At 38.4% G+C, this 288358-nt stretch overlaps 5 protein-coding genes across 5 annotated transcripts; 1 reads left to right on the plus strand and 4 right to left on the minus strand.

Moving 5' to 3' along the window:
• The first annotated feature begins 16958 nt into the window (after positions 1-16958).
• LOC102231381 (prostaglandin E2 receptor EP4 subtype-like) lies at positions 16959-24103 on the plus strand. The gene is made up of 2 exons (XM_023338833.1): positions 16959-18353; positions 21499-24103. Exons 1-2 carry the CDS (start codon positions 17547-17549, stop codon positions 22054-22056), a joined length of 1365 nt encoding a protein of 454 aa, XP_023194601.1. The 5' UTR covers positions 16959-17546; the 3' UTR covers positions 22057-24103.
• Positions 24104-30549: 6446 nt separating this feature from the next.
• ttc33 (tetratricopeptide repeat domain 33) lies at positions 30550-44505 on the minus strand. Its single transcript, XM_023338605.1, has 5 exons — positions 44424-44505; positions 43873-44103; positions 40630-40711; positions 35660-35791; positions 30550-32230 (listed from the first exon to the last, which is right to left on the minus strand). Coding segments are annotated over exons 1-5 (822 nt in total). The 5' UTR covers positions 44426-44505; the 3' UTR covers positions 30550-31855.
• A 608-nt stretch (positions 44506-45113) lies between these two features.
• Positions 45114-58572, minus strand: prkaa1 (protein kinase AMP-activated catalytic subunit alpha 1). The gene is made up of 9 exons (XM_023338600.1): positions 58369-58572; positions 56313-56454; positions 53984-54077; positions 53732-53876; positions 52716-52803; positions 52400-52624; positions 51801-52293; positions 51581-51707; positions 45114-47731 (listed from the first exon to the last, which is right to left on the minus strand). The coding sequence occupies exons 1-9, from the start codon at positions 58463-58465 to the stop codon at positions 47448-47450; spliced, it is 1695 nt and encodes a 564-aa protein (XP_023194368.1). The 5' UTR covers positions 58466-58572; the 3' UTR covers positions 45114-47447.
• Positions 58573-68078: 9506 nt separating this feature from the next.
• aif1l (allograft inflammatory factor 1 like) lies at positions 68079-84583 on the minus strand. The gene is made up of 6 exons (XM_023338540.1): positions 84453-84583; positions 84210-84271; positions 81127-81193; positions 72894-72935; positions 71450-71615; positions 68079-69406 (listed from the first exon to the last, which is right to left on the minus strand). The coding sequence occupies exons 1-6, from the start codon at positions 84475-84477 to the stop codon at positions 69319-69321; spliced, it is 450 nt and encodes a 149-aa protein (XP_023194308.1). The 5' UTR covers positions 84478-84583; the 3' UTR covers positions 68079-69318.
• Positions 84584-108923: 24340 nt separating this feature from the next.
• On the minus strand, positions 108924-238733 carry LOC102228440 (laminin subunit gamma-3). The gene is made up of 28 exons (XM_014468646.2): positions 238152-238733; positions 229745-230049; positions 213992-214122; positions 208727-208893; positions 188827-189015; positions 187319-187436; positions 182095-182193; positions 181191-181327; positions 179637-179756; positions 165836-166034; positions 155126-155235; positions 151196-151423; positions 134757-134945; positions 134212-134457; positions 131667-131820; positions 131434-131576; positions 131106-131284; positions 128460-128640; positions 127191-127435; positions 121705-121781; positions 121204-121338; positions 117517-117736; positions 116224-116370; positions 115176-115278; positions 114607-114809; positions 114120-114260; positions 113282-113381; positions 108924-111741 (listed from the first exon to the last, which is right to left on the minus strand). The coding sequence occupies exons 1-28, from the start codon at positions 238537-238539 to the stop codon at positions 111479-111481; spliced, it is 4917 nt and encodes a 1638-aa protein (XP_014324132.1). The 5' UTR covers positions 238540-238733; the 3' UTR covers positions 108924-111478.
• Positions 238734-288358: the final 49625 nt, after the last annotated feature.

The following is a 288358-nucleotide window of genomic DNA, read 5'->3' on the forward strand; positions in this document are numbered from 1 at the left end:
TTATTTACAATTATGGGGATGAAATGGAGGAACAAGACTGTGCATCACCAAGGCAGAAAAATCTTTGCTGAAACTGCTGTAATATTTTGCTTTTCACACCATAAGTCACAGTGTTAACATGTCAAGGGAGTCAAAACAGGTTTCCAGGCTAACAGCCCTTGTCTTCAAATACTAATATTGGGTTTAGACAAAAAAAAAAAAAAAAAGACATGCAAGACAATCCTTTATTTGTTCTTTTAGATAAACCATCAATTGTATGAACCCTGCCATTCACTTGGCAATTTATTTTTAATTATTAGGTTAATACCTGGGGGAAATAAAGCTGAAATTCTTGCAGATTTATAAGACTGTCACCACAGCGTCGGTTACCGGCATTTATCTTAAGGAAGGATCTTCATTTGAGCTCTATTTTAAGGACTTTTGCTTCTGAAGTTGCCTGAAGGAGTTCATGTGAACTTACAAATGACAGCAGGGTTTGAGTAGAGTAAACAGCTCGGTCAGACGAGGTCAAGTGTTCACATAGCAGGTACCCGCTGAGGCCTGTTGGTTTGTGATTAAAGCAAGGTGAGGTTTAACTTCTTCTGGCTGGGTTTGTGTACAGAATAAAAGGCACTGTAGAGGTTTTGGCTCCCTTTTTGGCAATTATATAATCCAACCCTGTCTATAAAAGCTGCACAACGTAAAGTTCTCAATGTTTTCTCAGCAAGCGGCCTAAGGGAAATAGTTTGCCACTGTTCAGACCTGCTTGTTGTGTTAAAACCGCACCTGACTGTTGGGCTGACGAGCATAATTATAGCTAGAAGTGTCTAAGGAGCATTGGTTGAGAGGGAACGTGGGGAGATCTGAAAGGAGCAATGATGGAAAAGTGAACACAGACAGGAGGAAGCCAGAAACAGCTCATTTCAAAGATTTCTGTCGCACCCAGGAAGTTGTGACAAACCGGCGAGGCGTCCAAGAAATCTACACGGGTGGGAGAGTGGTGCCACAGTGTCACAGGCTAGACTCTTATCTTTTGAACACATTCAAGCTCCTCCGTACGGCAGCAGGCAGAGATAAAAAGCTGCTGTTTCCGTTCTGAGCGAGGATTGTCAAGATAGTTATGAACAAGTTAAACCTTCCCTCTTTAGAGGAAATGGTTTCAGTCGGTGAGTCATGATTCAGGAGTTCTCAAATGCTCAAGGGCATGAGGCAGAGTAAACGTTATCCTGTATCCTAACAATTTAGCGTTGTACTTTTGGTGTCTCCTGTGTATCGCAAGAGTTAATTTTAGCTTTATGTAGGTCACATACTGTAGATCAGGAGTCAGAAAGAAAGATTAAATCAGAAAAAAGTGCATCACTCAGAATAAGCTTTTAGCCAATGAGGAAAACAACCCGATCAGAAAATTTGCTCCTTGCTCACAGACGCTAACTGTGTGATAAACGATTTCATTTTTGCATTTTAGGACTCTTGTCTTTGTATTTATGACGTAAAGCACTTCGAACTGCCCTATCGCTGAAATGTGTTATACAAATAAACTTGATGTGCCTTGGCTGTTAAACTGTCCTGTATGTATGATATTAAAACATCGGTTGTGACCAAAAACTAAAAGAGGAACTGTGCAAAAAATATCGTCACATCTACATGGGATGACTGTGTTTTAATAAGCATCTTCGTTTTGGAGTTGTAAAGCTGAGCATTCGATTCCAGCTTCACCTCGTCACATGAGCAAGAATCCTCAACCCAAGTTGTCTACCAAACTGTGTTTTTTGAGTGTAATTATGTTGAATTCACACGTGATTTGAGTGGTCAGTGTGACTAGAAACGTGCCACATAAATTTAGTCCATTTACCATCTGATTTAATATTCTGTAGAATTACCTTTTTGCTCCCAATCCTTTGGAGTACATCTCTACTAGCATTTCACATTGTCAGTTTTCAAATTTTGCCACATATTCTCAAATGTATTTAGTTTAAAACTTTAGGGGGGGGGAGTGCAAATGGGACTTGTTATGACATTCTCTTAATTTTGACTTTCCTCTTGCCTCTCTCCTGTAAAGGTTAGATTTGTGGAGTGCATCACTCACTTCTCCCCTCATCAGTTTCTCCCACCTCAGCTGTAGATCCCTGCACTGTGGGTAGTTAAGGCGAACAATTGTGTCTCACTAGGGTTCCAGTCCCATATTATTTCCATTTGCAGATAATAGATTAACCAGAGGTGTCAAACTCCAGTCCTCGGGGGCTGCTGTCCTGCAGTTTTTAGATGTGCCACAGGTCCAAAAATGGTGGAATCAAATGACTTAATTACCTCCTCCTTGTGTAGATCAGTTCTCCAGAGCCTTAATGACCTAATTATTCTTTTCAGGTGTGGTGCAGCAGAGTCACATCTAAAAGTTGCAGGACAGCGGCCCTCGAGGACTGGAGTTTGAGACCCCTGGATTAAACAGTGCTCCCTGTGATGCTTAGCTAAACACCGATATAAGTTTCTTCAGTACCTTGTCCTCCCTGACCTGCCCCCACTGTTAATAGACCTGGACCTCTATATTTATGTGTGACCAAATGACAATTAGGTGAGTGTGGAGCATAATTGGTTGCCCAGGGGTATTAAAGTAACTGGGACTAAATACAAAACACATTTCTGAAAGAAAAAAAAACAGGCATAATTAAATTTTTCCACATAACTATTCCTTCGTGTTGGCCTTCCACAAATCCAAATACATTCTCACTGGGTTGTTCAACTAAGAGGATTAAAAACTCCTTTGTCCCACGGGCCATTAGGCTTTATAATGCTGCTATCTGTGGGAAGGGAAAGGGAGGGAGACGGGGTAACTAGTATTTTAACATATTTAAGCACTTTTACTACGTAGATCTCTTTTTAGTGGTAATGTATTTATTTATTATATTCTTGTACCTTTTATGGATGTCTCCAGCTGTACGATTTTAATGCTGTGTGGATGTGAATTAATGTGTGAGTAACAGATAACCTCAATTTCCCTATGGGATGAATAAAGTTTAACCTAACCTAACATTTGTGATTGTAAACGGACGAATGGCAAACAAATTTCATGCGGTCCAGAAAGTTTTACAAAACACTTTGAATTATGTCCCCATGCAACTCTTCACTAGTCAGATTCAGACAAGGTAGTAAATTAATAAATCTCATCACTGCAGCAAGAGCATGAGAAAAATCCAGCAAATGATGATTTATGATAATCCTGACGTTAGGCTAATGACCTATTTTTTTTGTGAGCGCTGCGTAGCGCTTTGTGTTGACAGAAGCATCCACCTTTTTGCGGTGTCTGCGTTTGCGTCACAACCCAGTGTAATTAGGGTTTCATTAAACGGCGCAAGTAGAACGTGGAGAAGATAACAGTGGAGAGTCAATGCGGCTCCCTGGCTTCATTTGTTCAGAAATTACAATCCCTCAGAAGAACCTTGGATGAGCCTGTTTCTGGACTGAATCTCTGGGAGTAGCTGGGTCTCATCCCTCTGCAGAATGTGCAGCCTTGAATTCTTGCCTTCAGACATCTCAGTGTTTACAGACTTGCTTCTCATCACGTCCAAACTCTCTGGTCTCTGCGCTGATGCAATTTCTAAAATATTTATCGGGGTTAAACGCAGAAGACGTCCCCTTCTCAAGAGTTCCCCCTCTAACCCAACATGTTTCAGAGGTTTTGTTTTTTTTCTTCTTCTTAAACTCCTTTCTAATAACAAGGGAGGGTTGCGTGGGAAGTGTGATTAGTTTAACTTTCTCCAGAGCAAACGCATAAACTGAAGAAAAGAGTCATTTATCGGACATGCTTTTGTTGTAGAGTTGTACAACTTGTTCTTCACAAAAACGTATAAAATTTGATTGAAAAGTTGCAGGTACTGACTTGCAAGCACCGGCAAATCACGACTTGCCGTTCAGTGATCTCGTTCCCTTATTTAGAACAATGATCATCTTTGGGTTTTTATAGACACTCTGAGTCTGTTGGCACCATGGACCCGGTTTGGGCATAACATGCATAGTCATAAACCGCAACAGTAAAGTAAACAACAAAGCACAGATCGGTACTTGCAAGAGAGAATCAGGAAGCAGTCTTATATTATAAACATTATAAATAGAACAAGAAAGTTACTAGCATAAATTCTGTCTTAGGGTTAAGGTGCAGCTGAAGTTCAGCAAGTTTTTGTTTTTTTTTTCTTCATTTTTTTTATACATATATAAAAATAGTGTTTTGATTGAGTCCCTGTAGACTCCTTCAGAACCAAGGAATCTGAGGCTTGGTCACATCAGTTGAACTACACATGACCTAGCTGCCTCAAAGTGGACCTGAGTTAAAACGGGAGCGTGATCAACGACGGGGAGTCGTGGAAGACTCGGCGCTAATGCTTCCCCGGGGAGAGCAGAAATGTTCCTGGTTTTCCCAGGCAGGACCACGACTCATTCTCTGTGTTCATTTATCCTCACATGTAGAGTTGAGGCACCAGTGTTAGTTTATTAGACTTTAACCCTCCTGTCATGTTGTGGGTCGAATTGACCAGTTTTAAAGTTTAAAAACTTTTTTAAAATAGTTAGAAGAATATTTTCTGCATGAAACATTTTCTGTTTGTCTTAATAGGTGCACTCTACATATACATTGAAAATGGTTCATTTGCAACCCCCCTCTGCATCTACATAGTACATAGATACTGTTTGGGTCAATTTGACCCGGCAGTCAAGTTGAAGGGTAAAAATTATTTTAAAAAATGTCCAATTCTATTTTTTTCCTTGCAACTATGAGACATATTTTGCCCGCCCTCCCCCCCACACACACACACACACGCTTGTGTGCGTGTGAGGGTGTGTGTGTGTGTGGGGCTTGGTCACAACAGTTGAACTACACATGACCTTTCACACTACTCTCTTTACTTCACTAGAAAACTGCGAGGAAGCAGTTCATACAACTTTTGACGGGAATCTTTTCTGTTCCCCTTGAACAAACTCCACCTACACTGAGTGACACTCAGCAGAAGTGGAGGAAAACATAAATACTCTCTGCATGACTCATTTGTCTTGATTTTAATCAGCAGGTCAATTTGACCCAGAACAGTATAAGTGTCCCAAGTTCAATTATAAAGATCACCCATTGAAATAAAAAGAAAATCAAAATGTAATAATTTTTTTTTTTTTTTTTTTTTTTTTTTACAAAAGATCAATTTCAAAGATATTTTTTTTTGTGTGTAGGATTTTCACACACCAAATGAGTAAATTAGTAAATTGTTGTCATTGATCCTTTATTTGTGAGAAATAAAAAAACAAAACATAATTGCACAAATATTGATTGAAATTGTTAGTATTGGAGTTAATAATCACATACAAAAATGTTTTGGAGGATTTTTTTGGTTTCTGACTCCACGAGTCAAATTGACCCAGGAACATTATTGCTGTACCTCAGAAACAAACATAACAGGAGGGTTAGCTCTGCTAAATGGGCTCCTTGTTCTGAACATGACCTTGGATCCCACAATATAAAGGGGACATGTCAGTAAATTATTATTTTGTATTCCTGCATTTGAAAAAAATGTAATAGAAATGAAAATTAAGCTCTTTGTGAAGAGATCACCTCTGGTTCTGCCCATCTCTGAGCATCCAGAAGCACCCAGCACATGCCACCTGTTTATCAAAGACACACTTGCAGGAAATTTAGACTGGCCAATTAACCTAACATGTAAGTTTTTGTGTGGTGGAAGGAAGCTCAAGAGAAGAGATCCAGCCAGGATTCAAATCTCCTCGACTGCGAGGTGATGACGATAACAACAAACTGAATACTTCTTCCCACTTATCACCAGACAGCAGGACTGCAGAGGAGCCAGACGGCACCCGTCAGCGTCAAATCATCCAAACCATTTTAATGTCAACTAGAGCAAGGTCTTTCCAATGAATTTATTTCCAGTCTTAGACCAAATTATTTGCTGGTCAAATTGAACAACAAGACATCAGGGATATGTAAAACAAATACTATTCTCCAAGGACACTGCTACAATTTGCAGATTTTTTAAATTTGTTTATGCACTTCTTCCAGTCTTTAGCTTTAGCCCTGCAAGCACCAAGTAGTCATACAGCGCCTTGCAAAAAGTATTCATACCTATTTTACTTTCAGATTTGGTCATGATGCAACCACACTCTTTCATGTTTTCTTTTCACTGGAATTTTATGTGATAAACACCATGTGGTGTATAACGGCAAAGTCAAACGGGAAAGTACACAATTTATATATTTTTTGGCCTAGATGCGAAGCATTATGTAAAAAAAGGAGCTCTGCAAAGCGACTGTGAACACAGCGTTCCAGTGGTACTACATGATGCTGACAGCATTATGCGGTGCAGGTGCTTTTCTTCACAGAGAAAGGGGAGCTGGTCAGAGTGGATGGGGAGAAGCTGGATAAAGGATAATTCTGAGAGAAAGCCTGGTGGAAACAAAGAAACACTTGAGCGTGAGGAAGAAGTTCAATTTACAGATGCACAATTACCCTAAAACTAAAGGTAGAGAATAAAGAGGATTCATGTGTTACAGTACAAAAAGCCTGCCGCACTTGTTGGATTTGTATTCCCAAACTTTAGAAATCACGTTTTCTTCCTGCTCTCAGTTATGCGCAATATTTACTTTGGTGCATGTCTAAAGTCTCACCAAAATATCCTGATTTTTCCCACTGTGGGACAATAAAGTATTTTCCTATTTCACTCTAAATACATGGAGTTTTATGGTCGTGATGTGTCAAAACACGACAACAAAAGTTGAATGGTGTGATGAATTTTGTAAGGCACCGAACAGGATGGAAAATTAATTAAACTTAATTAATTTTGAAATGAATTAAACGTAGCTGCTTTCTAACAGTCATCTCACTTGTGCGGCTCCAGTTTCACCCACGCAATGAGCAAAAGGCAAACAATCGGGATGCATTAGCAGCATCACACTGAGTAGCCGTCTAGTTCCAGGAAAATGACCAGAAAGGTGAGTCATGTGCCATTTTCCCTCTCCTGGGTTCATGTTTGAAGATTTTTGTTATTTCCCTCTCTCATTCGAAAGTCAATTTGTCTTCTCCGCGACAGGACAGGAAAACAGATTAAGCAGATTCACACACGTCTACATGGAAATCTAACTGACCTATGATGCACCGCTCTCCTTTGCCCTGCTCAAAAGTCACTCGGCTTTCACGCGGCTAATTGGTTCCTTTTATCTGCCTTCTGACCTCACAGGTGCTGCTTTGGGTAAACAATGTAATTTTGTGTTGCATCAACCTGCCTCAAGAGTCAGAACACACAACCTTAATGACTGGATTCCTCCTCCTTCCTGCCTCCAGGCCGGATGAAGATGTTCTCTCCGTGTGTTTTTGTTTTTTTAGATTACCACCAAGACTGGAGACCCTAAAACTATGAACAGTTTTAATATTAGAGCAAAAAAAAAAAGTCTTTACAGGAAAATGCATACGAGAAAATAATTTGATGCTGTCCTGTTATTGATTTTTCCCAAATGTCCATCTTTTAAGACGTTATTAGCATAGTCCAATATCCACGGCACATTGCAAAAGATTTTTATTCCTTTATCCTGTATGTGATCGATCAACGCGAGCGAGTATACAACAGAAAGTTGATGGAAAATTAATAATTTTGAGATATATATTTTTTGTCAGTCTTGAACTGAATGTTCTTTAGCTCTAAACCAGCCAGACTCGGCGGTGGAAAAAAAAAAACTGTGGATAGGAAAATTTCAGGTCTTGAAACAGACTGCAACTTAATTTTGTTCTCTACTTTGACTGGGCCACTCAAACACATGACTGTGCTTTAATCTAAACCAACCAACTGCAGCTGTGACTTTGTGTTTAGGGTCACCATTCCTCTCCTAGTCCGCTTTTAATCTTTTGACACTTGCATGAAATTCACTCTGTTTACCTCCATCAGTATTCTGCAGCTCACAGTGGCGACCGTCATGTTTCGTGCGCCGTGTCTATTCTTGGAGTGATGATGTGTGTTAGCTTTAAATACTGCAACATATGGTAAGTTTGCACGTCAGGTTAGCCTTATGTGTGGTGGGAAACCGTGATATTCGACACATACTAAGCTGGATGTGTTTCATGCTAATGACGACAACAATGAGAATAGGGTTCTAGAAGAAGCAGGGTGAGACTAGCACAGCATGTGTCACAATGTTTCGGTGGTTGGAAACAGGAAATAACAGCAGCCGCCTGAGTTACATTTCGACTTACTTTGTACCTGCTTACCAGATTCTTCCTGCATACGAAGTTGCTTTTTTAATAAATGCATTGAAAATTATTTTCTATAGAGTAATTGAAGCAAACTTATGCTAACTGTGTCAGCAAAGCAATTTTTTTTATATCAGTACTTCAGTACTTCAGTGCTAAAGTTTCTGACCAATCACAGCAAACTGGATTAAAAAAAAGAAGAAAAAAAAAACAATTAACCACAAAGATGGAACACGTTTATTTAAACCCCATCTCCTTCTTTGTTGACACGTAAAGAACAACATGTACAGTACAGTAGTCTACTACTAGTTGTGATCGGCAAGAGTCAGACAGCTCGCCTCTGGCACATGGCCAGAAAGATAACCTGAGGAGCAGGTTCCCCAGTTGTTCCAGTAACAGCTGCTGTGCTGCCTGACACAGAGAGCAGACCCGACTGGTGCCTGTGTCTGTACAGAACATTCTGAAACTTTGGTCGCATTGATAAAGGCTGCGGCACATTTGCTGGTTTTTGCACTGCACAAATGCGCCACCTCGCTCTGCGTGTGCAGTGATTGTTAGCCGCTGAGTTTTAAAGTTCCAGTTCTCCTGCATGGCTTCCTTCACACAGCCCGTGTAAAGGAGAGCAAATTTGATACATGCACGGTGTATGCATGTATCATACACTGCCTCCTGACTGCAAAGCAATCAAGCGTGACGTGTATTTGCATGTCTACATACTCTGATAAATAAAATCCAGTGGAATCAAATGGCTTTATACGTCACGACAGAGTATTGGTGTCATACTAATAATAAATAATAAATAAATAAAATTATGAGAACGAAGTCATAGTATTACGAGAATAAAGTCGAAATAACCCTACGACTTTATTGTTGTATTATTGACTTTCTATACAGGAACTGCAGAAATGAACTACTCCGGTAGGAGAACCTTTTGACAGGAAAACTAATTCACAAATATAGTCTTCATGGAAGAGTTGCGCAAAGAAAACCACAAGAATGTACATTTAGACATTGCCACAACTCATGTACGTAAGAGGAGCCGGCATGTAAAAGAAAGTCTTCTGTTGATGAGAGAAATGTAACTTTATGGCCTCCATGCAAAAAGCTGTATGTGTGGCAAAAGAAAAGACAATAGGTGATAAGTGGTTGTAAAAGCGTTATAGTGTGGGTAAGTTTTTAATCTGCATTGAATGGGAAGTTGGTCAGATTTGATGGGAATATGGATGGAGCTATAAACAGGGCAATAAAGAAATAAAAGCTGGTAGAGGTTTTATTGCAAACGATTTGAGAGAGGCAGAGAGATTCACCGTCCAGAAGCACAGCGACCTTAAATACACAGACATGGTGGGGCTGGATTGGACTTATGCAAATTCAGTTCAGTCAGGGTCCAATTGAGAATTTTTTTTTTTTTTTTTGCATGACTTTAAATTAGATGTTCACTGAGCTTACGCCACTTTGCAATTAAAAGGACGATAAAAACTTTATTCCTAAATCTGGCAGAAGACTTGTAGCTGTAAAATACGGTGGAAAGGTCTTTCTAGATTCTCCATTTATTACTTTCCTTCTACTGCAGAATAATACACTACCCATGATAACTTAAAGTTTATGGTTGTAATAGTTACAAAAAAAGTGAAAAGGTCAAAGGGGAATGAATATTTCTTAAAGTCCCTGCTATTTTCTCGCATAGATTTGGCCAATATGTGACGTTGGATGTTGTCTGGTTTCAGCTGCTGCGTCCCCACACTTTACCCAGCGAACAGTCTGACCTGATCAGGCTGAATTACCCCTTTAAAAAAGGCCGAATGAGGTTGACATTAGATTCTGTTTGAAATGTCCCATCTATCCTGGAGGAAACATGTTGGGTAAAACTGCTCTCTAACGACACGGTTCAGCATCACTTCTGCTTTCTATGATGCCAGTACAAACAAACAAAAGAGAGAGAGAGAGACAGAGAGAGAAGTGAAGGACAAAAACTCTCACCATTCATACAGGGAAGCATTTTGGTGAAAGGATTTCATTTGCTTACGATATTCCTAACTTCCCCTGCCAGTGTAAACATCTAACTTGGTTATGTTTTTATGAGCAATGGCTTAGGGATGTGTAAAGCTGGCAGTACTTGTATTAAAAAAAAAAACAAAATTAAAAAGAAGTTGCATTAGCATCAATATCAAGTCTCACAAGCCACTTCATTTAGTACACCCGTTAAAACAAAAAGCACATCGGCCGATCACTTGGCAACAACTCAAAGCACGTACGCTTCTAATTGCGTTAAAGACGTCTTGATGAAAAACAAAGCATCAGAATGTGGTTGAAACAGGATATGTGTGACGTCACGTTAGACACCTCAGCCTAATACGATAGCCATTGTCATTTTTGCCAGACGGGGTGGTCTGCAAATTTCAGAAATTGCTGATCAACAGACTTTCATGCACAGCGATAACTCTGGCTTCAGTAAGCAGCTCCAGTCTGGACACAATCTGCCTTATTGATTTCAGAGGTTAGGGCAGATTGTGTGGTGACAGAGAGGCGTTTGTAGCTCAAATAACCACTATTCAGAATACCATCTCTGAATGCAGATCCTCACATAGTTAGCCCTGAAGGAGACGGGCTGCAGCAGCAGAAGACCACATCATGGGCCACTCCTGACAACTAGAAGCAGAAAACTGAGGAGACAATTAAAGCAAGCTCATTGAAACCGGATTAAGTGGAAAAAGCGGCCCAATGAGTTTTGATTTAATCTTGATGGTGGGATCATACAACATGAAAAGTCAAGCAATCATGCTTTGGACTTTTGGAGGAAGCTGGAGTACCCAGAGAAAAGCCATAGATTTGAACATAGGACCTCCTTGCTGCAAGGCAACAGCAATACCAACTGCACTAATATATTTAATGTTATGTTTATTTAAGGTCAGCAATATTTTTTATTTATTCTGGTAACAGAAGATATACTGTTGAGAAACCCGAGCCATCTTTTTATGGAAAATAAATGGGAGAGCTTTCACTCCTTCCTTGTGTGCCACAAAACCTCACCCAGAGGTCAGAGGAAGTGACACCTCTGTGTAGGTGCTGCATGTATTTTGCCAAAGTACAAGATACGCGTCACAGATCAAAACCACAGCTTTGTTGTTGTGTACATACAATAACATCCTATCCCGGAGCATCACATGTACAGTACAGCAGAATCATTCTTGGTCTTTCAATACGGCTTGAATCAGCCGTTATCCTCCTGACTTCCTGTCAATTTCTCAGACAAGTACATAGGTATTAGCTGCTGTTTCTGAGGAAAACAGAACAGACATGAAACAGTCATTGATGCTATGTCATGTTTTTGCAAGACATGCATGTGTGCTCCATCAAATAAAATAAGTGTATTTAAAGACCGTTGCTTGTGATAAACTCTCACAAAGCTGTTTGTGATAACTATCATCAAAATGTCTTGCAGCAACTTTGTGATCTTGAGGTGACTCAACTGGAAACTGCACAGGATGCAAACAGTGGGTGAGAAGGGTTCTTACCAGGAGGATAAAGGTTCTTGTGATGCATTTTAAGTTCACTTGTTTTTGATTATAATACTTGGGGAAAAAAAAATCAACAGAAATTATAGAATATTTTTCACATTTTCTTTAACGATGTTTGCGACGTTATCGGCCATGCTGCCAATTTCCATCACCGGATGATCACGCAATATTAAAACGCAGTGGAGAGTTCAGTTTTGGTCAGCTGGTCATACTCCACTGATGGAAAATGTTAAGACTGAAGATCTTCCGCTTTTGATTGGTGGTTCATTTTAATCTGTTATTGACCAAAGGTCATCAGCTTGTCTCATTGGAAGAACAGAAATCTATCAGAATCTAACAGCACATTTTTAATCGGCATCCACAGAAACTCTAATACATTGAGATTACCTTGATTAGAAGGTAATCTCACCACTTTGTCAGAAGTGCTGACAAAACTGTCTAATGTTGATATGACGGGTGGAAAGTTCCAGGTCAAACTGGGGTCATTCTCATATCATCAGGTTCGTGACACATATATGACCTCACGACTCTCAAGCGGAGCAATGACCCTGCTACGGTGCGAATGCCTGGAATTTCCCACCAGACAGCTAAAACTGAGGAAGCCTGACCGACGTGAGGTGAAACGTCTTCAGGAACCAAAAACGAAAACACACGCCAGGTGAATCACCTCTGAACTACTCTGAGTGGAACAGCAACAAAGGGGATTCCTGAAGAACTCAAACTAAATCCTTGCAGCGGTGAAAAATGTCAACACTAAAGATTTAACAATAAAGAAGGGTTGTGTAGAAATGAAAACATTTTTTATAAATCACACTGTGGAAGTTCAATATGTAGCAGCTGCTGCTCTCCAAAAATTCATCATGTATGACACATTTGCTAAAACGTGGCAGTGACACACAGGAGTGTTTTTAAATAAGTATGGCTGACGCTTCAATACGTTTTTTTAGTTTGAAAAAAGTATGGAGTGTTGTGGTATCATCATGGTTTGGGACTGGTTTGTTGTGTCCTGATCAATTTCTATTCTAATTCTATTTCTATTTTAATAAAATAATAATCATCAACCCATCAGCCTGGCATTCTAAATGCTGCCATCTTATGCTGCTCTGCTCCCCTGAGCTTAAACTCATCCATAGTCGCAAAGTGGATAATCTGATCAGAGAGAGAGATCACATTGCAGTTATTTATGAAGAAAGAGTTGGTCCAGAACCTGAGAGCAAACTCTGCATTCTTTTGGCAAGCACAAATATGTAGCAACAGACTCCTTCAACGTATCATTAGCCGGGGGGAAACGATTTTCTGTAAATGACTACACCAGGGACTAGTTTAGTTTTTCGTTATAGTTATGACAAAACTCTTAATGAACGATAAAGCACCAATTCATGTGTAGAGGAGATGATGTTACAATGAAATGGTGAACTTTTGAAAATGCATAGTGGTGCAGTTTTTGTTTTTTCTATACAAAGTATGAATGTTCTCTGCACGCATGAGTGGCTTCTCTCTAGGTACTCCAACTTCCTCAAAAACATGCATGTTAGACCATTTGACCGTTGGGGTGTGTGTGTGTGTGTGTGTGTGTGTGTGTGTGTGTGTGTGTGTGTGTGTGTGTGTGTGTGTGTGTGTGTGTGTGTGTGTGTGTGTGTGTGTGTGTGTGTGTGTGTGTGTGTGTGTGTGTGTTTACAATTGTTGGCCCGAAGGGCGTATATTGAAAAATATCACGTGACAAACTACAAAGGCATTTTTTCTGCACAAGTATTTGTTACAAGCCGTGTTACAAGACGCAGATACTTGTGCCTTGTAACACAGGGGACAGACTGGATTTTTGAAAGACTGAAAAAAAAATCTACATTGTTGTCCTCTGACTTCAACTTCACAATTTACAAGGCAAAAATACCTTCATAGTAGACTACCACAAATTACAACATTTGTTTTACATTTGTCCTACTTTGACACAAATACAGATACATTTTGTGTTTTGTATTTTGTCACAAGGCATAAATACTTTTGCACAACATAGATGTGTCTTATAAAACACCATTTGTGATTTGCATCAACAGTTTTGCATAGTTGCATTCACTGAATTGTGTCTCTCCGTTAGATTTAGGTCTGGACTTTGACTAGGCCACATGAATAAGTTTTAATCTGCACCATTCTATTGCCATTTTGGCTGTACGTTCAGGGTTACTGTCCAACTGGTCGGGGAATATACCATGTCACCATGGCGATGGTGTGTACTTTTATTTTTTCTCCACATATAGAATTTTGCACCTAGTATCAAACAAAGTGTGTTTTGGTCTACAATTAAGACTTTCACCCATCACCATTAAAAAGTAGCAATCTACTTTTAACAAAAGAAACTTTAGAACCAAAACATTTACCATTAAGTTGCTTTTGGATTATTTACTTGAGAGTAAAAATAAATAAATGAATACAGACACCAACTGTGATTTTATAAAAGTAAGCTTGTTCTCCTGGGAACCTGACTGCACACACACTTCTCCAATCAATGAGTGATACTGAATCTTATGAGCTGCCTTTTCTGCTGATTTGACACACTTTGGAGGAGAGGGGGGTCTATTTACTAAGAAAGATGTTACAAATGCTCAAGCTTCATGCTTGGGAAATCTCTCCAGTGCAAGTAGGTTATGTGATGCAAGAATAGCAGGCCCACTGACGAAATAGGAACCTGTCATCTCTTTTATGATCTTTTCCTTGTAACCAGCACTGAGTGCCAAAACGACCCGTGCAACAAACGTCAGCTGACTTAAAAGAAACTTCTTCAGAAGAGCAATTTTGTGGGACTTTGAGACAAGAAGATTAGGCTTGTTGTTGTAATGGGATATATAATTAGAAACAAAACAATGTACTTTAGGAAGCCTGAAGCAGCACCAATCTGAAGGCAAAAGTCTAAATGGTGTGTGTTCAGGAAGTGGGAGGTCTACAGAGATGTCAGCTGCTCTTTACCTGACCTTAGACCTGTGCAGATGCTGAGTGGAGGGAAGGTCAGTCCTGATGATGCTCTCTGGAGGCCTTATTGCTCGTTGCAGTCGAAACCTGTCCTGTTTTGTGGGTGAAACCACACAGTGATGGATTTGCGCAAAATAAAGGTATGGTAGGAGATGACCAGAAGGTGCTGAGGAAGGTTGGAACACAGTCTCTGCTCGCCCTGCAGGGACAGAACAGACAGTTCTCGTTAGTTTGCAGAAATGTTTGAGTCAATCCAATCCAATCTTATGGACTTATTTACAATGAAGATAATACATTTCAGTTCAACCTCTTATAATAAATACAGTCTCGTGAAATTTAGTTTATGATAATAAAACATTTTAAATCCAATTTCTGGTGCAATGAGCCATTAACTTTCCATCAGTTCTTCATCCTAGGCAAGCATGTGATGACAGTGGAAGTGAACACATCCAGTTGTTAATAGAACCCAGTTCAGTTGACCTCATAAAAAAAACAAAAGAAAACACCCCTTTGTTCTACGCTTTGCTTTGTTCACACTGTTGCCAACTCCTCAGTCAGCAAAGTCACTTTTTGCTCTCCCAAAAGTCGCTAGATGACCAAATGAGATGGCTGCTAATGAGACGGCATCTTTGCCAGCAGTAAATTGTCTTAAACATTCCACTTGTTCTGACTTTAATTGCTCAATATTTGGAAGCGTGGCCAACACGGACTGAATGGCTTCATTCACTTCCTCCACAGCCATTACCAAAGTACAACCATAGGCAGACTGAAATTATAAAACAATGCATAAAATCAACAACATTGCTAATAACTCCTTCAGTTTGCTGACTGGCACGGGCGAAAATGTTCCTGAGAAATCGAGCTCAATGGGAGAAACTCTAGACAAAGCACTGAAGAGAGATGAGAATTGAGCAGAACTGTGTGGGAAGACAAAAGACAAGCTGCCATCTTCCACGATTCACTGGGACATGCACTGGAAAAACAAATTTTGTAGGATGTTATTTATATGCAATTAAAATTAGTTATCTTTTAAAAAAGCATATTAGTTTTTAAATCTAATTTTCAATAATTGTCATATTGCAACAGAGTTAAATATTTTATTTTGGTGACATTTCCTACCTAGCATTTTTGATGCCAGGTAGAAAATCACATCATGGTCATAAGTGACCATGATGTGCCTCACTTGTTTATATGGGGAACAGTATAAAGCAATGATACAGTAAAGATCAGTAATTGTTGTGAGGCTTGTGGTTAAGGCCTATTTTGCATTTGTGGAAGAATTCAAGCTTGTATGCAACGCTAATGCTGTTGTTGCCAGTGAGTGGCACATTTTAGTTCTGGTTGTCATGTTGTCTTAGTAGAACAGTTTTATTGTTGTTTTTATTTTTCATTACAATTTAAATGATATGAATCAATCACGATCCTATTCTTTAACACAAAAGACATTTTTCCATATCATTATATATATATATATATATATATTCAGCGAGTACTGAACTCTTAACTGGACTGCACTCAAAAACTGGTCTCCACTTCATACCTTGCACATGTACATAGCTAAATAACTTCTATTTTACAGTCATTCCTGCACTTTATATTTTATATTTAGATTTATATTCCGGAGTAACCTCATAACATTGGAACCTCAAAACATTGTTCTGAGCCGTATGCAACGAAATTTCGTTCTGTATACACCCTGTGCATGCAAAATGATAATAAAGTCAGTCTAAGTCTAAGTCTAAGTCTAAGAGTGTTCTTTTCATGCCTGGCAGCCTAAATACATTTACCCACAGCCACTGGCTGATGCTCTTTCTGTGCAAAATGACTGAACGACTGAACAGGTGTACCTAATAAAGTGACCAGTGAGTGCTATACCAACATAATTCTGTATTAAGAAATTTCACATCCGCATGAGATATTTTGCACTTCCAACTAAATTTTATTTGGAAAGTTTAACCATTTGTGTCTAAAGTTTAAGTCAAAATAAAATATAATGGTTTGAACGGCTATTTAATTTAGATAGTTTTTTTAAAAAAAATCTAATTGTAACTTGTTTCTATTCTTTTTTTTTTTTGAGTAAGTACAATTTCACAATTATTTGCAATTTTCTCTATTAATTTTTCCATAGCCCTTACACTGACGTAATTTCGACAGGAAAATAAGATGTAATATACACTATTAAATGGATGCTACTTTTAGTTCTAACAGTTTATGTCGACAGTGAAGGAGAGGTCAATCGTAAGATAAATTGCCTGTTATTTCCAACAAAGCGCGGTCTTTTTGTAATGTTTCAACCTCGGAAACTGTGCAGGAAAGGGGGAACACTTTATAGCTCCTTCCCACCTCTGATTTTGTTTGTTTAATTAAAAAAAGATATGCATGCTGTTCTGCTTTAAGCCACTATACTGTCCTGACCGCTTGGCCGATGTCAATTGAAAAGTGATGATGGTCGTATAATGCAGCATACAGAGGATCTGAAACTGCGAGCTGGAAGTCAGACTACGCCTCCTCGCCCTGTGCGCCCTGGACGCACACACCGACAACAGCCCAGACCCATATAGGAGGAGCTGCTGTTCAAACTCAAACTTCCCTGTCAAGTTTGTGGGTGTGATGAGGACGTGAAGGTGCAAGCCTCCAGACATTAGACCAAAGTCGATACGCCTCTCTGTCTCTTTTTTCTCTCTCTCTCTCTCTCATGATTTCTTGTTCTTCTGTGGTAAAAAAAAAAAAAAGAAAGAAAAAAAATGGAGGTATGATGCCGTGCGTAAAAGTGAAAGGTCGGTGGACACAATGGATTCGTTATTCGGCAATGAAGAAGGCGCGTTGATGGAAAGTGTCTGTGCTTTGGAACCGAGAGGAGAATGTCTGCTGTGAACGAGTCGCTCGCAGGAATGGACGCCACGGCGGAACAGACGCCTTCGCGTTCGCTCACCATCCCGGCAATCATGTTTGTAATCGGGGTGATTGGAAATGTCATCGCCATCGTAGTCCTGCGCCTGTCGCGGAAGGAGCAGAAGGAAACGACCTTCTATACTCTGGTGTGCGGGCTGGCGGTGACAGACCTCCTGGGCACCCTGCTGGCCAGCCCTGTCACCCTCTTCATCTACGTGAACAACAACTCGCTGGAGGGAAAGCTGTGCCAGTACTCGGGCTTCATCCTGCTCTACTTCTTCTTGGTGCAACTTAGCATCGTGTTCACCATGTCCGTGGAAAGGTTCCTCGCAATAAATCATGCCTACTTTTACAACGAGTTCGTCAACCAGAGACTAGCCGCGCTGACGCTCCTTGCCGTGTATGTGTCGTGCCTCGTGTTCTGCGCGCTGCCCGTCGCCGGGATCGGGGAGGTGAAGGTCCAGGAGCCGAAGTCGTGGTGCTTCATCGACTGGCAGAGCAACAAGACCACGGTGAGAACTTTCAACCTGATCTACGCGGGAGTGAACTCGGTGATTGTGCTGGCCACCGTCTTCTGCAACGTGATGGTGTGCGGGGCGCTGATCCTGATGCACAGGCGCTTCATCCGCCGCACCTCGCTGGGCACGGACCCGCGGCGCATCGCGGAGCTGCGACGCCGGCGGAACTTCAGGCGCTTAGCCGGAGTGGAGATCCAGATGGTGGTTGTGCTCATCGGAACCTCCGCTGTGGTCCTCATCTGCTCGATACCTTTAGTTGTAAGTATGAGGGGGGTTGATCATAGCTCAAACTGCGCTGCTTTGGGTCTGTGTGTGCGCGCGCCATATAGTGTCACAGGTTCTACAATGTAAGAAAGCATCGGAATTAAACAAAATACAGTTTTATTGGCATTAAAAGTAACCAGGAACTGAAATGTATATGGCAACCGCGGACTCCCAGAACTTTGTGTTCTTATTTGAGATCTTTGTGGGCAGATGAGGCATGTCTCTGAAGCACGTGTGGTTACGCGCGCGCTCTTTCAGTTCAGTTGGTAGCTTTGATACAGTTTCCGTTGGTTTTCTGGCCGCATGTCTATTCAAATGTGGGCGTAAGTCAAACGAGTCGACAGCTCTCTGAAGCACAGGACCCCCTCTAAAGCTGGCATTTTGCTGCAACGTGTGGCGGCTGTTGATGTGAGCATCTGACCAAACGCCCAGGGCTGCACTGCAGAGGGGGCAGAAGGAATAGGCTATTTAAAAAAAAAAAAAAAGGTACTTGTCATTATTACTGCCTCTTTGCATCTTCACGCAGTGTCAGGGAATAGGATTGTGCAAATGGGAAAATATATTGCTGCATAACCCTGCGCCTAAAGAAGCTGGAAACACACACACAAAAAATCTCTGCATAAAAAGTTATCTTAAAAAAACAAAATAATTTTTTAGCATGTATTTATTTATTTACTTATTTATGTCTGCCTTCATTTTTAAGCATTTTAGCCTCTTCAGTCCTAATCAAAACTTTAAATTTGCCATGCATTTTGCATTATTTACTTTAAAAAAATACTTTTTTGTAATTACAGCATCCTCTATTTTTTTAAGAAACACACTAAAAATGATGAAGTGCAGAATGAGTTATTTGTGTGGTTTGTTTATTTAGAGCTACTGTTTCCAATAATAGATTCAGCTTCTTTGCAGCAATGCAAGGCACTAAAACAAAGGGGCTCTCTTTAGGCCTCCTGCATTAGCTCTGATGCAACTGCATGATTAAATGTGTAACTTAAGAGTAAAAAAGTGTCCAACAATGTGATGGCTAAACTAAATTATATGGTTTAATGGTGCTGAGGGTTTAAAAAAAGTTTAAACATCTCTATCCAATTAGCAATAACACAGGCTAAAAATATTGACTATTAAAAATTTAAAAGTGCCTAAAAGGACATAAATGAGCCAAGGCAGCCTCTAAAGGGTTAAACATGTAAAATCTGAGGTGAAATTTCCTATGTTGCAAAGAAATTCTGAAAGTGATTTACTATTCTCATTAATGACACATTTTGTGATTAATGAAACCTTTACTCTGTGGAGAAAAAAGGATTGCATATAAAATTTACTTCTCAATCCGCCTGCCTTTATATCCACCTCTTTAGATCTCATATTGAGATCAAAGTTTTGACGTAGGGCCATAAAACCTGTCATCCAACACATTCAATATTTGCAACAGTCCTTTTTGTTTGGGTAAATGGAGCAACAGAACTGCCTCGTCCCACATCTTTCACACTAGAACCAGAAGGTGTAATGGGACCGTTAATTAGGTTATTAGCCTTACGAGGCCAGAACGGAGTTTAAATCTGTTCATAGGTGAACGTTTAAAAATAGTTTCACAAAACAACGGGGTGGGGGAAGGAGACGGTTATGTTAAAAACTGAGAGGTTTCTGCCTCTGGCTTTAAGAAATGAGTGTTGGTTAGACTCATGAGCCAAAGGCTCATTTTTGATGACAGTGAGAACGGCTTTTGTTGGAACATTTCCATTTAGACCTCAGTAAGAAGTCATTAAGAATTTGCTCATTCCATGGAATTAATGTGCAATTCTTTACAATAAAAGGATTTACACTCCTGAGAACTTTTCACATTGTGTCAACAAACTTTTTAGTCTTTTATTCGGAATTTATGTGAGGTAGGACGGGTGTGGTGTGGCACGTGTTGGTGCAGTTTGGTGTGTTTATACCACTAGCTGAACTCTGACTGGGCAGGCAGGTTTAAGCCAAAAAGCCTAACTTTACGTCACACTAATGCAACATGTGCTTGTCACAAGCATTCACGTTTTTATGTCCCCAAGTCAATGGACGTGGACCTAACAGAACTTGTCACCTGAAGGGGGCCCAACAACGGTGCTGTTTAGTGGAAATCAGACAAGGCATTTTGAATACAGCCAGATCTATTTAAGCCAAAGTCCAGGCCAGATTCAGTTGAGGTGCAAAGGCAATACTTAAACGTTGATGTTTGCAGATGCTCTCCATCATATTAACTGAATTCGAACTGTTTTGCGAAAAAGAACGAGCATGAATTTGTCTCTATATCTGCAACGCTCGACTTACCCCGAAGGACTTGCAGCTGGAAGTGAAAGGAAAGGTACAGGAGTGGTCTTAACCCTCTATGGCATGACTTTTTATTTTTGTGGGGAAGAAATATTTTCCTGCATTCTTTGGGAGCTTGGTGGTCCCTAATTACATGTCAATCATAAAATCGGACTCTGACACCTCCTGGAACCAGATTTGGGTTTGTTGCCTCAGGGTAACATTGGTCTAGAACACCAAGATTGTCTACACTGATTATGAGAAATGAAATACAAATCAAACAAAAACTATATTCATAAAAGAACTATTTTTTGGACAAAAATATGTCAAAAATCATGCCCCCCAAAAAATAAAATAAAGGAGCAATGTGAGGTACAGCTATGTGGTTTGTTGCCTGAGGGCAACGCCATGCCATAGAGGGCTAAGCTGAAGTCACCTTTTAGATGTGTCCTACAGGCTTGAATTAAACGGTAAAACTGGCTGCGCCTAAAGAAGCTCTACAGAGCTCTGCTAATGAGCTAGTATTGGAGCCAGGCCTGCTGAATCAGAGAGACATCTAAAGGTTGAAGGACACCGGCCAATGAGGTCTGGAGTTTGAGACCACCTCTACACAGTGCATTGAGTCACTGCTGTCATAAGCAAATCCCGAGTACACTTTTCACATTTAGTTTACAAAACCCAAAATAAATAAACAAATAAAAAAGCAAAAAAACATGTCGTTTGTTTTTAATTCCACACTTTCCAGCATACAAAATCTAATCTAAAAAGTTCAAAGATGTGTTGGGGAATATGATACCCCTCTGTAGTTTGGAATGCTGCCTTTTAAAACTAATTTATTTCTGTTTTCTATCATCAGTTGAGGATCTTCGAAAACCAGTTGTTCTCAAACCCAACATCGCAGACTTCTGGGTTGAACAAGAACCTCATAGCCATTCGCATGGCCTCCGTGAACCCCATCCTAGACCCTTGGTTCTACATTCTCCTGAAAAAGACGGTGGTTCTCAAAGTCCTGGAGAAGATCAAATGTTTGTTCTGCAAAATGGGCGGGCGGGGACGACGGGGAGGAGGACGTTTTCGTTGTGCAGATGGCGCCCTTTCCTCCTCCATTATCTCGAGGGACTCCCCTTCATTGATATCCCGTGAGCCGGGAGAAAGAGTCAGTACCCTACGGACCGTCCTGTACCCGAATGACGGGAACACGCTGGGGCTGGCCTCATTTAAGGCCGCGTCCGAGGACGGCTACTGTCCAGTGGCTGCACAGACATCGCAGTGTGCACAGGAGGAGCCGCAGCCTCAGAGGGAGCTAGAGGACAACGAGGCATGTACGGCTGACCTTCCAGTCTGTCCTAAGGACACGGCTCTGCACGTGACCCTCACAGACAATACTGCAAACACGCAGGAAAAATGCATATAACCATCGTCATGACCTCGGTGTATTATCAATGTATTACTCCTCAGTAGTGATTCCCCGCAGTTTATTCAAATCACCGCAGTTGTAACGTACAAATCCACGGACATCATAGAGGAGCTCTTCTGTTGCACTTTGAAGACTTTTGAACCACTGCTTGGCCATCATGAATGACAGGCAATGACTGTATAGCATCAATGTTAAAATGTGAACAGCGTGTTAAATTATTTAAAGTATTAAAATGTATGCTAATGTCTTCTCTGTGAGAAGGTTTCGATACTTCTGTGCCATTTTGCATTTCCAAAAGATGAATATGCTTATAGTGTGTTTGGATTTTTGTTTCTTTCCCGTTTACGTCTTGACACTTGCAAACAGGCTGTATTATTTCAAAGTGCATCCCTGACATTGCTAGACATATAGTATTTTTCTGCATTTCATACCAAAAGGCAGCTATACTGTGGTTTTTCCACAGTAAATACACTAGAAGATGACAAAAAAAAACCTTAATGTGACTATTGTTTTATAACATTATTCATTTGCTTATTGTAGCGCACTACTTTGAAAGAGTCCTATCTTATTTCGGCTTAACGTAAAGTGCAGGGCGTCCTATCTAATTTGACTGTGTGGTGATGTTAAGAAAGGGGATTAAAACACATCAAGTGTCCTGACAGGTAACATTGTTTTTGAACACTATTCTCTTTGTGCTGCTAAAAACATTATTTCGATAAAGGTCTACATGCACCTGTTTTTTCATTGAACAAACGCCATAATGTGCTGAACTCCTCAAATGAAAATAAAAAAAATTGATTCCTAAGAATGCTGCTTTAATTGCATTATTCACAAAAAAAACAGGAGCAACAAGAAGATCTATTCCTTTTTTTTCCCTTTGCTGAAGATAAAGAATAATCCAGAACAAATGTATTTACATTGATCCCATCCGTCTCACATTAGCGGCAACCTCATCTTATCCAGTCAACTGAGCAATCTCTGATATCTTCGCAGAATATCTGTAGAGGTTAACTTTCACAGGTTTTTCCTACTCAGATTGCTTAGAAATGCAATTGGCTTTGCTGGTTATCAGTTTATAGGGTGTTGGATACAAATGTTCAACAGACTCCTCAATAACAATAACAGTTGAAACCAGATGTTCACAGACACTGCAAAAAAACCCCAAAAAACACAACCATTTTTCTCACTGTTCCGTTGGAATTTACCAAATTAGCATCTGGTTTCTAAATACCAAAAAAATATAGATTCTTTAATATTTTTATTACTTTCCTCAAAGTCAGAAGTTCATGAATTTATATGGCTCATGAAGCTTAATATGGCTTTACAAAATGTATAAACCTTCATGAAGATGCTGGTTAAAGCTACTAAGAGTGTTATTATTCACAGTGAAACAAGTTCTGTCCCAAAAAGAAAGAAAGAAGCCATTACTCATGAAAAATACAATTTGCAAATGGATTCAGCCACTAAAGCCTTCATTTCTGGAGACATGTCCCATGGTAGATTGAACTACTTGGCAATAAAAACCTTTGATACAGTTAAGAACAAACACATTGACGCTTACATGGAAAGACTACAGTATATATACAATGATCGTAAACATTCAGCCAAATTTGTACCAAGTGGACATAAGACCAAATCAGTGCTTTGAATGATTGTTGAATTATTTGGCCTAAATCCAGATTGGTGTGGAGATAAGCTATGTTCATCAAAATATTTAGAGAGTTGATTAAAAATAATTGTTTCAAATATTTTTGCTATGTTATTAATAATTGAGGTAGGTCTGTTAGGGTCCGCCCTTTATAAATGATGGTTACTCTAGCGTATTTCCATAATAATGGGGTTTGACCAGTTTTTAAAGATAAATTAAACAGACAATGGAAATGATAAAACATAAGATGATCTCACCACACTGCAACGACCTGCTGAACCTCAGTTGGTGTGATTTATTTCAGGCATGAGAAAAACTGTCATGAACTGTGTTTTGCTGTGTGTTTATTTTGAGTTTTCTGTGTCTCTGAGTCTCCCTGTTGTCCTGTCTCCCTTTGATTACTCCCAGGTGTTTCTCCTTCCCTAATTACCTCCTGTGTATTTAGTGTCACCTGTGTGTCTGTGTCTTTGACGGGTCCTCGTCTAGTGTGTTCCGAGTCCTTCATGTTGTCCGTTGGTTTAACGGTTGCTACCGGCGTCGAGCCCTGGCTTCTGCTCGGCCGTGCTGCCCGTTGGTTGGACTGTGTTTTTTACATTAAAACCTCCATTACTCATCTTACCTGGGTCTGATGCGTCTGCCTCACCACCCCTCACCACACCATTTCATGACAAAAACGACAGAAATGGACACAAATACATAAACAAACAAACAAAAGTAAAGCAAAGCAACACTCAAAATAGTCCAGCAACAACAAAAACAGAATAACATGTTCAAAAGGGACTAGGAAGAAGCATATACTTCTCCTTTTTCCTACTCCCTTATCATTTTTCCTTGCCCCTAAAAAAAAAGTAAAGACACCCAAAGCCCCCTCAGAATGTGTATTGTATACAGTATATGCATATTTTCTTAAACGTATTGCAAATAAGGGAACAAATGATCTGTGAAAACACCTGGTGATGGTCAAAGCCCCTCATTCCTGTACTCTGTGAAAACTACTGTCTCCATATATAGAAATACGAAACTTTGTTAAATGTTGCACAGATATGGAGACGCTTTAGGTTGTATTTCCTCCCTCAATTTATATTCACCTTCTGTACTGAAAAACAATTTCTGAACATTTGAAGGAAGGAGCTTGTTTATGGCTTGGTATATAAATTATGCTTTGTGAGAATGAACCAGGACAGGAACATTTAATGTTTTTGATTTTGGAAAAAAATCTAAAACTTTGTATGATCTTTGTAGCTGGTGTTGTTAATTATCTGTCATGTCTCCTTTTTTGTAGTATTGATCCAGTCATCGAGTTGCACATTTGTAAGCATTGCCTGAAAAACCTCTGCACAGCAAATTAAATACTGTGAAACGGTAGAGGATGTGGAGTGATTTGTGCTCCATGGATGTAGCTCACCTTACTGAGAACTGAGATGCTGCTTGATAGTTTATTTGCTTAAACTGAGGTTTACTGCAAGAAACCTATTTTCATGAACTCTTTCCATTTCCACCCTTTAAATATTCATTTTGTACCTAACACCAGGACTTCAGCTGGGCTTAAATGTAATAATAATCTCTTTCTACCAAACCACCTCCTACCTCTATAACCAGCACATTTCTGAAGTGATTGTCAGCAGTAGCTCATGTGAAGTTCTGAAGGCAAAAGAACAGCCACATCTGTTCTGAATCTGGTTCCACTCAGAGTATGAATGACTGGGTAATGAATTACCAATTGAGGAAAAGTGTTCACTTAACGCCTCTGCAATTAATGATGGTCTACTAACAATTTTATTTATCTTAATATGGAGTTAAAGTACACAGGATACCTGTGCAAGAAAATCTACACTCTCCCCTTTAAGAAATGGTCTTCATTAGTGTTTTCCTTTGTCAGCAGGATCGTTTTTAAAATGTGCAACACATGTTATCCCCTTCACTTCTTCCCATAAGAGCAGTAATGACCAAAGCACTTAAAACAGACAGCTATTCAGATGGAACCAACAGAGAATTCTACCACCCCGCTCACCTGTGGATAGATTGCTTCTTCAAGCCCCCCACACTCACCACCACCACCACCGTCCGCCCACGAAAGATTTCCAGGTCCAACATGGCGTCCGTCCAGAGCCTTCAGGGAGCAGTTTAAATGTCCCCGCTCTTTATTGGAAGCTGCGACCTCAGACTGAGAGATCTGTTCAGGCCGTAAAGTCTCTCCACAGACAGGAAGCTGTGATTGACAAATAGCCGGAGGAAGATTTTAGCAGATGAAAAATAATCCCTCTTGGAAACTTGCATTGTTTTCTCACCTCATCAGACCCGGTTAGTCATACACTTAAAAAAAGCTGGTTTAGACATTTAGAGCTCTAAAAACAGCTGACATTTAGAGAATGAGTTAAAAAAAGAAAGCATTGTGGATGGGACTTTTAGCACTGCAGATGGGTACTTAAACAGAATAAATTGCTAGGGCTGGATCTTCTGCTGGCCTCTCAATACTTTGTGTCCATATTTAAATAATCCTGCTTCACTGTTTTCTATCTTTTACGTAATCTCGGGCACCCTGACATGAGTTCAAACGGCAATACTTGGACCATAAACTGCATTCTGCGGTGAATCGGACAATGAGAGATGGGTTTAAATAGGGTTTCCAGTGATCCTAAAACTTTTATCAGGGAGTTTTATGGGTTTTCCATACACATATTTAACCTCAGTTCATACCTAACACTGAAAACTGAAAAACACTTCCCAGAAAAAGATTTATTATTTCTCATAAGCATATGTTGTACAGGATCCACAGTCATTTTCAGTTCAAAGCAGATGATTAGAGGTGTGCATGGCTGCTGACTCAATTCATACTCTAGTGCTCCATCCTATTAATGACAGTGAAGAAGCTGCCCTGTTAAAAAAAAAAAAAAAGCTAATAAACAACCACGAGTTCTCTGAGAGTTCAGGTTTCTTCTGTCCATATAGACTTCCCTGGTACAATCAGTCATGTACTCACAAAAACCCTCATCTTTAACATCTTTGTTTATGTTAAGTTGGGTATCTTGATTATTCACAAAATGTTTTGTGCTGCTTTTAACGCCTTTGTTCGTTTACTTTTCTCCTGTGGGGTTCTGTGAGGGCATTTTGCCTTTTAAAACCTCTTCTTTTAGATTTTATCTTCTGCATTTTCACACCCACAACATGTTACCTGTTCTCTTTTCTAAATCTGGTTCACCGTGTTTGACTCATCATCAGCTCCTTGCCTTCGCAGCAGGGATTGCTTGCTGTTTTGCCTATCTGGGCTTTGAATGCTTTGTAGATCCACCTTTCTGCCCCTTTATTTTGCTCTATGTGTTCTCTAAATTATTACTCTCAGGGCTCCTACAAGGCAGGCTTTATGGTAGAGAGAATGGGAGACTGATGGGGAACAAGGAAGACACAAAGAACAGGCGGAATGGCAATGAAAGGAGAAAGGTAAGAAAGCAAGACACAGCAAGTTTGTTTATATAACGCCGTTCATACACAAGGCAATTGAAATTGAATGGCAAGACATCACAGGAAAGAGAAAATTAAGCATAGATGCACTGTATGAAAGAAAGGGATGTTATAAGACAGAAGATAAAGGCGCGACAAGGAATAATATGTACAAGAAGGATGGACACAAGGAAGGAAGCAAGAAGAAGAAGAAAACACCATCTAGACAATGGAGCAGGGGAACAAAGTCTGGAAAGACAAATATTTTTCCATGCTCAACCCAAACTGGAAGACACTTCAATACCAGACTTTCCCAGACCACGTAGGAAGTCTGTGCTGTCTTCCACCACAGACTGTCTGCATCCTGAACGCTTCACTAACAGTAGCGCAAATAATTTTAGCGATGTCTCTAGACATCCACTCACACATTTCTACAAGGAAATTATTACCACTCCTCTCACACATGAACACACATCTACACACGGAGACATATGCAGACCACGAAGATAGATGACACGTCCTTATTACATGCAGGTTGGCGCCACTTATCTCTCTACAAGATCCTAGAATAACAGCTGCACCTACAACATAATTAGGAGTAATTTCACGGCAAAGATATTTTTGGTAATTTTTTTTTCTTTCACATTATAATTTATTCTTTTTATCATTGGGAATTTGCTACTGCAATTTTGTGTTTTCCCTATATAGCAGTACACAAGAATGTTATCCAGATTTAATGTTTTATATGTACAACACCCAGGGATCTGGTCTCAGCGGAAAAGAAACTCCCACTTCTGCCTTTTTGTTGTGCTTTCCTAGTAATTCTGTCAATCTGAGCAAAAATAAGGGTTCAGGTCAGCCACAGCAAAGAAAAATGGAAAGAAGGGAGCCGTTATAGACTGAACCTAGTTTAGAAACGGCAAATCTGTGGAAGAATGTGTCTGGGTAAGATCACACAATATCTGACCTACATGCAAAAGACTATAAGTGGAAGAACATTTTATATTACAATAAACTCACCATTGATACTGTGATACACGGTAGTGGGAGTATCATGCTGTGGGGCGGTTTCTCTAGGTTTCCCTCTTTCTCTAGAGGGAAGTTGGTCCGAATAGATGGGAGATAGCTGGAGCTAAATTAAAGGCTAGTTCTGTGGTTCTAACTACCTAAATCTGCGTGTGGTGACACATAAAGACAATTACAAAGACAGACTTTTATTACCTGAAGAACATTTGCAGGATTAAAGGACTAATGTCCCGGCAAAATGTAGAGAAACTCACCAATATGTTTGTCTTTAGGTGTATTGACTCCTGCAACATCATCTTCACAGGTCTGCCTAAAAAAAAATCAATCCTCCAGCTGCCGCTGATCCAGAACGCTGCTGCTCGCGTTCTCACTGAAACTAGGAAGATAGAGCACCAGTACTAAAAACCTTACACTGCCTCCCTGTAGCTCAGAGAATAGACATTAGAGAACCACACAGCATTTATGCTCCACCAATCTGGAACGAACTTCTAGAAAACTGCAAAACTCGGAGTCCCTTTAAATCAGGGCTACAACGCCCCCTGTTTAGAGTTACCTTTGATTCATAACTACTTTGATTCATTACTACTTTATTTGCTTGATGATTTTGATGATGGCATTTGACAAAATGTAATGTTTTTTGTTGACTTGTAATTGATTTTTACATTATCTTATTACGTTGCAGCCACTTTGAAATGCCTTGTGGCTGAAAGTGCTATACAAATAACCTCGACAGCCGGACATTGACCCTAATCTTTCGTCCAGAATCATTGCAAGATCCAGGACAGCAGATTCAGACAGACAGTGGACCCCAGCCGTTCACGGAGGTCGGGGGTCACAGCCGTCTGCGAATGGCTCAATTGTCTGAATACTTGAGACCTCCTTCAGCAAATGCTGAAACACCACTTTCTAACAGCATAAAAACAAAGCAAGGTTCTATATCGCAAAACATCACATCTACAAACCCTGTAAAGTATCATTTGAAATCTAATGTATGTTTTTCACTCTGAAAAGGGGAGACAAAACGCTTCAAAACAGTCAAAAGGCTGATCCGTTTTGCGTGAAATGCCAAACTGCTCATCAGCTGACTTAGTTTAATGACACGTCCTCGGGTATCAACCGTCCAGAAAGCCTCTCGTCTCATTTGCGTGAAAAAGTCTGAAAAAGCTGAGTCACTCCCAAACTCCCCCAAAGACAAGTGGAAAATAAAATGAGTCCTATCTAAAGAGCACTGAAAACGATTTGAATTATTTATGCTCATTATCAGATGGATGGATTTATCAAGAGTGGAATCGCCGCAAAGAGGAGCAGGAGAGGAGTTTATTACCGTTAATCAACAGGGATATCACACTCTCTTCATCCATCACATTTACGCCTTTAAATGTTCGACTGGCTGACTCAGACGCCAACATCTGTGCTCGGCAAAAACAACAAGGAGAAGAAAGCAAACCTGCTACATGTCATGTGGCGTCTTCTTTCAGTTGACCTCAGCCCTGTGGACACATGTTGGATTAGTCTGACTGAACCATGTAAGTCAACAAACACACATGCTGTAGGAATGTCTTCCAACTGAGTTATGATTAAGACCGTGTCAGTAAATATTGAGCTGTTTGTTGACCTTTTTTTCTTTCTGAGCCCCAGTTTCTAACATGACCTAAACACAGGCTGTGGAGCAAAACTTTGAAGGTTGTTATTCATCCTTGTTTTGGGGAGGTGTGTTCTGTATTATTTGTCAAAAAAATATGAATTTGTTTTCCAATCTTAATTCATCATATTTAATTAGGTTGACACATCACTGCATTTTCTTAGCTTGATAAGAGAATGCATTTTCTAAATCCAGATTTGATGAAAGTACTTGGATGTTTTACCTTTTATTGTTTTTGCGAATCAATCAAGACCAACAAAATTTGTTGAAGTTTTTTTTTTTTTTTGACAAAAAAAAAAGTTGTTGCAGAACCTTTTCAAGTTCTGCAACAACTTCTCTATCAGTTTGAGGCCTGGGTTTTGATTAGGCCACTCCAGAACATCCATCTTATAGTCTTCTGTGTAGCTTTAGCTGGATGCTTTTGGTCGCCTTCTTGTTGGAAAATAAATGTTCTCCAAAGCCGTAGCTCTCTCGATGCTCAGTACCCCCCCACCCCCACTTACGGCTAATAGCACCAAGTGGCTGGGCCTCTGTTGAATTAGGTCATTCACTTTAAAGGGAGTGACTATGTATTCAATCACATATTTATGTTACATATTTTTATCTGTTATTTGGTAGAAATCTGTTTTTTTCAATTATTATTATGATTGATAGGGAAAAGCAATGAAAGGGTAAATTAAATTTTATAGAAACTGTACAAAACTGTGAAAGAAAAACTACAAAAACTCTCAAGAGGTTAAAATATTAAAGGATTGATTTAATGTTAAAGCTAAATTTGTTCACTTTATGACACTTGCAATAGAAAGAAACAGCCTAGCATGTACTCACAATGACAATCATTTCCAGTTTAGAAGTACGCATCACAAAGCTGACAATTTCATACAAAAAATGATTCCGGTTTGCATTCATATTAGAAAAAAAAAAACTTTTGCTGTGTGTGAAAATAGATAAAACACGTCTAAGTAACGAAACACACTACAATAATAACCAATTTCAAAATAAAACAAACTGGTTGTCTCTTATTAATACAGTGCATTGCAAAGGTAATTATACCCACTGAACCTTTACACATTTTGTCACATTAAAACCGGAAACTTCTATATATTTTTCTGGAATTTTATGTGATATGGAAGGAAAACAATACAAGGTTTCAATTAAAAATGTGAACCTCAGTGACACCACTTGCCTTTAACCCTTCTCTAGTAAATACAGTCTAGCTGTACTAGGAAAAACACTAGTGATCATCATGATGACCAAGGAACATAACACTATAAGTGAAGTTAGTTTATTAAAAAATATCTCAAGGTTTGTACGTTTTACTGTTTATCTAGAATAATATGGGCTGCTTATATGAATTGACAGGCTGGGGAATTAGAGCTATAATCAGAGAAGCAGGAGAGACCTTTGGTAACTGTGGAAGAGCAGCAGAGATTCACAAGTAAGGTGGGGTAATCTGTCAAAGGAATACCTGCTTCTCTACCAGGGGTCTCCAACCCTGAAAAAAAAAAAGAGATAATAAGTTCAAATCTGGTAGACATACAGCCTAAAAGATTGGCACGCAGGTGAGCTGAATGCAAAAGCCTGCCAGACATTTCATTTTTTTCTTATCGTGGAAACATTGAAAAACAAATATAAATTTCCTCCCACTGATGCTTTGTTCTGTTCCGTCACATCAAATACATTAAAAGGTCTGTTGTTGCAATGTGACAAATTGTGAAACACTTTAAAACTTTACCAAGGCACCGTATACTTGAGCATCTGGTTCCATTCTGCATAAATGGGAGCAGTGGCCTCTAGCTGAACATTGAACCGACTCTCACTGACTGAAACGTGACTCCCCAGGCTGATCTTTCCACGTTCGTTTCCAGCCCCATGAGTCACAACAGATATAAAAACTTAACGTTCACATTTACCTATAATTGATGGTAAAGAGGTGGGATAGTTAAATACAAAGAGTTGCAACAACTAGGTCTTCTGTGATCTTTGTGTCTAATATTAAGTTTACGCTTTGCACGGGATAATCAGTTCAATGTGAGAGCAGTTCAGAGTCCTCTTGCTTTAACAAACTGCTCGCTTGCTGGCGTGTCCGTATCCTGCGATCCCTCTTCCCCGCTCACTACGTTTCGTACATTCCCCTCAGCGTCTATCACCACTGTGGTCCTCCTCAGCTCCTCGTACTGCGTCTGCCTGTCAGCGACAGCCACACAGGCTGCTAGCACTTCATCGGACTCAAAGTCGTAGTCCTGCTCCAGCTCGGGGGCATTGAGGATCTGCTTTCTGGTCTCCTCCTCCTGTCTGATCTTCTCCTTGGTGGCCAGCTGCTGCTTCTGTAAGGTCCAAGCCCATTTCAGATCCTCCTGCCACAGGCTGCGCTCAGAGGGACACAGGTGGATGGCAATCTGGAAGGACCTCACAGCCTGCAGAGAGAGCACCAATAGGAGGAAAGTTTTAAGGAAGCAGTGGAAAATGTGAAGTGCGAGGGGCAATCATTCAGGAAATGAGCTGGAAGTCTTTGAGATGAATGTTCACACAAGAGAAACATGCAGCATATCTGGGGTTATGATCCTAACCTTCTTACCCTTGACAGCTGTAGTTTGTTATGAAGCTAGATCAATATCTCTTTGCTGAGTCGTGACTAGAAGATTGCGTTGAAACCTGCGGTCCCACTCAACAAAATCGCAAGCGTCTCTAGTCGTTCATGCAACCAGGCGCCTGACTTGACGAATGACCATTTGATCCCCATGAAATGGTGAAATCGATTTCATCCGACACGCCAATAAAGTTGACTGATGATCTTACAAATCAACTCTGACAAATATCAGAGACTTATAGAGCATCTCCTAAAGCGGTTGGAAAATAAGGTGAAACTCAGCAGAGTTTAGCTCCTTAAATCAGCTGCTGAGGCTCTGACTGAGCTTCGAGAAGCCTGAAGAAAAGTTTTGGGGTACATTTTTGGGCTTAAAATGAAGATTAAAAGAAAAGATATGTTAGCATTTCAATCATTTTACAGAAGACAGATGATGAAAATTAGCCATCTGACATATTTACATGAAACTGTTCATTAATAAGTACAGTATTTTCTTTTCAGATAGGCTTTCCTTTTCTTAAAAGAACAGTAAAGACAATCCGTCATTCACATATTAAACTGCCGTTGGCATCAAATGTTACAGATTTTTCAGAAGCCTCTAGGAGAATCTAGGACCTTACATTTCCTCTTTGATTTCTAAAACACTGCCAACATCTTTGAATCCAATTTGTTTCATGACAGAGAGAGGCTAAAGGCTCAAAATAATAGAACACAACAGCTCTGTTGTACTCTATTAAGGTTTCCTCCTATCTTCCAAAAGCCTTGCTCTTTCTCTCTCTTTCACAGACAACATGCACAGCATTCACGTCTGGATAAAGCAAATACAATTGTCTTTTAAATACTTTCTTACATGTGTTTAACTTTTAAATATCTCATTATGATTGAAAACATTTGAGCTTGAGTCTTCTCAAGCGATTAGATATTATGCTTTCAATGGCTGGTGATACATTGGATTTTTGAGGTACCGTATGTCACCTCAGGATGTTATTTAGCAAATTATCCTGAGATGAAACACTAAATATATGCAAGATGACATCGGGGCTGCTAATCATCTTATTAGAGATCCCTATTTAAAACACAAAGCTTTAATTAAATAAGTTAGCTGTGGTCAAGTAGAAGCGGCTCCTCACAGTCACTCCCGCCCTCCACAAAGCATCGTCAAAGCAAAGGTCCGAATCAAGTCCAACATCGGGGAACGCACCGATTTACTCGGCTTCACAGCTTTTTATTTTACCAACATAAAACTCCTGAGCACGGTTAAAAGAAACTCAAATAGATGTGACTGGACCTGAAATGAACAAAGAAATAAAAGCTGCAGTATTTGCAGGAGTAAATTCTTCAGGTGTATCAACTTGGATGTTATAACTCACACTGATGTGCAAAAATGATTTTTCTCACTGCCATACCAACTGTTGTTGTTAGGGAGGAACGTTTCTAGCAGGTTAACACATCGAGGAGTACCACAGAGGAAAGGATTAGATTGTTTTATTTTTTACAAGCAATAATAGGCTTGAGCTGCAATTAAAAAAACTTTTGAAAAAAAAAACAGAACAAAAAAAACAGGTCATTTAATCCTCAATGCCCATCCAAAGGAAAATCCAGAGAAGATAAATGTATTTGTAACAGAGACCATAAACGCAAGCATATTGTTGACATGTTTTATTTTTTGCATAGTCTCTTTACCCTGAATTGAGTTTACTGGAAATTTTTTTTAAAAAAAAAGCAAGAACAGAACAGTCAATTAAAGTAAAAGAAAAACAAAAGATTGTCTGAATTGCCAAACAGGCACAGCCTGAACATGTTGGTACACCCAATGTTCTAAAACACGACGGAACAAGTTGTACTAAAAATAGATATTTGTTCTGTCATACCAAAAGGGCTTCATTTTGTGAGGAGGTGTGTCTATATTTAGTTTTGTTTGAGCTTAAGTAACTTTTGACACTTCCCTTTGTTGTTTTCGGGGCTGTCGGACAGGTCTCCCGCTCTAAGGCATGCATGAGCGAAAATAACCTGAAGGGTTTTTTTTGTCTTAAACCAAGGCTGCTGGGAAGGCGGCAATAAAGTCACTGTGATCCACAGGTTTCACAAATACAAGTCCCGGCGTGTTCCGAGGCAATTTAGTCAATCGTCTCGGCCGCAGGCACCTGGGTGCGCTTCATATGAAGAGCATCAGATAAGAGGATGGAAGCGTACAAAAAAATAAACAAACGGGGAAACAGAGTTATTTTTATTTATTTTTTTCCATTTTTTTTCTTCCAAAGAGTTTTTGCGGCGCTAGTGGCTCGTATTTTTTCGACAGTAGGCAGACAGGAAGGAGGGTGAGGAGAGGGGGGAAGACATGCGGCAAATGTCGTCGGGACCGGGAGTCGAACCCGCGACGTCCGCGTCGAGGACCAAGGCCTCCAAACGTGGGGCGTGCTAACCCCCTGCGCCACCACAGCACGCCCCGAAACAGAGTTATTTAATGTGTTACAGCGTACCTTCCAACACCGTTTTTGATCTCAAAGTTCCATTTTCTTTTTCCAATATAAGCACATGTTTCATATGTTGGCAAAACATCCACAAATATGGAGTCAGCAAATATTGAGATGGATGGTTTAATGGATAGATGGACAAAATAATGGACGGATACCGCCGGGAGTAAAGTCTTGAAATACATATTTTCCTTCTTCATGCTTTGTGAAACCTGGGAAATAAATTCCAGACTTTTCCGAAGTGCTTCAGACGATAGAGGAAACCTGTAGCTTTTCAGAAACCCGACGTTGATGAGTTCAAGATAACAAAGTAAAAGGTTAATTGCGGACCAAATGAACATTTCAACCCAGATCATGAACTGGTTGGGTATAATTCAGATCCATACTGGTATGTTACAACAGGGAAAAAGCCTAAAGCTATGAAATGTAAATGCTATTGTTTACTGCGGCAAAGAAATTTTCCCCAAGGCTGTGACTTATAAAACAACTTGAATGCCTGAATGAAGTCGTATTCCTTTAAAATTTCCAAGATCCTTATCACAAAACATTATTTCTCGGAAGCCAGGAAGCTAGTTAATAAAAAACTAGATCAAGTTTGAACAAATAAAAGTTTGTTAACTAATCTTTCTCAATTTAAAACACAGCTACTACTGTAAATCTTTTTTTACAGCATTTCTAGATATTCACTTGGAAGAAGCGATTAAAAAAGGTGCTTAATTTAACTGATCAGTTGTTATTATCTTAAACCAAACCTTCCACCCTCTGAAGAAACCATCATTACTCACCAGGTCCACCTCTCCCAGGTTGAGCTGTGCCCGGCCCAGAGTCTGCCAGCCCTCCCACCACAGCGGCCTGAACTTCACGGCCATCTCTGCTGCCTTCACAGCAGGAAACACTTCATGCAGGATGGTCAGCACCTGCAGAGGAAACACACATGGAAAAAAAAAGAAGAAAAGACTGCATCTATATTTCTGCATATGCAACATCATCGAGAAAATACCGATCCACACATTTGACAAGACACCAAAACCAAGCAAGGAACAGATAGGAACCCAATTCACTGATGAATAGGAAATATAACAGTAGATCAATAATATTCATTTTCTTCTGAAGTGGACTTTTTTTGGGGATAATTAAATTAATTACTAAACTATTCACACACAAAAACAGAGATTAAATAGCAAACGTGAACTCTGATGGCGTCTGGTTGCAGGAAATTTTACTTAGAGGTGTCAATTAAATACTGAAACATTTTTACGTCTTTACCTCTGAAAGGATCATTAATTGTTTATATTGCAAATAGGGTGATAATCACAAGACAAGCAAAAATGATTAGGCATGAGATGGCATTTGAAATTGTTTTTCAGCTCTTATTTTAGCATGGCAAGCTTTTACTAAGGCTGGTGGTGAGGTTTTCCACAGGCTGCCAATATTTCCAAATCTAGCATGTTTTATTACAGCCAGAAGTTGAAAGCTCTAATGGAGAAAACAAAGTAACTCTTTAGTAAAAGAAAAGTAATAAAAATCAGCCTCTTTGCTGAGAAGTACTGCTTTCCCTCGCTCTCACAGCCTGAGATGCGCAGAGATGTCTGTCGTAGAAAATTGTTTTCTTTTCACTGTGCTCTTCCTCTGAGGGAAATCTGAACGCTTAACTGATACTGAAAATAGCTGACTCAGCAACATCATCTACACAAAAGACTGTTGTTGTAAGCTTGACTTAGTGGCTCTAAGTCTAGACTGCAGAGATTTACAATCAGTTGACCAGAAAACATCAAAGCATCATATGCATCCCTTCAACTGCTACGTTTGATAAAGTCAAACAGTAAGTTTCTGGGAATGTTCGATGTCAATCAATCAATCAATCAAGTTTATTTGTATAGCACATTTCAGCATGATGGCAATTCAAAGTGCTTTACATCATAAAGACATAAAAATCAACAATCGAAACATTACATTTTTCCGAGAGCCGTCATTACACATCAAAATGTTGGTTACCGCGGTCCAAAAGCAATTCTGAACAGATGGGTTTTTAGTATTGATTTAAAGGCACTAAGTGCGTCAGCTGTTTTGTAGATTTCTGGAAGTTTATTCCAGATTTGTGGTGCATAGAAGCTGAATGCTGCTTCTCCTCGTTTCGTTCTGGTTCTGGGGATGCAGAGCAGAACCAGAACCAGAAGACCTGAGAGGTCTGGAAGGTTGATACAACCTTAGTGTGTTGTGGTGCTAAGCCGTTCAGTGATTTGTAAACTAGAAACAGTATTGTAAAGTTTATTCTCTGAGCTTCAGGGAGCCAGTGTAGAGACTTTAGTACTGGTGTGATGTGCTCTAACTTCCTGGTTTTAGTGAGAACGACAGCAGCAGCATTCTGGATCAGCTGCAGCTGTCTGATTGATTTTTAGGCAGACCTCTGAAGACACTGTTGCAGTAATCAATGCGACATTAGTCCTCTAATCCTGAAAATGTTCTTCAGGTGATAGAAGGCCAACTTTGTGACTGTCTTTATGTGGCTCTGAAGGTTCAGGTCAGTGTTCATCACTACACCCAGATTTCGGGCCTTATCGCTGATTTCCAGCTGTAATAACAGAAGCATTGACTCAAGATCGTTCCTCTTTAGGTCCGAAGATAATAACTTCAATTTTGCTTCTGTTTAGCTGGACAAAGTTATGGCACGTCCACACATTTATCTATTCTATGCATCGTGATTGAAAATTTTAGGTTTCACAGTCAGGTGAATTTTCTCCACCTGCCAGAATAGGAAGGGATATAATCAGTCTCATTATAAAGTTTCAATAAAAGGTAAAACATTTGCAAAATTTCTTTGCAAAAATGTGTTGTCATTTTAATATAAAGCAATTGACTCCATTACTAGAGCCTATAAGGTTTACAATTAACCACATGAACATAAGGAGCAGTGTGCAAAGCAGCAGCACCGTCATGGGCTTTAAATTTCTTCCTGGAATTTCTCCCCTGACCCGAGCTCACACGCATCATTGTTGAAGTGAACTCGTACCCCTCCTCAATCTCTTAAACGCTACTCTGGTGTGAGCTTACCAGCTAGATTTCTGTCTGTGACATATTAACCATACAGTTCTTGATTGAGGGGGGGGAGCACCCGCTTTCATACCAGAGGTTTTACATATCCTGACAGCACTGATCCATCTGATACTTCGTAGGTTCTGAAGCAATTCACTCTCGAGTGTACAGGGCCATGACACGGATTTTACACAGCTGTTATTTATGAGACAACGATGAAACCAAACTGCAAAAGTTGTTTGAAAAACTAACTGCAACCTATAATTTAGCAGCTTGTAAAATAAACTTTAGCAGCAATGAGCTGACATTTTGTGAGGACTTATCGGTATCTATCACCCCGGAGGGTTTGCGTCCCCCCGCTTCTTTGCAACACCACCTCAGTTCACCGAGTTCATGCAGACTTCTTAACATCCCACTACAGCATCTCAATCATACTTGACAGGGCCACTGCACCACTAGAACGTTTTCTTTAAAAGGAGGAAGCTAGCTCAACCAAGAAGTGACTACAAGCTGCCCTACAAACGAGGCCGGTTACATTTCACCAAAACTATATCATATCCAATGCCAAATTACTTCATGCTACTAAGTAGCAGCGGGTTCCACTGTATGATGGAAACACATAAGACGAGGAGGTGAAAGCTGTACAGATGATGCCAGCTTTAGACGTGCAGGAAGCCGGATGTGTTGGGCACAATAATGATTGAATTAAACGGACACAAAGCATTGAAAGGAAGAGGAAGAGGGTCAGCATCATCGAACACGTCATGTGAGCAACGGTGAGGATCTGAGGTATGTCGGCTTATTGTCGTTTTATGGATGTAGAAGCATTAAGTAGAATAACTAACCGGCACTGCTCACAATACACGCAGAAGCGCTGAAACAGTCAAGGCAACCTGAGGTCAGTGTGTGTGTAAACTCGTCATGGCTTGAGAAGAAAAGAAAAAAAAACAACAACACAAAAACTGGGTAGAGTTTCTCCAGGCCTGGTCCACTAATGATTTCCTTCTCAAATTTCCTGTAATGGATAATATTATATTAGGCATGGAATACTCAACGTGATGAGAATGACTACAGTTACAAGGAGAAGGTTTATTGTGTTAGCCTGTATTGTATTAGTTATAGTAAATGGATAAATAACGGGAAGAGGTCCATTTTGCCCAACTGCATCCTCCAACTTCAAGACTGTTCGGCTGAGTTCAGAAATGATTTTCTTTTTTCCTGAAGATGAACAAGAGATTAAAACCAGACATAAATCATAGACGCTAAAGTACAAACACAAACAGACAGAAAACAGATGGAGCAGAAGAAGAAGAAGAAGCAAAAACACAGAAACTGAGTTCATTACAGATTCAGTATAGATTAGACTGGGAGAGTGGCGTCAGAATCAGGTTCAATCTCCACCTGATGACAGAAAATGGCCAAAAGCGTTTTCACTACTGGCTTGGTGACGATTAAGAGAGATAGTTCACAAATGATGAGAGAAAATGTGACTCTTGCTGGGGCTTGCAAGAATAGTCATACCACTTGACTCTTTACATGTTGAATTATGACGAAAATATTCAACATTTTATCTTTGGATTTTACGTGAAAGACCAACATGTAGTGATAATTGTGAAGTGGAAGAAACTGACCTCTGGCTAAGATGGACGGCCATGCATGGAAGGCAGTTTGTCAGACCGCATTTTATTTCTGGGTATCATATTAAGTTGAATGCCACCGTTTTCAGATCTCTACTTGTAAAATAAAAAAGAGAGATAGCAACCTTTTAGAGCCACAAAAGCAACACTATCCTTCAAAAACAATGAATAGAAATACCAATTTTAAAATGGTATTTGCTTAAAGGCTAAATAAAAATAATTGTATTTTTATTTCTAGGTTTTAGGAGAAAAAAAAGAAGAATTAACTTATTTCCCTGAATTCCATATTTTCCTGGTAAGTAAGAAAAAACACCACCCAGTTTGTGACCTAATGATAAAATAGAGAGAACAAACCAAAATGTATTCCTGCATTATTATTGTCATTCTGTTGTGGAAATTTTTATGAAGAAACTGCATTGAAAAGTGAATTGCTAACACTGCTTTTCTAAAGACATTTTATATGACAAAATAAAGCAAAAAAAAAAAAAAAAAAAACACCTTGTAATTCTGGTCTACTTTCAAAACACTATTCCACATTCCCATGGCTAAAGATGGTGGTGGCAGCATTATGCTGTGGGGACGCTTTTCCTCGGCAGAAATAAAGAAGCTGGTCACAGTTAATAAGGAAACAGGTGCAGCTAAAAACATTCTTCCTGCAAGAAAACCGGCTTGAAAGTGCACAAGACTTTACACGGGGTTGACGGTTCTCCTTCCAGCAGGAAGCCCTAAACCTAAACATGCAGCCAGAGATGCAGTGGGATGGCTTAGATTGAAGCATATTCAAGAGTTCAATGTGCAGAGACCTGCAGCTTTAACCACAGATAAAGTTGGTTCAAAGCAGTATTGACTCAGGGCAGCTGGATACAAATGCAAGCCACATTTTTCAGGCTTTCAATTGAAAGAAAAAAAGAAAAAATAAATAATAATAATTTTGGTTTCACTTCCCAATTATACTCTTCATTGTCTAGCTCTGACATATACACTAATATACATACATAAAAGCTTATCAATGGGACGTGACAAAACCCTCATGAATGCAGCAGCAGGGACGTCACTGAGAAACCAATAAGTTGGTAAATATATACCTGAGACTTCATTTCGTACAGCGGAGAGTCGTCTGGAGTCAGCTGAATAGCCTCATCCCACTTCTTTATGGCCTCCCAGTGCCTAAAAAAACAACACACACACTCATCTCTATGATTCCTTACAACCATGACTGTCCTACACTAATAAGACGCTTTAAACAGAATCAGCATGGCTTTGTTTTACTGTCTCAGCTCAAAGATTTTATATGCGTTATGTAACTAAAACACAGTTTTTGCTTTGTGGATATAATGAGAAGATTTGCCCTGATCATTTCTGCACACAGACATTTGTGAAACACATCTGAGTCATGCTTCAGTTTAATTTGATCCTCTCCCCACAGCAAATCTTTTTTTTTTATTTTCTGAGTCCCATTTATGTCTTGGTTTCAGTTAAGTAAGGATTTCCAAGCGCTCATTGCTTAAATGAACCATAAGTAGATTTTGATTTTTATTTTAAAAATGCCAAAAGTTTCCCAGAACAATCTGCGTTATGCAACACCTGCCCATCGGCCTGGCAGAATGGCAGAGGTATACAAAGGCTGCAAAGGCTTAAACAAACAGGCAGGTTTCTGCAGTTTAAAACAGGCTGCAAATCAGAGTCTGCGAGGTAACAGGGCTGACGGCCGCTTGAGAAAAAACACTAAAACATACACAGGATTGGACATCGACAAGTCCGAGTCCACCACTGGTTTCAGCTGTTTTGCATACATTCGTTTTCACAGCACAGGTTTACTTTTTGACCGCACCGAATCGACATGTTCAATCTGTGAAAAGCGTCACTTCGAGGTCAATATTGACTCGAAACAAGTTTCCCAAAAGGAGGAACAAAGACTGAGGTGGAGTCATTAGTTTGACCTTCTCATTGTCATGTCAGCAGCTTTCACCGCTTAAAGCGAGACGGATGGCCCGAGAAATCCGAAAGCAATTAAGACCACACGATGAGGCAATTAACATCGATCAGGTGAAACAATATATTCATAAACCATTCGAGTGGATTTATAGGGAAGAGAGCTAACTGAGGAACTAGAAACTGAGGGAGCGCAGAAACCTTCGCTCAATGAAGGAAAGGAGGAAATTAAGCAATGTAGCACATGAGGCAAGGAACAAAAAAAACGCCTTTCATAATGAATCTTATATCTTTGTTTATCAGTCAAAAGTAGATTACAGAAAGAAGGTTGCAAAGAAAGCACTAATTCTCATTTCGTTTAAGATGTAAACAAAAGTTTGAAAACACATTTTTTTTTTAAAAAGTCAGGAGCTTTGAAGCTCATCTAAATACAGAAAACCGTAGAGAAATAGGAAGTTGTGACAATTCAACACACAACAATCCAAAAAAAAAAAGAGAGAGAAGTGCTCCCCTCACATGATGAGTCGTACAAGGGTTACTAGTGTGAAGGTTTTGGAGGAGTTAAAAAAGTTTCTTTCAAAACCCGAATGTCGCTAAATTTGGCTTTTGTAGAAGCAAAACCAGTCAAACATTTGGACACAACTTCCCCTTGAACTGAATGAGGGAGGCAACATCATGCCTTTTTAGATAAGGCGTTTTTAAACCTGTAATTGGCAAGCTATGAGTTGCCAAGGAGTAAAAAAAAGTTTATTAATGAATTAGAATTCATTACATGTTTTTATAGTAATAAATAATTGCTTCAAAATGCATAAAATAGCTGTTACAGACAAGGTGACTGCTCCGTATTTGAGTTGCTGTGTAGATTAACCAATCACACCTCACATCTCATCCTTATTTTATAACACCTGTCAAATGTAAAAAATGTTTATTTGACAAACCGTTTTTTGATGAGTGGTGGCCTTCATTGCCCCGGCCAATAACCTTGCTGACAAGCTGCTTTTTGCTAAGTAAAAGCAATGGTGTACAACTTTTTAAAAACATCTTTATAATACTGCGCCACAATGAAAGCATTGTATTTTTACTGATTATGATGAAGTCAGAAAACAAGTAAACAGAAAGGCACAGAAAACCTGAGGATGATGTCAGAAATACCGAATAAAAATACCACAGGATGATTTTGGCAAACTGTGTAAATCATTTGCGTAATAATATGAGTCTGAGCAAGTCCAATGATGATTAAAAACAAACTGTCGTAAAGCATTAATAGCAGGATATTAGGCTGTAAATATGCTTCTTTTTCACAACAGGGTACAGCCGCTGACACTCTGGGTGTAAATTATGGTGCACTCAACAAATAAAGAGTAACGGCCGGAATAAGACGCCCACATCAAATCTAGTTAAATATTAACTATTCACCGGTAGTAAAAGTACATTAAAATATCTACAGGAAGATTCCTAGAGGCTCAGATCAGAAGCAAGGCCCAAGGAGCTCCCTGATTACATCAGAAACAGTCAAACCTCTGTAATAAGAAACTCCCGTCAGAGGTCAATGTTGCTGGAGACGAAAATGCACTGTCGCCAACATCCCCGAACAGGCACAACCTCAAATCTCTAAGCAGCCATTAGGCAGCACCAATGTGGCATCATTTCCAAGCAAAATCCACTTTCTCTGGGAAAACATGAATACAGGCAGCAACTAAAGGCCACAACATCACATCCTCTAACAGGGTTTGTATAAAGCAACTACTCTTTTGACTGAAAAAGGCCAATGGGTATAATATGATAGAGGCACAATAAAGATCAAGAGGCCTCTGAACTTGGCCCTGCAAAGTAATGCAAAAATACCAAGTGAATAACTATTACCATAAATTAAAAATTTATATTTTGCTTAAATCCCATCAGTTTCCCAGGGAGAGCAAAATAACGGCATTTTCCCACTCCATTATTGTTGCAACACAAATATTATTATGCCATCAGGTGATAGAACCAAGTTTCACAGAAAGGTTTTTAAATCTCCCCCAGATTTGATCAGCAGGTTAGCTGTGTACAATACTGCCCTCTCGTGGACAAATGGCAACAGCACACCTTTCTCCTCTAATAAAGGCCGTTCTGCCCAAATTTAGATTTTTAATTGTTTGCCTTTTTTGTTTGGGGCGGTAAGCAAAAAGTATCCAACTAGAAAAAAGGTTTCTTGATTCATTTTACTTTCATAGAGGACTGTTGCGGTTGTATTTTAGGACATCCTCACACAATCAATCAGAAATGTGCATGCATAACCTTTAGAGAAAACACATTTATAGGATTACAATATTTAACCATCTGATTTGCATCAACAGTCTATCTGTGTGGTGCTTATATTCAGTCAGTAAGGTGCCACAATGACAGGGTGCTCTCACCTGCCCTCCTCAGCCAACAGGGTCCCCTCCTCTGTCAGCCTCTTGCTCTTTGCAGCACAGTCCTCCAGCAGAACCTCCTTCTTCCGCTTGATGGCGTGCAGCCAGTCCACCTCTTCATCCTGACCCGCCTCACCATCACCTTCAGCTCGCTCGTCCTCAATCTCAAACTGCTGGACCACAGACTTTGACACCTTCTCGCCAATCTTCCTCTTCCAGCCAAATGAGGCCATCCTGAAAGACAAGACTTTTATTGTGAAATGCTAGTAAAGAAGCTAATATGTTCATGCTACAATGAACAAAGTGGCTGATATGCACAGCATGTTTCAAGTGGTAAATACTGGTTTATTTAATTACAGTGTGAAACATGTCGTGAGGACTAATATTATCAAAAAGCTGTTAGCTAGCGTTAGCATTGATAGCCTAGCTGATATGTTTCCGACACAAAGGACATTAGCTTAGCAAAACAACACTTTATTCTGACTGAGCATTAATGAAAGTAGAGCCATTTAGAGTTATGTTCAAACAATTATAGGAGCTGTGCACACACATACATTTACAGCTGTCCCGCATATAAAAGCTAATACGCAAAACCTAACTGTCAGCCATTGTTTTTAACCTTTAATGGTGCGTTCAATGTACATTGAAGAACCAGAATTTAGACATTTCGCTATCATTTTACAAGATCAAAAAACATATAATTGTTTCTCATGTTTCTTTTTGCAAATAACTCTTAGAAAATGACTTCCCCTTCTCTATTTTGAGTATAAAGGTACATTAACGTGAAGCAACCTTAAAAAGATGCGTCAGAAGCATGAATTCAAAGTGGTATTTCGTTTCCCCCGTAAATGCAGCATCACCCGGAAAATGTTTACAGCTTATTTCAAAATAAAAGCAACCTGTAAATTTAAAGGCAACCATCAGTACTTCTGAAAATGCTTCAAATTTAGATATTTTTACAATATTTTGCTTATACATCTTTAATTTACAGTTCATTAATTTAATATATTGTTCCTTTTATATTTTTTAGAGAAACTTTAAACTTTTTCCCACTGTAACATTTCTTAAAGATAATTTTAGAATAATTTATTCATATAAAAGTCTGAATACTACCTATAAAATTTAACGGAAAAGATCAAACCTTCTCTAGTCGCCATTATTTAAAGGATTAGTTCACAAAGAAGCATTTATTTATTAAAATAGCCACATAAAATGAAAAACAAAAACACTTCCAAACAACAGTATGCAATTTATTAGCAGTTTATTAGCCAGTTGTGTATACAAATGATTCAACACTTTCCATTTAGATTTACACTGCTCAATCTGGTAGGGACTCCCTTCACACCAAAGAAAAATAGAGCAATATATTGAAGAGGTTCAACCAGACTGTACAAAACAGTCTTCTAGGACACTTTCCATAATCTCTCAAAGAGTTAATGTTTTTTGCACACATTCATCGTTCCTACAAAACCCATCATGTAAGGCATGACAAGTTTTGATAATCTAGACTTTCAAGAAACCCCTTAAAAATAAGTACTATTTTAAACCATGTCCACAACACTATAAACTGTCTTTACCCTCTTTTTTCAACCTGTGGTTTAAAAACTGAGACATCAAAGTCAAATATGAACTGAATATTTTTGGGTGGAAACCTTTCATACACTATGAGAGAACATGATCACAATTATTGACACACTTTGCAATTTTAATCATGATCTGAGCTTATTTCAGTGTTGTTTAAAGCTAAACAGCAGTAATCTCAAGAAAGGGTGACTTTAAAAAAAACAAACAAAATCAAACTCGAGGTCAGACTTTTATTCGTTTTGTAAGCAAGTATTACGTTTCTCAAAACCAGTTTAAATGTGTAAGACTAACAATATAAGCCGTGGACATCAATCTTTAAAAACTGCAAAAGGTGCCAATATTTCTGACCAGCACTGGAATCAAATTTCAAGCATAAAAACGGATAAACAGTACTAATAAGGATAAGGCAGCCAAACAATTACCACTCAAAACTTTTAAGACTGAACAGGAAATGGAATGAGATGTGTTCTATTTAAAGACATACCTGTGACTGTAAGTCTGCAAGTTTAATATCTGGACAAACTTTATCAAATATAAATCTGTCACACGGTTACCATCTTACCAAAAACGTTTTGTCCTTAACAATTTACAGTACCAAATAAATTCAAGTTAAGTCTGGAATAAAATGTCAAATTTCAAAGGAATGTGAGAGCAATTAAAAACTAAAAATCTGAAGGAAAAAAAAACAAAAACAATTTTATACGTATTCACCGATGAACTTTCCACATATCGGCTATAACTGCTACTATTTGTTGAAAATTAGGCCTTGATGTCTGTATACATGACTGATTGGCATTTATGAAATGAATGTAGGCCAAAGGCATTTAACTCAGTAATCATACTCATATCCTATACTTTATCCCAAACAAAGAAAAACATAAAAACTCAAAATCAATTTGTCCATCTAACACATGAACACTTAAAATGATATATTTCTAGATTTGTGTGTCATAACAAAACACCTCTTAAATTGGAAAAGCAAGCTAGTTATCTAGAAAGACAATCAAGTATCAGAACAATTGTGATTGAGGGCAACAAAACTGACAAAGACCTAAAAAGAGTAAAAAAAAAAAAAAAGAGAGAAAGGAATATACATTTATATATGTCTAATATCCAGCAATAGAATTTAATGCAAGAAAAAAAAATCAAATTCTGTTACAACCAAAACCTCCTCCACTTAATGCATTGATAAATATGTTCACGCCTTTATATATAAAAATGCAGGGGGACAAACAAGTTCAAAAAATTGTTTTTACAAAGAGGACAAGATCATGAACATTTAAGTATTTGACAAAAACAAGAAAACCCTACATAAATCTGATGAAGCATCCTGTTTTTAGGCCTGACACATTGCAGACATCAAGGGTCACTGCACGTTTTGGGGTCCAACTGAATGTGATCGGCATGGAAAATAGTGCAGCCCCCCGATATATCTGCAACGCCTCTCTGATCCCTACCAAGAAAAAAAAATAAAACTACAAGCAGCAGAAAATTAAAGAAAGTTGTGCAAAAGTGCTTCCTGCCTCCTATGACTGCCACTCAATTCTTAAACCCCCCAACCCGTGGCTTCCTCCTCTGCAGGCCAAAAAAAAAAAAAACAAGATTTTGTTCTCTGTACTGAAACGTGCGCCTTACAGGCTATAAGTACAGACCGTTCAGTGTAATCACTTCCGCATATAGTTGTATTTGGGATGTGGGCATCTGTTGTTAGGACTGATTTGGAAATTCAAAGATCCCCCCCCCACCTTCTTACCCTCCCCTCTGAAATGTTCTGTCCTAGTTAAGTAGCACGTGATTCCTCTTTCTTCAACTCCTACAGACCCAGTCAGCTCGGTATACCTCCCCCTACAGCTCAGGGAACGCCAACCTGCATCAGTGCCATGGAACAATCACTTCATCCTCAGCCTGGATAAAGTGAGCCATGAATCGGTTGCATGCTTATTGCTATAAAGACACTCAGAGAGAAAAAAGGCTAGCGATGATTGTTTTGCAAGCTATCGTGCAAGTAGTTTAATAAGATTTGCGCACATCTCAAAGAACTCGATGGTGTGGCTTCCCGGTCGGGGGGCGGGCGTGCTGTCCGCACCACCCGACGAGTCGACGGACGAGGTCAGAGAGGAACCTAGGGAGCCTTCGGCGGTCTTGGTGGGCTGCGCAGTGCTGGAGGTGGCCGAAACGTCTGCTCCCTCTGCGTCGCTCTTTACTGTGGCGCGGTGGTTGCCCACGGACCCAGAGCGGAGAGGGGTAGCAGTTCCAGATTTAGTCTCCAGCATATCATCTGAACGGCACAAGAAAGACTATGTTTAACAAGGAAAAACCAATAAAACCTACAAACACACACACAAAAAAAACATTTAAACTATTCTTCTGAGAGATTAACAGCACTGACTTGCAAGTAGGCCTGTCACGATAGCAAATTTTGCTCAACAATTAATTGTCTCAAAAATTATCGCGATAAACGATAATATTGTTTGAAGACCTTTTTACACTGATTTAATAGAAATTACGTAATAATGCATGCGATTTCCTGCCAAAGTTAGATACACTTTATTTTCAAAAACACACTAAACACTGGAACTGATAAACAAAATAAACAAAACAACCAAAAACAAAAATAAAATGGATTCTCAGTCTCCATTAACAAAAAACACACTTGAAGAAAAAACTAAACAGCATAAAGCCAAAGTGGAAATAAATACTGCATTCAACCAAAAGATTATGAAGTCTGTATACTATGTTGCCCTTCAGTAATAATTAGATTTAAATAGAGAAGACGGACTACCTGATGCAATAGTTTTTTGCACGATTTTTTGCTCCTATTTTTCCGCTTACAACAATCTTAAAACGTTGGTCTTTCTAAGATTGTGTGGTGTGTTATGGTAGATTGTCGTTGGTTTTCCCCGACTGGGATCTTAACGCAGCCTGTTCAATGTGACAGGCAGCCAATCAGACAGCGCGGATTCTCCTCCGTGCTTTCTGAGGGGAAATTACAGAGGGGAATCCCAAACAGCTGACACAGCGCAACCCGAAGTCCAGCGGACATTGAAGATGATATGTGGAAACAACATTAATGTTTATTCAACATGCAAAGAATATAGAAATGACAAGAGGAGGAGTTGGAGCGAAATTGCTACCGCAGTTGATAAACCCGGTAACTTTTCAGCTGTTCTTCGTTAACGTGACATAAACAGGTTCTAATGATTTTCATTCAGTCAGGACTTTATGCTGACACTAGCCACATGCATTGCAGGTAGATTGTAGTAAAGCATTGATTAATGCCTGGTTTTAAAATTAGTTCACTGGACTTGTAGCCATTATTTTGTGCCCATTGTTGGACACCACACGGCACGATCGAACCGTTATAACTAGGATTTCTGTCGGCTAATGTGTGATCTGTCAGGTTTTGAAAATGGGCCGACAGCTCGTGTGCGCTGAGCTTTACACTAAGTAAAATGAGGAAAGGGGGGTCAGTGGGGAGCACCGGGGTTGAGCCTTTTTTTCCATTCGGTGTCATCAACAGAAAGAGAAAAAGGCCAGAAGAGACGATAATGCCGATAATTAAAATGACATGGATAGTTTTACAACAATGTCAGTAACTGGGAAATACTGATTAGAATTTAATACAGACATTCTTTCATAAAAAGTATAATGTGAGGTTTGTAAAATCTTCTTTTGTGAAAACAAAGAAATGGGGGGAATCTTTGGTTGAATCCCATAAGACACTCCCTACCACTAGCAATCCCCTTCCTCCATCCCTTGGCATTTCATTCAGGAAGTGGTTCACATACTTTACTGAGAAATGAAGCATTCCTCCAAACAGCATGATTAGTTCTCACCCATCTCTATTACATAAATATATATGATCTAATATGCCCATATGAGTTGTGTAAACAGTCCTGCAGCAAATATTTTTTGTTTTGCTCAGACAAAAACGTGACTTCAATTAAACCCAGCTGACAAAGTACATGGATTTTTATCAATGTTATACCAATACACCAACACAAACATATAGTATGTCTTATATTGTCTTAAAATAACAGACTTTAATGGGAATACTAATCTTGAAATATGCTTGGAGTACACTGATGTGTGGTCTGACGGAAAACATACCAAGTATTTAAATCTTTATAAACTTAGTATTATCATGTTTCACTGGGTTTTCATTAGGTTTTAGGATATTTTCTGTGTCTATATCTTAACAGAAATTAGTTTCTTTTTTGCTTATTAAGAAAAAAAATGGCATTCAGGCTTAATTTTCCAGAAAAACATTGTTAAAATTTTGTTCTAGTGGATCTTGTGAGCTGGATTTATAGGTATCACTCTAATAACCAGCATTTGCATTCAGTTTAGTCCCTACATCTTTTGCAATAACCAACAATTAACATTTTTAAGCTGCAAGAGCAAGATTCTTCAGTCTTGTGCAAGAGGTCAGCTTTTATTATCCCCTAGTGGTTTTCTAGCATCCTTTGATGGCAATCAAAGGGAATAAATCTCACAAGAGGTTTCCTTGTAAAAATCCAAACAATACCGACCACACATAACTTTATAAAATTTACCCTTTGCTTTCGAAACATTAAGCTTTCACAACATATTTTTTTGGCACGATCTACAATTGAACATTGCTAACAAATCAGCTAGGGTCAAATTTTAGCCTCGTCCCCTTTAAACAGCACGACTGTATCACATCAAACTGCCCACAAAAAACACTCCTAACATTTTCGTTTGAAGTTATTGCCAAGTCCGTACAGACAACCAAAAGCCCTCATTTTCAGTCAATCATTAATGAAGTCTATACTAGAGCAGGACACGAGTCAGATAAACAACCCAAATATATACGGATCAGGTTTCGCCAAGATATCTAGGTCAACATACATATGCCATTTATGTGCTATGTTTTTATCAACAAAAAGCAGAGTTAATTAGCTCAATAGAAAACAAACAATTAAAGTACAGAAAAACACAGGGATGAGTACTTTTAAAGGAAGGACAACCTCATACCAGATCTTAAGAAAACCATTTTCTGCAAAGGTTAATGAGTAAAGAAATACTTTAACATGGGTGTTAAGTCAAAAATACAAAGTTTGTTTCAGTTCTCTTAGTTGAGGTAAACTTTTTTGCAAAAATTTTCAAAATTGCAAATAATTTTTTTCTAATGACTGAATTAAACATCAGTCATTAGTTGCATTAATTACGGTAAACAAAAAGTGAATGGTGCACTTTAAATGGTAAGAGAGTTCAGTTTTACAAACATGCATGTGTTCACTATCATTCAGCTACAGATAAAAACACCCCGACTGCTATGAATAGGACTGTAGTGATACACTAATCTCATAATACGATATATATCATGATATCCAGCAAACAATACGATTCGATACGATTGTGATTTTCTGAAGGACAGAATGATTTGGTAACATTTTGTAGCTGTTCCATAGACTTGAATTAATTGAACTGATGGTGAAATACTGGTCTAATAAATGTTGTTTTTGTTATACATTTGCTTTGTTTAAATGTTAATTGTGTGGTTTTGTGTATTTGGTTATGCAGAAAAGAAACCTTTTTTTGTCTTATTCACTTACATTATGTAATGTAGTTTATCTATTTCATTTCATTATTTAATTAATTGTAACTGGTTGTTTCATTACATGTTATTTTTACTTTTAATGTACATGTGCAACTGGGTAAAAAAAATGTCACGTGTAATAGCTGTCATTTATTTCATGTGGATTTGACATAAAACTCAAAGTAGGATTTAATGTTTTGATGCTCGCGGATTAAAAATCGATACCCTTTCTGAGGAAAAAAAACATTGATAAATATCGTAGAATTTATAAAATTACACAGCCCTAGTTATGAACCAATATTTGCTCGATATTCGCAAATATTCCTGGCTAACAAATGAAACGCACCCATTTGCTGTAGAGCACATCTATGTTCCCCTGTCTGACTGGTGATCAGTGGCCAACTGATACCTCTAATGAAACGAGACTGTTTGTCAGACTCAAGTCTTTAGAGTGTAAATTTACACCAAATTTCAAAGCTCTTTTTAAGCCACGTTGCTGCGACTTGAGCCAACATATCTGAACTAATGCCGTCCTAATATGCAGAACTGAGTGGAAGAACTTACCATCTATGCTACGAAAGTCAAGGAGGTAGGTTCTGCTGTCCACCTGGTAGAGTTGAAGGCTCATCTTGGTTTGCATTCCTGTGATAGGATTCTTCCTCCTCACACGCAGATAATATGGATTAACAACCTAGAAAGAACAAGAAATTAAATACTGTAAACACACATTAAGGCACATTAATCGGTTTTAAAAACTGATAACATTGGATGTTTTTCCCCTAACCTTCCACTCATAATCCAGCTGTTTCATTGCACGGCACACTTCGGTCATAATGTCGTTGGGTCTGCTCTGACTGCGGATCCCCAGGTGCCACTTGGCTCTTCGTACGCCCTGGTGCTTGGACTTCTGGGGGTTCAGTTCATCCAGTGTGTGGCGAGACCTCGGAGGAGGCTCCGCCACGAAGATGGGTAAACGCTCGGGGTGGGGCTTGATGATTCCAGCCACGTCGTCCAGAAAATTGTCTGGCGGGCTTGAGGCCAGGTAGAAATCCTTGGCCTCACTCATGATGCGCCGATTGTCGATGATTAGGTGGTATGCCACTGCTAACGGGTCCTGGTGGTTGCGACTGTAAATGCAGGAGAGAACCTCCTCCTCTGTGCACTCGAACTTCTCACACACTTCTTTCAAGGCCTCGTCATCAATCATGTTGTTGCTGTAGGAGGGGTCCTCAGGAAACAAGTACTTTGGCAGATCTTGTTTGAACCAATCGTCCTCACTACAGTGGTGAAATAAACAGATCAAGGGGTGAAACGCGCTAAAGAAGTCGTCTTTATAATCCAAAACAGAATAAAGACAATAATGATATTGTATTTTTGGCTTACCGGATCTCTTTAATAGTTGCCCTTTTCATTGGATCCACTTGCAGCATGTGTTTAAGGAGGCTTACTACTGAGGGGTTCAGATACTGCGGCGTGAAAAAGATCCCATCGCAAATTTTTTTAAAGAGCGTTGGCACATGGTCGTCATCGAAGGGGAGTGTCCCACACAATAACGCATACAGAATGACACCACTACTCCATATATCCACCTCGGGACCGGCGTATAACCTGAGGACAGGTGTAAAAAAATATATATGTAAGACTCAATGCAAAGTTTGACTTTCAGGGCTAATTTTCCACTTGAGAACTGGTTCATTACCTTCCTGAGATGACCTCTGGAGCAGCATAGTTTGGAGAACCACAACTTGTTCTCAGGAACTCTCCGTCTGACATCATGTTTGACAGACCTGCACAAAATTTTGAATTGTTAATGCATTAAAATGTTTGGTGTCATGTTAGAATCACAAACTTCAATTGGAGATAGAAAAGTACAAGTCCCCCTCTCTACATTTCTTCCAGCAGGCTCAGGGGAGCTGACCAGAGTTTGTGGGAAAATAAAGTTAGGAGTTATAATGTGAAACATTTCAAAGGAATTTCAAAGGCACATCTGCAGTTAATTTTGCAATAATCAATATTTACTCAAGGATTCACAAGCTATTCCTCATATAGCTCAGAATAATAATTTAAAAAAAACAGTAACCTTCAATCTTCACCTTTTTGTGTCACTTGTTCTTCTTCATGGCGTTATGAACATAAAAGACAGTAATGCTATGGCTCTGTTTGCCAAATAAACAGCAGTAGTAAAGTTCCCAGAGTTTATTTGACCTCATCATTACAACTCATGCTTAGAAAATCTCCTATTGTTGGCAGCAAGAGTAAATCTGAGTCATAGATAAAACAAATGCAATAACAAAGTAAAGCCGGTGTAAGTTGAAGGTCGAGCTTCAACACTATCTAACTATCCATCTAGCCTTGGGAGTATTTTCCAGTGACAAAGAGGAATTCACCTTCCTCTAATACATATTCAGAACTTTTTCAAGTCTAACTTCACATTTACCCTCACTGTGCACTGATGTTATCTTTTCTAGGATCAGGCAACATATTAGCCAATTTTCTGGTAAACAAGCCAGTGCTGCTAGTAACTGGAAAGCCTGCTTGTGCCTTCTATTTCAGCATTCATGACTGTTCCTATACTAACACATATCAAACAATGCCTGCTCTTAAAAACATCACACCAGAAAATGCTTGCAGAGTAACCTGAAACCTCACTGGCTTTTACAATAACGACAATGGCGCCTCTTATCCAGCCTGCCAGGTAAAGTGTAGAGTACATACCGAAATCTGCGATCTTTGCATTCATGTGCGCATCGAGCAGCACGTTCTCAGGTTTGAGGTCTCTGTGCACCACCATGTGCCTGTGGCAGTAATCTACCGCTGATATGATCTGCTGGAACAGTCGCCGACTCTCCTTCTCTTCCAACTAATAGATCAGAAATTACCCGTTAGCGTTCACACAGACCAATCGACGTAAAATACGACCCATTGATTTACAACTCTCAGATCATCTTCTGTACTGTCATGTCTTACCTTTCCATTTTTGCAGATGTAATCGAAGAGCTCTCCACCTGAGACATACTCCATGACCATGAAGATATCTGTAGGGGTGCTAATAACTTGATACCTGCAACAACAGTAACGAAAAGATTAAAATCACATGAGTTATTAACAGCTGAGGAGCAGAACTGACTCAAAACAGCTCAGATGGCAGGAACCTAATTTCATATCGTGCCAAAGAAGAATCAGCCAGACATGAATATTTGACTTGACACGTCAAAATATGATTACAACTGAGTTTGAGCAATGAAATGTTTGAGAAATTTTAAGAGGAAAGCATTTAAATCTAATTTATCATGTTTAATATGTTTTAAGCGCAACTTCTGTACTTTAAACATTTTTGTTTAAAGTTTAAAAAAAAATCAAAAAAACCTAATATGCCTTATAAGATCAAAGCTTATAAGGTTGTACACGATTAAGTGAGAACCAGCATCTGGTTTGTGACCGGTTTGCAAACACACCCACACACACAATTTTGTTGTAATGATCTATGACCCCATCTAAACTATGGTACTGTCACCTTTAGCTCCCAGTGCTCATTTCTAAGTAAAAGCTGTGCTGAATTCCCAAAATATGCTCTGAACTTAGACATATGCTGTATCGTATAAACATCAGTTAAAACCAAAAGGCTTTAATAGCAAGAGCAACAAAATTTTTAACGACTTTAATGTGGAACTTACACTGCAAGCAAAAACAAACAAAAATGTAAAAAAAAAAATCAGCATAAACAAATGTCCTTTCAACACCAACTGATATGACATATGATACCAATTATTGAGTCTCTTTAAGAGTCTCTAAGAGTCTCTTTAGTGTTTAAATAGAAGGTAACTGGGAAGAAGGGAAGACATGTATTTGCCTCCCATTTATATTTTGTATACATAAAACATGATTTGAAAGAAACTTTACTTTGCAATTTAACAACTTGAACAGTAGTTGTATAATGATGACTTGTGTGTTACCCATCAAAATCCCCTTATCAAATCACACAACTTTTCTCCACATCCCTCTGAAAACAATGCATCAGCTTTACCCTCCTGACTCTGTTCATGAACCTGCTAGTCTTAACCTCACAGGAAGGCAATTCAAAACATCTCCTGTCTTAAGTGAGCAGTGAATACAACCATTGAAATAAAGAAATAAATAGAAATTTAAAGAGTGAGGGGAAAATTAATAAAAAAAAAGAAACATTCAATTGTTCCTCTGGAAGCCCATTTCCACCTTGAAAGAAAAAACAAAAGCCCAACAGGAAGTTTACATGTCATCATTATGAAAATGAAAGTCATAATTTTGTGTTTTAAAGTCATAGTTACAATTTTTCTTCTGGTAATTATAAATTCAAAACATGTAATATTGAGATTTACTCTTGCAATTATGTCTTCAAAACTCGTGTTTTTATTTTTTCCCTTTATGGCAGAAATGGGCTTCCATACATATGTCATAGTACTATTGTGTTGCACTGCTGCATTTGCTCTGAGACTAAACAGGCCACACCACAGAGTTTGTTCCATTTGCTTCCGCCCTCTGGAAAAGATGACATCTCTCTCTCTCGCTCTAAGATCCCACACACAAAGTTTACATTCTTGTGCATGCATGACATGGAGCTGATATTCAAGACATTTACCACACCTTGTGCTCTATTTACTAACCCTCTAACTGTACCCTACAGACAATTACCCATCAGGCAGGAAGTACTGCAGTAATTTCCTTCATTGTACTTAGATCAGTGCTCCTTTCAGTAACAGAGTATCCATGCTGTATGTAGCAGTATGTTGCTGAATAAAATAGATTTTGGATAGTCTATTCCAAAAGGTTCATAAGGCTCACTCCCTTATGAAACCGCAGGACATTTTGCAACACGAGTGTGTCACTCAGCTCCGACAGTAACTGTAATATGACTCATTGAAAATATCTGTCATCTTTCCACATTAGCAGGTACAAATGTTGTCAGGAACTTCACAAGTCATTTCAAGCACGGCAAGGCAAGCAGCGTGGTTACTGCCTCAAAAGCTGCTCTTTGGCGAGTAATTATTTCAGGACAAAGAGGTCACACGGCCCGGTAAGGCTGGGGTCGTTGATAATGCACTTTTTGCTCATTAAAATGCACAACAAGAAGGGGGAGGGGAAAGCACAATGCAGACAGAGAGCGCTGATGAAAAGGGACACGGGGTCAGATGATATCACCCTGACGGATGCATCCTGGAACACACCATTTCTAAAGTCTGGAAATAGTTCAGTGGGTGGCATTAATGTGGCGGCGGGGGGGATTACGCGGCGGTGAGCGGGTGTGTAATCTAGGACTTACAGTTTAATTATGTGAGGGTGCCTGAAAAGCTTGAGGTTCTGGATCTCCCGGCGGATTTTTCCCACCACGTCCAAGCTGCGGATCTTCTGCCTGTTCAAGATTTTCACAGCCACTTGGTGCTTGGTCAGCTCATGTTGGCCCACTGCGCAACGAGCAAATAACAGAGGGAGAAGAATTGAAATCAGAAAGCAAAAGCACAAGAATATCTGTTCATAGACTGAATAGTCAAAAAATGTTTGCAAGAACGGCAATAATTGGCATATCTTTCATAACGTAAGAAGAAAATAATTTCTGAACATTTAATAGTTACAATAATTGTGTTTAAATTTGTGCAATTTGTTTTATTTAAATGCAGCAGACAAAGATCAATAATTGTTTATTTGGACTCATCATCGCAGTCCACATGAGGAATCAAAGTTCAAAGTTTACAGCCCAACTTCTAGCTTCTGTGCTGCTCCTCAAAGTCGTTTGTTTCTTCTTAACCTCAACTCTTTATGGCTGAGGTTTGTTGTGATATTTTGCTTGAATCAGATTTACTGCTACAAACACATGCACACATTTTATTGCACTGTGATCTGCAACACGTTACAAATGTCAAAGTAGAAAGTATAAACTTAGATACGCAAATATCTCAATGGATAATTTCATGCAAAAATGTTCTTGCTTAGTCAGTTGCTGCTAGAGGATTATTCCAATAGGACAGCAAACAAAAAAAAATTACATTTCAATACCTGATCAAATAGTGGAACAACAGAGCAGTTTGCTATGTTAGTCGATGCTCAAAGTTTCACTTTATTAGATGTGCTGACAAAATATTTAGAGATACAGAGGAAATGCCAGGTCAACTTTGCCAGTCGTGATAAGACACTGAGGAGTTGGAAACTTAAAAATCCCTTTTTTCTCAATCAGTGAATATCACAGCGCTTTAATTTCTACTGAAGTGAACTGATCAAGAGCTGATTTCAGAAGTTGTAAGAAAAGGCTGAAAGTATTGCAGCAAAGTTGCTTGGTTTTTGGTCCTTTTGAGCTTTTGCTCTCAGCCTGTCATAAAACATGACGGATCTGGAAATGTTGGCAGACTATTTATAACTCTTTTTGTAACATTGTATAAACAAAGCAGCCGTCCTGAAACCATTTTACAGCAACTACCACCTAAGTAAACAGGCCATTTCACACAAACCTTGATCACAAAATCCAATAGGCCTGCCACATATTTGGAATCAAACAGACGCAGTAATAAAATATTTATTTGTACTCCGGACAGCAATTCTATAACACTCTGTGCAACTTTGCAAGTGAACATCGTTCTTTACTGCTTAAATCTGGATACCCTTCGCTCAGGGCAGCAGCTCCAACGCACTAACACCGTGTTTTCCTTTCATCAGCTACAGGAACTGGGGTACCAGGGAGATGAGTCACTGAAAATTAAGTGACTATAAACAGACCGGCTGTTTGTTGGAAGAGGGTGATAGTTCCAGGTTTATAATGTGTGTCGGAGGGGGGGAGCACAAATTACAGCTTACAAATCCCACCTCTGTCCAAACTGAGTAGGTAACCTCTGTTAATGACCTTAGCTACTACTTGGGTAGTCCTCTGAAAACACTGGGGCGAACATTTTAACTGGTTTTGACCCACTCCCTCTCCAAACACACCTGGAAGAGTTAACATTTCCTCACCCGTAAAGGTCACAAGAGTAATTTTAATGTTTGCAAACCGGAAGAGGGGGACGAATCAATAGCAGTCAGGAAGATTTACTTCAGTCCCAACAGCGACTTGTGGATCACTGGGTTAGCTAACAGCGCTATTAACGCTAACTAATACTTTTGTGTCAGAAATAATTGAGAAGTCTTGCTAGCTCTGTTGAATCATTCAGCTGCTTTACCCTAATATGTGGCGTTTCTCACACAGTAGGTAAAGCTAGACCATGACAACATATGAGCTACATTTCCGATTTGGCGACAGTTTAGCTCGCTAGCAGGCTAAGTTAGCGGATAAGCTAAAAGCCTCCATCTTTCAGTCGCCAGGACGCACAGACGGCAACACATACGAGACATACCTTTAACCTTCCCAAAAGTCCCGACTCCGAGCGTGTCACCGAGAATGTAATGTCCGATTTTAACTCTTCCCTCGTGTTTCTGTTTCTCCGTCGCCATCTTCCCGCAGTGGCCTTTCTGCGGGGTTAGCTTGCTGCAGCCAGACACGGACCGAACTCTGTGTGCGTCTCTCGAGCGGCTCCGAATCCGCTCCGCGACGCACGGAGGACAGAGATCCACCCCGGCGCGCGCATGATTCGTCAAAGCCCGTAGGCGTGGCACGGTGTTGCCTTCACTGCATGCAGAAAACTCCGAAATTTCAGTTACATATTCGAACCTGAAAAATCCCTTTATTAAGTCTCGGATAAATAAATAAACAAACAAAGAAATAAATAAATCACAGTTGTGATTCTTATCTTGAAACTTTTTGGCCAAGTTTTCAAGATAGAAAACTTGACCAAAAAGTGTGCCTACTTCTGACACACGTTTTGTGACCAAATAGCCCGGTTTTGGGCTCATCTGACAATAAAATCCTTCTGCCGGTGATGGTATGTATAACTTCTTAACATCACTATACAGCTTTAAAAGACAAGGAACAAAGAAATATAAACAACTATTAAAATATTTATAAGTTAAACTTTGTCTAAAAGTAGTTTTAAAAAAGTAGAAAATAAAATTTCATACACCAATGCTCATAAAAACTCCATGAAAATGACTAAGATCATGCAACACAGCATCAGAAATTTAACTTGCAAAATCAAGATAGGTTAAACCAGTTGTCTCCCAAATACACACCTGAAGCATTCAAATAAGAAACATGTATCCTGTATCTGACCTGTACTTATCTAAGCAAGTTATCAATTTCTGTTTTTCAACTCACACTGTCTGTCTGTTGATCTGAAAACAAATTTAGCTCAGACATACAGTATATCAAATGTACATATTTAGGAAGCAAACATTTTGTTTGTCCCAAAACAAAAAAAAATCCTTGTGTACACTGGTAGTATGCAGGCGCTTAGTCAGCTCTTATAATAATGGAGCAGGCAAACTCTGCTGGCACATAAATGTTGATCTACAATTCATTCTGTGCAAACTCTATTCCTGTGTCACAAAAGACAGACAAACATTTGAGAAATGAACCACATGCAGCCATTAAATTAGTAATCATATTTTATTAGTTGGTTGTGTTTTCTCTAATCTAATTTTGAACCCAAAACATTACATGTCAATATTGCTTACTGAGACAACTGCCATTAATTAAAATAAGGAGATGTAGACAAACATTTATAAAGAATCGAGAGCCGAAAGAAAGCTAAGACCAGCTTAAGCCAGGACATTTTTCCAACATTCCAGAAATGCTTCTCAAATAGAAATCTAAAAGCAGGCTTATTCTCTTCAAAAGTTTATGACAAAACCCAGTTTCACACAGCAGTTTTGCTCCTGGAATTATGTCCCCGCCAGTGCAGAGCTTGTTGAATGGCAGTAGCCATTCAACAAGTATATGTGCAGGTATGAGTGCACCTGCACATATACTTTGGATGTCGGCCTCGTGACTCGAAGAGCAGCAAATAGACATTCTGTTGAAAGTTATTTTCTCTTTTGAAGCCTCCTTCAAACTGTTTTGAACGTCGAGAAAATATTTTTTTTTTCAAGAAAAGTGAGCTCTGGCTTCGGAGAAACACCCTGATCTGATTTCCAGGATGAGGATTGTCCCCAGGCAAAAGTGCCACTTAAGTAGCTCAGCCATTATTAGACTGAGATTTTGAATGTTTTGCCAGGAAATTTTCCACATCACAACCGCTTTAAAAAACTGTGGTCACTTTAAATACAAGGCGAGAAATCTGCAGCTTACGGTCATGCCACTCTAAACACGCCCGATCTCGTATGAACTCGGAAGCAAAGCAGAGCAAACTTGGATGGAAGATCACCTGGGAGGGAATACCAGGTGCTGTAAGCATTTTTTCCAGCAGAGGGGGCTGACGCATTATTTTCCCTTTCACCAAATTAGGATTTTGACCTTTTAATCACCATCAATGAGCACAGCTGCTACTTTCAAATGGATTGCCTTGAATTTCTTCATTGGCCTTTTTTTGTGTGTGGCCACTCACAACATTTTGGAATAGGTTAGTCACAATTCTTAACCAGCCTCATCTCTGCCTGCTCTTGTACTTATACCCTACACGTGTTCTCCATATGCACTTGAGAACACTTGTATTTGTTGAATACACCGCAAGAAAAAATGTTCTACCCAGCATATATGCAAGAACCAGCTACAAGAACAGAGTGATGTAATTTTGTTCTTGTGGTCCTGGAAGAGAAAACAACATTTGATACACAATTATCCACATGTATCCCCTTATAGACCTGACGGTACTGGGGAAGAAGCACAATAATGACTTTGTCAATTCTGATCACCTTAAAGTTTTTATGCAATTTACTCTAAGTTCAATATCTTTATATTGAAAGTACATATCCTCTCACTATAATAGAAATAAGTCAAAGTATCAAATCAATTCAATCATATAGTCAAATTTGATTACCTTTCAAACAGATTTTGAAAGGTAAAAAAGCAAATTTAGTCCATAACGTCAACCAATTAAAAGCTGCCTAAGAGAAATCTAGGTAATTGCATCAAATCTTTGCACAATAAAAGAGAGGCCTCAGTGTGTTTTTTACAGGGTAAAAAAATTAAGTTACAGACAGGAATAGCTCAGCTAGGCTGAACTTTTGCTGTGTAGCTAAACAAAGAAATGCAAGGCTAGGGTTAACTCTAACCCATCCAATATGCCCACAAGAGATCAAAGTTGTAATCACATCTGTTTAGGTTGTGAATTTGTGAGCCTCCTCAACTTTCTATCATTAATTATAACTATCAACTATATCTTAGAGTTATGTAAGGGCCTAGAACTGATGCTTACTTCAGTACCAACTTTGCAATTTAAAATCCTTTCACGCCACTGTCCATTTTTTTTATTTTTTTTTAAACTGTGTGAGTTTCTGGACATATTTTGATTTTTAGAGATGAAAGCCATTTTGTTTTTTCATTAAAATGTGGTATATCAATCCTATAAACAGTTAGATGCGCCACCATTAAGAGATCCCATTTTTCCAATTCAGACCCAGCTCATCTCATTTCACGTTTTCTATGACCTCTGATTGCACCTGGTTTCTTTCTGTAAGCAATTTGCAATAAATTATGCTTATTGTAGACATTGTTACCAATAATGCTTGTCCTCAATGCTTTCTTTATGGTTTCATTGCCAGAATGTATCATATGCAACACATTTATTTAAAGGTGGCCTTCTTTGAGCCAACTATGCTCACTGCTAAAGTCGAACAGAAAAAACAAAATTATATAAGACGGCACAGTTGCTCTTTTCATTGTATGTGGGATGTGAGAAGTGCAGCAGTGATTTGCTACTAGATTGACTAAACGTCGCTGAAGAAGTCCTGTGATAAAGGAAGTAGCTTGGTTCTTTAGAGCCACGAAGGCAGTCAGCCAAGCTTTAAATTGAAATTGAAGGTGAACCGGGAGCCAGTGCAGGCAGACGGCACTGGAATTATGAGCTCTTTTCTGTACTGCTCAGCATCCTCGCAGTCACATTTTAAACCACCTGCAGGTGAGTTACTGGAGAATGAGCGAGGCCTTAAATGCGTAATAATTTAAAACGTAATAAACCAGAATGCAACGAAAGCGTGAATTATGAGAGAAATCATCAACTTCTGGAGGTCATGACCTGACAACAAACCACCAAACAGCTGAGCATTAGGGGGGGTTCAGGGCCTTGTAAATGTATTCATACCTCTTTTCACATTTCTTATAGGGACGGTGTTATCAGCATGCTGTTCTGTGTTCGCTTTAATGTAGACCACAAAAATTGAATCATGGCCCCATCTGACCAAAACACTTTCGTCCACATCTTACTGTCCCTCAAAACTTCAAACTTTCAATAGCTCTTAGTTCAAAATGTATTCCTTTGTGGCACACTTGGATAAGAGGCAGACAAGTCTATGAGGGGCCGTTTAGGACAAAATTTACGTTTTGTCTCTCACACACTACCAAAAAGTCTCGCATACTCCAAAAAAGTAGCCACGCACACTCCAAAAAATTACGTTTTGTCTCTCACACACTACCAAAAACTCTCGCATACTCCAAAAAAATAGCCTCGCACACTCCAAAAAATTACGTTTTGTCCCTCACACACTACCAAAAACTCTCGCATACTCCAAAAAAATAGCCTCGCACACTCCAAAAAATTACGTTTTGTCTCTCACACACTACCAAAAACTCACGCATACTCAAAAAAATAGCCTCGCATACTCAAAAAATTACGTTTTGTCTCTCACACACTACCAAAAACTCTCGCATACTCAAAAAAATTACATTTTGTCTCTCACACACTACCAAATACTCACGCATACTCAAAAAAATAGCCACGCACGCTCAAAAATTACTCACACACATTCAAAAAATACTCAAATTGCGTATACACTGTAAAGGAAAATGATTATTTGTTGGCGTTTAATACAGCTAATATACGACACGTGTAAAGGTATAGCCAACACTTTTATTTGGAACGGTTTTCTGTTGAGCATGTGGGAACTGGGAATGGCAGACAGGCAGGCAGGGCCCTTTTTTCCTCCCCCTTTTGACAGACACAGCAATAAAATTTACAATTCCGATAGAGCAGAAGAGACTTCTTGGCGCCAGGGATCTTCCGTATCAGGCAGAGATGACCACGGGGTAGTCCGCCCTTTGCTTAGATAAAAAACAGACACCTTTGCTATAAATCAGGAAGTCCCAACTTTCTTTGGGGGCCTGAGGGAGTTCTAATTGGTCGAAGAGCAGAACGCCTTCTTTGCATATATTAAATAGGGAAACACCCTTTTGGTTTATAATTTCAGGTCCGTACCCGAGAGCTCGGAGTTTTTTCATCTTTTCTCCACGTGGGCGCCTTTGTCTGTCTCTGTGTTCGTTTGTCTTCCCTTGTGTGTTTTTATTTTCATGAGAAAATGCATATCTCTGTATCTCTGCAGCTTTGTTGTCGATTGCTCTGTATGAATTAAACTCTGTGATCTGTGACGTCATTCTGTTTCGCCGTACTTTTGCAGCCGTGATGACATCCGCTCGCGACCCGGCTAACAGGAGGAAAAGGAGAGCCATGCTTTTTCCAAAATTTAAGCTAACATAATAACTTTTCTCCTTAACAACACACACTACTAAAATGTCACACACACACACAAACGTTAACTTTCTCGCTCACATACACTACTATCAGCTCGCTCACATACACACAAACGTTAACTTTCTCGCACACATACACTACTACCAGCTCGCTCACATACACTACTACCAGCTCGCGCACATACACACAAACGTTAACTTTCTCGCTCACATACACTGCTAACAGCTCGCACACACACAGACGTTTATCTCTCACATACACAAGACTAAAGTTGAACACACACACAGTACTAAGACTCGTTTTATGAATGTGTGAGAGCGAGACTCTTTTTGAATGTGTGAGAGTTGTCACGGAAGAGGCGGGGCATAATTTTTGGATCAAACTGCGCATGCGTAGATCCTAAACTATAAGTTTCGATTGTTGACTCACTGTATGTTCTATTACTTAGTATATTTGTGCTTTTAAATATATATAGAACGTTTAACTTTCTTGTAGATTAAATGTGCTATAGAAATAAATGAATCTGATTGATTGATTAAAAATAGCAAAATTGCTGTAGTACAATCTGTCCACTGGGTGCCAGTATTACAGGAATTATTAACCGGCGCCAACTAGTGCCGAAGAAGAAAGAGTTTGCTATACCGAACATGGCTAACTCTAATTCGAAACGAGAGAGAATTGGTCAGGCAGCTGCCATTTTAAACACCGCTCCGGAACGGAACAGAGATGAGAGTTCTGAATCTACTGTAGCACTGCGGGCAGTCGTTGAATCGTTTAATGCGCCTGTCAAAGTGCTGGTTGCCTCCGGAGAAGATAGAATGGTGTTTAAAATGGCAGCTGCCTGACCAATTCTCTCTCGTTTCGAATTAGAGTTAGCCATGTTCGGTATAGCAAACTCTTTCTTCTTCGGCACTAGTTGGCGCCGGTTAATAATTCCTGTAATACTGGCACCCAGTGGACAGATTGTACTACAGCAATTTTGCTATTTTTAATCAATCAATCAGATTCATTTATTTCTATAGCACATTTAATCTACAAGAAAGCTAAACGTTCTATATATATTTAAAAGCACAAATATACTAAGTAATAGAACATACAGTGAGTCAACAATCGAAACTTATAGTTTAGGATCTACGCATGCGCAGTTTGATCCAAAAATTATGCCCCGCCTCTTCCGTGACAACTCTCACACATTCAAAAAGAGTCTCGCTCTCACACATTCAAAAAGAGACTGACTCTCACACATTCATAAAAAGTCTCGCTCTCACACATACATAAAACGAGTCTTAGTACTGTGTGTGTGTTCAACTTTAGTCTTGTGTATGTGAGAGATAAACGTCTGTGTGTGTGCGAGCTGTTAGCAGTGTATGTGAGCGAGAAAGTTAACGTTTGTGTGTATGTGCGCGAGCTGGTAGTAGTGTATGTGAGCGAGCTGGTAGTAGTGTATGTGAGCGAGAAAGTTAACGTTTCTGTGTATGTGAGCGAGCTGATAGTAGTGTATGTGAGCGAGAAAGTTAACGTTTGTGTGTGTGTGTGTGACATTTTAGTAGTGTGTGTATACGCAATTTGAGTATTTTTTGAATGTGCGTGAGTAATTTTTGAGTGTGCGTGGCTATTTTTTTGAGTATGCGTGAGTTTTTGGTAGTGTGTGAGAGACAAAATGTAATTTTTTTGAGTATGCGAGAATTTTTGGTAGTGTGTGAGAGACAAAACGTAATTTTTTGAGTGTGCGAGGCTATTTTTTTGGAGTATGCGAGAGTTTTTGGTAGTGTGTGAGAGACAAAACGTAATTTTTTGGAGTGTGCGTGGCTACTTTTTTGGAGTATGCGAGACTTTTTGGTAGTGTGTGAGAGACAAAACGTAATTTTTTGGAGTGTGCGTGGCTACTTTTTTGGAGTATGCGAGACTTTTTGGTAGTGTGTGAGAGACAAAACGTAATTTTTGTCCTAAACGGCCCCTCATACATGTCACTTATTCCTCTGTCTCCATGATGCTATTTGTTCACTAATCTACACTAAGAAATCTCTGAGACACTCAGAACATAGTGTCTCAGAGACACTATGTTCTCTGAGACACTGGCGTTAAATTACACTGGCGTTAACTAAATGATTCCTAAATGCAACTGGTTGGACTGGACATGTTTAGGATTATCAGAGTAAAAGGACTCAAAATCCAGGTGCACACCACATTTCAGGTATTGTTTATAAAATAAATACTGGCAGATTCAGTTGTAAAGTAATCAATTGATTTACAAAATTTTTTGGACTGGCCCATCAAGAGTCTCAAGATAAAGATTAGGGTAACAGCAAGAAGGTCTGCCAAATTCAAAGATGAAAAGCGGTCAAAATATCAATAGAAACATGAACAAAGATAGATAGGAATCATAAAATGATTTAATGCCAGGACACATTTTTGCATTAATTATGCAGAAGAATAAACACAACTTTCAATATGCCATTTTAAAAATAAAAAGAAACAAGTTCATTAAAAACACAACTGCTTCATTATCTTTGGACCATTATTTACCTCCTTTATCAGGCATGATTTTCAGTGTACATCTGCTAGGGCCATGAGTATACACCCTGTGCATGCAAAATGACAATAAAGTCAGTCTAAGTCTAAGTCTAAGTCTATGAGTAATCTAGAGTTAATAGTAACAGTCCAGCACCAGTTTGTGTTGGTCAGTGCACAATTCCAATAATGCATTGATAGAGGTGATAAAGTTTAAGATGTGAATAATTTTGCAAAGCACAGTTTTTCTGTCATCACGCATTATCCACACAACATCGATGCTTTTGCTTGGAGTGTCCAGCAGATGGCAATGTCCATGCATGGCTTTTAAAAACAGGCAAAGGTGTCATGGGCCTTCCTTGAGCATAATGTTTGTACACATAAATAATTTTAAGATATCAATCTAGTTTTAATTCTTAACAAGGGCTGATATTATGCATGGATGGTGATATTTTGGAAATAGCTCATGATTAATCAAGCTCAAGATCAAAAAACGAAATAAATCTCGTTTAAAAAGTTGAAAACAAAGAGCAAGATACTAAGATTACGAAAAAAAAAGAAGAGCTTAAAAGTAGAAATTAGCTAATAATGTTCAAAGCATCCAAAATAGTAATTCTATAAAACTTATTGGATACATTTGAGTCCAAAATTCACCTTAAGGTAATTGCTATTTACAGGATTGCTTTTTCTTCCTACCCTTTCTCACAGTGTCTTAATATTTTTTCGTCCACAGTGGCTCTATAAGCCTCTAACAGTTTATTACACGCTATAGTGGTTATCATTTTAATTACAGAGGTGCTTAATATAATCCTAGTAGGCCCGCCTGTTAGCAGGCTTGTTAGAGTCCTGCTTATTATCCTCCATGCTGTTCCACACCCCAGCAACTGTTCTCCCAAATGAGAGGCAGCATAAACGGCCCTTACATACCATCCAGAATATAAAGAAGACTGAAACCAATTTAAAGGACTATTTGCAGCTGGTGACGTTCACGCGAAGACATTTATTGCTTAATCACTCACACACAATGAAGGAAAATTGCGTAAAAGAAAACTAAATTTAAAGCATACCATTGAATCAGGTTAGAGGGAACCAGTATTAAGACATTTTGCTGTAAAATAAATAAAATATGCAATGTGCAGCTTGACATTTTGCTGAAATCGCTTTAGTTTCACACTTACTGTTACAAAACTGCCAAAAATGCATAAAAGTAAACACTGTTATCATGAAATAAATATAGGTAGCTATCAAAGTTTACAAATGTGAAAATTAAAGGGGTACTGCACACCTGTTTGTGTTATATTTGCTAAATAGTGGGGCTGTGGTCAGTTTCAGAAGTCAGAATCTGGAGTACAAAATAGGTAGTTTGTTAGAAACAATGCAACCCTTTAGCATGTGAAAGTTGTTCATTTTATTGTAAATTTCCAAAGAAAGTGCCCTTTGAAGAAAGTGAGAGTCATTAATATTACCTTCCCTAATCACACAGAAGGATTTATTGTCAATTAATACTTGAAAACAAATAAAATGCATTTTAGAAGTCAAAATTTGGACTTGAAAAATGCTATCCAACCACAAGATGAAATTCAAAATGGCTGTTACCATTATGAAAGTTGCAAGAATCAACATGTGGTCCACATGGTTACACTGCAAAACATGTTATCGGCTTGTATTACTAACTGTGAGGAGCCTAGCCACTGGAGTCAGCAATTAGCGAATCCCACTGGCTTTTCCACTTTAACTACAACATCCTGACCTGTGTGACAAGTTACAGGTAGCAGAATAAGGCAAAAACAACCGATATGTTGTGGAAAATCTACACAAACCCATCTACAATTATAAAAACTTCAAGAACACTGAGCTAAACAATGTTTGTGTGGAGAAAAATATGACAAAGCGCCACCAACATAAATGAGTTTGAAAATAGGAGTTAACTCCAGCTAGCTAAAACGGCTAAAAACATACATCTACCACTCTCAGCCCGCTCCACACATCCCCAAGTTGGAAAAAAATGTAAAAAAGCAATGCAAGAACTTAACAAGCCAGTGTATGAAGAAATTTTAATTCCTTTGGTGTCTGCAAACAATGCACATCTTAACATTAAAATGTGACACTCCTAAAAGACTGAAAACAAATCATGTGTAAACCCTGTTATGAGTGAAAGTACCAATTTCACAATAGTTTTGCGGGATATTGATAAGATAATGGGCGGATACATACAGAGGCACAAATTACAGAAAATGTTTTACAAAAAGTAACAAATTGAAAGGTTGATAAAGTAGAAGGGAGACAGACAAATCAAAGACATATCACACACTTATAGTGAAATAGAAAACAAGGGTTAGTAAGCAAAGGACAAAAATTAACACTGTAAATACCATTCGCTCATAAATACAAAGCAATCACTTATCATTAATGCTATCATACCTAATAAACATAAATTCACAATTTCCTGGAATTACAAAGCTAAAAGTGTTTCTACATGAAAGCATGTGTGCTCTTCCTCCTTTCTGGAACGGCTAAAGCCTTACAGTATCTGCAGGTTGAGGCACTTGGAAAGAACATGATTGTACTTTATGTAGGAATTTTTTTTTTTTGTGTGCATTTGTTCTGCTTTGTGTGCCCGTATGTGAAACGGTGTCCAAAAAGAGCAGCGGCTTAAACCTCATCTGAAACTGGATCTAAACAGGCTGGTCTTCAAGCCATGCGCCGAAACTCAAACTCTTCCAGTTAAGAGTAATCTCTTTCTGCTCATCTCGTCAACAACTGTGAGGGAATTTTCAAAAGGAAGGTCGTAGCACCTTGGGTCTGATGATCAGGGCCAGTGCTGAGGACGGTGGGGAAAATGCATTGTAAAAACTGCTTCTTGTTATCTGATTTTCCAGTAGTGACCTAATCTTGCATTGTTAAATATGATTTTCTCAAATTAAGTAAAAATAATAATAATAAAAATGGAGATGCAACTTTTATAGAATTATGAGTGTTCCCTTAAAAATACAACCATAAAACACTTAGTAAAAAAAAATGCAACTTATCAGTTGGATTACATATACAACTATCACTGCTACATTTGATTTAAAGGGAAAACAAAACATGAATATTCACAGTCAAACATCTTTTAGTGAGTTTTAGGCTCGGTCTTCCAAATGACAGAAACCTTGCACACACCACTTGTTCACAAAACATCATCCTTGATCCCTGGTTGCACAATAATACAATTATTCCATGATGTTCCACACAGCCACAAAAAAGTCCCTCTGCTCTGCAGTCTGACATCAAAGTTTAAGGCAGGCTAGTGATGTCCCGTTTAGGAGGGGGTCCGTCTGGCTTGCAGGGGCTGCTGCTGGCTTTATCTTCAAAAAGCAAAACTCTGATGGGGACAAAGAAAGAAAAAAAAAGGGATGAAACAGAAAGTAGAAAATACAAAAAGTTTTTCATAGAATCTCTTAGATGCATTGGAGATTATGGGACTTGTGTCAAAAGGTTTTCAAGTCCTCTATTTACAGACATTTTTGTACTTTTCAAAGTCTGGAAAACAAATATATTTCCATATTTTTCCAGACTGTATCTTAACATTGAGAGGGACAATGACAATAAAATAGATAAATAAAACAAATCTGCTAAAATAACCATATTTTGTTCTTTTACATCATGTGCTCCATAATTGGAGATTACATTTTCCAAACAATTCTTAAAAGTCAAACAACTTGGAACCAAAAATGATGCATGGCCACTGCTCAACAAATAAAATACAACAAACCAAACTTTCTAATTTTCTTGCTGCCAAAAAATTAAATAAATTTATTAAAAAAAACTTTTCAAATACAAAAATTAGTCAATGTAAATAAATGCAATTTTAAAATGGATTTATAGAAATCTACCGTTACGGCTCATATGATGACAAGTGAAAGTAATAAAGGGAAACCTGGAATAACAAAGAGGATAGCAGCTTCCACTTTACACAGAACAGAAAAGGATCTGACATGAGCTATTTAGAGTGAATGCTTGCCTTTAACTTCCTCTTCTGGAAAACTCGGCAAAGCCCCACTAATCCCAGAAGGATCAATGATCCAAACGAGTAAAGCGACACTACTTTCACTTGTCTGTTTTCTTTCTCCTCTCAACACTTACTGATAGCATCTCTGCTCTCCAGGACAGCAGTATGCCAAAACAGATGCACAGATGCGTTAATGGTGTACAAACAAGCCCAAACTGAAAAAAACAACAAAACAAAAGCAAATCCAACATAATCACTTGCTGTTGTCAAACTATAGTAACTCAGTGTCCTTTGCCCTAATGCTAACTAAGCACTATTGTGGAGTCTGCCCGCAATTGTTTTCCTCTAACGGGAACTAAATAATTTGCTGTTCTGCCAAATGCTTTGAAGAAAAAAAAAAAACAATTCTGCTATAAATTTGAACCCCGAGCTTCGCCCTCATACTTCCTCCCTTAAAAGATTAAAACAACATGACAAAAGAAAAGCTTTGTAAACAATCCCTCTTATCAGCAACTCCAGTGGACTGCAGGCTGTTTAAAGAGCACACATTAAAAATGAGCACACACGAAAAGTGGTATTTTTCTGGTAAACTGACCCTGTCAAAGCTCAGATTTGACCCTGGTATTAATTTAAGCCAGGCTGCTATTTTTAAAGCAAAATGTATTTACTAGTTTACCATTTTGCCATCTTACAAACAGCATAAATAAACAGGATTTCTGGAAAGCAGAGCTTATCTTGCTAGAATACAAACAAGTGGAAAATAGAAGCAGGAAGAAATTAGACTTTTATAAACAGCATGCTGTGGGATTCGGCGGGATTATGGGATACGCTCCAAAAAAAAAGAAAGAAAGAAAAACCAAACATTTGAAGGCAAAGTAGAAAAAGTTTTGCATTCTGATAGATGTTTTTGGGATTATGAGATTAGTCTGGGTTCTGGGGTCCAGTCAGCTTACTGACATGCAGCAGCCATTCTGGCTCTGGTTTGGCATGGCTAACCCAGCACACAGCTGCTTTACAAGGCTTAAACCAGCTATATTAACCCATTTAAAAACAGAGCAAAAAAGGATCCAATGAGTTTCTGATTTTTTTTTTCCCCTCAGCTTTTAAGCGACTGTCAGTGGTTAATCAGCCTAGACTCAGTTACATAAGCCTCTAATCGCAGCTAAAGCAAAGGGTGTTGACTGTGGATAGGCTTTCCAAATGGGTTTTGTTGCTATGGTGACTGATAGCAAGTAGGTAGTGACATCACTGCTCATCATGACTGATCCCACTGCCCCCTGCAGATGGATGAAGCAGGTAAATGTCAACACTGACCATGCTCTCAGACATAACGCACACTGATCATCAGTAGGTTAATCACAGCTTGCAGAGAAGCACAAGTAGTTCTTTTCACAACTAATTCACACGTTCACTTACAGTTTGAGCACAGCGGATCGCTTGCCCAGCATCATCTTGACAAAGTCCCTGTAGTTGATGGTGTTGCTGCTGCCGCCGCCGGTCACTTCGACGATCATCTTTTTCAGCTCCAAGTGGGTCTTGGGCACTCCCAGCTTCTCCATCATCCGCTTCAGCCCCATCAAATCTGAGAAGATGAAGGGAAATAATTACATTAGCAGAAGTTCTTTTGCCATCAGTGGATGTTATGTCAATAAAATGTCAAACAAACTGGCTCAAACTGATTAAACCAGTGTTTCATACAACTGAAGGAAAAAAAAATTTGTGCTCTTTTTTTGGGTAGAGCTGGACAATAAATTGTCCCAATAATTATTGCCATAAATAATATTATTGTGCTTAGACCATTTTCAAGTACCTTATTGATATTGGCAAAATAATACAAGTTCACTCTCTCAAATACCAACAAACTTTCATTTAGCAAAGTACACTTAACACTGGACGTGGAAGATATTTTAAATATCCAAAACAAAACAACAACCAAAAACAATAGCATGTAAAAACACATCCAAAGCCATAAGAACAATGGATTATGTCTCTGTAAGCAAAATTGACCTTGAAAAAAAATTAACCATCAAGATGGAAATGATTAAGCTCATTTTAATTTAACATGCGTTTATAGATTAATCGCTTGTTACGACAGGGTTTCTTGGCAAGATAGAAAACATTTAGAAAGCAGCTTTACTGTTACATATAAGCATACAACTTGTACATAAATGTCACAAAGCTTTTCAGAAATGAGAAACCTCAAACCTACAATCAAGGAATAGATGCTTATTGCACTAAAAAAGTATCAGGTCATTTACTGTAACAGATTCATAAATTAAGCACAAATAAAAAGTTAAGTAAAGCTTGACCATTGACATTAAGTAGTACTAATGAGAGTAATTAGTCTAATCCTACACCAAGAATGAAAGGGTATTTAACTTTCTGATGAAAAGTAAGTTGAGATTAGATATTTAAAAAATAAAAAGTAAAACTACACGGAAAGCATCACAATTCTTCAGGTCATTCTAGAAGAAGCAGCTGGCTACTGAGACATGCCATCCCAGATCAGCTGCATGGCAGCTGTGAACGACAGTCACCTCTCCGAAATCTGGGTTTACCACAGCAGTAGATGTGAACAGGAAAAACAAAACTCAAGTTAGAACTACAATATCAGCATCTGCAGACAAGCTGGAAGCGTTCAACACCTGTTCACCTCACATCTGCTATGGGCCGAGTGAAGGAGTCTCACTTTACATTGAGGTCACAACCGTGACACATGAGCCTCTCTGAGGCCAGACAACACACACACAAACATGTAGTATTAATTACTGTTCCTTTCTGTCAACACTGCACTTTGGTCAGCCAAGCTGACAATTGTTATGCAAGGGCGGCAGGTGTTTTATAGCTGGTTATTACTCACCAATCTCTCCTTCATCATTCAGGTCAAACTCAGCATATTTATCTGCAAAACAAACACACACAGGATTATTACTTACAGTGGGAGTTCAATCTCACCTCACACTCCACATCCTGTAGTACAAACAACAATAACTGAGCTGGCATTTGACTTCTCAGCAAAATTCTTGACACACACTGTCCACGGGTCACACTCTTAAGACTGACAGTGAACATCTCAAAGTGAAAGCCATGAGCAGATGACAATAACAGGAGTTTGGGGAGCTTAAATACTGTGTGTTAGGTTGGGATCTGGAAAAGACAACAACAACAAAAAAAGTTTAAAAAGTGCTTAATCTTCAAAGGCAATCAGGATGGGGAATAAGTGTGGGCAAAAATCAATAATTATCCTAACGTTTGTATTTTTGGAGTTTGGAAGAATGCCGGAGTACCATGGGGGAGAACATGCAAGCTCCATACAGAAACACCCTGATTGGTATTCAAACCAGCTTCTTCTTGCAACAGAACTAGCAATTTAATTATCCACAGAAGGTAATACAGCTTTTTTTAAACTAATGCTAAGTTCAAATAGCTTTGTTGTTTACAAATTAAATGAATGTAAAAATTATCCAATGGGAAAACATCTTCACTGTTATGACGATCTCTATTATTATTAACCAACATATTTTTCTTTCATCACACCACCATTGTTTGTGAGCTTTAGTGTCTCAGAAAATGAAAATATTCATCCACTGTAGAAATGGAGTGCAAGGAAAGTCCGTTCAACAGGCCAAATATATTGTTGTTTAAGAATTTGAACGTACAGCACTAAATATTGTATTCAAAGAGTCCTTTGCGATTCTGATGCCGCACAAACTGATTTTGTGATGACGATTCTGTTTCAGTATATTGTGCAGTTCTACTTAGAAACTTAGAAGTTGTTTTTCATAGTTTCTTTAGTTAATAGGTATTTGGAGTTAAATAGTGTATTTTTAACTACGCTTGCATTGCCTTAAAACATCACATTTAACACTCCAGCAAGGAGGCATTTCTGTGTTTCTTCCCTCCTTCCACTTCCCTAGAAGACCCCTTTGGTCAGATTACTCTTGCTATTTCTGTCCCACAATAGACGCTCTGTGTGTGTTGGAAGAGAGAGAGGGGGGTGCTGTGTTAACTGTGTGAATCGTTGGGGAAGAGGGACAGGACAATGCCAACCCTGTTCATAAACCCTCAGGAGGGGGCCTCCATGCACACACACATGACTTTTTGAGAGGACCACTTGTTGTAGTGCAGCCTGTTGATCATCTGCAGCCTCAGAAAGGGGCTCAACTCAACACAACTCAAGCCTTCAGTTGTTGCTCCTTTCTGGATTCCTAAAGCAACTGTTGGAACAAAATGACTAATGTGATGCAATGATTTTAGTTTTTGCTCATTTGAACATTTTGAGTCCCTGAGGTGCACTTTGATTAGCGAGTTTACTCCCGTCCACGTTTTCAACCAACTGTTGTCTGAAGACGCTTTCCATTTTATAGAGGCTTGCTGATAAAATAGCTGAACCGGACGATAACACAGGAGATCATTTGTGCCATTTTGGCCTGCTGACAAAGAATGTTTCCCATGCCTTCATAAGACTGAAGGACAATGGCCGAGGAACCAGATGGAGCTGCAATAATGGCATCTTTTCATCTAAAACATATTTTGAATTCCAATCATTATCTTTATTTTTTGGGATATTTGAGACTGGTAAATAGACAATTATATGTGCCCTCAATGTAACTAAATGCATAGTTCTTATGAATTCTGATTACCAAGTAAACAGAAGTTTTCTCAAAAATCTACACATAAATCTTAAGTGAACAGATTAGGAAAGTTCATTAATAGAGGTTTAAGACATTAAGTCCAAATTTGGGATATACTTAGGATATAGGATCACGGTACAAGTACAAACCTTAGACTTATTTCTCTTCCTACAAAAATAATAAGCTGAAAAATTTATTTGATTTGGAGTACAGCTTTTTCCTAATGACCAGTCAAGCATGTGTCTTTCACCCAATGACCACCGGAGATAGGCACCAGTTCCTCCTTTACGACTTTTACCAGATAACTAAGTATAGACAATGGATGGATCTTCCTATTTCAGTTAACTTGGGATCAAGTTAATTTAACTTAATAACCTCAACCAAATTAAAAACACACAGTAACTAGAAAACACCAGCACCTTGTTCTTGCCAGGTCTCTCTTAGAAGTGAAATTTTAAAGGCAATGAGACATTTACCCATGTGTATAAATAAGAGATATAAAATAAAGGACATTGTTGCCTTGCAGTAATAGGAATCTGGGTTTGAACCTCAGCCTTTGTTAAATAAAGTTAGGATGCTTTCCCCATACAACATATAAACATGGGTTTCTTGCAGGTACTCCAGGATCACCTCCATGGTCCAAAAAAAGCTTGTTAGGTTAACCAACTTGTGTAAATTGCCATCCGAGTGTGTGTGCACGATATTTATTTGTGCTGCCCTGGTGACCCATGTAAAGCCCAATGAATTCTGGAAATAGATACCAGACTTAAAAATAAGCAGGTGGGTGTTCAAGCTTCTATGCATCATTAGTGTTAGTAATTTTTGCATTGCTTTGAGAGCAATGCAAAAATTACCAATCACACAGTTAGTAATTTTTGTATTGCTTTGAGAGCAATGCAAAAATTACCAATCACACAGCTCGCGCCTGTTGCCTTGCGTCTCCACGTTGCCTCCCACGCTGCTGCTGCTTTATCTCTGAAGTTATCTCAGCGCGGATCCTGCTCGCCTCCTTTCACTCAAACTGGACATAGTTATATGGATATTTACTGACTTATATGGATATTTACATCAACCCCCAGTGAGAAATTATGTTATGGAGAACATCAAGGTAAGAGTTTAAAACAAACCACGTTAGCTCTGGTTGCGCAGCTCTATGTGAACCACAGGAATAACTTGTAGTCACGCTTTCAGAGGTGCGCGTTGAGCCAGCAGTGAGAATGATTTATATTTGTGGACAAAACATTATGCGGCCTTTACATCTCAACACGCGGCGTGTGGCTCTGTCTTCCCTGTAAAGTTTATGTATGGTGCCAGTTGGCTGGTGCGTTAGTGGTTAACAAACCAGGCTAACCTCATCGTCAGCAGGTGAGAAGCTTTCGCGCTCTCCTTGTAGTCACGCTTCATGCTAGTTTTATATTATTTTATCATTATTTTTAGTTACATTTTTCTGGTTACACCATGCATCAAACTATATCAAATGCTTTGTCTACTTAGTCAGACAGAATTAATGCGCTCGGCTGTGCGGAGATCAGAAAACTCGAGCAACAAACTTGAGCAGCCAAAGCAGTTTCTGTGTCCCCTTATCAAAAACTCAATAGACAGAAATTGAAGACCTACTAAAGCCACATTAGCAGCATTAAATTAAATCTCCCGTTTGTTGCGCATCTCTCAGCGCGGTGCAGCAGATTTGACTCATCATGCAGGGCTGGTCCTTGAGCAGAATTTGACCTCGTGGCCCCTCTCTCATCCTGCCAAAAACATCAGCACCTCTAACAAGAGGGGGAGTAGTTTAATTGGCCAACCTAAAAAGCAATAAGTTATAAATGCAGTTTACTCATTTGTATTTGTGAACAAACAGAGCTCAAACTCAAAGATTAATCTCACAGCATCAGATTGTAGCTATGGTTACAAAACAATCTATTAAGATTGTTCTTTGAACTTTTACAAAGTAAGCTTGCCAGCTCCTTAACATCTTAAATTTAAATGTTAAATAATTTAAAATCTTTTAATTTATGTATGCTGAAACCATTAAATCAAATTTAGCAGCACTGATAATGTCAATAAACAACTGTTACATTTATGTATCTGTGGTCTGTGTTAAAATATTAGCATTTATGGGGCCCCTGAAGCCCTGATGGAGCCTCTGACTTAATTTGGATTAAACAGAAGTGCAAATAATTGATATTCATTTAAATTTTTTTTTTTACCCCTCCAGGGGGTCTTTTGTGGGCTCTAGTGTCCCTTATATGACAGTGGGCTGACAGGAAACGGAGAGGGGGGAAGACATGCGGCAAATGTTGTCGGGTCCGGGAGTCGAACCCGCGACGGCGGCATCGAGGACTCAAGGCCTCCAAATACGGGTCGCGCTAACCGCTACGCCACCACGGCACGCCCCTTAATTGTATTTTTTGATTAGTTGTTTTTAACACTAGTTGTGGGTTTAAATAGCGTTTCACTGGCGATGATTTCCCGTGACATATAATTACCTAGTAATATTTTTACTTTTCCTGTCGACTTAACATCTTTTAATACAAAAACATGGTGGACCGCCGGTGGGCCGCCTCGGTTCCCCGACCACTGGGCTTAGCAAGTTTTCTGGGGGAAATTCTGCATACACACACATTATGATTTAATGCCAAAAGAACTCTTTTGTTTTAAAAAGAAGTTTGTCACGTCAAAAACCTGGTAAAATATTTTACGACAAAAAAAACAACTAAATTAACAATTATGCATACAAATGATCAGGAGAAACTCAGTGCAGATTTAATGTATAGAAGGAGGCTTCAAAGTGCTAAAGATGTGAACTGATGGAAATGTACTGGTTGCCAATAGCTGTCCGGGGGTTGACCTTTGGGTCACTGGGACAGTATGGAAAAGAGGAGGAAGGGGAAAAAAATAAAAAGAGCAACCTCCCAGGACCTGGGTGCTGTTTATATGTCACTGCTCCATTTCCTCCAGCAGGCCTACACTCTAAGTAGGACACTGCGGCATGTTCCCCATTTCCAGAACTTATTAAGCTAAATAGCTAGATGTCACTCTCTCATGAAAATTATAACCAGAATTTATATTAAGCAAAAAAACCCAACACCAGATGCATACATTTGTAGTGGAGGAGTGGGATGGAGCTTGCGAATCATGCAACTTTGTTTCTGTAATTAGCTAGCAGCAATGTTTTCTCTGTTCCCAGAAGCTCAGAGTTTGCCCAGCAAGGTTCTGAACATTGAAACAACAAGCAGAGGAACGCCCCGGCACATTCCTCTCAGCCCACTGAGAACTTGGCCCAGCAAATCTTTTTGGAAATCACAGCAGTCCATCTTTCCCACAGAGAAAAGCAAAAATGCTTACGACCAAAGGGGCCGACGCAGACCGTGCAGCGACTAAACAACTGCTGAAGGCACGACAGCAACTAGAAGAAAAGCACACTTCCTCAAAGGGACAATCAGACTACAGTCATGGCCAAAAGTATTGAGAATGACACAAATATTATATTTTCACATGATCTTCTGCCCCCTGGTTTTCATGTGTGTATGTCAGATGTTGTCATCACATACAGAAATACAATTGCAATCATATTATGAGTAACAAAGGCTTTTAATGACAGAATGAGTTAATGCAGCAAGTCAATATTTGCGGTGTTGACCCCTCTTCTTCAGGACCTCTGCAATTCTCCCTGGCATGATCTCATTCAATTTCTGGACCAAATCCTGACTGATAGCAGTCCATTCTTGCACAATCAATGCTTGCATTTTGTCAGAATTCCTAGGTTTTCGTTTGTCCACCAGTCTCTTGATGATTGACCACAAGTTTTCAATGGGATTAAGATCAGGGGAGTTTCCAGGCCATGGACCCAAAGTCTCTATGTTTTGTTCCCTGAGCCAGTTAGATATCACCTTTGCTTTATGGCAAGGTGCTCCATGCTGGAAAAGGCATTGTTCATCACCAAACTGCTCTTGGACGGTTGGGAGAAGTTGCTCTCGGAGGACATTCTGGTACCATTCTTTATTCATGGATGTGTTTTTAGGTAAGACTGTGAGAGAGCCGACTCCCTTGGCTGAGAAGCAACCCCACACATGAATGGTTTCAGGATGCTTTACAGTTGGCATGAGACAAGACTGGTGGTAGCGCTCACCTTGTCTTCTCCGAACAAGCTGTTTTCCAGATGTCCCAAACAATCGGAAAGGGGATTCATCAGAGAAAATGACTTTACCCCAGTCCTCAGCAGTCCACTCCCTGTACCTTTTGTAGAATATCAGTCTGTCCCTGATGTTTTTTCCTGGAGAGAAGTGGCTTCTTTGCTGCCCTCCTTGAGACCAGGCCTTGCTCCAAGAGTCTCCGCCTCACAGTGCGTGCAGATGCACTCACACCTGCCTGCTGCCATTCCTGAGCAAGCTCTGCACTGCCGGTAGCCCGATCCCGCAGCTGAAACACTTTTAACACTAGGATGGCACAGTTTTCGAGTCCTTCCCATATCGGCTCAACAGGGCCAAAAGGCCGGAGTCCACCCTGACGACTCTGATGGCTCAAATTAGCATCCCTTCTTCAATTGTAAATGTGGTCGTTGACCGTCAGGCCAGAAGGTAGGAATGTGAATAGTCCATGTTGGGGGTGGGTATCTATGATACCAGCAGGAGATCAGGTCTCCTGTAGGTAGTGCTCTTCAGTTTAGTTTTGAAGCATACATGAAGTGTTTTTGGAGAGATGTGACCTTTTGCAGCTGATCCATGATGTTGTGCTGCATTATCCAGGTCATTTTGCCAAATGTACATAGAGTTTGCAAAACATAGAATCTGTTTCAAAAAATATGCAAAGGTTTTTCTAAAAGAAATTAGTAATGTTTCTCTTTGAAATAAAGCTAAGAGGGTATAACATGACAGTTTAGAAATAAACTAACCAAATTAATTGTGTTGATCCACCTCAAAAAAATCATGCAAAAAGTGTAAGCAAAAGAAATCTGGGAGACTTTGCACATGCAAATTTGCATGCAGCCTTTTGTGCTGTGGAGGATAAATAGGTGACTGCTTCACCTATTTAGTTCACAAGAACTAATGGCATTTATTTCAGTCATAATCTTGCGGGGGGTGACCAAGGTTCCATCACTATGTGACAGCTGGTCAGCAAACCTGGCAAACATGATTGACATGGCAGCACTGAATGCACATGTGCTTTATCAGGCATGCATTGGGGTGCAGGAGAGACGGGTGGACTTCCTGGTTGAGCTTGCAAAAGAGTTCGGTAACTCTCATGTGAGTGAGAAGAAGGCACACAAGGAGAAACTGCTTCGGCAACAACCTTCCACACCCAGCTCAGGCAAAAGGGCGAAGTGTCAGGTCAACCATCGATGCAGGATGCGTGTCCTGAGGCTGAAACATCATCAGTGACCCCTCACACCCCCACCATGGACTGTTCTCCCTGCTGCCCTCTGGAAAGAGGTTCTGCAGCTTCCGGTGCAGGCCCACCTGGTTCCGAAACAGCTTTTTCCTACTTGCCATCAGACTGCTGAACTCTTAACTGGACTGCACTCAAAAACTGGTCTCCACTTTATACCTTGCACATGTACAGAGCTAAATAACTTCTATTTTACTGTCAGTCCTGCACTTTATATTTTATATTTAGATTTATATTCATATTTTATACTGTTGAAAATGACAACAAAGTCAGTCGAAGTCGAAGTCGAAGTCTAAGGAACAATTGTGCAACTGTGAGATGCGTTGAGGCCATTACCAGGGTACTGATAAGGTAATGGCCCTATTTACTGAACAAAAGCACCTGCTAGAGAAAATCCTTCAGGCCAGTTGGACTATCGAAGCCGATATAGGTATACGTCAAAGTGGACTAACTCTAGCCGACGGTCCTGGCGCTTGCTGGTCTTTCTTGGGCGCCCTGGAGCCTTTTGGCAACAATGGAACCTGTCTCCTTGAAGTTCTTGATGATGCGATAGATTGTTGACTGAGGTGCAATCTTTCTAGCTGCGATTTTCTTTCCTGTTAGGCCATTTTTGTGCAGTGCAATGATGACTGCACGTGTTTCTTTCGAGGTAACCATGGTTCACAGAAGAGAAACAATGATGCCAAGCACCAGCCTCTTTTTAAAGTGTCCAGTGGTGTCATTCTTACTTAATCATGACAGATTGATCTCCAGCCCTGTCCTCATCACCACCCACACCTGTGTTAATGGAGCAATCACTGAAACGATGTTAGCTGGTCCTTTTAAGGCAGGGCTGCAATAAAGTTGAAATGTGTTTTGGGGGATAAAGTTCATTTTCTAGGCAAATATTGACTTTGCAATTAATTGCTGTTACGCTGATAACTCTTTATAACATTCTGGAGTATATGCAAATTGCCGTTATAAAAACTGAAGCAGTAGACTTTGTAAATATTAACATTTGAATCATTCTCAAAACATTTGGCCTTGACTGTAGTAGATACTGGAACAGCTGGTGTGAAGAGTGGATTTACTCACTTTTTAAGCTTTCCAGCTTCTCTGCCAGGCCTTCTTCATCCCTGTATTTCTGGTCTTCCAGGTATTCCTGAGAAAGATGAAGAGGTGATAAAACTGAAGGAAAATGGGGGGAGGACACATAAAAACAGTTTTTACATATTAAGAAGAAACTGAAAAACATTAATACTGTTATGACACCTTTCCTTAAGTTACCAGGTACTCACAATTGGCATTGATCTAATTGCATCTTCTCTCACAGTGCTTTTCATCCTGCCTTGTCACCACTTCATTACTGGGGCACCTCATGAGGGAGTGGGAGTGCCTGAAGGGAGCCATTCTAATAAAATGATAATGGTGCAATATGCTGTGTGGGAGTCATCCACCACCGTGAACACAGAGCAGGGAAGACAGAGCGAGTCTGTTTTTCTGCGTTGACCTCTGCGCAACTTTGAAGCTTGCAATCAAAGAGGATAACCATCGCAACTGGATGGTTATCAGTGCAGACTGACTCAGCTGACTGCAGCCCTCCCACAGGAAAGTCTTCTCACAGGCAGGAGCATGCAAACACATCCCGACAAGTGCAGTGCCTGTACATCACACCGTGAAATCTCTTTTCCGCCAACAATGCCTCGCATGAGTCAGAACAAAAATATTGTACTTCTGTCTCAAGATCCTTACTGAAAGCTCTCTCTAGATTTCCCCTTGTCAAGATTTTCTACAAATTCTGCACTTCTAGAGTTTCCCTGCAGCTTTTGCAACATTCTGGGCAATAGAATACATGCCTTCTATTTCCCAGGTTTTCTTTTTAGCATCAGAAGCAACTTTTATCAGAATCCATTAGAATCTCCAATTTGAACTGCATTATTCTAAATGCCCACAAGCCCATTCAATATATTAGAATATTACTGGTTATGAAGTGCATTTATTTTAGTAACTATCGACAAGTGAAACACATTAAATGGATTAATTAGATTGGCTGATTTTTATTTCTCTTAATCACAGTGATTTTATTTTGCCAACAGCTGATGAAAACACAATTAAAATTAGAATATTCCACCAGAAAAAGAAATTCTTCGAAACGGAAATGTGGGCTTAATAAAAAGTGTGATTAATGTTTACTTAAAGGCTATTTTCAAAGGTATTTTTAATCTAACAAACGAGACTTGTCAGGACATATATTCTGATTCATTGAATATTTTAACCTCATATTGTACAGGTTTGTTTAAAGTGTGTGTTTTTGCTGTCAGTATCTCTTGTAAGTTGAGAATGTTTTACTGGAGCACGCATTGTGTGTAACAATTTGAGCGCACCTGTGTATAAATACAGCAGTTCATAAACACGTGGATCATGAAGACTGTTATACAACCCAGACGGATCAGGGAGAAGTTTATAACAAAGCGAGGTTATAAAACAACAATAAAAAAAGTTCATTATCTAGAGAAGCAGTCAAGAGTACAATGGTAATTGGGAGGAGCAGCAGAGATGTGCAGCTCAGGTGAGAGAATATGTCAAAAATGACCAAGTTATGCTTTCACAAATGCTGGGTTTTATGGAAGAGCCAGTCATGAAAGAACAATATTTGTGCAGTTTTGCACAGACCAAGTAGGGGACAAGAAAGTCATGTGGCAGAATGAGCTCTGGTCAGATGGGACACAAATGCACCAGAATTTTTCCACTCTTTTTGCCAAACAACAGAAAATCCAAGTGCACATAATTTTGAACACACCATCACTGTGGTGAAACATGATGGAGGCAGCGTCATTGTGTGGGGAAGCTTTTCTTCAGATATGATGGACAAGCTGGTCAGAGTTGACAGGAAGCTAAAAACAAGGCGACACTGGGAAGAAACCAGTTTGGCGACGGCAGATTTCAGACTAGGTTGGAGGCCTGCCTTCCTGCAGAACAGGCAGTCTAAAACATGCAGGAAAACTTGCCATGGGGTGGCTGAGATGAAAGCATCTTATTGTGTCTGAATAAACCTAGACAGACCAAAATCAAGTTGATAATCTGTATTGATGTTGACAGACACTCTTTATGAAATCTGCAGGAGATTGAGGCATTTTTCCAAGGAAGAACAGAAAACATTTCAGAGTTAGGTGTGCAAATCTTGTAGATACATATCCAATAAAGTGTTGCAGCTGTAAATATAGCAAAAGCTTTGATTTAGAGGATTTGAGGACATGTGGCATACTTTTAGCTTGAACATAAATTTAAAAAGCATGCATCCTTTTCTTCTTTGTGTTGGTCTACTACATAAGAGCTTACTAAAACAGATTTTTTTTCTGGTTGAAACAAAAAGTATGAATACTTTTGGAAGGCATTGTGAATATTCTAATACATTTGTCCTTCTGTACTGTAAAATGAGACAGATATCGAGCAAAAGTTAATGATTCGCACACCGTTTTGAGTTATTCTCAGATCCCAAAAGGAAGAACCAATGGGCACGCTGGGGTCATCTCACCTCCCATTTCTCCAATTACCAAACAAAGAACGCGTTATCTGAAGATAACGGGAACAAGGAGTGCCATGCAGTAAAATGTAACAAGCTGCAGCGACTGTTTTCCATGCGGCTGCTGCAGCTGTGAGCAGATAACAGGCGACAGGCCAGGGTGTATAATGGAGGGAAGCACAGATTATGGGGAAATCTGGTTAATCTGAGGGGCCACTGCAGATATCTGACGAGAACAGGCCTGGGCGCGAAACAAAGAGCCCATTCGGACACCTGTTCTACCATGATGGGAAGGAGGGAGAAGGCAGAGCAGCTACAACAGATCGATGTGATCGGGTTAGAGGGAAACAGTTCCCAAAGGCATTCATGTGCGAAGGTATGCGGCCATTCAACAAGTGCCAAGACACTACAAGGTGGCAATAAATCAATAAAAATGAATTACTGTCATTGCAGCGGCCAGCTACACTCAAATATGAACTATGTTTCAGGAATTCATCAATCGTAGGGGCGGTGAGGAGGCTCCTCTGCAGCGAATCCTCGGCAAGCCGCCGGGGCTGCTGCACATTCAAGAACAAGGCCAATGCCAAGTCAAGTGTACACGACCTCATTAACTCAAATGCTGTTAGAGAGGCTCGCAGAAAGACTACACTCCTACCTTATTTATTTCCTCCAGTTTCTGCCTCTGCTGCTCCTTCAACAGACCGAAAGCTTTCCCACCTGCAAACAAAAGGAAGGTTAAGGTTATTCCAACGATAAGTGCAATAATGCCGCCTCTAGCGGGTCTTGAATTGGAGCCAGCCGGCCTGCGACACTCTATTGTAAAGACTCAACGCTTTAGCTAATGGCAGACAACCAAAATATATATAAAAAATAATTCCGAGTCGCTTTTCTTCTTTACCTTGCATGTTTTTATTTGAAGGCATCCTGGAATTTATTGCTGAGGTTCAGAGACAGAAAAAATACTAAAATATCCGGGCCAGCAGGCTGCCGCAACTGTACGCTGGGGTATTATTCCTATTTAAAGATTGGGCTCAATGGGCCACTCTGCACCGGCGTCAATGTGACGCAATCATAAACGAGGCATCCGGCCGGGCCTTTCAAAATAAAGTAGTATACCTAATAATTCTAATTACACTTAAACATTCATTCTTATCATTTATTAATAAACATGAACTTTGCAGGTTATATTATAGTCATAATTACGGATAGAATAATAATTTATGCAGGTTGTTCTTATTTTAGAAAACAACATTGTAGAAATAGCACAACAGTTTGTAATTAAATTATTGGTTAATAATCATCCCCTCATAATATAGCAACCTTTTCTTCCTACTCTTTGAACATACCACCCACTTCTTGTTTAGATGTGATTGCCTTTATGGAATACCAGTATAAAATAAGCAGCACCATTCTCAAAGTAAGTCAGGGACTAGGTGAACTAAGGAAAAAAAAAACCACAACTCCCCTTTCAGATAAACATATAACAAAGTACACTTGGTCACCACTCTCTAAACATATACACAAAAAGGAAATGTAAACATCAACTCACATTCTACAAGATATAATCACCTAAACTTAAATTTATAAAGGCAAGAAAAATGATTATGACATAGAATAATGCATACATTTGAAACATAAACTATAAAACCCTACTACTATCAGATATTGATTAATAGTAGTTCTAAGAGCTGTATATAGGCCTTTAGTCAGATTCAAACTGTATCTGTTTTCATTAAAGAAACTCAAAGTGTTTCTTCTATCTTTGTGAGCCACCCACAACACTATGTTAAACAAAAGACCAGAAATGGTTTATATAAGTCCATTACTCACCTTGTAATGTCCGCACACATTCTCTCCTGTCAAAATAAGTTGATGTCAACCTTTATTTTGAAGGTAAAAACATCTAATTTCCGGTTTTATTGTACAGAAACCTGTCCTCAGGCTAGAACTGATGCTGAAGTAGTAAATCAGGGCATCTTACGCTTATCACGCTGACGCTCGCCATCATGTGGAGCATGATAAAACTGCATAAATTAAGGGCGTCACCCATTCATGACAGAGATAGATGAAAATGCTTCAGAAGGAAGGCAGACTTTAAGAATAAAATTAAGTGAACAAGACAAGTATCAACCTGCTTTCTTTATATTTAAATAAAATAAAAATAAAAACTCTAGATCAAACTCCTACGTTATACTTTTAACCGTTTAGCACGTTGATATATTTCGTAAATAATAACAGTATCTGTTGCATTGGAGATTTAATATACTTTTATAATTTTACAACTAAAATTATAACTTAGTTTATAATTTGTTTTACATTGAGGTTTGCATCCATTTTATTCCTGGATGTAAAATTTATATTCACGGACTCATAATATGCCATACAATGATGACATACTGTGATCTTAATTCAGATCAATTGAAAAAAGAAAAAAAAAAACTTCAGCAAAATAATGTATCACCTCTCCCAAACTCTTGCTTTTGAAATAACAACTGTATCTTGATGTCATGGAAATGTATTGCCTTCACAAATTTGCCCATGTTAGATGACTCGCTATGTTCTTCTGGGGAAAAAAACAAGAGTAAAAAAAAAAATTTACTTGAGACACACATACTGTTCTGGGTCGCTGATTAAAATCAAGATAAATGAGTCATGCAGAAAGTAATTATGTTTTCCTCCACTTCTGCTGAGTGTCCACTCAGTGTGGGTGGAGTTTGTCCACGGGAACAGAAAAGATTCCCGTCAAAAGTTGTGTGAACACCTGCTTTCTCGCAGTTTCCTAGTGAAGTAAAGAAAATAGTGAGAAAGTGGGCTTGTGTGTGTCGGGGTGTGGGTGTGTGTGTGTGTGTGTGTGTGTGTGTGTGTGCGTGCGTGTGCGTGTGTGTGTGTGTGTGTGTGTGTGTGTGTGTGTGGTGAAATATGGTTCATAGCTGCAAGCAAACATACTGTATAGAATTGGGCATTTTTAAAAATCTTTTTTTGCACTTCAACTTGACTGCCGGGTCAAATTGACCCGAACAGTATCTATGTAAAAAGTAGACGCGGGGGGTGGGGGGTGGGGGTAACAAATGTGTAAAATTAATACATTTTCAATTTAAATGTAGAGTGCACTTATGAAGACAAATAGAGAAAGTTTCATGCAAAAAAAATACTTTCAACTATTTAAAAGAAAAATTAAACTTTAAAACGGGTAAATTTTACCCGTAACATAACAGGAGGGTTAAATATACCTGAAAATGAAAAAAGTTGTAGATACTGAAAATAATAATAATTAAGAAAAAAATACCAAAATACAGGTCTTACAGATTTATGGAAAAAACGAAACTCTTCACAGCTACGCCTCTTTAAAAAAAGGTATTGCTGTGTTACACAATGCACAACTGAAAAAGGAAGTAAATCAGAGTGAAGTATATTAATCTAATTTCTTCTTGTCGAAAATTTAAAGGAGTAATGAGTCATACAGTAATATGTCATCAGCACTCAATCACTGTGCTCATTAACTGGAACACCTCGCAGGGGAACAAATGAGACTGAAGGGAGCTACTGCAATTAAACCGCTACTGATGCAATGGAAAACCATTTTTCTGAGTCATAACCAGCAATTCTTTGCAATAATAAAATATTACACAGCCCTAACCCCTTACATTTATAGGTAAGGTAAAATGTCATCCACCCTCGCCAGAAATAAAGAAAAGAAATAAAGTATCTATTCTAACTATATGTGTGATAAAGAAATGCATGGCAGGGCCTGAATCACCATGAGAAAAACAACATGGCAAGGGTATATGATTAAGTATATTCATGTGTACTTGCATGAATTCTGGTTGCTGCAGTCTAGATTGTGCTAAGACACATTTCCCCCATGATGAAAAGGCCCAAGCTACTTAAAATGTCCTATTTATTTCAAAACACTTCCATAAATTCAACTAGAATTAGAAATTGTCCATTATCTTGTAACCCTTTAAGTAGCTAAAAACGTCCAAAAACTCAGTACAGCGCCCCACAGTATAGTCTTTGTCCTTAACTTTTGCACATTTGTTACAGAGTCAGAAAACACTCAGGAATCCGACCTTTCAGCCACATTATTAAACCACTCACCAAGATTTTGAGAGACCGACTTCATAATCAGGCTATATTAACCTTTTTATCCAACAGATAATGCTCCTGAGCTTTTCAGCTTGCTAGTGTTTATGACATCAAAATGTTATGATCAAAAAACTGCTTGTTTGAATGGCTGGGAATACATGACAAACAAATTCTTAATGCAGCTGTTTTTATTCTGTCACTTCAGAGAGAGAGAGTTTTAAATAAAGGGATAAACTCACTGGTGCCAATTTAACTTTGGTGGTGGGTAAGAAGCAGCACAGAGGCAGCCCCATCCCTGCTTTGTTTCCTACTTGTATTTCCCAGCAAATAAAATTCAATTGCATGTGGACTGAATTTGCTATGCTATCAGGTGATTTTGTTAAATCTAAGAAAGGAGGAGTTTTAGCAGACCTGTTGGAGAAGTTATGAAAATTTCTGGGGACTTGTAGCTTGAATTATTTTTATTTTACTGTGAGGCCTACAGCATTGTTCCTAGGGCTGATTGTTCCTCCAGGTTAGTGCTGTGGGACAGTGGATTCGATTCTGTTTCAGTGAAACTCTGCATCAGCCTCGGGATTTACAGTACCCATCAGAAAGCTTAGAAACATCTATCTTTTCTTTGGATTTTGCTTCTAAGTAAACTATATCACCAAATGTTTGTGCTTGGTTGCCTTGACAAATACGAGCTCTAGTGGCGCCCCATTCTTAATCCACAGGATTTAATAGGATGTCGGTCCTGGCCAGTCAAGTTCTTCTATACCATCCTTGCTCATTTACATATTCAAGGACCTTGCTTCATGCACGGATGCGCAGTGATGTTAAAGAAGAAAGCAGTCATCCCCAAACTATCCCATAAATTTGGGTGCATGGAACAGAACCCCTAATAAAACAGTCTAACATCACAATTCCTTCTGCAGCCAACTTCACATGTTACTAAGTGTAGTCAGGCAAGTAGAGAGTACACATCTCTACTATTTTAGAATCCATTGGAGGCCAGCTTCATGCTACTGCAGCCAACACTTTGCATTGCCCTTGTTGATGTTTAGCTTGGATGCTTCTGCTCAGTCATAAAAATCCATTTCAGGAAGCTCTGCATTGTCTATTCTTGAGTTAATTTGAAATCAATGTGATTTCCGGATGTCTGCATCTACTGACAAATGCAGACCGATGGTGACCTTTATGCGTGTGAGCCTCAGCGTCTGCTTTTGTTTCCAATCTCTTACACTTTCTTATAATGCTACTAAGAGTTAACTTTTTACTTTTTGGTAATGAGGATAATTCCAGACTGGACCTGTTGGAACGGTGGCATCCTAACACATAATCAGTAAACTTCTGGGAGCGATTATCTGTAGAAACAGACTGCATATGCAGGAGCTGGATGTTATTAACCTCATCATTCCCATCTGTGGAAATGGGAATGATTGGAATACAAGCATTTTATTTGGAGTGTAGAGTTGTTGTTTTTTTTTGTTGTTTTTTTTAAATAAGTCATTATCAGTGAAGTTCACTTGAAAGTCTCTCATTTGACTGTCCAATATTCTATTACTTTAAACAAAATGGTCCATATCTTTTTCTTTGTTTTATTCTGTAAGCCACTTAAATGCAAGTCTGAATATTTTAGTCAGAAACTGGTTCAAAAACTTAGTCAATGATATATTTTTTTAAACACATCTGATAACTTCAGAAAAGGCTCAATGTTTAAATTGGGCTCTGAACTGTGAGTGGCCAACGCTGGTAAAAAAAAAAAAAGAAAGTGAAGCTGTAGCTGCAGAACAAGGGGAGGTAAATCTAAATTAATTCCATACTTTTCAGATTTCTATGAGTAAAAAGTTGCTCCAAATATGTCCTATCACAGACAGTCTCAATAAAATACACTAAAGTGTTGCAGATGTTTTTTTGTTTTATTTAAAGGAATGACTTTCTGATATGTCAAAAAGTCATGTTTTGCACACTCTCTCCACAATATGCTGCCTTAGTCTGGAACAAAGGCTGGACTGAACACACAAAAAATGACAGCTGACATTTTCTGAAAGGCATTCAGAAAGGCTGGAGAACTATCGACCACAATTAAATGGTTGTCGTTGTTCTGGATCACAAGGACTGTTGAATCCTTGGAGGTGAAGTATAAAGAAATTAGTCATCTCTCCATTTATCTGCCTATTCTGTCTTTTTTCTCTATGTGCTTCGCTGATTTCAAGTGATGGGATTGGTTCTTTATTCCAGCAATCACTGAGGAGGAATTAAGGGGGAAAACGCCTAGAACTTGATATTTGAAATCAGGGATAACAAATCAATGCTCTTCGAAGCTTCGCTCAAGTTCACGTTCCGTCTTTCATTAGTTTTTAATGCCGCACAGTCAAAACTGATCAATAAAGCAATCAATTTTGACTGCAAATGTTAGATGCTGCGGTGTAAAAATAACACACAACACAGAATTTATAGTATGACAAATGAGGATGTCAAATATATAGGTAAACTAAATACAATCTTATTAAAAAAACATGCAACATTACTATAAGCATTAAATATGCCAGCGTTTTTTTTTTTTTAATGCAGCTGCTTTCAAACATGTATTTTCAAACAAACCTTACGCCTGTTAAAATACAATACAGGTCAGGAATGTTTTTGAAGTGCAGATATGGGCCATTTCGCCATATAAGCCTTTTGCAATAAACTTGATTTGTGCCACTACTTTGCAGTTCCAGAGCATGCTTGCTATTTTTACACTCAGACATTTAGAAGTAGCACAGTTCCACCAGATTCATTTGGAGAAAGTGGTTTTTCTTATAGTAATTCAAGACACAATTTTATCCCAACCTCACCGCAATCACTACGGTTTCCGCAAATTTGATTTTCCAAAATGACTAGGCACACATATTTAAAACACTGCAGAATCATAACGTATTGCCATGTATTTTTGGTCTAGTTTCTAGTGCAAATACCTTAATGCGTGAACTACTTCTTCCAGTGGCAGATCATTTCACTTATAACAAGAGATTTCTGGAAAAATGTCTCGAATTAATCTGCCAGTGGAACTAGTACTCTCTCATCAATGTAAGGGAATTACTTACTTAAAACAAACTCTTATATCTTACTGAAAAGTTACTTGTGAGTTAGTTTTCTTATTTCAAGTGTACCAAGACATTTGCACCAGAAATACATAAGATTTTTTTTTGCAGTATGTGTTTTTCTTTTGCAATTATAGCTGCATGTATTTCAGGCTATGTTGCTCTCAGTTTTGCATATACAGAGAAACGTTTCGTCTGTTCTTTTATGGTCAGTCACATTGGGTGGAGAAAATATGTGATCAACTTTCAAGTTTTGCCATAGATTCTATGCTGGACTTTGACTATTCCATCCTAACACATTGATTAAAATAGTGATGTGTTGATCTAAATGTTTTAGGATTTTCAAAGTCTCTATCAGGTAGCACATGTGCATGCTAAAGAAATAGATCCACAGAGCATGATAAATTTCATTATGGGGATATTATGTTCAAGGTGATGCATGAGGTTTCTTTTTTTCTTTTTCCAACTGTACCCCCGACCTGACCTGACTGTCAGTTAGCTGAGCAGGATTTCATGTTGGGGTTTAAGAGTAAAGACGGACGAATATAAACGCATGCCGTTTCATTTAGAATTTTATAAATCTTTTTGAAAAGAAATGCTTTGTTTCGGATTATGTACAATTACAAAAATAGACACCGGCATTTGTGGCTGTAACAAAACTAAATGTGAAATAGTTTCGGGAAAATATCTTTGCGAGGCACCGTGTGATCGCTATTAGTGTGACTGCAACTGTAGGAAAAAGTGGCACAAAAGACAAAGTGCACCGTTAGTGCTTCATGAAGGCCTACTAGGGAGTCACTTTGTGCAGTTTATCACGCTACTTTGTGTTTTACTCGAGGACACGCTGTCTACATTCAGCGCTTATTTGCATAAAAATGTTTGCTGGTGTTTAACAGTAACAGAGACTAAACAGTGCTACATTAATCTGGGAGACGACTCTGGAAACTCGCATCTGCTGTTTATAAATTCATTAATTCCATGTTAGATCGCAGAGCTGCCTGGGTTTAAATAAATGATGACGCTGGCAAGGCCACGGGCTGGTGCTAAATCGGATAGACTGCACACACTTTCACATTGTAATAAGATGCTTCGCCAAATGTTATGAAGTTTTTTCATATCTTTTGTACTGTATGTGCACAACTCTTTGATGTTGTTTTAACATAATTCTGGACTGAACATACATGTTTTGTGCAACAAAAAAAACTGTATTGTGAATTAATTAGCTTATTCTTCTGTATGATAGTGGGTCCAGTGTTGCAAACTGTTACCATTTGTTTATTTGCTAATGACAGAAATTTGGTTGTTAGAGGTGGGCAAAGATTATTTGGATGTGGTTACCTTGGCTGGAAAAACATCCCAAAACATCACATCAAAAGCAAAACTTGGTGATTTTTTTGTTTGTTTTTTTTTTTTTTGAAGCACATATTTTGTCATGTCAGTTTGCAAAAAGAGGTCTTACTGCTGAATAGAGCTTTGAGTAATTTCAGACATTTCAGTGAAAATGTACAAAAGCCTTCTGGTCTACTTGGAGCCAAGTAGACATGGACTCTACCAGTGAAGAATGAGACGCCATCAATTTATAAAAACAAAATATTAAGGTTTTATCCCAGTTGAAACATGAAAAACAAAGGACACGGCTCACAGTTTGACAAATACGCTAACCAAGACATAGCATAGAGGGAAGTCCATTTTGCAATACACAGCATACGTTCCTGATTTATGCTTCAGCTTTTTCCATTCAAACCAAAGTTTTGACTTGAAGTCAGTCAAAGATTTCTGAAAGGATTTGAAATTGCCATATTAATAAGATCATAAAAGCTACGTAGATAAGAAAACCCCCTATTTCCAGGGTTCAAAACCTGATCTGAAATCCTACTTTTACCTTGTCATCATGCTTTTGTAGGATTTCAACTGCAAATTTTCTGAAATAAAACATCCTTAGTGAGAAAGCTGCTTGTTGTTTTTTTTTTTTTCTTCCATGAAATCAGCAGTCCACCCGATGCATCGGCTGGGTCAAAGAGTCAGAGGCTCCAGAAGGTCAGAGCCGTAGAAAATAAGAGAACTCTCACTGTGTATTCAGTGAGCAGGCAGTTTAACCAGAACAGACACATTGAACCTGACAAGCATTTATTTATTTATTCATTTATTTCTTTTGGTGAACACTTAAAAGAAGGTTGTTCTTTTTTTCTTTTATTCTTCCTGTTTTAGTAGAAACAGAAAGAGAAAATTCAGCCCTGTTGTCTGCCGTTTCATGTCATTTAAGAGCGAGATGTGGGGTGGGTGAAAGAGGTAGACGGGGAGGTGGAATATATCAGCGGAAATTACCTTTTGGACCTCAGTAAAAAATTTCTACATAAAAAGGAGGTTTTAAAGGGACTGGGTCAAGAGTTAAGGGTCAATTGCTTCCTTGGAGAGTGCTTATGAATGACTAGAAGCACTTGAGCTGCTACAATTTAACACTTGGGACATAACAGCAGCAAGTTACTGACAGAATTATAGTGTCATTATTTTATTTTTTATTGACCTTTATTTATTTAAGTAGTAGGTTTGTGGAAAACGGAACTGTTAAACCAGCATAATAAATTAAAGCATCCCAGCAAGCCTGTGGCAAGAGATTTGTAGATGGATGGAATTGGGGGGGGGGGAAAGAAAAAAGAAATTTGTGTTACCACAAGAGGGCAGCATTGATTTACTGCTGTAAATCAGTAAATTTACAGCCAGTAGACCATTTCTACTGGCTGCACTTGAAATTAAAGAGATGGTAATCAAAAATCCATCCAAATCATTTTAGTCTTTGGAGCACAAACATGACTTCGTTTCATCCTCTTATCTATCACAGGAGAAAATCAAGCAGATTAGCCCGAATGGACGCTTAAGGATCAAAACAAAGCAAGGCTCAAATGTTCAGGGAGATTGAAAGGTCCAAACAGAAGTCAGAGATACACGTTTGTCACGATGATTGCGATGTGTGGCTACATGTGCATGCGAGACTCGCTTATTCATCTGTCTGGTGTATGTTTTGCTCAAAGACCCGTTTTCAGACTGAGAGGAATGTCAGAGAACACAAGGTTCTTTCTAAACTGCAAATGATTATCCACATCTGTTTTATCATAATGTGACTGGACTGAATGGAAGCAGGGAGAAAATAAGAATAGCCTTTTTCCCAGCAATGTCTGAAACAGTGCATTAAAAAAAGAAAAAAAAAGAAGATTAGTTCCAACTCTGTTTCAAGAGGGTCTTTGATAATGTTAAATTGATGATTCACAACTTTCCTGGAGCTACAGGCTATAAAACAATGGGAGAGAGCCATTCGCAAATCTATTTCGGAGACTACAAGTTCTAATTGTCAACAAGTAGCAATTGCTTCAACAGAAACATTTTTCTCATTTGTTGATGCAAACAATTTGACATTACGCTTGGTTTCTATTGAGCGGAATAGCTCAGCAGTAAATGGTGCAATATGGGATGTTGTTGTTGCCAATACTCATGACCTGACTTATGCAAGTGATTTATAGCATCGATCACGAGTCATTGAAATCTGCCCCTCCCTGCCTCAAAAATTCTCAAATCCGTGTCCCTTTTGTTCCATCCATCGAGCCAACGCAACAGTTGATAGACCAGACTCTAATAACCCCATTATGTCAGCTGTTAAATAATAATTGTTTATTCTGCATCAACACCATCATTTAGGTCTCCCTTCCTGCCTCAGAGAACTAATTTTTCTGCCTCTGTGTGACAGGATTTCCCACACGGGAAATGTCTATGTGGGTGTTCTCTGCGCCTGGCCATGATAGAAACATAAAATGTTTGACAAATGCAAGGCTGCTGTTGCCACATCGCGTTACATTTACACGTTTGCTACACACATTTATGAATGCTCTGACAAATGAGGACCATTAGGTAGGAGCAGCAGATGGGAGCTCAGGGTTGAAGAGTAAAATTTGTCATCCTCTCAAAGAACCTCATCCTTTTTGATTGTGTTTTGGCCACTTCCCCAAGCTGCAACTCCCCATGACTCACCACAGCGCCTTGCTGCGTGTGTTCGCGTCAGGATCCAGTCCAATTAGATGGCGTCAACCCTAAGATCTTTTACCAATACATGTGAATAAACAACCATGTTTGTTAAGCTGCCTCCCGGTCTGATGTTGAAGCAGGTGCGTGAACCCAGGTGACCCTGAGAGCAACATGAGCTCCCCATAAGGGACACCGGAGAGAAATTGGAATCAGGCGAGGAGTGAGTAAAGTGAAGCGTGCCCAGAATGATCAAAGGGGGGTTCATGTTGGGAGTCAGCAAAGAAATTGGGGCTCAGAAATGAAATGAATGACTCCTGCAGCTTTTGAGAATCTGCAACACATTTTTTCCTGAATAACTTTGTATGAGATTAAGTATTCCGCTCATTTGTGAGCTGGATTATCCACTCTTTTCTAATGTAATCATTATAACATCCAACCAGGAGCAAGATGAAGATGGCATCATCTATATTGAGTGGCAGCTTAACCTAACCTTGGCCATTTGCTTTATTTAAGTTCCTCAAAACCACAACCAAAAAATAAAACATAGGCAATGTTTTATAATGAAACTTTCTTTTTTAAATATGTTTTTGTGAAAGTCCTAGAATGCAATGTCAATATGTTTATTGGAGAATATATTAACTAACACATTAGCTGACATCTACAGAGCAATCGCTATGTTGCCATTTTTGGGAAAAGGTAATTTGTTATCAATTACTTATGTATTTCTTTCAAAATTGTTTATAGGATACACGTCAATCTGGTTATAGAACATAACCAGAATAGTTATGTTCTATAACATAGAACATAACTATTTTGAGAGGACACCATTCTATGTTATAGAACTATAACCAATCTATATAACCAGATTGGTTCTATAACCAATCTGGTTATAGAACATAACCAGATTGGTTTCTGTACTGATAATTCAATTCTTCACCAACTTTGACAATAATTATATCACATAATTCTAACACTTGGTTGTCTTCTTATATTTGTGGTAGAACTTATTTCAATTACTATTAGATGTATTTTTTTTTTTTTGTAAATGAATAAAATCAACACTTGCAGAATTCCACAAGGATCAATTCAATCATGAAGTTTATAATTTACCAGAAAATCCAGCAGGTTCTCAATTTGTGACCTCAAATTCACCTGAACTTGTTTTATGCAGAAGGACAAGGATCCAAAAGCTCGGCAGCAACTCCATCACTGAATGGCTAAAAAAAAAAAAAAAAAAACTCTTAATGTTTTGGACTGGCCTTGATCAAGTCTAGACTTGAATCAGAATTGCTGTGGCATAACCGTACAAAAAGCCTTCAACATGGCTAAGTTAAACAATTCCCCAAAGTAGAATAAGATAAAATATTCTCAAGTGTTGCATACAAATTTGAACTGAAGGTCTAACAAGCTGGTTGTTGCTTTGCTTTAAAACTTATTTTTTATTTTTATGGTGCCATTTTCTTTGCATTTTGTTTGCATTTTTCTTCTCTCTGTCAGTAGAACTTTTCATCTTATATTTCTCTCCAAGCTCAAATGTCAGGCAGACCAAGAATCTGACTCCTGAATGCAGCTGAAGTGGAGCACAATCAACATTTGTACCATCGATATCAGAGGAGCTGTCATGGTCATAGCCTTTTAAAATATCTCAAGAATGCTGAACTCTTCTATGGAGTCCCTGCAAACTTTCACAAAGACAAGTTGAATCTCAGAAACTAGCAAGAGAAAGACCTCACTGGAGCAGAGAGAACGGGTTATTAAAAACAGAAACCCTGCTGACTAACTTTAACAGAGGGGCCAATAAGAATGGAGAACACTGCAAATTTATCTGTAGTGGCATATAAAAAAATGCATTTTTACAGTGTGGTAGGTTTTTTAGTGTTTTGAGGGAGATATTTTGAAATGTTAGTTAAAATGCCATTGTGTCTCAATTGCATCAAATGAGGAAAAAAAACCTTGAAGGATTTACTCTTGAATACAAATGTCCACACTTGTAGTTTACAATACAAGATAAAACAAACATTTGGCCTAATTTTAAGCAGATGGTATAGCAAATTAAAAGACACATAGACTCATGTCTTAAGTATTGAAAACATTTTTAATCTTTCTTTTTCAAACCAGAAAACTAAAAACATGTGTGTTTTTATGTATAAGACCTATATATATATAAGACACAATGGCTCATGTATTAAGTATCATAAAAAAAGACTTTTTTCTTTGTTCAAAAACAGATTTTTTTTCTTTCAAACCAGAAAACTAAGACCGCGTTTTTTTTTGTTATCATAGAGGTAAAACAGATTTTCTTTAACAGGCTCTCGTTAAGGTAGGTTTTGTGGTTAAACTTTTATTTCACCAGGCAAAGTATTAAAAACTATTTCTTATTTACACTGTATTAAAAGATTAATTTACACGAACGGTTTTAAAACTTTACAAGGTTAAACAATTATTGTTGCGCTGTAAAATAGGCTTGGTATTTTTAACCTGAGTTTTCTCAGACGGCCCTAATAGTGTGTAGTGTTGTCCATTTCTTGCTACCTGGAGATAATAATTTATTAAATAAATGCTAAAAGCACTTTAAAAGAATATTTGCTCATATTGCAAATTGACACTCATAAGTGGATGCCTACCCAGCCTTCCAAGCACAGAGCAGTGCAAAGCTGCATTGTATGCGGCCAATACCAAGCATCAGATGACGGTAAGCAACAATTGCACCCGTCTGTACGGGAAGTTGGTTTTTCAAAGCACTAGTGTCTGTGGAGAATCACACGCTGGGCGAAAGTGCCGACAGATGCTTTCTTTTTTCCCCTGAACGAATAATCTCCTCTCCCTCAAGCCTCTAGTTACTCCTCAGTAGTGAAATCTGTTTTGGAAAGGCTTTCTGAGTGGGTAGCGTAAGCATTCAGGTGTCAGCGCTATACACTTTCGCTGTGTGAAGTTTGAGAGCATGTAGGGATTAGTGGGAAGAGGTGTTTGAAGTGGGTATTACCCTTTTTATTCACCTCATAGGTATCTTTTCTTTCATTGCCTAGTGCACCAGGGCAGCTGGAGAGAGTGGCGTGTCGGAACGCAGCAGTGTGGGAGAGAAAAGAGCCGAGGCAGAGCCTTTCATTCTGGCGCCTTATTGAAAACGAATGATAACTCACTTTTCATTATGTAGATGCATTTGCTTTGTATGCAGTAAACAAAGGGGTTTAGGATGTGACAAGAAAGCAAGATAGTGCGGATTCTTATGGATTCAAGAAGAAACCAAGTAATCTATGGGGATAAAAACCAGAGGGATATTAGAGACTTTGTACCAAAACTCCATGTGTTTCTTATCAGTTGAATCTTATTTTGTACTGCTGCTTATTTTGGGCTGTTCTTAACTGCTGAGTTAAGAACAGCCCAGTTTGGTTTGATTGGCTAACTTCAGCTGTATTACTTCAAACATTTTTTTTTATGAATGGTTTTCTTCTACATTTAAAAAAAAACAACAAAAAATAAACACATTCAATTCATTAAAATTCTGCAGTTTCATAACTGTCCAAAAGTAAAATCATAAAAAAAAAAAAAAAAAAATCTGTTTTACCATTTCTTAATTCAAGTAGTAGAAGTTCTGTAAAGACTGGTCAGGTTGTTGTGTAGCTCCTGATGTTTCTGTAGAAAAAAATTTGACTTGTTCTGGTTGCATATTTAAAACAAACCAGGTTGTAATTTCAGACCAACTGTTTGGTTGAAATTTCCCAATTTCTTGGGTCGAAGAAATAACCCAACAGTGTTCGGTGGACATGTAAGTTGTGTCACTTTAGATGTCCATTAACGAGCGCTAAACTCCACACCAGAACCTTATTTTACCTGTAAAGAGAAACACTCATTAAATCTACACCTGCCTCAAAATTGTGTCACTTGGGAATTTATGTCACAAATTCAATGCGCAGCACTGATTTCTCTGTGCGCAATGTAAAGCACTTTGTTTACATTTTCTTCTTTTTAAGATGTGGACTAATATTGTCTGAAATAAAGGTGCATAATGAAACTGCTGCGATTTTTTGGAAACACTGCATTCGAAAACACCCGACAGAAAATCCCCTTGTAGTCCCTCGTGAAAGTGTCAGGAAACCTTGAGGTGATACTGTGAGTCTTTGATGTCAGCACAAACTGGAAATGTCTTCCGACTTCAAAGGCTGACTTCAGTAAAAAATAAAAAATAAAATAAAATTACTGACATCCATGTAGTCTGCAATAAAAAAAAACCTAAAAAAAACTGTGGGTTTACCTAGAAAATGCAAGTAACAGTAACAGAAGTGAGAATGTGTGTTTTATTTACACTCTGATATATTTACATGTTTACATTGTGAGAGAGAAAATTCCATTTGATAGAATTGCACACTAAAAACTACTATGCATAATCATGCAATGTAAACATACAGAAAACTCAACATTTGCTTGCAGCTCTGATAGAGATTTTCGATGTAAATAATCTAGAAATAAATGTCCAATATAACCCTAAATATGACATGAAGTTGTCCCCCCACCTTCTTCAAATCAAACAAAATTGGTGTCAAACATTTGTGCAGCAAATATTTTTGCTCGTGCCACTACCATTTTAAAAAAGCAATAATAAATACTTCCAGAGGTCACAGGTCAAGCAGCCCAGCCCACATTTGCAAAATCCAACAAATTTGATTTGAAATTGACTACATAGAACAAGACAGTCCCATCAGACGAATAAACCGTCACAAAAGAGTAACCAGTGACAAGAAAAAAAATGCAGTTTTTTGTTGGGCAAACTTCTGCCTGGTTTTCAATGGCCTCTTTCACAAAGCAGCATCATGAAAACAGCAGAGAAAAGCTTCTCAATAGGCTGCGGCTGCTTCTGGCTTTATGTTTCACCAGTTCGCTGATGATATTCAAGAGCTTTCAAACACCAAGCTGGCCTTGCAGAGCCAAAGAAGACGTAGAAATAAAGTCATCAGGGTTTATATTGAACAATATGCCGACATTATACAAGCAACAGAAAACATAATTTTACTTCATTGACTATTTCCCATTGAAGTCTTTTCAACCTTCTGAATTAGCATTTTTTTCCCCCTTGATCTAATTTCTCCGCCATTCAGTTCTCACAATGGGTCACACGTTGACAGAGTTTGCTTTATTTAGTGAAGCTTATAAGGAGTCTGCAAGTCACTGAATTCATGTGGTCCTGTTTATTCTAAATATAAAATGAATGGAAAAAATATGGCTACTGAAAATGAAATTCCTTGTGTTGTAGTTAACATTTTCCATTCAGCGGAATTACATTTTTAATTTGGGGTGAATTTTACATCAGTGAAAATTGGCCGTTAGAATTGCTCTGCATGTGCAAACGGAGATTTTGCTTCTATCTTGAATTAGATTAACCTTGCTACTCTCCAGCAACCAACAAAGAGAACAAACAAGAAGCTATTGGTAGATGCACAGTATAACCGAAATGAACCAAAGAAAACCAATAACAAACAGAGTCCCTCTCTGCTACTTGGTCAGGTCAGTGGGGTTTCAAGTTTCTTTAACTTTCTTTCAACCAAATTTGCAGTCCATTGCTGTTTATGAGTCGACTTAATCTTTGACAGTGTGCAAGTTACTAAACTGTATTGCGGTGTGAGGACTGGATGCACGCTTGTATACTTGTCTTCAGGGTGCCTTTCTGAGCCTAATGTTTAATTATTTACGAGGCTGAAATAACAAAATTCTTCCAGCGCCGAAACGGTTCTAGGTAAAACTGAGAAGTTTTGTGTGTTACTGTGCAAACACTGTTTCTAACTCTTGGAAACTCTTGGAACTCTGACACAGAATTTCTGGCGACGATAGATAGTGAGTTTGAAAGGACAGTAGCTATTTTTCACTCATCTCTTTTATGGGGCAGTCAGCAGTAAAACAATGAATAAGCACTTCTCAGTATGTCTGATAACCCTCTGAGCACCGGGGACTCTTTTGTGCCATACTGATGTTTGACTTCTTTTGATTCATTACCATACTCTCATGGTGCGGCACCACAAGCATGTGATGAGATTTGACTCCCTATTTGTAAAGATAATCAACTCAGAACAGTTATTTTATTTTATTTTTTCCATTTCTCTCTGCTCATCTCCTGCGGAGCGCCACTTCATTTCAAGAAAAATATATTTTATATTCACACCCATGGGACCTATTTTCCAAAAGTGTCATATTTCTTATCTTTGTTTTGCTAACAATGCTCAGCTGCAGAGTCACTCAGGATATTTGTATCTGAGGAGCGCTGGTCTACAATGTAGCAGGAATTAGTACAAAAATGGAACTTCTTGCTATTTAGGTCTACACAAACAATTTGAAACAGCTGCCCCACATATGGAGGAATTGTCTTTGACTGCTGTTTTAATAATAATAATAAAGAAAGGTTCTATGCATTTCTTACAAGATCTGTTAAAGACGGTAGATTTACAATTCAGGGTATATACAGTATGTATATATGTGTAATGATATTTTTAGCCATTCTACTTCAGTAAGTCATTTTATTAGATTTTACCAAACACTGGAGTCAAAACGTTTATATATTTATGTACGGCACTTTTCTGTACCTCGTATGTCTTAATATGATTATTAACTTTTGTTTAACAAACTTGATGCATGCAGGAGAAAAAAGAAATGCTTTTGAAAAGTATTAGATTTTTCTTATACATTTTATACAGCAAGTTAAACCCTGCACACTTAAAGCAACTCTTCGGAAATTGAGATATTTTGTCTGGATTACTTTATTAATTCCTCTTTCATTAGTGTTTCTTTTGTATGGAACTATCCTGAAGAACCTGACCAAATGTAAAACAGTTCCAACTCCTTCCACATTACCGGACTCGCGCTGAGATGCAGCTGTTTTTAATGTCGTTTTTTTTTTTTTCTCTCCCCACTCGGTAACAAGACCACTTTCATTTTATAAGCTGTTATTTTTGGAAAACAGGTTCTTACTTTAATATGAATGCACACGGGTACTTATGCCTCCCATTTGTTGGGTACCTTTTAAACCTAAAACACATCTGAAGTAATAAGCATATCCAAAACACGAGCCTTTCTCTGATGAATGTCACAGCCTACAGCAAGAAAGGGGTGGTTTGAATTTATTTTAGCTCAGAAAGCATTCTTAGCGGAAACTAAAAAAGAGCTATTCCACCTCTGAGTATTTTTAAACCTCAAATCGCTTTCATGAAAGTGTCTCTCTTCGAAGAACAATTACATTTGGATGACAGCTTTTAAGAAAGATGCAGTGGGGGGAGTTCTTGCTTCTAGTGACATCCTAACCTCCCTTACATTTGGTGAAAAACCCTCCAGAGCTATGGAGGAAGGTGTTTAAAAATAAATAGAAAAAGATGCGAGAAGAGGGAAACAAGTGATAAACGATAGGAGACGCGCAGCTGGGATAAATCTTTCATGAGGTAGCCTTGTAGGGTCAGATCTGACGTCTGATTACAACCCTTTCTGAAATGTTGCGTCGCTTAGTTTCATTTTCTTCAATCAAAGCCGAAATACTATTACTATTATTTATACTGCAAAACTGAATAGAAACTTGAAGCTGGAATAAGGGTTTTTGAATCAGTAACTGGAGTTTTTGCACCGTTGCACTTTGAGGTGAGGAAAAGCAGCAGTGGTTGCCGGTAAACAGTCTACTACAGAGAAGGTCTTCAACACACCAAAAGAATACATACGTGTCAGATGTGTCATTTTTCAATCAGTACCGAGACAAAATAATGTTTTTAAGCAGTCAGCGATTTGTTTGCTCCATTAAATCGTTGTGGATACAATGCAGCTGTGGCTCTCAAACTGCTGTGGGGGCTCAGACTCCATCCATAATTAAAAACATCACAACGTGGTGAATTTTCAATCAATGCTACATGTTTATTTATGATGCTGGGTACAGCAACGAAAATGCAAAAACGCGCAGTTTTGTAAAACGCTGTAACATTTTTTTTAATGAATAATCACCCTGATTTTTTTCCCTTTTAAGTATTCATGAAATAAAACGTCCCGTCTTTTCACAATGTACTAATTTCAATCAACCCAAATGAGAGGACCAATTGCTTTTCTCTAATCTACACAGAAAATACATTCTTCTGTATTAGACTCCAGATCTTTTTTGCTTTAAAATACCGCCTGGTTCAGAATGTGCTTAGATACTAATAATTGCCAATTGTTCTTCAAACCAGTAATAGTTGTACTTTGTATATCGGAGAGGAAGGAACATGGAACTTTCTGTTGGAGACTAAGTGAAACATAGCAAGAAGTTGACACTGAAACAGTCTTAATAGCAACAATAAAGTTTAACTGTCAAAACGTATGAAACAAAGATGAAAACAGAAAATACAGAAAAATCACGATTTAAACTTACAGCTCAAATTTAACAAAAAAGTTTCAGCAAATTGGATTTAAAGAATTAATTCAATCAAGAAGAAAAAAATATATATATTTTGGATTTTCTTGTCATGTGTGCCCACAAGTGCTTAGAAAGAAATACTTTCTTACAGACCCATTTTTCTGTTGTTTTTTTTTTTTTGCCAATCAACGTTTTTTTCCTTCTTTTTTTCTTCTTAATAGTTCCAACTATTAAATTCACATTTTACACATTTTTACATTTCCATTTGGGTTTCTGCTGCTTCTAAAAGCAAAACAAGCTCTTTAAAAAAACACCCAGCCCGTTTTTGACATAAAGTTCATGTTTTTTGGCCTCTAGAAAACAAGATGTTTCAAAAACCTCCAGAATGTAATGTCACAAATCAGCAGGCACTGCCCCGGTTACACCAATGTAAGCACTGTACAATGGCTGCTGGAAAAGACAAGTGGTTTGTTGTTGACTTACCATCCAGAAACCACTTGTTGCATTCTTGTTGTAAGTGCACTAATGCTTTTCAAAAATGTATGGTTGTATAATTGTCCATCGGCTGGCAGCCATTCTCACATACTAGTGTAAACATTGAGTTAGGGGGCGTGGCCAGCAGCACCTTATTTCGATTTAAAGTGACAGAAACCCCAAAGCAGCTAAACAATTAATCGTAAGTTGGTTATTTGTATCACTAATATACATGTTTTGTTTGTTTAGCTGAGATTTCACATTTTCTGCCGCTTTTTCACCGTCACGTTTTTATAATCTGTACAGGATGTAAAAAGGTTTCGGTGCACACAGAACCAGAGGAACTCTTTCTGTGGCGTTAAGTGGCCAACTACCAAGCACCTCGTTTACCACAAAGTTGTTAAAGTTTCAGCTTCGCTTTGGTTCAGATGGACTTAAACCGAGAGCGCAGAATGACCGTGACTGGGAAGAAAAAATATACACGAACATCCTGATTTAAATACAGAAATATACTTTTTTTTCTTGTACAATTCTTCTGGTGGGTGTATTGAAATTAGTACAATTAATTCAGAGTAAGTAATGTAGTGCATGATAAGGGTAGTGTTTGTACTGAAGGGTTTGTGGTAAGTATTTGCCTTTATTCTCTCACATATACAGTATATTGCCAGTCAGCCACAGAAATCAGTCTCTCAATTGAGAAAAAGTGACATTTTTAAAAAATCTATTTAAAAAAGAAAATATTTCAGAACCACCTGCCTCCTCCAGCATGTTATATTTATCGTCTCTGCCATAAAAACTTTCTGGTCTTACCTCCTCCTCATTTTGATTTCTAAAGGACTTCATCATACTCCTTGTCAGACTTAGTCACTGAATAAGTGGTGTATTTACATGTATTTGAGTATGTAAATTTGATAGTAAAGTATTGTATTTACACTTGGAAACATGAAAGTCTTTATTATTTATTTATTTTTTTGGTGAAATGTCTGTCTGAAATAAATTATCATTATCATTATCAAGGACATCGAGCCAGTTTAAAATAAAATGATTTAGTGGCTTCGATATTTAGAAAAGGCATGTCAAAGACTTTATCCCCCCAAAATTAGTCGAAGAAAATTTAAAATTATTCATTTACCAAACCCTGATCCACTCTCCTAACAACATTTGGCTTTTCTTGTTACAAATAGACATTTCGTCCTCAGTGGGAATAATGTTTCAGACTGAACGTACTTCACCTGTTTGGCTCATTAAATTACAGGAACAATCAGTGGTGCGACCTCACATGTCCATGTCCAAAAACTGTTATGGAACTGATTATTATTTAATTCTCTATAAACTCAAAAGCTGTTCTTGAATTTCACTCATCATTTGGCTATTGTCATAATAACTTAAAATATTATTTCAGATTGTACTGAAATCTGGTTTCTGCAAACATCACTGCCCCAGGTGCACAAACTGAAAAAAAAAGATTTTTTTTCTTCTTTCCTTCATCCTTCACGCGTGCTTTAGGCAGACATTATGAATCTGGATTCCCCCAGGAGACTCATTTCTGCACAGTCTGCATTGTTTACAACAAGCTATGTTGTGTATTTTTTTTGATACGCTGACTGACGCACGTTTTTTTAAAATGTTCATTCTCCGTGGAACACACACTCTCGCTCGCTCTTATCAGCACAGCTCCTGTGGCTTCTGTTAGAGCTCAACCATTTGCATCAGGATTTAAAGCTTCTTCTGTTTCACTGTGAAATGCAGGAAACATATAAGCAATGTTGCACATGGTGGGATTGTAAATGAGGTTGCAATTATTTCATCATGCAGTCCACCCCACCCGGGACCAAAAAAAAAAAAAGAATAATAAAAAAAACAAAACAAGCCTTTCTTCAAAGAAGTAGCTTGAATGCTTCCACTTGTTGCGATGTGAGAACGGATCTGTTGACAGTCTCGTCACGCCACAATCTGACTTCATTAAAAAAAAAAAAAAGACTATTGACTGGGTAACTTGTGGAAGAAAGAGTGATAGTGATTATATTTGTATCATTCTGAAGATGATCGTGTTTATGTCTTTCACAGATTCAGGCTTCTCGCGTACAGAAACATCTGGCACAGATTTAGCGCCGCAGATGATAATTAAATGTTTGGAACGGCACAGCGTGTGTTCCATGGGATGCGATTCTGGTGTTTTAGAAAATATATCGTCTTTTTTGTTTATGCACTGTCATGTGGAAGATAAGGTGTAGCAGGAGTCAGAATAATCTTCTTCTTGCGCTAAAATACTAATCTTCATATGTTAATGCTAATATGATGGCACAGACATGACAGCAATCCTTTTTTTCCAGGATTAGATACCAGTAAGAACCTTTTTTTTTTTTTTTTAAATCTGTGCGCCTTACTTAAGGCTCACATTCAGAGCTGCTCTGTGATTGCTACACACTAACGCAAATAAAAGGGATGCAGAGGGCAGCTCTTGAATTCTGTTTTGTCAGACGGTCTATGAGGAATCGCAGGGTAGAAGATTTAAAAGTAATGATGCTGCAGATGGTAGTGGCGCAACATGCAAAGTGTACCTGAAGTGGGATGAGTGGCAAACTAGGGGGCGTGTCAGAAAGTATCTTTGATGCTCAGGATTTAAACTCGGGCCTGGATGTGCAACGTCAAGCCTCAGCATTTAGAGATCTTTGGAGTGACGACACTTTCTCTACGTCAACTGAAAACCACTTCTGGCTTTAATTTTCTTTGAGTTTTTTGGGGGGTTGAGGGGATCAAAAAGTTTTAAACATGCATTATTTATCTCTCTAGCAATCTTTCCTTATCCCAGGATTTCCCAAACTACAGCAGTCGCCCTTTCACGCATAAAGTGTTCACTCTAGACAGCTAATCAAAAGCTATTTTCTTGTCTTTGTGAGAGGGTGTAGTATAGAGCATAGCTATGTTTCAGACTAAGAAATTGTAATGTCAGACAAAGACAGCCTGAGTAAATACAGAATTCAGACCAAATAATGATTTTGTTTAGTAAGAGAGGAAACAAGTATCCAAACCTCTCTGCCCTAAACCTAATAACTGGGTGGGCTACACTTTGCTATCAGATCAGTGTGAACGATATATTTACTGTTTGTTACTGAAATTTCTGGCCTGATTGTTATTGAAATTCTCAGTTCAAGGGGAGGGGTCTGCAGCAGTGGAAAATTTATGAAATTATAAAACGGGTCTATTATGTGGTCGTATTATACAACACATTTTTATGTAGGTTTCACTTGGTGTGGTATTTGTCACGTCCATCCTTATTTTTCAGTCTAGTTACAGGCCATTTACCTGAATTGCAAGTTTAAAAAAAAAAAAAAAACGAATGAAAAGGAAACTATTTTATATTTTATACCTAAAGATAATTGAAAACACTTCACCCTGAAAAGATCCTGAGTTTATTCTAATTCATGCATGGAAGAGTTAAAATTGTGCCTGGCACCACGGACCATAACATAAAGACCAATATAAATGTAGATGAAGCTTATGTCAGGAATTATTAAATCCTTCTCTGAAAAGAACCAGTTTTCGTTTGGCTCCTGACTTCATGAGCACAGGGACCCAGTTCCCACATTAGGCACCACTCTGACTCGGATCAAAATTTCCAAAGGAGATCCATTTTAGCCATTTAGATTTGCTCGCTTTAAAACATAAATGTACCCCCCTACCTCCCCAGATGACTGAATATACAGCTTTCATTGTATAGACATAAGCCAAAAAATTGTACAAGACAGGGTTTGCCACCAACAGCTGCAGCCATATACTGAACTCCAAAGCTGACACAAGCTGCGGATAAGGCTTTAACCTTCTTCTGCCTGAGGAGGAACATTTGAAGATGCATTACATGTGAAGAAGCTTTGGGAAACTCGGTAACTGAAGAAAAAAAAAGTGGGATCAGAGTGAAGCGAAACGTCTTCTGATGCTCCCGTCATTCTTCTTGAATCTTCGTGGAACAATAACAAACTCTAAAACCTCTGATTCTCTGTGACAAACATGCCAGCTTTTTGCTCTGCCATTGAAGACTCCAATAAATGCACGTTGGCGCAAATAGTACAAAATAATGTAAGTTCATGCAAATTAATTTTTTTTTATTTAAAGAAGGGGATGTCAGCCCAATGGGTCAGCAAATGGGAGTAAATAATCAAAAAATTTACTAAACAATTCTGTTATTGTATGAAAATTGCAACAAATATTGAGCTTTATTGACTGAAAATGTGAGCAGGTCTAAATTTGAAAACAATCCTGTAACGTTAGGACAGTCAGATCCTAACATTACAGGACCCGACTGTCTCACTGTTTCCCTGTCGCTGTCACAACACGTTATAAATAATTGACTTTTCAGTAAATAGTGGGGAAAAAAAAGAATGGCTTTACAGCAATCAAGGCTTTCTTACAATTGCTGGTCAGGTTGGAGTATGCTTTCACAGGTGTTTTTGGTGATTTAGTTTTGGTGGTTGGCTCCAAAATCTTAGAAACCATCATCCTGGTCTTCTGCTCCTTCCCAAGATTCTCTCTCAAATTTGAGTCCGGTCTCTTTTGGGGCCAGTCCCAAAATAGCAGTGCTACTTCCAGTGTTAGTCAAATTAAAAGATAATTTCAAACCCAAATCTGGAATGCGTATGTATAATCTGGGATTTAACTGAATAACTACAAACCTTCCAGTAGAATGAATGAAATACTACAGTAGTGCGTAAATGACATGCACAGACAAAGACACAGTGGATAAATGTGTCTAAATATTTGACACAATAGTTATTTGTTCAACTATGCCGAGTTCAAAATGGCATGACCTTTACTCTGACGTTCCACTTCAAAGGCAAACTATTGGAAGGCTCATATGTTCACATGCACCTCTTATGAAACAGAAACTTCACATCAGATGGCCGGCAATCCTGCTTCTAGTCTCATTAGTTCTGGTGGAAATAACATGCTCTTTCATGTCTTCTCTTTTTAGTCTTCTCTACAATTATTGTGAAACTTTGTAAAGCCAGGGGCTCAGATTCCAGATTACAGAGGTGTACACACTTATTAGCTTCTCTCTTGAAGATGCCTTTGAGTTAGGTTTTATGTGCTCATATTTGAGAAATCACATCAAGAAAATAGCTACCGATGTAAACTTCTCCCCATCTGCAGTCAGAACAATAATTGAAAAGTTCAAAAACAGCTGGAACTGGGACAGAAGAGGATTACAGTTTATATAGCCAACATAAAAAAAAACATAAAGGGCAAGAAAATGGTGGGAAATGAAATCTTACTGTTTGGAAACAGCAGCGATTTTTTTTAATTTTATTTTAAAATGGTGATACAGGAATAAAAGTCACTTATCTGAAGGGGTTTTACACAACTTAACCGGAACTGCCAAAATAATGTGAAGGCTGCTGGATGTATTATTACAGAGCTTCGACCTTCAGACAGCTCTGATTCTTGTGATGTGAACCCCCAACCATGACCGAGTTGTTCCCGTTCACTGCAGAGCACATTTATTAAAAGGATCTGGGAGCAGCAACCGGGAGTTAGCATTGTCTCATTGTCCGTCTGCAGCAGAACCGGGGAGCCTTTACAGTCCAACAAGCACAACACTTTATAGGTTAGATTCTACAGTTTGTTTTTCATCTGATGATGTAATTAAGATAATATACAACAAACAAAAAACTCTGCATAAAATTTTTTTCAGACAAAATTTATTACGTTTTTTGATATGTGGGATATGCGATTTTACACATTCCTTCAGCTAAAATCATCCCATCTCATGATATCACACAGTGTACTCTTTGGTCCATTAACGATAGATACATTGAGCTGAAGTAGCATTTCAAGTATGTTTTATAGTGGATTTTTTTCTATTGGCAGGCCTAAAATACTGAAAATATGCTTCTGATTATTTATAAACTTCATACATATCCTATTGAGATCATATCACATCAACCCTTCATAAATAAAGTACAATGTGAGTCTTGGAGACCATCAATTTATGAACAGGCACGGGCTTGTTACGAGTATCAAGGCAGACTAAGCTTTAAATGGTCAAAAACAGACATTCTGCAGTTCACATCGCTTTTACAGGAGATGGCAAAAAAGTTTGGGACTGAACAGAAATTTATGCTTTTGGTAAACAGGGTCAGTCATAAGGGGGGAAACTGAAGGGGTGTTCATCACTCTTATGAAGGAAATATAGTTTCAAACTTACATTTTGCAAGCTAGGATTACGAGTCTGAGCTGATAACGTTTGAAAGGGATATTCTTCCCAACAAGCTTTTGGAGACTTCTATTCTGTCATTTTATTTGCATCAGTGTATCAACATCAAAATACAAATTACTAAGTCTATTAGATAATTTATTTCATGAAATTTAACTTTTACATTGTTCCATTAGGAGAGATTTTGACAAAATTATATGACTGTATTATCCAGATGAAGAATTGTAAGAATATGCCTGTATCTGGAGTCTAAAGTTTAACCCTTTAATATGAGCCCCAGATGTAGAGATGTGTGTTGTCAATGTGACATCCAGGCGGATCTATGTTCAACATTCTTATTTTGAAATAAGCAAGGAAGTAGTTTACAGACCACCCAGTTTTATTGGGAGTTTAAACAACACTTCTAAATATGGCATAAGCACTTTGGTTTGTTGGTACCAACAAGAAACAATCAAACAGTGACAGACGAAATAAGAGCAATTCAGAAGCATGGTGAGAATGCCACCACTGGCAAAAAGTTAGCTGCTAACAATGCTAATGTTGTCATACCCTTTGTAGCTCCCAATGGGTGCTAAACAAAAGGCACATTTCTCAGTTTTTAATGAAGACGGGTACCAATGACCTACATTTACTCTGTGTTAGTTACTTAAGGTATATTTTCAAGAAAAAATATGATTCTTACAGTAGTTTTTATTAGTTAAAACACAAAATTGAGCTCTTTAAATGATTTCCCTTTGCATTTAGAGCAATAAGTCTAAATCTTTCATATAGGAATAAGTCAAATATGGATTTAATTATGCTCAGAGTTTATGCGCATCTATTACTTGTGAACGCAATTTTGGCCATTGTCTCGTCTTGTCAGCAGGACATATCATCAGGGATTATCATTAGATCATGGTGTGCAATTATTTATTTTTTTTACTTTTTTCTACAAGTATCGTGATACTGGCCCATGCCTGTTCATTAGCCATTTCACTTAAGGAAAGTTTTGAAGAGATGCTCGAACAGCTTGGTCACAGGAAGCCGTCCATACTCACCATCCGTGACCCCCCAGGACACAACGCAACTCGACAACTTGGTAGTGACTCAGTAAAAGACGAAAACAAAAACAGGCAGGTAGGCGCCATGAGAATCCCAAAAAGCCAGGCTGCGTGTTGATGAAGCCTGACCTGAATACCGCCGAGGCCAAGATGACTAATTGTTAATTAAGGCGCGGTGATGAAAGGAGAGCTGAAGTGTAAATGAATGTGTCAGTCTGAAGGAGCCCTCAGACACACCTTTTTACCCCCGCAAAGGAAAGTCAGCAGTATTCTAAAACTTGTGGGTGTTCTCGGTGGCCGGCTGGTTAATGTTGTTCGCAGGGAAATTGAAATTCTGATAATGTTGGTGGAAAAAAAAGAAGAAAGAAGAGATTGGAAAATTGAAGGGAGAGAGTGAGAAAGAAAAACATCAAGATGAAGGAGGGGGATAAGGTATGAATCACTGGAGACAGAGGAGAGGCATTTGGCTAAACTGTGTATGTCTTCGCTCGATGATGGGAAAATGAATTGTAGCTCAGGGCAAAAAAAGAAAAAAAAGGAAAATCTGAGAAGATATCGGTGAGTTTTGAAGCTGGAAAAAAAAACAACCTCCAGCTCCTTTTATTAAACCATTGTCCCAGACTTTTCCTGATGTTTGGTTGCTTTTTTTGATGCTTCAATCCTAATCATCTCCCATTTCTAGGCTTTACCTTCTCCTAAGGCCTGGGGGCAGGACTGAGGCAGGTTGGAGGCAATGTCCCCGAGACTGTCTCTCTCCTCCCTTATCTCCTGGATGTCCTGCTCGATGAGGGACAGGCGGCTCTGCTGTTCTTTAGCAGCAGAGTGCAGCTTCTGGATCTTGGAGCCCAGCGCCGGGCTCTCCACACTCCCACGCAGCATGCTCAGACGGCGCTCCGTTTCGTTTAGGATTCGATGGAAGCGCTCCAGAGGCACGCTCCCGTCTGATGGAAAACGCACAGGAAATTGGTAAACGTAGAAATCAGAGAAGGATTTTTCTTTTTTCTTTGTTCACTGATGAACTCCCTGCATTAAAGATTCAAACAGTGTGCGAGTCTGCATGATGACCTAATTACAGTGATTTTGGTCATTATCCTTCCAGGCATGTTAACATGCTGACGATAAAGTGCCAAATCCTGGGCTTTCTAGCTAATTCTACAACTTGGCACATGCACTGCTGTGGAAAAAGAATAGGCAATTTACAGATTTCTTTTGTGTTAGCCTTTTTAATACAACTGTATGTTTCAGATTATAAATCAAATCTTTAAGATCAAGATTAAATACAAAAAAACTTATCAGAATCAGAACCAGCTTTTTTGACCAATATAAAATACACAAACAGGGAATACGGTGAACTCACAGCATATAAAGTAACAAAATAAGGTAGAGAAATATTATGTTGTTGATGCTTTTTTTAAAAATCAATTAATAAAGTAACAAATCTATCAAAACCAAACTGGAAGTGAGCACAAAAGCACCCCACTCACCTTCTCAAATCATAAATTTACTCAGATTAACCCCATATCTTTGGGTTAATTTCACTTTTCTTGTGAAAGGCTTGATTATAGCCAGAACTGCAGAATCAAGAAATCACCTAAATAGAACCTGTCTGACAACATGAAGTAGGCTGAAGGATCCCAAAACAGCATCAGCTCAACCCCCATCAAAGACTATTCAAAAACACACAAGAGGCAAAGTCAGTGGCACCGTTCAGTCTGGAAACGGAGATATTTCGAAAGAGAAATGCCTTTTCTGCAAGAACAGAGCAATGTTTCCACTTTCCAAGGACTGAAAGAACTCAATAATGCCTTTCTCTTCTTGCATGTTTAGTTTGGCGGTTCCTGCAGGTTGTTCTTGACAATATTCACTGCTGAATCCTTAAATATAAAGTAGCTGTGCTGCGGTGGGATAGACATATCAAGACATCTTGTTATTTTTAAGTATGTAATGTCCTTGCCAGGAAGATCGTAGCTGTTTTTCTTACAGCCTCGAGTAAAAGAACCAACTTCTCAGCTTTTGTTCAGTATGCATTGGCTTTTAGGCTTTGGGACTCCAGCGAATCTCAGCAAGAGCCTGTTATCCACAAATGGATAAAATATGGAACAGTGGTGAGGCTTTCCATGCTCGGCCAGAAACTAAGATTACACCAAAAGTTCATCAACAACTTTTGGTGTTGATGCACTTTAGGTTTTTTCTTTTTTGTCATAAAAATCCCAGACATTTAAAGGACTGAAGGCCTCAGTTAAGGCCAGTATTTGTGAGCGAAAATAAAGATACTTGGTACACAACATCGAACATGGGAGACTTCTTTAACATTTTCTCTTAAACTTAAAAATCATTGTATTAGTGCCTAAGGCACTGGGGTGCCTTAGAACCTTTTGGAAAATCTCCTTTTTCATCTAGTGTAAAACTAATACAGTGTTTTAGAAAAAGATAATCATATATAAGTTTGCTCTAGTGACATTGTTTATGTGACTGACTTACCTATTTTGCTGATTAGTTCACTTAGCGTAACAGAATATGCCTCTAACTGGAGTTTAGCTGCTTCCATGTCATTCTTTATGCTGGAAAGTGACACTTCAGGCTAGACAGAAGAACACAAAATGATTACACTTTTTAAAAAAATCTTAAACAGAGGAGGAGATCAATATGCATAGATCTACTGTAGGTAGGTACTAAACTGTGACTTGGAGGAAGACATTTTCCTGCCAAAATGCTCACCCATTTAGAGTTAATGGGCAAAAAACACAAAAGGGTCCAGACAGCAAATGACATTTCCAAGCAGCTTTAAAACCCAGTTTAATTATATCTCATATGACGTCTCTTCCTCAATGCTTTCTAAAGTTCAACTTGAGTTTTAGTCAATGTTTGTCTTGTCTAGTTTCTTAAAAGTGATGTAACAATATATCAAGATGACAAGGTGAGACAATATGTGACACTGCTTTCCAATAAACCATATTTTATGCATTTGGCTTCGTTGGTTTGTTTTTATCTTGTATAATGAGCTTTGTTGTTAAAATACCAAAAACTGAAAAAAATGCATTCATGGTTTTAAAAATCTAAAGAACAAAAAGATTTACAAATTCTTCTTTCCAAAACAATGCAGTATCGGTAAGAATTGAAATATTGTGTCTGTGAGCAGCAATCTTCAATTCTTGTTACAGGTTCTCAACTGGCCCAGACTTTGACTGGGCCATTATAACAGGTGAATGAAGAAATGAAGATATCTTATTTGTTGGCCTCTCTTTGACCACTTGACACAGAAATGGACAGATATGGAAAGACATTTACTGTATTTTTCAGTATGTTTATTTAAACTTACCTCTGTTGGGATCATGGATTTTGCTTTCTCTGTTAGTAATTCTCGTTCTGATAACTTATTTAAAGCAGAGTCTATTTGTGAGTTAAGCTGAGAAGCTGCAGTCCTGGTATGCTTGGCTTGGGTCAGAATGGCTTTGGATCCCTGCAAACAAGATACATAACATGTCTAAGGACATTTAATTTCCAGAGTTTTAAGCCTAATGTTTCCACACCACTGCTGGTTAGACTGCACTTAGGTGGAGTTATCATATTGTAATTTGATTTCATAATTTAAAATGATGAAATCTGTAGTCCCAGGCAGGATGAGGGAAACTTTGAAAACAAAATAAATGTCAATACCACCCAACTAAACACGGCAACCCTCCACTTCAAACAAATCACAACAAACGGGTCCAAATTTAGAAGTTAAATGTGTTCAAGTGTTTAAATCAGCTAAATTATTTCAGTCTAAAATAGTCATCTGTAAAACAAACAAAACAAGCACATACCTTAGCCACATCGTGTGCCATTTGCTCTGCCTCCTTTGTGATGTTCCTTGTGAGGCTGGCGTTTTCCCTCGCAGGATCTAGCATCTTCTCAATTTGCTTGACCTTCTTCCTGACCTCTGAAAGGACCTTTTCTTCCTGGGGTCTTTGCTTCTTTAATGCCGTCTTGGTCTGAGCCTGCCGGCGGGGCCACTCTTTCACCATGTCTGGAGATGTGAGAATCGACACGGGAAGACAAGTTGTTCTTAACTCAACGCGGTGTAGATTCAAGGAGGTCATCGTCTCCCAGTTGAGGACTAATCGTTTCTGCGCACTCTGTTTTTCTTCAAGTTCTTATCTAGGTTGTCTGATCAGAGAACTATCCTCTAATGTTCACTTCATTCATGCTTAATATTTCAGCCAAAAAACTGACTTTGTAAAAATTAGAAAAAAGCTTTCCACCTCATTATACTTTCCAAGTGATATGCAAATACACTCAGCCGTGGACAGGCTTTACATCTTGTTAGCTTGATATTTGACTTTTTAATTTAAGATGTATAATTCTTGAACATTTCATCAAGAAACCGTCTTACTTTCTACTTCTCTATGGATGGTGATGACGTCTGACTCCACTTCTTTGCCCATCACCACTGATGTCAAAGCAGAAGCTTTTGCCTCCTGAACATTCTCTTGCAGCTGCACAAAGTGAGCAAAAAAAACATTACTACATTGTGAAACAAAACCTAAACATGATACAAAATCTCCCCACCAGTCATGTTGATATAACCTACTCAAATTAAGCTCTAGTTTGCACAACAGCTGAGGTTTTCGTCTTTGCTCAAATACTAATTGTAAAAATTGTTCAAAGCAAAGTTTATAAATTAGCAAAAACTTTTTCTCCTCACATAACAGGAATTGCAGTGAGATGTGTCATAAGCTGAATTAGCAGTAAAAAACAAAGAGAAAACATGCTAATGTTAGCCTGTAGCATTAATTGTCATGCGCATATTATAGCACTCCTACACAGCTGCAGCATTATGAAGTTTGCAGATGACATGTGGTCAGACTAAAAGGAGGAGTGACATGAAGTACAAGGACAAAGTGGAGCTGCTTTCTGATTGGTGCAGAGTCAAGGACCAGCAAAAAGAGGTGGATATCGAGTTTAAGTAGCAAAAAATAGACATCCCACAGAGCTCTGCTGTTGGGAATGGAAAGTGAAAGACAACCTAACCTAGAGGACAAGTACCAAGTAGCTGTGGAAGAAGGTGAAGCCCACATAAGTCTTCTCAAACTTACTCCAGAGTGTGCACTGGCTTACTTTCTGGGTGAATGATTCAGAAGCTTGAACAGTCCCAGATAAAACAATGTGAGTTTATTTCAGACTAGTTTAAAGTGTCTTAAATTATATATATAGAAAATATATTTGCTATACTTCAGAGATCACTTCCCTCCATAAATTAAAAATATCTGCCATAAGCAAGAGAAACAGACACTGCTGTGTGCTTAGAGTCACAGGCAAGCAAGCTAGCTAAGTCCAGTTTTTCACCCTTACAAGCAAACTATCGGAATCCAACTTATTTTATGAGGTTAGTCAATAACTTTCACATTCAAAAGAAAAAAACAACAACAACACATACTTACCATTTTTATTGCGTCTACTTCTTCAAGGTTTTTCAAGACTGTCTGTTTTACCGACTCCATCTCCTTGCTGATGTTACTGATGAGATTTTCTTTGGTCTGAATTTCTTGGTCCAGCTCTTCTGTTTGTTTTAAAATGTCCTCACTCAACTACACAAAAAGAAAATAATGTAGATAAGTGTAAGCTTATTTTAAGATAAAATAACCAACCCGCTTTTCTCAAGAGGTCAAATTAGCCCATACAAATGTTGTTGCATTTGAAATCTAGAAAATCTGAAACTGAGCGTTTCAGTTTGCAGTACTTTGTTTGCTTGGAGGTGCTGAAGAGGTTTGCCACCTCCCTCTGTAATAATGTGCACCCTTTGAGCAGCAGCCTCTGCCAAAAATCCTCCTCTTCTTTGCCAACTTGGTGTTCTTTGCATGCCAAATGTTAAATCAAGTGGAAAACTTAAATTACTGCCTGGTGGTCGCCTGCCTCCTCCAACCAGTCAAGTGTCAGTTTACACCCATCTCTCCTACTGCAGCTGAACTATAATGAGTTTCAACCTTTGTAAAACTGATCATTGTATAAATCAACATGCTAATAAAATTCTCAGCGAAATCATCAGAAACATATTTGCTATATTCCCTTTTTGTATCTAGTTTAATTCGATTTATTTTTATTGTTTATTACAACTGCTATTTTTTTTTTTGCCATCATCACCCTCTGAGCTTAGGTTCTTTACTAGCCAAAAAAATTACACATAATTACAATTTTCTGTATGAGCTAATAACAACAATTCACCCACTTTTACAAAAAGATGCCACCTTTCACACAATGTTCTTTATGAATTTTCCCATTAATATTTTGACTTCTGGAAGAATTTTGCTCGTCTTTCAGACATTTACATACAAAGTCCAACTACAAAGTGAATGCATCAGTAAGTACCATGCTTCTGATTTTTATATATTTTCACTAATGCACAATACTGCCACCACCATTTTGGGGTAATGGCGCCCAGGTGTCCAGCTCTAGTCCTCAATGACCAGTGTCCTGCATGTTGGCCAGTGTTCTAAATGTTTTAGATGGATTTCTGCTCCGACACAGCTGAGTAAAATCGTCCAACTACTCCCTCTCTGCTGACAACTTTGAAAAACAAAAAAGAGGAAAGCTCTTCCATTTTAATAGTATGTCAGTGCAGTTAGCCTGACTTGTGTGCCTTCTATATATTCCACCCATGTGGCCATATAATCACACACACACACACACATCAGTCAACAAACAAACACTACAAATTCTAGGGTGTCTTGACTGACCTGTGCAGTGGAGTTGTCCGGATGTGTTTGGTTGAACTCTGTTTGGTTCATGTCAGATGCTGCTCCGGCATCCATCAGAGTCAGCTGATGTAAGGATGATGTGATGTTACCCACGGCAAGCTTGAAAGAGGCATCTTCTTCCACCAGGGCCAGATGTTCAGCTACAGTAACATTTAGCAGCACAGTGAGGTTTTCCTTCTGCTGCTGCATTCGGGTTATTCTGGCATGAAAGCAGGAGGAAAGGACAGCAGATTAGTCACAAATAAGGTAGTAAAGCTAAAATCAGCTAGATTCAGGATGTGGTGCATTCATTTGATGTGAGAAAATACTAAGTGTTGTGCTGCAAGATTGTCGGTGCCTCGTATTCAGTGGGAGAATTCAGGAGCTTTCATTGGAGTATTTTGACACAGAAACCCTGTGCCTTTATTGCTATTGATGATGAGGAAACTCTGCTCGTGATTCATGTTTAAAGAGGAGTAAGGTGAGATTGACGCTGCGGAAAGAAAGGACGGTGAATAATGAAAGGTGTTGGACGCAGTGCATGGGATGTTGAAATTGTCACTTTTTATCATCTTCAAAGCTCTAATTATACATGATCTGTTTTGCCTCAAAAGAGCAGGTACGCAAATAGAGCAGGGCGGCTAAGCACTCGTTGCCCCAGAAATGAATTAAAATGTTAATCTCGTAGCATTCTGAATAGGTTGGGGCTTTTTACATGGCTGCATAGTTTTATACACTTATTTGAGCAAAAACAATGCAGTTCAGTTTCATTAAACCATAAAAACTATGGAAAACTTAATGACATTTACTTTTAACAAAAAGCTGCATGACAACATCTGAAGCTTTATGCAAAGAAAATCAACTTGCAGTGGATAATGCAGCACAAGTTAAATAAAATACAACAGAGCTACGCTGTAAAGTAATTGGTTGATAAAATCATTAGCTAGAAAGTTTGCAGCATCTTTTGTCACCTACTCAGACCTGATGAGGAAAAGCTACTGGTGGACTGATTTGCATCCTAAGCTTTTAGAGGGAACTCAGACTCTGTAATTACACTGAAACACCATAAACGTATTATTTGAATGCTTTGAATTTAGTGAGGAAAAAAGCAAACACAGTGTGTAAAGCCTGTAAACATAGATAGTAAGGTCAGACATCATTTAGAAAGCCTTTAAATGGACTACATTACATCCAGTAATTACATGCATTCTAACCCTAGTGGCACATGTCTTTAATTTAAATCACAAAGCTTTAGCAAGAGGAACTGCAGCAGTCTCTGTTTAATCAAAGAGATTTTTGTTTTATTCCAAAATACATACACACATTTGAACCATAGGAAATTGTTTTTCTTCATTGGACACGTACAGAGTGATTTTCTGCAAAAACGTCAAAATATGATCGGATTAAAATCAAGCTTTTGATATTCATGTTTACCATTTAATGAGGTTTAGACCAGGCTCGTTTTTCGTGATTTGTTTATAAAAAAAATATTCCATACCAGAAAAACAGAACATCTTATCTCCTGATTTTATACTATAATAATATTATTTCTTTACATGCAACTTTGATTGCACTTAAATAATTTGAGCCAGCATGTGTGAGAAATGCACTGTGTGACTCTTTATTGTGGAACTTGAAAACACAGAAGAAAAACGTTCCTGTTCCTTTGTTTTGCAAATTCATTGTTGCTTCCCGACCTGCCCAAAAATCTAGACTTTTATCATGTCTTAACCTACCTCCACAACTTTTATTCTTCTATTTACATCCAAGATGCTTTTCATAAAACCGCAGGTGTTTCTTAAGGGGGAAAAAAACAAAAACAAAACCACAATACCTCCAGCTTTCTGATAGCTTTTGTTCCTACTCTTACAGGCTGCACCAAAGGAAACTTCAGTTTAAAATGTGTAGAACGTAGTTGATGAAAACAAAATTTATTGTTTTGTAATTTAGGACTAATGCCATTATAACACGTTGACATTTCCAAATATTCTCATCTAACATTTTTCTACATTTAGATATAAAAGTACCAATAACAGAATTAATAGCACATTTAGCGATTTCTATAAACAATGTAAATGTAACTTTTCCTTTTTATTAGCAATCCACCTTTCGTAATTACTGCCTACTGTGGGTTTTATATTACATGCAAGCTCTTTTCTTCTAGTTACACTTCAAAATTGGGGAAAGAACATGTCATTCAAAAGTTATCAATATCCTGATAAGTCAGGGAATGATGAGAAAAACTTGCCCATATCTACAACCATCAGGACTGTAGCAAACAAATCAGGAAGAGCACCAGCAATGAAGAGGGTGTGATGGGAAGTTAAAAAACGTAGCACCCTCTGAGAAAACTACATCAATTCTTTAGTGTGAGATTATGTGACTGAGATCATTCATTTTCAGGCAACACAACCAACGACGACAATCTGAAACAAATAAAGTAATTCTACTCAAAACTGGCTTCTCCAAAAACAAACAAAGTGCATTTAAACCATTGCATTCATGTTTTATTGGAAAGTGAAAGTAAAACAATGCAAAAGTTGTGTTTTTTGCTCATCTCCAGTTAACTTAGTGATTCCTGTTCAGTGATTTCAGTGATTCTGAAAAGCACAGCTAGAAACCCAAATGCCTTGAAGCAAAAAGTAGTGAAAGAAGTAGGTATATCTTACATCCCTAATGTTTATCTATTATTATTTGACAATCCCCTTACTCAATATCCTAACCTCAGTGAGTAGTAAGTATACTTGGTAACTACTATGAGTATGTTTACACTTAGCGGAGGCAAAATTAAAACTTTTAAAAGAAATATAAATTATATAAATCTTTCTCCACAGTAAATCAATATGAAAACGTTCCAATATGCAAAGTGCTAGATTTGTTCACAGCAAATGAATAAGAACACAGTTTTTCATTGGTTTAAAATTTTTTAATACAATCATGATTCATAATTCAGGCTCGGTGAGGCAGAGACCTGAAGGTATATTTTTAGAAACAGATTGAACACTTTAGTTCTTTTCTGGTTCGATAGTTTCCAAACAATAAAACGCCTCTGCTAAAGTATCAACACATGGGGAAATATGTGTGGGAAAAGCAATTTAATGGTGCCCATCTGTGCTAAAACTGCTCACTTTGCATCCTATAAAGTGCCTCTCTCTCACACACACTCACACATACGTGGTGATGTGCAGCACTGCTCCAGTGATGAACAGAACTCTCCCGAATCAAGCTGACTCCCGTTAGGAGGGGGGTAATCAATTTTGAGCTCCTCGCTTCTTTGCTCTCATCATGGCCACCGGAGGGCTTTTTGCATCATTCTGTCTGGTGTTCGGGATAATCCTCAGAGCAATCACATGCTAGGAGATGCAGTGAGCGTGCTGCAAATCCAAGAAAGCAATAGGCTTACAGCGCAGAGAAGCTGTCCCCCCTGTGACTAAATGTCTTACTCCTAAACTCCAGCGTGCTTTAAAAAAAATAAATAAAAAATTGCAGTGAAAGAGAGGGCTTTGGGTGATAATGCAAGGATAGGTACACTTTGTTGGAAATACAGTGCAAAAGCCGAAAAATCCAGGGAGCTGAGCGGCTTTTTGGGTTAATAAGTATGAGTTATGTGTTATGTGACCACTTAAGCATTCTCTCTGCTTGTGGGCGTGTGTGTGTGTGTGAGTTAATTTGATTGGTTTTGCTCACTGCTCTTTCAGATTCCTGGTGTACTCCTCTGTGGAGTTGTCCTGCAGTAGATCCATCAGGAAGTTGAAAGCCTGCTTTGACTCACGCACCGCCCTGCTGGCTACGGCCTCAATGTGGTCCGCCGTTTCTCTGTGACTGCAAAGGGGGGAAAAAAAAGAAGAAGAAAAATAAAAGAAAGAAAGAAAGGTGAACAAAGTGAAAAGAGGAGGGGAAAAAAAAGCATGCAGCATAGAATAATAGACCATAATGACTGCCTGAGGTGAGGTGAAATAGATTTGAGCATTGATGCTTTCCCCCCCCACACACCGGATCTCCTGGCCAGGTTTCTGGAACAAGCATATAATAGAGCTGCGAGCGCCGAGTGGTCGAGAGCATCGACTCGCTGCGGCGTGACCGCATTGTGAGTGACAAGCACGAAAAAGCAGCCGAGCAGAGATCCACAGATTACTGGAACAGACTCCGCTTTTAATTGACCACTGAAAGCCCATTGAACAGACTTACCTTTTCATTAGGACCAGGGAGTCATTGACCATTATGCTCCATTTGTTGGGCGCTGACATGACTTCAAAGGAAATGACCTGTGAAAATGATAGGTAAGGAAAGCAACACAGTGAGTGGGAGGTCTGGCTTTAAACTACGTTCACAGTTTTACTGTAATTTTATACAGAAAGTCTTGACACCATATTATGTCATACAGTAGACACACATGAACAGGTTCTGTTTAACATAAATAGCAATTATGCCAATCAAATGAGAGCGGCCCATTAGATTTGATCTAATGGGCAAATCATCTAGAATTTGATCACCTAGAAGATGTGAAGATGGAGTCCTGAAGTCTAAAACAGTTCAGAAAATGGAGGAGAAAAAGATTTAAGGGGTTTTGAATTTGGTATTGTTGCTACTGCAAGATGAGCTGGTTTGCATGATTCAGAAACGGCTGACTTCCTGTAAGGTAAAGTAATTTTATTTATATAACACATTTTCAGCAACAAGGTAATTCAAAGTGCTTTACATGAATTAGACAAAAAATACAACAAAACAACAATCCAAAGGAAAGGGCAAAAGAAGAAAAATGATGAAAAAGGAAGAAAAAAGAGTAAGTATTCTGTGACTTATATACTAGTAGGGGTTTCTCTGGATTCTTGTTCTGATAATGTTGATCTAAAGCAATGAGTAGTTTCTCTAGATAAGTTAAGAGTTTCTCTGGATTCTAAGTTTGTTCTAATTCCTGAATATATTAACTAGATGCTCCTGTTATAAGTATTCCATAATTTATAAGCCGGATAATAATAAACCAAGTATTGGTCTAAAGCAGGGGTCCCCAAACTTTCTCCTGTGAGGGCCACATAACTTGTCCCTTCTCTGATGGGGGGCCGGGGTCAGTTTGTAACAGAAAAAGTGTGACGATTGTAAGAGTGCTAAACATAAAAATGTATTGTTTTTCAGAAAGCACAATCAAATAACCTTTTCTGGATTCTTCAGAGAACAAAAGTCAGGAAATAACACTATTTATGAAATAAATAACCAAATAACACTGGGTTCTCCACATAAAAAAAGGGTTAGGGTCAATTATATGCATGTATAAAATAGTTACTAACTAGTAGTTAATAATAAATAAAGTTCATTACTAAGGAACATTTATTTTATTGCAAAAGTCCAACTTATCAAATAAAACTGCACATATATGAAAATACTCTGGTATTGTTCAGGGGGCCGGACCAAATGTGGAGGCGGGCCGCATCTGGCCCGCGGGCCGTAGTTTGGGGACCACTGGTCTAAAGTAATAAAAGTGTTGGTTCTCCATGCTTGATTCTATAAAGTAGATGGTCCTAAATGTTGATCTAAGGCAATGAGTAGCTTCTCTAGATGAGTTTCTCTGGATTCTAGGTTTCTTCTAATTCCTCAAGTATATAAACTAAATGTTCCTGTTCTGGAAGTACTGTAGCTTCCATACAATTGTATTTCGGATTAACTGAGAATGGAGTAAAAAAAGAGTTCAGATCTAGTAAGATGTCAGAGGAGAATCTGCAAACTGGTTTGACGTGACTGGCAAGTGTACCTCAAATAACATCTCATTACATCCTTCGTGTGTGGCTTCTCGGAAGCCCAACACATTGAACCTCGAAGAAGATGAGCTACAGCAGAAAGACAATAACAGGGGCTACTCCTGTCAGCTTAGAACAGGAGGCTCACCAAAATTGGACAATAATAGGCTGGAAAATGTTGCCTGGTCTAATGAGTGTTTGTTTTAGCCCTGACATTCAAATGGGTGGGCCAGAATTCGATGTAAATAATGTAAAACAATATTTTCTTGTCTCACTTTGGGCTCATCACTAAATAAGCATTTTTTAAAGTCTATCCAAGTATTGTGGCTGTATGATCACACATTTTGAGGTCTACTTCCAGCAGGATATCATCATCTCAAACTAACGTCTTGAGCTTGACAGTGAGTTGCCTGCACTGCAGTGGGATTCACAGTGAGCAGATCGCAAAGCAGAGCGCCATTTGGATACGGTAGAATGAGAGCGTTACATCATGGATGTGCAACCAGGAACAGAGAGATGCTGTCATTTCAATATAGAATCAGATGAGTGTTACAAAACGCTGCTGAATTTGTGCCACAGAGAACTAAAGCAGATCTATGAAGGGAATAGGACGCAAGCCGTTGCAAGTAGGGTGTACCTAATTAAAAGGACGGTAAGTACATGTTATTAAAAAAGATGTACGTATCCACTGAAGTGTTGTCCTAATAAAAATTATGTCCACACGGCTGAACGCAGAGTCCTTTACCGAGTGACATCCAATTTGGAGAAATGCACACAAACTGAGCGAACTGCAATTAACGCTGCTCAATTCTTTGCTCCTTTTGGAAGACTGCCTGTCGATTGATTATTAACCAAACAGCTGCTGCAAGTGATGAGAGCTACAGAGGTCCAGTTCGTCTGTGCAAGCACAAAGACGATCAGAAGGGAGGAAATTACACTTTAGCTAGAAAAAGCTCACTGATCACTCTGAAGTCTAAATAAGAGGACAGGCGGATCCATAAAAGCTTCCTGCATCCCCAGGCTTACAATGAAAGGCCACCAAATGTGTTGTTAATTTAGGAATCCATTAAAGACCGGTTAAATCTTTGCTTTTGGAGAAAGTAGTTTGCCATTTAGATGTGTGGGACAGAGGTCTATTGTTTGTTAACCTGAAGCGTTCCATAATCATAAGAGGATCGAGATTTTGTCACATGTAATCTCAGCGTGTTTGCATAGCTCCAGTTTGATGTGAAGTTGCACTTATCAGTATGACTTGGAATATTTTGAGGCTTTTAATGATTTATTTAAACTATCCTGCTTTAATGGTGGACTGATAACATAATATATATAATTAATTAGTAAAAAATAAAAAACAAGAATTGGGTGAAAAAAACATTGTGGATTTTCTCTGCCTAAAATCTGGTATATAGGATAAAATATATAGATACACCCACACTAATATTTGGATAAATGTCTCTCAGGACGATGAAGAGAAGTATTTTTTGGAGCCATTAACAAGGTCTGGCTAATAGCCATTATCAACAGAAATGGTCAGATTTAAATTGGCTGGTTTTCCACCAAGCACCACAAATTTTAAATAGGGGTTAACCAAAGAAAACGGCGAATGTTAGCCTGCTTATCGACCAAAAAAAACTGTATTTGTTTGAGGTTGTCTTTTTGTTGGAACACAAACTGCTTTCACCATCTAGCCTTCGGCTTAAGGTAAAGTTAGAAAACTTTTAGGTAGCTCTTCCTTCATTACTCCATGAATACAACAGCAGTGTAGGGATTGTTCAGTCACCGCCAGGCTTAACAGGTGGGGCACTGTTCTTGGGAATGAATGTCTAAACTTGACTCCAAAAACAAACTCTCCTCTTGGTCATTATAGCTGAATTAACAACTGTCTAGTCAGACTATGAAACCTTTGTTTCACAAGCCATTTGGTTTGTCTATGTAGGCAAATTATAATCTGGCATGATGGTGTCAATTTTGGAGAAGGTGCTTCTTTTATTGGTGAGCCGTTTCAAGCCATTTTGAGATTCAGTCTTTCTGACAGTGAAAAATAGACATGGTTTGACAATTATCCCAAACACGCATAAATGGCTTGAATTAAGCTTCCTGAATGGTTTTCCAAAACTATAACAATAAACTTATTGATTTGTGGACTTTGCTTATACAAGTGGAACAGTGCAACCATACCAACTAACGTAGTTGAACTCTACCAATTTTGCCATGTGCTTGAAGTGCAACTTCATGGGAGACATTCATCAGAATACCAGTAAAGGAGTGTGCATATAATTATGTAAGATTAATACTATAGTATGCACCCAACTTGTTTTCAAAATATATTACAATTTTATGTTATTTGATCATTTCCTTTAAAAAAACATATAAAAAGAGCAAAAATAATATGATATTTAGACTATTTTTGATCAGAAATATCTGCTGTATCATTTTTGTTATTTTGTTTTAGTTATTACCACTATTTATATGTGAATGTATAAAGCTAGAGATGAGACTCATTACCTATTAGGGATTTGATCAGATATAGCTAAAAAGAAAAAATAAATCATACCTAGCAAAATGATAGATGCTCATTTTGTAAAACACTCATTTTGTCCCTCTTGGTCATGTATGATCTTTAATGTTATATTCCAGTTTAACTTTGGGACTCTCTCTAAAGTGTACATCATGTCTTTAAACAATTTAGAGCTACTTCTCCTTGGTCAGGCTGCAGTTAATCTGTTGCATCCATCCTACATCCTAAACCCCCGCCGAGTATTTACACACCTTGTTCCACTGAGGGTTTTGTTTTCTGCAGCTCTCCGTTTCCTGTTTGTATCCTCATATATACACTCTTCACTTACTGCCATAAATCTCAAAGAAAGAATCTTTCTCTAAGAGGACTCTTATCCAGTCACCCGCTGTGAATTGCTGGCATGTCTTGGATTTCGGACCCATTTTCGCCCTTGTGAGAAGTGGTTTAGAAACTATTACTCGTCCTCTGAGACCTCTGCCAGACAGGCTTTTGTTGACGGGACTTTTTTTTGCCGTTTGTATTGCAGCATTTTTTTTTTTTTTATCTTTTAAAAATTGATGAAGTTGCTTTTCTCTCAATGAACAAAGCTTGATGTATTGATTTTCTGATGCCACACTCAATTTCGGTCTGCCTGATCGTGCTTTGGATACAACTGATTCAGTTGTATCCAAAGTGTTTTGGAGTGCAATGCAGCCTTTAGAAACTGTCAATACACCTGTAATAGGACAGAGGAGCCCCTGCTTTGTTTGGAATAACGATAGAACTTCAGACATTTTCACTTAAATCTGGCACCATGTACATATGTATTTTTTTTAATATAGAAACCAATGCATCCTTTTAGTTTTTGCTAAAAAAAGGAAAACCTTACATGAGTAAGGTAATCCGATCTTTGGTCTTTGCCAGTACTAAAAGGTAGCTTCTCTTTTTTTCTTTCTTATATGTTTTCTTATAGGTCATCTAATTTGTTCTTTAGCAGCTGCTTTGGCAACACATTAAAAGTAATTATCTAATATCTACTAATGATCTGTTTCAAGGAAATGTGCCAAGAAGACGTAAAATTTAATGTCAATGAGGTATACGGATAAGTTTAATTAAATGAGAATGAATATTTTTCAGGTTATTGCCATAGTTTATTAAAAAAAAAAACTTCTATAACCAACATCACAAGCATCTAGTAGATGGGTTTGCAAAAGGGTTAACACAACATGGATGTAGGTTAGCACAAGATGTGAGCAGAAAGTGGGAGTACGACCCAACAAACGGGTGAAATGACCCAGATGATTTCCATTAATCCCAGTGTTAATAGTGTAGAGATCATGATTGGGGCAGCAAGTTAACAGTTATGTCTATATACTCCACCCATGGTGGCGTAGTTGTTTCCTCAGCATTACAAATTGCTGGTACTGGGCATGTGTGTCACCCACCACATTGTCCAGATCCAGCGTTGCCTGCTTCAGCTGATCCCTGGATGCCCTGATCATCAACAGGATTTTGGTGAAGGTTCGACACGCTCCTGTACTTTCTTCATCCTTCCCCTCGTCCTCGTCTTCCTCCACCGTCAAGCTGATGCTGCAGTTCAAAGCAAATGTAATGCCGTGGAGCTGAGCTGAAAGTGCGCCCGCTGAAGCTTCCAGCAAGGAAAATTGTTTTATGAAGGCCTCCCGTGCCTCTGGAAGAACAAAGCAAATAAAAACCGCATTAAGCCTTTCATGGATTATTTCACAGAGAATGTTATTCTTCCCCTACTCTTTGTAGCTCGCAACTATCTTGCTCTCTAAACTCTCATTTACCGGGGTAATTCGTGCAAGGACTCTCATCCTTCCCGCCTATCTGCTAGAGAGGAGACAAAAAAAAAAAAAAGCATGTGGGAGTCTGTCCAAATTTCGACACTTCTGTCACACTCGCTTTGTAGTTTATGAGTAATTAGGGGGTGAGTCCAATCAGTACAATATGTGTCGGTTGTTGCTTCATTCTATCTTTGTCTTATGAATTGAAACTAAGTAAGTGTGTGTCCCAGCATGGGTTGTTTTTGTGCTCACACAGAGCCTGTGGCTCCCACATGCTCATTATATCATTATCAGGCCACCCAGTGTCTTAAAGAGCATGGCTGGAATGTGTGCGCGAGTGGTGTGGGTGTTAGGATTTGTTCAACAACTGTTATCTGCATTGCAACTATAATCACTATAAACTAGGGATTAGAGATGCACTTTCTGTCATATCAATAGGGATTAAGTTAGTCACATGGTGCCTTGTTTTATATTGTTATGATTTGTCTCCATTTGGCCTGTGCAGCTGAGCCTGTAAGCCTTGTTCCCCTCGAAAGATAATGAGGATATATCAGCATTGTGTTAAAGTAATTGGGAGAGGTCGGGTATTGTTGCCTGCTTCCTGATTTAATCGCTTTGTTGTGCCTCGCGTGCAACGCCGGCGCGCCGGGGTAAGAGATGCGCGGCAGAAAGCCGGGGGTGGCGTTACGTCAAACGTCTCGGCCACGCTCCCCGATTGCTCATATGGTTATCATCTCCCAGGCAGGATGCGCCGCAACAGACACAAAGGGGAACAGGCTAGAGTCGTGTTTCACAAGGCGAACGCTGTCATGTGTCTCGAGAAGTGATGGACAAAAGAGGGTGAGGAAGGGGAGGGAGGACATCAAAAGGAGCGAGGAATTATCTCTTGCTTTCTTGCTGTTGTACCTTGGAAGGCCAGAAAATCCTCCAGCGCGTTGGGAAAAGTATCTTCCCTCTGGTGCTCCCCTTCATAAAGCCCCGTCGTGGCGTACTTCAGTGGGTGGTGGCGCTTCCCAAATCTACCTCGGCAATCAAAGTGAGCCAGGAGCTTGTCCAAATCCTGAAGACGAGTCTGAAGCTTTTCGGCCTGTAACAACATCATGATTTTAAAAGAATCAGAGGGAGAGCAGGCTTTTTTGTTTATATAAAAAAAAGCCGAGAAAAATAAAATAATGTGGCTCTAAAATATCTGTATTCATTTATTCAGATGCAAAGATTGAGATGTGACTTCAATTCTTAGTACACCAACACATGAAAATGTAGTATTTCAACAAAAGCAATGAATAAATGAATATCAACAACGCGATAAGGGATGGAAAAGCGTCTTCCTATCTGGATCCTCTCGCTGTTCTGTGTGCCATAGGCAGAGGAGGAAAGCATTGCGAGAGATAAGTAGATTAGACTTTGAGAGAATAAAAATCAGGTCTGAAAGTGAAATGAAAGGGACGTGATTGGTCCTGGCAGTTAAACAGTCATAGATGTATTAAATGTTGGTGTGATCACACATCTTTTTAAGGGGGAAGATGTGCCATAAGTTGTACACAAGACCAATATGATTATCAGCTGTGCTTTCTGCTACTTAGTAACCAAAGTGTCTGCCAGGTGACAAAAAAAAGTCTTCAGAGTTTACTCTTGGCTCTACATAACTCTTATTTTCTGGGTTTGATCATCTTTACAATAAATACAAAATAAATCATTGAAAGAAAGCTCAGAAATAATCCTGGTTGATGTTTGTGAAAAGTCATGCAGGAGTCACGGCAAATGCATAGAAAACGGTGCTCTGCTCAGATGAGACCAAAACTGAACTATTTGACCCACAGCAAGACGCAACGTGTTGCTGAAAACTGACAGTCCATCTAATAGATTTACACCATCACTATGGTGAAGCATGGTGGTGGTTTACTGAACCTGGGGCAGTGAGAGTTAGGGTTGGTGAGTAGATTGATAGAGCTGAAATGTAGGGCAAATGTGGATGAAACCCTTTCAGAGGTTGACATTAGCTTGACATCGATCTTGAACATACAGCACATGATCTAACAGCACATGTTAGATCAAAGCATATTGATTTAACATTATTTAACATTGCTCCTCAAAAAAAATTGCAATTTAAAGATTCTAATCACTAAAAGCTTTACAGTAGTTTGTGATGACCTAATATGAAACTCTTAAAATATGACGATTGTTGGTTTTTGACAAGAAATGAAAAAGTTCTCAGGGTATGAAGGATTTTGCAAAGACATGACGTTACTCCGTTTCTCTGTTTTATGTTTTATCCAAAGGGGGAAAAAAAAAATGTCAGCACCAAGATAGGGAGGCAAAGAGGGTGACCGGTGGGAGGGGGATGGGATGTTAGAGGACAGGAAGAGTAATTGCAAGAGTTCAGAGAAGACAAGGGTTGGGATGTTCACTGAATTGCTAACACTGTGGAAATCACTGAATGCATTCGCACAGGAACGGTGCTGGTCCAGAGAGGACGTCCAGCCACTTCTGCAAGGGGAAAAGAATAAGTGCAGGACATAAAGGCAGAACATGTCAAGAGGTATTGGATTCTCCTCAGAAGGGAAATCCAGGGACGCACAGAGTCTTGGCGCACCGAGCGTGGGATGCAACAGATCCAAAGGGACAGAAAGAAGCGCAGAAGATCATTAGGGCAAATGTCCCTTTCTATTTCAATGCACATCCACTGTATAACTGCAATCTCCAAAATCCAAAGGAGCCATACGGCTGTCAGGAAGGTCTGCAAAGGCGGCGTGCTCTGGGGGAATGTGATATTTCAAGGGAAGAATTGCACCTCGTGAAAGCAAGAAGGCAAGAAACACCATGTAGGTGTGAAACCTATTTATATACATTAGTGCAGCAACCAAGTGTTTAAGACAAAATCAAAAACCCAAAATGAGACATTAGGAAAAATGGAGATAGATGAAGCAAACAAAAATGCATGGCAGGGGGAGAGCTATTTACACAAATCAGGTAATTTACAGTAGAATTTGGTAATGCCAGGCCTTTTTTTAATCCCAAAGTGGGGAAATTCACGCGTTACAGCATGACAGCAGCTAAATATGCCCCAAAGAATATAAAAATATCTAGAAAGATAATATAAACAACTATATATTAACAAAATGCATTGTTAAAATACAATCAAAATTAAATATAAACTTAAAAATTTGGAAGAATTTGAAATACAGACTAAATAAATACTGAATATGTTCTGTTGCATGGAGATTGCACAATTTTACAGAGCTCACATGAAGGTAGCGTAAATAGCACATGTTATTTGCTGCATGTGAAAAAGTGAAAAGTCACTGGAAACACTTGCACTCAAGGGCAATCTTGCTGAACTAATTATCCTAACAGTCATGTTTTGGCCTGTAGGAAGAAGTCAGAGTACATGGAGAGAACCCACATATAAACTCTGGTAGAACATGCAAACGCCATGCAGACAGAACCCAGGCCTGGATCCAAACCTTTGAATTAAAACCGCATTTGAAATTCACAAAATTCCTTCACCAGGGTGCCCGTATCAGCACAGAAATGATCTCTACAGATACTCACATGTTTTTTGACGAGGCCGTAGCAAACTGGACACTCCTCACACTGGTGAGTGGCTCGGTCATAGAAATAATTCATCTCACATTTGTCGCACTTGTGACCCACGAAGCCCCGGCGGCACTGGCAGGTGCCGTTGCCGTGACACTGCATGGAAGCGGAGCCCATCGGGTCACAGTTACAGGCTGGATGAAGCGGGTTTAGACGAGAAGGGGAGTTAGGAAGCGAGGGTAAACAATTTACGAGTTAGAGAAAGCTTTCAAGTGTGATCTGTACTGAACGATCAGACAAGGGCATAGGGGGCAGCTGCAATGCCTGATGTAAGGCAGTGTACCTCTGCAGCCGTGTGAGGAGAATCCAAAAAAGCCCACACGGCAGGAGCCACACAGGGTCCCCTCCACCCCTGCGCGACACACGCACTCCCCCGTGATTGGATGGCAGGCCATCGACACCGAGCCGACTGGGTTACATTTACACCTGGTGAAGGCAGGATAATGTCTTAATGGCAGGTTCAATGCATAATCTCTCATACAGGCCTTCTTTCAGATGCGGTGGGAATCCACTTACCTTTCGCATCCAATGCCAGGCTGAAGGTTGAAGAAGCCGACTTCACAGTGGCTGCAATCTCGCCCGGTCACATGAGCGAGGCAACGGCAATTTCCTGTCATGGGGTGGCATTCGTCAACAGGCCCGGAGGTTCCCGCAGCGTTGCAGCGACATGCTGGAGAAGAACAAATAAAGCATTTTAATAGTTAACGTAAAGATAATGTTATATTGTTGACAGCTTAAATTTGCATGCATCTCCTTTTCATATGGAATATGTTATTAGTTTTATCTCATTTGAGTGCTGGAGGGAGAATTAGACAAAATGACAGACAGGAGCATGGAAATTCAAGCATCCCTCTGCAACATTGTTCTGCCGGATAAATTCAACTGGGGATTACAGGTAGGAGAAAAATAGGAAAAGGAATATGAAAGTGGAAGAATGAACACCTCCGCTGTGGTACTTTGGGTCGTTTCCTGCCTTTGTAACTTTATTTAAAGTTCAGTCGCTGATTTTCTTTTTTACCTTTTAACAATTCAAGGACTTTTTTTTTTAAAAGTGATTCGACTCTGAGCCATTTGCTCATCTCATTTGAAACTTTAGCCTTTTAGTAACCTGAAAAAAGAAAAAAAAAAGAATGTGCACCTCTACACCAGAAGTGAATGCTTCAAATAGATATTCCTGCATTCCTGTCGAGAGAAATATCTGAATCCCAGTACCACTGATTATACAAGAAGTAAAACTTTATAAACCTTCTACTGCAGTCTGATGGGAACTTCTTTTTCTTGAGGAGTTGCAGTGTAAAAACAGCTAACAGACATGTACAAAAGTCTTAATTTATGACAAAATTCTTCTCACAGTTTTCTTTAAAACATTTAGAAACTGAGTTTGTAAGGACTCTGATATCTTTCACAGTTCTACACCAGCTATACTCACAGTTATAACTTTGTACGTCCCTGTGGACAGTTGTAAGTTCATTTACCATAAATCTGCAACATGGAAGGATTTTAGATATTTTTGCAAGATATCTGCACTATACTATAAAATGTATAGTGCAGTCAGAAGTCTGCATGCACTCCTTATAATTTGGGGGCTTTTACTGCATTTAACCTGTTCTTTTTCCAAGGTAGAATGATTATATATACACCTTTGGTGAGTTGTAAAAACAACAAATGTGGATTTTTCTTTGAACCACTCAAGGTCAAAATTATACACACATAACACAAAAATATCTGTATAAATGTATTTTGCCAAGTTGCAGGGAAGCTACTTGTTCTTCATAGCCACAAACAAGGTCCTGATAAAATTGTGACTGAATATTTGACCAATTGTGCAATTAAAAATCATGTAGCTTGTTTAAACTGGTTGGTTTTAAGGCATAGAGTCAACCTTTAGACAGGTATGCACCGAGATGAAAATTTGGGGCAATATCCACTATTGATATTGCTGTTATGGCTGATATTTTATATATGTTTAACTATCCTTTCAACGTTTTGAAAAAACAACTGCCCTGCTGACTTTACCACTGGTTCTCTGCTTCAGTTCCCCACAATCGTGTGCTACATCACTGTCACTGTCACATGATCAAACAAACACCTCATGACCAAGCTCCTTCCCCAGACAAAAAATTGCACAAAGATGGAAAAAAGTATTAGTTGGTAATATTGGCCCAGTTTAATTTACCAAACTGACACTGTTATATTAAAAACGACTAATATCGGCCGATTTGGATGTTAGTGCCGATACATATCACGCATTCCTACAAAATATGCTGTTGCAAAACAACTCAGGAACTACTAAAGCTTAAGCCCAAGACCCTGGAACATCAGTGTGATTGTCCATGGTGAAGCAAATTTAACATCACGACATACTGAGTCGGTGTTAACTAAAAAAGAACTCCCTGCTCCAAACTGCTTCAAGCATGACTGAAATTTTGACATTTTTCCACATGGAAAAGTTAATTTTTTTCTGGAGAAATCAGGACAAGGATTGAAGTGTTTGCCTATAAAGTCCAAAAAATATGTTTGTGGGTGTAGAGATGAGGATTTCAAAGCCAAGAATACTGTACTGTCTGCATCTGGCTGAGGGTCTGTTTCAATGGCAGCTTGGGTACTGAACAAAATGATGAAGACAGACGACTATCTCTAAATTTGATGAATGCTGATTGTAGTTGGATGTTCCATCAAGGTAATGATCTCAACCAAGCAAGGTTTGGAATAACTAATGCCGGATTTCTGGAATGACATAGCTTCAGCAATTTTCTAAGGGATTGTTTTTCATAAATTACTGGAGGGGCATGTATATTTTTGAGAGTGTACATATGATTTTGATCCTGTGTGCAAAGGAGTACACCTGCTATTTTCACATCTATTCTATCACACATTTGTTTTCTAAATTATCTTAAAATTAAAAGTCAATTCTAAGAAGGGATTCAAAAGACAAATTAATAATTTTATCTATAATAAATGTGTGTAAACTTGCAATTGGCACTCTTCTGTTAAAAAAACAACTCTATACATATTAAACAATTAAAAGACATTATTTTCTAATGCTTTCTTAGTGACTCACGTCTGCACTTCTGTCTGGCAGCTTGGTTCAGGGCGTCCCCATAAAAGCCCCGCTTGCAGCGCTGGCACTGGTCGCCCTCTGTGTGCCTGAGGCACTTCAGGCATCGCCCGGTAAAGTGATCACAGACTCCCACGGCGTTGAAATCCACATTTCCGTTGCAGGTGCACCTTGCGCAGGGGCGAGACGTCCCCGACGTTCCCAGGGGGTCGCCGTAGTAGCCATCTTCACAAATCTGACAGCGCACGCCTGCACGCGCACAATGAAAGGCAAAGGAGGTGAGAGGGACTTTGATGGCAGTGCCGGAGGTCATTTTCGTGTAACATTAGACTATGTTCTAATTAAATTAAATCCGCTGATTAAATGTGCCTTAATCACTGGTGGCCCTTCGCAGTGACAGGAAAAGCAAATGAGCCGACTTAAAATGACAGTCTTCTCGGTAACAAGCTGATTTATGGAGACGTGGTTTGAATCTTGTCATAAAGCTCCTCATTTACTTTGTTGACTCTCCGTGCACATCATCTTAAATTGCAGGAATCTCCCGTCACCTGTCTGTCCTGCAGGGCAGTTGGTGCAGACCACCTGTCCGGTCTCTGCAATCTGGGCGCAGCTGCTGAGGCCTGGGCAAGGGCAGGCCTGACAATCACCACGAGTGCCAATCAAAGCGTTGCCATAGTAACCATCCAGGCAGCGCTCACAGGTCGTCCCGCTGGTGAAATCCAAGCACTCGCACACCCCTGTAACACAAAGAGGAGTTACACATTTGTATCACACAGGAACACCTGCTCATAAATTACCAGACAATGTTTTTCTCTCCATGCCAGCAGAGGGCGCTGTGTCTCTGGCCAAAAAGCAAATAGTACAGTCCATATTCTGCTTTAGAAAAAAATAAATAAATAAATAAATAAAACATTCCCTACAGCACACCATGGAGAGCAGAAGACAACTAAATTCACCCCGACTATAATTGCTTTGGGAAATATGTGAGCCAAATGCAGTCAGAAAGACCTTCAAGAAGCAAAGCAATTCCCCCACCATGAGGGGGGAGATTACCAATTCTATGATGTCCAAAGAACAAACTGTTGTTCTGAAATTCAGTAGAAAAAAAAAAAAAAAAAAAAAAAAAATCAACTTTCAGCTATAAACGACTTTAAATATACAACATGTGTTGATTTACACTCGCATACACATCAAAGCCCCAGATGCATTCTATTCAATTTACACAGCGATTTCTTTCTGTCCACCTGCTACATTTTAAATCTATTTAGCTACACCGGCCACTGAATGACACAACGTGACGCAGACCTGCCAGAATATCCACGGGAGCGATTCGATGCGAGTGTAAAAAAATGCGCAGAATGGTCGGGCTGTACAAACTTCTGTGGCTGTTCAGTGACCCACAGTGGCCCAGCATCCTAGCCCACAATAAGGCCCACAAACACGCTTAAAGCCAACTGTGGGTAATGACCTAGTTGAGTTGAAGCAGTGAAAATTTGTTATGACAAAGAGAAACTTTGAAGAAACATGAAGAAAGAGACTACTTTTCACATCAGAGAGTTGATGAGTTTTCCTGCAAGCTGTGAAACTTATTTCTGAGGTTACCATTTATATTTTCATAATTTCATAGTATTAATATAATGTTTTACAAGGTATTTACAGCCCTTGAACTTTTTAACCATATGTTACATGACAATCAGAGACAGATTTTAATGTGGGCAAGGCGGCTCATCGCCCAGGACAGCACAGTCTTGAACTTTTGTCAAGACTGTTCTGAATCACTAGAATAAAAAAACAAACAAACAAAAAAGAACATTTCATTTCACCTGACAAATATCCATTTCCATATTTTGCATATTAATTGAATAGTACACAGGAATTCCTGTGATGCAAAGTGTAAGCATTGAGCAAAAAGTATACTTCATGCTACATCTGGCTGATAAACCTGGAAATTTGGTTTAACAAAAATCACATGTATAACATTTCTACAAATGGGTGATTTATTGCAGCAGACTGCATGATGTCTGCATGAGTCTGCATGTTGCTGCTGTAGAATGCTAGATTCAAGTGGCTACAAAAGTGTAATGCTTTGTAAGGTGTTCTTTTGTATTTTGCCTAATTTACTGTGACTTTGTGTATTAGAATGACACATTCATTGGCCATACCTACAGTAAACACAACTGAAAATCTGTGACAAAATTATTAATCTTATATTCAATGTGATTGACGTTAAGCTATTTTGTACAGAAAAATTGAAAGAAATTTCAGTCTTTGGTTGTGTAAAGCTGGTAATCTCCCAAAGGATTTAGTGGTATCAGAGCGGATTAATCCCAAATGCATCTGTCCAGATTTTTGTTTGTAAAAATGTTTGGAAACTTGTATCGATTTTCTTCCGTTTACAATAACGTCTGTGTGAACTGCTTTGCGTTGGTCGGTCACAAACATTTGCTTGGAAGGGACAGTGAGCTGCAGTAGCGAAAGTTTCATTTCATTCTGTTTGCATACACAAAATGTTTGAAAGCAGAAGACATAAAATAGCTGGAATGAGCTCTAAAATTTAATAACCTGTCAAATGACTTTGCCACACATTGATAGCGGTAATTGAGTTTTGATTCTCTAAAGAACATGCCAATAAGATTGTGATGCATTGCAAATAATCTGCAGATGTGAGTTAACTGGGGTCTCATTAAAGTTTCTCATCATTCCCCCGTAGCCCACTGTGTGCATAGGTGAGAAGCTCTTTGCTGTGGATTTTCAAGTCAGCTCACGTCACCGTTGAACCTCTCTTCTCTTGTTTGAGGTCACTGCTGTCGCTACATGGAACTAAATTAAAAGTCAAACGTTTAAAACAGAATAATGCCTGAAAAGCTAAAATGATCCCACATCTATGACGGGGGGCAGGCAACAATTAGCCATTCGCCACTTCAAGTGCCCGGCTTCTGGCTAGAAATAAGTCTTTTGATGAGGTGAGCTGCATAATAAATAACATTCAAGCGTAAAATGCCAGCACTTCAAAGCCAGTATTTAGCAATAACGATTGTTCCCAGCACAAAGAAGTGAGTCTTTCTTGAATTTCATAAGGCATACAATGACAGTGGTGGTGTGCACTGTCAATCCCCAATGAGCCATAGTAAATTTAATGGCAGCAGAAATGTGCTGACTTTACTGTGTGTGAAGATGACTGAGTGTGATATGAGGCAGCAGAGCCACCGAGGGCCTCCTTGATGCTATTATCATTCCACGGGCTCCTCGGAAAAGCTAACGCCATGCATCACAAAATGTCGCTGAATTGCTGGATACCTCCTCGCGCTGCATTTCCTATCGCCATGCAAATCACCTTCCTTTCGTAATGTCTCCGAAGAACAATTTTATTAATGAATCAATGAGCATTCATTTAGTGCTAATGAATTGGGATTTCTCTGAATCTCCCTTTGGAGTACAACACAATATGAATCCTCACAATCCCGGTATTCTCCTCGCACCCCTCTCCCCTCTTGTGCTCTTCCCGTTTGAGCCGCACATGAGCGCGCTCTGCTCCTCTGCCTGAACTCTGCTCGCCCGTTCTGTGATGGGAAACCAATATTTCTGCGTAGGAAACAAGCGGGCTGGAGTTTTGCTCAGGAGCCATCTTCACATACAGATCACACTTCCAGACAGCTTCCTTTCCTTCCCGCATAGCCTCTTTCTTGCCTGCACACCTTCCCCCTATTGTACTCTGGCTACATAAATCCACACCCATTTCGTTAATCAAGTGTCTTGCAGGAGGATACACTAGGATGCATGACTGAGTGATGGCTTTAGACAAGAGATAAAACTCTAGAGCATATACAGGGTCAGTCATATATAAAAGCAAAACTGAAAGTTTACATGCGCTCTGTAGCAAGAGACGTAACTTTTTTTTACCGTCATTGTCTGACTTTAAATCAGCCTAAACTCTTCTTGTTTTATGTTAGGTAGAATTAATAAAAATATAAAAATAAAAATAAAAACTCAGTAAGGTGCTACTGGAACCTGGTAAGATAGTGCCAGTATTTTCCACAGTGAAATGACTCATTTACAGCTGGAAAAAGACTAACTTCTGGAGACATGAGCTGAGGTCTGATGAAACTAAAGCTCAAGTGTCAGACCATAATGACCATTGTTTTCTAAGCTAGCAATGGGTAAATGCTCAATAATAAATGCCCTCTACTTGCAGAGCACTTTATCAAGTCCAGAGGACTTCAAAGTGAGTTACACTACAGTCAGTCATTCTCACTAACGGTGGTATACTACACTGTAACCACAGCTGACCTGGGGTGGTGGTGGTGGTGGTGGTGGTGGTGGGGGGGGGTCTGACAGAATCGAGGTTAGTGTGACTCGGGCCCTCTGATCACCACCGGCAGGCAAAGTCAGTTGAGAACTTCGCCTAAGGACACAACAAAGCAGGGTGTTCGACTTGCAACAGGACAAACTCCTAGTAAACTTGAGTAAACACCAATTGTGAAGTACAGAAGTGGTAAGACCACGTTATGGGGTTGTTTTGCTGAAGGGTGGATCACATCATGGGGAAAACTGTCAGGAAATATTGAAGCAACATCTTGCGACGGCTACCAGGAAGTTAAAGCTTATGGCTAAGTGGGACTTTCAAATGGACAATGAACCTTAGCAAACAGGCCATTGAGTTGCTATGTGGCTTACGGTCAACAAAGTCAATTTTTTTGGAGGTTCTATCACAAAACTCAGATCAATAAAAAAAATTGGGGCAGAGCTGATAAGGTTTGTACAAACAAGATGGCCTGCAGACCAGTTTAACCATTTCTGTCAGGAGGAATGGGTCAAATTTACAGCAAACTACTGTGAGAAATGTACAGTATGTGTATACTTCTGGTTTCAGCCGTGAGTACAATACATTTTCAATCTTTTGGACTTTTAGAGTGCATTTTTAAACGATATTAGCTTCACAATACCACCTCCCTTACAAAAGTATGTGGTTACCGTTTTTTGATTTCTAGCAGTAGGATTTTCTTCTCGTCTTTCAAAGTGGAGCTTTGGACAATTTGTTGTTTAACAGTTTTATTTGACATTTCAGAAGAAATTGTTACTGGGGCAGAGTGTATACATCCTGGGGCTGCTGTGTACCCTGTGAAAATGATTTTGGCTACGCCTCCAGAGATACAAACAGGCACTGGCAAAGACACACAGACTCAGCATATCTCTCACCTCCCTGGATTGGTTCATGTTAGACGATCATTCAGTTTTTCTCTCACTCAAAGAGCCATAAGTGACCTCTCAAAAGATAGCAGTTATCAGTGTTTGCGATGGCTTGTAGTGGCTTTAACACCAGACAGAGGAAGTAGAGTGAGGGGAGCGGAAGGAGAAATGTGCTTTTGTTTGAGAGGATCACAGCTCTCCTCTTTTGGTTTTTAAAATTGTTAGATGTATTTTCTGAACAAATCAGCGCACGTCACTCTGCACCATCTTGGGAGGTTGTTCAGGGAAAAACGGGCATCATGTGGGGCTTTTGATAAACACGTCAAATGGGTTCAAAGCAACGTGTGACGACGCGAGTCATGAGAATGTTTACGCAGTTTTTTTTTTCATTTTGCCCCAATGACACAAATGCTTAAAAGAAATCAAAAGAAGAAAAAAAAAGAGTTGTAAATATGATTACCTTTTCCCTCCATTTCCTTTGCAGTATTATGTAAGAAAATGGCAGCATGGACTATAAGCTGTAAACTATAAGCTATTCCAGCTGTATCCCTCCATAAACAATAAAAAAGCTGCAGGGCAATAAAATCTATTTACCGATGCATGGGAACAGGCTGTTTTAATGAAGGAAAGGAGGAAATAAATCAGAAAAAGAGATGCAGAAAAAGGAAATTTTGCATGCCTCCCTGTAGGCTCAAGGGTAAAAGGCTGGGTTTAATCTGCTGCAGAACTGTTTCACGGCACTGCTGCCGTCTACTTTAACACAAATATTCTCTGACTGCATATGCGGCTTCTCAATGAGTTCTAAACGGACTACTGCAGAGAACAGGGGGGAAGGCTTCTAAGAAAAATAACCTAACCAAAAAAAACAAACAAAAAAACAAACAAAACAAAAACACATAGGGCAGTATGTTTTGCCCAAGCCAATACATAATGTGTGAAATACAGATGACAGGGGAAATCTGTTTTGTCATAGTGTGACTGTGGAAAATAAATGCATCAATTCTTGTTTTGTGTATAGAGGCTGTCGGCCAAATTATTATAGTCAAGGCCCCCGGGTATCAGGGAGGGAAGTGCTGGCAGCTGTGGCTGTAGCTCATGTTGTCTCACTAAATCTCTGGGTCAGCTCCTTCTTAAAGGAGAGCGTTGTAAATGATGCATTTTGGTCTAATTAAATGGTAACTCCCTCATGAAGCTGTTCAAACAAGCCGCAGATATGCAGACTGTATTTAATAATTCTGATGCATTCTTCAACTTAACTACAAGCATGAGAGTCTAAAACATTTAACATGTCACTTAGCTACAGAATGCAACTTTATTCTTTATGATCTTCCTGGGTTTAGCAACAAACTTCTCCAAAATGACACTGGAATCTTCAGAACATCACATGTTTGTTTTCTCTGATGCCACATTTTCAGTTTCAATTCCACTAGTATTAAACTCCAAGGCATGAAGAGAAATTATCACCCCTCACATAATAATTAATTAATTGTGGAGAATCAACTTAATCAGTGTCACTTCAAGGCTAAACTCTCTAAATCGAGGATCTGTTGAGAGGTTATAAGTTGTTAGTATCTTACTTGCCACAGATAAATCTTTCCATGCAATTAGAGCTAGGCCAAAAATAAAGCAGATCTTTGCTCTGTTAAAGCAACTTGAATATCAAAATCATCATAGCTTTTCACACAAATGTGATACATTTTAACTTCTGTTATATTTGCGTTTGTGGATTATTTACACTGACGCTCACATTAGATTGGGGTGCATAGCGAAACCCCATCCATTTAAAAACCAAAGAGCTTCTTATCCATACCAGGATTAAAAATATATGTTTTGTATGAACTGCTTTGACCCTTTTGCTATGGAAGTTGCTGTTACTTTTTATAAATCCACTTTGGTCTAAACTTTGTTCTTAATAGCTGTTAGCTGGAAAGCTAATCTCCATTGGTTTCTAGTGGTTAAATATGGGATGCATCAGCGGTAAAAACTAAGTTCTTTCTTGCCACTTATAATGACCAAAGAAAGTTAGATAACTATCACAATAACATCTAATTTCCCTTTGGGGTTAATTCTTATAGAGATGTATTGAACTAAAATAAATCCAATGTTCTGATGCCATTCTTACACATCCGTACCCGGAAAATTTGGATTCAGACATTCAGATATTTGTGTTGACTATGGTACCTAAATATCTGCTCTGATCCTTCTAAAACAAGTAAAAAAGGTATTCTTGTTGTTTCTTCTATTGCATAACAGCACGTGGTTGTTTTTGTCTCTGACATTTGCGCAAGGCCAAATTTTTGAATAATGTTGAGTTGTTTTGCATAGCTAAATGTCACACCCACTGCAATATGTCAGCAGAAGTCAGAACACCGAAGTCCTCCTTAGTTTATCCTGGCTTTGCAAAGGAAAATGGATCACTGGAGGCTCCTATTGCAAAATATATTCAAGTCTAGGTTGTAAAGGCCATCACACAACATGACTTACACAGTGACGCTTGTAAACGATGGCCAACGTGTTCATCAGAATACATATTTGAATGCTAAGTTGAAATATGAAACATTCAGAGTCAGAGCTTTCCAACAAAAGGAACTATTTGGAATAAAACGGGGCAAACGAGTACAAGCAATTCTCGAAATGCTGCTGAAATGCCATCTCAAGTCCTCAAAGCTCATTAGTCTAAAAAGTCTTGGGGACAAACTTGAGTCAGAAGAGTTCATGCACAGTGAAGCTGGCTCTGGCACCAGTTTATTCAGCCTTTAATCTCTCTGGTGGGCCGTGTTTGTTCAAGGCTTAGCCCTTAAGATGCCAAGGCTGCATCAGTGTGGGATATGAGGAGCGACAGTGCGGGTAAAATGAAGCGAGAAAGAGCAGAAAAAACAGACAGATGTAGTCAGTCTGCATTGAATCTCCCCATGTAATTTCTATTGCTGATCCCATTGGCCACGCTTTACTTATCTCCTCTCAACCAGCGCACTTATTTCGCACAAAAATAAACAGCCAGATAAACAATGCACACACTCTGTCTGCCTGTCGTGGCTCGCAGTCACACTGTCAAAGATTGCTGGTCTGAAAAGGTTCTGACCTTTCTCTTGACGTAATTAGTTTAGACAAGGAAAACTTTACACAACGAGCCCAAGAAGTCGTCAAAATGAAGGATAATTTGGACGTCTTCAAACTTGAAAAGCGATACTCAGTCAACCACACAAAGCCGTTTATGCTTTCCGACTTTAGAAGACGCAAAGTCAAGCTCCCTGCGAATGGAAACTATGTTCTGAAAATAGCTCCTTAAATGTAATTTTAAATTCAATGCAGCAGGATCACAGAGAACAAAAACGGTGTCGTGCACCATAGATACTCAACCAAAGAACCATGTTATTGGCTTAAACAGAGAAGCTGTAATACAGCATCCAGGCACTCAATATCCAGCAGTGTGCTGGGAACATCACGTGTTTCATTTGTTTAAGTGATTAATGAGCACTCGCATGCAGGATACGCTGCAGAGAAAATTGAGTGTCTCTGTTCTATCTATACAATCATCTCTCCCCCTCTCCCAAATCCACTCTTGGATTTGTGAATTATGGCCTATGCCCAATTTTATGGATGGGTTATATGCAATTACTACGGTGTACATGCTGTGCAGAGGCATGTCTGGCCCATCCTAAAATCAGCACTGTACATGTGCATTTGAACGTGCACCGCTCTTTTGAATCTAAAGGACATATGTTTGACTTCATCCACCCCACAGCGCCGGAGCACGGCCGAGATCGCAATCTGCTTGTTCCACAACAAATATTAACATTTCCAATCTGTTGTGTTACATTACAGCAAATAGAACCGACACAACCCAGAGAGTGTTAATAAATCATGATTATGAAACACCATTGGCGGCGGTTTTCCCCGGCAGCCGGTGAATAAACTCCATCCCAGCTTTTGTCTGTGGGCCCGCCCTGCAGGATGATACGAGCCGTTAGGTAATTATACAGCAATTAGGATTCTGATAGAAGAAACAGCAGGTTGGTCCTCCCGCCTAGTGACAAATGATGAACAGGGGTATCTAATCAACTTTCCTTGATAACTCTCCCCTTGACCCGAACTTATAGATTCGCGGAGAGCTTGTGCAGTTTGTTTACTTCCTGCTTAATTTCTTATAAGAAAGCCAGTGGGCTGTCAGAACATGACATGCAACTCTAATCATCTATTTGAAAAAAAAAAGGCTAATTTTAACCGGCATCCTTTCCTCTGACAGGCAGCTTATGCCATTCAACACAAGATACCAAAGGACATAAGGCATGTTTGATGCCTGACTCAGAGGACACCATGTTCCATATTCAACTCTCATTCGTCATTCACACAGCACTGAGGGCAGGCAAATATTCAAACATCCCAAAAAACAATATGTGTATGTACACATATTCCTTAGACTCTGTGATGAAGAATATGTTTCTCTCCAGTTCAAAACAGCAAGAAGAAGAAGAATTTTTATTTATATAGCACTTGTTTAGCTAGAAGGCAGTTCAATGACGCATTGGTTCCCCCTTTGCTGTCAATCGAACACAGTAATGTAAATTGTGAAGTAAAGTAAATTATGTGGGCACCACTAGAATTCTGAAAGTCTGTCGTAGAATCTGGCAACATGTTTGCAGCAAATATTTTATGTTTTACATGGACCAGACCTATTTGTCCAGCGATTTTCAAAAAATGGCTAATGGGATTGAGATCGGGCGAGTTTGGGGGCCAAGTCAACTCCTTAAGCTATTCCTTAATCACTGTTGCTTATTTGCAGGGAACATTATTCAGTTCAGTTCTCCTCAGACTTGCTTTATGAATCTTGAAGTGGAATTGAATGTTGTTGAAACTCAATCAGTCAGACTTTCTTTAGAGTCACTGTAGATTATAATCGGTGCTGGTAGAAGGATTCTCCTGTAGTGTTCTGTATTAAAGCCTTTGACTCTATTGTGGTAAAATTGCCTACTGCAACAGCTGAGGAAAAAAAAAACTCTCTACAACAGGCGTATATATTGTTGCTGTCTGCGCTTTCAGGGGTCAGCATGCACACGTAGTCTACAGCGCTGCACCCGTATGTGCTGAGGAATGCAAAGAACTACGTGTTTTGACACCTGTCTATCAGAACAAGAATTAATGTCTTTCGTAAGTTCAACTACAATAGCTTGTCTTTTACACGGGTCAGCCTTTGTTACCCACATGCATCCACAAACCTTGACTGCCTCCAGCTCTCCCCATTTACCTCCTTGTCCCATTTGTAAAAGATATCAACCCCAGATCAGGAATACCCCAGAGGAGCTGCGGGTATCTGGCCAGATAACACTTCATACTCCTTTCTTATAACCCACTTTCCTGTCTGATAACTGTTACATAAAGGCCACTAGAGCAGACAATACCTAAAAGAAAAAGAAATCCATAAATTTTAAAAGCAAGGCCACTTGAACTGTGAGAACACAGAGTGTTTATCGCTGCCCAATAAATTCCACTCACCAAGAGGGGCCATGATAAAGAGATAAATTCTCTTTTTCACTTCACCTGTCAGTGGTCATAATGTTATACCTGATTGTTGTGCATTTCAAAGGAAATCTCAACCAATATTTGGACTTTTTCCTATTATCTTCACAGGTGTAGTCAGATGCTTACTCGAGTATTTAAGTCTGTATTTATAATTTGTTATAACTTGTTAAAAAACAAAGCACTATTTTGTATTATCAACCAATGAAGGAAAAAAAAAGGTTCATACAAATCATCAAGAGCCAAAATGACATTCCTACAGATTACAGGTTAATATAAACATGATTTTTATTTATTTATTCCAAACATGATAGAAATATAAAATCACACACATGAACAAGGAGCGCAAAAGACACATATTTTTGTACAGCAATGTTAACATGGTTAAAAAGGAGAAGGAAGAAGTACACTTATGAACTCCTGCCCCATAAACTCATATTTTCAGACGGACCCTCATTATTAAATCGAATAAAAAATGATTGAAAATAAACTGTCTTGTGCAATAATCTAATGATAAATGGTATGTTTTCTTTAAGATATTTTACAAAATAATAGCATGTAAATATTTCATTTGTTTCATTCATTTTCACTTTGTGACCTCAGCTTTCTTTTAGTCTCTTCTAAATTTTTAGACGCTTTATCCATCACATTTGATTTTGCCAGGTTAATCAAAACAAATACGCCGTTGATTTTGTTAAAATTACCCTAATCTTCAAAACATCTAAATTATCGTTCATTCACTCTGCTACCAGAAGAAAAAAATGAACCATTCGGATTTTCCACATTGTGAAATATAGTGTGCATGCAAATCTTTAAAATAGGGACACTGGCGAGTTCGGAAATTACTTAAGAGGTGAAAAATTACACAGTCCATTCTTACCAAATGTGTCTGACAAAGCTTTCAGTGCCTGAACCAAACCAGCCTGGCTGTAATATCACATTTATGTTCTACATGGATCAGAGCATGTACAACATTATATTATATTGAAATATATTATATTTCAACTATATTGAAACGGATGAAAACACACCATCTACACACATCTACCTTTCATTTGTGAATCCCAGTTCTGTTCAGTACAGAAGTTCAAGATATAGGTACAGATGGCTAAAAGAAAGATCAGAAGTCGCTACCACGAATGCCAGAAACTTTGACAATAAAAAAAAAAAAAAATCTGACCTGACCAGCAAGTGAGAGGTTATGCTCACCAATAAGATAAAAGCTACACAAATTCTATGAAAATGTCCACTGTATGTGTTGTTCACTACATACAAAAATTTTTGTTACGTTTACACAAGGTGCAACTCTTCAGCCCTCATTTAAATGCATGTTGAATGAAATAGCCAGTCTTCAATACTCCTTCAGCTCTCTCAAGCTTTTTCTTTGGGCTTTGGCTGCTTTGTCATTAGTTTGTATGAACAGTTTTAGGGAAGGCTTTCATTTTCATCTTGCTTGTGCAGCCCAACAATCCTGCCATGTTCAAACACAGGACTTTTTGAATTTGCCATCAGTCATAATACCTGACTGAAATAACATGAAAGTCAGAACAATGTTTATATTTTGAAATTATAGGTACATGTTCTTTTGAGCTTTTAGCAGTTCATCTAATATGTTTTGATTCCTGAGTTTTCTTTTTGCAATTGTCAACTGTACTAAAGCTAATTATAATCCATATTTCCTTTCTCTGTATTATGATTTTGATAAGAATGTTTTCCATTTGGGGTCTTCAACCCTAGTCCTGGATAACTACTGTCCTGCAGGATTAGATGCATACCTACTCCAACAGAGATGAATCCCATTATTGAATGACCTCTTCAGCACGCCACCACAGGCAAAGGCCTGCTAACAAGCTTTTCATTTGATTCAGGTGTATTGGATCAGGGTTACATCTGAAACAGGGTTACAAGAATGATTAAACCTTTCATTTTAGTCTAATTAAACACACAGAATACGGAAAGAACAATAACATGTACTCAGATTTTATGTGTAAACTGCGCCTGGACTGTCCCATGAAACAGTTCTGACAACTGCATCTAGAGACAGTTCAGACAAAAACTGACAGTGAAAAAACTGTAATACAAAGGAAATATGCTTTTCAAAGACGGGAAGACATAAAGGCTTTGGAAGCTTGTGAGAGCGCTGCACTGAAGGAAGCCAAGGACGCGCAAAACAAAGTCAAGGTGACTGGGGAGAACAGATGCAGTCAAAAGGATGTAGAATACAGCAAGACACACATAGGGAGTCTGATGAACAAGAAGATGCACAGAAAATAAGAGTGTCTATGTGTGAAAGACAGAGAGAGAAAGAGCAGGGGACATCAAGATTGAGAAGAGACAAAAGATACACAAGAAATCTGCAAGCAATTTAGACGTCATTAGCCAAGAGGCGGCTAACAAGTCTAATTAGGGAAGAGTCAGGCAGCCAATGATACCAGACTCGCTTCCAGACCTCGGTCATATTAAACCTGCACACAGGGCCACACACAAGACACAGTCCCTCTGCCAAAGTCGTGCAACATCTCTTAACTGGGTCAGATCACTGAGACTTTAAGCAGGAGGGCAAAAGGGGGGAAGATGGCTATAAGGAGAAGTGGAAGATTGAGAGAAGATAAAAGCTGGAGGGTGGGACCTCGGAAAGGGTGGTTGTCTGCTCAAGTGAGATGGAGAGAGCTGTTTGGGGCTGTGAAAATGATAAAGCGAGGGAACGGAAAGATGTGCAGATGTATAAATAACCGCACGGAGGTTGGCTTGTTTACAAAGCCAACAGCTGTTGTTTTACTTCTGTCATTTACGAGACATTGCATTTAGAGGTGAAAAAGAGAGATACCATTGCTACTGATATTATCGCCTATAAACATGCCAGGTACATTAAATCCAGATTCCCAGTGCTTCTGTTGTCCTCGTGGAGATTAGTATGTGTGAAATCAGATTATTGCTGTACTGGTGTAGCTTTTCAACTCCCACTTTGAGTGATAGCTTGCACAAGCTCCTGGGGGATGACTGAGTTACATTTCTTTAAAGCGATGATGCCCGACTGTCAGACAGAGAAATGCATTAGTAAAACAGTTTGCTTTCCTTCTTCCCACTCACTCTAAGCAGCAGAGAAATAAAATCTTGCATTAGTGTGATGAGCCAACATCTCATGTAACGGTTTACTTAAAAAGGATTCATCTTGTACCTAACTCAGATCAGCATTTTAATTAGACAAAAAAAAAGCACCATTCTCCTCCTCTTTTTCATGAAGCCACAAAGTCATATTGAGCACCGACTTTTGAACGTCTGGGCTTTGGATTCAGCCTGTAAAAGAGCTTGTTTTTGTCCAGGCTCCAGTAAGTTGCAAAGCAATCTAAAGTTAAAGAGAAAAGTTGATGCTACGGCTCCCATGGAATATAACGGTTTCTGAAAACACACAGAAGTGCTGGTTCTGATTTACTTTTCCTCTCAAAAGACCACTTCAGGGGTGGTATAGAGAATTGAAGTGGCAAATCACAAACAAAAAGGCAGAAGCTAATGCTGTGAAAGCTCATATATTCTGACTTTTACGTCCTCACGGGACCCCGGCTCCAAAATATGCTGAATTGTGTATCTTAAATAATCCATCTTGTGTGTGATGTTGCAAAGCATACCACTGGTACAGGTGACACAATGAAAATGCAACACCATGTTCTTCATATTTTAATTTTATTACACTGAGGGACAGACCTCTGATGTTAAGAGTCTATCTCGATTAAGTTATCAGTTTTAATGTTATTTAGAGCTGAAGTTGTCCAGCACTTACTCAGACATAAACATTTAAAAGGTTAGCTCCAGCTTGATGGAGGGAAAAATCTGTCACTGTACCACCATTAACTTTTTTTTTTGTTTGAAAAGTGACTTGTTTTCAATATATATGACATTACTCTGTAGAACTTCCTTTTACTGCAATTTCCAGTTACAAGTCTTTTGTGATATGTCTCACCCAGATTTGCACATCTGGCTCTGTTAGATTGGATTTTGGAGCAGGGGTGTCAAACTCCAGTCCTCGAGGGCCGCTGTCCTGCAGTTTTTAGATGTGCCACAGGTACAAAACACTGGAATGAAATGGCTTAATTACCTCCTTCTCGTGTAGATAAGTTCTCCAGAGCCTTGCTAATGACCTAATTATTTTATTCAGGTGTGCTGCAGCAGAGGCACATCTAAAAGTTGCAGGGCAGAGGCCATCCAGAACTGGAGTTAGACACCTGTGATTTAAAGCATCTGTAAACATCAGATTTCTGACAGCATTTCGATCTGAACTCTGATGATGTGCTCTGGGTTTATGTGCAGTGTTAGTCGTCCGTCATGCATAGTGTGGCCCCCCCCAAAATCAATCAAACACCTACATCAGTAGTACAACACAAGGTTTTCCAAGAAAACATTGGTGGGTGGGATCAGTGCAAACCAGAGAATTTGTAATACACCATTACAAATTCCCCAAAAAACAAAGTCCATAAAGTCCTCGCAAATGAAGATTTGGTCCTCAAATATGCTGTTTTCAATGTGGGTTTTGCTGCATTGAAAACAGACATTATTCGCACATTATGGTTGAAATCCTTCTGCTTTCTACATAATGCAGCCACTGCAAAAAGTAAGTAAATAAAAAAAGAAACAGTCTGCCACAGATGCTGTAGCTGTTGCCTAAAAGCTCTATCCATTGACACCTCTAACTAACTGAGAGGAACAATTGTTTCTTTTTATTCTCCCCATTTGTGCCTGCTTTGTTTGTGACCATTTAAAAAAATAGAAACAAATGTTAAACATTCTGACACTTTTTGAGCTTGATATGCACATGCACCATTTGCTTTGTGAATGAGGTTAAGATTAAGTTAAGATTATGACCTTCATCTCTTCACAATTACAGCATATACTTACCATTTGCACAAACGGTTTTCCCTGAGCTATTACTGATAAAGCATCTTGCAAAAGTACTTGTTTTGCATGTTTCGTTACACATAACCATTGCCTTTAATGTATTTGTATTGAGATTTTATGTGATAGATTAACACAAAATTACACAAAATTGTTAAGTGGGAAAGAAACTATGGTTTTCATTTTTTAAATTAATGAACCTCTGAAAATGTGCTTTAACATGTAATTATGTGAACCATGAAGGCCAATAATAAGGCCTTGTAGCTCCTATTGGACTTAGGTTTGAACTTTGACTCTTCCTTTTCTTTTCACAGGAGTACTGTATGTTTTAATACAAGTATTGCAGCCTTGCTGTTTTGTTAAGGGTTGCTGTTCTGCTTGAAGAAAAACTTCCATCCAGATCTCAATTTTTTTTCCAGAATCTAAAGCCTGTTGCCATCTTTTACAATGTATTTTACGCTACTCAATGTATTACAATATTCCGATTCACATTGCAGTAGGCTATGTTGTACAGTTTTACAGTAGTGACTCTCCATATTTGTTTTGAAATTTCAGCTGACAAGGTAAGAGTTCTAGATTTAGATGTAATTTCCTCTGGGTGTCCAGTCGTTTCTTGATCTATAAACATCCATTCAAATCATCAATTAAATTCCAGGGGGAAAAAAATGCTCAAAAGCATAGATGAAAATCTGCTTTTCCAGCTTTTACATCAAAGTTCCATATGGTTTCTACTTTCTGCCGCTGCAGATGGTTTTTGTCCTGTAAACTCATACAATAAGCACCAGAAATGCAGTACAAAGCAAAGTGTGTTCAACTGTGTGACAGTGGTTGTTGTGGAAGCATTGCTCGGTCAAATTGTTGAATAATAATTTTTCTAAGCCTAGGTGACGCTTCTGAGGCTGGATGACATGCTGAGCATGGCGTTCAATCCAATTTTAACTACAGAGCTGAGCTGCTTTTTCTATCAAATTCAGTTTGTGAAGAGGAGCAATTTTTATCCAAAGGTCATGCAATGCTCATTTAATGGTTGGTGTATGTTTTAAATATTAACATACCTAGACATGACAGTAAAAGGTAAAAATCAAGAAGATATTGTATGAAATGTCACCACTGTTTGTCAGAGGCATAAAGCAATGTGCATTGATAAATGAGAAACATGTAAGAGGATCTTGTTTTGGCAACATCACTTCTTTGTAATGTTGACTGTGCATAATCAAATAGTGTTTCATTTCATTTTGGACTTTTGACGTTTTAGGTTCGACATAAAATGTAGGTGAAAAATAGAAACAAATTTGGGACCAGAATTACAATAAATTAGCTGTGTTCTTATACAATATGTGAAATATAATGTTATAGTGGTTCAGTGATAATTCTAAACAGAAAATCAACTTTTCACCTGTTTCCGGATGACATGTTCCATGCTGGTGGCAGCTGCACGACACACATGTCGAGAAAGCCCCTCTGCCGGGGTCTTCTCTGGTGAATCCCGGGGCGCACCGCTCGCAAAACTCGCCCGCAAAGCCTCGAGGACATGAGCAAGCTTCCACCCACGGAGCGGGAGCACTGGCTGGACTGGAGAAGCTGGAAGCGGAGGTCAGGGTTACCCCCGCAAGCTGTGATGTGTCTGGAGAGGGAGGAGGAGGAAAGTGGGATGGGATTAGTCATAAACAAATGCCCACTGCATTGGTAGCTGTAACTGATAAGTAAATTAATCTTTTTTATTTATTTTTTTTCAGAAAAATGATCACGTTTGTGCAGTACTTGCCTCTATGTGGGATTCTGTTTGAAACACTGCTGAACCCATTTTTCCCGCATTGTGTCATGTTGTGTTTATTAGGATTTTATGTGACAACCTAATCCAAAAATAATTTAGAACTGTGGGAAAAATTGTACATGCTTTTCAAAGATGTGCTTAAACAAGGAAACTAATGGTGTGCTGTTTGCTTTGAGCATCTAGATTAAAAAACAAATGCCACCAATTGCCTTCAATTGTTGCCTAATTGCTAATTTGTAAACATGTGTAATCTTTCTCCCACTTCATAATTATGCACCGCTTAGTTTTTTGTTAGTTCCTTCTTAGAATAGTCCTTCCATTTCCTCAGCCAATGTTTTGTCTATCTTGTTCACACACAAAAATATGCAGAGAAAAAAAAAAACAGATTCATCCTCCCACATGTAACTGGACGCCACACCTAATTCTCTCTCCAGCGCAAGCACACGTATGCCTGCGTGAGCCCACACACATAAAGTCATTTAGTTGATCTTTGATATTGCAAATGGGAGAAAAAAAGACAAAAAAAAAAAAAGGTTTCCACGGCAGAGAGCGACATGAGAAAAAGGAGACGGGAGACCATGTGGAGGAATGTCAAACATGCAGGTTCCTCTGGGGGTTTCGACATCCCTCTCTCCTCTCATGAATAGTGATTGGGGCAGGCCAACCTGAACTGAAACCAGTGCCCCCCGCTTTGGTCTCGGAGCAGCAGCCACAAAATTACTTTTGGTCCTCTCGTGTCTATTTCTGCGTTTCCTCTCCCCATCGCTGTGATTAAACACATAACTGGATGGCTACATAGACAGATATCAAGCATGAATGAGATGCCGCATAATGATCAGTGAGAGGTGAGAAATGTGCGAGTACTGGAGTAGGAGGACGGACTCGGGATTTTAACAAGCCACGATCCCGCCGCTCTTTCAACAGTGATGAAACCCACTTCATTTGCACCTCAGAGGGATAACAAGTACGCGAGCCTGTCCTCCTCCCAATCCCCTGATGTGCCTTAGCCTTCACCCTATGCTCTTCACTTGCTCCCCTTGTCTCTTAGCTCATTCAGCACAGGGGATATCTGCAATTAAAACAGTTTTCAGGCACCAAAGTCTATATTTATGTTAATTGAAAGCTTTTCATTTGTAGTCACGCTGCGCTGGTTGTCGCCATCAATCCGTTATTTCAAAGAAGCCTTGTCAAAGCTGTCAAGATTTTTACTTAACATTAAAAGGCTCTCTGCAACCTGGCGGACTGTTAAGGTACCTGAACGTTAAGCCATTAAACCACTGATTTCTCTTAAACATTCAATATAGCCACACACTGACAGGGGCTTACTTTAATGGTAGAGAATATAAAGTGACTACGAGATTTCTGTTTTAGGACGAGCCGGGTTTTTTCTTTTTTTTTTGCCTAGAGAATTTCAAAAAGCCAAATCTGACTGGAGATTTCAAGTCTCTCCTCAAAGCCTGTGGCAAAGAGACATATTTGGGACTGCTTAAGAATGACTAAGACAAATCAATATCTAAGTTTTTCCCCACTGTACAGTACAAGAGAGATGGCACGGGGACATGGTGGGTACAGCAAACAGTTTTATGGAATATGCATGACTTGTGCCTCTGTTTGTTTGCGAACAAAAACTTCTGTAGCACTGTTTGTATGCGTGTAGGAAGCACACAGGAAGTACATTGGGTGTTGTGATGCCTGCTTGGAACAACTAATTAAAATGGTGCAAGTAAGTGTGAGCGGGCTGGTAGTTTGGGCCAGCTGTTCTTTCCTTCTTGCTGCTCTAATCCGTCAGTGTCTCTCAGATCCTGCTTGTTCATTACAGAACTATATCAGAAAGACGCGTCAAGTCGAGGGAAAAAAAAAAAAAAAAGGAGATGGATGTCAAGAACACGTGATAAAGGAGCGGGTAATACATTTCTAGCTTTTCTGGAAAGGTAGGTATTTCAAAGCCAAGCTGCTCTCTGAGCACAGTGACAATGTCATGGAAGCTCCCTTCGGTGTTGCATTTTTATTTGTGGTACATTTCTTTTCCCAAACAGAACTTTCTATGCAGAAGTGTCATAATCGTAGACAGTTTGTTGCCATATTCAGTGAGTATTTAGACTCCGCTAGCATGACTTTTTCTTTTAAATGACGAGACAAATGTAGAAACCTTTACTGGTGTTTGCGTGTGTCGTTTTTGCTCTATTCAGTGGGTGGCCCTTCCTGATGCTACACCAATTCCAACAGGTTTCTCAACTTTTCTTAATTACTTGTGTCTGCATTGAAAAAGTTTTGAAACACACTATACTTGCAAGCAGTATCGTCAGCAAAAAGTAGTAGGTTGCCAAAAAAGTAGTGTGCCGCGAGAAAGAAGTGAAAGAAAGATAAAGCACCACAACAACCAAACATGTAGGTCTTTCCTGTAGAGAAATTTAGAAGAAGGTCAGTCTACCTTCAGAATCAAAAGGCACGTAGAAACTGGGAGAAAGTATTGACAGAAAGTCCGGTATCAGACGGAAAGCCACAACAGTGTCCGAAGAAAAGCTTCTGTGCATCAACAACTGAGGAGAATCAAAGAAATGCAGCATCAGGCACACTTCAGTTGTGGCAACCTTCACTCAGTTTGAACTATAAAGAGAATGCTTCAAGCTGCAGCAAAAAACTCATTGCTAAGATATCAGAAAAAAATGGTATGCTTGACTGGGCCATGAGACTGCACCACTCAAGATTGATTGTTGTGATGTACTCTTCTCAAAATTAAAAATTTTGATTCAGCCAGCCAGATTTTTGTTCACTGTAAAGATGGCTAAAGAATTTATGTAGTGACAAACATGGAGGAGGAAGCGTAATAGTTTGTGATGGTTTGCTGGATCCAGTATCGGTGACCAGAACAGAGTAAAAGGCGCCCTGAACCAAATTGGCTACTTTTGCATTCTGTTCCCTCTGTTTGTCACCAAATATAAGTTCAAGTGATACCAGACACACCTTGGGGAAAAAAAGAGAATTGTTTGTTAGTTTGAAATCATGGACCAACTAGAAAACTGAACCAGACTTAAAACCTGGTGAGTTGGTTAGTGATGAATTGTCTATAGATTATTTGATATTCACTGTAGAAAAAACACCACAAGTCTGTTCAGCTGACAGTAATTAATTTGGTGAGTCAAACATATAGAATACATTTTACTTTATACATTTTTTTATTTCAGTTTTTCCATTTGTGCTATGTTTTTATTTTAGGTTTTGGTTTTGGACTCAAAGATACGGTTCAAAAGACGATTATTCCTGATACTAAATAAATGTGTGCTGAACTTCTGAATTCGAAGAAAATAAAAAAATATATAACAAAAAATAAAATAAAATAATCGACAAGTATTCTAGCAGTTACCAAATAAAAATAATTTTGGTCATACTAACTGACCTAAAAGACATTTGGTCTGATTTAACTTTGGATGGTGACAACAACAAAAAGAGTGTATGTGTAAATGTAAATATCTGGTTTCAACTATATCTGACTAAGTTATTGTGTCTAATACAGTGATCTTATGACACTTAAAAACAGAAATGCCCACTTACAGTTGTGTCCCCCAGCATTGCTGATTTTCAGAGTCGTCAGGTTGTGAAGGAGGCGCTGGAACTCAAAGGCAGACAGATGAGGCCTGAAGCTCACCTCATATTCATGGAGCCTGTGAAATGAGCAGACAGGTGACATCAGTTACTGTAAATTTGTACAACACATGCACAAGCTGTGATTAAACACCTGAATGGATGCATTGTAGCAGTACAATCGTAGCACACAGAGGTAATTTGCGTTGCACGTGTCATTTATCGCCTTCCACGACGACACAGATAGAAAATTCTCAGCTATCTATGCAATTTTCTTTGTTTCAGCTATGTGCTATATAAAGCACAACTAGCAGATGTACAGGGAGCACCAGAAAAAAAAATGTAAATGTGCTGACTTCAACATATATTCAGGGTCTTGATCACTGAGCTTTGCCATCTGCTGAAAGATGTTCTGCAAAGCCCTTCAGCACAGCTGACATCTGCCTGTTTTACTCCGAGTCTTGCATCGGTTCCATCTCGATGACAGGTGCTGTGTCAGCTCCTCAGAGCTGATCTCAAAATGTACAAAAAAAAAAAAAACACAACTCTCATTTATTTTCCATAGTTCTAAGAAAGCAAGCCTTTCTATTTTAAGCTATTCATTATGTTTGCTAAATCTGAAGATACCTTAAAAAACAGCATAACCAGTGATGGTTAGTATCTTGTTACTAGTTTCTGTAATCCCATTATTAGTTTCAAGTGATGAGTAAAGTAAGAGAATACAATTGCAACAAAAAGTAATTAGACTATTGTTGCTTCCCCACAAGCAGATTGCATTATGAAATTGTTTTTTTTTTTAGTTGTGAACGTCTTATGACAGCCAGATATGATCAGCGGTAACTAGATCAACAATAGATAACATTGAGTGTGGGAAAGAGCACAGTTGCTTGGCAGTACGTCATAGACATGTCTGCATTTATTCAGCAAAACTACTTACAGTGGGTAGAGTATGGAGAAATTTTACTCAACTAAGAGCCACGATATTTTGTAAAAATATTACTCAACAGCAGTAAAACTACTCCTAAAGTTTTTCTAAAAAGTTACTCGTGTAAATGTAACTTGTTATCCACCTTTCAGAGTGAGCAACAAGCAAAGACAAAACCGTAAGTGTGCACTGCAGATATCTTTTTTAATGTAAAATATTTAAATAAAGCACAGTGTGTGATTGAGGCATACATATGGTGTAAATTTGTACACTTGAAAGCTCTTACCATTAAATCAAAGACATTTGAGCGATGTAAAATGAAAAACAGATTTCCATGTTAAATATTTAAGTGGTAACAGCTTATGGAAAGAATTCATGCGTAATCTAAAGACATATGCAAAATAACTTGATTTACATGCTTTTTTTTTTTTAATCCACTGTAATTGTACATTTTACCACTATGAGTCCTGTGGACAAAAAATGCTATAAGAATGTATTTTCTGCAGAACACAAACCTCATGAAAAAAAAAAAGTAGACTTAAATCAAAAACAAGAACTGTGCAAATGAAGACAAGAGTTAAAACTTAACTCTATATCAGCCAAGAATTTTATGTTAGTTTTAAATGGCCTCCGTTTCATTAGGTCAATTGTTCTCAGCCAAACACTACTTCATTTTCAAAATGCTTTATTTTGTGCATGGTCTCATTTTCCTCACGTGTATTTACAGTACCTATGTGGGGGTGTGCATGTAGGGGTGTGTATATAGGTGTGTGTGTTTGGCTGTCCACAGTCTCTTGACGCAGCCGGTCGTCGTTCCTTGCCCTGTCGTGTAGGGACAGTAATAAAAAGAGGCAATTACAAACTGGACCTCAAAGCCACGGTAATGGAGCTGGTCAGGCAGTGATAAGCAGAGTGTGCATGAAAGTGAACAAACTCCCGATGATGCTTTCCCCTATGGAGTGTCACTGTCCCTTTTAATCAGTGGCGAGGCAAGCACAGAGAGCCAAACAGTAATTGAGGCAGTTCTACAGGGGATCATAAGCAGAAAAAAATAAAAACAAAGATGGAAGCAGACACAGAAACCCCTTTTGAAGCATCCGGAGGATGATGTGTCAGACTGAGATGCAAGTGAGAAACCATAAGATCCAAAACATAAACATGTCATTGGTTGTAGAGTAAAAACGGCTTCATATTTGCATAAATATACCACTGGCGTGAACACGTTGATAGTAAAGAAAGGACTCCATTTCATTTGCATTGAAGACTGCTATTAAAGTTTAACAATTGAAACATGAGGCAAAAGGGTAAAAAAAAATACAGAAAAATCTTCACTCTCTTATTCGCTATACCTAAATTTGTGATGCATGTTTTTATATTTCCACCACCACTCGCCAATAGCTAGTGGTTATTCATAGTTATGCACCAAGTATTTGCTGCAACATGCCACATAAATAATGATCACCAGGATAAAACTGAATACGTGGTTAAATCTGAAGTAATGGACTGCATGATTTTCATCCTTTTGGCTGTTTAATTAAGATCATTTGTCTTCATAAAGTCGATCAGTTTCTTTTTTTTTTTTTGCTTTGTATTCTATCCTTACACTCAAACATGAATTGCGGCTGTAACTGTACCACAGCCTTAGGTGTCCAATAAGAACATTATCCATAAAGAGAATATTTCAAATGATCTTTGGCTTTAAAGTCACAGATTATCACATGTAGAAATAATCCAGAAGCATCCACTTATAGGTATTGAGGTAAGGTATGTTATTGTTGCAACTTACTGAGGAGTGTACCACAATAATTTAATGTAGCACCATACGTTTGCATTTTGTGATCTATTAATATGTGGTAGATAATGCTATCCATCAGTAATATAGAAAGCAAGAAAACACTCACTTTTATTGCCAGCATGTTATCCTTTTCTAAGAAATACACATTTATGATTTCCTAGATTTGACTGAAATGCATTTTATCTAAGAGATTTTTATGATCAGTCAAGTAAAATGAATATTTTTGGTAGTTTCTATGAAATTATGAAACGGTAAACAAAATATTTAATATTCTCTTTACTTGGAACAACAGGGATCCAAATGCCAAAAGCAACATTTTCATGGTGGATGACTTTAGATTTTACTATATCCAAAACAAATGTGCTTTTTAATGCTGGCTTGTAGACTTCCCATGACTTTTATTAAGTTTACTCATCTTGGACAAAAATACACCCCCTGCCTTTTTGTAAGCAATTTTGTCTATGTTTTGTTAATATTGCCAAACATAACCCTTTATCAAATTTGTAGATTTTCAAAGAATAAACTAGCCACGATGAACCAAGTTCCTTCTCTGCTTCATGGACTCTAATTCCTGCTGCAAAGAGGCTTGCAGTTCTCATAGACATCTATAAATGTAATTTCCTGAAAGCCCTTTGGCATCTACAACAGCAAAGAGCTGATTAGTACCGACTTAATAAAGCAGTTTGTAAAGAATAGGTTTATTTTTTCAGCTGCTTCAGGCACCTACGTATATTTACATGCTGTAAATGTACACTCGCGCTACCAGAAAGGCAATAAAACTCCCACACCCACTCAATTCAAGTGAAGAGAAAATGAACAGAGAACATGAGAGAGATGAGCAGATACTACGTACTAAAAAACAGCATTCACCTCCTCCTCTCATCAATTCCCCTCACATGAATCCCTGAGCATCCATATATTCCTCAGCCATCCGATTCTAAAATGATCTCTGCATCAGGTGGGAACACAAAGCCACTTTACAGGTTATCACATTTACCATCCATGAATGCAGATGCTGCCAGTCAGGAGAGAGATGAGGAGTGTGTGCTTGTGTGTTTGTGCGTGTGTGCTCAAACTCATGTTTATTTATGCCTCCCTCCTCATGCTTTTTATCAAAACACTCAGAAACACATATTTCCATTTTCAAAACATGATTAATTTTAATGCCTGTGTTCCATCTCATTTCAGGGAATCAAAAATGCAGAAAAAAATCTCAAATAAATAAACAAACCTGTGCATGACACGAAAAAAAAAAAAAGAAAAAGGGAAATTAGGAAAATAGAACAACAAAATCATGCATCATCGTGGTGCTAAACGAAAAGCTGCATGTGAAGATGAGCAGCAACTTTCTTGGGAAAAGTTTAATGGCATGCTGTCTTGACGCGTTGGGTGAATTTCAGAGAAAGCGGCAGTATGTTCCTTTAGCCAGGGCTCTGGGAGGAAAGGGAGCAGTCATTACTGCTGCAAAGACACCACAGTGAGGCTGGGAAATATTGGGAGTGACATAAAGTCTAACTGGGATCCCCTTGAGAAACTGGGTCCTTTGGTGGCTGAAGAAACTGTCCGTCTTTTTAGGTTTGAGGTCCTTCACTGAACCTTTTCCCCACTGCTTCTAAATACTGTATAATTACATACACCAACCAAACAGCAGATAAATCCAGAGGCATACTCTGATGATTTGTTGTGCCACGTAGGTGCAAATCTATCACTTTAAAGAATGTTGTGTTAAAAAATTATCAAGAACAATGAACAATATTAAAACCACAAACCTGTTAGTAGCAGAATATTGCTAAAAAATGAAAACGTGGCGATAAATGTGAAAAATGGAGAAGAATTAGTAACATGAACTGTATGTCAATTCTGCTTTCCACTAACTGTGTGCATTCTCTGATTCACAGCATTTGGGATTGACAACAGTATTTTTCATCAATGGAATGAGTGATTTCATATGACTAATTTATCTGAACTGATTATGAATAAATGATTATGAACTACAAATGCACCCTATCGTGCCATGCAAAAATAATTTTTTCACATTTTGATACAACTACAAGCTTTAATGTATTCTTTTGGAACTTAACACAAAATCGTGCATAGTAAGAAAGTAGTTGGAAAAATGTTAATGGTTTTCAAATGCGTTGATAAGAAACAGAAATGGGTCAGATGCATCTTTACTCTGGGCAACAGGCCACTTTTAGATGTCCAATGAACCTCGGGTGATTAAAGCTGAGGTTCTGTGAAAGGCTTTGAACAAGGAGAGAGAACCTCATAAATGCAAAACTTATCAAGAGATGGCCATTCACTTAAACTGACAAGCTGGGCATGGACAGCATTTAACAGAAGCCAAGCCAGAAGTCATCTGAAATATGTTTTTGTAAAACAAATGTGGAGGAATGCATTATTTTTCTCCTACTATTATGCACTTCCAAATACAATATGCCAACGTTTGCTGTTAAAATGTGAAAAGAAAAGTTAAAAAGCATGAAAATATACAGTTTATAAATTGCAAATACCTTCTGAAATGTCTAACACAGGATCGACCTATGTTCCTTTTCTCATGCTGGTATTAGTACAAGTCTCTCTGCATCTCTTCTTCACCACATAATGGCAGCTGAACTGGACATTTCTACCTTTACTAAAAGAAAAAGAAAAAAAACTATTTCAACCAGGCTGACAATTCTCCTGTCAAGTTCTGTTTTTAACAACTACAAACACCATCGTAGGTGCAAGGCTCCTGTCTGAACTGCCAACAATCACCGTGGGATTCTTGAGAACCATCTACACCGCGCAGCCTTCATTACGACCCTCGAGCTGAAACAGCAGGTTTCCGCGTTGCAACATTCATCAATCAGTCGTTTCCTTGTTCAAGATTCTGTCCGGCTTCCTTCTACCTGCTGTAACCATTGCCCACCTAACACAGCACAGCTTCTCCTCGCGAAACAAAAACTACATACTCACCACGCTGGGAGGCTTGGTAGCTTTTCCTCAAATTTCACACACTTTAACATGTTTGTTTTCTAGTGTGTTTTTCAGCAGCCAACAGGTAGCTGTCCATTATTACAGAGACTTCAGAAGAGGGATCCCAGAGGTATTAGGGGGCTATAAAGGACTGTTTCTATCCAGCAGACTGAAACGTCGTCTGTCAGGCACAAAGAAAATATTACACCGCTGCATAACAAGGGCCCCATCCATGTGGACTCTTCAGTTCTATTAAACAATTTGCTGTGTCTTTGCTTTGTTTCAAATAAAGCCTAAAGAAAACAAAGAAAATGAAAACCTTGCTTAGGGAGTAAAATGATGCATGGAAGGTTAAGTTGGTCCAAGGCTGCTGAGGAGGACAATTAGGACAACACATAGGGAGAACAGGAGACAAATTGCAACAAAGAGAGTGAAGGAGGAGCAGAGTGGGATGAGAAGGATTACGGGGCGGCGTATCTCCCAGCCGAGTGGAGGAAAAAGAAACAAAAATAGAGCGAATAACTTGAGCCTGTTTTTGGAAGAGGCTCATTGTGGGGGACCGGACCACCTGCACCCACTCGGCGATGTCGACAAGCCTAATGAGATCTCTCTGCGACTGATTAGCCTGCCGATCCACCACAGGCTGTCACACCGGGGCTCACCTCTTCAGCACCACTACGCCTCGGTGTGCCAGCCGCTTCTGCCTCCGCGCTGACCGCTTTATCCCGAGAGGGGCCAACGGGGAGTCTTGTTAGATACAAAGACAGCGCAAGGAGAGCGGCAGGAAGTCTGATGTGAGATGAAGGCGCCAATAAAATAAAAATGTTCGGCGAAGAAAGTAACCGATTCACAAGTTCACACACACACGCGCGCGCGCAAACACAAAGGTCAATGGAGGACAGGACTTATTTGAGAGAAAATAAATATCTGAATTATTCGAAAGAGGCCATTTCCTTACAAATATTGACTAATTAGTTATGTCAAAGTATTACAAATTAACATTCATTGCTTTTTATATAAAAATATCCCATAAGAAAGGATTTTTACAAATATAACTATTTTTAGCTAGGAATATCCCCATATAATACAATTTTCCTCCCTCTATTATGTAAGAGTATAAAAACCGTGGATACCAGGTGAAGTTTCTGATTCTCTTCAGGATTTATTGTGTTTTTATTTGTATCATGATAAACTACAAGGGTTTCAAAAGTCTACAAACTTCTGTTAAAAAGCCAAAGGTTTGTGATGACAAAAAAAAATACAATAAAAACAAGACCATGATAAATTATTTAAAGTATTCCCAACAAAATAATGTAATATTTAACTTGATGCAATAACAAACATAAAATCCTTGTGATTCAATTCAGCATTTCTGTTCTCTTATGGCAGCGGTGTCAAACTCAGTTTCATTTTGGGTCATATGAAAAATCTTCCCATCAAACTGTTAACATATTAATAAACAGTTGTGATTGGATTTTGTGATTGTTTTTGTGATTTTTCTAATCAAAATCACAGATTTTATGAAGCCAAATTAGAAATTTGTAAGAAAATTTTGTATGTGTGCTAATGTATGATGTTAAATGGGACATTTACTTATTAGTCGAATTGATCACCGACTATAACTTGGCATCAAGTAAGGCAGAGGCAGCAGTCAAACCCAATGTTTTTGACCAATTTTGAAAATAAATTTGTAATAAAAATCAGAAAAAATGTGAGGATTTGTTTATTTCATGTGAATTTTGAGGAGTTGTGAAAAAATGGAGGGACTCATTGCTGTAATTTTAAGTTTAGAGTGCCACATAAAAAGCTACAGCAGGCCAGATTTGGCCCCCGGGCCTCGAGTTTGATACACGTGTCCTATGGTAAGACTCACCATCCACATCTTGACTTATTTGTATTTGTCCGCTCTTCCTTGTTTGTCAGATCCTCTTGTTCATGAATTATCTGTCAAGTTTAGTTCTGGACTATGGCTTGGCGATTACAAAACCTAACTCTTCCTTTCTAATCTATTTTCAGCTTCAGCTTCCTACCAGGCATCCAATGGCTTTGGATTAAATATGTAGTATTTCAATCAGCCTCCATCTAAGTAGGGAACTCCAGATTCATCTGAAGAAGAGTAGCAGCAGATCATAACACAGACACATCCACATTTCACTCCTTAAATAATGTTGCTGTTTTTCTTCTTCAACTTCATGCCAGCTCATTATTTTCTGTTGTGTGTTTGACGCCACTGTCTGACTGGGAGCATTACTGCAGTCTGAGCACACGGCCCAGTTCGGTCAAAAAAAAATCTTAGCAGAACACGGACATCATCAGAGAGTCCTAGAGAAGTTTAGTGGCACAGATGATGACTTTTATGTCACACAGGCTTCCCAGTGAACGGGCAGTACAGCGGACTCAGAGGCAGGAATTAGGGCTTTTAGCATCCTGGAGACTCAGCCTGAATTTAATAACCTGGAACCAGACATCTGTTCCAAAGAGTTTTGAAAACTTTTGTTTTTTTAAAAAGAACTTCCAAAATAAAATATTGTATTAACCATTATTGCTGGTTGTAAACATGGAGACACTCTTTATTACAACTAGAAAACTGAAAATGACATGGATTGTGATATAAGGCATAAATATGCATACACTTAGGAAGGCTGCTAGTTTTATAACTTCTTCAGTTTAACATTTTGCAAAATATTCCATGTAATTAGGGCAGGGAATATTAGTCAGAGAAGAGATCGCAGATGTTGTTTCCAATCACAAATGTAGTACTGCAACACAAAGACATCAGAAAAGAAAATTCTCTCTTTTTCTGCTTCATGACAAATGTGCTTGATTTTGATTGTTGCCGTCTTAATCACAACATCCACCCTGTGATTATTGCAGCATTCACACATTTCCTGTTCCTGCACATTCGACAGGTCGGAATTCATTAAGATCCCAAATATTTGCCTCAGACTGACTGAACACAACATGTTTATAAATTCTCTCTGAATTTATATATAGACATGCACTTTTTTTATTTTTTTATTTTGCAAAATGTGATCTGATGGCTGCGGAACCAAGTATCTGTCTAAACGTAGGAGGATACTTTATGCATTATGCAGTAAGAGAGTGAGTGAAACCACTCTTTTATGTGAAGCTGCAGCTGTTAAAAGCAAAGTGTTGCTGTGGGTCAGAGACGTTTTAACTTGGACACAAAAATACAGATAAAATGTTTAATTCAAAATCCAAACTACTGAATTAAAAACCAAAAGATAAATAAACCAAGTCAAATCCTACAGAGATGCCAGAAAGAGTAGCAACAACTAGCCAATCACACCCTTCTTAATGAATCCCCTCTTAAGACACATTTATAATATGTTTGCCAACAAGGAGGAAGGTCGCCCGTGTAAGGTAAAACGAAAACATGGACCAAGTTAATGAACAGCAGACAACAAGGAGTCACATTTCTGGTAAACATGAGTAAAGGCAACATTTTTCACCTGGAATAGTTTTATGTATGTAATACAATATACAACCCCCCCCAAAAACATTGTTTTGTTATGTACATATCTTTATTATCGTTGATTTTTCTTTCCCTATTTACTGAGGAGTATTGAAATGCAATCTGACACTTTATCTGTAAGAAACCACCAATCCTTTAGAGATGGAATACAAACTTCTGAGATTATAAAGTTTAAGTAAAATATATATGCATTTGAAACAAGATACTTGTATATCCCACATATATCACATGACATTTTTGTCTTAATGTCTGACATTAAATCAGACACTTTCCCTTTAAACAAGGAAGCAGTACGCTTGAGATGTTAATTAAAAATACATCTAGAGATGTGTCTCCAATCTCCAATAATGCTATTTATCAAAAACTTATAAAGCCATGACATGATTATCTAGTCTTCCAGAAATTTCTTAAAGGTGTAGTAATCTACTGATCAGTGCAAGTAAACTTCTGAATTTGAAAAGAATATATAAACTATCATCTATCTCCCATTACTTTGGTGTCTTAGCAAACCTACATAATTTTCATTATCCTAACTCATCTGAAACAGAAAAGGCTTAACCTGATCTGAAGTCAGGTACTGAAGCATTTATAAATATGTGCTACGTGATACACAGACCAATGAAAAAAAAACATGTGCTCTGTTTTTAATTGTCTTCTTACATTTTTGTCACTTTTAAATTGTTGAAGTCAAACAAATTAAAATATCAGCCATAGATAACCTGACTGAATATAAAAACACAAAAATAGGCTATTTCTAGCCATTAGTTTTACGTACTAATTTTGAATAGGCAAAAAAACCCAAAAAACATTTTGACTCATTCAAAGGTGGACTTGTTGGTTTGCTTTAGAACATTGTCTCACTGCATGACCCAAGCGCCGGGCAATTACATTTTCACAAAGGGTCAGTTTGGTTTGGCTTTTTGTACAACCGCCTATAATTTCTGCTTGTGACCTCATATACTCTGAAGACTCTTTAATTTACACCTTTCAGTTGAAAATGTATCCGTATGTTACAACTGTTTTATCATTAATCATATCTCCTTTCCAATTATTAGTCTGGTGTGACTGTAGCTCTCATTCTGTATTGTCCTTGGACTTTCAATGCCTCCGCTAAAGGCATAACATGTATAAATGGATATGTGCTGCAGCTCTGTACCTGGCAGGTCTACATGACAGCCAGCAGATGAAGGAGCCGGCTCATTACCACGTTTTCACCCTGGCATTCAGCTGGGATTGTGACAGCAATGTCAATGTGGGTGAATACTAATCCTAACATGTTTGTCCTAAAAGGCCTGTGTTCTGTGGGCGCTAAATATAATGTTGCAGAAAACAACTCAGACAAAGGGGGAGCTAAACAGACGTGGAGAACAAACAAACATCCTAACATCCGGGCTATGGATTTTGTGCTTCCCTGAGAAAAAAAATAAAAAATCGAATACAGCGGTAGCTTAAAAACAACGAGTGCACAAAGCTGCAAACTGACAGCCTTACCCCGCCTGCTCCTACCTGACACTGAAGGAGCGCCGTGGGGTGAGGCTGGGGTCGACATCTGGAAGTGGCTGGTAGGCAAGGTCTGCTGACAGGGCAGTTCCAGATCCTTGGAGCAGCAGTGTGACGCGGTCAGGGAGCAGCTCAGAGGTTTCAGAGGCGAAGGTGATGGAGAGGAGCTGGCCGTAGCTGTTGACTTTGTGACCCAGGAATTTCTCTGGTTGGAAGGAAAGCACAGGATGGATGTTAGGAAGTAGAGTCAAGTGAGTTTCATAATTAAAGTCTGAGCCAGTCTGCTCAAGCGTAAACACAGATTTGTGTACAAGTTTGTTGTGGTGAGAGCCGACACAGTATATAATCCACAAAGTCCACCTGCAAGTCATTTTATCACAGTATTAATCTGGCTGTTCTGTAAACAAAGCATCATGGAGACAAAGGGGCACACCAGACACACAACTGTGGAAAAGTTTAAAGAAGGGTTATGTTATAAAACAATATGAGTTTTTGAGCATTTCATGGAGAACTATTCATAATCTAAAAATTACCAACACGTTGCCATCCACTTACACTCACGGATCAGGAAATAAAAGCAATAATTTGGAGATGCAGTCATGAGGCTCATGGTAACAGAGCTGCAGTCATCTATCTACAGGACGACTATCAGTCTCATCCCAAATTTGGTATTCATGGAAAAAAAATTAAAAAACATTTTAAAAAAGGAGGCCATTATTGAAAATCCTTTCAAATCATTTACTTCCAAGACAGTATTTCCCTTTTTGTGTGTTAATGCATCACAAGCTTCCATTATTACATTTCCAGGGGATTTTGGTGATACCAAAATCTGGTTTTATAGCTGGTTTCATTTTATGCAAAACAACCAATATTATTACAGCTTGGCAGATACTAAGTAAACAGCTGCTATAATTGTTGCCATTTAGTGGTCTGGCCAGATGAGACTCACTCAGAACAAACCATCTAACAACCTGTGAATCAAGGTGGTGGCAGCATCAAGGTATGGGCATGACGGAGAAGCTGATCAGAGTTGATGGACAATAACGGATGTTGAATACAGAGGAATTCTGACAGGAAGCCCATAAGAGGCCTTTTTGTGAGACAGTAATCCTAAACATATAACCAGAGTCACAACAGAATGTTTTGTATCTCTAATTATACTGAAACGTGGGGTAAGTGTTTATGAGAAGCCAAATTCATTTACATGGCACACTTTTTGGGAAATATTTAGAAAACTTTCTGTTCAGCTTTACAATTATAAACAATTTTAATGTTGTTATTTTTGTTGTAATGTGGTTTTAAATTAATTTGGAAGGCTCAGCCTTTTACCAGATGTTTTGGATTTTTTGCTCATAAAATGAAAAACAGGGTGCTGTTTATTAAGCTCACACGACAAATCTGTGTAATTATATATTAGCACATTTTTGCTTGGTCACAATAAATTAAAGACACCCTCAGACATTTCTACCACAAGTCACCAGTTTCCCACACTTAAAGCAGTCTAAACACAGAGCAGCAGAGTTTTTCTGTCTGAGTCTGAGGAATGCAGTCTAAATCCCCTTCCATTAAAGGAATATGAGACATGTAAACAGTTTACTGAAAGTCTTGCATCAGTCACAGCACAACTGATCTGGTTTTCAAAGAACATAAAGTAAAAAATGCAAGATTACTTCCTGGATTCTTTGTTTTTTCTTTTACTATTTTGCAAATTCAAAATAAAATGCAAAAGCTTCCAAGACATGTGTTGTTGTCACATTGAGTTGTAAGTCAGCCGTCAGACTTGTCAACACCCCTGCTGGCAAGTATGACAGCATGTGAATGCTGTTCGTTGGGAGCTTATAGTTATTCTGTTCTTGTTTGAAGGATTTCATTCTTTTTCTTTTTCATCCAAAAGGCTTTTAGTGTTGACAGATTCTAAGGAATTTGACATATTCATCTTCACCTTTATTCCAGTCTTCTATCACTCACATGTCGCGCACGTCTAAAGCATGAATAATCCACCTCCGTGCTTAACAGCTGGTGACATGTACTTTAAAGTAAGCGTTTATGTAAACATAGCAGTGCTCATCAGCACTGTACATATTAATCGTATTCTGCAATCCTCCAGGGTCCCCAAAAATGATATCACTTTCCATAATTGGTACATCAAAATGTTTCACATCCTAATGTAATGAAAATAACAGCTTTTTAAAATTATTTTCTGAATCCAAACTTGGCAACATTTTTTTATACGTTTTCATTTTTCTTTAAAGTGAAAAGAAATGTGTTAAACATTTCCTTTACATCAAAGTGATTCTTTTGTCATCATATAAGTGACATCAATGTAAAATGAATATATTTCTAATTAGTTTTAAGATCAAATAGACTTTGAACATCTACCTTCAATAAGCTTAGAATTGTGACAAAAACAAAAGTCTTAAAAAGTATGAATCCTACTAATAAGTTACTGTCACCATTAGCAATTTTCAGTAATATAAATACATTTATGCTTAAAAAAAGTATAAACCCCAAAAGTTCGTTGAATAAAGACTGATGACCAACGATATTATGACTTCATAGCTTTTTAAAGGCATGATGTCGCGGATCTTTTTTCAAGAAGTGAGCGTACGTAAAATACAGTGCAATCCTTGAACAAAATTCACTTGAACAAGATTCACCTCCTGCAATGCTTGAGCATACAGCCAGAAACACTGTAGACTGGTTTAGATCAAAGCATTCGGATGCGTTAATGCTCCAACATACTTCATCAGAATTGCCAAAATCTGCTCTGTGAAAGCACAACAAAAATTTCTCAACACCAGGCCCGGGTCAAAAATATTTCAATAGAGCTCTGTGCGAGGTGTTGTTGGAAGTTCGGTGGGGTGTTTTTTGCAGAAATGCACTTGAAAAGCAATGCTGATATTTTGCTCCTACTAGTCCGCTTCCACTATCTGGCTTTTGTATCTGCAGGAAACGTGGATACTTTAAGGAATGTTTATCTGATGTGGCGAGGAATTATGTACATTTATTCAGTTAATCACTAAAGAGCTACTATAATATTTACACTGCTAAATAGCGAAAAACTCCTGTACGGAAATTGCAACATCATCATACACGGAGTAGGCAGTCTGCAGAAAAGTGTGGGGCTCTCTCCATGATCATTTTGTAAAGGCAAAACAGAGGATGCAGGGAGGGAGAACTTCAGCGGCCAGGGGTGTGACGTACACTGGGTTGTCTCCCAGGTGGTCTGTGCAGTATATGAAAGGTGTGTTCAAATACAAACAAATCAAAACCACAAATTGTGTGTTGAGTGTAGTCAAATGGGGAATCCGTGGAAACGCCTTTGTAAGGATTTGGTTGCTTATTAAAATGCCTTGGAAACAATTAGAGCAAATTAACTGCAAAAAAAATAAATAAGTAGCCCACTGAGGATTACTAGTAACCAAAATTACTAACCCCAATGTACTATTAGGATAATTAAACATACTATAAAACCAAGTGTCTTCAAGCCTAGGATTACAGGTCCTGTGTCCTCAAATTTTAAGATGTAACAAACATATTTCTGACCTCATATTTTTGTACATGTTGCCATCAAAATCTATAGTTTATTAAGTTTATGTTAATATGTAATATATCTGATAAAATATGCTTTTTAATCGTATTTCTTGCTTGTATCAAGAACACAATTTTTAATATAAACATATTTTTCTTTTGCAAAAGACAACTTCATATTCAAGTCATTTCACCGCATCCTTTATTTGCTCTTTGAAAATTGATAAAAATGTTCATACAATAACACAATGCTACCATTCTCTACCAGATGTGGTTAAGCGAGAGGGAAAAATGACAGGTTGCACGCTTGGTTGCCATCTTGTTTTTGTGCGTAATCGTGTGTGAAGTACATCCTGAACTCCTCGGGGGCTTAAGAGGGCTTTGGAATTGAGTGGGTGATTTTGCTTGTGAGGGGTCTGTGGCATCATTCAGAGCAATTCAGCTGTCTGATCAGCCAATATCTGTTCAACCAGGAGTCGGGCTTTTATTTTTCGTGCGGTGCCCTTGCGTGGCCCCCCTCTCATTGGCAGCCACACTGATGAATGTTTTTATCTCAACTGCTATTTAAATTGACTTTCTGATACCCTGGAATGAGGCATGTTGCTGCATTGGTAAAATATTACAGACTGCAGAAACAACACGTACCATCTTATTTTAGTGGAATGCATTATTATGTCAGATTTGTCCTTTCCTCTCTCAGTCTCATATCGTGAATTTCATTTTAAATGAAACATTATGTCCTTCACACATTGCATTTGAGGTGCTTTACAATAAATCAAAATACTATGTCAGCACAGTGAATGTTATTGCAGCAACAAGAGCGCTGCAATAACCTTGTGGCATAATTGTACATGTTTCAATTGAAACTACGTGCAATCATCTTCTGATTTCATTTTTGTATTCCGCCTTATTTTGATCTGACAGCTTCCTTACACATAGCCTTGTGGGAGATGCAAAAGTCTCTCCAGATCTATCAGATTGTCAGGACGGCTCCCTTCCATAACTTCATTCAGCTGAACCCAAAGATTTTTCTGTCCAATGTAGTTGTGAACTCTGGCTAGGTCATACCAAAACTGCTTCTTTTATCGATACAGATCAGGCTCAATAACAGGCTAAAAACGAAAAAAAAGTCACTCTTCATCTTCAATCTTCTAGCGTGAAACTAAACTAAGTGTCTGGGGTAAAAACTAATTTCTATTTAGAATTGTTCATAATTTCATCCAACTTGTAAAAAGAAAAAAAAAAAGTGTCCTTCCATTTGTGGAAAGGTAACACATACAGCATGATGCTGTCGCCACACTTTTATTACTCTGGGTGTGATGTTCTTCTGCTAATATGCTGTATTGTTCTTGTGCCAAACATGCCTTTTGAATTTGAGATCAAGGGCGCAAGTTTTGTTCCAGAGAAACACATTCTTAAACAATCTAGCGAGATTGTAGGCAGGCCTGATGCTTTCTTCGGATAAGAAAATAAATGTATCCTATAAGTTCAGCTGTAAGTCCACAACACAGGGGATTGCTGTCACATGGGCAACACAACCAGTATTTATCCAGAATTGCCCGCGACATCTTCCGACGTTTGGCAGCCTCAATGACCAGTTTCAGTTTGATCTTTTTTATCAATCTTGCAAACATGTCACGTTTTAGTAATGTCCCTCTGGTTCCAGGTTTCCTTCAAATACCGATGAGTTTCTTTACTGTGCTGCAGTATAAAAATAGACTAGACACTGTACTTTTTTTTTAAAATTCTTCTCCTGACTGAACTTTCTGCAAAGTGATTCTATCCATCCATCTATCCTTTTTCTTTCTAATATCTTCCTTCACACGTAGGAGGAAAAAATAAAGCTGAGCTTTCCTTTATGCAAGTAGCAGTGACAGGTTTACTGTGAGGATACATTAATGAGTAGAGCAGAGGACACGATTATTTATATTCATCATCCAACTTTAGGAGCGGGATTTGGAGGAAATGAGAACCAGGCAGTGATTCAATGACGAAGGCTTTTGTTCCATGGGTAATCGATAGTACTTTCTGTTCAATCCCGTAAGCCATCGCTCATGTCAGACAGACTTCAGATGCAAAGGAAATAGATAATTATTGCTAATCAGACACAAAGGGAGTGGCATGATAAACACCTGCAGTCCAGCCATCGGCATGGAGGACACAGACAGCATTCTTGCTTCGAACAAACACGACTCTGAGGAGTTTGAGATCAATACCAGTTGAAAAGGCTAAACAAATTAAAACAGGAAATCTGTAGTGAAAAAGAAAAAAGGCTTTCTTATTACATGCATTTTCAATTGGTGAGACGTTCCTCAGATGAGCCGAGTCACAAATTCACATCTGAACTAGTTAAGCGAGTAGGAATTACAAAACAAGCAACAGATCGAAACATTTCCAAGTTGTTGTCTTTTTTAGGCCCATTTTTGCAAGTTTAAAACATACAAAAAATAAAAATATAAAGACATTTTGTTGATAAATTACATTTTAGCTGTGGCAGTGTCTAAGACGAGTAGAGAAAAAAAACGTGTTCGTTTTTAAAAATGGTGGAAGGTAAAGGATTTTATACAATTGTTTATGCAGAGAATTTATGTGAAAATGACATCTGTGGATCTGGGAACCTTTGCAGTATATCTTCCCTCCTTTTATTTCTGCCTTTGTCGTGAATGATTACCATGGATAAAAGGCCATCAGCACCTCTAAATCGTAGGATGAAATGTGCTCTACATAAAACTCTGACCTGATTTAGCCCCCAGAACATCCAGAGGAGTTTGAAAACTTTTCATTCCTGACACCTTATAGCATATTTAGGTTTGTTTGTGTTAAAATAATCACATTACAAATAAAACTTCCAGTCCTTTTACTGCAGGTAAGTTATTTGTTCTAACCGCTAATTTTTACCATTGCTTTAATTAAGTACAAATGTTTTTTTCTTTTTTTACAGGTTTTGAATCTTTTAATTTATTACTTATACGTGCAATATTTGATGCTTACTTACTAAAATTAGTCCAAAGTAATGCGCCATTTTCAAGTGTAGGACAAAGGATTTCCAGTTCCCGAATAAGAAAGCCCCTGAAAAGTGTGGTTTGCATTTTCATCCAGCTTCTTTTATTCTCAGACCACTAAATAAAATCCACTGCAAACAATTGTGTTGAGTTCGTAGAACTATTAAGTACTGTGGCTTGAATCTCTGTATACTGTATTCTCATTTTTAAAATTTAGATAGAACCGTTGCTGTACAAATATAGTAATCACTTACAATTAGCAACATCCAAAAATGCATAAAAATGCATAAAGAACTTTATTGTTTTGTGTTGCAAAAAATGTGAAATTGGAGATACTGTCAACAACATTCCATGCCATCCCAAACCAAGAATGACTGGTTATGATGACACACAGGAGTCTGAAAACACACCACTTCAATTTTAATGCACAGTGCAAAAACAGTTTCATTATTCCCTGTGATCTATAGAGGCAGTGCAGTCAGTGCATAGATCTAATTCTCGCATTTCACTTGCTTTGGAACTCTAATACAGAGTGGTGAAATTGCTACAAGGCTTTTAACAACCTCCTCCAGATGCTAATTAAGTCTCATCAGGTGCATAAGTAGCACCACATGGTTTTTAAACAATTAAATGTCAGGTGAGGGATGACTGCTTTTGCTTTATGCACATTGGCAGGATTTATTTGGTTCCATATTGCTTTTTACAGTTTAGGACATTAAAGTAGGAATTAATTAAAACAGTCACACCTCTGCAGTTTTTTGTAATATTTTTAACATCTATGGAAATCCCTTCCTTGTATTTTTATAAATGTCCAATAAGGCACTATTTAATTCAAAATATATGACCTTTTTTGGTTTTAACATCAACATTAATGTTAAAGTGAAGTTGCAGGTACACAAATCCTCTAAGTCTACATGTTACTTTTTTCAAAATAAAAAATCAAGCTTGTGGTATTATTTTCTTTTCTTGCACTCAATTCACATCAAACTGAGGCCAAAACAGACATTCGGCAAATTGTGATTCTAGGTAGCATTACACCCCCAAGTTTCATGTATTTATATGAATATATTCGACTCTTCTGTTAACTCGCATTTCTGAAACTCTATAAAACCGCCTTGTTTTAAAATATGCTCTCTCCAGTGAGTCACTCAGACAAGCACCACTCAAGCGACACTCAAAAGCGTAGCCTTTGCCAGCAGAAGATTACTGTTGTTTTAGAGAACACCCCCAGTAGAGTCACTGATTGAGGAACAGACAAGAGGTAATTACCCATATTTGGGGAGTGATGCACTGTAACACTGAGTAATGGGAGACTTCCATGTTCACAGAAAATAAAAGTCAATGGTTATTACATCTAACGTGATTAATTGGGAATATATATGGCATATACCTTGCATAACTGTGGGTAATGAGCCCAGTAATATAATCGTGTGATTAAGCTAGAATTTGCACCTAATGCTCCAATATGATTTCAAACATTTGTGTTCAGATGTAGCTTGTAGGTTGTTACAGTGCATGGGTGCCATTCATTTAAAATTAGGTGGGTTTTTTTGTTTTTTGTATGCGTTAGCAAAGATAGGACTACCAAAGCACAAGTGCAATAGAACAGCACCACTCGCAGTGATAAATCATTACACAGAAAATAAAACATAAACAACCAGTGGATTATTTGTTTAAAATTGTGATATGGTGCCTTTGCATGGCCATGAATTTATATAGATTTTAAATAGCATTATAAATTGAAGGAAAATGGCGCTACACAGCAGGTGCAGAGGCTATAGTCCTCAACATAGTTGTCCCCAGTTCTATTTCCGGCCATTTACTGCATGTCTTCCCCTTCAGTCTGTCCTTCTTCCTGTCCAGTTACTAATGAATAAAGTCCAGTGGAGCCACAAAAACTGAAGAAAATTAAAGAAGTTTCATTCCAACTCCAGCTTAGTGTGCGTTAGATCCACAGGAAGCTAAAAGCATATCTGTGACCCTGGCAACTCCTTGTCATATTCCTTTCATGACAATTTGATTACCAGATCAGTTTAGATAACTAATAAATCATTATTTTCTGTTTTTGCTTGTTTGTCACATTAATATGTTTCAGAGGATCAATAAAATTTTAACATCAGACAATCATACGTAGTTCAAATGATGATTTCACTTATTAAAGCAATGAAGATATTCAAATCAAGCTGATCCAATATGGATAAGGTAATTGTCCCCAAATCCTAATAAGTCCTTGCACCACCACTGGCAGCAACAACTGCCATTATGCAGTGCCAACAACTGGCAACGAGCCTGTACAATTATTGTGGAATTTTTTGTCTATTCTTGTTTGCAGAACAGTTTTAAATTAGATTTGAATGCGGGGCTTTAGAGCATGAACAAACTGTTTAAGGTCGCGTGTCAGAGAGTCTCAGTTGTTTTTAATTTAGAGTTTGACTAAGCAACCTAAAAGCCTTTTTTTTTTTTTGTTATTCAGAAGTGGAGTTGCTGGTGTGTTTCAGATCATTTCCTGCTACGCTTGACTTGATGTCCAGACATATTGCTTTAGGGTTTTCTGGTGCAGAATTTGTGGTTTATTCTAGCACCATGTTGTCAAACAGGATCTAAATTTACAGATACACCAGACAGACTGTAAATGTTAGATGAAGCAAGAATATGCTACTTGCTTACTTTCTCACTTAGGACAAAGGTTGGACCTCAGAACATTACTTGTACAAACTCTGAGCGGGCAAATACTATTTTCACAACAATTAACATACAACTCATACAAGGTACCAACCCTAAACATTTTGGGATTTGCCTCACCACATTCAAGCAGCCTGCAGATGCTTTCGTTTTACTCATATGTACACAAACTGCTGATACAAAATACCAGCTGTGTCACTGAGTGATTTCTTAGAAATGATCCGTGGGTTACCCAGAAAAGTTTCCCGCCTTTTGTCGTCTGATTTTCAACTAGTTTTCTTTCGCCTCTCGAAACGATTAGAAGCCTGCTGACTTTGCCACTGCCGACAGTCTGCCAAGAGGACACCAAGCCGTACTCACAAGTGATAGATGTCTGCATAACTTTTGGTGAATAGTGGATGAGCTCCCAATCAATCAGAGGATTTAGGCTTCTCTTCACCTCAATTAAATCAGCTCAGTCTGATTAAGTCATTGCTGCCTTGCATAAACACGAGTGCCACTGAGGCTCCATCAGTGGCTGCCATGGCAACAGTGTGAGGGCGAAGGCTGCATGGACAAACTGTTAACTTTTAAATATTGCACTAGATAACCTGCGTGTGTACTTTACATAACAGAAAGCCCATCAATCAGGCCATCAATATTTATATACATTTGTCAGGGGGGTTTAAACAGCAGTTTCAGGTTTTGCCACTCTGCCTCAGAACTGCTTAAAAATAAAAAAAAACGGCGTGGAGTGATAAAACAGGAACAGTCACGCCAGCAGTTTGGCAGTATTTTAGATATTTAAAACTAAAAATCTAATTAATAATTATAGATTAACCACTGACAAACGTACCACGATAAATTCTTACATCGCAATACGTTTTCCAGCCATATTGTCCAGCCAATATATATGTCCAGATATGTTTTTGTTGAAGAGATGACAATAAAGAATATAAAGCTTACAAGGTTGATGTAAAATAAGAACCCCAGCACACAACCTCCACTCCCAAATCAATTAAATAAGATTTAAGTGATTTAGAGAATTTGGCAGGTGTTTGGAAATTAAATCAGAATTAGTGAAGATCGGGATCAGAAGCACAAAGCTTTGACGAAAAACATCAGAAAACAGCCAATTAATTATTTCTTATGGGGGTGACTGCTTTCATATCAGCAAATATTTAAATGAAGTCAAATTTACTTGCGAGTAAGGTACTTCAAATGAAAACAGGCAGAATATTTATCCATCTCTCACCCATTTATTATCTTTTCTCTCAATTTTCTCACTTCCTTATAATTTTTGATTTTGCATGTTTCCAGAAGGCAATGCCACAAGAAAAACTTTTACGCGTGCCAGGCTGCAAGTACCTTTTGCAGCAGCTGTGCTTGAATACGAGTGTCAGGAAGCCAAGGGATGTTTATAAAGGGTCTTCTTTCTCTCATGAGTTTAGCATAAGGATAACCATATTCTGCTCCGCTGCTTTCTGCTACAGGCGAAGTTCATTAAAATTCTGTCCTTTTCTTCACATTTGTCCTGTTTTCTTTGAGCCCTGCTCCCGCTTCAGGCTTAGCAGGTCGGGCTGTTCTACCGATAGGAAAAAAGATCAACATTACAGCCTTTTCAACAGATGGCTTCGAGGTCCTGAGATGCTCGATGTCCCCGTCGGTACGAAGCGCCGCCTCGCCAAGACAGCCGCAGTCGCTGTCCAGCATTTTCAAGTGGCAACAGAAAATATTGAATGCAGGACAAAAGCAACTGTTTTGGGACGGACTTTTTTTGTTTGTCACTAACACTTTCTGGCAGCCACGCTTACAGTTGCTAAAGGGACTGGAAATCCATTTGCACCAAGTGTTAGGCAGACATTTAGGATAAGACGGGGAAAAAAATGTGGCAAGACTTAAGAGTACAAGTTTCTCTAAGTGCAGACACAAAATTACGCTCACGACCTGCATTCATTTATGATGTGGCGGATTTAAACTGAAGCAAAAAAAATAAATAAAAAGAAAAGATCGAGAGGAGGCAATTCAATATGTTTACAAAATTGAAACATCTTCATGTCGGGGGGGGGAAAGAAGGAGCAATTTTGACATCACAACTGGTGTAAGCAACATGTTGGCTTAACTGTCAAGAGGAATGAAAAAATAAATAAAAGGTGAGTGCAATTCCGCCTTCCAATTTCTTTTGCACTGTCTGAAGCACTCCCAATTCTGGCCGACCCTCTTTGTCAATAACTGTTGAGAAAAACATCTTCAAAGTACTGTCCGCTGTTTGGCAAGGGCTGGAACAGTTCCTCATTTTCCCTGGAAAGCCAGTAAAATTACCAATTATTAAATATGAGCAAGCCCAAGAGAAAGTAAAGTAAGAAAAAATAATAATAATAAAAAAAAACACGCATTCAATCACAGAATGGCATTTTGTGTGATGCTAGATGCTGTGTTGTCACTCAGAATTATCTCCAGCGCTTGTGAAGACGGACAGTGGAGGGATTTCAGTGCAAAAATGCAAATTAAAAATAAAAAACAGCCCGAGCAGAGAGAGGGAAAACTAGAGCCGTCTCCAAAGCAGCTGCCACTTTGGTGTAATCTTTAAAGTGACTTCGCACATGCACAACTATGAACAAGGCAAGAGAAAATGAGATCATTATTAGCAACGCCACTGTAACAGATGTGTGTATACATTATGTAGAGAAAAACCATAAACAAGCGCTGCACAAAGTAGATAACCGTACTGTCGTGGAGCTATTCATAGGCAGTTGGGATACTAATCTGTGCAACATGGTCTTCAGAGACACCAAAGACTAGGAAAATAACAGCAGCCGTAAAGAAAAATAAATAAATCATCATTAACTATACATTTCCGTGTTTATTAATGTTTACTATCTATCAAGGCATACAATTATTCAATTTAGAGTTATATGCACAGACTGACAAATTCAAACTGGCATGTCAGTAACTCAGCAGTGCATTTTTAATGACGTTTGACAAATTATGCCAGACCACCATGCTTTGTCGCAGCCTCTTTCAGCACAGCTCTTCTCATCCGTCTAAAAAAAAAAAAAAAGACACCCCAAGATGAAGTTGTTCTCTGTGATCATGCATTCTGGGCATTAAAAACCCCAAGACTTCAGGGTTAATGGGATTGCTCCTGTTTTGCTTCTGGCTGAGGTCTGAGTGATGGCCGGAGGGAATCTAAGAAGATGGCCAAAACCGGCTTAGCGGAGACAAGAGGAAGTCAAGCCAATTTTCACTTTGTTGGTTCTCCAGCTTTGCCAAGGCATCCAATTCCATCAGGCGTTTGCTGCTGGGGCAGCTGATGAAAAGGGGCTCAAAGTCTAGTAGCTTGGACAGATTATTCTCTTATCTTCTAATGGCTCTGAGAGGAGATTTTTTTGGAAGTAATGATATCAGAATAACCATCATATGAACTGCAGCCAAAATGCAGGAGTACAGAAAGGAACAACAAGGATGAGCAAAAGACATTACAAACTATTACATCTACCAGCTGGAGGGTTTTTTAAACATATATATTGTATCTTTCAACAACATTAACTAAAATAATTTAAAACATATTTAGTGCATCATAAATAATAATAAAATTTCTTAAAATTCATTGGATGTAGAACAAAGCATTAAAATATGTCTTCAGTGGAGATTTAAAATGTTCCAGTGCTTGTACACATCTAATATTTAGCGGCAGACTATTCCAGAGTCTGAAGTCTGGCCTAAAAAAAGTCTCCGTCTCCTCAAGGTTTGAATGAAAATCTTAGGATGAATAAATGAGATAAGTAACTTTTTAGTGAAGTCTCCAACAGAGGAATAAACATTTGTGCAGATCACACTTTTTTTTTAATAGTCTGCAGTTTTTGGAGGTGATTGAGCTGATGAGGTGTATAGATACATCCAGCAACCTTAGTTAAAAGTAACATATTATTATAAGTAGTTGTTGGCCTTCTACGCTCTTATTTACTTTTCTACAAAGCCATTGTGAAATGACAGCAGTCTATAATAGTTGGGATAAAGGGAGCTATTACTGATAGTGCCTTCACAGAACATAGCTTTCAATTCAATAACCATCTCTTTAAAAGCATAGCCTGTGGTTTTAAATCATATTATCAAGACAGAAATTATTTAGTTTTTACAAGATGACTGCTTTTCACTATTGGAAATTTTTCTAAGTAGCTTAATATGTCTTTCATTTAAGGAGAAGAAAAAACTAAGTGGCCTGATTGCAGCAACTAGTGGAGGACTGGCAGCTCTATATCCTCCACACATACTAGAAGAAACTCCAATCTCTCCAGTACTGTTTTGCACTTTATGAAAATAAGTCAAAGTAAGTTGACAAAGTGTTCAAATTACAAAAATCCACATAAAATAATTTTTAAGGACTCTACATTTCTTGCAACTTCAGGAATCGATGTCACAGGAAAAACTGCAAAAATCCAGATTCACCAAACTCCTGCCACCACACCGCAGCAAAAATCAATTTTAGTTCCACATTTCAACACAAACATTATTTTTCATTATACTGAATTATATTCCTCCACTGAGCTTAAAAATATCAATCCAATTTTATTGAATTTTTGACATGTTCGGTGTTTTGCTTTCCGACTCACCGGGGGCTCTGTAGAAACCGGTGTCTTCCTCATTAAGAGGCAGCAGGTAGACTTCACCTTCCTTCCACAGCAGGGGGTACTTCAGGCCTCCAGAGAACTCTCCCCACCAACCATCCTGATCTGTGACCAAAGGGAGTTTTGAAATTCAAAATATTATCCTGTTTCAGCGATATCATTAACAATTACAGCTGGAAAGGTAATGTTGCTGTACAGATAACTTGAAATTAAAGTTTTGAATATTAAATTGGTTCATCTTTGTTATATGCGCCACTACACACCTAAGCATCAAGGCAGTCCACATATCCATTAGTGTCTGTTTGTTTGGAGGGTTTCTATTATTGTAGAGGAGGCTTTTCTGAGTTTTATCAAAACTTTTAGCATGCTTTTGTGTTAAACTCTTGCAGTTTTTACTGTTTATACATAAAAAATGGATGTTAGCTGTGTCTTCATTTGTTTGACTAAATTTCCTTTACAAACAAAAAATTTCAGCTTTCATTAGGTATGGTTCAATTACTGAGTGCACTGCAGATGTGTGTGCTCCAGTTGCATGATACGCTGCTGGTAAAAATAAATAAATAAATAAAAGGTTTTTATTTTATGCTTTGGGTTGAGCTTTTAAGAATTTCCAGAACAAAGAAAACCATGTTTTCACCACATTTTCACAGGAAACCACACTTTCCCTCCTGTGAACGAGATAGTATTAGGATATCATAGCACTTTTTGCTAACGTTTAAAACTGTTTAATTACCTAGAGACAAGATTATTTTAACTGAGCAAATGGTCTCTCAGTTAATAGTTTGAACCATTTACATAATTTGATTCCAGAGATTTGACACCTGAATGCATAATAAAATTGGAAAAAATGCTCTATATATATATATATATATATATATATATATATATATATATATATATATATATATATATATATATATATATATATATATATATATATATATATACACACACACACACACATACTGTATATATATTACAAGGTGAATAATAATAATACAAGGTGAATTCATTTTTATTTCAATGCTTAATATTCTGCATCTATAATTTTAGGCTTAGCAGTTTAGGTGAGTTACTTGACTTCTCTTCTAATAACTAAAATAATGAATAGCATTCATCAAACATGGCTTGCAGAACATCTTAGGACAGTACCTACAAATAAATTAATACATTTGACATCTTGGATGATTGTGGTTCATAAATGTTCAACATGCTTCAATGTAAGTTGAGGGACATATTATGCAAAAAAAAAAATCATCTTTTTAAATCCTGCATATTTCCTATTTTGTAACTTACAGACATGGTTTCAGATCATTTTGTATTTGTTGATAAACTTTCAGATGTGGCAATTCATTTTGCCATCTGAAATGTGCTGATATGGTTCCTACGCATATTGCAAGATCTGATCATAAAAGGTGAGTAAATAGCCAGCTGACTTAAACAAAGCAAAGAGTATAGCACAACTGAAATGTATGCATCAAGCTGAATGTATGCAGAAATAATTTATCTATGTATGCAGGTTGATTAGCTTTGACATACCTTCATTGAAGTCTGAGGTGATGTCAATGGCTCTGTAGTGATTGGCTGAGTAGCAGGCGAATGAGTGACCAAAGCAGAAACATGGCTGGCACCCTGCTGGGTGCTCTCTTTGCATGTTGAAAAATCCTGGCTTGCATCTGTAGGTTCATACACAAATGCACGCACAACCATCGTCAAAATAAAACCCAAGATAACCCACATCTGCTTTCGAGCAGTTTAATGCATCCCACATTCTCACTGTCTCTTAAGGTTTAGCCGCAGAGACGCTGGCTGATGCGCACTGCGGGGCTGAGGAGGAAAAGGAATAAGTGAGTTCAGCCGTGAGGTCCGTGAGCTCTGACCTATACACAGCTGCTGGCATATGGGTGGGACAGGAACACTGCTAAAAATCACCCCTTGCCCTAGTCACATTACACAGGAGAGGAACTTGTTCAATGAGCTGTGAAATTCAGTGGGAAGAAAAAAAAAAGTCAAACAGGGACCATGGTATGATTCAGTGGTCCAGGAGTGGGAGACGTGGAGCCGTGTGTGTTTCCAGTGAAACAATGAGTGCATCAGTTTGATCGTGTGTCCTGGAGGGAAATATAAAAGAGGAAAACACTTGAATACACTGTGGTACTTGGGAAAATAGACGACAGCAAACAAAATGGGTTGAAGTTTTACCTTCTCTTCCTTTACTCCCCCCCCCCATTTTGCTGCATCTGTTTAAAGTGCTGACCTACCTTCTGAGGATAATCGGTGCAATTCATGTTGGGGAACATTATTTCCCATTATTACAAAAGATGTTATTTTACAGTTGAAAGCAAAAAAACATGAGTTGTTCTTATTATGAGGGACTTAAATAGTTACCCTAGCAACCGAACATACGCACATAGGTGACATAAGCAATAAACTTCTCACCCACCTATTGCAGCTCTGCCCCTCCACGTTTGGCTTACAGTAGCAATGCCCATCCAGGGGGGAGCACTGATCCAAACTCCCGCTGGGCTCGCACTCACACGGCCTACAGACAAGTGATGTAAAATGGAATATTTTTAAATCTGCTTATGAATACATATTTACATAGAACAAATATTTCAAAGGATAAAGCGTCGCATCTGAAAGAAAAGGAAAAAAAAACGGCTCTATATTTTAGTGATTTATCTTCACTGTCATCATATGGAGAAGATTTACCAGCATCTCATTTCAAGAGGGAGTTAATGTTGGGGTTATTGCTGCCATTGACGTTTCTTTGTTTCTCTTTTACATAGATAGAAACCCCTGGATTAAAGCCTCTGTGTTTAGATGTGTCTGTTTAACACGGAGTCATTCACAGAGCCATTGCTGTCGTTAACGTAGGGTACTCTGCTTCTAATGAAAAGGACTCCCTGTATTTAACCTTGTCTTGTTAAGAGATAAAACTAATGATGGCTATCTTGCAGCCATTAACTATATATTATATGTTCTATTCAACAGAACATATAACATATATTATATGTTCTGGTTCAGTGTTTTATATTTGTTTTAGCCAAGTCTTTTTCCTGCACCGATTCAAGAGATCAGCGTTTAAGTTTCTAAAAGAAGAAACAGACCAGGTAAAAACTGCATCCTTGGAGTTCATGGCACAAAATCACTGCAAACCAAAATGAATGTACTGTAGATTCCCCCAACCCAAGAAACATCTTGTTGAACCCCATGCATGTTGTTTGCAGGCTCTCCTCATGCACCTCTCTAGGTACTCAATCCAGCTTTTGCCCACAGTCCAAAATCATCCATGTTAGGTTAACTTGTCTTCCTAAATTTCCCTTGGGAGTGAGTGTACCTGTGCATGGTTGTTTATCCTGTGTCCCTCAGTGTTACCCTGTGATGAACTGGCAACCTGTCTACAATGTACTGTCACCAATGACCCTCTAGCACAGCATTTTGGAAAGACAACATCACACCAATGGTCAAACACAGCGGTGGTGTGATGGACTGGGTTTGACTTGTTGCTTCATGACCTGGACGACTTGCCCTGATTGATGGAGTGATGTCCCCTGGAAGGAGAACATCTGCCATCAGTTTGTGACCTTAAGTGCAAGCACACTTGGGTTATTTGGCAGGACAGTGATCCAAAGCAGACCAACAAGTCTATGTCTGAAAGCAGCACTGACTAAAATCTGACTGCAGGTTGGCTGTGGCATAAACTTAATTGGACCGTTCATGATCAAAAACCCTTCATTCTGAAAGATGCAAGGGTGATAAAAAGAAAGAACAGAGTGTAAGGGGGGAAGTACGTTTTCTCAGCACTGTAATTCAATAGCAGATGGAACAGTTTGCCATGTAAAGTGCCTTCTGTGAATTGGTGCTACGAAAATAAACTGAAAGGAATTACATTTAAAGAGACATAACACATAGTGCCATTTTATAGCATAATAAAGTAACATAATAAATTAACATAATTAACATAATACAGTTTATGTTAACTTCAGCTGTTAAAAAATGCTATATAAACATCAAATATGACTTCAAAGTTTACTTCCCAATTTAAAGCCTTGAAATTAGGCCTCTGTCTCTTTAAAAATGCTCTCTTTCTGAAACTCTGCCTTCAAGAAGTCATTCATTAACCCTTTAACAATGTTTAACCAGAGTTACACTGAGAAGTAGCTCCTATAATGAGCTCAGCACATGCACAGTTCCATCAGGGGTTTGCTAATTGCTGTTGGCTAATCTGAAGGAGCTGAGTGGAGGAGTTGCAGGGGGAGTGCTGCTGTGACATTGAAGCTCGGATGCATGGAAACTGCAGCTCCTCGTAGGAACTGCACCTTGAAGGCACCGCTAGGTCCTCCCAGGCGCACAGCTGAATGGTTGCCGTGGGAGATTAAAGGATTTTTCAAACATGCCTGAAAGAATCAAAGCAATACTCCAAGTATTCGTTTGATGAAGGAATAACATTATAACAAGATGTAAAGCTCAAAAAAATGTAAATTTTACATGATACTTCCCCTTTAATAGAATATACTACAGCAGTAAGCATGTGCAGTGTGTATATACTGTACCTTTGGGGATATTTTAGTTAGAGTAAAACAACATTAATATGCAAGAATAATTATTATTGTCTATGCTCATTTAAAGGACTGAGATTTCTCCTTCAGTAGGTCCAACAACATTGATACAGATATTTAAGTTGGAAATTTTATCCAGATATCTCAGTTACAAAGACGTATTCTGACAAATCACGCATGTGATTTCCTTACACAACAAACAAGATGGAAGAGACAAGCTGTTGAATGAAACATAAAGACTCTCTAGAGTAACTCTGATAAAACTCAAGTGAGAAAGCGCGCGAGTCTACAGTCGCTTGAACTTTGTCCAAATGTGTTTGATTGTGTTTATTGATTGATTCGTTGTGTTTGAGACTGTAACATAGAATCTATTTCAATGAGGTGCCATTATAAATAATTCAATTATCCCAAGGCAAGCTGCCTATACTTGTTTCTGCTCTAGTGGTCCGGGTAATTCACACCTCAGCTAAACAGCCAGAGTTTGCTGCATGAATGACAGTACTCGGCGTGTGTGCGTGAATGCATGCTGCCATGAGCTTATGGATAGTATTTTGACATACTGTCTCTGCTCTAAAGGAGAATCTCCCTTATCTATGACAAATTTATGGAAACAAATCAAAGTCAGAGAATAACATTTATCAGAAAGTGTGTAACAATTTAAAGAATATATTTTTAAAATCTACAAACTATAGTTAAAAAAAAAAATGTTTTTTTATAGCAATTCTTGTTTGGTTGTGCAAGTTTCTTTATCGCATTTAAAACAAAACAAAACACAAGAAAGACAAGAAGGAACAAGGCCGATACACTACCGGGTTTCAAAGAAGGTCATAAATTCAAAGCTGTGATCCAGTATTTTGCGATTTTGTTAAAACCAAAAAAATATGCTCACTTTGCTTGAGTTTATAATGCATTTACTGCCAACCATAAATTCAATATTGTGAAACAAATGTTTTATTTTATCTTGTGTAGTATTTTTATAACAACTTTGGGAAACATGCTTTTGAACCCCTACTCTACTGTCTGTTGTCATGATATCCAGAGTAAGGTGGTAGAGAAAATAATTGATTTAAGCAATCATTGATATGCAATTCAACACTATAATAACTTAGTATTCATCAGGCAGCTACAGGGTATGCAAGAATAGACTTCTCAGGAATTTAAATACGGCAAAATACTTCTCTGGCACACATGTGCACCATCCTGTACATTAACATGCAGAGTTGCACACATAGTTATTTAGTATGAGCACTTCAAGGTCAGACAAAGTTGAAATGCCCCTTTTATCATGAAAAACGCATGCAGTGGGTCAATGCATCTTCAAGATGCAAGAAAGGTGTGCAGAGAAACTCTAAAATTGGCTTTTAGTGTGCAGAGTCTGAGGTCTAAATGTGGCTCATACCTCAGGAATGAAAGCAACTCTGCCTGTCTTGAAATCAATTGAAACCCTCTGAGCTCATTCTTGTGGCATGCTGGAATTATCAATAACAGGGGCGAGTTCAAACGTAGAGAAACAATATGCAATATGTCAGAGAATGCAGTGCTTGTATAGAGTTTTACCGAAGCAACAATGAAAATATCTAAAGATATCTGTCAGTCTAAGGTCATGTCAATGTTGATGATAGTTTACAAAAATATGAACTCTCTATCGCTTTAACACATTTTGGTGAAATTGTGAATTTATGTGAAACACAAAAATTCAAAACAAGTCAACAGGCTGCTGTAATTAAATGTTCAGCAAATTAAAAGTTTCCTGAGTTCAGCAACATTTGTTTTGAGAGGCTCTTCAGCCTTGCACCGTTTGCCATGTGTCACAGCCTCACCCAACTCAGGATGATGAATGTCGAGAATGTCAATGTTCACAAGAGCTACTGATTCAGCATCTGTATTATCACCAAGACTGTGTAGACATTGGCATTTTTTTAAAGCAATAGAGGAAAAAAAACAAGTTAGTATTTATAATTGAATGAAAAGGTTGTTTCTATAACCAAGCAAGTTTACACTAATGTTTAAGTCCTGTGCTTTTAGATTGAAAAGGTAACAAATCCTGAAAAGACTATCTAATTGAAATAAACACAACTGTACATGTAATTAGGCCCAGTTAAAATGAATATTTAGTGGACAAGTTTGAATTCAGAAAATGTAAAGGGAAACACTATATAGTAGAATTAGGTCAAGAGGCATTCTTACCTGGGTTGTATTTATTAAAATAGTTTTATTGCTTCACACATAAACAACACATTTGACAGAAGGTGGTAATTGTTGGTAATCTCTCTACTTGATTCAGTTAAAAAGATTTTGGACCACAAATCATCAACTTTGTAGTTACACATGACTTAGAGATTATAAAGTTTTTTTAGATGATAAACTTAAAAAAAAAGACAAACCACAATAAATCCACAAAATGAAAATAACTTTGTCACCTGAAGAAATTTGTTAAATACTAATATCTTAAGTGTATGCAAAAGACAATGAAAGGATTTCAACCCATGGTTCGTTACAGTCAGTGTCTCCACATGGTGTTTAAATAGTCTTTCCATTGGTCTACATTGAGAAATTGCACACATTTTTTCTATCCATTAAGAACATCTCCGAAAATGTATGACTGCAATAGAGAAGTTTTAAAGTCAATTACCACACGAAACACATCTGCATCAAACAATGATCATAACGGACCTGTAGGTTCTTAGTCTTTGACTAAGTACTTAATGATAATCTGAACTGTAAATGACTGTAAATAGGTGAAATTTGAACTCTCTACATCTTTTTACACTCTAAAATCTGTGTGCATAGACTGTTGACTCATGGGCTACATTTTTATTTTTATTACCACACAGCAGGAAACCACTTGTCACCCGTTTGTGGTCCAAGTAAACAAAACGTCCTGACTCTAATTTCAACTTCAGCCACACTTCCTACAATCAGAAAGTTGCACAGCACTGTCTGTGCCTTTCATATCTATATTTATTGTTGTCACCTTGTCTTGTAAAATACTTGGCTCATCAGAATGTCTTAATCCTCTTTTCATAACTACATAATCTGTGGGCTCAAACTAGTTTTCTTGAACATTAGTATTTGTCTTAATTCGTGACGGTGCGCGTTGTTCACCTGCAGCCGCCTGGACCCAATGAGTGGAAGCCAGCCTGACACGTGTCGCACTTCTCTCCTGTCACGCCAACTCGACACCGACACCTTCCTTCTCTATCACACTGCAGACTTAATGAGCCTGCAAGGGAAACAGACAGATCATACAGGAGCATAAAAGAAGGAAATACCTCGTAAACCGGAAATAGCGGAAGGCTCATTGAAAAGAAAAATCATCCTAATAAAGATGATTGAAAATCACATTAGACAAATCAATACGTCAATAATACCTTTTCATAATGGGGTTAACAGGATATCTTGTTATTGACTTTCCTTTGACAAACTTCAAACATAATCATAGAAGAGCAGGATGTCATCTATCGGCTGCACTGATATTGTGCGACTTCAGCTAATGGACAAAAAAGACCAGCTGGGGCAGAAAGAGGAGAATAAAGGGAGCCTGATGGAGTCTGTTATAACCTTTGATCAATATAATGGACTCCAACAGCTCGGTGAAATCACCTTACACTATTTATATGCAGGGCAAAGATGGTGGACATCCTCGTTCATTTTCGTCTGTGACCTGATGATGGTGGCTGAACCAAAAGTTCCCCATGGCTTAATGAGCAATGAAGCACTTCCCTGATAATGTTCAGTGACTCGGCTCGATCAAATCACACCTGCACATCTGATTGAAGTCATTCTTTTAATGGTCAAGTGATTATAAATCTGATGAGATATTCAAGATATTAAATGAGCAATATTTCTTAAACTATAAGGACATAGGCCTTCTGCTCTCTAGTAAAATTTGACAGTTCCCTTAATCAGTGGGATTAAGGGATGTGGCATTATTAATATTTTAAAATGTCTGGCCATAACTCTTGTAAACAGTAATACCACTGTGCAATTTTATTTGTTGACTTCAGTAAATTATTCGATTCTGTGTAGACTATAAACTTTTATCAAGATGAGTGTTTTCTACATGATTTAGTAAAATTACTCTGATTTGGTTCATAAAATACTCACTGTAGTAAACAATGCATTAGCACCCCTTACAATAACTAACCGAGGTATTCTCCCCAAAGAATCTATGTTTCCCCCAAATATTATTCTCCAGTTTTAGAAAAGAGTTGAGACAGAAACTAACAGCACAATTAATTGTGTTGAATTTTACTCAAAATGCTTTTAAATATTCAACAATTTACAAGTCGTTTGTTTGGCATTCACCACTGTACTTCTTTGAGCTGTCCCCATTTTTTAGCATTTCTGACAGTAGTCTTGGCGAAAACTGCTTAGGATTATGTTTACACTTCCATACTGAGCAAGACTCCTAGGCAGAAAGTATCTTAAGGTCACTTTTCAGGCTACATAAAAGCTATGGTATTACTCATATTATAGCACTGAGTCCAGTAGCTAGTCTTTTGTTTGTTTTGGGTATTTTTTGTTTTTTTGAGAATACTCACGAGAGCAGCGAAATTAGCAGGCAGTGATGGGTTGTAACTGAGATTTAAGGTGTCATATGTGCAGCTTACCATTGATATTGCAGTTGCAGGGCAGGCACGCCTCTTCCGGATCCTTCCTGTAGTGATTTTCCTTGCATCGTTCGCAGTGGGGACCATTGGTGTTGTCTCTGCAGCTCACACAGCGCCCCCCGCTGCCAGTGCTCCTGTACTGCTCCATGTCAAACACGCACTCGTCTGATTTCCCACTGCAGTTACACTCTGTGAGTAATGGAAAAAAAAGAAGACAGGAAAAGAGAGAAGGCAGAAGGTCAAGCGAGGAAAATCAGGAAAAGCAGGGAAAGAGAGCCAAGGAAGAAAAGGAAACCCATCAGAAATAGATGCAGGGGGAGAGGCACACAGACAGGGAATACAGTATGTGTGAGGGATTATGTGTTCTGGGATTGGATCATAATTTAGAGGCTCGTTGCTAATCTCATTTCACACGGGCCTAATGAGAAGCCAATCGGCTGTCAGGGGGCACTTAGATAACAGTAATTCATGTTTATACAAGAGCAAATTACTCAGCTGATAACGCACCATCAAAGCCCTCGTAGCCCTTGTATCAAATCCCTCCTTAGTTTACCAGTTACCCTGAGGGGGGACTTAGGTGAAATTGCCCATTTTATTATGAATCCGGCTCTCTGTTGTGCTCAAAATAACCATACGATAACTGTTTCCTTTTAATGAGACGTCTCAGCAGTATTCACCTTACATAATCGGCTTATATAAAACCTAGCATCGCAGCGCTGGGCTTAATGAAATTTATTTTAAGTAACTGGAAATGTTGTTTAAAAATATTTAGTCAATAAAAATAAGTTGCGAGTTTAAGGGTACCCACACATAAACAGTGCCATTACAAGTATCCCGGGCTTTAAATATCTTACAGAGAACTGCTTTTAACCCGGAAACGTAGAGAGCATGGCACAACTGAAAACCAAAGACTGCCCACTTCAACTGGTAGGTGGGAATGGGCTTACCACTTCAACCTACCAGCTAGGTTGAGAAGCAAATGTGATGGAACTAAATGTTTTACCTCATTTGGTTATTAGCATCACCAAAAAAAAGAGCAAAATATAATTGCTTTGTCATCAAAACCCTTCAAGACCAAGACCAGACATATCACTGACACCTCCATTATGGGCACATATATTCATCTTTAAGTTGTTGCTTAGTTTTCCCAAATTTCCAAAGTCATGACACAGCAAACATGTGAAAAAAATGAACTATGGTCAGACGAGACCAAAATGTAACTTTATGATCAAGTTGCAAAAAGTAATGTGTAGCACCTTCCTTTTACGGGTTCTATTATGACTTGGGCAACCAAAAATGACTGGCCAAGGCCGGAGATCACTTTAGTGAAATTTATTACGCTTTTCTTCATATGAAGAGGAGAGGTGCAGAATATGTACAAAGGACATCCAAGGCAGAATGAAACAGACAAACAGCATCACCTTCAGTGTGACTTGTCAGGAGTCTAACCACAGACTGACTCCCTGGCAGAGCCCTGCTTTTAAAGCCACAGGCTCCGCCCACAGAAAGACCAAACAAGAAAAAAATAAGTAAACAATTACTTCTAACTCAAGAAAACGCTTGGAGTATACAAAGTAATAATAAATACCAGGGGGAGGGAGGTAGTAAAGAAAACATATATTAAAAAACGTGATCAAAAATAAAATGGTCAATTTAATAGAAAACACTCGATACGTTCTGACGACATCACTACGTCATCATGCGCCACAACCCGGAAACAGCCCTGCTTGAAAATAGAACCGGGAAAATGTTTGAAGCTGAAAATAACAGGCTAGGAAGGACGATAATAACTGCAGCAGGAGCACAGCGTGTGCACCCACGACGAACCGCGTCAGTTTAAGCTGCAACAAAAAGTAAGTTAGCGGTTGTGCATATGTTTGCGTGTATGTGTGTGTGCGGGGATTGCTCGCATGTTGACACGGACTGTATAAGTTCCAGCTCGCGACGGTTCTGTAGAGGTTGAACAAGGTTTAGGTTTTGTTGGGGCTTCACATTGCAACAGGATAACAACCTTCAAAAACCTTTTTTATACTGTATGTTGGAATAGGTAGCCAAAATAATAGCCAGGAACTGACTAGGCTATTACATCACACTGGTCAGATTTTAATTTGTATTCCATGTATCATTTTGTTCACACTTTACAATTACCTTCTCTTTGTTGTTCTGCTACATTAAATATTTAGAAAGTACATTTGGAATTTTGGTGATCTGGAAAGATGTGTTTGTGTTTAAAAGCTTTTAAAGCTTTTAAACACTTTTAAACGCTTTTAAACTACTTTGACCTGCCAGCTTTTAAAGCTTTTAAACACAAAAGGATTAGTGTTTAATTCTATACATACGCTTTGACAGATGCAGTCAAGGTCTACTTTGACCTGCCAGATTTAAATATAAATGCATTTTCTGTCAAATAAATTTGTTTTTGATTGGAAATGGCAGTGGCATCTCTCTAAAGATAGTACAATACTGAACAAAGGGCAACATTTTTGAAAAGAGCTTCTCTGCTTAATTTACATTTTACACTGCGGTTCACTGAAGTTCTTTGCCGTATCACACTTGTTTAAAATAATGTCTGCGGTCTGCAGATGATGATAAATCAGGTCTATTATGTCTGCTCATGGTGCACGAAAAGCACAACTATCGCAGCCCGAGAGTGTTTTGGATCAAACGACTGCAGACTGGCTAAGCATACAGATTCATGCCCATAACTCAGAGTTAAAATGGTCGTCATTCTAATGCAATATGTGCTCTTATCTCACAGCAAATAAGTTTGCTAAAATAATTAAAGTCAAACCACTGTAAAAATGTAGAGGTAGAGTCCTTCTCTTCATTCTCAGTTCTGAAAAGGAAAAACTCTTCATTGTAAAATTTATTGAATGACAATATACAGCGGTAATACTCAGCTCCTTATTTTTATCTGAGGGATTACCAAGGATTTTAACAGCAGAGGAGTTTTAGACCAAGGAGTCCTTCAAAGGACAAACATGAGGAGAAGACTTAAGAGGCTAGAGTTGGCTGATGTCACCGAGAGAATGAAGCTACCCTGGAGTAAACTCGCCAGTGTCACACACATGGATCGCCATATTTAACTTGAAAAAATGTCAGGAGTCTGACATAAAGTGAAAGAGGAAATCCCTGAACAGGATGGCATTTTCATCAAGAATCTCTGAGTCTGTGTTGCAGCTTAATCATGTCATGTGAAACTTGCCAACATCATACGAGCGAGGGGACTCCAGCATTGTTAAATTTATTTTGTTTCTGTAGGAAACCAATGTGACTCATAAGGACGTTATCACTATTGTTAAAGTAAGTCTGTTTTTGTTTTTCTTATAAAATAAAATAAAAATACATGTACAAGTCTGGTTAAGCTTGGGCATAGCATTCCAATGAGTGTGGAGATAAAAGAGGAGATAAGCAAATGTTTGGAGTTCATGGGGAAATGCAACAAATTTCCTGATGTGAGGTTGGCTGTGTGGCTTTGCTTATTGCTTGTGCATGTGTGACATTTTCACACATGAATGAGCTGAACTTAAATCTACAGGGGATAGATAACTTTGTGGACAACAAACTGATATTTCTCTCATTTTCCCCACATTAGCTTTGCAAATAGAGGATACCCAAAACGCAACAAAAGTACAGCTAATCACTGTTCGACCTATGTGAAGAATTCTGCCATCGATTCTTTTGTTTTGGAAAAAAAAAAAAAAAAAAAAAAAGACAAGTCACTTCAGCTGATGTCCTGTCCCCTGTCACAAGATCCCAAAACAGCATCACAGGAGGTGCTGCTGGAACTGATCAATCGTCAGTCTGACTCCATTTTAAAGAAGTTCAGCTCACTTACACCGAGTGACTTTTACGTTTTGCTTAACGAAGCCATTTTCCGAACTAGCGGCGGGTGGCTCAGAAGATGCCAGTGTTGTTTGGCTCGACCTACGTGTGTGAGCAGACGTTCAACATCATAAACGTCAACAAAGCCCATGAAAAATCCAAGTTAACGAACCAACACCTCGGATCTATCCTGAGAACTGCCACAACAAAACCAACTTCAGCCTTCGACGAACCGGCAGAAAAGGGACCCCACAACACTGTTCCTACTGTGTTATGAAAAAATAACTTGTGGCAAATAATTTGTACCATAGGCCTTGCAGGTGCATGCTTTAGTAACTACTAAACCTTTGACGTCATTCATTTAATAGTTCACACAAACACATTTGCTCCTGGCCTGGCTCTAATGTCAAATTTTAGAACCCACTGTGACCCACGAGTCAAAAAGTTTCCCCTTCCCTGTTCTATGTTGATATGCATCTACAGAACAGAACTTTAAGCTGCTAAATATTCCAAGATTTAAATGACATAAATATGGCACAAACTGTTTTTATGAAAAGCATAGTGCTAAGGAAAATGATTATTTAATGCTAAAATACACTTAATCTTACGACATGTGTAAAGGGATAGCCAACACTTTATTTGGAACAGTTTTCTGTTCCAAATAAAGACAGTTTTCTGCATGGGGGAGCTCACAATAGCAGATATTCAAACAAAGCAGGGCCCTTTTCCTCCCCCGCGGACACAGAGCAATAAAATTTACAGTCCGAAAGGGGTCAGAGACTTCTTGGCGCCAGGGATCTTCCGTATCAGGCAGAGATGACCACGGGGTAGTCCGCCCTCTGCTTAGATAAAAAACAGGCACCTTTGCTATAAATCAGGAAGTCCCAACTTTCTTTGGGGGCCTGAGGGAGTTCTAATTGGTCGAAGAGCAGAATGCCTTTTTTGCATATATTAAATAGGGAAACACCCTTTTGGTTTATAGTTTCAGGTCATCACCGGAGAGGAGAGAGTTTTTTTTCATCTTTTCTTCCACGTGGGCGCCTTTGTCTGTCTTATGTGTTGTCTGTTTCATGTTGTCTGTATAAAATGTATATCTCTGTACCTCTGCAGCTCTGTTAACGGATTCATGCGGTGCTTAGTATGAATTAAACTATGTGATCTGTGACGTCATTGTGCCTGCCGTTTCCTTGCCAGCTGTGACGAGATCCGCTCGCGACCCGGCTAACAGGAGGAAGGAGAGCCATGCTTTTTCCAAAAGTTTAAGCTAACCTAATAACTTTCCTCTTAACAATAGATAAACTGTATCCATCCAAATTGTCATCCATCTGAAAATGAAATACAATTCGGCTAAAATGATGATGATACACAATAAGATTAAGGATTACGTTAAAGACTAACAATACAATAAAGCTCCTGAAAGTAAATATGAAAGCGAGAGATTCACTTCAGTTTTTCCCCTCACTTTATTTTAAGTGCCATCAATTCAAAAGGTGGAGAAATGAAGAAATAAGCATCTCTCTAATAAAAAAAAGGACTTCCAGCAGATGGAATATCCCAAATCCCTTTGGATTTACTGAGCTAAAAGTATATTTTCAAACACTAAATGCATTTTTCTGACAAATATTGATTCCCCTTGCTATCACGTTTACAGTCCCACTGGTTATAGCGCAGCCAAATCTGACAAGCACTGTCCTCCTCCAACGCAGAAAGTTGCTGCATGAGTCAGGCTCTGATTGGCACTGGTGGGCCGCCAGTGCACAAATTCAGCTGTCTCCACTTGTCACCTCCCATCCACTCTATCTTTATCATTCCAGCCAGTGGTGCTGCTGCCGCTGCAGGTCAGGCAGGCTGACAGCCAGGCGGTGGCACCGTCAACAGCAGCTTGAGCCACTGTCGCATTTCTGCTAGTGTAGACTGTAGAACGTGGCATTTAGTGACATTTTTAGAGATTTAAAGACATCTGCTAAAGACAGACTTGTGTGAACTTATACTCAGGGGTTTTTAAGTAACAGCAGCATCCTAGTTACCATATTATCTGTACTAATTTAGGTTTGGCCAAAATGTACTCTACTTGTAGGCCGAGATCATTTGAAAATGTTTCTCATTTCTAAAGAAAATGGACAGAATAAATATTACTTTGTAGTGAGAAAGTTCTAAGTTGTATTGCTTAATGTCTAGTTTTGATTTATGTAGTGCCATCTAATTTTGCTTTGTTGCCATCAATATGCTGAAAGTGGCATTTAACAAATTGCTTAAATAGTTTTCAATCAGACTGCACCATGCTGTGTAGTTTTAGGTGCTAATATTTCGTGCATTAGCCATCTGTAATATACAGCTCTGGAAAAAAATTGAGATCACTTAAAATTACCAGTTTCTCTGATTTTACTCTTCATAGGGATATGTTTGAGTAAAATGAACATTGTTCTTTTATTCTGTGAACTAGTAATATCATGTTGCTGAAATTCCAAGCAAAAAATTTATATTTGCAGAAAATGAGAAACAGTCAAAATAACAAAATAGATACAGTGCTTTCAGACCTCAAATAATGCAAAGAAAACAAATTCATATTCATTTAGAAATAATAATACTAATGTTTTAACTCAGGAAGAGTTCAGAAATCAATATTTGGTGGAATAACCAGGAGGTTTTCAGTGGGATTCAGTGCATTGGTCTCTGTAGATACTGCAGGCTTTGTAAACCCACGTTTTGTATAAAATCCATTAAATCAAATGTAAAATGGCAGTGAAACTTATTCACACTTTTCTTCTTCCCATAGTGCTGCTTCTTCATAATCCTTTAAAAAAAAAAAAAAACATACTGCTAACTCTTAAAAGTCTTAATGGCTTGACACCACACAGCTTCCCTCTTAAGATCTGACAAGGACTCTTAGTTCCACTGGTGACTTGTTTTTTGACACCTACAGACGCAGACTAAAACCAACAGGTGATGGCGTCTTTTCAGAGGTGATCCACTCTGGAATGACCTGGCTTTGAAAATCAGTCACTTAAACAGCTAATCAATTTAAATCACTGCTAAAAAAACCCATTTGTTTTCAATTACTTTCAAATAGTGAAGCAGGACATCTGTGCTTCTTCTGATAGTTTTATTGAACATAGTTTTGTATTAGTTTTTTTCGTTTTTAACCATAGAAATCATTTTGGTGAATTGTAGTTGTTTTTAAATTTGCCATATAAATAATCTTGTCTCTTGGCTGTGAGCAAAGGGACATACAGCTACCCTGTAGATTTAACCTGGATGGGAACAGCAGACTTACTGAGTCACAGAGACACTAATAACTCACAGGAAGAGAAGTGTTATAATGAGTCTTTTTAATTTAGGAAAACCTCCTAAAAGAGACATGAATGTATTCTTAATAAGTCAATAATCTTTTTTATTGGTCCACTGGATGATGTGTAATTAAGTTGACAGCTGTGACCTATAAAAGTATCTTTAAACATGCAAGGGGGGAAAAATCTGTTAAGGAAGGCTGTTCATAAAGCTGAAGATAACATATGGCATTAAGAGTGTCCCTGCTGTTCCTAAAAGATAAATAAAGCATTTGTTTTAGCCTAATTTTTGTGTTACTCCTTTCTTACCCGTCATGGGAAGTTTTCTTAGAAAACATATTGCATAGTTTTTCATACTCATTTGCTGGATTTTCTCAGTTCAAGTGATCTGACCTTCGTTTTTGCTACTTTTTCGCTTGCTGAGTTTACACTGCCTTAATTGCTATCTGTATTGTGTTTCATTTTAGCGTTGTCACACCAAGTTACTGTTGAGAAAACCGTCAGTTATTGGCAGATTTAACCAATGTGTGTCCAAATCCTTTGTAATAAAGTGGAGTTATGGAGTCATTGCCTTCCTAATTCGATTCTAATCTCCTTTCACTGCTCTATCTGGACTTTCTCCCATTGAAGTGAATTTCTCTGGAAGAATTTCACCCAGACCAGAAGGTGAAGCTATGAACGATGACGGAGATTTTTCTCTTGTTCCTTAAATTATTATTTATTTTTGAATTGTGTGGTGCAGCTTTTGAGCCGAGCACCTTTTTGTTTGGTGGAGAATTTAGATGGATGTGCTTCACAGTGCATCTCCACAAACACTATCAAAACATTACATGGGTGATATGTTTTAGGGGAACTACTGCAGGATTCAGGAGACTTGAAAAATCAATATTGAGTTCCTCTTAAGGCACATGGTGGCACTTTGTATTGGCTTTACTCCTAATCTCCTTCCTGTCTGTGGGATGAAAATGGTTACAAGCTGTAGACAGAGTTGAAACAAACCACTTCATGGCATTTCCCCCAACATTCTTAACCCAAAGACCCCCCAAAGAGTTTTCTTTAACTTGCTCGGCCATCTTGACCACATTTACAGCTCTGCACACCCACAGCCACCTCTTCAGCATGCTGCTTTTTTCTCAATATGAGCCTGCAGACCACAGAACCCACTAAGCAGCACTAAGAAGGTTGCACACACATTTGAAGGCACATTCAGTTTTATGCTTCAACATTTTCTTTTTTTCCCACGATGAAGCCACCTCCTCCAACAACAATTCTGGCTAAACATCAGAGTTGAAACTTGGAGAAATGAACTCAGGAAAACTTTAAGCTGTAACAGCATTGGCATAAATTCAGTGTTTCTCAATAGCAGAACCAAAGTGGGATGCGGGTATTTGAATAACTCAAAATGCTGTGTGGCAAATGTTACAACAAACAGTAAAAATGTCCTCACATTTGAAGATGTGTAAATTGGCAAGGGTTTTATTTTAAAACTATAAACAAAGAGTGGGAGGAATTTAATGTAATTAGTATATTAAAACCCTGCAAATATGGAAACTGCTGCTAAAGGTACACCAGATTTTGTATGCAAGAATACATATAAAGATTATTTGAAAAACAGAATGGTTGCCTAATATTTATCTTTAAGTTCTGTAAAAATTAATGTAAGTATTTTAAGAAAATAAAATATATATACATTGTACATCATGCAGAAAATAAGCTATTAAAGCCCAAATCTGACCATTTGATTCTAACACAACTCTCCTACTCCATAATGCTGTATAAAGTAACTTGTATTTTGCAGCGTAAACATGAACTTCAGTTATTGACTGAACCTCTAATCAGCTGGAAACTTGTATATTTTTTAAAAGAAAATCTATAAGTATATTAAGTACAATGTAAAAGTAATAAAATATGACTGTCCATAACCTTTTCCATATGGTTTTTGAGGTCATAACATAAAATATTTGAGATAAAACAAATCTTTTTGTCTTATGCAACAGTAAACAAGAGGTCTGGTACCACGTAGCAGTTACTGGAGGAAAAACCCTTATGAATGAGTAGAGCAGAGTCAAGCAGCTCTGCGTGGGTTGTATTGGAAAAAGGCCAAAGTAGTTTGAATAAAGTATTTGGGGTTTTCATCAGCTGCCAGCTAATACCTAGTATGAGTTGTTACAGTTTGCAAGTTGGACTATGGTGCAGTTAAGAAGATGGGGGAAAAAACAAACAATAAAACAGAAATGAAAAACTTGCAAGGTGAAAACTGAAGACATCAAAAATGTCATGGAACAAAAATAGTGCTTTTTAGTCAAAGTGAATACTTCACAGTCCTGTGAGCATTAAATGAGCACCAACTGTGATGGGAATATTGAATTAAGCACAACTTTTTGATTTGTTTACACACCTGGTTATATTAAAGACCAACAGTGTTAAAAAACTGTTGGTTAAAAACAAACCAGCTGTGAGTATACCTGCAAGCTGCAGATTGACCAATTTAAACTCTGAGACTGTTAATATAAAAGGAACTGTGAGAAAATTATATTCTGATACTAACATGATATTTCGTTAGCGTTGTAGTGATGCGTTTTCATACTGTTTATGCTCAAATTGTTCAAAATATCTTGATTGGCAGCATTTCCACATAAGCTCACCTCTGCTCCAGGAGCATACTAGTGGTTTGTTGACACTAGGTATTTTGGGGAGTAATCCAAATTTAGGGGAGAGGAAACACAAAGAACTGATGCCAAGTAATAATAGTACAAATGGCACAGCAAGACTCTGTTTTGAAAACTATATCTTAATTTATTGATATCTCCCTCTCTGTTTTAGAGGCCTGACTAAGGTTTGGGTTGACAGAAATTAGAAGTCAGTTGTGTGAGTAAACATTCATTGATTAAGTGGACTAGGGAAAGCCTTTGTTTCTGCAAAAGTACCAGTTTAGTTTGTGAAAAATTGTAGTCCTGACATTAATAAAGCTAAATTATAACCTTGATTAAATATAGAAATAAAACAGAAGTGACACGAAGCATAAAGCAGAACATATGGTGATATGCAAGGTCAGCAATTTGGCAGAACAAAGGGCAATCTGTATCCACTTTATCATGTGTCTAAATGAGCCTTCTGAGAGTGGTTGTAATCTAATTAAATGTCTTTTCTCTAGGAAACCCCCATTTCCTCAGTGAGAGGGAAAACTACTCCACTGCCTTCACAAAAAATTGTGAGCCAGTGGCACTAATGTTCCTTTGGAGACTTGTACATCAGCAGTTCATACTCCATCTGAATATCTTCAGCAAGTTTTACTTTTTGCATATCATCCATATGTAGCCGTCTACATTGCCTCGATAATGCCGCTTGGGGATCTATTTCAAACAGATTAGTGTGGACACACGGCAAGAGAAACAATCTACTTCTGTGGTTTTATCCATCAATATCTTCTTACAGTTCATAATAACCTGTGAAAACACTGTATAATGTAGCTGTAAAAATGCAATGTCATCACATTCAAAGTCAAGTGTACTGTAAATATGAAGCAGGTTGGTTCTAGACTTTGCTAAAACAGAAAAAAATAAAAGTTTTGGAGTAAAGCTAAAAAGGAAAGATCCAAACACGTCCTCTAGAAACTAGTTTTTTGGGGGGCGTTTTTAAATAGACATATTTATTCAGTTGTTTGTTTTTTTCAATTTTACTGGTGGGTCTGTGGGTGATGATGGTATTCTATTTTCCAAGCCATTTATTTACACTCTAGTGTGTCACTTCAAACTCTCCTACCTGTAGAGGAGCTACTGTAAGCTCACAAAAAATATGTCTAAGAGTGAGACAGAAAGGCTATTTTTTTTCTATATGCTGTTTGATAGAACATAACATAGTAACAGAATAAAACATAAAAATTCAAGGGCAGGTTTTGGCAAACCTTACTGGGAAAAAACAAACAAACAAAAACACTCTACACTTTAGCCCTGAACTAAATATACAATCATGCTAAATGCAGTCAGTGGCAGCATGTTTCATTTCTCATTAGTGGTAAGCTAATGACTAATATCAATTTTTAACTCATTAAAGCCTCTATTCTGCATCATCAATCAGGAGCAGGGCATGATGTAAAAGAGTTTAAAAAAACCCCCGCTGCCATCTCGATTTATTTGCTAGAGAACTATTGCAAACAACAATGTTATTTTTTCTGTCCAATATATTAATATTTCCATGGTACAATTGAAGAACAGTAATGGTGCAGAATCCCTGCAGGCACAATAATTTCTCTCTTTTACATTTAATTTGCCGGATGAATGAGATGTCGGATTGGTCAAGAAACCTAAGGTGATGCATGAGCATTTGAGGCGTCACGTTGCACATGAGATTGTTCTACGTAAATGAGACCCCTGTGTGACCCACAATCTGTTGGCATTCACAATAAGAATTTTTTTTTTTTTTTTTGCCATTTGCAAACAAACTGAAGTTTTTCTATTATTTCCACGTTACTATTTTTAATTTGTCTATAACGTTCCTCTTCAAAGGATGGTTAACATCTTCCAACACTGGGATTGGTAATGCATTTACTGCAGCAAGATTAACTTACTGCTTTAAAGAAGTTGTTTGGAGAAGATGTCTTAGCTTTCTTGATAAATATTGTGCTAATAAATAGGAATGTCTTCATTCTGTTATAATAGGATCAGTGAAAACAGAAAAATGTTGATCTTCATGCCAAAGACGGTAAATACTTACTTAATGTGATTTTCTGTTTAATAAATTTGCAAAAAATCTCACTTTTTCCACATCGTCATAAATGGGCTATTTGTGTCTAGAATTTTGAGGAAAGAGATTAAATTAATTCAATTTGGAATCAGGCTGTAACAAAAAATGTGGAAAAAGTGAAGCACTGAATTCTTTACAAATAAACTAAGTTGAAGTTTCATACATCTCACCTTTGTCACACATTCAAAGAATTGCAAAGAAAAAATGTTTAGGATGAAAAAAAAGTCCACATTGTAAATTTCAGAGAGTATTGTCAGAGAAATAAGGTGGTAAATGGTCTTTTAGTAACTAACTAAGATAGTTTATATTGTTATATTTATTATGGCTGTGTAATAAATATTGACAAGTGGTTGGCACGTTGCACCTCACTTGCTTAATCTCATTTATGGTGCTAGCGATTGCCCTCAAACGTCCAATTGGAAGGGAAAAAAGTCAATTCCAGCAAATGCTTCTCACCATTGCATTGGCTGATTTAATAAAACAGACAGCGTTTTTTGGTCCTGAAGAGAAAGCTTCTCAGGTCTGAAAACATCATCCTTTTTGTAAATCAAATTAGGGGTTAGGGGTGTGTGTGGGAATTGGCCTCTTTTTCTCTCCCATTAAATTGTGTAACAGATATTGCAAACCTTTATCACTCTGTGATCAATCCTAAAGTGATTTAATCTAGCAGTTTTAGAGCACAAACTGTTGAGGTGAAGGAGAAAATTAAGACTTATCGCTCCAATGCCAAAAAACAAAATCATCTTTGATTGAAAAATAAGTGTGAGACGCTCGTTTTAACATTTATTTAGAATAATATGTACATAAAGCAAGAGTTTACAAAAAAACCCTACACATCAAATTAAAGGCATAATAATTTTAGCAAAGATTTTATACAGTTATGCATTATAAAAAATTTTTTTTTAAAGTTAACCCTTAAAAAATATATTTTTTTGTATTTCTTTCAGTGAAGCAAACTTTTCTCAGGCAACAACCCCCCCCCTTCAAAAAAAAAAAGTCAATTATTTAACAATTCACATTTCCTTCCCTGAAATTCTAATTAATTTAAAAATATATTTGTTAAATATTGCATCTAGTTTTCTAGGGTTATCCATCTCCCTTGACACTAAATTCAGACACACTTTCAAGAAATTGATACATCAGTTTTTGGTTATTTAATAAACTTCTGAGTGTTGTGTAAGATTTTATTAATCACGCAGCAGCACCTTCCTAAAAAAATAACCACCAACCTGCAAAAATAAAAAAATATACAGTAAATTGAGTCTAATTATAAATACTGATTTAAAAGTCAATTACATTTCAGCTTGATCCTAGTCATTGAACTATTCAGCCAAGTTACTGTATAATTAATATTTAAATCGGTAGAAGACGGTTTCTTTCCTACTTGACAAGAATGTGAAGACACTTGACGTGTATTTTATCGAGTTATTAGGTTTGTCGCGATACTTCACACTGAGATTGATAGGAGCAAAGGAAAGGAAATCTCCGCCTGAACAAAACCTGGCTTGGTTTTTATCATAAGACTTTAGGTTTGCTAATCCAGACTGTTTAGTCTGTGTGGAAGCATACTTGGGTATAACAAAAATATTGCACAGTCTGTTTATTCTTAAAAAAAAAAAACAGAAAAACTTTGGAATGAATAATTCAAGACGTCGGGCAGTTTCCTGGTTTCCCTCCCCAGAATAATAATTTTGTCAAAAGGATAGTCTGTTTCACTTATTACATGTTATTAAAAAGAACTAAAAACGATAAGGGTCAGAATTTATCAACCACACATTGTACTTGTGATGTGTGGTTGATATGTTTAAATAGGAAATATTTTACCCTTTCAATTTCTATGCTAATTAACAACAAGCCGTGATAAACATAATATACCCAGACACTTTAATCAAGATTTAGAAGTGATTGCTGTGCCTTTAAAATTAAGAAAATATATTTGTATTTGGGAATAGATTTACAAACGGAGGTTCTAACTCTGTTTTTAAAAAGAGGGTTAAGATTGAGTAAAATTGTGAAGGAAGGCAGGCTAGATAAAACTGCAATAAGACAAATAAATCATAACTTTAACTTAGAACCATAGCGTCAAACAGTAACGATCTAATGTTTAGAGTTATACTGTAACAAAAGTTGAAAAACTGCGGCCGCAGTAAAAACAAATTAGCTTAACTCTTCTTTTTTAAAAACAAAAAAAAGTAAATAGAATGACAAGAAGTCTACCTTACAAAAAATAAATAAAAAATCAACCTTTACTCAACAATGTTAAAGCAGTATTCCGACGAGGCTAAAATAAGTTTTAAAATAATGACTTTTTATGGTGACGTTCAAGAAAATGACTCTTTTCTCTAAACAAATGCATATGTCAGCTTCAAAGATGTGATGATGGAATTTAAAGTGTGTCCCCATGGAAAGAGCCTCAGGCTGAACCTATTATAACATCAGGCAAACAATGAATTTTCCAGGGACCCACTGCAAACTGACAGGCTATAAAGGATTTAATTCTCAGAGGGGAGAATCTTGATGAGAATGATATTCCATTATATCCCAACACATCTGTACACAGATTCAACTCTTAGTTCTCACATATTTGCCAACACATTTTTAACATTACAAACTATAAAGCTGTAGTTTCATGAACATGTATACACTAATTAAATTTTTAAAAACCCAAAAAACATCACGACATACCCATTTCCACTACCTGCTTCTCAGAGTGACGATGATGCAGAAGTTACAGACTGTTGATGGGTTTATCCTCTTTTTTAATTACCGTTTTAAAAAGAATATAATTTACTTCAAAAGGGCATGCACATGTTTTATAGTCCTTTAAAGGATTTAAAAAAAAAGAGTGAAAATATTTTTGATGCTTCTTTAAATCTGAAAGACAGACATTTCTTTTTGTTATCAACCCGGCCCCAACAACCATGCTTATGAAGATGAATTCAAACAAGTTCCACACATTGAAAAAGCATCAACTAATAAGCAAACGCAAGTTGCAAAGACGGAGATCAAACATTTCAAATTAATTTATTCCAAATTAATTTTTCAATAAAGACTCTGCTACACTTGAAGTCCTGGCTTTGAGGTAGAAGAAGATTTAAAATATTTCAGAGTTTATACTGTTGAAGGAAAAAAAACAGATTTGTGAGAAATAAAGTGGTTGATCAATGAGGTTTTTATTTTCTGGATATCTGGAAGTTCTGGTTTATCTTGATTATGATTCTATTGAACGTCTATATGGTTTTCTAGCCCTGAAAAGGTCAAAAACTTGTTATAAATTGTGCCTTCTGCTAAGCGACTGTAAAAACAATATTCTCTGAAAAACATTCTTGGCTTCTCTTTATATTGTTAGATTTGTTTTAAGCAACAGTAATTGGTTGCTGCCTTAAAATGATCAGTGGTAAGTTGTTTGTGTGTATAATTATGTTTGTGTTGAGCAATTTAAACTCTGTCTTTTAATGAAAAAAGAGTGGGCCAAGGTTAAGGAGAATCTACTCAGAAAACAAAATGTTTAAAAATAATAATAATTAGTATGCTATGTTACCACATGTCTTTGTGGAAACATTGGTGTGGTAGTCTTTTAGAAGATTTTTTACGAGTTGCGGTGCATATATGTGGACCATGTGGAGTCTGTTCAATAAAGTAATCAATCAATCAATTAAAAAAAAATCTAACAGATATCAAGATGTAATACAATGTCCTGGACCCTTTAAATTCTCCCACATTTACAACTCCACACGTTATATCTTTTGTTTGATATAAACAAAAGATATAAAAAACTAATTTGGTCTATCAAATTTTGTTTTGTAGACCAACAGAGCATAGTTGATTATTGTGAAATAGAAGGAATTTAAACATGATTCAGTAAAATCTAGCTTCACTTTGTAATAAGCATTTTTAAAAACATCTACCACTGCAATCAAAGGTCAACAGGTATTTTGGGCAATTTCTCTTCCGGTTTTGCACGTCTGAACACTGAAATTGCTCCCCATTTTTCTGTTACAGTCTGATTGGATTGAGAGTTTCTGAAAATAGATTTTCAAATCTTGTTACAGATTTAGGTCTGGACTTTGACTGGGTCATTTTAACACAAATAAGCTTTGATTCAATTGATTATCACCTGCTGGAAGGTGACCAACTCTCCTGACCAACGCTGAAGAAAAGTCTCCACACAGGATTATGGGGAGCGTTAGCTTCCACCACACAGCAAAAAGGTAAATTTTGGTTTCATCTGACCCGAGTACCTTTCATTTTCTTTCATTACTAGGTGACTTTTTAGCTTCCAGTCACACAGTGCTTTGTCGGTAGGACAAAATAAAGTTTAATTTTAATCTCATTTGACTGGAGTACACTCTTTCACGTGTTTGCTGGGTTTCTGACGTGGCTTGCGGCAAACTATAACTACACTTCTTACAAACTACACTTATGACATTTCTTCTTGTAAATAAGCAATCCCTACACCTCCTTCATGTATGCAATGGGCTTCTGATGGTTAAAAATGAGTAGGTCTGCAGTGTAGCTATAATCCGTTTCCAGATGACAGATTAAATCTTGAGCTTGATATGTTTGGAGCTTGAAACATTGTTTAATAATCCAAATCTGCCTTATACATCTCTATAACTTTATCTCTGACCTGTCTGCTAATTTTTGTTGTTTGTTTTCATGATTCTACTTGCTCACTGATGTTTTCCTTTGCAGAACAGATTTATTTTCAGAGAAATTGAAATGCACTCTGATGACTCTCTTTACTAATCTCTAAGCAACTGGTTGCATTGAAATTTACTTAGAGATATAAAAAAAAAACGTGCAGAAGAATACAAATCATTTGCAGTCATTTACTTTCCACATCATAACTATGCACCACTTTCTGGTCTCAAAAAAAAGCACAACACAATGAAGTTTGTTGCTGCAAAGAGAGTGCAGAATTATGACTGCTTTATCATAAGTATTAATCACATGCATCCTCTCAATCAGTGAGGCTTAGCACAAATTATATAAAAAAAACAAAACACATTTCATTTAATGTCCTATGAGTGCACTGGGCAGATCTGAAGCAGAAAGTCTTTTATCTGTAACAAGAGCTGGGGTGATGACAGGAAAAAAGGGGGGCTGAAAGGGCAAACTGGAGTAGGCTGCCAGAAAGTGTACGTTGGAGTCACTGTGGATTTTTAACACAGTATCTCAGTACTGAATTGCAACACAATCAGAGTTCAAAATTGTGCTTGTTTTTGTTTTTCTGAGTCACAATCAATACTGACGTGCTGGAATTTGCCAACTGCGAAGCTGAAAAGTCCCTCAGTCCTTTGGTAGCTGATCACGACCGTTAAGAAACCCATGGGCTTAAATTATGTTGTACTTTTACATATTCTCATTAAGACACGTCTCAGTTTTTTCAGGTTGCACTGAAAAAAAAAAAAAGGTTCCAAAGACTACCCTGAGGTGAACATATCTGACATCTTGCACAGCATTTAAAAGACAACTCTAAGTGTTATGTATAATATTTGTTCCAAGGGAAAACAGTGAGCCAGGGCTGTCACATTACTTTTATATGGGTGTAGGTTTGAACCTGTCAGCAGACTCGGCTCCTTTTCTTTGGTCTCCTCCAAAATACCCAAATATATGCAGGTTACGGTAACTGATGTGAACAGGCGAGAGAGCGGTTTTCTGTCTCTGGGTGTCAGCTTTTGACTGGCTGTCAGAATACAGTGTGCCCACTTTCAGCTGGAATAATCTTCAACCACTAGCAGGCCTGTATGATGGCTGAGGAAAAGCCAGCAAGTGATGGATGTGTGAAAAATTCCAGTTTGAACGGAGGCACGACTGGAAAGGCATTCAGTGGAATGGTGACGTCTGTCTTGTAGCATGATGCTGTGACATGGAAACGGAGGCAAAAGGTGTCACGGCATTTAAGACCAGAAATACAGTCTTGTTCCTGTTGCTGGGTTACAAAGCTGATCATTTCAATAATCTGGGTGATACATTTGTTGGAGGTCTTTAGATCCTTTCAAGGCCCAGTGACTTAGAGAAAATTATACCTTGCGGAGTCATCAGGAAGCTTATCAAATGTAACTTTTTCACCTTAGGCTACTAAAAGCTGTTTTGTTGTCTGTACAAGAAATAAATACACAACAGACTACATCCTTAAATTCATCTTGGAAATTACAATCCTCAAATTTTTTGCATATATTTACATTTGCTTACAGTGGCATCTTTTTGTTCTTAAAGCCTTTTATGGCATTAAAACGTGCATAAAACACACCACTTTCGATTTTCTACACTTCCACTTAGGACAAAACTTCTGAATGCTAAATAAATTGACACAGATCCATCCCTAATATCTTGTACAATGTTGAAAAATTATTACACGTCTTTGTCATTCCAAACCCAGCTCAGTGCTAAAAGATAAATCTACCACTAAACAAAGATGAAGAAAAAAGACCTATAAAAAAAAATTACTTCTGATACTTGGTGCCAGATAGCTCAATCCATCTCCTCTAACAGTAAATTGTTGATTTACTGTTTTTCCATTTTGGAGGAGATCGGTGCCCTCTCCAATTCTTGACAAATTGAAACAGCCTGAGTTTTTTTTTTTTTCTGAAAATACAAACTGATTTACCATCGCCTTAGGCTGGCAAATCATGACAAATTGCTAAAACCTGGATAGAATCGGACGTTCCAAGAGAACAATGATCCCCAAAACATTTCAAAACTGTTTGTAGAGCGGACAAACCGGGTCACTCAACTCCTCTTTCCAAAGCTTCCACCTCAATACTACTGAAAGTTTGTGTGAATTAGGCTGAGTCCAACTCAAGAAACTAAACACGTTAAATGAAGATGTCTTTGCATGCTTTTAACTTTGTCTACGCTCTTTTCTAAGAAAAAAAAAATGAGTGCAAACAATTACTTTCCTCAGAAATTAAAGTATACAGAATATCAGATTTTATGTTACGTATTGTTTAGCATCTTTCAACTTATTTGGTACATAACTACAATTATTACTTGGGTAAATGTACATTTTTGTGTATTTGTTGTTTTGTTCGATGCAGACTTGTTGATCAAAATCCATGAGCTGAAAGGAAAGTGTTTTGTCAAATTAGTTTGCCCGAACAATAAAGAATAAATTATGGCGACTGTTCTTCTGAGGCAAAATTAGTGAGAATGAGCTCTCAGCTGCGCAATTACACAAAGGAATCAGCTTTATGCTTTCATATTCTCTCTTGTATTTGACTTGTTCTTAATATATGGCATTGATTTAGTTGGGTGCAGCAGTATATTTAGGACGCCATCTGCGTGGAACTCAGTAAGAGTAATTAAAACATGCTTGCTGCTTAATAGAATTCTATATAAAAAAAGTTAAAAATAAAGTAAAAAAACAATTTGGTAGGCACTCTTCTTTCATTCCTCAGCCAATTACATTTCATCCTTGGCAGCACTCAGTAAAAGCTCATGGTTGGGTGAGCCAATCTGGATAATTCTCTAATTTATGTATATAGAAACACAAATGAGTATTCCAGCAAACATATAAAACACAGAAATGGTGGAAGAATCGATTAGCAATTTACAAAAGTATTTATTCTTCTTGAACTCTTTTGCATTTTGCTGCATTACTACCACAAATATAAATGTATGTCATTTAGAAATTTTTGTGGCACACCATCTGAAGTGAAAGGAAAAGAGAATATTCTTTTCAACAAGTTTTGCAAATAAAAATGTGATGTGAATTAGTACAGTACAATTTTAGTAGTTGTGTCCTTGGACAATTCCAAGTTGCCCATTAGTCTATTACTAAGCATCAAGGTAGCTTAGTGAATACGAGGTGCAGCTTAAAAACTCAGTTTTTGTTAGGACTTGATTGTAAGACTGCTATGTCTGTTGTTTTTTTTTCCTCCTTTCTTTCTTTCAGTGATGAAGGGCGAAGCACACTCATAGATTTTACACAGCCCCTGACAACCTGAGCTTGTCACTAGAATTTAACACTGCCCTGTGGATTTTCCAGATGGCTGCACCTAGTGGGTCCATGACAGCACCCCCAGAATCAAGCTACTCACTCAAACACTCGTTGGCGGAATCCCCAGTGGCCCTGGCCCAAGGTCTGTCCTGGTAAAAGGGGTGACATCTCTGGCAGTCGGTTCCCACTGTGTGATGTTGGCAGGCACACACCAGGCCACCCTGTTCCCCCTCAACACACTCGCTGGCATGGCCGTTGCACTTGCATCTAAAGGGAAACATGAGACACATTTTTACACCTGCAAGTCCAGTCTTTCCTTGTGTTTTTCTTTCTCCGTGCTTTTTTATGACACCATGAACGAATGTGCACACAACGGACGGAGCTGAAGGCAGAGGAAAGTGAGAGGGTATTTCCACCATACGGAGTTGTCACTTTGTATTATCCCTCACAGGCATAAACGTGGTCTGAGATGAGGTGGGGTTTTCATTCCCCCTCAGCGACTGCACTTTTCAACTGTGTTAATGTGCCACTGCTAATATACTCATACTAGCCAAAGGACAAGGACAAAGAGCAACAGGCTTGTGCTGTATGAAACAGCGACTGTTGGCTCACTATTTACTTTAAAGTGACTTGCAAACATTTCGGAACCTCCCCCTTAATGCTTGAAACAGCCAGGGCTTAAAGCACAATATACCTGAAAGACATTGAAATATTTTCATGGAGAAAAATCAAAGTCGGGTTAATTCTGATGCAATCCTAATTTATTTTGGAGGTATACTGTAATGACCACGTCTCAACTTTGGAACACACGGTCAGATAGGTAGATAGGCACAAACATCAACCGCAAATAGATGGAGATTCAATGCATTTATTAAGGCTAAGATTTTAATCAAATAAATTTTTTTGTTGTTTACATACACACTTGTCCGAAAATTCAAAAAGTTACAATTGCGCATGATTACACATTGTTGGCAGTGACCTCAGGTGACATCTCCACTTCAGCATCCTCCGACCTCAACCACCCCACTCCTCACCTCACACCAACTTGCATTTAAACCATCCTTTCAGATCTGACAACCGTCCCTCAGATCACCCCAATCACAACGTCCAAAGGGGGCAGAAACTAATCACTGTGCTTCAGTTGCATAATACAGATGTACTTTATTAGACCTCTGCTTAATGACTTCTCCATTTGATGCATCTGATGGAATGTCCCATAAACATAAGATTTCAATTTTGTATTTGACAACAAGGTTTTTGAGAATAAATTCAGACTATATATATTTTTATTATTCCAAAATAATTTGCAAAAGTATCAGATAACCTTCACTGGAAGACAGAATCAATTCTACAGTCTTGTGACAGGTACTAGTTTTTTTTTTTTTTTTTTTTTTTGATTGGTTAACAGTTTTACACGGCTTCACACCAAAACCAGCACTGATTTTCCAGTGCATACCTGCATATTGTATTATATTTTGTCTCTCGCTGTAGAATTAAAAACATGCAAAAACTCAATTTTGCCTTCATTTAGCACCCACAAAATACTTTTACAAATTTGACGACCCCCCCCCCCCCCCCCCCCCCCCCCGCCCCGAGTGTCATTATTTGAGATTGTCTTCCCAACTTTTTAAACAGAAAAAGTAAGCGGTTTCTAAAATATGTAGGTTCCCCCCATCCCCCATTTCTCACTCCAGCAGCAACATGTTCCCCAAGGCGAGATCAGAATGCACCCCCTGCCAGCAGTTTAAATGTGTGTCTTGAGTAACATTTCTCACCTTCTTTTCTACAAAACACAGCTTTGCTAATTGGAGCAAAAATCCATGCCTTGACTCATCGACCCACAGGACCTGTCTCCAATATGCATCAAGGTAGCAAACGTACGATGCAGAGTTTTCAGATGAGATCTTGGAAAAGGTTTTCGTCGTCGGATTATTTTGTGGCAGTTCAAGTGACTTGATAAAATTGCAAGACATTTTTCAAAGTGTATCTATAGGTGCTGCATAAAGTGATACAGTGAACACTTTATACTTCTGGAAGACCAACTCCTTTCAAATATACAATCTTGTGGACAATTTCATGATTAGCAGGAGCCATAAACTCCTTGCTTGCTAAAAGTACTTAAACATTTTTAACAAAGTAAATATTTTCTAGATTTCTGACAAAAGGCTCCTTAAAATACGGATTTTTAAAATTTATTTCCTCCACTTTTGCAAATGGACAGGTTAATTTCTTGCCAGCTATGGCTTACTTTTTCTGTATGTATTATTTTCTGACAGTGTTGCAGGGTTTTGTCAAGTTGCTGCAATAAGGGGCAGACATTTGTCACCGAGTGGCAACCTCTGTCAAATTTACTCAGCTGTCCTACAATCACATGTCTGCTTGCCTGAGGCTCAGACCCAGTTATTCCACCATCACTGAGAAGACAACAATCAAGTGACTATAAACTGCCTCTGATCTATACCCAAGAACTCTTAAAATTTATGTCATGTCTTGCAAAAGTGTTCGTACCCATTGAACATGTCCACATTTTGTCATGTCACAGCTCACACATTTAAATGTGTTTTATTGGGATTTCATTTAATAGACCAACACACAGTAGTGCACAATTGTGAAGTGGAAGAAAAGAGATAGATGTTTTTGCAATGATTTTCTTCTTGCTACTTTTCCATTATGTGAAGTGCAACTCCTGTTCTTTCAACAGAGTCCTCCAACTGAGCAGTGGTTGCCTGTAACTCCTCCACAGTTTCCAATCACGAGAGAAAATGTGTTGTTCTGTCACATAATATAAAAAAAATGCCCCTACATTTTGATTCTACAAATGTGCTTTGAGTTTGACCTAAATGCAGTTAAGAGTAGGGCAGATTTAAACTGAATTATAACAAGTTTCTATGGAAGAACAAGGTCAAGAAGTTACAGACAGCTGCAAACGTGGAAATGGGCTTGAGAGAAACAGGATTCATGAATGCCAAGTGCAGGATTCAGTGAGACAATAAGGGAAACGGAGCAAGCTAAAAGTGCAGTGGGGATGGGTGCTTAGTGCAAACAAGGACCAGGTGATCATAATCAATGGGATGAGCGGGGAGCTGAAAGGGAAGTGATATACTAGGAGACTGAGAGGAACTTAATAAGTGACACAGAGCACTGAAAGCTGTGCTGGAAGACCCAAAGGGATAACCAATAAAATAATACAAATAAACTGAAAAGAATGTCATGGAGGAAGCTTAAAAAAAGACATCATCAGAACACACAACTCAAACCAAATACTCAAAGTCCAACAGACACGTCTGTACAGGGTTTTTTTTTTAACACCACATGCTAGATGTAGTTAGGCCTGTCACAAAAAACAATAAATCAATTAATGGAATGATAAATGAAAATTATTGACCTCATTTTAATTTATCCGCTTTATCGTTTCTTCCTGCCTTTTTCTGTTTCTGTTGATGACACTGGATGAAAAAAGGCTAAACTCCGGTGTTCTCCACTGACCCTCCCTTCCTCATTTCATTAGCGTTAGGGAGGAGTGGACTATTGCATCAGGTAGTCAGATATGCCTATCTACTCTCTCTAAATCTAATGATTATTGAGGGTCAATATAGTATACAGACTTCATAATCTGTTCTCTTTTGGTTGAATGTAGTTTTTATTTCCACTTTGGTTTTATGTTGTGTTTAGTTTTTATTCAAGTGCATTTTTTGTTAACGGAGACTGAGAATCCATTTTATTTTTGTTTTCTTTACCAGTTCCAGTGTTAAGTGTTTGTTTGTAAATAAAGTGCATTTATTTTTGGCAGGATGTGCTTGCAATATGTTATTACCATTACATCAGTTTAAAATGGTCTTCAAAACAGTATTATTGTTTATCGCAATAATTTTTGAGACAATTAATTTCTCAGCAAAATTTGTTATTGTGACAGGCCTAGATGTAGTTACACTTATATAGTTAAACATAAGAGAAGAGATGTGGGTTGAAGTTTTACACAATTCCTGCTTATTTTGAGGTTTATTTAGTGAGGGCAATGGGACTGAATTAACCTCCCATTATGGATTAGCCGCTTAAGAGTTTGATCTGCTGACACATGAAGCAGCTGAGGTTTCGGACCCTGCTAACAGGAGGGCACAGAAAGTGCCGTTGTGCAGCCAAGCTTTCAGTCAGAAACTATTTTCTCCATCCTAGAGGCCACCACATCAGCTCACGCACCGGTCCATATTCAGCGGCAGCTGCATTGATGCTCAACTCAAAAAAGAAAAAAAAAAATCACAACAAATCTTTCACAGCATCTAACTCACAGACTTGACATGAGGCAGCAGAGTGTAAAGGCATATGTTCTTCAACAGACTGTCCAGATATAAGGCCAACATGGTGCTCTGTGGGTTTGTCCCCCAGGTGTTGCGACATTGCTGGGTAATTTGTCACGCCGATGCAGTGATCCTAAACATTTATGACAGGTGTCACATCAAGTTTATATTCTCTCAGAACACTCCATCTCAACTACTTAATTGTCCACTTCTTTTTCCCTTTTTTTTTTATGTAGCAACCAGGGTGAAGTGTGGTTTGTGGTGACATGTCCGATCTCAGTGTGAGCAACAAATCCAAAGTGGAAGAAGTGTGGAGTATTTTACTGGTTTAACTTCATCACCAGTAAATTGACTGGCAGAAAGAGGGGATATTAAGGTGATAGTTTAACCATTTGGCCTGTGTTTTGAACTACACTCAAGACCTTTCATGGTAAAAACAATGGACAATTAGATTTAAAAAAATGTTCAGAGAAAACAAAAATATTGGTGCCTCTAACAAAAGTAAGAAACAGCTTGAGGCAAACTTTGATTATTTAAGTTTAGTTGAGTGCTTAGACACTTTTAGTGAGTTGAGTTTTTCTGATTCTTTGGAGAATGAATTTGTTGATATATTATTGGGATATTATTATAAAATTATCAATTGGGATATAAATTAGATATTATAATATTTTCAATTTCTTTCCACTCTTCAAAAAGGGACAGACAAGAACACATAGTTTTAAAGTAAGGCAGATGTAAGTTAATCTACATAAATCGAGAGCAGTCTGTACTAAAACAGCCACTTACATTCATCTGTCCAAATAGTGAAAACGTTTAAAAGAGCTGCAATTTTAGTGGAGTTAATGAGTTTTCCATATTACAATAAATATATGGGTCTTTGGTCAAAATACAAAGACATTTTTTGCTTCACCAATTGATGCCTCCTTTCTCAGTCAGGTTACCTGCAATTCTAAATTCAGCATAGACAAAAACTGTACATTCCAAAAATGACCAAAGGGGATTTAATAAAACTAAAAGCATTTTGAAAATGATGTTTTTTTTTTAGTGTTTTTTTATTTTGGTTCTCTTACCTCCCACCCACAGAAAAATCAGAGATGGCATAAAAATACGAGCGCAGAACTTTGGGATCCTTAAAAAACTCGTCCCCAAAGGTATTCAGCCTGTCCAAAGAGATGAGCAGGTCAGTGGCTGTCACCCATTCCTGGAAAACACAAAAAGGAAGAGAAGACGAACATGCCATGAGACAATAAATAAATAAAATCTGACAAGCTGAGGGAAAAAAAGAAGAAAGAACAAACAACTAAGGAAGAAAGACAGAAAATAGTGGCAGTGTGTTGTCAAATATGTTTTTTTTCTTTTTTATAATCAATCCTGAAAGCAGCATATATCCTACAGTTAAAAAAGGGAAAAGAAAGACATGTAAAGTTGGCAGAAAAGAGAGATTAGTCGGAATGAAAAGTTGGATCAAAAGACATGGGTGATGGTATAACGACGGGGGGGAGAGCAGATATAATGGGAAGATAATGAGTATGGCAAAGAAAATTGAGCTGATGTTAGAGTGAGAGGGGTAAAAGACGGAGGGGATTAATGGAGATAAAAGTTAAAATATGAAAAAAAACCACAACATTGCCGTTCTACTCTCCTGTAATGGATAGCACTTGGCAGAACTTCCACTCCGATAAGATTTAGGCTACTGCATCTGAGCCCACTGCAAGGGTAGAGCGGGATGAAGCAACAGCAGGAGAGAGTGAAGGAGGATAATGCAAACAGAGGGAAAGCAAATAGAAAAAAAAAATACTGCAACACTGGGGTGGAAGATAAAAGTGACGTCAAGCAAAGAGAATGATGAAAAAAAAAAAGCCCATCCAGTACTATAAACCCACTTTTAAACAAATAACTGGAGAGATTTTTTTTATTATTTTTTTTTTGCCTGGTTTGGGACTTGGTGGCGGTCCTCAAAAAGCCTGTAAAGCTGTGTGTTTTGAAGCTACTCTCCAGAGACGTCTTTGAAGTGTGGCAGTGGAAGACAAGGAGATTGGAGTGAACGGGCCTCAGACTACAATCGCCTGATGATTTCCTTCATTCTTGTCTTTTCTTCTTTTTTTTTTCCAGACAATACAGCGCATCTTTGTAGCGGCGAAGCCCATCAAATATCAGCTTTTTGATAAGATGGGGCCTTGCTTATTATAGAATACGAGGCATAAACCGAGCATGCTTTGTAAGTCATGTTTTCCATGCTTTTTTATTTTTATTTTGAAGTAAGCCACGTTCTTAACCATACTGGGGGAAAATAAAATAGTATGAAAATGAGAAACATCCCTTCAAACATTTGTGCGAAATAAGTCGCCTTAGTTTGACAACCCCGAACTTTTTCACTGTGTAGAAAGTATGTGGTCAGACGTAAGGGATGCTCGAAAAGAACCAAGAGACCCAAACTGTGTCATTATAACACCACCACCACACTGAACCATAGATCCAAGGCAGGGTCTATCCATGATGCATGACAAGTCCTAATCCTATTGTACAATTATTGTAGCTGAAATCAAGACCAATTGAACCAGTCTATGCTTTTATCAATATGTTATCTAGTTCTGCTGACTGTTACCAGGAGTCCTGAGGTATTTTGTGGCTATAACTGCATCTCTTTCAAGGGTTGACATGTCATGCATTCAGAGATGGTTTTCTACATACCTTAATTGGAATGAGTTACAATCCAAGCTAGCATTTCTTTCATATTGAAGCAATCTGCCCATTCTCATCTGACCTTTCATAAGAGCAAAGCATTTTTGTTGAAATAACTATTGTTTTAGGACAGAGTGTCAAACTCCAGTCCTCAAGGGCCGCTGTCCTGCAGTTTTTAGATGTGCCACAGGTACAACACACTGGAATGAAATGGCTTAATCACCTGCATCTTGTGTAGATCAGTTCTCCAGAGCCTTAATGACCTAATTATTCTATTCAGGTGTATTGCAGCAGAGGCTTTCAGGACCATTCTCTAAGCTTTATCCATTCTGAAGCTCAGTTTGAACTTCAGCTGGTTGTCCTCACCAGGCCTAGACCTAGACACCTAAATACCCAGCTGCCATCTGATTGGCAGGTTGATTAATTTTGCTAACAGACTAATTGAACACTTGTTCCTAACCAAAGAACTTGATTAGAGTTTATCGGATTTTGGAAATTTACCATGAGGGAATCTTCATTTCACAAGCTTCTTTTCACGCCCTCTCTGGTATAGATATTGTGTCACTTCCACAGGATTAAACATAAAAAAAATCATCATTATCTTGGTTAACAATACACTTCTTCAGTCCTGCACATTAAAACCATCATGAATTTGTTGAAGGGTACCAAGTTGCCTATGGAATGAGCATTAAGTAGATTTCCATTTTCGCACCTTCTAATAGCTTTCTTGTAAAACACTGAAGCATTAGTCTTTGTTCAGCAAGCGAAGCAATTTGTAGAAATCTAAGAAATGAAACAAAGATGGCACTTTGGGCCTTCTGGGACTATAGTCATGAACATAGTGTGATTTTTTTCTCAGCTTAAAATAGCCTGAACAGCAGAAAGAAAATGTTCAGAAGGAAAGTTGATTCTTGGGAGATTTTTCCGATTAGCATGACCAGAGAGAGAACACAGAGTTTGGATATGTTGCCTGCAGTTTGAGAAGAAACTAGTTAACTATCTGTTAGTTCAGCTCCAATCAGACTTAATAAAGCTCTCTGTTTAGGTCTTTCTGAAGAGAGAGAGAACAAAAGTAGTGGTTACTTTCAGCAGCATTCTGATTATGCAGGAAAAAATGCTTTTGTACAAAAGCATTATTTGATTTTCATCTTTATTTCCTGCCAATTTCCTCTGCCAAAGGATCCAACTGCAGTTGGAGTGCACTTCTTGGACAGTCCTCCCTTTTGGCAGTCAGTCAAGGCCTGCCAAGCAGTTGCAGGATTGCATAATGTAACAACAGCATCAGATGATTGAGTGTGATCACCTGGCATGCTGTTGTTCCAACCTTAACTCCAGGACGTTATACCTTGTTCACACGGCTCTGCAGGCTAACAGGATTTGGATGCCACCTACAGTCTTGAGGCAGTCGGAAAGCAGATCAGTCTTTGTCTTGGGTTTTACCAACTTAAAACGGCAAATTTGTATTTATGGCTCGCAACAGCAGGCCTGTGAGGTCAAGCAGGATTTTCCTAAGCTCAGGTTTTGCTTTAGTACTTGTCAAGTGTTATATGACATCAATTTACTTGGCTGAAATCCCAAATGAATTTCATTTAGTCATTCATCCATTTTCCTACATTCCAAAGGGGCTTATGTTTGTCTCCAGTGGCCAAGGGGAGAGAGCTTAAGTATACAACAGACAGGTTTTAAGTCCATCACAGGGTAACACAGCAACAGACAATGTACTAACTCACATGTAAAGAGAGTGTAAAGCAACCAATTCACCTAACCTGCATGTCTTTTTTTTCACAACGGAGAAAACTGCATCCACAGGCACACAGGGAGAACATAAAAACTTCACTTAAGTTCCCAGCCAGGATTCCAACCCAGGACTTTCTTACTTAAAAGAAACAGTGCTAACAGCTGCTCTACGATCTATTCTGTGACGTCTTCTTTGACTACTTTTTTATATGCAAGTAGTCAAATAAAAAAGCAAGTAACCATGTAGGTTTCAGGTAATGCAGGTTTATAGCTTTCCCAAACTGCAGACCGGCATCCAGAATGGTCGTGATGAAAGATTTAATGAAGAACAGAAAACTAAGCAAAAAACAGGAACAAGACATAAAGCTGGGAACAGAAAACAGCCACGTAATCGGAAGAAAATACAAACATTTGTGGGAGAATGCAGACAGAGGAAAAACAGGTGATGGAAAACAGCTGTGGAAGGACGGAAACTGGCAGGCTGAGGGGAGGTGAATAATAATGTTGAATTCTAGCTGTACTTCTAACTTCCCAAATGAAAAAAAAAAAAACCAAACAACTTGAACGCCCTCCGCAGTCTGATTTCCCACTAGGAACTCAGACTACCCACAGTTGCCTCTTGTAAAGTTAACTTTGCGTTTCAATATGATCGTTCCCCGCATCAACTGTAGTTGAGATTTGGTGGAAAAAATTTTATTTTACAAGAAACACACATGTAAGAGTGCATCTAAAGTCAATGTAACATGAAGCGCCTTCGATTGTTCAAAACAAAAATTGTTTGTGTGTAGTCAGTGTGAACACATGGCTTCTATCTGCATCTAAATTATTTGGGTTGCTTCTTACTCTATGCAAATCGTCAAGAAACTTCTGTTATCATGAAACAAAGAAACCTTGACAAAAAATGATGCCTAAACCGCTTAGTGAGATATTTCTTTGTTGTGACACTATCTTCAAAATACAAAGCCTTATTCATTTAAAGCAAAAGCTGTAAAGACATAAACTCTGGGAAATATACTTTCTTTCTTAATCATTTTGTGGTTAATACTGAAAACAATTACTTTTTTCACATTTCAATGGAAACAAAAATGGCTCGAGGCCATGACCTGCTATTATGTATCCCTATTAAATAAATTATTAGCACAAAATCCATTGCCCACTAATGATATTATGGACCAGATTTATAACGGCACTAATGAGGGGCAATTCTGGACCATGGTATTTAACTCACTTTATTTCAGACCTCCTGTTCTGCATGCACAGTAAAAAGCATTTTAAATATATTCCCAACACTAACACACGGAGTAAATGCAATGCTTCATTTATCATGGAGTATAGAACGATCATTACTGGAAAAGTTTATGCTTGGTATAACAGTGCTAATTGTGTAATAATTCCAAATATCACTTACTCCAGTAAAAGGAAGCAGTTTCTTAGGGTTAATTAGGAGTCAGCTCATAAGTTATTATTAGTGCAAACCACAGCAAAAGCTTAATTAACTTTGATTCCAAGTCCCTTGGAATTTGGGCTCACAATGCTACAATGATGCTGACATAGGAATAAGCACGGAGAGTGGCAAGGAGCCAGTCCTTTGCTCAAGGCAGTTGCTTCCAAATGGTCAAGTGAGCAGGTTCACATACATAGACATGGATCAGAGTAAAAGAGTTGGCAGTAGCACTGCTGCAGAGGATGTCCCTAAGCTTATAACCTTCGCCATCACCTACAAATTCTCTCTTTTCTCTTGCGCTCCTCCTTTCCTTCACCACTCTTCCTGTTTCCCTTATTTCTACGTCTGCAGGCGGTGACAGGAAGGAGAGCAGTGTCCCTCATTCCAAAGTTAATAACTTTTTAATTTAATTGCTTAAGCTCACTGTGCCCTCAATATGTATTTTTTCTTCCTCTCTCCGGCTCTCCTCATTGTCATTCAGAGTCAGAGCTTGGGTCTTGCCACGCAGCTTTCTTGAGTGAGAGCGAGGGGGGGTGTGTGGAGAGAGCAGGGGGACGGTGTTGTGGCAGTAGCGAGAGACAAACCATTTTAATGGATGACTGAACAAATTAAATTTGAATTCATACGGCGGCTTTCATCTTTTTTTTCTGATTATTGAAAAAAAAAGGCACGCTTTACAAACTTGACAACAGAGCTCACTTTGAAATAAGCCATTTCTTTAGAAGAAAAAAAATAATATGTATTTAAATGACAAGGTGAATGTTGTTTCTTTCAAATAAAATCTCATTTGGCAATAAAATCCTGCATGTTACATTATAAGTATAACAAAGCACATGTCTGTACTCTTTTTTTTTTGTAGATGGTCACATTTTAATGTTTTCTTTTTCATATATATATTATTATTTATTCTTGCTTTACCTCTCTAAAATAAAAATAAAAAACTAAAGTTGTTTTTATAAAACACGAGATGTAAAGTCACCATATTGGATATGCACTATCCAAACTGTGGCACAGCAGACAAATCTGCAGTGGGATTAAAATGCTAATAAAACAGGCTGGATGCAATTTCTGTTTTAAGCCTGATGAAATATGTATAGCTCTGTATGAGACATATATGCAGCGGAAATGGCAGACTAATATGGCGCATAGAATAACGGGAAACTTTTCCTGCTCGGTTGACAATCTGCATGTAACAAGTTGCTTTTATTACTTGGACAAAGCTGAACAGTTTTTCGAGATTTCCTTTGCTACCGTCTAATAAATCTTAATATCAGACAAAGAACGCAATGCATAAATATAAACTTTTATATAATCAAACTAATATAAAAAATATTGTTTCTAATTATATTTTATTGTACTAAGGCCCGCGGGAGGGCTACTCAAGCCAACCTGATCATGTATATAAACAAAGGTTCTCAGTTCCACTTATTAAATCAGGAATATAGTTCGGTTCAGGTTATTTTTGAAAATGGGACAATACATAATGATGAATATTATAATGTAAATACAAGCGATCATAGTCAAGTGGCTAAATTTAACTGTTAACTGTGATTAATCCCTTGCTTGAAAAGTTGAGTTTATTTTCAGACTTCTTGAAACGAGAAACAATTTCATCTGAAACAGTCTGACAACATGTAGTAAGCTAAAGAATCTCAGAAAGAAATGTGCCCCAAGTTAAAGACGATGAAGATTATATAATGCATGTTGTCACATTTATTTATAAATGATACATTTACATGTGATGGGCATTTTGCAAAGCAGGTTTGCAAAACTGTTTTAATTGTAACTTCACTGAACCACAGTGAGAGCCATTTTTCACACAAAAAAAACAACAACAAAAAGAATCACTAGGAGTGACCAGCCTACTAAATTTACTCCAGATGTCACAAAGGAAAGAGCCTGGACAAAAATAGCTTCCAGAGAGAATACAAAGGGTAAAACTACTACTGACCAATCACCAAAAAAAAAAGCCCCCAAAACCATTACGATGATGCCCAAGAATTTAGGGAAAATGTTCTGCACACTGACCAGACAAAAGCGGAAAGCTTTGGAAGGTGTGTTCGCTTCTTACATCTGGCATAAAATGAACACATTTCAGAAAAAAAAGAACACCATAAGCGTGACACATGGTGATGGAAATAAAAAAAATGTTTTAGAGTGACTCAGTCACAATTTTTACTTCAATATTGAAGTAAAGACTGTTATTGAGATGCTTTGGTGTGACCTTAAAAAGCTTGAAAATTGTCCAGTGTGGCTGGAATTACAACAATTCTGCAAGAATTAAAACAATTCTGCAAGAATAGTGGGCCAAAAATCCTCAGAAGTGATGCAAAAATTTAGCATTGCAATTATTGTCTCCTGTGGTGATGAACCATTTGACTGGTGTAAGAAACAGGGTTCATTTGTACATCCGGGCAGCTTTGTTTGGATATCTTATCCTTCCCTTAAATAATTAAATCATTTAAAACTTGGTTTTTGCAATTATTCAAGTTTTTTTGATATGAACATTTATTTTATATCACATGTAAATGTGACAAAATAACAAAAACCGATGGAATCTGTAAGGGAGCAAATATAATGTCACTCCACTGAATAATGTAGTTTAAAAAAAACAGGTCATCAATTCATTTCTTCTGTCGGTGAGCTATATCTAATTTGACACAGCTCGAGTGCGCTGATTTTTTCTGTTATTCTTTGTATTAGAAATAAAATGGAGCCCGCTGTTGTAAATGCCCTTGATTAAATCGTTTCGTTTTCCTGTTGCTAGGAAACATCAATACTCACAGAAACAAAATGTTACAAATTCGGGAAGCTTTACAAATCATTCATCAGTGTGGCTGGGAATGTCAACACAAGTCCAAAATTATGACAAACAGTGATAAACAGACCACGTTTGCTTTGATTACATCCATTATAAAACAACATTCTCTGTTGGAGCAACAGAAAACTCTATATCAAAAACAAGCCTAGATTTTTTTTTTTATGTCAACTTTTGACTAATCGCTGATTACAATCACAAGACAATTTTTTTCCCAACTAAAGTTCTGCTTGCAGAAGAACAAGGGAGTGTCGGGGAAGTTTAAAGTTCCAGTATTAGTCATAAAACTCCATAAGGTACAAGATGTCTTACTTTCTGGCTTTTTATTAAAAAAAATAAAGTCAGCTCTTTACAGTGCCACACAAAGCTTAAAATGATATCGTTTTATCCTTCATAATGACTGGTTGGATGTCCTCCAATCGATACTTAACTATAGCCAGGACTCCCTTTTGTCACCTCTCACCACACATGAATGCTTGTCTATGACCAGAGTACTCCCAAAGTCCCATTTTTTAATAAGGAGAGTCTATTTGGAAAATATTTTTTAAAAAGATTGAATAGAGAAAGGACATAAATGTTCTTTGTAGTCCATATGGAAAATATAGGATGGCTTGCTTTTGACAATCAATTGTATCAATAAGAATAAGAATTGACTGAAATTAATGATACAATAGGCGTGGAGCAAATCTAAACATCTGATCTCACGCTTAAAAGGTTGCACCCTTTTCCTTCAAATGTGGTATTGTTTTAGATAGGCTTCATTTGATTTGACAAAAGGTTTTTTCTGCAAAAATGTACGTTTTAAAGCGAGTGCTAACCTGGGTTTTAAATCCTTTTCTTAAAGTGATGAATTTTCCCACGCAGAAAAAAAAGGAGGTTCACAATTCTCTTCCTCATACCCCCCCCAACACACTGGCTGGATATGCTTTTACAAAATCAGAATGGTGAAATATTATATTGCAATGCATTTATCATGGGGCGCCTGCTAAACCTATAATATGTCCCTTTGTCATTGATTGTTTAGGACAGCAGAACCAAATCTTTAACTGTCATCCTTCAAAAACGATACTAAGAGTATTGCAGGCTCTAAACAGTGTAGATTTGTATTGTTTCCCCAGAATAAAGGAAAAAAGTTTGAATCAAAGCACCTGTAGCATGTAATTTTCTACCTTCTGCTTGTTCAATTCCTCCTTTCTTTGTGCTTCACTCGATGTTCGGGAGAAAGTGTTGTTGTGCAAAGGATATTGTATAGTGTTCCTCCCAACCCCACTCGACTGAGCTGCCTGTATTTGCACCTCAAGCGAGAACCTGTATCACACAATTAGAGAAGGCTGTGCCCCACCGTCTTTATTTTGAAGATTTCCTGCGTAAAAAAACGAAGAGAGAACTCCTTCGCAACCCAGGAGCTTTGATTCTGCTTCAAAGAGGGTAGATTTTTTTTTTTTCTTTTTTTTGTCTCTGCTCACTACACCCATATGGCTCAGCACCCTTAAAACAGAGGAGGAATGAGACATTTAATGAAAGAAATAGTGCAATTGATCTCTGTTATATTCTAATGGGAAAAGAGATCACACTAAATTACTGGGCCTTCTCGTCTTGTTTAAAAGAAAGGCACAGGGTGAGAGGTGGAATGAAGGAGGGTGGTTGTTTGCCAGGTTTGTCCAGAGATTTGCCAACCAATCCATGTATTCTTAGCTCATATTGATTGCCAGCAGCTTTATTATCAGAAGGTATACATCATCCAAAGGATTTTGAAATACTGCCAAAAGTAGCATTAGTGTCAGTTTGAATGTGATTAAATCTACTATACTGATTACCTTTAAAATAAAAGTCATGCCTTTAAAAAACCTCCCCCCAAAAAACAACCTTGGAATCTATATCACTCCAGTCCCCATTCAAACTTCTAACATACAGACTCAATCACTTAAAATATATAAAAAAAGAAATTACAAAATTTCAGTAATTCAATGCAAAAATCAGGTACATTGTACATGATTCATTGTACGCTGACTTATTTCAAGCAATTGTTTTTGTTCTCGTCTTTAAGCAAAATAAATAAATAAATAAATAAAAAAGGAAAGAGAAGTTTCTCAGAAACTTTTGGTGTTTTGTAACACCAATTAAAATGTCTATACTGTTCAACTCCACATTTGCTCTGGAACTTTTTTTTTGCTTGGAATAGAAACAATGCAGTGAGGCATGGAAGTGATGTGGGACTGCCTGGATATTAAAGAAACTTTAGTTTCCACCCTTGGCTGCATCAAAATTTACAACATACATGATATCGGGGGAACTTTAACTGCAAACATCTAAAAAAAATCACAAATAAACACAAATCTAAAGCAAACTAAAGGGATTTTAAGAAGTCATGAAATGTGCATGTGACTTTTGTGAAATATTTTTTTAGCTTTTGTTAATTTTTTGTTTCTTTACCAAACCGCATTACACAATGCAAAGTACGGTTGGGTAAAGGAAAACAATTGGTTGCAAGCTTTTCTAACATTTTTCATCCAATTTTCTGTTCTGTCATGTATGACTAATTTGTTTTGCGCAGCTCAGAATTAAGAGTTAAATCAAACCAGACAAGTTAAAGTTTAGGAAAACTGTCTAAAAATCTTGGATCCGAGCTCGTTTTACGAAACATTGCTTACACCTTTTCCAAGAGCCATGTTTTCTCCACCTATTCAAATGATGAGTCTACTGTCTTCCTTGCATATTTTATAAATCATCAAAACAACCCTTTCAGGGGAAGAAGAGGCACTTCTCTTTATTAGTCCTAGGTGCATATTTTTCAAAATAAATCCAAGCTGCACACTTTACGACAGGACAGGGAGTCCAATCCTCTGCTCCCAAACCCCTAAATTATTTTGTGCTACTCCAGCTTTACCAGAGTGCATGGAAATATAGCAAATAGATAAGTGCAGGTTGCAAAGTGGCTAATTTGAAGGGATCACTATAAAAGATATTTGTCTTGAAAACTAGAGAGCATACATGTTTTGTGGGTTAGACATTTAGAGGAGCTTTCAAGCAAAGAAAAACAAAAATGAAGAAGCATCGGCATAAGAGCTGAGGGAACGTCATACACACAGGGCAGGAGAAAAAAAAAGATGAGGCATGGAATAATGTGGCTTGGAGAGGAGATTCATGTACTGCTGAGTTAAGAAGCTCTTGCTAAACCGCAGATACATTTATTTTCTTCATTCATTCTCATTTTTATTACTGTCCCAGCGGAGGCAAATGAGCAAAATCTCCAGAGCCAAACCCAGTCCTTCCCCTTTCATGCTGCTGTTTGTCATCCTACTGGCTGCAGCCTGCCACACAATGTGCCAAACCCGTAATGGTACTAAAGATAATCCAATAGTGCTTTTAATTCCAATTTTCACTTGCTGCAGATGCGAGGGAGCTTCACATCAGAGAGCTGAGCAGAAAATGCACTGCTAATCCTGCTGCTCTGCGCAGTTTAGCGTACACTCGAGAGCAGAAGTGGCTTCATCCCTGCTGTCTGCCCTTCATATTTTTAAAGTTTAAATTGGGATCACTGCTAAAAAAAAAATATATTTCTTTCTACTCAGTGGGAGGTTGCAGGAGGCACAGCCTATTCAAAGTGCCAAGCTTGATGAGAGGGAAGGTATTGTGAAGAAACAGCACCTGACAGGAAAAAATGTGTTTTGACAGAACAGGAGGTAGAGTTAAGGTGAGTTGAGGCATGTCGGCTTAATCCTTTGTCTTTTTTTTGGAATTCCTTTTTATATCAGTGATGTTTTGAAGCACTAATGATTACAGGTAATTCAAAATTAGCAAAAAATGGGTTGCAGAACTATTAATTCAGTGAGAGCCTACCCATAATTCAACACTAAATCTCACTTAAAGTAAGAATCATCTCCTCCTTACAGATCAGACTTTTCCAGTGATTCATTTTCTGTCATATTTAACTCTCACTTTGGAGACTATCAACATAAAATTGTTTTAACTCTGCCACTTTAGTTTTTGAGCACACTTAAGGCCATGCCACACCATCTCAAATAAAGTCCAGACTTTAACTGTGACACTCTAAAACCACTCTAAAAAAAATCTTTTCAGCAAATTTATTTATTTATTTATTTCGATGATAACCCCAAAACATAATAAACAATAAAACAAATTGTAATAAGTAAATCCAAAATACAATACAAAACGTTTAAACAGAGAAACACCCAACCACACTTACGCACACATACTCCATCCTTCCCTCGCACATAATCAGCTAGTATATCAGAAATAAATGAATAAAATGTAGTAAATGTGTGATACATACACTCTACAACAAGACACCAAATAAAACATTGTGTACAAATACAAAGTACATCAGGAGTAAATCTAGAATAAATGAGTGTTTGTTCTTTTTGAAAGCTTGAGCAAGATGTTTGACAATAAGTAAGTAAAGATAATTTCAACATACTGAAAGAGGTGATACAGCTAACTGAGGGAGGTCAATTATTTCAATGTGAGCTTTAAACTGAAACACATGAAGTCCAATTTTTTTATTAAAACTTGGTGTGAAAAAAACCCCCAACAAAAACTGATCAGTATTTCTCAAGCTATAATGTGAACTAAAGGGGATTAAATATTGTTTAAAATGTGGAAGTAAATTAAAATGGATACATTTAAACATACATAACAACCAATGAAATTTCTTTCTGGCCGTGGGAGCTAGCCAGTTTAAAGACTCATACATGAGTCCTGCACCTCGGAATAAATACACAAAGACTATTAAATAGAGTCTTAAAGGGACGTAGCTTCTCTAGTATTACCATAAATATCATCTGCGTAATCTAGGATTGGCAGCACCAGTTGTGTGACAGCTATTTTGCAAACTGGAATGGAACAACATAACGAAAAAAAATTGACTAAAGTAACTAAGTAACCATATATATTCTTACAAACTGTTCTTAGCTTAGTTCTTAGCTTTTCCTCGTCGTTTTAGCTTTTCGTCCTTCAGGAAGGTTTTGGTGCAGGTTATGCTATGCAAGGTTACACTTCATATCCCCCACATATCTTCACTTCCTCTTCCTATTTAATGATGTGGAGGAGGACAGCTTTCTTTTCAGAGGTGCAAGCATAGTCAGAAAATTTTTTTTTTCACACCAAGACATCGGAGAAAGGTCAGACAGAAGAACAAGCCGTTATAATCAATGCTCTGATGGAAGCTCTGCACATGCAAGAGGTCACGGCTAGCGGCTGATCAATGCAGTCAAATGCTTCTTCTGAAATTAAGCTAACTCAGTTGAAAATGTTCTCTCCTTGGGTTTTGTTGCTATTTTGAAGATGGGGAACAAAAATAGGAAAAGGGAACTGTGAAAAGCAGCAAAATGGGCAGGGGGAGCCTGAGGTTGCCCACATCACCTGAATGAGGTTTTGACAGAGGTAGGGGACTAAAAAAAGGCTCTTCTGTCACATCATTATATTTGCTTCATGTTGTTGTTGTTTTTCTCTCGTGAGCAGCGTTTTGTGTTATCTGTGAATGCACCAAGTTTGAATGACAATGAAATCGGACCAGTCCAGCTTAATGTATTTCTTTAACATTTTTCGACATTTATAAATAAATATAACATTTTGCAGTGGTGTCCTTTCTTAAAAGTACTCGGCTACTTGATGGATTTCAAGAATGTTTGTTTACTAAACATCTTTTTTGAGAGAAAATAACCTAGTGACAAGATTAATTATTGACAGTTAGGAATTTGGAGTAAGACAACATCAATAATGTCTACATACAAGATTGTTTTCATTATTTAATTATGAAAACAATCCTTTCTGGGGTCAATTTTTATACCAATTTCCATCCATGAATGTTTCACTTGTAAATGTTGGCTGGGCAGTAGTTGCTGACATAACCTAGTGTAGCCCAATCTGATCAGAGCTAATTTCCTAATGAATCACAATGACCTGAAACCGTGAGATACTGCTCCTCTCTCAACTGTTTAATCTCTTTCATCTGAAGTACACCACTGGCATTTTCCTCCAGACAACAGAAGCACAATTCAGTTTTCTCATACTTTCGAATGGTTTATATAAAACGATAAACGTATTGGTGTCTTGTTAACCCCTGCTTATTTTAGTTGGCACCTTTTCACCAAACACGGACCAGCAGGACAAGCCATTCGAAGGTCATACAATTGGGTATTGATGAATAATTACATCTACCATAAGCCAGTCTGAACTTTAGGTAATATTTGACGTAAAATGTCTGACAACCACCAAAGTACTTCAAACCATCAACTGACATTGTGATATGTACTGTGTTATGCTTCGGCATTGTTAGTGGTTTTCTCAGGAGTCTGGTGGCTGTAAACAGAAAATTCCTTTGCCTTCCAAGATCCAACATAATATCACAACGCACTTTTTCAAGACTACACAAGGATGTAGTCAGAAAGCAGCTTCAATTATCTATTTGGTAGATTTGAGCAAACTTGACAAGCACATTCCAGACACATTTAAGATTCACATTTGTTTCTGCTCACCTTAGCCGAGCTCACAACTTCAAAACCCCTTTTTTTTCTGTCAGTACTTTTTACCACCTTTCCTTTTTCTTTCACTGTTGAACGTATACCTTTAAAGCAAATTTATGAACTCCCAGGTTTCACATCATTTTCTTTGCTCAACTGGAACCTTTTCAACTCACACAGATGTTAAAGAAACTTCAAACGCTGCCTCAGCCAATGTGTCTTGAAATTCTGCATCTAACCAAAAATCTGTTGGCTGCAGAATATGACTAATTGATTTTTTTTTCTTCTGTGTACTGTTATTGAGAACATATTTACATTACATAACTTAATTACTTGATATATTTACATATACATATCTGCATTTTTTGAATCTTGCAAGGACTGCTCTTAAGTTGCTTTTTATATTAACAGCATTTTATATTTTTACAATTTATAGCATTTTATATTTTATTTTTATTTTTTATTTTATCTACAACTACTACTCAGTGGTAGTTGTTATCGTGTCTTGTCTCTATGCTGTAACTGCGAAGTAATTTCCCTGCTGGGATGAATAAAGTACTTCTATTCTATTCTATTCTATTCTTGTTTTGTTTGAATGATCCTTACTTTTTGAAGGAGTCTGGTCAAATTTCTGATTTGGTGCTTTTTGTATTCAAGCAGAGCTGAGACCTGCTCATGCTGCTGTGCGTCAGTATTTGAACTATGAAGTAAAAATAGTCACAAATATAGGCAGCAAACATCAAAGTACATCAGACTTCTTCAGTTTAAGTAGCAAAGTACTTCACGGGTATGAATAGATGTATGCATGAATGCTCACAGTCTTTTTTTTTTTTTTTTTAAAGGCGGGGAGACTGCTGTAAGTGCTTTATTTAGTCACTTTTAGCCATGCTTTACATTGCCCACCCCTTTCAGATTCAACCTCAAGAGGCGGCCATTAATTCAGCACAACACTCTCAAGGCTTCATCAATGTTAATCAGAACTAAACATAACATTAGCTTTACTCCAACTCCTTTGAAAAGACTAAAAGCCATGCATACACAAGCATGGCTGTAGGATGTTTGTCTGTGTAAAAATGTGTGCAGATGAGCAGATTTAGAGGCAACAGTTTTGAATGTTCTGAATAACATTTGAAGTAGTACATTAGAGTATCGCATGCAATGATTAGAACTTAGCTGCATGCTGAGGAGGCAATTCAGTCATTTGATTACAGTTTTAAACTTTCATCCAAACAAGGGAAGAAAGTAGTGATCATTGAAAGGATTGATATTCTTTAAATGTGAGCGGTTCAGCACAAACTAAAACAATCTGGGAAGCCCACATTTTGATGGCATAATATTTTTAGCTTCTAGAAGGAAAATTGACTCCATCTGGGTGGATGTGAAGGCAAAACCTCAAACACACTGCATTCTTCTGTGACATTATAGAAAAAATAAAAATAAATAAATAACCTCCATAAGTCCGGTTCGTCCTTGGGTACACCTTGCAGGAGCCATAAATTTGCTATGTTAATCAGGTCAAGTCATCATACATCTTACACTCTAGTAATATGTAAAGCAGTGACAAGAGAGTGTATTTTTATACAGTGAGTAAGAATCTTTCTTTAACTTTTTATATTCAAAGGAAAATATGTGCTCAGCAGAATATGAAGTGTCTGCTCACCTGCAATGCCAGGCTTTGGTCAAAGTTGTAGGCACTGGGCCGACCTTCCAGGGTAGAAAAAGCCACATTTCCTCCAGTGAGAGGGGAGATATCACTGAACTCGTCTGTACAAACTGCGGTCCTTTCATCTTCTCCAGGGCGAATGTAACCTTTTGTATTCCTCCTATATGTCTTCCCACATGAAGCACTGTAATACTGGTATGGTAACCACGGTCCATCCTTTTCTGTACGCTTGTATATGGCAAAGCTCTCCGGCCGGCTGGTGTGGAACTTTAAACGGATGTATGTTATCTCAAAGGCTTTGCCTGTGGAAAACAACAACGACAACAACAAAAAACATGATCACTTTCAATGAAATCAGAACAATCAGTAGTTTCCTGCTTATTTGGTAGATTCATGTTTTGTTTTTTTTCTATAGTTAGGTGTTCAATTAGTCAACACTGTGGAGTTACAGTTTAGGGCAAAGGAGCAAAGGTGGAAAAAACTATTTTGAGTAAAATAATTACTTTTTAAATATTGCAATAATTGAGAAATTGAATAAAAAATGGATTCACAAAATGTTGCTACATTTGCATTTTTACTATATTGGAGCAATTGTTTAGCATAATCTCTCATGCAGCTAGAAGACCATCCTTTAATTAACAGGTTTGTTTTTCCTTCAGATTAGTTCAGTTTTCTTTTCTTTCAATTCTGTGGAATAAACGCCTACATCGTCACCTCTAGCACTGATTAATCCTAGTACTCTGTTGCTGTAGAAAACTTGAGAGACAACCTGAGACTCCAGAATATGAAAACATTCAGAAAGAAGAGGATTGACTGGGTAGACACAAACTGAAATCACATTGAGACCAGGCAGAGGGGTAACTTGCGGAAACTCTCTTAACAGGCTTTTTTGGAGCACGCCTGGGTGTTTTCATCTACATCATTAGATACTAAGCTCTGCACACTGATAGAGGGCCGCCGTCCGCTGCTGCAGCCGTAATGACATCTGTTGCTGTACTCTGCCAAGTCAGAGCTTGGCACACTCGTGTCTTGTCTTTCTAGAAACCTTTAATGGTATCTTTCGACTTGGAGCTCTGAGATCATTTAGCTTTCATTTATTTCCCCACATGAGGTGAGCTCAGCCCTGCTGTGGCAAAAATAAAAGAGGAAACAAAAAAAAAACACAGCAGATGAAATATATGCTGGGTATCTGTGATGACAAGCAGAGTAATTGCAAACATGGATATTTGCATGTTACTGTGGTTATCGCTTAGTCATTCTTGGTTAAAGTTTGTGATCTAATGTAGCCATTTGATGATATGAAAAAGAGTGTGCATTTGTTGGTTCATACAGGCATAGCAGTGAAAGGTTGTAGTAACTGAAAGCTATTTAAAATCAGTGTTTGTTGACCCTGGAGGCCAATCCCGCCTCCTCAAAAAGAGGCCAAACAGGCTGTTAGCACTTTATCCAGACATTAAAAAGAATATCTCACTAAGATGATAAAAAGAAAAAAGAAATAGTGTATTTAACTTCATCTTACACTACTTCTATCCTGCCATAAGTGGGTCTGTGATAGCTGGAGATATGAGCCAACTCTCTGGTGGCCCTGCAGAGATAAGTGGGTAGCGAAATAAATGGATGATTGTAATTAACATGCTGGATATTAAAGCAAGCACTTCCTGAACACTTATTTACTCTTAAGCCACACCAGTAGATAGATTCTGTATTCCAAGACAAACATTGTGGATAAATTGGAATAAAAAGTTTGAAAGATATGCAGGTGTCTTTTAGCACATGTTTGCAAAATGATCTAGTAGGAAATTAGTCTTGTTTCATGGTGTTTACACAACGCCTGCTTCTCAGTGGAAGTGCTTAAAAACACCCACTGTGATAATAGGACTTTTCAGGCTAAAGTGGTTTAGAGAATTACCATTACATTTCCAGAAAAGTACTGATGAAGGTAGTGTGATATCAAAAAAACTGCAATTGCCATAATTTTGCTGATAACGTGATACTGATATTTATTGTAATTTACCAACAGTTTCCTAACCATTTTTTCCCCCTTACCACAATCCCCTCCAATTAACAAGTGTGGGCATCACGGGTGGCTAAAGCCTGTCAGGCCAAAAATAGTATCGGCACACAGAGCGTGAATTTGAGATACAATATCCTACCAAATACTGCATCCAATACGATACTATGCACGTTGACACTCCAGTGATGACTGCGGTTTGACATACTGTGCAGGTTATTATTGACAAAACAAGACACACCTGAAGATAGCTTGTTGTATGACCAATGTAAGATGCAAAATTCTGAAATCCCATCCCTGCACAGAAGTATGAAAGAAAATGATCAAAGATCCAAAAATGCTGAAACCTTGAAGCTGATACAGAAATACATCCAAGTTGGGACTTTAGAATTTTGACAATGACTATAAAGAGTAAAGTAGTCACATAATTAGCCCTCTGTTTGACCTGTTCTGAGTCAAACACAGCTGCACTTGTCTGCCCAGACTCAGACTAAACCCTCTTAAGTATGGGAAACTATCTGAAATCTGTTTATTATTTGAGCTAAATGTTTTGTGTTACCAAACAAGCGGCTGGATGGATTTATCAACTCATGCCAAATGCAAAGTCCAATCAAACAACTTGCTTTTACTTATGCATTTCACAGATGTAAGCCCGTGATCTAACTGCGAAAGCGCCATGCCCCAATGCGGCAGACGTCTTTTATCAATGCTTTCAATCAGAGACAGGATGTTGCTTTTCTTTGACGTTCCAAAATGAGAACCAGCTGTAGACATCAATGTGCTCTGATAGAATGTGTGTTTGTGTGGGTCTCTCTCTCTCAACAAGTCTTTGTGGGAAAAACCTGACCCCAATTCCTTACCAGCAATGCAGAATTTTCTCCCACCCCCCCAATCCTACTTCTCCTTCCTCATTATGTTTTGTTTACTCCCCCTGAAGCTGCCCTAATCCTGCACCCCCCCACCTCCTTTTTCCCCCTCTCTCTCCATTTCTTCACAGACCCACACTGACCTGTCTGCTGCATGTGCCTCTGCATCCTGCTGGTCTGTTTATCATCCCAACATTTGCCTGTATTCCCCTCACAGAGATCTTATTTTGTTTGGACAGGCGAAGGAAAACAGTAAGGCGATGGCACCCCCCACCAGCAGCCCAGATGGACTACAAAAGGATGCCACACACATAATTCAGAGATATTGAGTTACATGATGTTATGTGTTCTGAAAACCGAATCAGAATCCGTTTAAGGTGGAAACGTCAAAGGCGGCGAGTTTAGTGGAGCACATGCTTGGTAGGAGCAAAAGGTCAATTTAGTCTATAGGAGACAGACATGTGGGTGTTGGAATTGTTTGAATAATAAACTCTCAAGACAAGGAGGATTCTTTTCTAGCTGCAGCAATATCCAGTCTCTTTGGAACAAAAATAACGCTATAAACAGAGTTTCAAAACATGGACAGACATCTGGTTGCTATTGAAAATCAATAGTCTTCATATGATGGAAGCACTTCTTACTTTTCAGGACACGTGATGCAAACATTCCTCTGTGGTCAGAGCGCTGACATTTTCACAGTCTATAACCGTGTTGTTGCTTTGAAGTGCAGCTGTTTGACAGCTTCGATTGTTCATCCTGCGGCGAATACAGGAAGACATTTGACATATAAAGAAAGTTTATAATTTTGAGTAGAAGTAACCATTCCTGACAAACATATGGAAAGGGGTTGTGTGCAATTAAGGCTTTGCTCAATAGTAATTATGATTTTCAAAGTAACCGAGATTCAAATTGATCTTGGCACCCCACCTTGCAAAGAGGTGTCCCCAAGTCTGCAGAGCTTTACTGCATTTTGACATTAACAATACCTTCTGCGCTGCCGACAGATGAATTGGACCTCATGTTTCCCTGTCATGCTTCTACTGCATGTTTTTTCTTCCAATCATCCAGGTTGTTGCATTGTTCAAGATGTCATTGGAAAAGTGGAAACAGTGCGACAGAACTGCAAATTTCTCATGCCATGAAAATCCAACATTAGAAGTGTGTGGAGTCAAACCTGAATTAGCTATTTAACTGTACACACCTGCAAAGGTTTCATGAGCTTCTATTTGGTCTCTGCTTTCTCGAGTCCACACTCAGTACAGTCACCAATAAATTCTAAAACACGTCATGCTTCCTTCTGCTGTCAAGCTTTATGGAGATGTCAATTTCATTTTCCAGCAGAACTTTGAAACTGCCCAAACTACCAACGGTACTAAAAGCTGGTTTGATTACCCCAGCAAACTGGCCAGCAAACTTCATTGACCTGAACCCCATTGTTGGTGTACCATCAAGATGAAGATGAGAGACACCAGACCCAATAACAAAGATGACCTGAAGGGTGCCGTCTAAGCAACCTGGGCTTTGACTACACCTCAGCAGAACAATATTGATGCTCCTATTAATGCAAAGATGCCCAACAAAGTATTAACTGCATAAAAATGAACTTGTCAGAACCCAGATTTTTTTTAAATACAGATTTTAGTTGATCTTATGAAATATATAAATTTTGGGAAATTATTGTCTGTAACCCACAATCATAAAAAAATACAATTCATATAGGCTTGAAATGTTTTTCTTCTTCTTATATTAAATTTACATAGTATGAGTTTCACTTTCTGAAATAAGTAACACAAATACTGAACTTTATCTTGATGTTCTAATTTTCTAATATTACATTATTGAGCTTTACAGCCTGTAGTCTAAGGTGAAAACTCAGTATGCAACCTGACGGTGACCCACAACTTGTTCCTTTTGCCTCAGGATAGAAAACATCATGCCCAAACAATATATGGATGAACAGACAGTCCTACTTTGGGAAACATATCTGAAAACTTTATTTCCTCAATAACTAATTCACTTTTGCAGCAGTTTGTCATGACCTAAAATAAATAAATTTCAAATCATATTTACTGTGCTAATCTTGGTAAAGGAAATACTAATTTTAGTAGCACATTTGTATTATACTAACAGATTTGGACATCTATATCTAATAATCATAACAATAACAAGACATGTCAGTAACCTAAATAAAAGTGTCAACATTTATTCCCACTTATTGTTTATTATTGTTCAGATAGTTTTTTATGACGTTAAATTGTTTTCTAAAATACCTTATAATGAACGCTACACTAACAGACTGTCAGATATAAACTGATTTACTCCAAAAATTGTTCATGTTCCAAAAATGTGTGATCTAGTGCTGCAGTGATCCTCCAAAGAAAGCAGGAAAGAAAATAAAAGCACACTAGACATCAAGTACCTATAAGTACTCTTCTATCAATCCTTAGTGACTTCTCTGATGAACTCTGTAGGTTAATTTGACACAAGCATCTCCTGCTGGTAGCAGCTTGCCAATGGCAGAAATGCCAATGCTCACCTCTATTGATTACTCGGCAAATGGAAGGCCAAGGTGTAGGTGTGTTTGCCCTGTGAGCTCTTTGTTTTTCTGAGTCTGCTTATTTGCTTGACTGTTCATTGGCAGGATCCACCCACCACTGACAAGTCAGCTCCATAAACTGGGGAATAGGTGTTGGTGAATATTAAAGGAAAACTTTTTGAAATGAACTTAAACCAAAATTACAAATACTAAGCATTGACCTTGTACTCTTTAGATGTGCTCCAAGTTTTGGAAAATGGTTCTAAGTTAGAGGGATATTCCAGGAAAACAACATAAAACAAAACAAAAAAACACAAACTCTTTTTCTACTGCCCTTTAGCAGTTTGATTTGATTTGCAAAAGAGTAGTAATTGCATTTTGGGAAGGTCAGCTTAGGGCCCCAGATTCCTCTTGTTGATAAGAGATTGCTGTAATCACACAAACCCATGGAAATGAGAGAATAAAGTTGATTTACAGAAGGTTTGCAAAAAAATATTTGCATCATAGACCATTACAGTTAGGCTAAAGTTATAACATTGGTTAGGAAATGATTTAAGCAGCTTTTCACAGCATGGTATTGTGACAGGAATGTCATTGGATTAAACGTGATTAATACAAAAAAAGGACAAAGAAGCTTGCAATACAAATGGACACATTGCACAAGGTTATTATAATATTACTGGCAGAATTAATTGAGCAGTAAAGTGGTCTGTAGTTTCATATTTGCAATTTTGCCAAAGCAATGAGAATGACAGTGCAACAACCTGCCTATTGATCTACCCCTCCATTTCTCCTGCATCTATGAACAACACCCCAAGATAATTAAGCCCCGTTTACACGCAGTGGCTCTTCAGTAAAACAGAAATGTTTTAAATGAGATTCAGCTGTACGTCTATCAAGTATCTCACACTGGAACATTTTGAAACCAGGTCTAAGAGTGACATTTCTTTGGAATGCCACCAGGTGCAAAGACTACTGGGTTTTTCTTATGTGTGCGCTACATAACCTGTTCAGTTTAACAATGTCTGATAAGAAATAGGTTCAATGAGCTCTTGGTTAATTGGAAACTGGTCATTGTTTCCTAAACAAGGCGGAAGCTAAGGATTGTAATTGAAAGCTCGTTTAGATGACATGCACCATATTGTGGCCTGGCATGACAAGTACAGAGGATTCAAGGTGTGTGCGGTCTTGTCTAAACAGATCGTAATCATTTTCCATAATCAACATATGAAAATACCAGCAGTTTCCAGACAGCAATTTCATGTAAATGTAATTTTAAATTCCTCGTCCTGGGACATTTCTGGAAAAGGCAATCTACTCTTTTCCACCTGAAGTCCATGGTCTCAGTTTTGGAGATGTTGATTGTCATCCTGACTGCTTCATACCTGACTGCAAACTCCTCTAATGAAAACTAGACTTTATGGTCCAATGAAGCCAACAGAACCACATCTGCAAAAAGTTGATAACAGATCCTAAGGCTGCCAATACATATTCCTTCAATATCTTGTCTCCACCTTGAAATTATATCCATAAAAGGTTATGAACAGAATCAATGACAAAAGGCAATCTTCTCTGTTTCTGTTGAAGAAAATCATCCTGACCGTATGGTGCCTTCATAACTGGGTATTAACTATTAGCATAAATCATTCCCACAGCAAGAAAGCTGAGACTGAATTGCAAACAGTTGGACCTAAGTTACCTATTATATTTAAGTTATTTCTAATAGCAATTAATTGCTTCGGTGTTTATTTGGAAAATAAATTAAGTGCTTCATTGCAAATGTATGTTACATTATTCAGAATGATTCCTCCCAAAAAATTACGAAAACCGTAATTTTGCTCCTACTGCTCAATAATTTTCACTTGTGTTGATCAATAATGGTAAATCTTGACTTAAAATGTTGTAAAATTACAATATGAAAAAAGCTCAAGGGATTGGCATAATGTTGCAAAGCACTCTGACATCAATGAAGTGAATCAGTGCTTGACCCAAGTTGGGTTGTTTTTAATCTTGCAGTTTTTATAGAGCATAAGGAAAGTTTCCTGAAAGTGATGGAAAAAATTTGCATAAATTGAAATGACAGTGGACTTACCTTGGATGTCCCAGGCTATGAAAAAAATGACTTTGGCTGACGGGAGGTAATGACATTTCTTTCCCTCAAACATGTAGCTTATGAATTCCAAATGCATTTTATGGAATGGGATGGCTAGCATTAATTTGTTCCCTTCCAGTCATCAAGACCTGTTTAAACCACTTTTGAAGGACTTCAGGGGTAAAAAATAAAATAATGAATATTGTAAAAGCGCAAATAGTTGTAATTGCTAGATTGTGGTATTGTGGTGACAGGCAAATCATACAGCAGACATGCTTAAGGCTTTACATTTGATCAGATTTGTCCCCGAAGTTCTAATCATCTCTTTGGGACCAGCACCACTGCTCAGTTTGAAATGTGGCCTGAATGAAGGGCCAGACCCAAAGGGCATGTCACTGCTCATGTTTTATTATCTACACTGCAGCAGTGCTGTCTGTGAGAATCTGCCACAAATCTAACAGAATTCTCGTTTGATAAGAAGAATTTCAAGTCTAACCCATGTGTGGACGCGAGATTGTTTTATGGAGATGAGTCTAGACTAAATCATGCAAATCGTCTGTTGTTCAGAACATCTGTTTTAAATTGTCGACCTCCCTCCCTTCCCCCCCATGGGCATGCAAAACACAAAACAAAGCCTGAAACTACTTTCAAAGAAAGGAAAAGTGAAAAGTTAATGGCATGTCAAGTTGAGAATATATGGGAAAAAAAAAATCAGGCAAGATTCTCTTCACTGGAAAAAAGTCTAAATATAATCTGTCAAGCACTTTTAATGATAAAAGGCATTACATACCGTAGGCAGTTATTCTGCTAAATCCAATCACAAACACCAAAAGCTGAGGAAAATATGACTAACAAAAATCAGGTGTCAAACTGAAAGCAGATTGTGCAGTTGCTCTTACCAAGGTGAAGGGTAAGGTTGACATAACTGGGGTACTGGATGCCATAGTACATGGACTGGCTTTGCCACCATGTGGGCTCCTCATTCCTGTTAAAGTCTGTCAGGAGGCTGGCGTTGTGGTTCAGCTCAGGGTCTGATGCATCACAGTAGTGACACGAGCGCGTTGAGCTGGTCTGCATGCAGTAGTCCTCAGGTGGAGAACCACACACGTTTGACACCACTACAGTGCGATTGAAGGCAACATTCTCAAACTTAGGCATGCAACGGCTTGAGGCTCCCTTCTCATCATAGCAGGTGTCCATTGCGGCCCAAACCGGACAGTAGTGGTGCAGGAAATGAGAAAAGACAAGAGCCAATATAGGAGAACTCAAAGCAAAAGTTGCAGCCATGTCTATGATTGCTTTGAACTTTCGCACTCACACTTCAGTTTCGAAGTTGCAAACACGAAGATCCAAACTTCATGTGGAAAAAGTAATCCAACATCAAGTGAATGAGTCCAGTCCAACGTCCTCTTTGTCTGCTTTCTATGTTTTCCTCTGCCAGATCTGCAACATGTGTTTTCCTTCTGTAGAGTGGAATGAAGTTTATGCAAGGACCCCCTTACTTTAGGAGCAAGCTGGAGACAGAGGAGGGACAGGGGTGGGGGCTGATAGATTCAAAAAGACCTTTAAAACTTCTCCCCCTGCTGGGTAATTTAAAAACTACACCGCCTAGAGATTCAATTGAGCCAAGCGGATTTACATCTTTAAAAGAGACTTTGTCACCTCTGGGCTTTGAGGTATGGCATAATAAAGCACCGGTCCTCGACTCTTCTAGAGACACACACCTCAGTGATTGGAGAATAATACTTGACACTTGGCCAAGCAGCAGGACATACTGGCAAATGTAATTATAACAATTCAGAAGTGGAAAATTAGCGGTTCTGAAGCTGTTGGGAATATTTCACCAGATACAAATCATCTCTGATCCAGGAAATGAGATATGCCTTGCAAAAAACATATCTTTATTCACCTAGACAAAAATGTCTTTGTTATGACAACTTGACATTAACCAAGAAATCATGATCTGACATAAATTTGTTATAAAAGTATTACTGATTAAACTTTAAAAATTATGTAGCTTTATTAAAGTTAAGTTTAAAGTGTATTTAAAGTGTCATGATTTACCGAATGACACTTTATGACAACAGTCATAAATATTTATGAAGACTTACTCATGTTCATGACAAGGTGTAATGTGATGTTTATGACGGTGTCATGACAGTCTTAGTCATAAACCGTCAAATAAAGTGTTCCCTGCTTTACAAATTTTGGTTTACAATGGGGGTCAGTCAGATACATTAGGTGACATTAAGCTTGATTACAACACATTTCTACACCTTCAAATGTTGAGGGTTTTTTTCTCGCTTTGCACATGCTGCTTGTATTGACACTGCTCTGCTGGTAAATTGATTAAGATGTTCCATCTGTTTGCTTGTGATTTGGCTGTTCGCATGTGTTTAAGCTGCGGTAAGTAGAGCTCTCTTGACTACCGCAGGTGGAAGAAAGAAGGACAGGTAGAGTGAGCAGATGCATTTAGATGCCGTACATTTATGATCCAGTGGGATTTACTGCAAAGTCTTTCCCATATCTCCTTGTGATTGCTTTGAGTTATTGCGGCTCTGTCAGCACTCAGACAGGGACATTGTAAAGAGGACGACATCAATTTGCAATGAAATCCTCTTCTGGATTTCAGTAAGAGCATGCTGGGCTTCAAATCTGTTCAGCTGTAAGTGGATCAACCATCATGATGAACAATCTAGGCGATTTTTTTCTTCCGTCTGGCAGAGAGGATTCACAATTTCATCAATGTCAAGAGACAATAGTATTCATAATGCTTTAAGGAGGTATTATGTATTTTCAAGAAACATAGTGTCATCTTATAGCAAAATCAAGTGATTATGTTACTTTCAGTTGTAAAAAAACATTCTTTATACAGCATAAACAAAAGAAATATGACTTGGCATCATAGCTACATCTGATGCCTTGAAATTGGCCTCTGATTTTTTAAAGAATCTCTTACTAACTCCAACATACCCCCTTCACCAACCATTGTTAGGAGCTCAGCAGACACTCAGTTCTTCAAGGTTTTTGCTAATTTCTACAGCTAGTTTCCACTAGCAGTTTCCACAAGCGTAGATAAAAGCTCAGCTGGCAATTGGCGCTCCATGGTGTAGCTTTGTTTAAGTAGACAATACATTGTATAAGCAAGAATAGGGCACCCCTTAATGGCTGACAAGAGATTCAAGGTTCCAAGCAATACTACAGGTATGCATCTCATGACAGTGACATTATAACATTATAACATTATATAAAGCTTAAAAAAATAAATTTTACATAACACCCCCTTTGCATTTAAATTCTCCAATTTGCCATGTTACAACCACAGCAGAATATTCTTTAGGGTTTTATTTGACACAACAAACAATGAAACATAATAGCAAAGACGCAATATAATACATTTTTTATATTTCTGCTACAAATAAATTTTGAAGAGTGTGGACCGCATTTGTATCCACCCATGTAGTCTGACACTTCTAAATGTAACTCAGTGCAATCAATTTCCAACAGAAGTTATCCAATTTGTAAATAAAGTCCAACTCTGCGTAAGCTCTGCCTCAGAGGTTTATTGGAGAACACTGAGGAACAAATAGCATCATAAAAACCAATGAAAACAAAAGAAATGACAGGAATAAGATTTAAAAACAGGGGTAGGCTTAAAAACATATCCCTCACTTTAACTATTAGAGCACTTTTCCGTCCTGTCTACTGATTGAAAAGTGTGACAACTACAAACCTAACACACTAACCTGCCATGTTCGAAACACAGAAATCAGGACAGCTCCTTTTTTTATCCACAGCAGCTCTTTACTGACATGCAACCATCCTGACCACACTCACTGGTGGAAATCTATAGTTCAGTAGAAAGTCACAAAAACACTCAGCATGTCTTTCCATCTTCACAAGGACTCTGCCTTGACTTCCATCCATCCATCATTGATCTCTACAGCTGTAGATATCAACCCTAACCCTGATCCTACACCTAAACTAAACACAATTCACACTGTAGTCCTAAACCTAACCCTTAACCCAAAAATAGCACTACTTTGTTTGGAGTCCAGGCTTTGGGCCACATAAGGAGCTGTTGGTCCTCACAAAGTAGTATTTGTTGGAAAAATTGGCTTTACACACACATCCCAGAACCTTGGATATATCAGGCTGGGCAAAATTAATAACCCCCCCCCCCCCAAAAAAAAACAACCAAGAGCTCATCTTAAATCTGGACCGAGTGGTGTTGAGGTTTATCTTCCATAAATGCAACAGACTTGGGCATGCATTGAGAACTACAGTAGGATCATTTAGATACGTAGTTTCCAAAGTTAGTCTTTGACCTGAATGTTGTTACTTTCCTGTTTCAACACATGAAGTAAATTACTGTTCATTTACAGGCCTGGTTATGTAGGCAAGCTTAGGAGGTAGTTGGACCATGTGAATGAGCTGAGTAAAAGCACACACACGTCCAAAGCTGGCGGGACCCTGGCCCTTGAGAACTAGAGCTGGACAACCATGCTTTAGATCAAAGCACATTCACATCTTAGAATATCCCAGTCAAAGCCTAAATCCAACTGAAATTCTGCAGCAATACTTGAAAACTGATGTTCACAGACATTCTCCTTTCAGTCTGAGATTGAGCTACTTTGCAAACACATTTTGCACAAAAAGCCAGCAGATGAAATTTGCAGAAATATGCATTTCTGCAAATTGTAGACTTTGCTAGGCTCAAAATACAATGCTTGTTACACCTTTCAGATTCAGGTCAGTTGAAAATAAAGTATTTTCACTGAGTTATGCACTTTGTGTTGGTTTATGATATGTAACTCTCCTAAAATAGGACAATGGTTGTGAGAGTAGAATGACAAAATGTGATAAAAGCTACAAAAGGTAAAAACAGTTCTCGTGCAATGGCATAAGAACAAGTTAATATTTCCTTTAGACTTTGTCAAAACAGATCAGATAGAAGTATAATACAGAACAAGATGGAAAATTTGATGAATTACACTATGTAGGTCTTTTGAATCAGGATGACACTTCAAATTTATTTGCAGCGAACTAGGTTTCTGACTTTACCTGACACATACAATTTTCTGGAGAATCAAAGTCTGACACTCACAAAAAGAAAATCCTGTCAACTGAGGAAGTCTTATCCTCTCCTTCAAAACTGTGGGGAGCATTTGGATTGGGTGAATAAAGTCAGCATGTGGCCTGCTGGAACTTAGTGTAAAGTCTGCAAAAGACTCTAGGGTATACCATTGCAGGGACCGCCTACTGTTTCTGTAACCATTCAGACAAGTCCTCCTCGTGTTTTCCTGTGATACAGGAATAAGTAGAAGATAGACCAGAGATCTAATGCATGAAACTCCGTTTGTCAGTTTTGTTCAAGCTGACTCTGTTTAAAAGTTAAAATGTCAAATACAAACAGCAGGACATAGATATAAATTGTTTACATGTGTTCTGCTTTTGTCTGGATGAGGATGACAGTTTTACTCTGTGAAGTCTGTGCCTTTTCTTTTGGAAATACCCATTCTTGTCACTTTTCTTTTAGCAGAAAAAAATGATACACATCACAGTGTCATGATGTAAAGTGATACATCTCTGTTTGGGGCATTTAACAAAACAGCTATCATTTGCAGCCATCTGGCTGTTCCTGGCGAGTTTAGACCTCAGTTTGCTCTGTGTTTACCAGAGCACAGCCAGCTCTTTTTGAAAGGCTGCCTATGCGGCTAATCAAACAAAATGTCTGACTGTCATAGCATGTTGGTCCCATTCTTCTCAAAAATCAAAACTGTATATCAGCCACCTATTCATTTCAACTGGAGCCTGTTAAAAATAAGATCATTATCAATTAGATTTTATCTCATGTATTTTTGTTCTTCGTTCTCATGCCACATGTCAAACTCCCCTTTCGTTTCTCACATACTCTAGTCCTTTCTCCCCAGTGCATCACCCCTCTCATTCTCGTCTCCCTTCTCACACTGCCACTGATCCTTTAGCCCCCACCTGCCACCTACTCCTTTTATGCTTCAGATTGGCGCAACTGGCTGTCATGATATGAGGCTTGTTGCACAGACACTAGCAGATTCGGTCCCCTTTTTATGATGACACAGTGTCGCAGCGATAAGCTACGCTTTCAAATAGTGATTTGATGTCACAGCTGTCAGCGCTTCACTTAGCAATGCAGGCGGCGGCTGCCACAGCCCTGCAGGGAATGCGGTATCTGACAAACTAATGAGCGACGTACAACGGCCCTATCTTTCCAAAAATTCCCAGGCGCTGCACACCTTTATAAAAGGCCTTTCGAGCTTGATGTTACTCTTTTGCATTTATGTGTATGAGCTCTGTATGCATAAGGACGCGTTTTGGTCACAGCACAAGAGTGCAGAGAATTGCAACGGATCAAATGCTTGTAGCAGTGTAAGTATATCATTTTCATTGTTGAATTGGAAGAAATGCAATACATAATATATACCCACATTTAGTATGTATATATTATGGGAAAAATCTATTGATAGTATTGAAGAACTGGTCTTATTTTCTTCAGTGAAACAAATTCAGACATGCTAACACTGTACCAAATTGTGTTGATGCTTGAGGAAGATTTAGTAGGACAGTGGTAAAACCTTTTCTTTCAATTGAAGCTATGCCTGTTTAGTTTTTTTGTGTTTGGCTGTGTTTCTTTCCTGGTTGAAGTCATTGGATGATTTTTCACAATTAGGTTCATGTACTTTGTTTTCTTTCAGTGGAGAGTACTTCTAGCTTCTAAGCGGAGTCACTTCAGAACCAGTCGTGGAGCTGACGCTGCTATTAACATTGTGCAGGCTTTAAATTTTTCCTTCCCATTATGAAAATGTCGTCAACTTCAAATATTTTTTCTCTTAATAGGAAGTACTTCTAACTTCTATATTTGAGTCAGACTCTTGGATAAAGTCACTGATGGGATTATTCCTGAACTTAGAGTGCAGTGGCTATATATAAAAAAAACCCTCACCCCTTTGGCTATTTTACACAATGTACTGCCTTTACAAATTAAACAAAATTTGGCTTTGACAGGTTTTACAAAAACCCTTTGATGTCAAAGTGGAAACTGATTTCTACAAAAATAATTAAACATAAATTCTTAGCCATTGATGTTTACATAAATAGTCACCCCCTTTAAAAGGATTGACCTAACTCAACAGAGATCCGGCCAATTGGTGGTGGTAGTCTCACATGGTATGAAACAGAGATCAGTTCATTATAGTGAATGTGTCAAGTGACTGTAGTAAAATGACGCCAGTGTCTGGAAGGTCTATTCAGAGACTTATCAGTATTCCTGATTACCATTACAGCTTCAAAACCCAAGAATACCCCAAGAAACATTAGAGAAAATGTTATTTGAGTACTGAACATCCACTGGAGTTCAGTTAAAGCCATTATCAAGAAATGGAAGGAATGTGGCTCATGTCTACGTATCCTTAGATCCGGCCATCTTCATAAATTAACTGTGAAACAAAGAGAATACTAAGAAAGTACACCTATGAAGGACTTGTGAGCTTCAGCAGCTGAGATGGGAAAGACTGCATACAACAACTGCTCCCTGGGTTTTTCACCAGCCAAAGATTCACAGGAGATGCAATGAGAAAGTTGAAGAAAACTGACATCAAGGTTAGTCTAGAGTTTGCCAGTTGGCATGTGGAAGGTAAAGGTAGAAGATAAAACAAATGCAACAAAGTATAGAGAATTCCTGGAGAATAACTTATTTCCATCTGCATCTACAACTTCAGACATTTATTTTCCCGTAAGACTACGGCCTGAAGAATCAAACTAAAGCTACACAGAAATGCTTTGACACAACAGGTTCGGTTGGAAAGACTTAAAGCGACGTTAACTCTGATGACTAGCATTTTCTCGGTGCAAACACACAGAGGGATTTGTTTTGTTGTGCTATAAGCTGGAGCGGTAGCATTGGAAGATGTCAAACTGAAAAAAAAAAAAAAGATTGAAAATAACCATGGAGTGATAACATTGGAAGATGTTGTCACAAACTTAAAAAAGTTTCAAAATAACAGTAATTGTCTCATTTTTCTGGTTCTCTGCATTTTTTTCTATTTCTCTAAAACAAAATCTTTATTTTCCTCCAGCGGTGCTTGTCTGTGACTGGCTGGATTTAACAAGCTCTAAACCTTTTCACTGTAAATCTACTATTGCTGGAGCATGTGGCAGAATTTCCAATTTGGTTGCTGGATGTCCCTCAGTGCTCAGTGAGATTTTTATTGTTTTATTTTTTCACTGACATTTTTGAGTTCACACCATTTTGATGCATTTGACTGTGCAGTAAGCAGGACACCAAAAATATGTGGCAAGCGCAATTTACTTTTTTGTTTTAATGCAAATTCGGTCTAAATGAGGAAGAAACAACACTTTCAGTGCTTTGAATGGATATTTTTTTAAACATTTTTTTCTTTTTTAGGGTTTTGCCTGTTTTACACTTGACTCATTTCAGTTTCAGTTCAAATGGTGGCTGATGCAGTTCTTAGGTCATGGGCTTGGCTTGTGGCGGTGGGACTTTGTGAGGTTCAGGGCAAAAAAAAAAAAAAAAATTATAAACGTTTTGATTACTTTTTTAAAGAGGTCCTAGAATCAAGAGTCAAAAAAATTATATTAGAATAACTTCATTATGAAAAAAATATCAGTATTGTTATCGGTTCCACTAATCCTGATGCTGATGGTAGCTATTAAAGAAAACTGTCAAGAAGTGGTGCGGTGAGGGGTGGTGAGGCAGACGTAGCCGACCCAGGTAAGATGAATAAATGACTTTAATGTAGTGATGTTACGTGATGTGCCGAGGCTTCGAGGCGTGTGTCGAGTAATGGAGGGGGCGTTTCCGTAAAGCGCGTATCGAGGCTTGCTTCATTTAGGGGAGGAGCCGAAAACGATGACGTCCGAAGCCTCGCTGCCTGGCTGTACCACGTGACTGCTTCGGGAAGTGGCTCAGATGTTGGCGCGGGGTTTGACAGCTTTAGAAACCCCACAGGCTCCATTCAGCCCTAACAAGGTAAGGTGAACTGAACATTTGCAGATGCATTAGGTTTGCTTATGAGGAACTGTATTTTTCACTGTTTCTTATTTTCTGTAAAGGTGAGGTGTTTATTGTGCTCCAAGGAGTTGGGGTACAATAATAACACCTCATCCATGTAGTGTCAAAAAAGAGAAATCGTTTGAAACCAAAAACTGTGGAGAAATTGTTGTTTCTTAATAAAAATGCATGAAATCATCCAAGTTACACAAGCATTAGCCTATTCACTACCCCCTCCCTAGTTCCACAAGCACTTTCACTGTCCTCTGCCTGATTAAGCCCAGGCCATATATCTAGAGTCACAGAAAAACTTTATTACACAACATGCCATATCACATGACACTACTATTTTGGGAATAATTACACGCAGAGGATACATTCAAACAATATTTTATTATACACATATGTGTATACATAATTTATGTAGACAAATGATTTCGTCCTACACCTTTTGTGAAGTTATTCCCAAGAGCCATAATAGACAAAAATTCAATGCATCACACGTGTTAAGATACAGCTGGCTGTGATTATATACCTGGCCAGTAGGTGGTTTCGTGTGCACATGAAGCTTCAAGAAATGAACCCTTTCTCGAACCAGTTGGCTCAAGTGGTTCAATGCCTCATGAGGCTTCATCTCACCATCACTACTTTAATGATGAATAAGTCCAGCAACAATGAGCAGCAGGCACATGGACACACTGATCACGAACTGACTAGACATTGACGAGGGCCCGACGAGGAACAAGGAACACAGGTGGAGTTAAATACATGGGAGGGTAATGACAGAACGAGACACACCTGGGAACAATCAAGGGGAGGACAGGACAACGAAGAGACTCAAGGACACAAAAAACTCTAAATGAACACAGAAAACACAGATCCTGACAAAAACATTTTGTTCCGAGGTGAAAGTTTCTATTCGAGAGGCCTTTTGATATTTTTGCCAAAAATAAAAACAAAAAGTAAAAAAAAAACAAAAAACATTGGGGAAACAGCAACAAATTTGAACATGTAACACTATTCTTACTGGATAAAAGTCAGTGGTAGCTAAAAAGTATATAGTGAAGCAGTCTGTGTATTGCTTGTAGCAGAAGGTTTCTTAAAAAGCAGAACAGCAGAGCCACAGTAATTTTATGATACGAGGAAAACTCTTGTCGAATTAATGTTTTAATGTTGTAAGTGATTACCCAGCCCTACATGTTTAGAAAATATATGGAAGCTGCAGTACTTTTTACATTATCATTAGGAAGGAAAGCTTTAATATATGACTGCTTTACATATTTTTTATTCAAATTGTAGCAATATCAACATGGGAGCCCTTTGAAGGAAAACATAGAGTTATTAAGAGTAAATATAAATTATAACTTTTTGCTGAGTCTTTTTACTGATTCAGGAAACCCAAAAGTGGACAAAGAACTTGTGAGAATCCAGGGATTTGACACTGACGAACGCTGTGTCTGAGTTGTTTAGCTGTCAGAAATGAGTTTGCAGCTTCATCCATCTAGCTTTTTAATATTTTAAAGATCTATTATATTTTTGTTGCATTAAAAATGATCCACTTTAAGTTTGTGCGGCAAGGAAGACCACATTTTCATATCTCTCACTCCACCCATCTTCTTCTATCCGACAGCTTTTTATTCATAACATCCCTACGTTTAGTAATTAGTTGACTGTTGATTAAAAAGGGCTTTAGAGAGAAAGAAGAGAGGCAGCAATTACCCAACATATTAATCCCCTTCAATAGCTTCATTAGAATGCTCTACGCATGCTGCCTTCAATTTTTACTTTAAATTTGACTCTGAAATTTTTACACTGCAATTTGCACTTTTAATTTGCTCCTCCCATAATTGGACATAGCTGCTTTGTGTTTGAGTTGGTTTGCAAGTGGAGCCAATGTTCTGCCCTCCCATATAGGACACTGAGTAGAGAGCTGGAAAGTTTTCAATACAAGGGAAAAATATGTATTTATTTATTTTTTATATGGAAATCCACAAATGCCAAAGCACAAATATCATAAAATGCTGAAGCCAAAAACAGAAAAAGAGCAAATGGGTGCAGTATGTTCTAAATTTATAAACACTTCTTGAGCTTTTTAACATGTTGCCACATAATCACAAGCTTGATAATATTTCATTGCATGTTTTGCATCAACACAAAGTAGTGCATTATAGTCCACTTTTCCATGATATTGTTTCGTGATTTATCAGCTCTCCATAGCAACACCACAAATCATATCATGAAGAATTTACTTGAACATTTACTTGAACATGGAAAGAGATGGATGGCAGACATGGGAAAAGAGCATTAATCAGAGAAACAAACAAAGAAACCCATGGTGATTCTGGATGTACTACAGAGATCCACAATCGAGGCTGGAAATCTTGACAGGACAACTGCTAATCCTGCGCTCCACGAATCGGTCCCAAAATAAATTCTGTTTAAGATTTGTCACAAGTACCATAACTGAAGTGAATAAAGCAAACATGTGGAAGAAAGTGTTGTGGCCAGAAACAAAATTAAATCTTTTTGCTTACATGGGAACTACCATGTTTAGAGAGAAACAATCCCACCATAAAACACGGAGGTGGCAGCATTGTGGATCTTTTACCAGCTTGCATATTAAGGTTTGCTTATGTGATAAAATGTAGAAAAGTTGGAGGTGTGTTTATACTTTTGCAAGAACGTCTATTTATAATAGTTGTTGTTATGTAACCTTGCTTTTGATATTTTGAAATGTGGATATTGCAAAAGCACCTTGAGTGTAGAGCATCTTTAGATGTTTTAAGAAAGGACCAAAGACCTCTTTTCATTGTAGCTGTATGACTTTGTGATATAGCTTTTAGAAAACGTTGTGCAATATGGTAAACACAATGACAGCCTTTACAGATATTCTCTACACTGTCAGAATTCAGTGTGCTTTGATGTTTTCAGGCCGGTCCATATAACATATGGAGCTAAAATGTAAGCTAAACTCAGAGCCATTTTTGTTCCCGGCAAGGATAAGTGTGTCCAGATAATGGAAAGATGAAATGAGTGGATTTTCAGAAATGAATTTGATTTTAAAGCATAGACTCTAAACTTTTTCATAGTCTTGGAGGCCTTAGAGAAACTGCTATTGAATCTTAATGTTAGCCTCCCTAATCCATTCAAAAATCTGTTTTGAATTCAGGGCAATTTTGTTGCTGGGAAACCTAATTGTTTCAAAGTTTTAACAATCTACATGTTAATTTGAAGTGAAATTAAGAGACCTGGAGGACGTCATATGTCTTATGTCATGTGCTTGTAATGCACTTGTACCACTGGCAGCGACAAAACAAAGAATTATGCTAACAAAATATTTGACAGCTTTTGGAATCTTCTTTTGTATGTAGACTATATCAAAGTCAGGTCAGTGTCAGTAAAATAAGTAGCTTAAATTAACAGTTTTTGAGCATGCATAATTTTGATTCTGTGTGAATTAAAGAAGTTCTTTGTCACATTGTCTCTGCCCTCACATAGAAGGAATGATAAATCATTGAAAACTGCATAGTTGTTATTCTACCTGCTCTACTGCATAATAGTAATATGGATATTTTTCTGAGAAACTGGCCTTTTACCCTGTTGGGAACCAGCCATGACAGACTGCACTACATACAGGGGACAAACAGACTTCAATAAAAATCCATTAATTGCAGAATCCACTTCGTCAACCCACTTTCTGTTTCTAGGAGAACAGGGTGAGTTTCACCGAGTGAATATGTGACATCATGCTCTAACAAAAACTCTTTTTCCATCCAGTATCCTGTAAGGGATACATAGTGGAGACAAGAGTGTGAGACCCCTTCTGCACTGGCAGAGAAGTGAGGTACTGTGTCTTCAAAGGAACCCCTGGATCCAAAGTAAATATTCAGTCTACCACCTGGGTAATCGCTGACTGTATTCTGGGCGAAGAATAAGCTTTGACCTGGCTTATTTGAAATTCTGCAGACAGAGTCTTTGAATAATAGATTCCCCAAAACGGCACGCTGTCTCCGAGTCCGTCACTGAACCAACATAGCCCCACCGTTCTGAGCGAGGGAGGCCAGCTTAACACACAGCTTTGCTGATGCTGCTGTTCCTCCAATCACCACTGTTGCCACTGTCCTGCCTCAAGTGTAGGACGTTATCCCTTAGCCAAGTGGCTCTCACATCTGTTTATCCTCACGGTGCTTTGTTCTTCTGAACAACTAAAGTAAGAGGTGAGTCTGGGCAGAGATAAACAAACTTGTTCAGTTTTAAAGGTATTTTTCCTTTCCAGTTTTCTCAGTAAACTACCTATACGTATATAGGTAGTTTATACATCCATACATTACTTAATCTTTCATCTACTGTCGTTAATACCTATGTCTTGAAGTAGGTGTGGTAACACTTTGTTTGATGGGTTGTGAATAAGACTGTCATTACACCGTCATAAACATCACATAACACCTGTCATGAACATGAGTAAGTCTTCATGAATATTTATGACTGTTGTCATAAAGTGTCATTCGGTAAATCATGACGCTTTTAATACAAAGTTGACATTATTCAAAATGTCTTTGTTATGACAACTTGACATTAACCAAGAAATCATGATCTGACATAAATTTGTTATAAAAGTATTGCTGATTAAACTTTAGCTTTAATAACATAAAGCTACATAATTTTTAAAATATTGCCTGACGACCCATAAGTCCAAGTTGCAAGAATTGCTCTGCTTTGCTTTGTGTTCCTATTCTCCATCGCTGCTTCTCGTGCTTATTTAAGTTTGCTTAATTGCCCTGTGGCATTCTGTTGAGTTCATCTGATGCAAGGACATTGAAACAGCTCTTTTCATATCCAACTTTTTGTAGTTGCCATCAATATTTTGTAATTTCTAATTTGTGTTGTTCTGCTGATGGGAGGCTTTTTGCTTGTAGCAGTTGATCTCCTGTCAGAGGTCTGACACCTCAAGGTGTTTTGGTTTGACAGTGCCCCACTAATTAGCTGTTGTTCACTTTAGTAGGTGAGAGTTTAGGGTGATGCTGGTGTCTTGGCTTGTGATGGTGCCATCTGTCTCCTTTGTGCTGTATTCTTCTTCATGGATCCAACATGGATTTTTAGATCGAGGTGACAACTTCAGTGCCTCCTTAGCCTCTACGATGGTCATCCTTCGGCTACGTTTCATACTTGTGAGATTATTTTCAACATTTTAAAACAATTTTTTTTTTAAATAAACCATTGATGTGTGAAAAATCCTGAAGGCCTTTGTGGTTTGTGAATACATTAATAAAATACATAAATGTATAGAATAATATTCCTTAGGCAAATATCAATGTCAAATTTTTGAATTGTTTTACAACTAATCTTGGAAACATGGCAGCTCTTGCAGAATTACAATAAGAGCAGCATCTACAAAAGACAAAAATATGGACACAGAACAAGTGGAGAGTTAACAAAGGTGGGCATTTTAAAACCAGGACTAAATTAAATAAAATTATATCAGCTCTTGAAACAGTTAAAAAAAGAAAAAAAAAACAACAAGTCACCCTCAGACCAAAACAATACGGTCTGCAAACAAAAGACAAGAGTTTTTGACAACATCAAACTGTCAAGCTGTTCAAAAACTACAAGGAAACAATGAAATGCCATAAGACCACAGATTTGGACATTGTAGTGGTATTTCTAATTCACACAATGTTGATGCTGTATTAATATGAAGAGACACAGAAGCCCATTTCCCTAAGGCACTTTTGGAAAATGAAGAGAACATGGAGTTTGTGTGTTGGTCTTTATAAGTCAGAAAGTATTTATTAGAAATTAGTTCTATTGGTTGGTGAACATCTGAAGAGACAGCACCTAATGACTATTGATGAGCTGACAGTAAAAATAAAGTCACTGTAAATATGTTGAAAACTATAAAACGTAATTTCCCATTCAACTCATCATATATGGCATTTACACACACTATCTATCTATCTATCTATCTATCTATCTATCTATCTATCTATCACACAGAGGTCTACTTTCTTAGCCTCTTCAGGGAAGATAGGAGAACATGGTGTATGTGATGGTCAAACTTTTTTTTTCAAGCAAACAATGCATTTTAAACTACATTGACTAATGATGTAAGGAGTAAATAAGAAAGACAAAATAGCTACTCTTTCTATCATATTGTTTTAAAGAGCATTCATATTGAGTATCTCTGCTTAAATATCCATCAGAGTTATTTACTGAGACTTCCTGTCAGACAAAAACAATATGATTCGTAGGAACGTTCTGTCGTCAGTGTGAGTCTGAGGGAACCGATCTCTCTATTAGCCAGATCTAAAGCTCTTTTTCCTAAACTAAATCAAAACTGCACATGCTGGTTTGATCTAAAACTGCATGTATGCATTATTTAGACACAAACACTTACAGCAACACACGCTGACAGCAGGACCCGGTCATTAATTTAATGGCTAATCCTCCTCAGATGAACTGGGAAATGTGGGTACTTATGTTCAGTCTTTGTAAATTTGACCTCACTGGGACGTGACCAAATCCTTTAAAAACATCCCATACACACGCAAACATGCACACACAACTGTGGATCAACTTCCCTCAACTCTTTCCTCCTTTCTCTGCCTTTCACTTTATGTGAAAACTACAAGTCACTACACACAGGCTCGCATACATGCATCCTGATACAAACAAAAGGTACACTATCACAGGCCAGGCTGGTACCTTGAGGACAGAACAGGTTCTGCTTAATGGAGTTGGTGATCCATCCGTTGGGCGTTCTGCTCATTTTAAAGTCAGTGAAGAGCGGAAGGGAAGCAGGTTGAGAGGTCGTGAGAATACTGAAAGGCAAGAGCCAAAAAAAAAAAAGAAAACACCACAAAGGGACAGGACATATGGGTGAAACAGAAAAGGTGGGGAGAGTGTGACAAATAGGTGCAAATAACAACATTAATCCTACACCAGGGCTATCACTGAGGGGGGAGACTGTGTACGTGCAAACAAGGCCAAGCAGGTGCCTTGAATAATGTGGAGAGCTCTCTGAGCCTATCCAGGACACAGTTGTTTCTTTTTTTTTTGCATTTTATTTATATTAACTATATTACAATGTCAATATTACAGGGTTAAGATTTACTACCAAAGCTTTCAACCCCAAATGTACAAAGAGCTAGACTATGGAAGCACAATTTTATTTAAGAGAAGGAATGATTGAAACTGTAAAATCAGATAAATCTTACAGTCTTGATTTTTTTAATTATTTTTTTTATATAAATATAAGGTATTCTGTACAGATCAAACGGATGTTACAACTCTGAATTCTGAGAACAATTTTCAGTGTTTTGGCCTTGAATCAGAGTTCTGTAAAAAGAAAATAGAATATTTATTTTGGTCATAGGTTTAATGTTTGAACATAATTCTGACAGGCCAATTAATTGGTTAGCAGTGCACACACACACACACACACACACACACAAACACGCCCACACACACACACACACACACACACACACACACACACACACACACACACACACACGCACACACACACGCACACACACAAATATATATTGTGTGTGTGCTCAAAAAAATAAAGGGAACACTTAAACAGGTGTTTAACACTTAAAGTGTTCCCTTTATTTTTTTGAGCAGTATATATATAAGGTTTTATAAAAGCCTAAGAGTTAACTAAGAACTTGTTCGTGGAGAATAGAGAAAGAAAAAATATTTTTTTGTGGAAATATGTCATTAATAACCAAGAGGTACAACATGACCTTCCAACATAATTTTGCCACTTTTGAAGACATTTTTAGCTGTGTACTATATGCAAGATGTCTGAATTTGAAACATATTTTTCTTTTTTTATCTAAAGATATGATTGCCATATTCTAAGTCAAAATTGCAATAATGACTAATTTCAATAAACCTTCATTTTTCTAACTCATGTTTTTTTCTGTTAACACAATGTTCTCATCACTATGGGTTTTAATGACTTGGCCCATATTATCTAAATTAGGTGTATGTATTTAACATATTTCACAACATTGGGTTTGAAATGTAAATACCATGCAAGTCGTCTATTATTTCACAGTTATTGTGCATAAAGCTGTTGCCAAAAAGCCATTTTATTATACTGCATGGCTCAATACTCTGTGATGTAAAGCACACTGGACCTCCAACATGAACCCTCATTAGTTGGTGGTGGGCATCAAAGGGTTTTTCCTGACAGTATTGTGCTGTGCTGGGTTCAGTTTTGGTTTTAACTTTTCATTTAAGTCACAGTCTGAATCCTAGATTTACTTCATTGTTCACGTTTGATATTTTGGTCAAAATGATTCACATTTCTCAGTATCTGACATGAGAATTCTTAATCAAGAAGATTTTGTTTTGTTTTGTTATTTAAGCTATAAAGAAAACATGACTAAAAGCACACCAATGTAGGATTATGTAATCTTGTTATATTTTACAAGGAAACAGAGCAGATATGCTTTGGATCCCTTTTGCAAATGACATGTTACATGACCAACAACCCACACAACAGCTCATGACCAAAGTGGGAGCCTAAATAGGCGTCACTACGACTCATCATGTCTTCAATTTGAGAGTAAAGTTGAATGAGGAGTACACTTGTTTATTTCATGTGTCTGTATGGGCTCTGGTATAAAATACAAAAAGTAATCATTACATTTTCGCAGTAACTTGGGTTTTGATCTTCTGGCCGCTCCTATTTCTTTTATGTGCTCATATACATTCTCTGGTTCCTTAATGCATAGTTATCTGAACTTTTCAGTGGAAATCGTTTATCAGCTAATAGCTTTTTTTTATTGACATCTTCAACCCTTATCTCAGTGTAGTAGCTGTGATCTGAGCCTAAGAGCTCAGATGTCCAGGCATTAATTTTCTTCTTTTCCTCAGATATCAACCTCATTTTTCCTTTTCTTTCCTCTTGATTTTTGCTCTCGATGAGCCATGATCCATAATCCATCAGGATTTGTTCTATTCTTACTTATAATCTCCTCTTACCTTTTCTCATTTCATTTTATATAAACGACATAAATGTACAACTTTACAGTGTTTTGTAAGTATTCTGTTAAAAATTAAGTGCTTTATTTGCTGTGAATAGCTTTAATGTGATAATGCATCTAGCTTTTTCTGCACATCTTTCAGTGTAATCACACATCACAAGGCTGCACTTTTTTTTGCCGATGACCCAATGTGGATATTTATAGAGATGCGCAGCTGAGTGCAGGGAAGTGCTTGTTTGATTAGACTGTTTTTTCAGATAAATTAACAAGCTCTGCATTTAACTAGAATAACACTATTTCCACTAAAGCCAGTGTAAGGCAGCCTACTGCACCCAAATGAAGTCGTGCCATGTAGAACATTCATGATGCGTGCAATTTATACACACATAAACTAAGAAAATTCCAATGAAGAAATATACAAAATAAAATTTAAGATTTATGGACTTGGCATTCACACTGCATCAATTAAAAATAGAACCTTTAGGGCATAACTTTCACATGTCTTTAACTTTTAAATTAAACTACTTGTGTCTCACATGTTCACGTTCACAAAAAAATAAAAAAATAAGAAAACCTCTATATTATCTTTTCAACCAAGGAGAACTCATGTGATACAAAACAGAAGAATTAGGATTTGTATCCCTATGGAAAACAATGCAATTATACCTCAGCCTTTGGGTCCCATTACAGCTGTTGCCAGGCAACTGGGTTTGAACACTTGATACTGACAGACAATAAAATGGCTGATTCGATTGATAGATTGTATTAACAGAAAAAAATTTAATAAAAAATGCATAGATGAATTAGGCTTGACAGTTACAGTGACCTTCGAATGCAGGGGTAAGCTAATGTGGGATATCTAGAAGTGACCAAGTAAGACCAATATGAGGCTTAATTATAGAGTTGCAAAGCATACACAGATAGTTTGCACTCTACAAACACTAAGCAGAGCAAAGAATATGTGGCTATATCCTTGAACATATGCTTTGAAAGTATGAATGGGGAAAAATATAAAAAGCAGAAAAATCTGTGTTGTGGATATGATCAGTGACAAGGGTTATACCAGGACAATGGCAGCCTCAACATGAAGCAAAGGGAATGCACGGACTTGTAGTAAGAAGATTATCAGTTTTGTTTTTTGTTTTTTTTAAAGAATCTTTTGACACTGAAATGGTAGGCTCCCTACTGGGGCTGCAGTGATGCCAAAACGGTGCTGTATTTTATGTTTTGAACCCTGTAAACACTTCTGCAGGGAACATGTGCCTGCGCCAACAACAAACACCAAAACAGCCCCAGTAAGCCAGCTGTGCTGAGTGAAGATAAGAGGATAAACTTTGGTGCCAGGCTTCAGTGTATGAAAAGTTCAAGGAGCAATAATAAGACTTAGGTACAAGCCTACAGTGAGTGGAGACTTTAAGTGCGTCTGTTCAGGCCACGTTAGGAGTATTATATATGTTCAAGTGTCTTTTTGTTAACATTTTAAAATATTTTGTCTTTTTTTTTTTACAGAAGTGATGTAGTTATTTACCCAGAGCTCAACTGTGAAGAGACCAAGTCAAGCCTTCAGTGAGTTTTCTATTGCTTATTATTGTGTGAATGGAAGAGGAATGACCCACTTGTGTTATGCTCAACACAAGCACCGTAATAACTGATTTTAATCAAGTATGGACATGATTTCATCCACTGTAACTAAATATCTATAATACCTTTACCAAGAATGTTCAATTCCAAACCTCATGGTCAAATGAATGGTCCGGCGTCCCGTCCTTGGGACCTTTGCTGCATATCTTTTCCCCTTCTTTCTTTACCAACATCCTGTCTAAATACTGCAAATGGGGCCACAAAAATCTTTTAAAAGATGATAATATTAAAACTTTTTATACATTTTTGTGACCCCAATATCCTCTGAATATTAGATGCTCCTGGACTTGCTGGCACAGATATAAGAAACTACCAACGGACAAGCAAAATAATTTTAAAAAGCACATCTATGTCACAGTTTGACCTTGAACTAAATGTGAATGTCATTTATCCACTAAGCAATTCAGAAAATTCCCACTTAATTGTTTTTAAAAGGTTGTATTGGCTCTAGTGGCCTTTACTTGATAGTGAATTGACAGGAAGGTGGGTAATGAGAGAAGGGCGAATACATGTGGCAAGGGTCACCAGGTCGGGAATCGAAAATGCGACAGCCGTGTTGAGGTCGAAGGCCTCCATGGGGTTGTGCTTAACCTCTTTGTCACCACAGCAACCCCCACCACTTAAATAAAGTGACTATATCTGAATATCTGACTAAGTTCAGCTTCCAGTCCCTTGTTTGATTTTATTTTGGCTGCATCCATAGTGTTAGCTAGGTGGCCATGCTCCCATGAATAGACCATGACCTTTTAAAGGGTCATGTTTTTTTTTTTGTGTGCAAGGCTTGGAAAGCAGTAATACAAGCCAGATGCATTATTTTAGAGTGAAAATGAATCTTGGTTTTCCCTAGGAAGTTAACCATTTTCTGCTCTTGTTTGTGGCATTCACAGTGAAAGACAGCAACTTTCTGTATGATGTTACCTGATCTGCGCGTTCTGCTTGGATATTCCTTGAAAGCTGTCCATGTGGGATAGTAAAACCTTTTCAGGAACTTTTGTTCATGTAGAATATAGACTTGCATTAAAAATGTGACAAGCCGAATCAGCAACAAGACAAAAATTTATCAGTAGTCTGCCACTTAGGCAAACTTCTTCACATGAAAACATCAGCAGATACAAGTTTATATAATATAAGACTGTGCCTCCGTGTGTGTCGCCAGGTATCTTCTAAAATATATTGTCCAATAAAGAATTTATCTATTGTTGTTAAATGAGAATGTTTAATTTTGTGTGGGACCTGCCACATCATAGTGTTCTACACAAAATGCAAAATATCTGTTACTGTCCTCATTTCAAAAAAGGAACTACAAACTTTTCAAAATGTGAGGTTTTGGGGCTCTTTTGTTTCCTCAAGACCATACCTGATGAAACCATCCATTTTGTCCTCTACCAGAAAATCTTGCAGGTGAATGTCCAGTCATCCGTACAGGACTTCAACCTAAACACACTTTAGCTATGCAGGAGGACAACATCTAAAGTTGCCTCTAAATCTCCCAAAAAAAACAAACAAAAAAAACAACCTTTGAATCTATTTCAGATGATGTGTAATCTTAAACACACCGTTCAAACCCCCCATTGTGGCTGAAGTAAAACATTGAATAGAGAATGGGCCAAAATTCCTCAGTTGTCACAAATCGCTGAAGTCAGTATTTGCTAGCGTTCGCACAACCAGTTTTTCGGTTTAGAAGAGAAATTAGTTTTTCGCAGAAGGCCAGATTGGGTTGGATAACTTTTTCCCCATAATGAATTAAATTATCCTTTGAAAACTGCCTTTTTGAATTTATTCAAGTAATCTCTTCTGATATTAAACCTTGTTTGATGATCTGAGTCATTAAATGTGACAAAAAAGCAAAAAAAAAGGAAATTGGTAAGGGGGCAAATGGCTTTCACATCACAGTACTTGGCCTTGATTTTATTATCTATCAAATAAGATTAAATTGGAACTTGGTATCGGGAGCGTGAAATCTCAATTCCCTCAATTTTGCTTCAGGCAAAAAATAAAAAAATAAAAAATCACGTTCAGGTACTTCCTCTAGTTTTTTTTCTTACATTTACTCAATCACACAGGAGAACGTGCAGCAGATACTGTACATCTAGCCGAGATGAGTTTCCTGTTTTAAGTAGTCTCTGAGCACTAAACTATTTTTCAACAATAAGGCAAAATTCTAAGTTTTCCTTTGTCCTCTGTACATGAAAAAGATGACCACGTTAGTTTAAAAAGTAGTCGTGTGTGTGATGAAAAAGACAAGAACAAATACATGGTGAATGATGATTCAGAGATCCAGTTACAATTGTTTCTGGGGGAGGCAGAGGAGCAAAAGCTCTTAACACAAGCCTATTCAAACCCAAATTGTTTCAACACGTGTTTAAGAGCGCAAGAAAATGGGATGGGTGTCATCTATGGAACAGCTTGTAATATTTTAACAGAACAATGTGTCATGTGGGTGCAGGTTATGATCACATACCTAAAAAATCATGGTAGGCGTTTAAAGAAAGGCTGTTCTGTTTAGGACACAACTACATCTGTTTTAGTTTTTATGTCGGCTACATATTAATGGGGTTGGGATTTAACACATACTCTATAAAATATTATGAGCTGGAGGTGAAATAACTTTGCAGCATTTCATCTGACGCTAACTCACTAACAGCACACACTGAGTTTAATCAATTTCCAACATGTTTGTTCGATATACTGGTCCATTAATTAATGTATTCATGCGTCAGTCAGTCTTAAAAGCAGAAGTTTAGCACGAGAAGGAAATAAAAGCCAACATTATAAACCTTGTGCAGCATGGCTTGCTTTCACCTCTGACTGCAACTCTTTCGTTTGGGTTAAAGTTGACCTGTCGTACACCAACTGTTGACTGACATGTACTTTCAACTTGACAAATTTCGGCCCACGAGTCAAAAACCTGGACATCGCGGCTAAGAGCGTTTGGAGGAGGAGTAGCTATTTGCAGAGCTATTTGTGTTGTATTTTTTGGAATAGTCGAAGCTCACCGGCGTAAGCTGAAAGAACCCTGCAGATTTTACACGTTCATGACAGTGTGTCTGCTGGATATGTGTGATGCAAAGTGAAATGTGATGCGATATCTCACCTTTTACCTTATTTTTTTTTACACAATCTGGCTTCCATCACCACCTCATGTACAGCGTCAGCTTTCTCCATTGTTGAAAATGTTCATGTTGGTAAGAGATTCTTTTCAGATGTGCACATCTCCTAATCAAGAAGAGTTTCATAGAATCCAAATTAGATCTCCGAAAAGCGTAATTTGAAATAAAAAAACCCCAAAAAACTATTGTATTTCTGGAGTTGTTATGAGATGCATTTTCAGTTTCAAGGGGAATACTTAAACCATTACTGATGGGCAAAGGAATCAATTTTATTCAGTAACAGAAATATGCACCGTTAGCTTGCATTGTCAATCCAATCCCCATATGAATAAATGCTTTCACTTGTTTTGCTTCTAAATGTTTTTTTTTGTTTTTTTTTTTTTTTTAGAATAATTTGCAAAATAACGTCATATCTGATTGGCATGCTGAGGAAATCCTGGAATAATTTGAATCTATTTTTCTTCAGCAGGGATATATTTAAAACATGCAGGGCTCTGAGGACCAGGGCTTTTGGAGCACTACTTTTGCTATCCTGCCAAGTTTTCGAAAAGTTTTTGCAGCCTTGCGTTTTGTTTTGATTTATTTAAACTCTGGTAGACTTCACGTTCCTGTCTGCCTGAGTGGATTTGATTCTTTGCCCAACCTAAACTGGCAGTAAGAAGATAATCTCAGGTGCATTATGTGAAATGTATATTGCCCCCCTTTTATGATAGGGTTTTCAAATAGTTTATTACGCCTTGCTCGAAAAGCCTTAGAAATCTCTTAATATTCAGATCATGACAATGAGCGTAAATGTGGCCTGAAATCCGGCCCAGGTGTTCCGTGTTTAGATGCAAAGCTTGTTATGCGGCGCATTACCTGTAACTGGAATGCAAATCACGCAGACTTTTCAAAGATGTGGGGAAATGTTGCTGAACATTAATTGCAAATTGGGTCTTTAAAATGAAGTGGGTTTTTACGTTGCCATAGTTCAGCTGTTCAGAAGTTCAGGCGAGACAATAAGGTGCCATATGTTCCTGAGTGATAAATCGGAAGGTAAAGTTCATCTTTCCTTTCTTTCGTTGCCTTTCCTAAGACTGCCTTCACTTCAAGAGAGGAAATATTCAGTATTAAAGAAGCTAGGTGTGTCTTAGCTGATGTTGCTCGTTTTCACACACTAATGCTTTATAGTTATCTTCTTTTTCTCCATTCTTGAAACACTCTCTAATGATTTCAGTCTTATCATAGCTCTTGCTCCACACTGTCTTGGTTCAACAGTCTCTGCTTTCCTGTTAGCACAGCCTCCTTCGTTGTCCCAAAAGTTTTCCTTTCCTCTCCCGTCTTTTAGTTAATTCCTTTTTTTGCCTCCCCCTTCGTTTCTTTACTCTCATCTCCCACTGTGGTCCCCCACTGCTGCTGTGCTCTCAGGTTGTCAGATAAAGGTGAAGATCTTCTTTAGAGTTCCTGGCTTTGCCTTTCTCCCTTTTGGGGGATTTTTTTTTCCCCCTCTTTTTTTTTTTTCTCTACCCCATCTTCTAACTATAGAATTTTCTTTTTGAGTCGCAATGGTGGCATTTCTGTTTGGTTTGGAGTGAGAGGAGAGATCTTTGCAGTGAGTGACCTTTGTGGATTTCTAAGGCTCATTATTCCTCGTTGGGCTCAGTTGTGCTACTGTTGGGAGTGGCGCAGGTCTGGTGACAGCTACTGCTGAGCCAGAGCAAATCCCAGCGAATCTTCTTTCTCGCTCCTGTTTCACTCCTTCTGCTTTCATTTTTGTTTTAATTCCCTTTGCTTCTCCTTCTGGCATTTTATTCCATTCATTTCACTTACTTCCTCTGCATTTTACATTCCACTGAGCCAATATGTGCCATAGCTGTGCTCTTTTCACCTTTCTGGGCTTGAGTAGCTCAAAGTAGCTCTGACAGAAATGTCATTATCACTTATTTCATGGTACACATTCACATAAAAATGCAGCGCCCCACAGTTTGCGTCTGGAAAGGTCACTATTAAAACAATCAAATTGTCAAAGGGAAAAATCTCAAGTCGTTTCCTTTTTTCTCCGACTTCGATCTAAAATCTTTTCAAAAGCTATGGTTTTAGCTTTAGTCAGCAGTAACATCAAATGACACTAAAGTCACCGGTATCAAGGGAGATTTTCATATGTACTTGAGTAATATCATCAAACACTTTTTTGATATGTCTTGCATGGCTGTGCCATGTTATTATCAGAAAAAACAAGAAAACAATTATACAGAAAACTGTATTTTTAATAAGGAGACTGCAGATATTGGATGGAAAAATCCAGCAAAGAACAAAGGAAACCAGTGAGCTTATATGCTGAGGCAAGAACCTCATGCACTAATCAGGGGCAATGAGGAACAGGCGGCAGAATGCAAGCAGGTAAACTGGGGGTGAGACACTAATTAACACGAGGGAGCTCCACTGAAACTCAAAGAAACTCTAAATCAGAGAGGAGATAACCCTGAACTAAGAGTGCTTTATTCAAATGGAGAAAATAGGAGCAGGGGAACAAACTAAGAAACCAAATCCAACAGAAATGAACTCATATGGCAACACTAACTGACAACCTGATGAACTTTTAAAAAAAAGAAGAAAGTGATCAAAACACAAAGAATAAAACTCAAACACCCCAGAATCATGACAACGTTTTTTATTATGATACAGATTAATCTCATTCATACACTGGTCATATCAAGGTTTGAGAGGCATGTTACAAAACATTTGTGGACAAGTATTAAGATAAAGAAACACTCCAGACGGGTCTGGGATAAATTTGTGGAAAAGTATGGTGAGGTTACTGGACAGCATCCCAGTTTGAACCGACAGGTTCCAATGTGAAGCCTTGGATAAAAAGGTGGTGCCTCCAAACGCCCCACGTTTGGAGGCCTTAGTCCTCGACGCGGATGTCGCGGGTTCGACTCCCAGTCCCGGCGACCTTTGCCGCATGTCTTCCCTACTTTCGCAAAAATACGAGCCACTAGTGCCGCAAAAACTCTTCGGAGAAAAAAAAAAAAAAAAGCATGTTCACCCAGTTAAAGTAGTGTGTAATGAATCTATTAATGTTCAGTCTCCTTCTGTACAAAAAGATTGTTTCAGATACAGATCCATTAGTATAACGACTGATGCAGTGGCACCCGTTTGCTTGTCATTTTCAACATAAGAAAATCAGAACTACAGCAGTATAAAGTGTAACAATGTCTAGTACAATGCAACCTGACAATATGTAGCAAATAGAGAAAAATCCAGAAAATTACATCACTACATTGGTATTTTTGCTGGGAGTAAATGCCCTTGGAAATAATTTTATATTTACAGCGTTGTACAATATTACTTTGCCTCAATGTAATGTTTACTTTTTATTTATTAATTTTTTGCTTGTTTGTTTGTTGTGTTAGTCATGTAAAGCACTTAGAGTTGCACTGTTGCTGAAAATGTGCTATACAAATAAAACTGCTGACTTTAAAGTCACCGGTATCATGGGAGATTTTCATATGTGCTTGAGTAATATCATGGGAGCCGTAATTGAAAGGTCAAAAAGATAGTTGTGCATTGTGAATACATAATACATGTTGCTTTCAAAAGGGAAAGTGCCATCGCCATGGACAGCCTTCTGCTACTTAAATTTTTATGACGTTTGTTTTGGATACTTCTAGGATTTTTTTTTTTTTTATCCAGATGGCTGATGGTTTTAATAATAAAAATGTGTCCACAGAAATTTGTAACAACCAACACAAAGGCAGAAGGAAGAGTAGAGAGAGTGTAGAGAGGAGCCTCACAGCAGAGGCAGTGTGCCTCCTGCCTGGCAGTCCCTGGCATGTGAATGCGGCCGCTGTAATTGCATGTCATTGAGATTCATTTGCCAGCTTCCTTCCACAACAGTCCAAAATCCATACAGAAATGTCCTTTTGGTGGTTGTGTCTTTCTGCTTCAAATGACTTTGACGAATGATTACATTTGGATTTATGAAGAGTTAGCTAGTCTCGAGCGTCCTGCTGTGTCACAGGACGTCGTCAATGTTTTGAACATGGCATGTTATTGTCAACGCTGATAATGAGTAGATCATCCACGGCACCAGGAATTAGTAAGTAGACATTGTTGCATGTTGACAGAAATGCGTCATCAAGCTGAACATGTAATGGAAGCTAAGACTGTTTGATAAAAATCATGGATCTTTATGGATCTACAAATATCATTAGATATTTGTAGTTGAAAATGTCTAACTGGGCACACATATTGTGTCAATTGCTATCACATAATAAAACAACTTGTTGTATTACTGCAAACAGACACACTAAACTTACTGCATCTGCCAAACAAGTGGATCTTGTTTAGAATTATTTTTCCTAAATAAAGGTCAAATTCATACAAGTAGTTTATGAATTTGACTAGCAATGCTGACTGAAAATTCACTGTTCCCCATAAACTATAGGAACTGGGAAAACTGGAAAGAATTATCTTAAATTTACCAATCTACAGAGACACGGAACAAACAGACTTAGGAAGCAAATGCAGTGAAGGAGAGTCTCGAAGGCTATCTTCACCTGTATTGGCAACGCACCTGCAGAAATTGGTATTGGTGTTGCTTCCAACTTTCCAGTAATGTGGCTCTTTACCAAATCAATGCTCTTTGCTTATCTCATGTTACTTAACTGTTCTACATCCAATTCAACTTCTAACAACAGCAGTGTTTTAAGTCATTTTTACTTAGTTCCTTACAAAATCAATCCCCCCCTCAATTCAATTTGAGTAACTGAAGTGTCCTGCATCTGCACAGGCCAGTATAGTTCTGTAGCAGCAGTTGTAGGTCTTTGTTTTTACATCTACCTTTAAAAGCAACTCTGTTTTTATAACTATGGCCAAAAGCTTTTGTTTTCTTCATCCAATTATTCACCGTAATAATGCAAAAATATACGGCCTTTCCATGTTTTTAATAGTTGAGTCCCATTTTGGTTTGAAGAAAATGTTCAGTGTTTAATCAAACTTTTGGTCACATTTATAAGAAAGAAGTGAGACAGCGTTGAGTTGACAAAAGGAGAGGTTTTCCCATGCCTCCATTCATGCAAATATTACTTCTGCCATTGGACAGTTGAAGACCTTAGACCAGCAGGTAATAATACCAATAACTTTTGTATTTCTATAAAGGAACAAAAGGTTAATGCAGGCCAACACTTTTCTTATAAAAGGTATCTTCTAGTTCATATGGAAAAATGATGAAAAACTTTGTGTAGGAAATCACTATTCAACTCAGGCGTCAAAATGTGAAACAGCAATGTATTTTAATCATGCCTTAGCAAAGACATCTAAAAAAAAAGTTTAAAAATGACTGAAATAACATAGGGTTGTATCAATATAGACGTTTCTAAGAATTGTTGGAATGTATAACATTTTACCTTGAAACTCCAGAGTGCTTTCAGGTCATAAAGCTGCCACTGTAACAAAACTTCTTATCTTATTTTCACAAGCACAGCTAAATATCCTTAATAGACGTGTCAATTTATAAGTCAGTAAGTTTGAGCTTACACATCTAAAAGATCAAATAAGTTTCAACAGTGACAATACTAGCAGCTAGAATATTTTACATTCAAGTTCTTTGTGGGTCTTCTACTGCCCTTATTACACTTTCTTTAACTATTTATTCGTTCACCTCTTAGACTGTGAATGTGCTAGAGTTCTGAGAATTGCCAGCAGAGAGCGAATACAAGGAAAACACAGACTAGACAGGGAGAGACTCTGAAGTGAAAACAGAGTGGGATTTGGAGATATGACTTGGAAAGTAGGTAAGGAAACAAAAGGATGCGAAGAAAAAGATTAAAGTAGGCTATGAAAGAGACGGGAGAAGGCAACAAAAGGAAGTGCATGTAAATGCAGGGCAGAATGGCACAGCTTAAAAATGATGTAAATGAATTTGTAATTCTGCATGTAGTGCTCCACGTTCTGACATTGGAGAGGGCATTTCAAAATGAAATAAAATGAGCAATAATTATGGTGTGCTCCTATGGATTTCATATAGCAGATGGGTCCAATAAAAACACTAGTTAGATTGTACTCTCTGTGCCTCTAAATTGCACCAATTTAGGCCTTTTTCTGTAAGCCGCAACACATTTTTGGCCACATAGTCCATAAGGGGAGACATAAAACTGGAAGTTAAGAAGTGGGATATGGAAAAAGATACACAACCAAGTACAGGAGAAAATGTGTTTTGGAAGTTGAAGACAAAAAGGGTAAAATATTTCTTGATCAATTTTTTTTTCACCTTTTGACCTCCATACACAACCATCTTGACAAATATTTAAAAATGTTGTTAGAAGTGAAAGTGACTCTAGGCGCTCATCTTGTTTAACATGCCTCCAAAGCAGCATTAATTAGACGCAGTTTTTGAACAAGATATTTTTTGACACGTTTATACAAGTAAAAGTTATTTAGGCATTTTTAATAGTGTAACGTTATTCCTTCAGGATTTCTGCATTATCACCTTTCTATAAATTTAGCACTTTTTCACACACAATTTGTAAAGTAATTTACATAGAAAATAGAATCAAGTCATGCACACATTACAGTGTAAACTAAAATGTGCAAATCTGTTTTAGGAGAGTGTTATTTGACTGTTAATGATTCTATTTCAATCTTTAAAGTAAATCCTAAATATTTATTAAAAAAGTGAAGAATGAGTGTAGAGCACAATTCTCTACAATAGCAGTATGATGTTTGGTAGATATTTCCTAATTTGAAAAAGAAAAAAAAAAATACTGAAAAAATAATTGACAGAATAATTTACTTTCTGATTCATTTAGCTAATAGTTTACCTTGTCCACACCTATAAAGCATCTTCTCAAGGACCTTTACAAAGCAAACAGAAAAATATAGTCAGCTCAGTCAAGCTTAATAGACAGATTCATAGTTAATCACAGCTATGAATTTTACACAACCATCTTTGAAATCTTTCTTTTTACTACTCATAAACCAAGAGTTAAAAGTTTCATCTTTTTTCTGAGTTACTGTAATGGCAACAAGCATGGCAGATTCTTCATCTTGCTTTGAGGCAAATTGTTGTGACGTTATAATAAAAAGCCTTCTTAGAAATATATTCCTTTACAGTCGGAAGGCGTCGCTCACTAACTTCATCTCAATTCAGTCCATCAGATCATATTTTGTTAAATCAAAACATATTGAATCTAAGTGCACTGTGGTTGTCTGGTAAATGAAATACATGAGACTCATGTATCTATAATGCATCACATCATTGGCAGTTTTTCAAGATGCGTATCATGCTAATAACAAAGCGGAGACCTGGTTGGCTACAGGCTCAAATGATAACAGATTGAACCGACAGAACATGAAGATGTTATTCTTTGATGCTAGTCTATTTTTTTGGTGAAATGAAAACATTTTCCAGCGCACTTGTTGGATAGTTTCAGTGGAGAAGAATAATAGAGTACTTTAGATGGCTAAAAGAAAAAGCTGTTTGATAGTTTAGTGCAGAATTAAGATAGGACAGTTTCTAGGGCTGCAAAGTGGAAGGATAAGAAGGAGAAGGAAAAATGCAAATGCACTTCTCATGAGTGGGGAGCCAATCTCCAGCGACATATGGTACTGTGTGGAGAAGGAGCTTCTTCAGAGCTGGCCTTATCTGCAAAATGCTCCTCCTCGGCTTGATTGAATGGCTAATCTCCTGTTCTGACAGCATGACAAGACTGAAAGTACATAAAGACACCGAGCCCAAAGAGATGTAGGGATCTGGTCGTCCTGGGAACACTTGCGGGGCATTTAGCCTCAGGATACACGCAAGCAGTCAGTGAGGAGAAAGAGGAGATGAGGAGTAGGATTATTAGTACTAAACAAAGAAATTAAATTATTGTAACAAATTTGACAAAAGGCAAATGAAAAGAGGGTTAGGGTAGAACACATTTGAAATATAACTAGAAATCAGTGCTGTGTGGTTTCATGTAGACTTAGTTTATTCTTATAGATAAAATATAAGTTAATAATCATGATTGCTGGAGTCATTTGTCAGACTCATTTTCCCAAGGAGAATCATCTACAGTGTGCCTGAACTCTTCCTTACCCACCAGTGCCCGCCACTGATTTTCTCATTTAGACCTCCATAAGTAATTAGAGTTCATTATGAACATTCCTGATGCAATTATTTAGCTAATGAAATCTAATTAAAAACCCGCAGTCAGCGTCCCCCATTGTTTTTGCCCCTGTGAAACAGTGCTTCCAGCATTAATAGTGAGACCTTTAAACCACTGGAGGTGGGACAGAAAATACAATTTAAAAAAAAGACTATTACAATTAATAATTTCTGTTAATTTATGTCTTTTTTTTATTACAGATTCAGGAGCAGGGGAGGATAATCCTGGTTCTTGAGGGTCTTTGTCTTGCATGTTGTAATGTTTTCCTGCTCCAATGCACCTGAATAAAAAAGTAGAATTGTCTCCACAGCCTGTCACCAGTTCTGCATGAGCCTCCTAATGACTAGTTACTGTGATGCAGAAGCATATGTAGGACAGCGGCCCAGGAGGACCAGAGCTGCTCACCACTGGTTGGACATGTGCGTTTTAGCAAAGCTGTTCTAAAACTCCAGAAGACAAGCTTCAAGATTTTGCAGTCAGCACAAATGTGACAAATTCTTAATTTAATTTCTTAGGCTATCAATTCTTATTCGTATTTCATATTTCATATTCAACACTCAAGGTGCAATTGCTTGTCATCAAGAACAGCACAGACAGTTGCCAAATAGAGCAGACAAAGTTAAAATATACCTGATAGAAGCAAAATCTAGATCAATCCTCAGGTTTTCACACCTTTGAGGAACTAACAGTAGCCCTCTAGCTAGATAACACAGTTATCCATATTCTTGTGGATAAGGTTGCATATGTAATTAAAATGTTGACCTTGCAAAGCTCTGATTGTTAACAAAATTTAAAGTTAATTTTGAAATTTACTAATCCCATTGGTTCTTATGATGAGTCTTGCTGCAAACATTTGAAAACAATGGTCATGTCTGCTAAATTAGGAAACCATTGCAATAATCCAAATGAGAAGAAATAACAGCTTGCATCTACCACCTCCAATTATTTATTAAATTTTTTTCTTAAGCTGTCTCTCCTTCATTTTGAAACGTTTCTCAAGTGAAAGAAGCAGTTTAGGACCAGTTGTTTCATGTGATTGCTTAGGGAAATGAAATAACACAACGGCTGAATCTAAATGGCTGATTTGTTGCCTGATATTTGAAGTCACACAATTTGGGGCAATATTCAAGCATTCTGTCCAATTTTTATGGGGGTAAAAGGGAGGACCCAGAAAAATTTTAGCCTGACAAATGAAATGAAAGGATTTCTCAAATACAATTGCAGCCAAACAGGAAAACAAATTGTAACATCAACTAAAGATACAAACAAGGCTTTTGAACAGTATTACAACACCTTGTGATAGCAATCAAATAGAACAAGGATTATTTTGTTTCCAACATTGCAATACGCCAAATTGATCTCAAACAAGCAAGAAAGTTGGAGATGACTGTAACGGAAACTTAAGAGAAATAAGGGAAATAATGAATAAAAATGATAAATATGCAGGTTATAATGGACTGTCTGTCTATATAATACTATAAAAAATATACAAATATCCTTGCCCCATTGTTACTGAACACAATCTCTAAGAAGAGTTGCTGGGGTGAGAGTGGCAATGGAGGAAGGAGACTGTCTTGTAGCTAATGGGTTGCCTGTTTCAATCCCAGCTCTGTATGTTTCAGGTGTGTCCTTGGGCAATAGACTTCACCTACGTTACTTGCTAGTGGTGGTCAGAGGCTCCTGTGGTGCTATTGCATGGCTTCCTCACTTCTGTGTCCCAGGGCAGCTGTGGCTACCAGAACTACCATTTAATTTCCATTTTAAGTTTTCAAAAGAAAAAAAAATCTAATCTTGCACAAACTAAATGGAAATGTTATTGGATGTTGATTTGTGAAAAATGAAGTTAGACTTTTCAACTTAGTTACATGAGAAGATATCTAAAAGGAAAGTATTATTGCTACCATGAGTATCGCTCTGTCAATGCAATTATTACATGTAAAAAAAAACAACAAATGGCTAAACTTAAACATTTTTATAATATTACATTCCAAACCATTTAGGTGGTTCTTTGTAATTTTTAGTTATTAAGGATTTGTGCAAGTTCTAAAGAGTCTTTTGAAACTCCAGAGCAACTGCTTGCAAACACTAGAAGAAGAAGGGGTACCTGGTTTTCAGACCCAAGGGTGTATAGATTATCTTTCAAATGACAAAACAGTTAAATAAAAGACCTGACTAGATGAATATCAAGAACTATCTATGTTTATTATATAGCCCAAAGGAGAAATTGCCTCAAAGGGGATAACACAACGAACCCTCTCGTCATCCACTCTAAGGATTTATGGGCCAACATATGATGTACAAATTATCACAGCATTCACAGAAGTATTCCCTCGTGGGTTTGAATCCAAACATTCTATATTGGAAAAACACTGGTATATTGGAACCAGAGGCAATCAAGTGGTATATCTACCATGGGGGGCTTGTATAAAATGGGCAATATAAGTCATATGAAGACTCAAAGAGTCAATCGAAAGTGGAGGGGAAACAACACTTCTGGAATTATTTCCAAATCATAAACAGTGTGAAACAGTGAATCCAGATTTTCTCACAGAATATTGTCTTAGACTACTTGATACTACTACAAGAATATTGCACAACTTTCCATTTTTTATAAATTAACAAACTTTTAAGTGCTGATGACTCCACAAACACTGAACTACAATGACAGTTTTCTGTATTTTTACAATTTGACTAAAGGTAATTGTCACTTAGCCATCAAATTACGTAATTCTGCAGTACAGCTGATAGCCAACTCCATATGAGAAGGTTACATTTGTTAATAATCAGAACAAAGAGGAAGTATGCATAGTAGAAACAGAATTGATCTTAAAACAAAGATAAATTAAAGCTGCAAGCAGCCTCGGGCGGCCCTCGCAGCAAGCGCCGCTCCGGCCTATTGGCCACCGCGGGGGTTCCAGCCACCGCAGAAGGTCTCGCACGATTTCCAGAGCCGCAGCCAACTCCCGACCGCAGAAGCTCCGCCGCAGTTTTCAGCACCGCCGCCCGCTAGCCACCGCAGAAGCTGTCGCGCATTTTCCCCGCCCGTCCACCAGGCGACACGCGTGAATGCGTTCGGCAGCGCTCCCCGACGACTGTCAAAAAATGTGGCGCAGATCGGTCGATGCGTCGAGGAGATACAACCCATGTATTAACTTAGGGGGCGCAGTGGAGCCAAATTACATTTCAAACCCGTTGGGCTCTTTAGAGGTGAACAAAGGTCATACAGATCCAGTTTGGCGCCAATCGGATGATCTATGCCTGAATAAGAGCCAAACGTATGCATATGGCGAGGGACTGATATTCGCCATTTGGCCACGCCCACACGGTTCAGCCAGCAGCGAGCATTGACAGAGTTTATCATCCGAATCATCGTGATTAGGTCAAGAGAGCCATAAACAGAGCTTTCCAAGGAAAAAAATGGCACTTCCTGTTGTGAGGGGGCGGGGCTTAGATGACGTCATAATGTGATGACGTAGGATCGACGGGCATACCACCAGGATTACTCAGGCAAAGTTTGATGCAGCTCGGTCAAAATATGTGGAATGTAGAGGCAAACGTATACGAACGGCGTTGCCGCCATTGAAAACTCTTGGCACTTTAAAGCAAGCGAGACCAACTTCCTATCTGTCATCCAACACAGAATCAACTTGATTAGGTCAAGAGAGCCATAAACAGAGCTTTCCAAGGAAAAAAACGGCACTTCCGGTTCCGAGGGGGCGGGGCTTAGATGACGTCATAATGTGATGACGTAGGATTGACGGGCAAGCCTCCAGGATCACTCAGGCCAAGTTTGATGCAGCTCGGTCAAAATATGTGGAATGTAGAGGCAAACGTATACGAACGGCGTTGCCGCCATTGAAAACTCTTGGCACTTTAAAGCAAGCGAGATCAACTTCCTATCTGTCATCCAACACAGAATCAACTTGATTAGGTCAAGAGAGCCATAAACAGAGCTTTCCAAGGAAAAAAACGGCACTTCCGGTTCCCAGGGGGCGGGGCTTAGATGACGTCATAATGTGATGACTTAGGATTGACGGGCAAGCCTCCAGGATCACTCAGGCCAAGTTTGATGCAGCTCGGTCGAAACATGTGGAATCTAGAAGCAAACGTATGGCATCGGCGTTACAGGTCACTTCGCCACGCCGCCACGCCCAGCTGCTATCTCAAAGCCAGTCGGGGTTGGAATCCTCAACACACCAACATGTCTTCTGTGTCTGGACACAGTTTCATGTTGATTAGGTCAAAGGGCTAAGAGAGCGACCGTTCACAGTAAAACATGACACTTCCTGTTCTCAGGGGGCGTGGCCTAAGTGATGTCATCATTTGACCATATGGTATTGTAAGCCACCTGATGTCGATCAATCACTGAAAGTTTGGTCCCTCTATGTGCTTTTGTATAGGAAATATAAGAGTTTCGTGTTTCATGGCGAGTAGGTGAACTTTGACCCCTGCTAACCCCCCTTCAACATGCTCCAAAACTCACCAATTTGATAACTTTAAATCAAACATGCCTTATGATCAGACTGACCAAGTTTGAAGTCGATCAATCGAAATCCCTAGGAGGAGTTCGATCAAATACGAAGGCTGTAAACGTCAAAATCGAGGTAAAAAATGGACGTTCAATACAAAATGGCCGACTTCCTGTGATAGTTGGCTTATAACATTAAATGTAAGTTCTGAGTCTTTTGGTGAGCTCTACATGTGTACCAAATTTCATGTCTCTACGATGAAGTACGTTCATACCATTGTGTCAACAGAAAATTGCTAGTTGCTGCCGTTCAGCAATTTTTTTTGCGATTTTTGCGACAACATTAAAATTCAAAATTTTTAAATTTTCTAGTCGCCACCGCCAAGTTTGGTGAGTTTTTGAATATGATAAAGCCCCCAAAAAGGCTCCTCTTTAGGGGGGCAGAATCGTAATAATAATTAAAGCTGCAAGCAGCCTCGGGCGGCCCTCGCAGCAAGCGCCGCTCCGGCCTATTGGCCACCGCGGGGGTTCCAGCCACCGCAGAAGGTCTCGCACAATTTCCAGAGCCGCAGCCAACTCCCCACCGCAGAAGCTCCGCCGCAGTTTTCAGCACCGCCGCCCGCCAGCCACCGCAGAAGCTGTCGCGCATTTTCCCCGCCCGTCCACCAGGCGACACGCGTGAATGCGTTCGGCAGCGCTCCCCGACGACTGTCAAAAAATCTGGCGCAGATCGGTCGATGCGTCGAGGAGATACAGCCCATGTATTAACTTAGGGGGCGCAGTGGAGCCAAATTACATCTCAAACCCGTCGGGCTCTTTAGAGGTGAACAAAGGTCATACATATCCAGTTTGGCGCCAATCGGATGATCTATGCCTGAATAAGAGCCAAACGTATGTATATGGCGAGGGACTGATATTCGCCATTTGGCCACGCCCACACGGTTCAGCCAGCAGCGAGCATTGACAGAGTTTATCATCCGAATCATCTTGATTAGGTCAAGAGAGCCATAAACAGAGCTTTCCAAGTAAAAAAATAGCACTTCCTGTTCCGAGGGGGCGGAGCCTAAGTGATGTCATCATTTGACCATTGGATATTATTGGACACTCGATTATGATCAATCACTGAACGTTTGGTGTCTCTGTGAGTTTTTGTGTTAGAATTACTAATTATTTAATTTTTTCCTCCATTACAACATTGAACTTTCATTCCGTAGGGCAATGCTGCCCTCTGGTGTCGAATTACTGAAATAATGAAACTATTTCAGTGGGCAGCAGAGGGCAGCATTGCCCTACAAACAACGAACATGGACTGTTTATTATGTAATTACACAGAAGATCTCTCTAATTCATTCTGAGGGGGCGGGGCTTAGATGACGTCATAATATGATGACATAGCATTGTCAGGCATCAGACCAGGATGAGTCAGGCCAAGTTTGGTGCAGCTCGGTCGAAACATGTGGAATCTAGAAGCAAACGTATGGCATCGGCGTTACAGGTCACTTCGCCTCGCCGCCACGCCCACCTGCTATGTCAAAGCCGGCCGGGGTTGGAATCCACAACACACCAACATGTTTTCTGTCTCTGGACACAGTTTCATGTTGATTAGGTCAAAGGGCTAAGATAGCGACCGTTCACAGTAAAACATGACACTTCCTGTTCTCAGGGGGCGTGGCCTACTTAAAAAAATAATTTCACCACAGGGTATTTTAGGACACCCGATGTCGATCAATCACTGAACGTTTGGTCCCTCTATGTGTTTTTATATAGGAAATATAAGAGTTTCGTGTTTCATGGCGAGTAGCTGAACTTTGACCCCTGGTAACCCCCCTTCAGCAAGCTCATACAGTCACCAATTTGATAACTTTAAATCAGACATGCCTTATGATCAGACTGACCGAGTTTGAAGCCGATCAATCGAAATCCCTAGGAGGAGTTCGATCAAATGCAAAGGCTGTAAATGTCAAACTCGAGGTCCAAAATGGACCTTCAATACAAAATGGCCGACTTCCTGTTGGGTTTCGACCATGGCTCTAAGAGACTTTTTTGTACGTCCTGACAAGATACACATGTGTACCAAGTTTCGTAATTCTAAGTTAAAGCATGGCTTGGGGCTGTTCATTTAAAATACTCTAGGGGTCGCTATAGAGAAATTAGGCCACGCCCACCAAATATCGCTATGGATTCCTGTTCGGGGATGGATAAGGATCCATCCTAGTGAGTTTGGAGCAGCTCACCCCGAAACTGTGGAATTCAGAGCCAAACGAAATTCGACGGCGTTCGCAACGCCGCCACGCCCACCTGCTTCATCGCAGCCGGTCGGGGTTGGAATCCACAACACACCAACATGTCTTCTGTCTCTGGACACAGTTTCATGTTGATTAGGTCAAAGGGCTAAGATAGCGACCGTTCACAGTAAAACATTACACTTCCTGCTCTCAGGGGGCGTGGCCTCCGTAAAAAAAAAATTTCACTGCAGGTTATTATAGGACACCCGATGCCGATCAATCACTGAAAGTTTGGTCCCTCTATGTGTTTTTGTATAGGAAATATAAGAGGTTTTTGTTTCATGGCGTGTAGGTGAACTTTGACCCCTGGTAACCCCCCTTCAACATGCTCCAAAACTCACCAATTTGATAACTTTAAATCAGACATGCCTTATGATCAGACTGACCGAGTTTGAAGCCGATCAATCGAAATCCCTAGGAGGAGTTCGATCAAATACGAAGGCTGTAAACGTCAAAATCGAGGAAAAAAATGGACGTTCAATACAAAATGGCCGACTTTCTGTGATAGTTGCACTATGACATTACTTGTAAATTCTGAGCGTCTTAGTGAGCTCTACAACTGTACCGAATTTCAAGTCTCTACGATGAAGTAAGTGAATAGCAATGGGTCTGTTGAAAATTGCTAGTTGCTGCCGTTGAGCAATTTTTTTTGCGATTTTTGCGGCGACCTTAAAATTCAAAATTTTTAAACCGCCTAGTCGCTTCCGCCAAGTTTGGTGAGTTTTTGAATATGATAAAGCCCCCAAAAAGGCTCCTCTTTGGGGGGGCAGAATAATAATAATAATTAAAGCTGCAAGCAGCCTCGGGCGGCCCTCGCAGCAAGCGCCGCTCCGGCCTATTGGCCACCGCGGGGGTTCCAGCCACCGCAGAAGCTCTCGCACGATTTCCAGAGCCGCAGCCAACTCCCCACCGCAGAAGCTCCGCCGCAGTTTCCAGCACCGCCGCCCGCTAGCCACCGCAGAAGCTGTCGCGCATTTTCCACACCCATCCACCAGGCGACACGCGTGAATGCGTTCGGCAGCGCTCCCCGACGACTGTCAAAAAATCTGGTGCAGATCGGTCGATGCGTCGAGGAGATACAGCCCATGTATTAACTTAGGGGGCGCAGTGGAGCCAAATTACATTTCAAACCCGTCGGGCTCTTTAGAGGTGAACAAAGGTCATACATATCCAGTTTGGCGCCAATCGGATGATCTATGCCTGAATAAGAGCCAAACGTATGTATATGGCGAGGGACTGATATTCGCCATTTGGCCACGCCCACACGGTTCAGCCAGCAGCGAGCATTGACAGAGTTTATCATCCGAATCATCTTGATTAGGTCAAGAGAGCCATAAACAGAGCTTTCCAAGGAAAAAAATGGCACTTCCTGTTGTGAGGGGGCGGGGCTTAGATGACGTCATAATGTGATGACGTAGGATCGACGGGCATACCACCAGGATTACTCAGGCAAAGTTTGATGCAGCTCGGTCAAAATATGTGGAATGTAGAGGCAAACGTATACGAACGGCGTTGCCGCCATTGAAAACACTTGGCACTTTAAAGCAAGCGAGACCAACTTCCTATCTGTCATCCAACACAGAATCACCTTGATTAGGTCAAGAGAGCCATAAACAGAGCTTTCCAAGGAAAAAAACGGCACTTCCGGTTCCGAGGGGGCGGGGCTTAGATGACGTCATAATGTGATGACGTAGGATTGACGGGCAAGCCTCCAGGATCACTCAGGCCAAGTTTGATGCAGCTCGGTCAAAATATGTGGAATGTAGAGGGAAACGTATACGAACGGCGTTGCCGCCATTGAAAACTCTTGGCACTTTAAAGCAAGCGAGATCAACTTCCTATCTGTCATCCAACACAGAATCAACTTGATTAGGTCAAGAGAGCCATAAACAGAGCTTTCCAAGGAAAAAAACGGCACTTCCGGTTCCCAGGGGGCGGGGCTTAGATGACGTCATAATGTGATGACGTAGGATTGACGGGCAAGCCTCCAGGATCACTCAGGCCAAGTTTGATGCAGCTCGGTCGAAACATGTGGAATCTAGAAGCAAACGTATGGCATCGGCGTTACAGGTCACTTCGCCACGCCGCCACGCCCAGCTGCTATCTCAAAGCCGGTCGGGGTTGGAATCCTCAACACACCAACATGTCTTCTGTGTCTGGACACAGTTTCATGTTGATTAGGTCAAAGGGCTAAGAGAGCGACCGTTCACAGTAAAACATGACACTTCCTGTTCTCAGGGGGCGTGGCCTAAGTGATGTCATCATTTGACCATATGGTATTGTAGGGGACCCGATGCCGATCAATCACTGAAAGTTTGGTCCCTCTATGTGCTTTTGTATAGGAAATATAAGAGTTTCGTGTTTCATGGCGAGTAGGTGAACTTTGACCCCTGCTAACCCCCCTTCAACATGCTCCAAAACTCACCAATTTGATAACTTTAAATCAAACATGCCTTATGATCAGACTGACCAAGTTTGAAGTCGATCAATCGAAATCCCTAGGAGGAGTTCGATCAAATACGAAGGCTGTAAACGTCAAAATCGAGGTAAAAAATGGACGTTCAATACAAAATGGCCGACTTCCTGTGATAGTTGGCTTATAACATTAAATGTAAGTTCTGAGTCTTTTGGTGAGCTCTACAAGTGTACCAAATTTCATGTCTCTACGATGAAGTACGTTCATACCATTGTGTCAACAGAAAATTGCTAGTTGCCGCCGTTCAGCAATTTTTTTTGCGATTTTTGCGACAACCTTAAAATTCAAAATTTTTAAATTTTCTAGTCGCCACCGCCAAGTTTGGTGAGTTTTTGAATATGATAAAGCCCCCAAAAAGGCTCCTCTTTAGGGGGGCAGAATCGTAATAATAATAATAATAATTAAAGCTGCAAGCAGCCTCGGGCGGCCCTCGCAGCAAGCGCCGCTCCGGCCTATTGGCCACCGCGGGGGTTCCAGCCACCGCAGAAGGTCTCGCACGATTTCCAGAGCCGCAGCCAACTCCCGACCGCAGAAGCTCCGCCGCAGTTTCCAGCACCGCCGCCCGCTAGCCACCGCAGAAGCTGTCGCGCATTTTCCCCGCCCGTCCACCAGGCGACACGCGTGAATGCGTTCGGCAGCGCTCCCCGACGACTGTCAAAAAATCTGGCGCAGATCGGTCGATGCGTCGAGGAGATACAACCCATGTATTAACTTAGGGGGCGCAGTGGAGTCAAATTACATCTCAAACCCGTTGGGCTCTTTAGAGGTGAACAAAGGTCATACAGATCCAGTTTGGCGCCAATCGGATGATCTATGCCTGAATAAGAGCCAAACGTATGCATATGGCGAGGGACTGATATTCGCCATTTGGCCACACCCACACTGTTCAGCCAGCAGCGAGCATTGACAGAGTTTATCATCTGAATCATCTTGATTAGGTCAAGAGAGCCATAAACGGAGCTTTCCAAGTAAAAAAACGGCACTTCCTGTTCTGAGGGGGCGGGGCTTAGATGACGTCATAATATGATGACACAGGGTCGTCAGGGATCCCACCAGGGTCACTCGTGCAAAGTTTGGTGCAGAAGCTATCGACCGTTCACAGTAAAATACAAGACTTCCTGTTGTCAGGGGGCGTGGCCTACGTGATGTCATCATTTAACCATTGGATATTATTGGACACAAGATAATGATCAATAACTGAAGGTTTGGTGTCTCTGTCAGTTTTTGTGTTAGAATTACAAATTATTTAATTTTTTCCTTTTTAATTCAACATTGAACTGTCATTCCATAGGGCAATGCTGCCCTCTGGTGTCGAATTACTGAAATAATGAAACTATTTCAGTGGGCAGCAGAGGGCAGCATTGCCCTACAAACAACGAACATGGACTGTTTATTATGTAATTACACAGAAGATCTCTCTAATTCATTGTGAGGGGGCGGGGCTTAGATGACGTCATAATATGATGACATAGGGTCGTCAAGGATCCCACCAGGGTCACTCGTGCAAAGTTTGGTGCAGAAGCTATCGACCGTTCACAGTAAAATACAAGACTTCCTGTTGTCAGAGGGCGTGGCCTACGTGATGTCATCATTTAACCATTGGATATTATTGGACACAAGATAATGATCAATAACTGAAGGGTTGGTGTCTCTGTCAGTTTTTGTGTTAGAATTACAAATTATTTAATTTTTTCCTCTTTAATTCAACATTGAACTGTCATTCCGTAGGGCAATGCTGCCCTCTGGTGTCGAATTACTGAAATAATGAAACTATTTCAGTGGGCAGCAGAGGGCAGCATTGCCCTACAAACAACGAACATGGACTGTTTATTATGTAATTACACAGAAGATCTCTCTAATTCATTGTGAGGGGGCGGGGCTTAGATGACGTCATAATATGATGACATAGGGTCGTCAAGGATCCCACCAGGGTCACTCGTGCAAAGTTTGGTGCAGAAGCTATCGACCGTTCACAGTAAAATACAAGACTTCCTGTTGTCAGAGGGCGTGGCCTACGTGATGTCATCATTTGACCATTGGATATTATTGGACACAAGATAATGATCAATAACTCAAACTTTGGTGTCTCTGTGAGTTTTTGTGTTAGAATTACAAATTATTTAATTTTTTCCTATTTAATTCAACATTGAACTGTCATTCCGTAGGGCAATGCTGCCCTCTGGTGTCGAATTACTGAAATTACTGAAATAGTTTCATTATTTCAGTAATTCGACACCAGAGGGCAGCATTGCCCTACACATGACAAAGCCCTTTGTATTACACAGTCGATCACAGGGGAACTTTGAGCCTTGCTAACCCCCCTTCCACCTGTTCAAATGTCACCATATTGATAACTTTGAATTGGACATGCCTTATGATCAGACTGACCGAGTTTGAAGCCGATCAATCGAAAACCCTAGGAGGAGTTCGATCAAATGCAAAGGCTGTAAACGTCAAACTCGAGGTCCAAAATGGACCTTCAATCCAAAATGGCCGACTTCCTGTTGGGTTTAGAGCATGGCTCCAAGAGACTTTTTTGTACGTCCTGACAAGATACACATGTGTACCAAGTTTCGTAATTCTAGGATAAAGCATGGCTTGGGGCTGATTTTTTAAAATATTCTAGGGGGAGATGTAGAGAAATTAGGCCACGCCCACCAAATTTCGCTATGGATTCCTGTTGGCGGGTGTATAAGGATCCATCCTAGTGAGTTTGGAGCAGCTCTCCCCGAAACTGTGGAATTCAGAGCCAAACGAAATTCGATGGCGTTCGCAACGCCGCCACGCCCACCTGCTTCATCGCAGCCGGTCGGGGTTGGAATCCACAACACACCAACATGTCTTCTGTCTCTGGACACAGTTTCATGTTGATTAGGTCAAAGGGCTAAGATAGCGACCGTTCACAGTAAAACATGACACTTCCTGTTCTCAGGGGGCGTGGCCTACTTAAAAAAATAATTTCACCACAGGGTATTTTAGGACACCCGATGACGATCAATGACTGAACGTTTGGTCCCTCTATGTGTTTTTATATAGGAAATATAAGAGTTTCGTGTTTCATGGCGAGTAGCTGAACTTTGACCCCTGGTAACCCCCCTTCAGCAAGCTCATACAGTCACCAATTTGATAACTTTAAATCAGACATGCCTTATGATCAGACTGACCGAGTTTGAAGCCGATCAATCGAAATCCCTAGGAGGAGTTCGATCAAATGCAAAGGCTGTAAACGTCAAACTCGAGGTCCAAAATGGACCTTCAATACAAAATGGCCGACTTCCTGTTGGGTTTCGACCATGGCTCCAAGAGACTTTTTTGTACGTCCTGACAAGATACACATGTGTACCAAGTTTCGTAATTCTAAGTTAAAGCATGGCTTTGGGCTGTTCATTTAAAATACTCTAGGGGTCGCTATAGAGAAATTAGGCCACGCCCACCAAATATCGCTATGGATTCCTGTTCGGGGATGGATAAGGATCCATCCTAGTGAGTTTGGAGCAGCTCACCCCGAAACTGTGGAATTTAGAGCCAAACGAAATTCGATGGCGTTCGCAACGCCGCCACGCCCACCTGCTTCATCGCAGCCGGTCGGGGTTGGAATCCACAACACACCAACATGTCTTCTGTCTCTGGACACAGTTTCATGTTGATTAGGTCAAAGGGCTAAGATAGCGACTGTTCACAGTAAAACATTACACTTCCTGCTCTCAGGGGGCGTGGCCTACGTAAAAAAAAAATTTCACTGCAGGGTATTATAGGACACCCGATGCCGATCAATCACTGAAAGTTTGGTCCCTCTATGTGTTTTTGTATAGGAAATATAAGAGGTTTTTGTTTCATGGCGTGTAGGTGAACTTTGACCCCTGGTAACCCCCCTTCAACATGCTCCAAAACTCACCAATTTGATAACTTTAAATCAGACATGCCTTATGATCAGACTGACCGAGTTTGAAGCCGATCAATCGAAATCCCTAGGAGGAGTTCGATCAAATACGAAGGCTGTAAACGTCAAAATCGAGGTAAAAAATGGACGTTCAATACAAAATGGCCGACTTTCTGTGATAGTTGCACTATGACATTACTTGTAAATTCTGAGCGTCTTAGTGAGCTCTACAACTGTACCGAATTTCAAGTCTCTACGATGAAGTAAGTGAATAGCAATGGGTCTGTTGAAAATTGCTAGTTGCTGCCGTTGAGCAATTTTTTTTGCGATTTTTGCGGCGACCTTAAAATTCAAAATTTTTCAACCGCCTAGACGCTTCCGCCAAGTTTGGTGAGTTTTTGAATATGATAAAGCCCCCAAAAAGGCGCTCAAAGAGGGGGGCAGAATAATAAAAATAAGAAGAAACAGTATGAAAACAATAGGCCTTCGCAGCGCTTTGCTGCTCGGGCCTAATAAGAAACAGTACAGAAACAATAGGCCTTCGCAGCGCTTTGCTGCTCGGGCCTAATAATAAACAGTACAGATACAATAGGCCTTCGCAGCGCTTTGCTGCTCGGGCCTAATAAGAAACAGTACAGAAACAATAGGCCTTCGCAGCGCTTTGCTGCTCGGGCCTAAAAAGCTAATGGACTCTACAAAAAAAACTGAAGGAATATGCCCTGACCTGGTTTTACATGATGATTAAAGTTTCTGTCTGAAAGATAAGATGTAAATAATTTAAAAGGGGAACAGAGACGCAGACCAGATTGTGCAGCATTTCTAATAAGGGACTGGGGTCAGCAATATAAAAATGCTGATGTTAGCTCTAACAAGGACAGTAAGTGACTTAATCAAATTGACTCACCAATAAAATGTAAAATATAAGTGAAAAATACTTTTTTAAAGAACATTTTACCTGTTTTCGAGATTGTTTTAAGTATTAACCTTTTGAGATTTAAACAAATGAACCAAAAACTAGACGAGGTGACCCACATGCACTCCTTAGCGACTATGACGGTGAACTTACATCACGTTTGTACCAGATAACAATGCATGAGAACAGTTTCATCTGAGGTTTAAGCTATTCCTCTTCAAGAGATAAGGAACCTCGTGGTGCTGCATGTTTATTACCTTTGATTTGAGCTTATTTACATTCAAGAGTGTTTCTAAAAAGGAAGCCGTACAAGACACATAGATGTTTTTTGCACAGATCTTTGACTAGACAAGAATCATAAAATGAGTATCGATTCCCAGGAAGCCACAACATTAAAAGATCATTAAATACAGTTTTAATGTACTGTTCGCTGACGATATATAAGGTAAAGATGTTGCAGTCATTTTCTTTTATACTGACTTAAAAAGAAAACCGCCTATGATAATGAAGGTTTAAGGAAAATTTGGAAAAAAAATGCTTTTCAGAGAAGATTGAAAAAAAAAAGAAACTGTAGTAAAACAGCTTTTACTGGCTCTGGAAGAGCTTTAGTTTTAAGATTTCAGTGAGTGAAAGAAGGCTGAATTATAGGCTCCTTCTGGGTTATTGCTTCCTTTGGAAATACAAAGCAAAGCTGTGCAACTCAAAACCGCTGCGGGGCTTATAAATGATCAACTGAGTGCATGCAGATGATCTTTTCAGAAAGGTTCTCTGAAAAGATTTCAAAGAAGATTCAGTTGCTGAACAACAAAACAATTTAATGACAACAAATGCGGAAGACGTTGACAGTTCTTTTCTTTTAATCAAAACCAATTGAATTGTGTATAAATTAGCAATTATTAATTGGCATTATATCCTGTTATAATGTTATTTTCTCTTCAAAACATACCTGGAGTGTTGCTTTGATTCTTTCATGCATGTTTGAGAAATTCATGGCTCTCCTGTGGAAACCATTCAGGTGTGCCTAAATGCTTGTCCTCACAAAGCGCCTCCTATTTCCACGAAGCTCCGCAAGATGTCAAATTGTGATACGCACAACATTTTTATCTTAACTGACGGTAAGATACTTAGCTGTGCTATAAAATTGCACCATGTGCCTAAAAAAAAATACATATTACCACCCCTTTAAGGTTTTCTCAGAAGACATTTAAGTCTGCCCTTCTACAAGCAATAAAAATCCACCATCCTCACTGTACTTATGTAAATGTCGTTTGATTAAATGCGTCTCTTGCTGATTGTAGCCTGCCTTCAAGAAATAGTCCTTAGCTGTTATTCTACTTCCATTAGTAAATGGCACAGTTAACAAGGCTGTCACCCCAGTCAAAAATGTCACATGAAACGTGTTCAGTAACTATAAATACCTGTCTTTGGTTCAGAAGTAATTGCGAAAGATTGTCGATGATGGACTTTTTCCTGTTAAATAATCAACTCAACGTTTTGACAGATGTCCAGTTGCTTTCAATGAAAATGTACCCCTGCTGTATTGTGAAGTGTGTGCAATTTGGTCCTATAGAGAGAATAATGTGTGCATATGGAATAACCACTGACATTTTTTTTTAGGCGATTGCAGTCGATCAATATCTTGATCATTTTTAGTCAGGTGATGCATTATTAAAAGACAGCAAATGACAGCTATCTTAGATCTTCAAAGTTTAAGCAAATTGCTCCGTTGTAAGAATGCAAAAGTTGACACCAGAAATGTGACATTTTTATTGTATAATTGAAATGAAAAACATGTTTGGAGTGAGCACAAACATGAAGGAATTATGTGTTTAGTTGTTTTGTATAATACTTTGTTCGTACCTTCCTATCTTTTATTTATGGTACCAAAAACAATAACTTGTGTTATTCTGACCTGCCTGCTATTATTATTATCTGCAAAGATTTTTGACAATCTCTTGGCAACAATAAAAGTCTGTGGTTTATCTGATGAAAGAGAGATATAAATTGCTTGTCATCGTTACAAGTATAATAGGACGGTAGCATAATTATACATTCTACAATGTGACTCAGGGGGAACATGCCAAGCATAGAGGGTTTTATTTAGAAGCACTTTAAAAGCAACACACCTTTATGGAAGATTTAAAACAAATACAAGAAATACAAGCTGCTATCACACAAGTCTATGAAATAAATCTAGTTCTTTAATCAAGTTCATCTATCACTATGTTATCAATCGATAATGTCAACCGCAGGAATGAAATCCTGTAAAACCAAGGCAGAAGTTTGTGATGCATCACTATTAAGACATGCAAACATTTAACAATTCATTCTCAACTGGCATAAAAGAGGACTCAATTTATTGATAACCCAAATTTTCTAAGATTTTACAAAAAAATGTTAAGTTTGATTATTTCTATATTGCAATAAAGTACCAAAATTGCTCATGTATTGGTTGTCATCTTACAAGCAGATTCATAATCTGTGCACATGTAAATTAATTGAGTCTCTCTGCTGCCCTAAATGTCAAAGCAGCAAATCTGTTGTTGTCATTGCCTCTCTAGCAACACACACATTGCTTTTCTGGCTCAATTATGTTTTTCTTTCTACCATTTTTTTTCTCTTTAAATTCAGAGCCGTCGTCTGAATCCTCATCTCACTCCAGGCTCAAGTAAAAGACTTTGCAACCCTGCCGTCAATTTCAGTCACATCTCTTGAACTACACATGCCCGATTAATGGAAAAGGGGCCTGCTGTCTAATGAATAAACTGACAGTAGAGATAGAGATAGGGGGTACATTTGATAATGAAGCACTGCATTAGACAGCTACAGGCATGGTGCACTTTAAAACAAGCGAAAGGAGTGTGAGAGTCGGCGGGCAGAGGAGTGTAAAATGGAACATGACAAGACTGTTGGATCGCTTCTGATTCTCTCCAGCTGAGCTGTAGCTTGATCGCAGCACTGGGACTAATTTCCTGGCAGTTTTCAGGGAGTCTGCCTTTGTAGGCGGGCAGAGGTTTAAATGGAATAACTTTAACACATTTCCCGCCAGTCTCCCAGCTTGAGGATTGGGAATTTCACGATTGCTAATTGCATTACTTACAGGTGTATAATTGATGGACAGCACAATGGCAAGAATGCTATTTCCCCCCTCACCAATCTTCAAAATGAATTTCTGTGAAAAAAAAAAAAAAAAAGCTTTAGCTTATGTTCTAGACAGCCAGTCAATATAGACACAATACACTTAAATAAATACTTGTGTATCTAGTCATCCATCTGGCCTAGCTATTCCACAGATGATGCTTTTTGCTGTCTAGTGACTCTGCTCCCATGGCCTTACCAGCAATTTAAAAAAAAATATTAGTTTTTGTGATATTTCTAAAGGCTGCCAGCTCTCACTGAGCTTTGAGATGAGAGATGCTTCCCTTAAGCCTACAGGGAACTCTAAGACATTCACTAATGGATTATAATGAGTTTAATTTGCTCTAGGAAGAGTGATAAGGCTGTAAGAGCACTGAGCCATGTCTTAAACCCACATTTCAACCATATTTAATACAGGGGAAGTGAAGGAGAAGGAAAAAAGGCTTTAGACTAAAGTTAAAAAGGCCGGAAGAGATGACAAACACGAGCACATTATGAAAATCCGCATGTGCTTTTCTTCTACCTGAAATATGTATTATCTGAGGTTGTACATCAATGCTGAGTGGGAGTCTTTTTTAGGTGGAGAATAGTTAATTTCTGAGAAGATGAATGGAGCTGGTCGTGTCTTTGGATGAGTACAAACTTACTTTTTGCAACCCTGAGGCTCTGTAGTGGCTTATTCACTACTTCAGGGTGGGAATCCAGATCTGCTGCAGACACAGATGCACGTACAAGTGAAATCAAAACACGTTTTTCACGGAGGAAAATGTTATAAGCTCAGAGAAAAATGTTCTGTAAAACTTGCTGTTAACCGACGAGTAAGTAAAATTATGTGAAAATACATTATGTTTAATGTGAAAATTATTGTTTGAAGACAATACCCTTGTTTAATAGAACCTCTAAGATAATTGTTAGATAATCATGTATAGTGCCTTGGAAAAGCATACATACGCCATAACAACAGAGTTTGATGGATTTTATTTTAATCTACTATGAAAAACCAGTACTAGGTGTAGAATATTGTAAAGTACAAAAAACGGGATACATTTTCAACATTTTAGTAAATAACATAGTTGAAAAAACAGCAGGATTAGGTTCTAAAGTACTCTTTTATCAGATGAGAACCACCTTCTAAAATATGTCCTCCCATCTAAGCTAATCACCATTATTGAATAAAAGCTACACCAAGTCCCATTTACAGTTTGCTGCAAGCTAAGTAGGGAACGCAGCAAACTTGTGGAAGATGGTGGTCTGGTCAGATGAGACCAAAATTAAAGATTTTGGTCCACATAGAAAATGCTATGTATGACAGAAAAATAACACTGCACAGCACCCTGAAAATAACACCCAGATAGCCTGATGGTACCATCTCTTGCGATGGTACCATCAGGCTGAAGGAACAAAAAGTCATGTCAAAAAGTTTTTGTTATCTTATTGTTTTTTTTTTTGTTGTTTGTTTTTTTTATCTTGCACCTTGTCACTGACATATCCAGTGGGACGAAGAAAAGGCTCTTTGAACTCAACTCTCAGATTTGAACCCTATTCCTTTAAATCAGTCCTCTATCTTCAAGACTCATATAATCAGAAGACACCTCCTTTAATATTTTGACTAAAATGTATGCCTGTTGCTTCTAGACCACAACTTTGTACTAATGTTTTTTTTTTTTCTAACTTTGAAAATTGCTTTGGACATATGTAACCATGATAAAACAAAATTTAAGGACAATTTAATCCCCTCCGCCCACCCATGTAAATCTACAATGCAATAATATTAAACGTTAACAGAGTCAGCAATCTGGTGGATTCATTTTGGCGATGTTATACGTGATATTTAGTTGACTTACTAAAATGAACACATAAATGGTTGTCACTCCGCAGGATGTGTGTGTTTGTGTGAAGCCAGCTGGTTTCGAATGGCACTTTTGAGAGCTTTTATCATCCGGCTGTAATGGGGCCGAGCAAGTATGAGCTGTTATCTCTGTGGCTTCATGGGCTATAATCCCTTTTCAATATTCTGTTTGGGTTGCGGAGCATGAGTAAATGTGGCAAACATGAAGATTTGTGAATGCTGAAAAACATCATTGTTATACAGCCAAGACGTATAGCCGGTTCGCCGTTATAGCTGCTAATTGAAGCATAAAATCGATAGAAGAAAATTACTTTATAGTGATAATTTAGCATTTTATCAGTAACTGATGAAGAAGTATGCAGGTTAGATGTCGACATAACCTTGCAACCTAAACCACCCGTTCTCTCAAAGGCACAATTATTTTCCTATTAGGTTCTATATTTACATGCACAGTCACACTTACAAACAAAACAGACACCCTAGCGCTGTCAACTTTGAAGTAGGCAAACACAATGTGCTTTTCTGATATAATTAATATACCAATTAAGAAGAAAGAAAACTGGCTTCCCAAAGGCAGCTTTGCCCAGGCTCTGCTAATTAAATCAGGGAAACATGAGTGATATGAGTCCTGATCACGTCTGACAGCCAGTTTCTCCATGCCAACAGCTGCAATAGGTACTATAGGTCTAGTCCTAGTGCATAGACGCAGGTAAACGTGCAAACGCAAGTACAACATGAATGTCTTGCAACTTTCTTGAAATCTAAATTCCATGGACAGTCAGGGCAAACACGGTGAAATAAAGAAATGTGTAAAAAGTACAAAATATGTTGAATATAATAATAATATCCTCTAGTCAACATCTGAGTAGGAGATGGAGACTCACAAGAGATTTGTTTCTGTCTTCGATGTTTTGTTTTTTGAATGCTTTATAGTAAAACATGAAAAACAATAACACCATAAATACATAAAACTCTCACCAGCTATTTTGAAACACTGCAAACTTTATATTAAATGCTAGAATGAGCTGTATTGTATTCATTTAGTGTTTCTGGGGTGGGGGGTTGCTTCAAAAACAATCGTGTCTATTGGACAATTTCTTAAGACGGAACCAGTGAGCACAATTATTCACAAACCAGCAACATGTCTCCTCTCAGAAATAAAATAA

The sequence above is a fragment of the Xiphophorus maculatus genome, chromosome 8, assembly GCF_002775205.1.
Source record: "Xiphophorus maculatus strain JP 163 A chromosome 8, X_maculatus-5.0-male, whole genome shotgun sequence".
In the NCBI taxonomy this organism is placed as follows: domain Eukaryota; kingdom Metazoa; phylum Chordata; class Actinopteri; order Cyprinodontiformes; family Poeciliidae; genus Xiphophorus; species Xiphophorus maculatus.

Coding starts and splice junctions, on each gene's coding strand:
- LOC102231381 (XM_023338833.1), top strand. CDS start 17,547: ATGTCTGCTGTGAACGAGTCGCTCGCAGGAATGGACGCCACGGCGGAA. Junction 18,354..21,498: donor TCTGCTCGATACCTTTAGTT/GTAAGTATGAGG, acceptor TTCTATCATCAG/TTGAGGATCTTCGAAAACCA.
- ttc33 (XM_023338605.1), bottom strand. Junction 40,712..43,872: donor CTGTTGGCTGAGGAGGGCAG/GTGAGAGCACCC, acceptor TTGTTTTTTTAG/GCACTGGGAGGCCATAAAGA. Junction 32,231..35,659: donor ACCTGGGAGAGGTGGACCTG/GTGAGTAATGAT, acceptor CTCTCTCTGCAG/GCTGTGAGGTCCTTCCAGAT.
- prkaa1 (XM_023338600.1), bottom strand. CDS start 58,465: ATGGCGACGGAGAAACAGAAACACGAGGGAAGAGTTAAAATCGGACAT. Junction 53,877..53,983: donor ACATCTGCAAAAATGGAAAG/GTAAGACATGAC, acceptor CTGATCTATTAG/TTGGAAGAGAAGGAGAGTCG. Junction 52,294..52,399: donor GCAACTATTAAAGAGATCCG/GTAAGCCAAAAA, acceptor TCACCACTGTAG/TGAGGACGATTGGTTCAAAC.
- aif1l (XM_023338540.1), bottom strand. CDS start 84,477: ATGCCTTCAAATAAAAACATGCAAG. Junction 81,194..84,209: donor AACTGGAGGAAATAAATAAG/GTAGGAGTGTAG, acceptor CATCTTTCTCAG/GAATACCTGGAAGACCAGAA. Junction 69,407..71,449: donor CGATCCGCTGTGCTCAAACT/GTAAGTGAACGT, acceptor TGTCCCCATCAG/AGTTTTGCTTTTTGAAGATA.
- LOC102228440 (XM_014468646.2), bottom strand. CDS start 238,539: ATGGCTGCAACTTTTGCTTTGAGTTCTCCTATATTGGCTCTTGTCTTT. Junction 115,279..116,223: donor AAGTAGACGCAATAAAAATG/GTAAGTATGTGT, acceptor CACTTTGTGCAG/CTGCAAGAGAATGTTCAGGA. Junction 113,382..114,119: donor AATCCATGATCCCAACAGAG/GTAAGTTTAAAT, acceptor TCTTCTGTCTAG/CCTGAAGTGTCACTTTCCAG.